At 42.0% G+C, this 268,292-nt stretch overlaps 3 protein-coding genes, 1 non-coding gene and 1 pseudogene across 14 annotated transcripts; 3 read left to right on the top strand and 2 right to left on the bottom strand.

The window, feature by feature from the left end:
• Positions 1–33,638: 33,638 nt before the first annotated feature.
• LOC119818104 lies at positions 33,639–33,745 on the bottom strand. Its single transcript, XR_005286016.1, has one exon. It is a non-coding gene; the product is annotated as a U6 spliceosomal RNA (small nuclear RNA).
• A 1,786-nt stretch (positions 33,746–35,531) lies between these two features.
• Nrdc (nardilysin convertase) lies at positions 35,532–106,388 on the top strand. Of its 2 annotated transcripts, XM_038332412.2 has the most exons (33): positions 35,532–36,037; positions 50,789–51,098; positions 53,916–54,049; positions 54,857–54,926; positions 55,071–55,152; positions 56,583–56,736; positions 61,369–61,442; positions 65,736–65,831; positions 67,062–67,184; positions 71,716–71,773; positions 72,727–72,800; positions 74,013–74,082; positions 77,251–77,328; positions 78,831–78,951; positions 79,031–79,089; positions 79,347–79,401; positions 87,141–87,245; positions 88,839–88,962; positions 91,516–91,602; positions 93,060–93,179; positions 94,442–94,493; positions 96,913–97,063; positions 98,934–99,061; positions 99,895–100,057; positions 101,365–101,396; positions 101,598–101,736; positions 103,556–103,603; positions 103,822–103,874; positions 104,152–104,235; positions 105,020–105,110; positions 105,227–105,343; positions 105,961–106,050; positions 106,173–106,388. In XM_038332412.2, the coding sequence occupies exons 1-33, from the start codon at positions 35,700–35,702 to the stop codon at positions 106,365–106,367; spliced, it is 3,675 nt and encodes a 1,224-aa protein (XP_038188340.1). In that variant the 5' UTR covers positions 35,532–35,699; the 3' UTR covers positions 106,368–106,388. The 2 variants fall into 2 exon arrangements, with proteins under 2 accessions (XP_038188340.1, XP_038188341.1); XM_038332413.2 differs by lacking the exons at positions 53,916–54,049; positions 54,857–54,926 and having other exon boundaries at positions 35,533–36,037.
• A 966-nt stretch (positions 106,389–107,354) lies between these two features.
• Osbpl9 (oxysterol binding protein like 9) lies at positions 107,355–243,588 on the bottom strand. 10 transcript variants are annotated; one of them, XM_038332415.2, is made up of 25 exons: positions 243,440–243,588; positions 215,196–215,246; positions 197,285–197,363; positions 176,544–176,620; positions 158,179–158,247; positions 152,231–152,326; positions 151,050–151,097; positions 149,699–149,728; positions 148,578–148,628; positions 141,934–141,972; positions 138,165–138,255; positions 137,067–137,177; positions 133,849–134,008; positions 117,259–117,371; positions 117,037–117,155; positions 116,092–116,177; positions 113,827–113,998; positions 112,338–112,422; positions 111,493–111,603; positions 111,261–111,324; positions 111,013–111,153; positions 109,993–110,071; positions 108,456–108,547; positions 107,784–107,919; positions 107,355–107,601 (listed from the first exon to the last, which is right to left on the bottom strand). In XM_038332415.2, exons 1-25 carry the CDS (start codon positions 243,548–243,550, stop codon positions 107,527–107,529), a joined length of 2,286 nt encoding a protein of 761 aa, XP_038188343.1. In that variant the 5' UTR covers positions 243,551–243,588; the 3' UTR covers positions 107,355–107,526. The 10 variants fall into 10 exon arrangements, with proteins under 10 accessions (XP_038188343.1, XP_038188344.1, XP_038188346.1 ...); XM_038332416.2 differs by having other exon boundaries at positions 137,073–137,177; XM_038332418.2 differs by lacking the exon at positions 141,934–141,972.
• On the top strand, positions 121,702–122,148 carry LOC119816113 (60S ribosomal protein L27a-like). Its single transcript, XM_038332425.1, has one exon. The coding sequence runs from the start codon at positions 121,702–121,704 to the stop codon at positions 122,146–122,148; it is 447 nt and encodes a 148-aa protein (XP_038188353.1).
• LOC119816308 lies at positions 229,022–230,078 on the top strand (annotated as a pseudogene).
• Positions 243,589–268,292: the final 24,704 nt, after the last annotated feature.

The raw sequence follows: 268,292 nt of genomic DNA, 5'->3' as shown, positions 1-268,292 counted from the left end.
TGAGGCAGTGAGAGTGGACTCTACACCTATTTAGTCCTTCCACAAGCAGACTAGTGCCTGCGCAGTGTTTGTGAGGACCAACGTACAAAGCAGCAAGGAAACAGGTATTTCTTGACTTAGTGTGGCATTAGGGTGGGGCTTTGTCTTTCCTTCCCATCCTGAAGAGTCCTGGAAGCATGGGACAGGCATCAAGAGCACAGGCTGCCATTGGAAACCCAGCCCTCATTACAATACCTCATTTCAATACCCAGAACACTACTGTCCTGGCAGTGGAAAGAAAAAAATAGAGTCGAATACTGCCCTCCCACTCAGAGGCCCAAGTTCCAGCTCCTCCCAACTTTGGCAGCTATGCACAGTTTTTACTTGATGCTGTTGGAAGACCTTTCAAGAAACAAACTAGGCTGGGCGGTGGTGGCGCACGCCTTTAATCCCAGCACTCGGGAGGCAGAGGCAGGCGGATCTCTGTGAGTTCGAGACCAGCCTGGTCTACAAGAGCTAGTTCGAGGACAGGCTCCAAAGCTACAGAGAAACCCTGTCTCGAAAAAACCAAAAAAAAAAAAAAAAAAAAAAGAAACAAACTGTTTAGATGGCCTGGTGTGGCGGTTGGAATGAGAAATGTCCCCCATGGGCTTGACCTCCAGTTCCAGGGGCCGTTTGAGGAGCGCTAGAGGCTCACAGGAGGAAATAGCACACTGGGGTGAGCTCTGAGACTTCTTGGCCTTGCTCTACTCCTGCTTTGTTCTCTGTGTTTTGTTTTGTTAATCCCACTGGACAAGAATAAGGCCACTGACACAATTTTTGAGCCAATGTTGAAGAAAGGTTTATCAAGTACTGGCCAGGATGATGGACGCTGGCTAGATCCATCCCTGGGCTTCCCAGAAAATGGCTGCGAATTACATTGGTGTGCCGCTTTTAAAGGCAAAACCCACAAGGCTACATGCCTCCCTGCTTCATCCAATCAGGGACAAGCATGCATCCTGATGCACTTCCTGCCTATGTACTTCCTGCCCACTCTTGATCTTGCATATCCTGAGCAGTTGGGCAACCAACCTCATTTAAAGAAGTGAAAGCACGTGGCTGCTTATCTTACATGAACAGCCCAGAGCATTCAAGGAAATTACCTGTCTTTGGGCAAGTGGGACTTACAGGTTAGAGGCATCTTTGTTTTATAGCACAGTTTCCAGCTGAAGATGTGATCTTTGAGCACCCTGCTCCTGCAGCTGTGCCTGTCCTTGCTGTCTGCTTCCTGCTACTCCACGAACTTAAGGATCCCTCTGGAGCCATAGTCCAAATAAACCCGTTCTTCCCATGTTGCTTTGTGTCATGGTGCCTTATCACAGCAACAGAAAAGAGTTGGTGCACCCAGTGAGCCGTGCTTGTGGTCGGCACTAGAAGAGGTGAGGTCCCTGAAGGTGTATTAGTTTCTGGTCATCCACCAGACACTGTGCATGTCCTGGCGTATTGAAGGTAACCAACTGCTGTTGGCCAAATGAAGGGAATCAAGTGTTCCTTCTGAGCAGATGTGGCGGTGCCTGGACAAGGCTGTGCTAGGGTGGGGTGGTGGCACTGACAACGTTTTGGACAGACACTGAGGGGGACACAGAGATCGCTCTCAAACTAGTTCTGGAGGAAGCTGTATAAAAAAGGATTTGTTCAAGTGGTCATGAGTTTAAAGCACTCCATGGCCAAAAGTTTAGTTTAAATCCTTCCCTAAAGCCTCTGCAGTCTGCTTACGTTAGAGTGTGTATCCCTGGTTTGTTTTTTAAGGCTAAGTTGGTAGGAGCTAGAATCCTCTCTTTGGCACTTATGGTGTGCTCTCTTTCTGAGACCACGGATTTTCCAAGAACTACTTGAAAAAATCATTATGTCCATGAAAAGCAAGACAACTGTGGTGGCCCACGTCTATCGTCCCAGCACTCGGGAGACCAACCAGCCTGGGCTACCTAGCAAGAGACTGCCTCCAAAAAAATTACAAATATTTGTTAGGTAGAAGAAAGGAAAGAAGGAAAGAATGACTGGATAAGGTAAGGGAGAAAAAGAAACGCAATAAACCATGACCGTGGCTCGGGAGCCCTTTGCCCCTTCTTAGTGGTGTATCTCTGTCTTCCGTAGTTGGTGGGTAGGATGCCTTTAAATCAGCCATTGTCTATGTTGGTGTGGATTAGCTGCATTGGTGATTAACTCTGAGTTACTAGGACTAGTAATGCATCAGTGACAAAAGCAGCTCCCCTTGGGACCATTTAGCCAAGATGAAGACTTCAACTATCTACTTCATATTTCCCATCTTCTGTCCTCCGTCTGTCTGTTGTCTGAGTCTGAATCTGTGCCTGCCTGAAGGCTGTCTTGTGAATCTGTCCCTGTGTTGGTTCCTGTGTGTCTGTGTGTATCTGTTTTGCAACTGCATGTGTCTGTGTGTTCTGTCCCTAACAGAGGGCTTTGCTCTGTGTTTATTAAACAGCACAGAACGGATGAGAGACACTTTGCAGAAGTCTTTAACAGAGTTTTTCATGGGACTAAATCACTGAACCAAACTGACCCAGACAACAAACCGTATTTAAAACATCATTGTTGATCAACTAATATCCGAGTGTAGTATTTAAATTTATAGTGGATATTCAGTTTAGAAGATTGCTTTCAGCCTCTGTATTTGCTGCTTTCAGCAAATGATTCATTTGCATTTTCTGGGGCAGAGACATGGAAGAGTACATACATGACTTAAGATTAGAGCTATTCATTAGCTTAGGTTGTGAAAGCTGACTATATAGGAAATCCACTGCAAGTTAGGTTGATAGTTAAATTGTTCTCTCCACTGAGACAGGATCTCATTCTGTAGCCCTTGCAGTCCTGAAATTCACTCTGTAGACCAGGCTGGTTTCAAACTCACAGAGATTTGCCTGCCTCTGTCTCCCAACTGCTGGGATTAAAGGTGTGTGCTTTTAAAGACAGGTTAGAAAAAGAGTTCCAATATACAATAATGTGCAGTCTTAAGTGACCTCAAGGTGTATTATTAACTCTGGCTGTGAGATTCAGCAAAAGTTACAATCTCTAAGAATGTAAGATATTTTCATGCTATTGCGTTGCCATATACAGTAAATCCTTGGATCCAGGAATAGTGGCATATGTCTGGAATCCTAGCCCTAAGGAGGCTGAGGCAGGAAGATCAATCAGTTAAGGCCAACATGGACTCCATGAAACCTTGAAGAAAGAGAGAGTTGGGGGTAGGAAGGAAGGAACATGGGTAAGAGTGGAAAGAGAGCAAGTAAATACTTGGTTGTCTCTGCATGAGCCATTAACAAGAGAGGCCCCATCTCAACAAAATGGAAGTCAAGGGCCAACTCTCAAAAGTTATCTCCTGACCTCCACATACAAGAAATCACATGCACGTGCACACACACACACACACACACACACACACACACACACACACACACAAATAACATCATCTTTCAGGTAACTGATGTTTGTGCTACCCTACAGAGAGTTAGTTATTCATTCCCCACCCCCTACCCGCATCAGAATCACCATGCCCTAGAGCTGAAGAGATGCTTCAGCACTTGGAAGTACCCTCAGCTCTTCCGGAGGCTCCGGGACTCACATTGTGGGTCACAACTATCAGTAACTCCAGTCCCAGGGACTGCCCTCTTCTGGCCTCCCTTGGTACTGCAAGCACACAGTACAGACATACATGCAGGTAAAATACCCCAAAGTAAAAATAAAGGGGAAATAATTGCCACATGCTCAGATCCTGCAACATAACAGACACTGATAAGCTAATCTCCCTGTTGAGATTACCTGAACTATAATGGTCTAATATGTCATTCCTCTAGGGAGGATAGCATCAAACTGAAGCCTTCAGGAGTCAAAGACTATCAGATGTTATGATAAGAAAATAACAAGAGTTTTCCATCCATAGTTCATTAATTCACTCTACAGCGCTATGTGCTTTTACTCATTCACTTAGTGATTATTTCCTAAGCATGCACTGCTTTGGCAAAGGTATAAAAATATACAAATACTCTATAAAAAGTCTAATACAGGGCTGGAGAGAGGCTCAGAGGTTAAGAGCATTACCTGCTCTTCCAAAGGTCAATTCCCACCAACCACATGGTGGCTCACAACCATCTGTAATGAAGTCTGGTGCCCTCTTCTGGCCTGCAGGCGTACACACAGACAGAATATTGTATACATAATAAATAAATAATTTTTTTTAAAAAAGTCTAATACACAATGAGATACTGTAGAAAGTATTTGTAGGTCAACTGTGAAGACATAAGGCTAGTCAATAGTTGATTACCACTATGGAAAACATTAACATTCCTACTTTATGCCATACACAGATATCAGTTATGGACATATTTAGACTTGTCTTAGCGTGTTTGTGCAGTTCTAACGATCTCATACGTACCATATATTCTTGCACTGAGAGATCTACAGTGAAATATCCATAGCAGCATTTGATCTAAATATTAAAAAGCCAGAAAGGGCCTAAAAGTCTATCAGCTATAGAATGGCCAAGCAGTTAGTGATTAAGTCATATAGGGGACCATTATACAGAACTGAGTATGAACTATGTAGCTACATGCTCGACTCCTATAGCAAGCCCCATAGGCAGGTCACAGGATGATATATAGATACATACTATATAGTTCCATTATATAACCTCCAACAGGCTGAAGAAATCAAGGTATGTTTGCTAGTTGTCTTCCGCTTATCTCTCCAGACTCACGCTCCATATTCCTTTGGTTCCAAGGAGGCAGAGATTTATATCAATGGCCTCTTTTGATTTCAGACTCTGGTTAGGTTTGTCTCGTGGGAGGCACCCAGGAAAGTTGGAGTACTACAGGGTGGCATAGTTGAATCTTATGCTCTGATATTTTCACTGTGCGCCTTGCTGTCGCCTGGCTTTTCCCTTCTCTGCATCTCAGCTCCTATCCGGTGTCCTGCCTACCACACCCCGCTGTGGGTCTGGTTCCCAGCCCCTCCCCTCTGCCCCCTGCTCCTTCTCTCCCCCTACACCTAGAGTTAAGAACACTGTTACCAGCTATGGGATAATTTGTTCTTACGTCCTTAGCATACCCTGCTGGTAACCTCCTGAATAGTTTAACTCTCCTGGAATTATCCTAATTTGAGTGTACATCTATCTCCTGCCAGGATCCTGACTAATACAGTATTGTTCAGGGGTTCAGAGGTCCTCTGGCAGGGCTTCTAAAGAGAATCAGGAAAATTCTTACTATAAAACTGAGGGTAGGATTTACCTGTGGGGAAAGAAACATAATACAGAGAAATGAGCCACAGGGGAGACTTCACTTGTACAATAGTATATGCTTCCTAATCAAAGCTATTTGTACAAGCATTATTTGTTTTATGATCACTCTTTATGAGTCCCCCCCCCCGCCAGACAGGGTCTCCTGTAGCTCAGGCTGACCTAGAACTCACTATGTAGCCGAGGCATGCCTCAAGCTCCTTATCTTCTGTCTTCATTTCCCTAGTGCTGAGTTACAGGCATTGCTACTCTGATCAACTGATTATTATTTTTTAACAGGGCCTTATATTTTACAATAAACTTTTAAAGTAAAGGGCTGGGAATGTAGTCGGTTGGCAGAGTGCTACCTAGGATGTGTGAATCCCTGGGTTTGGTCCCAGCACTGTGTGAGATGGAGGTGGAAGTGTAAAATCAAGGTCATCCTCAGCCATAGAGGGAGTTTGAGGCCAGTTTGGATACATGTGACCCTGTTTCAGAAAAGGAAAAATGGGGGCGGGCCATCTGCTAGTGGTCTTCCATGAACTCCTGCCTATAAAAGCTCAGTCTCATAAGAGAGTGGGTGGCTAGAGATATATGTCAGTGTTTAGCATGTGGGTATCCTGGGTTCAGTTTCTAGTACCAAACGGTTTCAGTATGTTCTTGCAAGGACATTGGTCATACGGGATTGGAGCCTTGTACCAGGCTCTTTCTTTTGTGCCATCAACAGTTCCCAAGTCATGACATGGAGACATATTGTTAATTCTGAATGCTCAGCCTAGTTTAGGCACATTTCTGGTTAGCTCTTTTGAACTTAAATTAACTGCTTCTCTTTATCCACCTTTTGCCAGGGGGCTTTTTAACCTTTCTTCCTTCTGTGTATCTTACTTTCGCTGCTTCTTGTGTCTGGTTTGCTAGCGGCTGCCTGGCTTCTGGCTCCTTGTGGATGTCTCCCACCTTCTCTCCTCTTCTTATCTCATTCTTCTGGAACCTAAATGTTCCCTCCTAGTTAGTCTCTCTCCCTGCTATCCCCGCCTATCCTTTTCCTGCCTAGCTACTGACTGTTCAGCTTTTTACTAGACCAATCAGGTGCCGTAGGCAGGCAAGGTGAAAAAATGCAACACACCTTTACATAGTTAAACAAATGCAGCATAAGCAAAAGTAACACAGGGTTACCCAGTTAAAGTAATATTCTGCAGCATAAACAAGTGTAGCACATCTTTACCCAGCTAAAATAATATTCCACAACACATCCTTACGGCCTTGTTTACCTTGATTATGTCCTTAAAGGTCCCATCTCTCGATACAGTCACTTGGGGGCTTCGGATATGTACATATAAATTTGGTAGGTGGCCCAGTTCAGTCCATAATAGGGCCACACATTCCTTTATTCTTTTCCTATTGCCTCAGACTTAGTGATTCTTCACAATGAAACAGGTAAACCCTAGGTCTTGGTTAGCAAGGACATGAAGACTGTGCACTAACTGGCTATGACTGTACAAACTGGGTACATTTCTTTTTTTTTTTTTTTTTTTTTTTTTTTTTTGGTTTTTCGAGACAGGGTTTCTCTGTAGCTTTGGAGCCTGTCCTGGAACTAGCTCTTGTAGACCAGGCTGGTCTCGAACTCACAGAGATCCGCCTGCCTCTGCCTCCCGAGTGCTGGGATTAAAGGCGTGCGCCACCACCGCCCGGCTTGGGTACATTTCTTGTGAAAAACCCTTTGACAGGTATCTCGGGATACCCCAAAATATGGCCCCGTTCAAGGAACCAGATGAAACTTAATTAAAACTGTTCAGAAAACATTGTTTTGACTGTTCTATGTTTTTCCTATTTGTTGACAGAAACTCAAGGTCAAACTGTTACTGTGTGTGTTGTTTAGCTTCTACCTACTTGACACAAGCTACAACCACCTGAGAAAATGGTACCTGAATTGAAGAATTACACCCTTAAGATTGGCCTGTAGGAGCCTAGACATGACCTCCTAGTTAGTCTCTTCCCTTGCCAGCCCTGCCTATCCTTTTCCTGCCTAGCTTTGGCTGTTCAGCTTTTTATTAGACCAATCAGGTGCCTTAGGCAGATAAGGTAAAACAATCTGTCAGCCAATCTATGGGGCATTTTCTTGATTCATTATTGGTTTGGAAGGGCCCAGCCCTCCGTGGGTGGTGCTACCCCGGGAAGGTGGTCCTGAGTAGTATAAAAAAACGTGCAAGCTGAGCAAGCCATGTGAAGCAAGCCAGTAAGCCGCCTTCCTCCATGGTCTCGACTTCAGCTCATGTTTTCAGGTTCTTGCTTTGATTCCCTTTAATAACAGACCGCACACTGTTAAAGCTAAACCCATTTCTCCCCTTTCCTCACAACAGAAACCAAAGGAGGACACTGTGAAAACAGATCCCTTTTATGGTTAAAAGGAAGGAGAGGGTTAAATGGGTGAGGGAGGGAACACTAGAGATGAGGAATTAAAGGGCTTGCATCTGGGTATGGTCAGCTAAGCTGAGCAGATAAGAGGAATGCTCCACCTGTCTTGGCAAGCTCCAGGTGCCTTCCAAGAAAGGCCCCCTCCTCCTGGCCCAGGGACATATGCAAGGCGTGTATTCTTGCTTCTATTAAAGCTAATCACAACTAAACAGAAGAACAGCTTCCAGGAAGGCTTCTGCCCATTCCAGGAAGGAGACCGCTCTGTCTGAATGCACAAGGAGTTAAGGAAGACGTGTGGTAATCAGGGTAAAACGTGATTACATCTTGGTAAAGTGTCTGCTAACACGCATGCCCCTTTGCTGTTAAATATCCTTGAAGATAGTCGGGTTCTCCTCACAGAAACTAAGACACCAGGACATTCACCCACATGTGTATGCTAACAATGGGTCTGAATCCCCAAAAGACCGAAGGTCATTATGCTATCATTTTTGTTATGGTTTTGACAGCTGTCCCCTTTGGTAGCAATCATGGGAGAAAATATCTATAAAGAAGATCTGGTACACCATGGTTTGGGACAGAATATTCTATATACCTCACGAATATTCTACCCACCTCATAAATTTCATAGCATCTTCTTAAAATCCACAACTTAGAACCCACTTCTTCCCACTTCGCTCCCCACTTCAGCCTCTTGTAGTGTCTGCTTTGCTTAGTGTTTCTAACTAATCTTAACGTTTCTGTCCTAAACAGACCCTTGCTGCTCTGCTAAATAAGTCTCTGTCAAATTTTATCTCTCTGCTGAACAAATCCCTTCAAGAAGAGAAGACTCAGAGACACCCTCGCCTCCCACAGTACCCCAAACAGAATCCTTCAAGGTGCTATACTAGTTTATAGTCCCCCAAATCACACAGGGCTCTTAGCGTCATGGACACCGGAAGCTCACAATATGGATGGAGCATCTCGGGAATCAGAATCAACGGGTTAGTGACCTCAGCCTCGAGTTACTAAGGTGACATCTTAGGGAAATCAGCTTGTTACGACTCTCTACTTCATAAACATTGCTCCTTTAGGGAAGCAGGGGCTGAAGGAATTGCTTTCCTCAGAGTGGGAGGAGAGATACCATTACAAGTCAGGATAGTTTCTAAGGACGTACTTGCGAGAGGAGTGAAGGGACACAGACTTGAGCTAAATGTTGATGGACGGGAAGGAGCAAATGGGGAAAGCCAAAAAGGAAGCATTTTGGGCTCACTGGAAGCCAGGCAGTGTTAACTCATTTAGCCCTCACAATGTGTTTATGAGAAAGATTGGATTTCCCTTGTATTACACGAGAAGGAATTTAGACTCATGGAGAATGTTAGTCTCACTAAGGCCAGGATTTGAACTCAGTTTGGCTGACTCCATAGCCTTCAATATGCAAGGTTGCCAATGTGTTATGACTGTGCTCATTCACTGGTTCAGTCATCGAAAGCTACTTGCTAAGCACCTAGTATACGCTGAACTTTTTAAATAAAAAAGGTGATCGATAAAACAGCAGAGTAATGTTCTAAGTAATACAAGTTTTGTCAGTGTAAATTGACACAAAACTCAGGGAGTAATTTCCTCAGAATATTTATTTATTTATTTTGTTGTTTTTCTGGAACATGATCTCCTATTGCTGGGGTTGGCTTTAAACTTCTGATCCTCCTGTTTCTACCTCCTAAGTGCTAGGACTGCAAGTCTGTGCTGTTTCTTAGACTTACGGAGTCACTTCGTCATTCAACAAACACTGAACTTAGTGTGTGCTACTTCAGGTAGTGACTGAGGATAAGGATGTGACTCATGGATCCTGGCAAGGGAAAGAGACAAATAAACCAGTAAATACAGTATCAGTGTTAAAGATATACCATAAAGATAACAAAAATAATGTGGGCACCCAGTGGGAGGAAGGTTGGTTTACTTGCAGGGTAGATACTTGGGTTTAGAGGATGACAACTTGGTGCCAACATTCATAAACTCTAACAAATACCCCCATGTCCCTCTGGGTTGATTTATTAATTAGTATTTACGGAGCATATTTATTTATTAAGCATCTACTCTATGCCAGATGCAGCAATATTTTCACTGATCTTACCTAATTCTTATGCAACTCCATGGAGTATTATTGGTCCTGCCGGATAGATGAGGAAACTAAGATCCAGAGAGGCAAGGTGACTTGCCAGACATCTGGCAAGGTTCAGTGTTGTAAAATATTAGTTTAAGCTGTATTACATTCGTTTATGCTGTGTGGTATTTGTTTAATGATGCAAAGATGTGTTGCAATCTTTTACATTGCATTTGTTTAACTCTGTGAAGCTGTGTTACTTTGCCTGCCTAAAACACCTTATTGGTCTGATAAAGAGTTGAACGGCCAATAGCGAGGCAGGAGAGAGAAACAGATGGGGTTGGCAGGCAGGGAGAATAAACAGGAGGAGAAATATAACAAAGAGAGTGAGGAGTGAGGAATGAGAAGAGGAGGGGAGGACATCAGGGGCCAGTCACCCAGACACACAGCCAGCCATGGGGTAAGAAGGAAAGAAAGATACATAGACTAAACAAAGGTAAAACAAGCCCAGAGGCAAAGTGTAGTTGAAGAGAAACGGGATAATTTAAGTTAGAAAAGTTGGCTAGAAACAAGTCAAGTCAAGCTAGGACAGGCATTCATAAGTAAGAATAAGTCTCAGTGTACATTTGGGAGGTGAGTGATGGGCCCCCAAACAGTAAAAAAACAACAACAGCCCACCCCATAAGGGCCCATCTCATTCCTAAAACTGGGTTCAAAACCAATGTATGTCATTGCCTCTTGGTACCAGTAGACACTAAGCACTATACTGAATTACAATTCCTTGAGTCTCTTTGTTGTCCCCCTCCATTCAGTTGATATTGTCAGAATTTACAGCAACAATCTAACTCCGCCAGAAAAGTGTAGTAGTGAATAAAATAACGTCTGGCAGGCAGGTGTGGTGGTGCACACCTGTAATTTGGGAGGCAGAGTGAGGAGGATGGCCAGCCTGGTCTGCATAATGAGTTCCAGGTCAGCATGTTCTAGGGGACTAATGAGTGAGATGCTCAAAAGAGAGGGACAGGAAGAAAGAAGGGGGAGTGGAGAGAGAAAGGGGGAGGAAAGAGAGAGAACTGTCTCTGGAAACTGTGTAGATTGAATTCCAGCTATGTCCCTTACCAGAAAAGTGGCTTTTGGAAAAAATCACCTTGTCGCTCTCAGATTCCATATCTGTAAAAGAGGGACATCTCCTAGGGCCGCTGTACATGATAAATGAGTTAGCATCTGTAAACTCTTCAGTAAAGCAGTCAGAGAAAATGCTAGCTATGCCAGTGTTCCTTTTCCCCGCCCCTCGTTCTCTTTCCTCCTACATCCCCAACAATGAGACAATTTTTGTGTGTGTTTTGTTTTGTTTTGTTTGAGTCAGGGTTTCTCTGTATAGCCCTGGCTATCCTAGAGCTGGTTTTGTAGAGCAGGTTGGCCCTGAAGTCACAGAAATCCACTTGCCTCTGCCTCCTGAGTGCTGAGATTAAAGGTGTCTGCCACCACTGCCTGGCCTGGGAGTTAAATTTTTACCAACTATACCTTCAAAGTGATCCTCTGAGGACAAACAACACCTAACCTATGTCCTTGGTGTCCTAGGATGCTAAGTCAGACTTAGGAGACCTCCTTGCATTGGGACCCCATGAGCTTCTCTGGGGATAATGGTCAGTATGCTTTTGGGTAGGTGATTAGATTCAGAAAGACAAGAAACCTGTCATATGAGCAGAGTGTAGACAAAAGCTGCGTCTGACTTCTGGACTGAGGAAGCGGGGAAAGGGAGTCGTTAATGGTGTCTCCTGTACCTGTAGTCATATTCCATGTACTAGATATTACATCTCTGAGAGGAAGTGAGACTCACCCCATTCAAGGATATCCATTGAATGTTTTTTGGTTTCCTCTTTTTTTAAAAAACTGGTTTACAGGACTATTCTCTGAGCCAAACAACTGCCATCTTTGGAAGATTAGCTGTACCCACTTGCGAAAGATCAACCCAGCTGGGCTTGCTGACTGCTTACACCTCCTCTGAAGGGGCAAGGAGGAGCACTTGAATATCCAGACACTCCATACCATTCTCGTCCTAATTGCTGGTAACCTCAGACTCTAGCCACGAGAGCATCCACACTAAGGAAGACTAGGACCTCCCTCTATGCAGCTGTGGGAATGCCATCATCTCTGCTGGGTAAAGACTTTCCAGTGTGGCCTTTGGGGGAGCACCCCCTACTCCAATAAGTTCCCCCTCACCGAGGGAATCTTTGGTGGAATCCTGTCTCCCTTTGTTTCATTTATAGTTGGGAACTTGGGAAGAGGGGTAGATTTTAGCAATAAAAACAAAAGCAATCCACCACGACCATCACCACCACCACCTAAAGGCTTTCAGGGTGGAAGAACATGAATAGTGATTAAAAAGGAAGCCTGGGGCTAGTCTTGCAAAATCCAGAGAAAAGGCATCTTTTAATTCCTTCTATCCAGAGTCCTACTGAAGAAAGACATCCACTTCTGTGTGTCTACTGCCTCCTTGTGGCTGATGAGGAACATTGCTGCCAAAAACAACAGGTGTGTTAGTTCTTCATATTAAACTTCAAGAACTGGTTATGGGTTCACAACAAACGCTCACTGTAATGTCACCGAATCCTCGGGACATCCCTATACAGATGTGTTTTGTAGATGAGAAAACCAAGGTTAAGAGACTTAGCCAATGGCCGGGTGGTGGTGGCACATACCTTTAATCCGAACGCTCTGGAAACAGAGTGAGTTCCAGAATAGCCAGGGCTACACACAGACACCCTGCCTTGAAAATGACAAGAAGAAAAAGAATCAGGCCTCAGGAATGTTGGCCAACACAAAACAAACTCCGTGTTTGTTTGTTTTGCAGACTCAAATGTTTGTTTCATTTTCACATTTTTTTTTGTCCCTATTGGCTTTTGTTTCTGTTTGTGGGTTTTGTTTTTTTTTTTTTTTGTAAGCAGTAAACAGTAAGCAGATTATCTTGTTGGATTCTAATGACTTTTCAGTAGATGGAAAGCTAGTCAGGACCCGAGTTAAGATCTGAACATGCTGAATGGATCTTTGGGATTCAAAATTATAAGCGCACATACACAAACAGGCAGAATAATGATCTCCCAAATATGTCCATATCTTGGCCCACAGAATCTGCAAATACATTATTATAAATAACAGGTATTAGTTAAGTTTGCTGAAGGAATTAAGATTATTAGGTAGCTAATCCTGAAATAGGAAGATTATATTGGGTTATCTGGTGGGGTCAACCCAGGGTCTTTTCAAGTAGAATAAAGGAAGACTTAACTACAGAGAGATGCCATGTGTTTTGCTTTGAAGATGAACAAGAGGGATATAAACCAGAGAATTTGAGCAGTATGTAGAAGTTAGGAATAGCTCTTCTAGATCATTAAGAAAGGAATGCAAACAGTTGAAGGATGTAGAGCCCAACAGTAGAGCATTTGCCTGCCACGACTCCTAGTATATAGAATGAAGACAAGCAAGGGAGGAATACAGCTATGTTGGTACCTTTACTTTCTTTTCTTTAGATTTTATTTGAAATGGCATCTTGCTCTATAACCCAGGCTGGTCTGGCGCGCTCTCTGTATACCAGGCTGGCTTCACACTTGTAGCAATCCTCCTGCCTCTGGCTCTTGATTGCTGCGATTATAGGGATGTGTCAGGCCACTATACCTTGCTCAACTTTTAATTTTAGCGCAGTGTGACTTGTGTCCAACTTCTGCCCTATAGAAGTGGACAATAACACACTTGTGTTATCCAGACCACTAAGCTTGCGTCAATGTGTTTTGTATGCAGCAGAAAACGAATCCAGTATCTATGACCATCGCTGTGTGCAGATTTGTTATCTGTTTCTGCTCATGGTGGAGCAGAAGTAGCAGCGGGATGGGAATCAGCAGAACAAGCTCCACATTCCATCTGCCATTCAGTAGTCATGTGTTTACCAGTAAGTAGCTCTCCGAGTTTATCATGGGCAGCTCTGACCTCACAGAGTTGTTAGAAAAACAAATGAGATCATAGGTGCGTAGGTGTTTTATAAAGCTGCAATGTATCCGATGCTGGTAATAAATTATTGTTTACAGTGCCTTGTATGTGATGTGCCAGGAAAGCATGATAATTAGTCTTTGAAAGTCCTTGGCATTGATGTGGCAATGTGATTGCAAAATATGTATTAGGCACATTGAGGAGAAAAATACATTATAAATGGTACTTACTGCTAAACTGATTACAATATAATCGGGAAGATAACATTCATAGAAGATTTCAACAGGAATATAAAATTTATATAAAATAATAACAGTACAGAAGTCTCACAGTTCTATATGAATTATATATGATTACTCACCAAGTAAGCAAAGCAAACAACATGTATCTCCAGTCCAGGCACGGAATGGGTGATAAGCCTGTGTAAGGCATACTCAATGAAGGCCTGGAGGAGGAACATCTTCAGTAGGCTCTTGGAGGCTGTGGCTAGAGGGAGACTCCCTGCTAATTTGCCCACAAGTGTCTGTCCACAAATCCAGGAATCATACTGTGCATTTAAGACACACTTTAAGTAGTCAGTTCTGCTATTTCAAGTGGTTCTCATCTTGTCACTACCCAGGAATTTTTTTCTGTTTTGCAACAATTTCAAACTTTGAGGAAAGTCGCAAGTACAAAGGCTGTTTTCCCTTGAGCCTTTAGAGAGTAAGCGTCCTCCTGACACTGTGTCTTTGCAAGTGATCGAAACCGGGATTTCCTTCATTCCTTTTCGTTGTTTTTTTTTTTAGTTTTTGATGATAGGGATCAAACTTAGGCCTTTGTATATGCTAAACATATACCATTACCCTACCATTAACAGCCAGGCCCAGTCCCAAATAGGGAAGTTAACATTAGGGAATTACGGCTGGGTTACTTTTTACTGGGGGGCTATGAACAAACACCTGTACACCATAGACAGGACACCAATAATAGACCAAAGTAAAGATTCCATCAAAATTCCAACTGGGCGAGCCCATCAGTTTGTTGGACTTCCTTATAGGCATGTGGATGACCCCCAAACAGCTCACCCCTGCGAAGTCACACTGCATCGCAGAAAATAGCCTCGTAGAACATGTGCATAGAGTCCTACCTTAAATTAAATGTCCAGTTTCTTCCTTATTAATATTTATTGTGCATGGATTGCGTTATAGGCAAAATGTATCATAATTGAGCTTTTCCTCCCTCGCAGTCTCTCCCCCCGTCTTCACCCCCTCTCGTTAGTCCTCCTTGTTTTTCCAGACAGCTTCACCTCTATTTTTGTGGCCTGTAGATGTCTATGACATTATGTACCTGTATAAAATCTGGAGCCGTAAATGAGAGAAAACGTGGTATCTGCGTTTCTCAGACTGACTTAATTCACTGACTATGATTGTCTCCATTTGCATCCGTTTTTCTACAGATGACATGGCTGCTTCTTCTTTACCACTGAAACAAGTTCCATTCTGTCATACACACATGTGTATCTCACAGTTCTTTTACGCATGCCTATGATGCCGGGTGCCTAGGTTGGTTCCCTAACCTCACTATTGTGCCTGGTGCTGAAATAAACACCGGTGAGCACGTATCACTGTGATAACTTAGAACCCTTTGCTTAAATATCCAAGATTGATACAGCTAGGTCACGTGGTAAGGTTTTAGGTTTTTGAGACCCCCCCCCACTGGTTGCCGTGGTAACGAGGTCAACTTGCATTACCACCAGCAGTGTATGAGGGTTCCCTTTGGTCCACACCATCACCGCCACTTGTTTCCCCCAGTCTCCTGCAGCCCAGACTGGTTTCAAACTCACTAAGTCACCAAGGACGACGGTGATCTCTTTGAGTCTCCAGCGCCCGCCTCCTGGGGGATTAGTGGTATATACCCATACACCTACGCTTAGGAGGTGCCGGAAACTGAACTGGGATTTCACGAATGCTAAGCAAGTACTCTTACCTACTGAGCTACATTCCAAGCCCTTACTCGTTTTCTTAATGACAGCCCTTCTGACTAGGACGAGATGGAATCTCAGCGTAGTCTTAGTTCTTGTTTCTCATGTGTCTGTAGCTATGTGGAATTATATATGAGTCATTCATTCTAACCCATTGATCCGTGTCTGCCTTGTGATGCTCTCATGGTGTTTCTATGGCTATGGCTCTGTAGTATAACTTAAAATAAGGTACGGTAGTAGCGCCGGCATTATTCCCTTTGGTTATCTGAAGGGTTTTGTGCTCCCATATGAAGCTGAAGATTCTTTCTCGATTTCTAAAAAAAAAAAAAAAAAAAAAAAAAATGACATTGGAATATTGATGGGGCTTGCACTGAATCTGTAGACTGCTTTTATTTAGTAATACAACCATTTTCACAATCATTTTTTTTTCCACTTCACTTTTTAATATTTTAAAGTTTTCATTGTAGAGGTCTTGGACTTCCTTGGTTAGTTTGATGACAGGATACATCCTCTTAAGGGAATTGTGAATGCAATTGTTTTTCTATTTTTACTCTTTAGCAGGCTTGTTATTGGTAGATAAGGTGGTTATTTTTAAATTTTATTTCTTTCTGAGACAGGGCTCTGTGTAGCCCTGGCTGTCCTGAAACTCACTCTGTAGAACAGACTGGCCTTGAACTCAGAGATCCACCTGCCTCTGCCCCCTCCCCCACCAGTGCAAGAATTAAAGGTATGCACCACCACCACCACCACTCACTTGGCTATTTTTTTAAAGTTGTTTATTTTATATATATGAGTGTTCTCCTTGAATATATATATATATATATATATATATATATATATATATATATATATATATATATGCACCATGTGTTTACTGTGTCCACGAAGGCCAGAGAGGGCATCTGATCCTGGAGCTGGGGTTTCAGATAGTTGGGAGAGGCCGTGTGGGGGCTGGGAACTGATCCTGGTTCTGCTGCAAGAACAGTCAGTGTTCGTCACTGTTGCACCCTCTCTCCAGCTCCCAGAAGACTATTGCTTTGTGTGATAATTTTGTGCCCTGTCACTTTGCTGCAAGTTTTTATTATATCTGAGAGCTTCCTAGTAGCATCTTTGGGTTCTCTTACGTATAGACTCCCATAATCTGTAGATAAGGATTCTTTGGTTTCTTTCCCATGTGTGTCCCCTTTATTTCCTTATTCTGTCTTATTGCTCTGCCTGACTTGAGTTAAAGTAGAGGAAGGAGACATCTTTGTCCTGTTCCTGATTTTAGTCCCCAAGCTTCGAGTCTTCTCCCAGTTTGTATAATGTTGGCCATAGCTTTGCTGTGTATAGTCTTTTTGAGATATTTTCCTTCTATTCCTCATTTATTTGGGACTTTTATTATGAAGGATGTCAGATTTTGTCAGAAGCCTTTTCTGGGCAGGTGGGATGGCTCAGTGCTTGCAGACAAGCCTAACGACCTGAGTTTGAGCCCCAGGATCCACATGGTGAAAAGAAAGAAAACTTCAACAAGTTGTCCATACACACACACACACCACACACACACACACACACACACACACACACACCCCACACACACACATACACACACACATACACACACACACCACCACACACACACACACCACACACACACACCACACACACACACACACACACACGATAAATCAATACAAACACGAAGGCGTTTAGAGGTCTTTTCTGTATCTACAAAGATATGTGATTCCTCTTTGAGTCCATTTGTGTGATACATTTTTATATTTTATTTTACTTTTGTGCATTTTTATGGTGATGGTGTGGGTGTATATGTGTGTGATTTATCTGCATATGTGTGTGCAAGGTCCCCTAAGTGGACATTGGTGTCCTGCTCTGTCACTCTGTGGCTTGGTCTCTCACGGAACCTGGGCCAGACTGGCAGCCAGCAAGCCACAATGACCTCTCCGTTTCCGCTCTCCACGACATAACTTGACCTTGGGTTTCAGGTACACAAGACTATGTTCAACGTTTCACGTGGGTGCTGAGTGTTTGAACTTAGAGCCTCATGCTCGTACAGCAAGCGCTGTTATCCTCGGAAGCCCCCATGTGGATTGTTTTGATGTGATATTATTTAGTTATGTTGAACCATCCTTTCATTTCTAGAAGGATGCCATCTTTTTTTTAAATATTTATTTATTTATTATGTATACAATATTCTCTCTGCATGTATGCCTGAAGGCCAGAAGAGGGCACTAAACCCCATTACAGATGGTTGTGAGCCACCATGTGGTTGACTGGGAATTGAACTCAAGACCTTTGGAAGAGCAGGCAATGCTCTTAACCTCTGAGCTATCTCTCCAGCCCAGATGCCATCTTTTTTTTAAAAAATGCATTTATTCTTCTCTCATACATGACATCCCAGCCACTACTTCCCCTCCCTCTCCCCCTCCTAGGTCCTTATGGAGATAATGCCATCTTAAAGATAGTAAATGACTTTTAAAAACCTTTTAAACTTATTTACGTATTTATATTTATTTATTTGTTTTATGTGTACAAGTGTTTTGCCTACATGTAAACATGTGTAACTGGTGCCCACGGAGGTTAGAGGCAAGTCCCTGATCCCCTGGAACTGGAGTTACAGAGAGTTGGGTACCACCGTGCGAGGCTGGAATTTGGACCCAAGTCCTCTCTGCAAGAGGAATACATAGTCCCATTGACCACTGACCCGGGTACGGCCCCTTCTGCTATTGGTCTTATCACGCATGTGTGAGTAAGTGGGTGTCACAGAGACTGTGGAGAGAGGAGGGAAACTTTGGGGATTTAGTTCTCTTCCTCTACCGTGGGTTCCAGGAATCCAGCTTGACTTGTAAGGCTTGAGTGCTTTTACCTGCGAAGTCATCTTGCTGGCCTTGAATGAGGCCGGTGGTTTGTCCCCTAGCTTGTGAACGGTGTCTCACATGGCCTTGAACTTTGCTGGTCTTGAACTTGCTCTGTACAACTGAGACTGGCCTTGAACATCTGATCTTCCTGTCTCCACCTCCCAAGTACTTGGATTACAAGCATGGCTTGGATCCTGTTTTTTTAAACAATCTGCTAATCTGGATCTTTTGGTTGGAAATTGACATTCAGTTACTACTGAAAGATGTGCAGGCCTATCTATCACAATTGTGGTGTTTGGAGTATTCCTACCTTCTCCTGTTTAACTTCTTTGCTAATATGGCTTTCCTGCTGTGGTAATCTAAAGCAACTCAGAGAGGAAAGGGTTTTGTAGGTGGATTTTTCTGTCCCACCAGCCAGCTCCCAAATCACCACACAGAGATTTATTGTAAATTATGAAAGCTCAGTCAATAGCTTAGGTCTTTTTCTAAGTAGTTCTTATAACTTAAATTAACCCATCTCTGCTCATTTACATGCTGCCGGGTGGCCCATCACCTGTTAGCTCATCTCCTACCTGCCCTGCTTTCTCTGCATCTGGCTGGTGATGCCCATTCTTTTTCCCAGCATTCTCTCTGCCCCCCAAATCCTGCCTAGTTATTGGCCATGCAGCTTTTTATTAAACCAACCAAATGACACATCTTCACAGTAAACAAAAAGATTCCACAACAGGATTTATTTCTTCTTTTAATTTACAGTCCATCATTGAGAGACGTCAAGGCAGAAACTCAAAGCAGGAGCTTGCAACAGACCCCGTAAAGTATTGCTGCTCACTGGCTCGCTCCCAAGCTCATATTTACCTGCTCAGGGATGGCACTACCCACAGGATGCCCTCCTACAACAATTAGCAATTAATGTCCGCATGGATATGACCACAGGCCAATCTGATGGAGGCAATTCCTCAGCTAAGTTTTCCTTCTTCCCAACCATGCAATGCTGACTACCAAGATTAACGGTTTCAGGTTCCTTTAGTGGTCACAGACTCCCTTAGTGGTCACAGACTCCCTTAGTGGTCAGAGTCTCTTAGTGGTCACAGATTCCCTTAGTGGTCAGAGTCTCTTAGTGGTCACAGATTCCCTTAGTGGTCAGGTTCTCTTAGTGGTCACAGACTCCCTTAGTGGTCACATACTCCCTTAGTGGTCCCTTAGCAGTCATGGACTCCTTCAAATATTGTCTACAGAACTGCTTTAATGATCGTGAATTCTTTCAGCCTCTTTTTGTTATGGAAAGCTTTTCTTTGTTCATTTGTGACTGTTTTGCTGCATATAGCAGTCCTGATTGGTATTTAGTTTCTTTCAGAGTTTAAAATAGAGCATTTCAAGTCTTCTTGGCTTTTAAAAGTTTCTGCCAGGTGGTGGTGGCGCACACCTTTAATCCCAGCACTTAGGAGGCAGAGGCAGGTGGATCTCTGTGAGTTTGAGGTTAGCCTGGTCTACAGAGTGAGCTCTGGGATAGGCTCCAAAGCTATAGAGAAACCCTGGAATAATAATAGTAAGAGTAATAATAATAAAAGTTTCTGTAGAGAAACCTGGTGCTATTTGATGGGCCTGCCTTTCATGTGTGATGAGGTGTTTATCTCCTTTTTTATATTTAGTGTTTTAACTGTAATATGGCTCATGAAGGATCTTATCTGTGCCTCCTAGGCCTAGACGAGCATCTCTGTCCATAGGTTTGGTGAATTTTAACCTATGATTTTTATTGAAAATGTCTATGCTCTTGGAATGAAACTTTTCTCCTTCATCTATGCCCATGACGTGTGTTTGGCCTTTTCATAGAGCCCCACAGACCTTACATGGTCTACTTGTTTCTTCCTAATCATCTCTGGAAGTTCCAGCTCCTCTGTCTCATCTTCATGCCTGATGTTTGTCTTCCCTTTGGTCAGTTCTGTTGATGAGGTTTCCACAGAGCTTTGCATTTGGCTTATTGAATTATTTATTTTTAACATTTATTAGTTTATTTACCACACACACACACACACATATATATATACACACACATATATACACACACAAACACATACACATACACATATATATACACACACATATATACACACACACAAACACATACACATACACATATATATACACACACATATATACACACACATATATATATACACACACACATATATATACACACACACAAACACACACACATACACACACACACACACACACACACACACACGTAAGTCAGAGAACCATTTTATGGAGTGGGTTTTTCTCCTGCTTTTCTGTGGATCCTGAAGATTGAACTCAGGTCATCAGGCTTGGTGGCAAGCACCATATCAACAGTGTGAGTTACTGAATTTTCCACTTCTAGCATTTTAATTTTTTTCTTTTTTTTAAGTGTTTCTCTTTATCAAACTCATTGGCTCACACTTACAATCCCAGTGTGGGAGTCAGAGACAGGTGGATCTCTAGGGTTCATGAGGCTGTGCTTTGTCCTCCGCCCAACCATGTGCAGGTCTGTACCTCTGTGCCCCACCCCCATACACACAGGGAGAAAAGTCTTCAGATAATCTAAAACACCCCAGCTCTCAAGAGAGTCAGACACTAGTCAGCCCAGACTGTGTTCTCTAACAAAAAAATCTATCAAAAGAAAAAAATGGAAAGGAAAAAAAAGAGGAGAGAGAGAGAGAGAGAGAGAGAGAGAGAGAGAGAGAGAGAGAGAGAGAGAGAGAGAGAAAACATGCACACAAACCCAGAACTGGTTTGTTAAATGGACTTTGGGTGTGAAATTACGGAGAGATAGATGTGTGGAGAGGGCTGGAGGGAGTATATGGCCTGAATTCAATCTAGTCTGCTTTCAGGTTTCAGCGTCAACTCCCTCAGCATTCCTTCCTAGGTTCCTAGATGCCTGCCACACCTCTGGGCAGCCCTTGAGAGGTCAGATCACAGATACCAGTCCTGCCAACAGTTGGTCCTTTATAGGTTGCCTCGGAGATATTGGTCACATCTCTCTCAGCAGCCCTTCAAGAGTCAAATTGCAAATGCTGGCCCTTTCCTCTTTTTCAAAAAGTTAAACAAAAATTTATTTAATTTTGTGTGTTTTGCCTGCGTGTATGTCTGTGTACCACTTGAGTGAGTGCCTGGTGCTTGGGGGAGACCAGAAGAGGCTACTGGATTCCTTAAAACTGGAGTTACAGACAGCTGTGAGTCGCCGTGTGGGTGCCGAGAATCAAACTGGGTCCTCTGCAAGTGCAGCTAGTGCTCTTAGTTGCTGAGCCAGTTCCCAGCCCTTGGCTGGTCTTACTGCTGGATTTGTATCTTAGAATATCTATCGTTGTTCCCTGCAGGCTCCGACTCAGACTTTGCTGAACACTTGTGTGGTTTTGATTCAACGTTTTGGAAATATTCTGCTGGCCAAGTGTCATCAGGACATATTGTGTGGCACTTACTTTGAATCCACCAAGGGTATGGTTCACAAAAGTTGGGGGAGTGGGGCACCAGGATGTTGTTTCAATAGGTTTTTGAAAAACAGACTTCTCCCATTGCTCAGTGGTCACACAGTTTGTTTCCCTTCCTCCTTGTTTCTTCTCTCTTTAAAATGCTGTCACTAATGTCTAAGTGCCAATTTCTTGAGGGTCCCTGTCTTAAGTGTAGCTCTAGTCACCCCCTTTCACTGAGAGGGGGGCTCTCCAGACCATTGATCCCCCCAGAGCGGAGTCTGCCACTTCCCCTCTTCTGTTTTGTAAGGTTTCCTATGTTGTTGTGTGGTTACGTGGAGTTTCTCAGTGTCCCCTCTCCTGGGGGCTGTTCTCTAGCCTCCCCAGGGCTGATCTTTGTGGACCCTGGCAGATTGTATCTGCATGCAGTCACCACCTTCTGGCTCTAACGGTTCATGTTCTATGTAATCTAACATCTCCCAAGAGCATCCGCAGGTGAGGGATGGAAGGAGGGGACAGAGGAAGTGCTGGAACCCCAGGTGAGGGTCCTGTGGTCCTTTCTCCTCTTTTACTATGGAGCAACAACAAGCTTCATCACCATCCCCACAAGCTACACCACACCATTGCCATCGCTGTGGTTTTTTGTTTATTTTCTCACCAGAACCAGAGTAATCTTTAGTCCAGATGGGGACAGGATGGTCACATTGCATAAAGAGGAAAAGGCCACACTGCTGACGTTGTCATCATCTAACCCTTAGCACTCATTCGAGTTCAGTCGGTTCTCCCAGTGATACCGTGAGTCTTTGTACACTGAATTGTCATCTCAGCAGTTCCTTGGTCTTCAGCGTTCATGACCATGACACTTTTCAAGATGACATAGAAGCTACTTGATCAACTATCCCTCAACTTGCATTTGTCTGATATTTTCTCTTGATCAAATTTAAGTTATAGATTTTTGGCAGAAACAGCTGAGAAGCTGTTATAGTTTTTGCTCATTGTAATCTGTCAGCTGCTAATAATTTCAATTTGACTCATTACTGTGTCCTTGGGGTAAGTGATGTTTCTCAAGTTTTTCCATTATAAAGTTGTTATATCTTCTTAATTAACAACTATTTTTGAAGAGATATTTTGAAATGGCATTAATATCCCATCCTTTCAGTGTTTGGGGATAAAAGCGGAGGAGGCATACGCCCACTGTCATCTTCAGCAGCCCAAGGAGTCCCCTGGATCAGATGTTCCCAACCTTCTTGATGCTGTGACCTCTTAATACAGTTCTCATATTGTGACCCACCAACCATAAAACTCGTTCTGTTGCTATTTCATAACTGTAATTTTGCTGCTGTTATAAATCTTAAGGTAAATATCTGTTTACAATTGTTTTAGGTGACCCCCGTGAAAGGTCATTTGACCCCAAAGGCATTGTGACCCACAGCTCTTTAGGGACCTTGACTCAAGATTCATGTCTGGACTCAGAAACTATCAGCTCAATTTGACTTCAAAATGTGTGAAACTTAGACTATAATTGAGGTAAATATCTTAATATTAAGCCCCATGAAAGGAAGACACCTCTCCTCCCGCCTCTTGGTCCTAGCCTTGTATATTATATTTCAAAAAGGAAAGGGAGTCTGGGGCTGCAAGATAAGAACACTCAAACTCAGGCTACCTCTTTCTTCCTAACACTATTTAATTTAAACGTTACATTTGCACCTGTTTGCTCATCTTTCCTTCCAGATCCAGTGACAGAAATCTTTTTTCTCAAGCTTATGGCTAATTTCGCTCTTCTGCTTCCTCTGGAGTTTTGAGACCCCAATAACTCCCTTCTTTATGTCTTGCAAATGCACCAGTTCAGGAGTTACTTATAGACCGGCCGCCCAGACTATAAATGAGACCCTGTCTCAAAAAGAAATTACTTACAGGATACTCAATATGTTCCAGGCATGAATCTCGATTTTAGGAAGACAGCGGGAATAATACGAACTACCCAGTCTCTATGGACTTTAATACAGAGACAAACTGACATTGAACAGATAATGAGCACTCTTTAGGGAGGTAAAATAAAGCTGCTCTAAAGAATGGTAAAGGATTTAAGGAGTCTGGGGAGGTGACTTAGGCGGTAAAGGTAAAGATCTGAGTTTGATCCCCAGAACTAGAGAGTCACAGACAGGCATATCCCTTAGGCTCAGTGGCCAGTTGGCTCAATTGCCAATCAATCTAGTCTAGTCTTATCATCAAAGCCCAGACCAGTGAGAGACTCCAAAAGGAGAAGGTGGCTATCACCTAGGATGCTCTCTCTCTCACTCTGCCTCTGTCTCTCTCCACGTCTCTCTCATGCACATGCACACATGCACAAGAATGGTGTTTGAGACGTCATATGATTGCTGAGGAGCCAGGGATACAAAATTTAAAGGGAGAAAAGTACAGGCAAAGGCCCACAAGTAACAGGCCTGAAGAAAGAAATACCTTGGTCCGTTGAAGGAAAACAAGAACGTTAGGGGTAGCGATGTGGCTCAGTTGGTACAGCATGAGGTCCCGGGTTTGATATTCAGCACCACATAAACTAGGTGTGGTGGCGAATGCTTACAATCCCAGCACCCAGGAGGTGGAGGCAGGAAGATCAGAAGTTCAAAGCTCTCCTTAGCTACACAGGAAATGGGAGTCCGGCCTGAGTAGAGTCTTTCAAAAAATAAAAAATAAAAGTAAAAATAAAACAGAGAGTCAGAGCGAGGAGCACAGGCCCCAGTAGTGGCTGAGATTATAGATGTAGAAGAACGGGAATCCTAAGTGATCCCTACGGACTAGAGGGGTGCAGGAAGCCGATTTGCCGGTCGCCATCACAAGATGGCCCCAAGCCCCTGCAGCGCCGAGTAAACAACTCCATATTAGGCAAGGCTCTAGACAGAACCTCCTGCAGGCATGACCCGTGTCCGCTCTCCCTATGTAAGCGGCTGCCGTTTAGTTGGGGGGGGGGGGGGCGGCTCGCTTCCTGCTCTCCCTTTAACCAACAGGCTCCAATAAAGCGTGATTTGAGAATTCTCGACTGGTGGTTGTTCTTCCCTGCTGGGCAGGGGGGTTCGCCGCAGAGGGGATGATAATGTTTATTGAACATATGAAGGGGAGCCACCAAGGGGGTCTTGAAAGGGGAGTTACGTTAACTGATATAATTCTTGTGTCTCTACAGTTTTATCCTAAGGAATTTCAAAATGTATGTCTCTGGAACAGAGATGAGTAACGACTAGCTGGACTTAAAACAAAATAATCCTTCATGTGACATAATACGTTTTTGAGTCCTTCTTAATTTCTTTTAAGGTTTGTTGGGTGTCTGTTATCTGTCCTGCCTGCCAGCTCCCGAATCACAACATGGAGACTTAATTATGAAAGTTCAGCCTTAGCTTAGGCTTGTTTCTAACTAGCTCTTACAACCTAAACTAGCCCATTTCTATTTATTTACTTTCTGCTTCATGGCTTTATTACCTTTACTCTGTATTGCCCTTGCTGCTTCTTCTGTGTCTGGCTGGCGACTCTGCCTTTCTCTTTCCCAGAGTCCTCTCTATAGCATGAATTCTAACTGGTCTTAATAATAAAAACCTGGAGTCAGATATTAGCGGTGAAAACTGAAAGACCAGAGAAGCTCAGACTGAATCCTGAGCTCCTGTCTCCTCCTGCCTTATATTCCTCTCTCTGCCCAGCTATATCACTTTTTGTCTTACCACCCTAGTACTGGGATTAAAGGTGTGAGCCACCACTGTTTGGCTCTGTTTCTCTTTTAGACTGATTCAATCTCACGTAGCTTAGGATGGCCTTGAATTTACAGAAATCTGGCTGGGCATCAGGGCCTGCAGAAGTGAGCCTGTTCCTCCTTGACTAGAGGTCAGAGAGTCTGAACTTATTTTTGCTCTTTCAAAGTTGTTACAAGAGGTGTGGCTACAAACAAGCGATTCTGACTTAGGGTGTGGTAAATTAGTATTTGGGGTATAGAGGTGGATCTGCCCTACCTGGACAAAAGGTCAGAAAATTCAAGTCTATTCCTTATATCATGTTAATGAAGTCTATTGCATCCCCTCCCCTTTTGGAGTGAAGTGTGTAAGAATGTGGAAAAGAAATGTGGGCGGGTTCAGGATTCAGTCCTCACTAAATTTCCCTTCCTGGTGCTGTTCTGTGTTTCTGCCTCTTATTTCTCTTGTATCTCTGTTGCTTTGCTTAATAATTCTAATTCTCATGCTCCTACCCTGGAACATATGAATTTCATTGAGTCCAGTCTTCCAAAGCTGCCACTGCCTCCAGAGTGCTGGAATTAAAGGTGTGTGCCACCACTGCCTGGCCTCTATGGGTAACTAGTGTTACTAGCTCCGCGCTCTGATCTTCAGACAAGCTTTATTTGTTAAAGCACAAAGAAAATAGCACCACACCTCCTTGCTCCCCAAATCCTGCCTAATTATTGGACGTTCAACTTTTTATTAAACCAGTCCGAATGACACATCTTTCCAGTGTACAAAGAGATGATTCCACAACAAAGGTTCCTGAAACTGTGTTCGCAGTTCTGGTAGCGTCCTTTTTAAGGCTGACAACACACAACTTCGGAGAGGAGGAGTTTATTTTCACTTACGGTTCCATGGTACAGTCTGTCGTTATGTGGAAGTCAAGGCAGGAACTTCTAGTAATTGGTCAAGAGAAGAGAAAAATGATATATACACACTTGCTTGTGCTTAGCTCAACGTCTCCATTCTTACATAGTTCAGGACATCCTGCCTAGGGGATGGTGTGGTTCACAGTGGGTGGGGTCTTGCCACATCATTAGCCTAGTTAAAATAATCCCCCAGGCCCACAGGCAAACTCAATGTAGATAATCTCTCAGAGGTAATTTTAGTTCATTAGAAGTTGACAATTAAAGCTAACCACCATAATGTATAGGAAAAAGCACCGTTTATGATCATATAAAGTCCCTGGTCTAGTGCCACATGTAATTAGTCTCCAAAGACAGGACTCCCTGAGAATACGCCTGCTTCTTGACCTAGATGGATACAAAGCTGCTACAGGTGAATAGCAATCAATGGGTGGAACACCTATTAACTGAAACTCCAAAGATATAATTTCTTACATTGAGGGCCTTTGACAGGATTGAGGATAATGTCTTCCTTATTTCCTCCCTTTGTTTTCTCTATATATTTTCTTCCACATTTGGGCATCTCCTCGCCCACCTCAGTTTTATGATAATCTCAGATTGCCTAAGGCATGTTCAATAGGGGAGTGGGGAAGAAGGGCTGGAGAAAGAGAGAGAGAGAGAATAAATCCATTCACTTCACAAAATGGCATCTTACTTTCCTGAGAGTGTTATTGGCATTTTGGAAGAGTTATGGAGAGGATAATGAATAGCTAGTGAGGGAATTTTGTACAGTAGGGGGAATAATTTAGGGCTTAAAACTTTAATAGGCTCGTACCACGCCTCATTTACTCAATGCAGAATCCAGACTCTGCATTTCTGATATCCCAACTCATAAAAATTACCTTTGAAATCTAGACGTAAGCAGGGAAAAGACATGAATATTTGGGAAGAGACGGAGATTAGACAGGAGTTAATATGATCAAAGTACATCATACAAATTACATGAAATTGTCATGAAGTCTCTTTACTTTGTGCATAATTAATATATGGTAGTAAAAAGGAGAAAATAATATAAAAAACCCTCTTAAAATTCTCCTACTAAAATATACTCAAAGATAAAATTATGAATGTAATGAACAAATTCAAAATAGTTAAAGTCTCTTAACCAATTTTACTTTTGATACTTGAAACTGTGCTATATGAGTAACATGATTTTTCCCTCAACTTTGGTCTTCATTATTCAAAAGAAGAAATTTTTTCTATATATTAAGTATAGAACTTTATGTAATTTTCTTTTAATTTTTTAGCATCTGAGGTAATTCTGAGAATAATTATCAAATCTTCAGCATTTAAAAAAGAAAAGGAATTAATCTCTGAATTTTAAGAGTAAGGTTTTGGATCTGTCCCTGTGGTAGCTAGTCATTACTTAACTAAATGCCATTTAGAAGTAGTCATTAATCATAGAAATGAGATTTTTTAATTTTGATGATTTCTGAAGTCTTGTCAGAACAAAGGGAAGGATTGTGAAGTCCGTTAGGAGGTAACCCTCAGGTTAGTAAATTAGGAAAGACCGTAGGATTGCTGAAGATGGAGTGGAAGTAGGAAAAAAACTGCTTAAATAATCTAAGAAACTCTGAGTAAGTGAGGTTAAAAGTGATATCTTGGAGCTAGGAAAACAGCCCAACCAGTAGAGTGCTTATCTGGCAAGCCCATGGTTCTAAATGTGATGCCTGACCACACATAAAAAAGTCACCCATGGTGGTGCACACTTGTAATCGCCCGATTGGAGAAGTAGAGACCAGCAGGTGGCTAGGATACCCCAGTCAGCCAGCCTAGTCCACTTAGCAAACTCCAGACCAGTGAGAGGCCCTGTTTCATAAACCAAGGAATACTGTTCCTGAGGAACAACAGTAATGTTATCCTCCGCCCCCACATGCATGCTCCCCTCCCCCACCATGCTCCTATGCACACACACAATTTATAATAATCTTGTGCCCTGTAACTTTATTGGTGATCTCAAAAGAACTCCTTAATTTCGGAAAACATCAATTTTTTTATAAGATGGTTATATAGGCAGCTTAAGTGTACCTTTTCCTTTACAGTAACTATGGGTATTGAAATGAGATGTGGCAACTTTTACTGTATGTGTATTTTGAGACAGAATTCTGTGTAGCCCTTATTGTCCTGGGGCTCATTCAGTAGACTAGGTTGTCCTTGAACTCACAGAGCTCCTCCTGCCTCTGCCTCCTGAGTGCTAGGATTGAAGGTATGCAACACTACTGCCCTGTTTCAAATTGTTTTTTCTTTTCTTCTCTCTCTCTCTCTCTCTCTCTCTCTCTCTCTCTCTCTCTCTCTCTCTCTCTTTCTTTCTTTTCTTTCTTTTTTTTTTTTTTTTGAGACAGGGCTTCTCTGTAACTTTGGAGCCTGTTCTGGAACTAGCTCCAGTTGTAGACCAGGCTGGCCTCGAACTCACAGAGATCCGCCTGCCTCTGTCTCCCAAGTGCTGGGATTAAAGGGTGCGCCACCACCTGCCTAGGCTGTAGGTCACATATGGACTTTAACTGTTGGGTACATATTCATCTTTATAGCTGAAGAAAGCAAGTTAAAGTATTTTTGTCACTTCTTGCCAATTCTTTTTTTAAAAAATATCTATTTATTTATTCATTATGTATACAATATTCTGTTTGTGTGTATGCCTGCAGGCCAGAAGAGGGCACCAGACCCTATTACAGGTGGTTGTGAGCCACCATGTGGTTGCTGGGAATTGAACTCAGGACCTCTGGAAGAGCAGGCAATGCTCTTAACCTCTGAGCCATCTCTCCAGGCCCCTTGCCAATTCTTTTTAATCAAAAACTTTAAATAAATTTATTTATTCTGTGTGTCTGAGCCCTCCTGTAAGCACATGTCATGTGGAAGCCAGAGGATAACTAGTCAGTGTTGGCTCTATCCTGCTGCGTGGCTCCCAGGATCAAACCCAGGTTATTAGGCTTGACAGCAATTACCCTTTAGCTATTGAACCATCTCACCAACCCCTGGTTCTTATATTTTATGCACCTAATTTGACACCTGATTTGAAACTTTAACATCTGCTCTAGTCTCAGAATTTTTTAGGTTTATCATCGAAGAGGAATTTCTCCTGTGATACCACATTCTTCTGGTTTTTCCATGGCCACTCTGGAAGCTTCATCTTCCCTTTTGCCTTCTGTTTTCTTTCTTGTGAGTTTTTTCTCTTCCACGGGCTCTTAGGGATTTAGGCCCTTACTCTTTTGCTTGTGTTTCTTTCTTTTCTTTTTGAAAAGATTTACTTATGTGCACATGTGTTTGCTTGCAACCGTCTATGTATACCACGTGCGTGCAAGAACTTCTGGAGGCAGGAAGAGGATGTTGGATTCTTTGGAACTGGAGTTATAGGCAGCTGGCATGGGGTGCAGGGAACTGACCCTGGGTGGTCTGCAAAGGCAGCAAGTGCTCTTAAGCACTGAGCCATCTCGCCAGCTCCCCTGCTTTTCCTCCCTCTCCCTCCCTCCTTCTTCTCCCTCCCTCCCTCCCTCCCTCCTTCTTCCCTCTCCCTCTCTCTCTCCCTCCCTCTTCCCTATCTCTTTCTTTCCCTCCCTCCCCCTTCTTCCCTTCCTTTCTTTCTCTTTCTCTCTTTCTCTCTTCTTTCTCTCGCTTTCTTTCCTTCCTTCTTTTTTTGAGACAGGATTTTAGTAAGTTTTGTTTAACAACTAGAAACTGACCCATCTCAGGTTTACTTTCCCCCATCTTCAGCTTCTTTTCTTTTCTGATCTGCCCTCACTTGTGTGGTACACAAATAACACAAATTGTTCCAAACAGAGCTAATGTTTTCTCCCCTCCAAAACTGTTTCTCTTCCAGAATTTCTTCTTTTCCAAGTTACTAGCAGAATTGAGAGGGTCAAAACCCAGGCAAATCGAACCAGCTCAGCTCAGACACTAGCTAGCCCATAACAGGCCACATACTAAAACAAATGACTGTGTAAAGCAGAGGCAAGAGATTTAACCAATATGGTCTCATTGAGAAGAGAAACTGCTGAGAAAAATCCAGAGACTTAGCAAATCCCCTCATCTGGGTCCTGACATGAGATGTGGGCTTAAATTGAGTGCACCTGAGCGGTCTTGGTCACGATGTGGTCCTCTCTACAACTGAGCTGTTCTTGTCTGGCCCTAACATCCCCTAAAGAGTGGCCTGACAGGCTTTCAGAATTGTATGAAAGCTCTTTCTAGGAGACAGGCTCTTCCTCTGGTTAGCATCAGATCATCCAGTCTGAGATGACTGGGGAAATCCCAATTCCCTGGGGACCACTGTGGACGGGAATACCTTTTCTCCTGCCAGGATGGGTTATAGCACCACGTGCTACTCAACACAGAAAATTAGCAAGGAGTTACCCCAGTGCCACTCTTCTTTCTAAGTTACTATTGGGGCTGGAGAGATGCCTCAGCTGTGATTTTTAAAAAAGCACTAAAACCAGCCAGCTTGGAATTGGAGAGAAAGCTAGCCCAACGGTTAAGAGCTAGGGACCTGGGTTTGGTTTCCTGGCTTACAATCATCATTAACTCCAGTTCCAAAGAATTTGATACTCTCTCCTAATCTCTGAGGGTGCCAGGCATGCACACAGTATATGTATTGTGTGTGTATTCTCTCTCTCTCTCTCTCTCTCTCTCTCTCTCTCTCTCACACACACACACACACACACACACAAATATGAAATAAATGTAAATCTATATAAACTGTTATGCCCAGATCACAGAATTCCCCCAAAACCAACTAGGAGACTGAGTCCTGTACGTAAAAGCAAAGAGCCTTATTCTTACACAAGTTTACAAACTCCAACTCTCCATGTGTCCTTCGTATTGAAGTGGGTTGGAGAGCACCGAGCTCAGTTAGGGTTGGGTTTTTGTAGTATCAAAGATGGGGGTGAGGGATTTCTAAGGTTCAAGATCCCTGATTGGCTGACATTTGTCTAGGAGTGTCCTGGTGAAAAGCAATGGGTATGTGCTGGCAGGTGATCCTATCTATAGTGGTTGGAACATTATGAATTTCCTTTGGATGGTCTGTTCATGGGTGGTGCCTGGGTCATCTCAGCTTGTGGTCTTTCTTGGAACCAGCTATTGCCTTAGGGTAAACTAGTGAGACTCAGGCCTCTATTGGGCTTGTGTGGCTGGGTCATACACTTTCTCCTTCACAAGTACCAATGACAGGACCCAATCATGGACCCTGATTGCCCCATTAAGAATCATTAGCTAACAGATTTTTCCCAGGAATGGCCAGCCTACCAGACCCTCTAGCTCTGATCTTTGAGTACAACCAAATTATTATAATTCTTAATGTCCTCCTTGGTTCTGTGGCTTTACATGAAGAACCAAGGTGTCTTCTTATTGTAGAACCATTTTAGTTAATAAATTCATTAATTGATAACTCTGGGCTTATTTTTCTGGTATATCAACGGGCACTATAGGTAGCCATTTTTGTTCCCTATGCCAGGGAGTTTACCCTCGTCTCAGCATTTCAACCTATCCTGGGCAGGGAGCATGGGCTGTGTTCCTTTCTGCAACTAATTAAAGCTGACACTGGGGGTTGTTATCAGGGCTCAAGAAGGCCAAAAGGCTAAGGTAAGGTGGGAACTCAGGCAAGGGGTGCTCATCAGAAGCATCTGGCTCACAGACTCTGTTGAAGAGACAGGGAACATTCACATCAGCTGGACTGGTCCACATCAGCTTTCAGCAAGTCCAGGGCTCTCAGTCATTCGGAGCAGGTTGTAGCCAGCAACTGATGCTCAGATGTATCTGTCAGTCAAATGGGAACCTATTGAGATAAGTTTAAACTAGGAACAGAAATTAAAATTTTTGTACTTACAGCTCCTTTGGGTATCAGTGTGGCAATTTCTCAGAAAATTAGGAAACAACCTTTCTCAAGACCCAACAATACCATTTTCGGGTATATATCCAAAGGATGCTCAACCATGACACAAGGACATGTGCTCAACTATGTTCATAGCAGCTTTGTTTGTCACAGCCAGAACCTGGAAACAACCTAAATGCCCCTCAACCGAAGAATGGACAAGGAAAATGTGGTACATTTACACAAAAGAGTACTACACAGCAGAAAAATATAACGATATCTTGAAATTTGCAGGCAAATGGATGGAGCTAGAAAACATTATTTTGAGTGAGGTAACCCAGACCCAGACCAGAAAGACAATTATCACATGGACTCACTCAGGCTTCCAGCCTGAGTCTTTTCCTTTCAGTCTCTCTACTGAAGAGGTAGCTGCTGCCTTGGCCCCTCTCCTCTTCCCTCCCCCCTCTTTCTCTCTCTGTGTGTGTCTGTCTGTCTCTGTTCTTCCCCCTTCTTCCCTTACCCCCTTTCCCTTCCATTACCCACTAAATATCCAACCTCACTATGCATGGCGTGCTTATCCATCTGTCTCTCACCAGCTGTGGCTCCTTATGGGCCTGGCTGCCCACTGAGGTCTCTCACCTGCCATGTAGCTCCCTACCTGGGATGTGCTGCCCCTTGTGGCCCACAGGCCCCCTGGGGACCTGCAGCGTTTTATTTTTACCATACCATCCTCCTCTTCGTTTGCTTAAACATTAATTAGTAAGTAGCTACAGCTTGGTGGAAAACATTCTAAGGTCTGGGAATCCAAAGATGTATGAAACAGGCAGGCCAATGTCTTATTCTCTGGAATGTTCTGTGTGATCTTTGTCAATGGCCCCTTTCCAGATCGTGAGTCTAACCACACCATGAGCTCTCCATTAATTGAGTTAATTTGCGCACCAATCCTTATATAGTTTTCAAATGTTAGCTTCAATTTCTCTTCTTTGGGAAAACTCTCTGAATAGGGCGTATCTGTTTGTGTACCTCCATCTAGAGTTATTTGTATGCTACTTTTTTGGGTCTTTATACTGAAATTTTTACACTGAAAAAGAAAGATATAAACGGTAAGTTACAGAGACACCATCTCTGCCATTAATGTCTGTTCTTAGGACTAGAGGGGGAGACAGAAAAGCATTGAAATATGTGATTATGGTACCAGAATACTTCAGAAAAACATGGAACTCTTCCTGAATTTGCCTATCCCTCATGAGCAGGAACCAGTCTGATCTTCTCTGCACTGGTCCAATGTTAGTACACGTGCTGCCACATTGAGCACTTTATGCGCTTCTTTCAATTTCTGGCACATAGCAGGGCTTCACTTGGTTAATTAAATGAATCAATGTTCCACCATAGGGAAAACCCAGCAAATCTCAATTAATGGTATAAATTCTTTTTCTCCTTAGGAAAACAAAATTGAAAAAAAAGTTGAAACTGAAGATTTTTGGCATTATTGCTTTGGAGATAAAAAAGCACACACACAAGGTCCCTGAACAAAGCATAGACTAGGTCACTTAGGTGTCTAGTCAACATTTACTATTGGTTTTCTAATGCACTGGGCAGCTATTTTAGGACTGGAGAGGCACAGATGAAGCTGCTTCCCATGAGAGGAATCCAGTGGAGTTTCTTAAAAACTGATATATTTTTTAAAAGTGTCCTAACACCGGGATATCTCAACATGTTCAAACACTTCTGCCCCACACCTCCCCAACACGTTCTCTTCCTATCCTGTGTTGTAGTCTTAGCATTTATTGCTTTTGAACGTATCTGTTTCTTTACATAAGACAGTAAACTTCAAGAAGGCAAGGATTTATTTATTTATTTATTTTGGAGGCAGGGTCTCAATAGGTAGCTCCGACTAGCTTTGAACTGTTATGTAAACCAGGCTGGCCTCGAACTCAAGAGATTCACCTGCCTCTTGCCTCCCTGAGTGCTGAGATACAAGGCATGAGCTACCACCACACCTGCAACGACTTGGGTTTTGATTATGACTATCCTCAGCACCTGAAATTCAGAGGCAGGAAAGTCAACCACTAATGCATCTACCGGTTTCAAGTTCCCCATCCCTCCCCCGTTTATTCATGCTGAAAACGTTTATTTTCTCCATATGGTATGATCTCTATCTAATGGTATCTGTATACTGTGTCTTTTCAACTGCTTTTTATTTATAGTGTGTCCAAGTCTCAGCAATGGCTCTGGCAAACAATAACAACAACAACAACACTTGGGAAAGTCACTGGAGGGTGGCAGTCTAACATGTTTTTGCCTTTCAGCAAAAGTTGTGGGTGGAGGGGAGGGGAGGGAAGGGGTAGGAGGAGGGGAGGAGATGGCAATTTTTAATAAAAAATAAACTGGAAAAAAAAGTTGACTAAACTTAAAAGGCAGGCTAAGGGCTCCATTCTATTGGAAAGCTTAAAACAAAACAAAACAAAAAAAAAAAAACAAAATAACACCATTTCGCATACAGGAGTGAGATAACCAAACTGATCTTTTAGGGACTCTTTCGGATTTGGGGCGAGAAAAGAACCAACAGTTTGGCGTCTACATGATGGAAAGGTGCAGTTGTTATTTCCGGTGCTGAGTGACCCACAAGAACAGCGTCCATCTCAGGATAGGGTTGGAAAAGACTTCCGGGGCTCCGCTTCTTTAAAAAAGACTTGCTGAGTCACTCTGAGAGCCGAAGGATAAGAAATACATCGCAAATGGATGAAGAGGAAGATCAGGCCCCACTATCGCGGCTCACTCCTGCGTCGTCTCGCTGGGGAATATTTTCTCAGAGCCGGGGAGCGCTACGCGGTTTTCCTAACACAGTCGCTAGCGCACGTCACAAACGCAGCCAAGCTTCTCCCGTCATCCTCCGCCTCTTTCCCTTCGCCCCGCCTACGTCAGGTTTCGAAATGCTCTCTGGGTGCGTCAGGAACCCGGCCGGTTCCTATTGGTCCCTCTCCTTCCCGGCTCCCATTGGCTGATTCAGCAAACGTGACATCTGTTCCGCCTTGTGACTGGCTAGAATCCACAGCGTCATTGGCTGTCAGGAGGGTGGGATGAAGGAAGTCGGTGTGAGCGAGGTTGGGTTGGAGGAGGGGTTCAGGCCTGTCCTCCCCAGCGGCTGCGGCAGCAACAACGCCGGCCGCCGCCGCCCCTGGGACGCGGAGGAGGAGGAGTGGCTGGAGGAGTAGGAGGAGGAGGTGGGCCTGGGGAGCGTGATGTCCAGCGCCACGACTAGCTGGTGAATGCTGAGGAGAGTCACGGTTGCTGCAGTCTGTGCCACCGGGAGGAAGTTGTGGTGTGAGGCCGGGCGAGAGCTGACGGCTCTGGGGAGGATCAGAGCACGGGGTCTGTGCGAAGAATCTGCGAGACCCGTTCCCACGTTGATCATGCCGGGAAGAAACAAGGCGAAATCCACCTGCAGCTGCCCAGACCTGCAACCCAATGGACAGGACTCGGGCGAGAGCGGCCGGGTTGCTCGTTTAGGAGCGGATGAATCTGAGGAGGAGGGACGGAGCGGGTCTCACAGTAATGCCGGCGACCCTGAGATCATTAAGTCTCCCAGCGACCCCAAGCAGTACCGGTGAGGGACGAGGCTCGGACTGGGGAGAACAGGGTGCGGGCTTCGGTTGGTGCTGCCATGACTTCTGGTCTCCGTGTCTCCCTGGAGGAGCAACAGGGCGTTATTACTCCCATCCTAAATGTGTGCTTGGGTGGAGGTGGCAAGGGCAATTTGGGGTGTTCCAAAGAAGTCTCTGTGTAACTCTGGCTGTCCTGGAACTAACTCTGTAGACCAGGCTGGTCTCGAACTCACAGATCCGCCTGCCTCTGCCTCCCGAGTGCTGGATTAAAGGTGTGCGCCACTATCGCCCGGCTAATTTTGACTTTCGTTAAAGTAAGACCTGAGGTTTTCATGGGGAAGACAGGATGGATGATGAGGGGGATTTGGTGTGATACTAGGAAAGTTTGACAGTTGGCGATCTTAATTTTGGAAAAGAGGCTATTTGAGATGTGACTGTTATTTCTATTCCGTTCCAATCCAAAGGTATATGAGAGTCCCGTAAGTAAAAGAGGTAACAGAGTGAAATTTACGAAGAGGATGGTGTGGCCTTAATAAAAGAACTTTTACAGCATAGCTGGTCTAAGATGGAGTGGCTTGTGACTGTGGGTAGTTCGTCATAACTAGAATGGCTAGACGACTTCTTCAAAAAAAATGTATTAAAGAGGACTTGGGCCTCAGTTGGTGAATGGTAGGCTTGTAAAATCCTGTCTAATCCCGTGTTTCAATTTGTAATGAATGGTAACTCAGTCTCCACCTGAATAAACATGAGTGTTAGTTTGTTTCCGAAAATGTGGCTATCTTGTATTTGAAAATAGTTCCTATTATCTAACAGCTTTGCTTTACTGGCTGAGGAAATTGAAGCCCAGAGAAGAGTCCTTTCTTAGAATTAGGCAGCTAAATAATATTGGAGCTTGAATGAGACTGGTCATCGGACATAAAAGCCAGTTGCTCTGTTTGCTGATATTTTATGAGGTTCTTATTCATGCTGAGTTAGAAGCCTAAGTAGTCTAGGTTGAAATTTATTATAAGCTTACAGTGTGTTAAAGAGCAGAAAAGAAGCCTAGAGATCATCTTTTCTACTTTCCCCAACTCCTGTTTTACAAACTGAAACTCAGGTCCAGAAAACAGTGACACAGCCCCCACTTCCTACTTCAAGACCCAGTTTAATCTCTCTCTCTCTCTCTCTCTCTCTCTCTCTCTCTCTCTCTCTCTCTCTCTCTCTCTCTCTCTCTCTCTCTCTCCTCTCTCTTTCTCTCCTCCTTCTCCTCCCTCCCTCCCCTCCCTCTCTTCCTCCCTCCCTCCCCAGGCTGTCAGGGTCAAGGTATCTTTATAATTAGGGTTAACTTTTCTTGTCAAAGATGTAATTGTAACATGTAAGTGAACACATAGAAAGTAATAATGTTGCTTGGTTTTTGCCTCTCAGATTAAATTGTCAATACAGGCTTTAGTGTTTTTTTTTTTGTTTCCTGTTCTTCCAAAGTTACCTAATAATAGCTCAATGTCAGATGCTGTTTTGTTGCTTTAAATGTGTTCATTGACCTTATTTTTTGCAAATTTACTTAAGAAATGATTATTAACTATATGTGACAGGTGCCAAGGTAGCATTTCTGCACATTGGTCATATATTGCAATAAATAACATTTTGCCCAGGGTGGCATACTAAGATGATTAAACTTACAGTGTAGGAGGATATAGACATTTAAAAAAGGAAAATGAGATTGGGGCATGGCAGTGTACCCCTATACTCCCAGCACTGGGGAGGTGGAGGGAGGAGAATCAGAAGTCAGGAGTCATCCTTGCTTATATAGCTTGGGATGGGATACATAAGACCCTGGCTCAAAAAACAAACTGGGGGGGGGGGGAAGCAAAATCAGGGACCTAAAGTTTATGGAATTTCTAATGGAAGTATATATGTTAGAGTAGATTAAAAAATAAAGTAGGATGGTGTGGGAGGGCCTTCTGTCTATATGTTGCTTTTATTGGTCAATGAATAAAGAAACTGACTTGGCCTGATAGGGCAGAGTAGAGGTCGGTGGGGAAAACTAAACTTAATGCTGGGATAAAGAAGGTGGAGTCAAGGAGAAGCAATGGAGCCACCACCAGAAACATGCCGAAAAGTTGCCGGTAAGCCACAGCCACATGGCGATACACAGATTAATGGAGATGGGCTAGTTTAGGATATAAGCGTTAGCCAGAAATATGCTTAAATTATTGGTCAAACAATATTACAAGTAATATGGTTTCTGTGTTATTTTGGGACTGAGCAGCTGGGAACTAACTAGTAGCCTCCTACAACAGTAGGAAGTGATACGCTAGAGGGGCCAGATAGCTTCTTCCAAAAATGTATGAGAAAGGACTTGGACCTCAATTGGTTGAATGGTGGTTTGTAAGATCCCTTCTAATACTCCGGTGTTCCAGTCATCTGTAGTGAATGGTGACTCAAACCCAACCTGTATAAACTCCTGAGCTAGTTTGTGGTACAAGGAAAAGGAATACTTCAAAAAAAAAAAAAAGAGACAATGCAGCTGGATGTGGGGTCATACAACTTTAATCCCAGCACTCAGGAGGCAGAGGCAGGAGGATCCCTGAGTTCAAGACCAGCATGCTCTACAAATCAAGTTCCAGGAAAGCCAGGGTTACACAGAGAAACGCTGTCTCAAACAAACAAGCAAAAATCTACAAAAAAGCCCAAACCAAACAAACAAACAAACAAAAAAAACCAAGGATAATTCTTAAAAGCTACTCTGAGTAAAGAACATACAAAAAAAGAACAGAGATAACTTTTTTTTTTTTTAAAGACAGGGTTTCTCTCTCCTGGAACTAGCTCTTGTAGACCAGGCTGGCCTTGAACTAACAGAGATCTGCCTGCCTCTGCCTCCCCAGTGCTAGGATTAAGTGTGGCACCACCACCTGGTTAACAGAGCTAACACTTAAAAGAGTTACAGTGAGTAAATTGTTGCATTTCTATTTCATGTTCTTTGTTAAATTCCAATCTTCCCATTTTCATCCCCCTTTATCTTTTTTTATGTACTGAAGTTTCAGATGGATTTTTTTTGGGGGGTGGGCTCTCACTAACTCTGGCTGGTCTAAAACTACGGAGGCTAGATTGATTCCGAGTGCTGGGATTATAGGCGTGCACTACCACATTGTCAGTTTGACTTCTGAAGAAAAAGTCATTTTTGTTACTTTAAAATAAAGATGGTAAAACTTAGATCTTTAAATTCTGTGATGTTTTGTATCCAGAAACAAGCATATCAAATATCTTCAGCCTCCAGAACTGAATTACCTTTTATAATACTTGCATATAGATGTTAACTTGTGCCACACCTTTCTATCCGAAATGAATTCTTTCCATTGTGCTTCTGTAGGACTTCATCCATGATCTAGTATAGTACATAGCCATCGTATTAAGTCTTGAATATATGAATGAGCGCCAGACATGTTTAGAGAAATATGGTGAAATGATGCCTTCAAAGATTTATCAGTTTGAGCCAGTTGGTGGTGGCGCATGCCTTTAATCCCACCACTCAGGGGGCAGAAGCAGGCGGATCTCTGTGAGTTCAAGGCCAGCCAGATGTACAGAACGAGTTCCAGGACAGGTTCCAAAGATACACAGAGAAAAAAAAAAGATTTATCAGTTTATTTATTACTAGTTAACAGAATTTTATTTCTTTGTATATATAATTTGTATTTAGCCTTTTTGAAATGTTGGAAATATCTCCTGGATACCTTCAGGATTATTACATTTATTTAATTGTGTGTGTGCGCGCGCGTGCATGTGTGCATGTGTTTGTGTAGGCCAGATGACAAGTTGCAGCGTTGGTTCTGTCCTCTTGGGATTGGTCTTAGCACAATGATTGGTCAGGCTTGCCATGTACCTGTTGCGCCAGCTTACTGGCCCGGTCATCTCAGTATGCTTACTATAGGAAGTAAAGCTTAGAGAGTGAGGTATGGGCTGTTTCAGAGTATTGCTTATGTTGTTTACTGTCACATGCTGCTGAACAGAGAGCACGGTCCAGCTATAGTGAGGACACTAATAAGTGCTGATTTCCTGGTTTAGTAGTGAGGTGATTTGCTTAGAGCAGAAACCTTAGACAAATACAAGTTATCAGAAGGCAGACTTATATTAAAAATTAAGAGAATTTGTATTGAATTACTACTTTTTTTACTAAAATCCAGTGGTCTGATCAGTGCTTCATTGACTATATGAGGCATTAATTTCCTTTTTATGTATACATACAAATTAATGGTGTTATCATAGGCCCTTAGAGTTATAAAATAAATCATTTTGTACTTACTTGTATATAAATTCTAAGAACTTAGAAATATTCAATTTCTTGGTCTGAAACTGAATTCACACTCCAATCCCATTAAAAATTTGTTTACTTTAGATTTTTTAATTTTCTGTGTATGAATGTTTTGTCTGCATGAATGCATGTATACCATGTGTGTGCCTGGAGGTCAGAAGAGGACATAATTTGGGGCGGTGTAACTGCAGTGGTAGAGTCAGGGAACAGACCCTGAAATGGAATGCAATGGGTGTTGTATGTAAAGTCACTGTGTTTCCAGTTTCCATTCTAAACTATGTCACCTTGAGCAGGTTAATCTCTCAGGACCTTTAAGAGATACACAGAGGGCTGGGCGGTGGTGGCGCAACACCTTAATCTGGAGGCAGAGGCAGGTGGATCTCTGTGAGTTCGAGGCCAGCCTGGTCTATAAGAGCTAGTTGCTAGTTCCAGGATAGGCTCCAAATCTACAGAGAAACCCTGTCTCGAAAAAACGACGAGAGAGCGAGGAGAGAGAGAGGACGAGAGAGGAGGAGAGAGGAGAGAGAGAGAGAGAGAGAGAGAGAGCGAGCGCAATCCTAAACAACTGAAATAGAAACTGACAGGACGAAGCAGAAGGAAAACTTAAATGAAGACCCACCGAAAGAGAACACTTTAGTCAGGAGTGATTGTCAGTAATCCTCATACTTGATACTGTGCAGTAACAGAAGACTGAGACCTAGAAAATATTCCTGGTTGAAAATACTTTGAAAGAAATAATGAGGCAGAAGCCATGTTATACTGTTCTAAAGAATGAATGGGAAGGATGAAATTTTAGGCCACCAAGGAGATATTTTTCAATATTTGTTTAAAGTCTGTCTGTCTATATCTACCTACCTATCTACAGAGTTTTATATATTCCATGTTAGCCTTAATCTCATTATGTAACCAAGAATGACTTTGAACTTCGGATCTTCCTACCTCGACTTCTCAAGGGCTAGGATTATAGGCATTTGCTCCCCTATCCAGTTTATGCAGTGCTGGGGCTCAAGCCCAGGGCCTTGTGAGTGTCAGGTAAACTCTACCAACTGAGCTATACTCCCAGAACCCCAAGAAGAGTAAAACAACTAATTTTTTTATATCTATGGGTGTTTTACCTGAATTTATGTTTGTGCATCACATGTATTCCTGGTACCCCCAGAGGGCCCCCTGGAACTGGAGTTAGAGACAGTTGTGAGCCACCATATGGGTGATGAGAATTGAATTCTGGTTCTCTGGAATAAGCAGCCAGTGCTCTTAATTGCTGAGCCATTTCTAGCCCAAGAAGATTGTTTAAGGTGGAAGGGATGAGAACTTTTAGGATAATGTGGTGCCTAGAGTAGAGGTAGAGCTTTTTCAGGGTGGAAGAGATTACATGTTTCACCTTTAAACAATTTAAAGGTGAAGAAGGTAATCTCAGATGTCTGGGAAGTGACAAGATCCATAATATCTATGGAATTCGTGGTTTTTGAAGGGATAGAAAAAATCTCCTGTGCAGTGGAAGAAGGAGTGGGGAAATTGAACGTGTAAATGAAATAGTGTGCACATGAGGTGATTCGCTTCCCGTAGGCATGGCCATGTATCTGTTTGGCCAGGTTGTGAGTGGAAGCAGTGGCGGGTATGAAGAAAACTTTGCTTGGTTGTGCTGGCTAGTCTTTGTCCCCTGACACAAGCTAGGGTCATCTAAGAAGAGAAAACTGCTGTAGGAAAAGTCTGTGGGGCATTTTCTAGGCTGATGATCGATGTAGGAGGATCTAGCCACTGTGGGCACTGTCACCTTTGGCAGGTGGCCCTGGGCAAGCCTTGGAGGGCAAAGCAGTAAGCGGTGATCCTCTATCATCTCTGTTTTAATCCTGCTTCCAGATTCCTGCTTAAGCCTCCCTTCATGATGCACTGTAAGCTGTGATATGAAATAAACCCTTTCCTCCCTAAGTTGCTTTTGGTCATGGTGTTCATTATTATAGCAATAGAAAGCAAACGAGGGTAGAAGCTGGTACCAGAGAATGGACTGTTGCTTTGATAAACCTGACCATGTTGTTTTGGGAGGATTGTGTTTGGAACTCCGATTGGAAAAGCCCTCGAATGCTCAGAGATTAATGGACTGTTGTAGGTGATCTTGGAAGATGAGAATGTTGAGAGAGATGCAGATAGGTGATAGGAAGCTGACCTGGGAAGTTTCAGAGGGAAGTTTGAGTGTCCTTCAAAGACTCTATTGAGGCTATTTGTGTGATACTTTGAATTAAGAATCTGTTGTTTTGGCAGCTGGGGCTTAAGAGTCAGCTCTGATTTACTAGAGACTGGTACCAGTGAAGTAAAACCATTTCTTTAGTGGGCATTGATGCTTGTTAGCTGTTGCTGAAGTATCAGCAATGATGGATATGAGACTGGAGTCACTGAAGTGAAATCTGCAAAGTGTTTCCTTAGGGTCAGCACACAGAAGCTGTAGTCCAGAGAATGGCTAAGACTGCATCTTAAGTGGATAGCCACACTGGGTAATGTGTAAGACACTCCCACTTGGTATTATTTTTGAGGGCCTGAAGGGTCATGGAGAGCTGCAGAGGTTTGGGGCTATGTGACAAGATGACAGTCCATGCTGAGAGGCCAGGCAATTCATTGGAGAAGGTTCAACCTCAGTTGTAGTGGAGACCCCAACATGTTGGAGATGTCAGAAAAATGGAATGACCGCCACAAACTGTAGCAGCTGTGGACTGGAGCCAGACTGAGTCTGCGGGATGAGCTTTGTGTGCTGTGAATGACAGTCAGAAAAGTGGGCTGTCTAAGCTCTTTGGAGCCCGGGAAGTCATTATTAAATACCATGTCATGGGGCTAACAGGATTTAATTTACAGTGCTGGATGTTGGTTTTGCTTTGATTTAATTGTAACTTCCCTGGTTCTTCCCTCTTGGAATAAGAAATATGTAACTTTTGATTTTACAGAAGCCCACAATTGAGATACTTTGGATTTTTTTCTTTTTCTTTTTTTTTTTACTTGTTTTTTTTTCATGGTTTATTTTTTTATTTAAAAATTCCATCTCCTCCCCTCCTCCTCCCCCTTCCCTCCCCTCCCCTCCACCCATACCCCCCTTCCCTCTCCAGGCCAAGGAGCCATCAGGGTTCCCTACTCTATGTTAAGTCCAAGGTCCTCCCAACTCCCCCCAGGTCCAGGAAGGTGATCAACGAAGCTGACAAGGCTCCCACAGAGGATACTTTGGATTTTTAAAGAGAGGTTGAATATTTTGGAGAGACTGAACTTCTACAATGTTGAAATTTTTAAAAAATTTTTCCTTTTCTTCATTCTTTGGATTCCACATCATTCTGATCCCATTTATCCCCCTGTTCCGCCAGGCCTCTCTCTGTTCTTGCAACCTCTCCCCTAAACAAAACCAAATAAAAGAAAAACCAAACAAAAACAAAAAGGAATTTTTTTTAAAGACTGTGGACTTTGAAAAGTTATATTGTGTATTGTGATAGTAACATGAGAGCTTAGAAATAAACAAGAAAGGAAATACAAATAGTGATGTATTTGTATGCCAAGTTGACAAGGGGTCAGTTTTACTGGTTTTTTGTTTTTGATGTTTTGTTTATTTTTTGTCAACTTTATACAAGCTAGAGACAACTGGAAAGAAGGCAGGAAACCCCTATTGAGAAAATATTTCCATTAGATTGGCCTATAGGAAAGTTTGTGGGGGCATTTTCTTGATTAACAGTTGATTTGGGAGGATCCAGCACACCGTGGGCAGCACTATCCCAGGGCAGGTAGTCCTGGGTTGTATACGAAAGCAGGCTGACCAAGCCAGTAAGCAGTGATCTTTCTTGGTCTGTGCTCCTTTTCCTGTCTCCAGGTTCCTGCCTGGACTTTCCTTCATGTGTGCTGGGATTAAAGGTGTGTGCCATATCACCTAGATTGTTTTGATTTTGAAATCTTTAAAATATTTTATGTGTTTGAGTGTTTTGTGTGTGTATCTGTCTGTGCACCATGTGCATGCCTGTTGCTCACAGTGCTCACAGATCCAGAAGATTGCCCTGACTGCAGTTCCAGGGAGTTGTGAGGCTTGCTGCAATCTAACCCAGGTCCTCTGGAAGAGCTACAAGTGCTCTTATCCACTGAGCATCTTTCCAGCCCTTCAGTTTTCTTTTAGCTGTTCCCCTACTAACTCAATTTATGTTTGCAGACTAAAACTTCATGAATATGGAGAACTGTCTGCTTTAGTTGCTGTGTGCCTAGCACATTGTAGATTCTTTAATACCATTTATAGAGTATGTGAATGCATGACTGCTAGGCATTTTTGTAGAACTCCTAGGAATATTTTTTTCCCAGAAATTTCTTAGATTAAATTTATATCTGGCCAGTTTCTAAAAAAATGTTTATTTCCTAGAAAATAAATATAAATAGGCAAGTTACAAAACAAGTACAGGTTATAGAACTAATAACCAATGGCAATACTGTATATCTAATTTATATAAAAGCTTCTGTTCAGTGTATAGCAAACATTTAAATATTAGCTATATAGTTATAGTTACTAAGTGATATTTGTATAAGATTATTTTTTATTTTTTATTTATTTTTTTTTGAGACAGGGTCTCATTGTGTTGTCTTTGCTGACCTGGAACTCAGTGTGCAACCCAGGCTGGTCTTGAACTTGTGATTCTCCTGCTGCTGCCTCCGAAGGCTGGGTTAAGAGCTGTGCCACCAGGTCCAGGTTACAGCATGGGTTTTGTAATAGCAAAACGTTGGCAACAGTTTTAAGGATTATGTTATGGTATAGTTCTACAATGAAGATATTCAATTTAGAGAAAGATAAGCGCTCCTTTCTTTTGTTTCTTTTTTTTTTTTTTTTAATTTTGAGAGAGGGTCTGGAGTTGCTCTGTGAACCAGGCTGGCTTTGGAGTAACAACAGTGAGCCTGAGTGCTGGGGTTACAGGGAGGTTGTGTGTGTAAAGTGATGGAGAAACTTATTGAGTTAGAACTAATGGTCAAAAAACATTGTATGATTTTGTCTTTAAGAGGAAAAGCCCACTAAAAACAGCACATCTATTCTTAACCTAAAATGATGTTTTTGTATAAATGTGTATAGAAAAGGGAAGATAGAACCTTTTGTATTCTTTGATTTTTAGTAGTTAAACGATACTAAATAACAATAAATATGAATATTATATGATCATTGTAGGAACTTAGATACCAAAAAGGTTTAACATTTCCCACAATCATTGAATCTATTATTAACCACTAAATAACTTTAGTGTATATTTTCTAAGCATTTATAGCATATACCTATTGGGCTGGGGAATGTAGCTAAGTCTAATCATGCTTGGACTTTACCTTGAGACAGTATCTCATTGAACCAGAAACTGGACCGTTTTGCTTAGACTGGCCAGTCAGTGAGGTTCCCAGAAACTACTGTCTCTCTTCCATAGATGGGATCACAGGCATGTGTCGATATGCCTGATTTTTTTATGTGAGTGCTAGAGATTTGAACTCATCCTTGTGCTTGTACAGGAAATACTCTTACCTGTTAAGTCATCTCTCCAACCTCAGAAGAACAATTTTATATGGTTAACTTTTTTCTGCTAGTGTTCAGTTTCCTGTTTCACTTTGTTTATGACGCTTTATAAAAATTTTCAATTAATATCCTCTTTTCTTTCTGAGGTTTCAGTTTGCCAGTAGAAGTCCAAAAACATTAATTAGAATTTGCAGAAATATTTGTCTTAAAATTGTATAGTATTTGGAGTATTGTGATGAAATCCTGTACCTTTGTGTTGTAAACTGCCTAAGATGTGGCTTATGGTTCAACAGTGTTCTCCTCTTGGTAGCTTAGTCTTGACTGACTCTTAGATATGTAGAGCTGATGCCAAGCCTTGGATAAGGGACCACTGTAAACTATAATCTTTACACTTTCTTTTTAAAAGACATTTAAATTATTGTGTGTGTTAGGGGGTGGGGGATGCAGTGTGCTTTGGTATGTGTGTGTGGTTCAGTTCTTCCATCATGTGGCCCTTGAGGATTGAATTGAGGTCATCAGGTTTTGGCAGTAAGCACCTTTATCCTTTGAGCCATTTCACAAGCCCCCTGATTGTTTTCTTTATAACTTCTCAATTTAGTGTGCTGTTGAGTAAAATTTCTTCAGTCATATGATGATAAAATTTTTTCCTCTGGAAAAAAATTTTAAATTTACTTTTATTTTTCTTTATGTTCACTGGTGTTTTCCCTGCATGTATGTCTGTATGAGGGTGTCAGATCGCCCTGAAACTGACAGTTACAGACAGTTGTGAGCTGCCATGTGGGTGCTGGAAATTGAACCTGGGTCCTCTGGGAGAATAGTCAGTGCTCTTTACTGTTGAGCCATCTCTCTGGCCCCTCTCTGAAATATTTTAAAAATATTCTTTTTAGCTCTCTATAATATATATTTGTACATGTAAATACATACTATCTTATCACAAAATGCTGGATTAAGATGCATGACCATCTATATTTTTCTCCACTCTTATTGTCTCATCAGGTACAGATAACTGCTCATTTGATACTTTTAGGTTTTTTGGTATATTTTTTAGATGCATTTAATGTGTATATTTTATATATACAAAATTTACTATTCATTGAGTAAATTACTATTAGATTTTATTTGATATTTTGTTTCATTTGGCAGAGATTAAGTGTCTAAATGTATCAGGCCAGGCTCTCTTTTTTAAATTGAAAATTCATACAATATTCTGATCATGGTTTCCCTCCCCCATTTCCCAGATCCTCCTACACCTCCTCACCTATCCAACTCAGTGCCTTCATTATTTCTCTTTAGAAAACAAACAGGCAAATAAAAAGCAAACAAGTCAGAATTAAAGCAATAACGACAAAAGCATAGGAAATACACACATAGACATACACATGCAACATAAAAACACAAAATCAGAAGCCATACTAAAAAGTAAAAGACTGGTAAGATAAAAAAGGAAAAGGTCCAAATCAATATGACACCAAAAAAATTTACAAAAATACCACTGAGTTCATTTTGTGTTCTTCATCTACTGCTGGCCTCTTAGGCATAGCTCTCTGAGCCCCGATGGGAGGGTTTTGATGCAGATACCCACTTAGGGCTGAATATTTAAAAGTTCCTCACTCTTTTCACATTGTCCAGTTGTGAATCTCTGCATTAATTCTGTTCTGCTGCAAGAGGAAGCTTCTCTGATGATGGCTGAGTGAGATGCTGATCTATGGGTGTAGAGGATGGCTGTAGGAGTCATTTTATTGCTGTGTTCCTTTAGCAGGAAATAATATAGTATCCTAGACCATGGTCTATCTAGTTTGAGATTCTTGGTCACTTGAGCAGTGTTCACATGGGATATAAAAAGCAGTGTCTGGCCTTAAATGCAGTCAGATAATGGTTGGTTTCTCTCACATTTATGCCACTATTGCGGCAGCATATCATGCAGTCTGGTCACTGATGTAGATTGCAGGGTTGTAGCTGGCTTGGCGGTTACTTTTATCCTCTGGTAGCATGGGGACAAGCACATTTACTACAGAGCCATTTCCGCAGCCTCAACAGTTTCTTTTTTGATTTGTTTTTGAGACACTGTTTCATTATATATCTCAGACTGGCCTTGAATTAGGATCCCCCGTCTCCCTCCTTAGGCTAGGGTTACCAGACATGTGCCAACACTCTCAGCTATTAACATTGTTTTGTCTGTTCAGCAAATATTTCTTAAATGTTTGGTACTTGCCAGATGATAGCAAATATGGGAGGAAAAAAATCTTTGTAATTTTCTATTGAGGCAGAAAAAGTGTTTAAAAAGTAGTGACAAATGTTGCAGACACATGTAAAGAGGATTAAAGAGATAGGGGTTAACTGGTGATGGCGTGGTCAGGGGTCACATTTCTTAAAGCTGGTGCCTTTCAGCCCAGACTGCCTTGCAGATGGCTGTCCTTGGCATGAGGTCTTCTCATCTGGTCTTTTCCTGTGAGCTCAAGAACTAGGATTTGCTTCTATTTTCTTATAAGTTGCCTTTCTTTCTAACACTATTTTGAATCTTTTGGCATATTCCATTGCTTTGATTGGTGAACCCTTTTTTTCGACTTCATCACATATAAATGGTGCCTAAACAATGTTTGATTATCTTGCCTGCCTTTTGGCTTCATTTGTATGGTATTCTTGTGGTATGCTGTCTTTGTGACTTGCTTCCTGAAGATTACCAATTTTGTAGCTTGTTGCTAAATATGTTTTCTTGTTTTGTGATAAGCTAGTTGTAGCGGGGGCATCTATTGTGTGACTTAGTCACAGTTTATCCTTCTCTTGTCAGTAGACATTTGAATTCTTTCCAGGTTGTTTATGGTCTTTGTCAGTGTTCCCTTGCTGCGAAGCGATACCACAAACACAGCAACTCTTATAAAAGAAAACGTTTAATTGGGGCTTGCTTACAGTAGTTTCAGATGTTTAGTCCATTATAATCATGGTGGGAAATGTGGCAGCACACAGGCAGACATGGTGCTGGAGAATAGCTGAAAGGCCTACGTCCAGATCCACAGGCAACAGGAAGAGAGAGAACCACTGGACTTAGCGTAGGCTTCTGAAACTTCCAAGCCTACCCTCAGTGACACACTTTCTCCAACCAGGCCACACCTCCTAATCTTTTCAAATAGTGCCAGTCCCTGGTGACTGAATATTCAAATCTGTGAGCCTGTGGGAGCCATTCTCATTCAAACCACCACAGTTAATAATTGATCTTATCCCAAGCTTTTCCATACTTCTTATTTATTGGTCTGAAATTTTGACTTTTTTTTTTGTTTTGTGGTGGAGAATTAATATACATCATGTGTTTAAATCTGTGGTTGTGGTTTTTCTTATTTTCATTATTAATCTGATCAAATTTTCATAACTTTTAAAATTTATGATCTGCTAATGGCCACTTCTGCTCCACAAATCTTGCAATTTTATTCCCAAAGAAAACAAACATAATCACTAGCTTTTTTTATTGTTAGAATAAGATTTTGATATGGTAGGGAATTAAATCCACATTTTTCCTTTTCTGTCTATATGGATGTACATGCTATAAAGAATAGAGGACCACCTTGGATACCAGTTCTTGCCCATGAGCTCCTCCTGGGCAGTCTGCTGTCTCGGCCTCCCATCTTCCATAGAAGTACTAGGATGGAGCTACCATGATTGGCTTGTATGTGCCATCTGGAGATGTGAACTCCATCCTCACGTGTGTGTATATAGCAAGTGCTTCACCCACTGAGCCGTCTCCTCGGTGGGTAATACTTTGTAGGCTTCAAGGCTTGGCTGAAATGTATTTTGTTTCAGAAGGTTTCCCTGACTGCTTCCTTCTTTTAAGAATATTCTGTGTTTGCTAGTTTGATGATCCTGTTACTGAACAGTGTGTACCTAGTGGTGAAGATGTGGTCTTAGGCATTTTTCTTTTAATGTAGCGTGATGTCTGACAAATAGAGTTGTTAAACAGATGCTTATTGAGTTAATGCATAAAAGAATTAATATAAATGGGAACAGGCTATACTAGACACCTGGGCATCAAATGATAACAGTTTTACTATATAAGAGTCATTTACTTACAGGGCTATGAGTCTGTGGGATTATGTTTTCTTAGAGATACAGCCACTTTTTTTTCAGTCTCTAAAAGTAGCTTTGGAAATCTGTACAATGTCAAATGCATTTTATAGAGGCAAACCAGTGAGCTCATATTTGTGTGGTTGTGCTTTGGTGCTGACCTGGCATGCCTGCTTTGATTATGGAGAGCTGTTTTCCTAGGCTATCTAGGTAGAAGGTTTGTTTTTGGTAGAATGCTTATTTTTTAACTGAAGGACTGGGAGAGATGGTTGGTCATGTGCTTAACTTCTAAATTTTTTAAAAATTGATTATTCATTGGTCGAGATAGGTGCTTTCTATGTTGTGTGATCCAGGCTGTCTTGAAACTCAGAAAATCAGGGTCCTTCTGCCTCAGTTTTCCCAGTACTGGAATAGCAGGCATGAACTTGGAAGGGAGTCAGACAGAGCTCATATCTGAGTTCAGGGTTGGCCTGGCCTACACAATGAGTTCCAGGACAGCCAGGGCTGTGTAGATAGACCCTGTCTCAAAAATCCATATCAAACCAAACCAAAACCAAAAGAACAAAAGAACCTGACAGCTACAAGATGATACTATATACATATATGTGTTTATGTATGTGTATAATATACAGTAAAGATTTGTATCTATAAAATGTATATATCAGTATCTCAGGACAAATAATCATTATTGCTTTTATGAAGGCTTTATTCATGCCCTAACTGGATGGAGTGGGACACAATTTAAAAATGTATTAATTAGTATGTATAGATCGTAGTTGATAGTGAGTAACTGGAACTTGGGTAAGTGGGGGTACTTAGGTAGTATTCAGTGTGTGTATTAAACATACATGTGTTCTTTTTACTGAACAATTGAAACAAAATGCTTTGTGTTTTGTTTTGTTCCCCCTGCCCCAGATACATCAAATTACAGAATGGCTTGCAGGCACTTTTGATTTCAGATCTAAGTAATATGGAGGGTAAAACAGGAAATGCAACAGATGAAGAAGAGGAGGAGGAGGAAGAAGAGGAGGAGGAGGATGATGATGATGATGATGATGATGAAGACTCTGGAGCCGAGATAGAGGATGATGAAGAAGAAGGTTTTGATGATGAAGATGAATTTGATGATGATGAACATGATGATGACGATCTTGATAATGAGGAAAACGAACTGGAAGAATTAGAAGAAAGGGTAGAAGCCAGAAAGAAAACCACTGAGAAACAGGTGTGAGTCACGTCTATATCATCTTTCTCATTCGGGAACTCCTTGGGGGCAATGAACGAACTTGTTGTTTATTTCTTAGTAGCAAAAAAGGAAGTATGCATTTATCTTTTGATTAATGTTTTTAAAGCAAGGTTCTAGTTTATATAAAAGTTCTATTTTTTTGAAAACAGTTTGCTCTGTAATAAATGCTTACTCTACAGACTAAAGGAAACAAAAAGTGTAAAATCCATTCATTAGAGGTTAAGAATGGCAATATTTGAGTTTATATATATTACAAACTATCAGGAAGTGAGAATCTGTACAATTCTTAGCTGAAGATAAAGGGATAAGATCCTTGGAAAGACTTGAGAAAGGAGAACAAGGCTAGCGGTGTAACGTTTTCACCTGACCCTAGAGTTTAAGTTACCCTGTGGCTAATTCCTGTATAAGTAATTGATCTTGATCTCACCTATGAGAAAGTGCCAACAGCTGGAATTAGTAAGTACATCAGGAAAGTTTAAGTGAGAGACTTGAACTTAGTTTAATGATCAGTGAATTGCTATGTGGGTCTTGATAGGGAGATTTTCCTTAACATGTCTTTTGAAGAACACTTCCATTTTGCAGGAGGGAATTCCTCTGTCAGAGGGTAGGTGACATCTTGGAGATATAGTAGAACTAACCAGCAAATGTTTGTTAAAGTTAGTGTCTTGGTTTTGTTTTGTTTGTTTGTTTTTTTGAGACAGGGTGTGATGTAGCCCAGGCTGGCTTTAAACCCTGGGTAGATGGAATGACTTTGAACTCATGATCCTTTAGAGCAGTGGTTCTCCACCTTCCTAATGCTGAAACCCTTTAATACAGTTTCTCATGCTCCCAACCGTAAAATTATTTCATTGCTATATCATAAATTTTGTTACTTCTATAAATTGTAATGTAAATATTTTTGGAGGTAGAGGTTTGCCAAAGGGGTCACTGCCCACAGGTTGAGAACCCCTGCTCTAGACTCTACTTCCCAAGTGCTGGGGTTACAAGCATGCACCACTATGCTTCACTTAAAGTTGACTATCAGTGCAACAGTATGGTATAGTCTTGATATACAGGATTTATAGTTAGGTTGTTAATTTAGATCTCAAAAGAATCTGTGGGACTGGCAAGATCGCTTAGTGGGTAGAGGTGACTGCTATGCAAGTCTGATGACCTGAACTGATCTTTGGAACTCACAGGGCAGAGAAGGGATCCAACTACTGAAAGTTCTCTGACCTCCATATGCACGCTGGTACTCAACATATACCATACCTACACACATCATTATCATCATCAGTCATCATCAAGATTCAGTTCCCAGTTTTTAAAAAAGTGGTTAACCCTCAAAGATTTGAAAATGTATGTTATAAGTAGTAATGATTGTTGTTGGTGTGTTGAGACCAATTCTTGTTAATTAACTCAGGTTAGTTTTGAATGCTTTACCTTCTTGCTTCAGCCTCCTGAGTGCTAGAATTTCAGAGAGCTGTGATTATAGACATGTTCTATCCTGCCTCTGCCTACCACTACCCCCTTTCTTGAGATGGGAATATCTTACTTGGTGGTTCAGGCTGGTCTCAAACTCTGGTACAGCCAGAAGCTGGGACTATAGACATGTCCCACTGCTCTTGGCTTCACTAATTCTCTTAAATTAATTCTTTGAGAGTCCTTCTTCCTCTTCTCCTCCTCCTTCTTCCTCCTCCTTTTTAAAAGACAGAGTCTTACTATGTAGCCCTGGGTGGCTCTGTAGACCAGGCTGGCCTCAAACTTACAGAGATTTCTCTACTCTGCCTCCAGAGTGCTGGGATTAAAGACATATACCACCACTCCCCGTCCCCCCCCCACCACCAAATTTTTGGGTAGATTGAGTTATGTTTTTCAGAAACTTTTTTTGTGTATGTCACATAGTGGGCCAAGTTGTGTTAGCCTGGAGAACTTCAGAGGTAAACTCAAAACACTGAATAAATTTCTACATATACTACTTGGTAGACGATTTTAAAGTTTTTACAGGCAAATTGGGAATTAATAGGCTTATATCTAATTCTTAATAGAGCAGTAGTAGAGTGGAGAATTTATGTCAAAATGGAACTGTAGCCTGAGTCTGTCTCTGGTATCTCTGGTGTCTTGCACTGACTGGCTCTCTCTCTCTCTCACACCCACTCTCAAGTTCACACAGTTTCTGAGCTCTATCTTAACTCCCCAAATAACAGTATTATTAATCTTAGATTCTTACCTCTGAGTTCTGTACTTACCGTCCTGTTTATGAACCTGCAAGTAGCTTCTCTTGTGCTTCGGACTTTCTTCGATAAGCAGTGAGGTTTGAAGAGATTTGGTCATTTGGCTCTGAAGCAGTGGGCATCCTAGTGAGAAAAAAGATTCCACGATTGTAACAGTGGGAGATGGTTTTTACTGAGCCATACATAATAAGCATTGGAAGGGGAAATGAACAGATTAGTTTAGGTGAGAGGTGGCTTGAAGATTGCATACGTTCTGAAGTGATATTAGGATTTAATTTTTATTTGAGAAATGTGAGCCTTATTTAAGATAAATCTCATTGATAAAATGGGAAGAAAGTCTTACCTTTTAGAGAACATTATCTAATTAGAAGTTACTTTCCTGAAGATTTTTTAAAAATTATCTCCATTTCTGTCCTTCAAAAAGAAGTTTTTCTCGATCTGAAATGTTAATAAATTAACAAGATTGAAATTTAAGTATGATATATTTGAATTATTATTTGTTCATAATTTTGAGTTTTATAACTCAATTCTCAGGTATAAATTTCTTGGGTAGAAAATTCTCAAGTATGAATTTCTTTTCTAGCAATCGCAGAACCTGTTTTTGCTGTGGTCAAAGCTGACTGATAAACTGTGGTTTAAGTCAACTTATTCAAAAATGTCTTCAACCCTGCTGGTCGAGACAAGAAATCTTTATGGGGTAGTTGGAGCTGAAAGCAGGTTAGGCATCTATTAAACGTCACAGAACAGGTTAGACTGTGGTTTGAAGAAGTGGATATTCTTCCATGTTTTAAATGAGTTTATGTGCCTAAGTCTACAAAAATGGAACTTGAAGTATCAAGTGAGGTTGTTTGGTTCTTCTGAGCATACAAGATTGGCTTGTATGCCAGCTCCATGCTATTTTTACCTTATCAAACAACGCTTCACCAAATGGATTTGCTTTGAAAATTGATGCAAAGTTGGGAAAGTTAATATTTACTTTCCTATTTTCAAATTGACTATTTCTTCTACTTAAAGTCTTTTAACTAATGGTGATAGTAAGTCACAATCATTTTAAATGGAGTCTTGTGTACATCTTGCCATCTATTTTGCTAAAAACTAATTTTCCCAAGGAATTTGGCAAATGCATATCAATAAGAAATATGTATGTGTGTTCAATACAAAGTGAAGAACTAAAAAGCCTCTTTAAATCCTGTAGCTTTTTAATAACGAAAATTTCTCTTTTAACCATTTGCATATTTTTTATTAGATATTTTCCTAAATTGTTATTTGCCCCCATCCCATTTTAGTAGTAAAACCTTCTGAGTAACACACTGAGAAGTTTCACATTCGTAACTGAGTTACTGAACGTAAAAGTTTTCAATTGTTTAGAGCTCTTTATTCTATCAAGATATATTAGTTCTGCAGATTTCCAAAATCTAGTAACTCAGGGAATAAACTCGCTTCAGAATTCTGACTCAGCAACATGAAATGATGTCTGGGTGGCCGGTCTCTCCCGTCTCTGTCTGTTTCTGCTTTCTCCCCCAGGTCTGCGCCTGTTGAGCATTTGGCAGGATGGCAAGTGGAGGAGCAGCAGGGTGAAACTGACACAGTGCTGGTGAGTTTCACTTTGCTGCTCCTCCCGATTCCCAGGGAGAGACTTCTCTTCCTTTCTGTCGGAGACTTGTTGGAATGAACCCTTGAGGTACTGGTACTGCCCTAGGATTGACTCAGCTATTTGTATGTGTTCTACTTACCCCAGTCTGCAGCGGCTCTGTGTGTCGGAGTTGGGAGCTTTGCTGATCCAGATGACCTGCCTGGGCTGGCACACTTTTTGGAGCACAGTAAGATCTTGTAAAATATCATTCCCGGGTGTGGTTTCCTTTTTCCCTTTAAATTTGTATGAACTGATTTCAGAGATTAGTAATTGGTTAATTGAAGTACATTTAAACTAAGAAAAAGCTAAGAAGAAAATACTGATTTAGGAATAATCATAGGGAAAGACTTTTTTCATCTAAGTATACCTATTAAAGATTTGAATGAAAACAGTCTCTTCCTCAATCTGTACCTTATTCCTTGAAGTAAGGTCTCAGAACTTGCCAGTATCTTGCTCTGGGGAGCCTCTCTCTCTGCCTTCTGAAATAAAATGAATTACAGGGGGCTGCCCCACACACACCCACCTTTCATTTTACATAGTCTTTTTTTTTTTTTTTTTTTTTTTTGAGACAGGGTTTCTCTGTAGCTTTGGAGCCTGTCCTGGAACTCACTCTGTAGACCAGGCTGGCCTCGAACTCCACCTGCCTCTGCTTCCCAAGTGCTGGGATTAAAGGTGTGCGCCACCACCGCCTGGCTAAAATATGAACCCCAAACAGTTTTTTTTTGTTGTTGTTTTTTGTTTTGTTTTGTTTTGTTTTTTCGAGACAGGGTTTCTCTGTAGCTTTGGGGCCTGTCCTGGAACTAGTTCTTGTAGATCAGGCTGGCCTTGAGCTCACAGAGACACCCCTGCCTCTGCCTCTCAAGTGCTGGGATTAAAGGCGTGCACCACCACCGCCCGCATTTTACATAGATTTTAAGGATTTGAATCCTAAGTCTTACATTTGTTGAGCACATTCTTTTACCACTGAGCCATCTTCCAGCCCAAAACCTATTTTATGTAGGCATCTATTTGGCAATGACAGTGAACAGAGCAAGAGACAGTTGCTGTTCTCTAGGAACTGGCTAGCTCTGGTTGGAATAGGTCTCTTTCAGTATTAATAGTACCCAATGACACCATAATTGTGGGGGCAAAAATTGTTTATTATTTATAAGCAATAAAAAGGCATGGCTAATAAACCACAAGAAGAAACCATAATGTTTAACTACGAGTATGCCTCAATAAAACAGTGTGCATGCTACATGGCTACAGATGTTTACACATGCACTTTTCTGCATTAGTTATTTTTTATACTTTTAGTTTCTAAGTTATTTGAAAGTCATCTTCTTAGCTGACATCCTTTGTGGTGGTAGTTAGTCTGCACATGAACTTGCTTAACTTTTAGCCTTCTGATAAGCAAATTAGTCATCAATTTTTTAAAAATGAAATGTTTGTGTTTTCTTGCAATAGAAATAACTTAAGAGCATTGTAGAATGTTTCACAGTGTCAGTGTAGGAGAATGTCAGAAACAGCCATTGTTAATGTGTTGCTTTATCTTTTGTGCATAGAAAAGTTCATCTGTGATAATAAAAATGTTGTCTATTTCTATGTGTTATGTGACTTTTTATTCTTTTCATTTAGTGGTATTTATGGGTAGTTTGAAATATCCGGATGAGAATGGATTTGACGCCTTCCTCAAGAAACATGGAGGTAGTGATAATGCCTCAACTGATTGTGAACGCACAGTCTTTCAGTTTGATGTCCAAAGAAAGTATTTCAAGGAAGCCCTGGATAGGTAACTATTATTTAATAACATTATACAAATGGAAATATTGAACATGTTTTATGGTATATTCAAGAAGTAATCTAGCTCTCTAGAACTGTCAGAATATATGAGGAAAATGGAGGAAACTATTTTCTTTCTGAGACCAGGTCTCACTGTATAAGCATAGCTGTCCTGAAACTCACTCTGTACACTTAGGCTGGCCTTTAACTTACATAGGTCTACCTGCCTTTTGTCTCCTGAGTGCTGGAATTAGAAGCATGTGCCATCATACCTGGCTTGTCATTTGGTATTGTTAAGAATGAGAATAATTTCCAAACTGACTTAGAGATTCATCCCAATCATTTCAAAATTTTTGCTGCCCCTTAGAGAAATCAGTGAGCTAATCTTAGAGTTCATATGGGAAAAGTAAGAAGCAATAGTAGTCCAAGTTATATTTAAGAATAAATTGGACACTTATTTCTTCAAGACTTGAAGCTGCAGAAATCCCAGTAATACAACTCTGCATAAGAATAGACTCTGCTCAGCGGCTTATAACTGGGGCTCCAGGAATAAACCATCGCAGCTGCTGCCTTAGCAGAGCGCCGGGACAACTACGTGTCCACAGCAAAACTCTGAACCAAGTTCTTTATTCAACTGTTTACTAATTTAATTTAAATTGAGCCACACACTTAAATGTGAGAACAAAAATCATGAAACTTTGAAGAAAATGTCAGCCTTTTAAATTTGGTGATAGATAGGACATGGTGTTGGCAAAGAGACAAATGTAATAATAATCACAGAAATAGGTACCATATGTGTGGACACGTAGACAAAGACACTATGAAAGGGTGAGGAAATGATACCAAGACAATTGAGTTTCCATGAATATAGGAATATAATTGACTCCTTAACTCAAAAACACAAAATATGTTCTGGATAGATTGTAGACTAAAGAGTGAACAAAATTGCTATTCTCTAAAGCCACAATTTAGGTATGCTTTGTCAAATAAGATTAAAAAACAAACCAAAGAACATAAAGGAAATGGCATATGATATTCATGAGAAGAAACTGAAGAGGTGAGGACCTGGCTCAATGATAACAAGGCTCAGGTTTGACCCCAGCACCATTCTCTATTGTTAATAAAACAAATAAAATGTATGGAGAATATTTTTGCAATGAATAACAAATGACCTATATTTTGAATAGTTATTGATTTTTAATTTATTAAATTTTTGTTCACAAGTATTCAGTATGGTTTAAATGGGTATGTAAAACATAAATATTAGTAGATGTATTGTTAGAATTAAAAATACAATAAATCAAAGATTTGAATACATATTAAAAAATAAATTCTTGATATAACTAAAATGGCATTCAGCTTTATTAGGAATCAGGGAAATGTAAATCAAAACTGTTGTGAGATGTAACTATCTCAAAAGTTACGGAAAAATTTAAACTCTGATACTATCAAAGGAAAGTAAGGCTGTAGAGGTATGGTGGGGCAAATATATATTGGTACTGCTACTTCAAGAAAATTGTGTATTGTTTGTTAATGCGTGTGTGTACTATTCCTTTGTAGTTCTTTCCTAGGTATTACTTAGAGAATAGAGAACTCCTGCGTATGACCCAATACAGCGTATAAAAAACTAATTTATGGTAGCAGTGTTTGTAGTACTCAGTTCTAAAGCCCAGGTATCTGTTGATAGCAGTGGAATAGATGCAGAAATTCACCCCAGTGTCAGGCTGGAGAGAGTTCAGAGCACCGGCTCCTCTTCCAGAGGTCCTGAGTTTGATTCCCAGCAACCACACAGTGATTCACAACCATCTGTAATGAGATCTTACGCCCTTTTCTGGCCTGCAGGAGTACATGCAGGTACAACACTGTATACATAATAAATACATAAATCTTTAAAAAAATTCATTCCAGTTAATGTTGTAACAATAGTGAAAATAAAGTACAGTCACATTTGCCCATATGAATGAATACACTATTATAGCATTGAATCAAATACTACATTATATACTGTGTATTTAAATTATTTTGCTTAAGACATGTATTCTCAATGCAAGTAATGGTATCTGTTCCCTTTGGTGACAAAAAAAAGAGTAGTTCTTGAGAAGCTAAAAAAGGTTAGTGCTGGGCGGTGGTGGCGCACGCCTTTAATCTCAGTTCTCAGGAGGCAGAGGCAGGCGGATCTCTGACTTTGAGGCCAGTGTGGTCTACAGAGGGGGTTCTAGGACAGCCAGGGCTACACAGAGAAACCCTGTCTTGAAAAAAAAAAAGATATTTGTTTGGTTTTGGTCCTGGTATGTTTAATCCCACGTGCTGAAAGTTATTTTAAAATTTCCTCTGTGTTTAATTTTCTTGTGTGTCAAGTGATCACCATTTGATCCAGCGTTGGGATCAAATCACGGGAGGCACGATACGTAGCATTAGTGCTGTGAGACTGATTTGATCATAGACTCATTGTGCCTGTTGGTTGTTCTTGGTTGTCTTGTTTTGCTAGAACTATTTTGCATATGACTTTTTTTAGAACTAAGTAAAAATATTTCCCGTTTTTTTTTTTTTTTTTTTTTTTTTTTTTTTTTTTTTTTGGTTTTTCGAGACAGGGTTTCTCTGCAGCTTTTTTAGAGCCTGTCCTGGACCTAGCTCTTGTAGACCAGGCTGGCCTCGAACTCACAGAGATCCTCCTGCCTCTGTCTCCCGAGTGCTGGGATTAAAGGCATGCACCACCACCGCCCGGCTCCGGTTTTTTTTTTTTTTTTAAGTTATACTAAGTATTAGGAAGAATGTGAATGCCTTAATGAATGTGTTGATGCCAGGACAAAGTTGCATAGCAAAAAAAATTCAGGAAGTTAATCTTTCAGTTGTTTATCTTTTCTGGAAAAAGAACAGTTTTGGGAAGGGTGCAGTGGCAACATCTCTGTAATCTCAACTACTCAGAAGGCTGAGGCAGAAGGGTCCCTTGAATTCAGCAGTTCGAGGCCAGATCAGGCAACATAGTGAGTTCCTAGTCTTCGAAACGAAACAACAAAAATAGAGGCAGGTGCGATGACTGCACCTGTAATCTAGCACTTGGTAAGCCGAGGCAGGATGGTAGTGTGAGACTGTCTCAGCAAGCAAATAGTTTTAAATGCTTAAACAAAACCATTACCAATTATATTATTATACATTTATATAAATGGCATTTACATGTGTAATTTAATGTATAATAGTTCATCTAAGTATTAAAACCAGGGCCATTGGGATGGCTCAGTGGGTAAAGTATCTGCTACTCAAGCCTGATTACCTGAGTTCAATCCTTAGAACCAATATAAAAAAACAACATGTGTTTGTAAGCATCCATAATCCTTGCACACCTAAGGAGAGATGGGAGGCAGCCTCCCGTGGCATGGAAGCTTCAGGGTCAGCCAGCTTGGAGTGTGCAGCCCCTCAGAAACACCAGAGAGACCTGCCTTGACCATGTAGACTCCTGGACGTTGTCCTCTGACTTCCACATGTGCATATATATATGCCGTCATATTCTCTGTCTTTGCTGTCTCTCACGTGCACACAAATGATAAGAAAATACTAGTAGAGCACTGTGCTGAAGTGAGATATCAATATGAAATTCTGATTTTAAGGTTTGTAGTGGCAGCTCATGGTTAAGAGCACTTGTTGCTTCCAGGACAGGTCTAAAACTACATAGAAACCCTGTCCCAAGAAACAACAACAACAACAACAACAACAAAGAGCATTTGTTGCTCTTGGAGAGCACCCAGCAGCCACACAATGACTTACAACCATTTGTAACTTTAGTTCCAGGGGACTCAACTCTCCTTACCTCTGTGGGCACCAGACACATGTGGCACACAAATATGCCATGTAGGCAATATGTATATAGTATATGTACATACATACAATAAAATCCAAGTAAAACAAAAATTCTAATTTCTGTCTTTTATTTTAGAAATGTTGTAACACTATTAAGTGAATAGAGTGAGTTTTGTTTAGTTAATGTATAGAAGTATGGATTTGGTATAAAGATTGTGTATTAAATAATTGTGTATTAAAGAGGGCTGGGGGTGTTGCATGTCTGTACCTTCAGCTACTTGGAAGTCTGAGGCAGGAGGTCTGAGGTAAAGGCCGCCTGGGCACCGCAGCAGTGCCTCCTCTCTTCAGGTGGAGACGTAGCTCAGTGGTAGAGTGCTTTCCTAGCCTGTGGGAGGCTGAGGCTGTGAGTTTGTTCCTTAGCACTACAAAGAAAGGGCAGAATGTGGACTAGGAAACTTCTGAAAAGGCTTTAATCTGTGTATTTATGTCCTAATACTTTTCTGATTGAGTGCTTTTTTGGTTTTTCGAGGCAGGGTTTCCCTGTAGTTTCTAGAGCCTGTCCTGGAACTAGCTCTTGTAGACCAGGCTGGCCTCGAACTCAGAGATCCGCCTGTCTCTGCCTCCCGAGTGCTGGGATTAAAGGTGTGCGCCATCACCACCCAGCCTGAGTGCTTTATTTCACAAAGAAACAAGGTGTTTTTAGATTTTAAAATATGGAAAAAATAGACTATTATCATTTTGATCTTGTTGGTTTTGAGGTAATTCTCCAATTGAATAAAAATGGTTAATTAAAATGGAATCGTTTGATGAAACTGAACAATCCTAGAAACACTGTTTTACTTTTCAGATGGGCCCAGTTTTTCATCCATCCACTAATGATCAGAGATGCGATTGACCGGGAAGTTGAAGCTGTTGACAGTGGTAAGGAAGCTGTTTATGTTTCATAACAATTTGTTTCTTTTGGTTTTTTCTTTTTTTTTTTTTTGTCTTCTACCTAACATGGTTCTTTTATTTTTCTTTTTCAGTTTTTTGAGTTTGCAGTTTTTTTTTTCTCATGGTTTATTTTTTTTTTATATTTAAAAATTTCCATCTCCTTCCCTCCTCCTCCCTCCTCCTCCCCCTTCCCTCCCCTCCTTCTCCCCCTTCCCTCCCCTCCCCTCCACCCATACCTCCCCTCCCTCCCTCTTTTGGTTTTTTCTAAGACAGGGTTTTTTTTTGTTGCTCTGGGGCCTGTCCTGGAACGAGCTCTTGTAGACCAGGCTGGCCTCAAACTCAACAGAGATCCACCTGCCTCTGCCTCCTAAATGCTGGGATTAAAGGCGTGGGCCATCACTGCCGCGCAACAATTTGTTTCTTTTATTCAAACTGGTTGTTAGCGGTTTTTCATTCTTTTTGAAACTAAGTCATTATCTTTACATTTCAAAGGGCAACATTGAAATAGATACATCATATTTATTCCTGAGGTTGGTAAATATCTCATTCAGGATTGAGTTGCCGTGAGCCAAAGGATACTGGGTTCCTAAAGCTAATGTTAGATCTTACAGCTTAAAAAGTTGTTACTCTCTGTGTATGAAGAGACACTTTCTCTGAGGCTCCATTTTAAGTGTACATATTTACAGTTTGTCCTTTGTTACCTGGCAATTGTAGGTATTCTTTACGATTTGAATTTTGTTATAAAAATAACTGTAGTATGTTTATGGTTGAAGACATTAAATCCCTATCAGGAAGTGCACTTCATTTTACTTTCTCTTAACTTTGGGAATTTATTTGCAATGCTGAAAATCAAATAGGAAACTTTAAGTGGGATTTATTTGTTGCAAAAGAAGATTGTAGGAGAAATTAGTCTTAAACATTAGTTATTTTAAGCTAGTTGTGGTGGTATATTCCTCTAATCCCTGTATTGGAGAAGCTAATGCAGGAGGATAGACCTGCATTCCTGGGCAGGCTGGGCTACAGTATGAAACCATGTTTCTAAAAAAGAAAAAGAAAAAAAAACCCTCAGCCATTTTAATGATAATTCTTATTTTCACTTAAGCAGGTATACTTGCTTACATAATGCACCCTAGTGGTTGGGGTAAAGGGTATGTCCAAAACCCATTTATCTGTCAAGTGACAGAGTGTGTTTTCTGAGTGTTCAGATACTTACACTGTATTTTTTTCTAATCAACTGGATATGTTTGCATGTGTAGGGCATTAAGTACCTGTTGCTGTTGAACAAATTACTAGAAGTCTGGTGGCTTCAATTCAAACAAGTTATTTTCTTGTTGAGGAGTTCTGAAGACTGTTTCCTCAGGACTGCATTTTTGGACTCAAAGAGAGAATCTATTCCTCATTCCTAGGCTATGGCTCCTGTCCCACCTTAGAGACAGCAATGTTGACTCTTCTTTGATCTCTGTTCTTGACAGTCTTTTTCTGAGGCTCTCATCCCTCACTCTTAAAACCCTCACTGTTATAACAGATCTATTCAAGTAGCCCAGAGTATCCTCTCCTTTTCAGGGTTCCTGCCTTTATTCTATCTGCAAAGCCCCTGTTACCATGAAGCTAATAATTTCACACATCAGGGAATGGACTTCCCTCCAGCACCGCTCCCTGTACTGCTATATGCATGTGTATATGCACACCTCGCCAAGATGTACACTACTTTTAAAACCACTTCTCTTAGGTTACAGCCACATCTTCATATTTTTACAGAGACGTTTGAGAAAAATATTTATCGTGTTCAAAGAACAAATATATTTTTAGTGTCTCACCTGTATAATTTATAACTAAAGTGTTTACCTGAATGCTGACTTCTGCTAATGTTTCTATTTTTTTCTAGTTTCTTACTGACTGTTACAGATGTGCCTCAAGTTTTCCTGGCTTTACTCTCAATTATTGTCAGTTAGTTCTACACATTGGCATAAAGAATGGATTGCTTAAGAATCTAATAGTGTCATATCCCCGGTCCCCGTAAAACTTCTGTAGTGCTTTACTCCATGAAAATGCATTTTGAACATTTTGAGTACTTCTTTGCATTATTGTCCTTGTTGAAACTAGGTTAGAGGGTTTGTCCACAGAGAGGCCCAGAGTCAGTAGTTTCCCCAGCTATCTATATTTATTCATGACTGATGGTCAAGGGCTATACTCATGTGATCTTTTGTCTTCCTTTTCTCAATTTTTTTAGATTTATTTATTATTATGAATACAATACTCTGCCTGCATGTGTACCTGCACCCCTGAAGAGGGCACCAGATCTCATTATAGATGGTTGTGAGCCACCATGTGGTTGCTGGGAATTGAACTCTGGAAGAAGAGTCAGTCCTCTTAACCGCTGAGCCATCTCTCCAGCCCTCCTTTTCTCAATTTTGTTCAGTCATACTGATGCTGATACTGACCCGTCTCTTTATCAGAGGTGTCATATTCTCCTTCCTCCCTTAGAATGTTTTGTACATCCCCATTTATCCTTCCCTTCCTTTACTTAGAAAACTCTCATTTGTCCTTCAAGCTCAGCTTGAGTTACTTCTTAAGAAGTCTGTCTTTACAGTATCCATCACTAACACAGACATATTTGTTATTTATTGCTTTTCTCCACTATGAGAATATAAACTTAGTACAAGGCTTTTATTCACATTTCTGCTTCCAACTATTTTTTTATGGCTGACGAACAGTAGGTGTTCTGTAAATATTTTTTGAAAGACTGTCTTATGTAATCTTACATAAGAGTGATGTGCTCTTGGTCCCGTTAGGTCTCTTTGTGGAATCGGGAAAGTTGGATCACTTTCTCAGAGTTGCCTGAGTTCAGTGATATAGCTGGGGTTGTTGGCTGTCCTAGTCTGTCTGGACTTCCTTAATAGAACACCGTGGGCTCAGGCTTACAGACAGCAATGCCTTACCATTGTAAAAGCTAAGGAGCCCAGTGTGAAGGCACCAGCAGGTTTGGTGTCTGGCAGGGGCCTGCTTCTTGATTTGTAGACTGCCACCTTTATCTTAATGTCTTCACATAACAGAAAGACAGTAGAGCTCTCTGGGGTCACTTTGTCATTTTGGTTGTGAGCCTTCAGTGGCTGAGCCATCTCTCCAGCACTTGGGTCACTTTTCTAAGCACACTGTTTTATTCATGAGGACTCATGACCTTAACACTCTTAACATTCCTCTCTTTGAAGGCTCTCACATTGGAGATCATTTTTTGTTTGTTTGTTTTTTCGAGACAGGATTTCTCTGTGTAACAACCCTCCCTACCTGTCCTGGAACTTGCTCCTTAGACCAGGCTGGCCTTGAACTCATAGAGATCTGCCTGTCTCTGCTTTCTGTGTGCTGGGATTAAAGGCATGCACCTCTACTGCTGGGCATTAGAGATCAGGTTTTAACATAGGAATTTTAGGGTAATAAAAACATTGAAAGGGCTGGAGAGATGGCTCAGAGGTTAAGAGCACTGACTGCTCTTCCAGAGGTCCTGAGTTCAATTCCCAGCAACCACATGGTGGCTTACAACCATCTGTACTGAGATCTGGCGCCCTCCTCTGGCTTGCAGGCATACATCGAGGCAGAATGTTGTATACATAATAAATAAATAAATCTTTAAAAAAAAAACATTGAAACTATAGCATTAGCAAAGACACTTGTGACTTTAAAGTAATTGTTAACCATCATATATTATTATCAACATAGTTGCTTTGATGATATTTAAACAAAATATATGACTAAGGCCTTTGACTGAAGACTGATAGATAGAGCATTTTAGTGCTTTCCTAGGGAAATCCTTAGACATAATAACAATGTATCTAGAGCTGAAACATTCAGATCTTTAACTGCATTGCTTCATTTGAAAGTAAGAGCAAAGCCAGGTGGTGGTGGCTCACGCCTTTAATCCCAGCACTCGGGAGGCAGAGGCAGGCGGATCTCTGTGTTCGAGGCCAGCCTGGTCTACAAGAGCTAGTTCCAGGACAGGCTCTAGAAACTACAGGGAAACCCTGTCTCGAAAAACCAAAAAAAAAAAAAAAAAAAAGAAAAGAAAATAAGAGCAAAACTCTAGAAAGGCTATCAGTTTACTCAGAATGATAGATCAAGTGATAGGACCAAGTTTTAGGTCATTGTGTTCCCAACTTCAGTTTTATAACATATTTTTAAAGTCAATTTTAGTACCCCTTGCTTCAGTTCTTATAAGCTTGAATTTTCAGACAATCAAGAAAATAATGAAGTTTCATCTTATTGCAAATGTTTCTTTAAAACTGACAGAATATCAGCTTGCAAGACCTTCTGATGCAAACAGAAAAGAAATGTTGTTTGGAAGCCTTGCTCGACCTGGACATCCTATGGGGAAATTTTTTTGGGGTAAGATACTATAATTTGTTTCTGGATAAAGAAAACTGAGAACACGACAAACTGGTACAGAGGGTTAGACAGTGGAGTGAGTGCTGCCTGGAAAGAACAAGGCCCTGGATTTGGTCCCCAGAACTGCAGAAAATTGGGTGTGGTGGATGCATTGTCGTTCCGCAGGGAAGTAGAGGCAGGAGGATCAGAAGATCACTGTCATCCTCAACCTATAGGCCAGCCATAAATAGCAAGTATAACAACAAGATGAAACAAAAACACAACAAAATCTACCCACCCAAAATCCCCCAAACAAAAGAAAAATTAATAAGCTGGGATAGCTAAGTGCTTTTACCTTCTTGAGGGCAGCTAGAAAACTTCATATAGCAAGGTGTGAGCATGCTTGTGCTTGCTACTTTAACACGGGGTGCTGCTAGAATAGAAATGGACATTCTGCGAGTGCTGTCTAGGTGCCAGATGCTGTCCAGATGCTGTGCTGTGTGTGCATGTAGGTTGCTTCATAAGAGATGGGTGCCGCTATAATCACCATTTAAAGGGAAACATGCTTGGGGAGTTGTGCAGTGTGCTTAGTTACACGGGTAGTAAATATTTGATGAAGATTTGAATGTCTGTTTCTCTGATTGTAAAGCCTGTACCCAGCCTGATGTTTCCGTTTATTTGCAGACATCAGGAATGGTTTCTCTAATAGTTTTTGAGCTATGGCCTAATTTCGTTTAACTGGTAAGCTGTTGAACTGGTATCTGTTTTTCAAAATGGCCTTTTATTGTTGGTAGAAACCACTTGTAACCTATTAATGCTGCCATAGCTTGGAGGAGACCAGGATGAGTTGATCTAATCAAAGGCTATTTTATTATATGTTCCTGTATCTGATGGGTAACTTTGGCCTCTGGCTTTTTATGCTTTATTTTTAAGAATTAGGTAGAATATTAGTAAAATAATTTAGAGAGGAAAAACATAAATCAATATTAGACTGTTCAGCAAAGAAATTTAGACAATTACTGCCCTCTGTTGACATTTTTCTAACCATTGATTATTCCTTATGTGTCTATTTCAGAACTGTTTCTTGGCTTATGTTATTTTTACATACCAGCTCAGAATTCTTGAGTTACTTGGATAATCTCCTAGGTCTTTTAAGCTTGTAGGGCCTTCATTGTTGGTGTAGAAGACCTTTAAAAAAAGTACATTTAGTTGCTTCTATAATTTTTAATATGTATTTATTTTTTTGTGTAGGAAATGCTGAGACACTCAAGCATGAACCAAAGAAGAATAACATTGATACACATTCTAGACTGAGAGAATTCTGGATGCGTTACTACTCTGCCCATTATATGACCTTAGTTGTTCAGTCCAAAGGTAGTATTATCTGTTACATCCTTAAAGCTACTCTGAATTAGCAGGGCTTGAGTTGCAGTTTATTTTTGAAGGTTTGCAGCATTTTGGAGAAACTTGCAGAAGAATCACACAACCTAGAAATGTCAAAAAAAATTAAGAAAAAGATATGTCATGAATGCACACAATTGATAATAGTTATTTTATTATTTATTATCATAAAATATACACAAATCAACAAAGATAAAATTAATCTAAACTCAGATAAATATACTGCATTATATACAGCAGAGAGAGATGTAAACTGATGTTAGATGCTGTATAAAGCATAGCTACGTGGAAGTAATGGTCGTAAGTTACTGCTGGAATAGTTTCTTATTTACCTTTATTGTGATGGTGACCAGTGTTGTGACATTTGCACACAGCACTGCTGATCATGTCCGAATGGACAGTTATCTTCTCTAGTAAACTGTATTATAGGTTTTTTTTTTTTTTGTTTTTGCTATTTTTTTAAAAAGGTCTCATGGTACTCACATAGTTTTTTACTAAATATAACATGTATGAAGACTAAAATATGTGTTAATAGGTTGTTTATGTTATTGACAAGGCTTCTGTTAAGAGCTTGATGTTAGCAGTCAGTTTTGGAGACAATCAAAATTTTATATCAGGGTTTTAGAAAGATGGTTCAGTAGGCAAATTGCTTGTCATTGTAAGCATGAGGACCTGAGTTCCCATGTCAAAATGCCAAGCACCAGTGTATTGCCTGTAATGTGCTGGAGAGGCAGAGAAAGGCAGAGAGCTTGCTGCCCGCCAGTCTAGCTGAACTTGTCTCAAAAATGTGATGGAGAACAATTGAGAATGACACCTGGCTTTGACCTCTGGCTTCCCTGCATATGCACAGTACATGTGTATGAACGCATGCACAAACACAGAGCATGCACACACATTCCCATAGAGTTAAGAAGTTAAGATTATATGTGGTAGGATGTGTGTGTGCATGCGTGTGTGTGTGTGTGTGTGTGTTTTAACTGCCATGGGGTCAACATTTCCACATTGTTCAAGGGTCAGCTGTATTACTTTCATAGGATGTTTGTCTTAATCAGTATGATATTTTAGTTGCTCCATTATTTGACATTAATTAAAAACTGGGGTTACATTGATTATTCAGTAAAGAGAGCTTGCTGTGCTTGGGTCTGAGCAGACTTTGGTTCTCTGCATCCATGATGGGTGCCTAGCAACCACCTATAGCTATAGCTTCAGATCTCACATCCTCTTTTGACTTCCACCAGTGTCCACGTACTAGTGCACACAACACACACACACACATGTGCGCACACACATACATGTACACACACACACACACACTCCACTATACAGAAATAAAAATAGAATATTTTTTAAAAATTGAAGGAAATTAACTTTTCAGTATGTTAGAAAGTAATGACAAAGTTCACAGGAATATAAGATCATCTCATACAAATTCTTTCTCATTGAAATGGGTTTATTAATAGGCTAATCTCAAGTGTCTGAGTATACCAATGTAATCATAGGGTTTTGAGCAGGGCCTCATAGAGCCTTGACCTGGAATTTCAGGCTTGGCTGTTGTGTTTCAGATGACTCAATTTGTGGTTTTATATTTAATACAGATTGATTATAGATTTATAGGGGAAGTTGTTTGTTCGTCCTTATTTAAGATCCTATAAGATGATTAAGAGCAGCTCTAAGCAATGATAGAAGTATCTTAAATGTACAAGCTTGAAGAATGCCCATGCTCCTTTCCTCCTGTGCTGTTATCATGTGAGTGTCTCATTTAAGAAACCATGGTAGCAACTGGGCTGTGGCGGTGCATGCCTTTAATCCCAGCACTCGGGAGGCAGAGGCAGGCAGATCTCTGTGAGTTCGAGGCCAGCCTGATCTACAAGAGCTAGTTCCAGGACTGGCTCCAAAGCAACACAGAGAAACCCTGTCTCAACCCCCTCCCCCAAAAAGGGGGGTGGAGATGGAGAGATGGCTTAGCAGTTAAGAGCATTGCCCGCTCTTCCAAAGGTTCTGAGTTCAATTCCCAGCAACCACATGGTGGCTCACAACCATCTGTAATGAGGTCTGGTCTGGTGCCTTCTTCTGGCCTGCAGGCATACACACAGACAGAATATTGTATACATAATAAAAAAATAAATATTAAAAAAAGAAGAAGAAGAAGAAATCATGGTAGCTTTCTTTTGTTTTCTTGGGGGTTTAACCATTTTTAGACTTCTCAAAATCACTTGCTAAACCATTCCTTTTGACATTACTTTATGTTTCACATTCTTTAGAAGAACTGACCCTCACCTAAATGATTCTCCTTCTTAGATTTTGCCAAAACCTCTTCAAAATTGAGATCAACGCTCATAACATATGAAACATTTTTCTCACTTTTCAAAATTAACCCACAAATGTGACCTAAATTTGTAGCATACATTGCTGTTTCTAGTATAGAAATTAATTTATAAATTGTTGCAAATTATTTCATGTATATGAAATTTTATTTACCCAGGCATTTTGTTTCTTTGTATTCTTTTCCTGTTTGACATGCTGATTGGTTTTGAGACAGGGTATCTCTATATAACCCTGGTTGTCCTGGAATTTTCTGTATAGACTGGCCTGGACTCAAATTCAGAGATCCACCTACCTTAACCTCCCAAGTCTTACTATAAAACTTTCAAATAAGCAATAGAATTTTGATTAAAATCACATATAATCTAGATTACATTGATTTTCATGCTTTCTCATTATACTATTTAAATGTCAAATAATTGGGTCTGGGGAGATGGATGGCTCAGTTAGGGAAGAGCTTGTGTCACAGGTTGGAGGGTCTGAGTTTGAATCCCCAGGTACCCATGTAAAAGGCAAGCACAGTGTCTTGCACTTATGATCCCAGCACTAGGGATGCAGAGATGGGGACCCCTGGGGCGAGCCTGTCTAGCTGAATTGGTGAGCTCCAGGTTCAGCGAGGCCATGTTGGAAGTGTTAAAGTGGAGGGACTAGGGCTCAGTGGGTTAAGGAACCAAGTGTGAGTTCATTTTACAGAGTATGTATGGCAGACCATCCCACACACGATAAATGTCATTAAAAGTAGTTTTTTGAAGGCAAGCAGGAGTTACCAAAAAAAAAAAAAAAAGTTGGAGAACAATTGAGGAAGACACCAAATGTCAACCTCTGGCCTCCACTTGTACACACACACACACACACACGCACACACACATACACCTCATACACACATACACACAGAGCCAGCAAAATGGTTCAGCAGATTCAGTACTTTTTGCCAAGTCTGATTTCCTGAGCTCAGTTTTTGGGACCAACATGGTAGAAGGAAAGAACCAATTCCTGCAAGTTGTCTCTGACTTCTCATAGACAGGGGTACACATGAATACACACACACAAATACATATACACACATGCATGCATGTATGCACAAAATAAATTTAACAAAAATTCAAATATTTGTGTAAATAAAGTAGTTTAGGTTAAATTTGATATTTGATTAGTCTAATTTGTATATATCTTTTTATACTTTAATTTCTTTCTTTTTTTTTGAAGTACTGGGAATTAATCTCTGGGTATCTCTCACATGGTCTGCCACCGAGCAAAACCTTGGGCTCATTTATTGAGAGTTATTGGAACTTATGGATCTGGTTGGAACTGACGCATACTGTCCTGTGATGGGGTCACGTAGATACATCTGAAGGGTTTTCTTTTTCATCTTGTGTTTTAATAGAAATTTCAAAAGACTAATTATGCAGTTTAGGAAAGGAACCAAAAGTTAGAAATTATCATTATATTTGTTCTGGTTCTTGTTGCTGTGATAAAAGGCTGACAGAAGCAACTTAGGGAACCTTTTCTTTGGCATGTCAGGGTGGAATTCACTATAATGGGACTGTGTGCCTGGTCCTCACATCCTGTGCAGACCCGGACACACAAAGGCAAAGGCTGGTACTCACTGACATCCTCCTCTTCACATTGTTACCTAGTGTAGACCACTCGTTCTTGGGATGGGTCCACCCACATTCAGATTGGTCTTCCTAAATTAGACCTCACCCACATGCCCAAGGTGTGTCTCCTTTGATTCTAAACCCACCCAAGCTGACAGTGAAGATTTACTGTGATGCTCATGCCTGAACTCTAAGAAAAATTTTGGGGGAAGCTCAGCAAATATAGTACAGTATCAATATGTGTGTGTGTGTGTGTGTGTGTGTGTGTGTGTGTGTATGTGTGTGTGTATACTGGCAGAGCCTGGAAGCCTTGTTAGGATGCCAAAGAGAGAAGGGTTAGTCTGGGGAGAGATGTATTTTGGAGTGGGTGCAGGAAGGCAGTTGGTGTATTCGTGTCTCTTGCCTCTTCATGCTTGCCTAAACTTGGAGTCTAAAAAACAGTGGGTGTTGTGCAGTTTTCTCTCATAACTGGTTTACACCAGTCAGTGTTCACCTAATTCAAATGTGTATAAAAACAGACACCAGCGTATCTACAGTTCTTTACAATGACTGACCACTTTGTGTGTTCGTTATCCTCCTTCAAGAAACCCTGGACACTTTGGAAAAGTGGGTGACGGAGATCTTCTCCCAGATACCGAACAAGTAAGGCAGTCACTTTCTGTAAGTTACAAGTCTCCACCGTTAAAGAGCACACCTTTTTGTGTGAATCCCAAATGTATTCTTTGTTTTGTTTTTTTGAAAAGATCATAAACTGAGGTCTAAGGAAGTTTACTAGCGTAGTCAAGATTGTATAACTTTTGAGTAGAAAAGCTAGGAAACTATTTCCATAGTTCAACACTTCCGTGCTTATGAATTTACAGTAAGCAGTAGTTCTGGAGGTCTTCTGTTCTACTTGTCTGTTACTGTCCGGGCATCTGGAGCTGTGCTAGGAGTTGAAAGCGTGTAATGCACACCGTCCTCTCCTAACGAATTTGTTTTGAGAGGTGTTTTATTTTTTTTCTTTTGTCAGTTTTTGGAATGTGGAATGTTTTTTCTATTGAAGAATTATCTTGTAGAAAATGGTGATTTTTTTAAAAAGATTTATTTATTTATTATTATGTATACAGCAGTCCTTCCATGTGTGCCTGCCCACCAGAAGAGGGCGCCAGATCTCATTATAGATGGCTGCGAGCCACCATATGGTTGCTGGGAACTGAACTCAGGACCTCTGGAAGAGCAGTCAGTGCTCTTAACCGCTGAGCCATCTCTCCAGCCCCAACAATGGTGATTTATAGCTAATCACTCTGCATATAGTTGTCACATTTAAACAAATTATTTCTAGTACAGCTTTACTAACTAAAGTACTTCTTACAGGAGGAAAGCTATAAGTAAGTGGCATCAAAAGAGGCAGAAATGCTAGGGGCAAGGTCCCTTGGGGCAGAGGTGGAGAAAGCAGAGTGCGGTCAGGACTTCTGTCCCTCCGCTCCTGCAAAGAGTGCTCTGTAGCCAGCACCACCAGAGTAGATGGCTTACGAACATGCCAGTCGCTGAAGTACCCGATGACACTGTCGTAAAGGCTTTTTCCTATTAAATCCTAGTGTTTGTTTTCTTTACAGTGGGCTGCCTAAACCAGACTTTGGCCATTTAACGGATCCTTTTGACACACCAGCTTTTAACAAACTATATAGAGGTTTGTGAACCTAAGGGTTAATATTGCTTGAAATAATTTTAGCATATTTCCTAAAATTCTAGTCTGCCAATTGTCTTTGAAAATACAAAACACAACAGACGTATGACTGTTGAAAAGGGACTCATTGGGCAATGGCGAGCCAGTTGGGCAGATAGGTGCACTGGCAGGCAGCAGCGCCTTGCTGCTGCCTGGTCTGTTTCATGTTTTCCCCAGATCCCCGTACTCCTTTGTTCTGTCTTCACCCCTCCTTCTTCATTTAACCTTAAGAAAGTAAAAGTAGAAGAGAGAAAATCATTTTAAAATTATTTTTTGAAATTTCATTATACCTAATGGTATTTGTTAAATGAAGACATCCTCAGGTGTCAGGGAATTGGAAGGGCATCTTTAAGTCTTACCAGAAAAAGAGCCTGTTTTGGCAAATTTCCTTTGATATTTTATAGGTAAATTAGCATAAATATTCAAGATTATAAAATATATACTTACTAAATATATATATATATATATATTCTTTTTAAAATTTGGCACCTGTAGAAAGTACACGATGAGTTGTTACATGATCATATTCTGATTTCTTTTCAATTTGCCAATGTTACAGAGCCATTTTTATGTTTCCTCTTTTTTCTTTGTTCTTTTAATCATGCAATTTCTTTTTCTTTTTCCAGTTTCTTTTGGTCTTCTCCCTTCTCTTCTACCCCAGTGTCAGTCTCTCTTCACTTCCTCTGGTCAGCGGGTGTTTTGGCACGCCCGTTCTGCTGCAGGCTTCATCCTGAGGATATTTTCTGCTGTTTCTAGCTTTGGATTTTCTATTTATAGATCCATATTCTCCAGAAATACTTTAGCCAGTACACACATTTTATCATGAGAAACAAACTCAGGAAGTCTTAAATGCAAGTGAGTTTTATCAAGATCCTGCAAGCAGTGCCACCAGGAGAGGATGAGCGAGTTTCACACGGACCTCCTGCCCTTAGTCCTGCACCTGTCTTGCCAGAAGGGAGTCAGTCTTTGTAGCATTTCAATTCTCATTGTTCTTTTTCATTCTTGCTTAAAACAATTATTCAAATTAGAAAATTGGCAACTTGAAGTAACAGTTACATTTTATTTAGCCATCCTGTGATTGCTGGAGGATGAAATACATTGAACAAAAAATTTGTTCTTATGACAGAAAATGTTATAGACAAATGCTTATACAGTTCTTCTGGCATTTTTGTTTAGTTGTTCCAATCAGAAAAATTCATGCTCTGACCATCACATGGGCACTTCCTCCTCAACAGCAACATTACAGGTAAGAGGTCAAAAGAGGTTCGCTTGGTTAAATATGGAGCTGGGGTCATAATATAGAGAAGACTAGGGTGCTTTAAGTTTGGGGTTTCTAAATTTAAAACTCTGTCTTATAAACTAGAATGTAACTACTAGATTATTCAAGTCTTTAGGTATTTCATGGTTTTTCTCAGTATAAAAACTAGAATTTTTTAATAATGAGTTACTTTACCTGAGTCTTTGAAATCAAATATTTGGCATTGATGTTTACATTTTTAATTACTTTTAATATTTGTAGAATGAAACATATCAATTTATGATTTATTGTTCATAAAATGTATCTCTTGCTTATCAAAAGTGAAGGTTAAGCCAGTTGGTGTTGGTGTGTACCTTTAATCCCAGCACTCAGAAAGCAGAGACAGGCAGTTCTCTGTGAATTCAAGGCCAGCCTGGTCCATAGAGCAAGTTCCAAGACAGCCAGGGCTACACAAAGAAACCCTGTCTTGAGAAACAAAAATCAAAAAAAAAACAAACAAACAAACAAACAAAAACCCCAAAAAGTGAAAAGCTGAATAGCGTTAAGTTCAAGGATTTACTTCTGTGAGGTAGGGACATCACATAAACGAGGTTAAAATGTCAGTTTGTGCATGGGCAGCACAGCTCAGGCAGTAAGTTTCTGTTTTGTTTCATTTTGGTTTTATTAGGTAAGGAACAGTCAATCTACAAATGCTGTATACTAAATAAATGCACATGAATTGATATAAATTTAGCTTATTTTAAAAAAATCAATTTGTTTTGTCTTTGAGGCATGATTCTCTTCGTAGCCCTGGCTGACCTGCAGCTTGAATTTACAGAGGTCCACCTGCCTCTGCCTCTCAAGTGCTGGGATTATTTTTAAATTGTGTGTCTGTGTGTCTGTGTCTGTGTGTGTCTGTGTATGGATATGCACACATGAGTGCACATGCCTGTGGAGGCTAGCAGAGGGTGTTGGGTCCTCTGGAGCTGGAGTCACTGGTGCGCAAGCTTTCTAACACGGTGCTGAGAACAGAATTCAGTCCTATGCAAGAGCAGTGCGTGCTCTCAACTGTGGAGCATCTCACCAGCACATTTTACTCTTTTCTTATGCTACCAACAAAGCAAAGCTGTACAGGCAAACCCAGCAGCAGGAGAGGAAGCAGTGTGTATTGCTTGAGCTCAGTAAATGTTTTTTGTTACATGCTAGAATATTTGAACAGTCAAGCCCACTGAAATTAACAAAAGCATTATGACTATAATGAGAAAGCAGGAAAGTGTGTATTATAAGAATAATATATGAAAAGCAATATTTATATTGAATATATAGTTATGAATGCCTTAAGAAATGTTGACATTGTTAAACTAATAGTAAAGGCCATTAGCTAAAACGTTCTGTCTTTGTCTCTGCCCTCGAAGATGGCCCAACATTAGTGGCTCATTTTATATCCTTCAGACATTAAAACATTGAATATATTGGGGCTGGAGAGATGGCTTAGTGGTTAAGAGCACTGCCTGCTCTTCCGGAGGACCTGAGTTTGATTCTCAGCAACCACATGGATTTTATCACTCCAGTTCCAGAGAATCTGACGTCCTCTTCTGGCCACCATGAGCACTGCATGCATGTGGTACACAGGCATACATGCAAGCAGAACACCTATACACATACAGTAAAATCTAAAAAGAATCAAATATAAAACATCTCTTGTGGGAGTGGGATCTCAACACATGCTGTCATCATTGACTTTTTATCCTCTTATGGAGTGTTTGAAGAAATCCTTAAAGTTACAGGAAGTGACAAGTTGTAGGGTTGGTTTGTTTGCTGCAATCCAGCTCTTCTATAAGGCCTGATCCTCTATTAACATGTCATTTTCAGTCATTTTTATACCCAGATAAGTGAACCCCAGTAACTTAACTGTAGCGGAGCTCTTTTTCACAGAGAAGCAGTTGCAGATTCGCTAGGATGCGCACGTGTGCCTGGGCTCCTTCAGCAGCAGCTCTACTTTGTGCCTCTAGTGCGCCACTCGATTCATGTTTTAATCCTCATTGTCGAGGTTTTGAGACTTGCTTAGCAGAGCTGAAATAATATTTTGGTTTTCAAGGACTTACTAAATTTTTGGTGGGCATGATATTCAGTACCAGTAGTCCCTGTATGTTCATTGTTACACAAATACTACTAAATTGAATTTTGTAGCCTAATCAGATTTCCTATTCTTTTTCTTTTTTGATAACTTTTTTTTTTTAAAGAAACACACCTTTAAATTGTAGTAGAAACAAATGGTGAAAGAATTTGAACAACATATTTTTAAGTTGGCTATTGTTATATGGTAGTAACTGACTTGGGTGAGGTCTGTGAGCAGTGATAGCTAGCCAGATGTAGAGGGAAGATAAATAGACTTGAAGGAAATTGAAACTAGACTCTAGATTGTCAGACCTTTAGGGCATTTTTTTTTTTTATCCTAGAGCCTGATACAGTAGTGAAGGATATTGTAAAAATGTGATTCTGGACACTGATTCATATATTGGGCTCTAAGAGGATAGTCTGTATTACGGTAGAGGGAGCTGGGAGCCGGGACAGGAGGCTCTGTGGGGCTCACTGGCCTGCTGGTCTAGTTTAATTGGTAAGTCCCAGGCCTATGAGCGACCTTGTTTCAGAGGAGGTGGATGGAGACCATAAAGCTGACACTTGAGAGTTTTTTCTGGCCTCCACATGCATGCATGTGCATATGTACCTGAGCACATACATGCAAGTGTACATGTTGGATCATGAGCACACACACATGCATACACATGCAAAAAAAATCTCAAAAACAAAAGTACCACCCCTTTCTCCTGCAAAAAGTGGCTTCATATGAAGTGCCTTACCATTTTCTGTCTTTATATTGTAGCTGTTAACTGATTGAGAATTTCATGTTACTGAATTTTTTTTTTTTTTTTGGTTTTTCGAGACAGGGTTTCTCTGTAGCTTTGGAGCCTGTCCTGGAACTAGCTCTTGTAGACCAGGCTGGTCTCGAACTCACAGAGATCCGCCTGCCTCTGCCTCCCGAGTGCTGGGATTAAAGGCGTGCGCCACCACCGCCCGGCATGTTACTGAATTTTTATAAGAATAATCTTAAATTCTCAAACCTGGTATATTTAAGCCTTCTTTTGACTTCTGACCATTAATTTTTTTTTTTTTAAGGGTGAAGCCACTTCATTATATTTCCTGGCTGGTTGGACATGAAGGCAAAGGCAGCATTCTTTCTTACCTTAGAAAAAAGCAAGTATTCCATTATTAATTATTTCTGTAACAATCTCTGAATAATAAATAGTAGATTTTACCGTGCATTCCTCTGCTTTAGCTGCCATGAGGTCTAGAATTAAAACACTAATTATAGTCATAGTAATTACCTAGCTCGTTTTAATAACTATATTTTTAAGGTTTCTTAAAAGCTGTCTTTTTAGCTTGTGTTAGAAATAATTACAAGTTAAAAAATTACGTATGGAATTAACAGTTAATTCCATAATTATATAGGAAGGTTAGATAAGTAAGTCAATTATTTAAATGCTGTGGCTCTCTAGAGTTTCAAACACAAAAGGTGGATGGTAGAAAAGTCATACTGAACACGTGGAGTTAAAAGTATATGCAGCCAGGCGGCAGTGGCTCATACCATTAATCCCAGCACTCGGGAGGCAGAGGCAGGTGGATCTCTGTGAGTTTGAGGCCAGCCTGGTCTACAGAGTGAGTTCCAGAAAAAGCAAAGACCATCCAGAGACACCCTATCTCGAAAAATCGACTTTCCTCCCACCCCCAAATGCAGCTACTTTAGTAGAGTGTGTCCTAATGCATTTCTGCAACGGTTTTATTTCTAGCCGAACAACAGAAATAGAACTTTAGAATCTGGAGCAGTACCTTTAATTTCTTCTTTGTCTTTTTTTCCTGTGTACTAATTTGCAAGAAATAATATTTAAGATATCATAGTGTTCCAGAACATTCGCAGAAATTTAGAGGGCAGTTATTACTAAGAACTTTAATGACATTGAGTATATATGTGAACCTTTTAGGATGTGAGCAATGTGCTTTTTGATACACATGGCCATTCTTCTCACTGAGCTCTGTTGGACTTGGAAACTCTCCATTTTGATGTACACCCTCTGATTTAAGTTTTTTTGTGTGTTATTTTAGCCAGGAAACAATCTACTCTCTCTGCTCCTTTATTGGATAACCATGTAGAATAGCTTAAAGGCTCAAGGAACTCATTTGACATTCTGAGTTGGGTTGTATTTTGTTTTAAGACTTTTAGAAGAAGATGATTACTGAAATATTTCCTAGTAACTGTATGAAATAGTTAATTTGTGTTTTTATTTTATTTTTTTCATTAAGAATCACATTGACATCATAAAACTACTTGTACCACATCTATTATTAGTCTTCCCATTAAACAGGGAAAGATGACTACAGTTTTTTCTTCTAAATGTATTGTCATTCTTTGAACTCCTAAAATTCTTTGAACTCCTAAAATTGGAACTTATAAACTTACTGTTGTGGGATGTGGTGTCACAATCCTGTAATCTCAGCTCTGGGGAAGCAGAGGCAGGAGGATTACTCCAAGTCCAAGGCCAGTCAGAGCTATGTTGTCAGACTTGGTCTCAAACAAACAAAACTCCTTTAACACTTAAAGTATATGTTTACACCAAAAACTCAGGTTCCAAAATTTTACAAAGAAAGCTTGTTGACATTGTTAATTTAAACACTTATTAGATTAATTTTCCCAACTGTAGGTGCTGGGCTCTTGCATTGTTTGGTGGAAATGGTGAGACAGGTTTTGAGCAAAATTCCACTTACTCTGTGTTCAGCATTTCTATTACATTGACAGATGAGGGATATGAGCATTTCTATGAGGTAAGTAATTAAATGGAGTTAAGTTTCTTTTCTCTAGATACGATTTTATGCAAAGACTAATGAAATGTTCTGCTTCCAGGTTGCTCATACTGTCTTTCAGTATTTAAAAATGCTGCAGAAGCTAGGCCCGGAGAAAAGGTAATAAAATTTCTTAGAATGAAACCGAGTTGATCCAAGTACAATTTTGTTTTCAGACATGCTTTAGTCCTACAAGATGGTGTTCTGGCATTTCTTGCTGTTTGCTTTATTGGATCTGTATCCTGGTCCCTCTCCATCTGAGTGCAGACTATAACCTTTACTATTATTTAGCTAGCTCTTTTAATTTTTATGCCTCTTGTTGGTGGTTGCAATGAGAAATTTTAATATATTTTCTAATTGTCATTTCTTTTTCACAGAGTTTTTGAAGAGATTCAGAAAATTGAGGATAATGAATTTCACTACCAAGAACAGGTATTGGAAGGCAGATTGTTTTTGCATGTTTTCTGTGAACATGTTGGAACTGTGTGACCATTGTCCCACTCTGTGGGATGTTTTCTGTGAACACGTTGGAACTGTGACCATTGTCCCGTTCTGTGGAATGTTTTCTGTGAACACGTTGGAACTGTGACCATTGTGAAACTCTGTGGAAGTTTCACTGGATTTTAATTGTGCCTCTCAAGATAACCTTTCATTTTAGCGTTTAAGTTACAGGGCAAGTCTAGGCCCATGACATAGATGATGTGTGACCCTCTTTCTATCTAATCATCTATTTTGTCTATCCCCTTGATAAATATTCAATGGAGAGCTTGCCATGGGATTCAGTAGTTTAGGAATTCAAATATTGTAAAGGTATCTTACAAGGTAATCAGTAGCAATTAACATGTAATATTAAGAACACTTGAGCTTTGGGAGTCTCAGGAAAAGGAGTTTTTCCTTGATTGAAGGTCTTCATGGACATGGTAAATTTGAATTGAAGTTGCCAAAGACATAAGGTTTGTTTATGTTCCAGGGAATTGAAAGCACACTGGTAAGAGCTTTGTGGGGCCCAGGCAGTGGCTCCGTGAGTACACTACTTGCTATTTTTGCATGAGGAGCTGAGTTTGGATCTCTGGTACCCATGTAAATAAGAGTGGAGGCCTGGCAAGGTGGCACACGCCTTTCATTCCAGCACATGTGAGGCAGAGGCAGGAGGATCTCTGAGTTTCAGACCAGCCTGGTCTCTGTAGGAAGTTCTGTCTCAAGAGGAAGACATCCAGCCTTGGCCTTTGGCATACACAAGGTTGAGTTCATCCATGTTCACACGCATGCATAAATACAAATGATCTTTAGGGCATTATGAAAAAGTTAATAATCCTGTATGTGTGTAGTATGAGGACATGCAAATGAAAGTACTGCAGAATATTGAGGTACAATGTTTAGAGAAGGGGTGTGTGTGCTCGTCTGTCTGCATGCCCTTTGGAAGTTTGTTGAAGCCCGTGAGTTGCTCCTCAGAATAACGCATCATGTCAGCTCTTAGGCTGTAGAAAAGCTGCTGCTGACACTGCACAGGAATGGCTGGCACACCCTTACCTAGAAATCACTGGTGATGTTTTTCATTTGTTTTCCTCTCTATGTGTATCTTTTGTTTGTTGCTTTTGGTTTTTCGAGACAGGATTTTCCTTTGTAGCCTTTTAGAACTTACTCTGTAGACCAGACTGGCCTTGAAGTCACAGCGGTCTGTCTGCTCTGCCTCCCAAGTGATGGAATTAAAGGCGTGTGCCACCACCAGCCAGCTCTGTGTATATTTTTTATTGACCCATTTACAGTTGTCATCTGTATTTCATTCTCAGTGTCTTTATCACACAGGCATTCTCTTATACACCATTTCAGTCAAGTATATTGCCACAATTGGTAAAGTTAACACTGAAACAATACGGCCAATGTACATCCCATAGAATAGTGTCTTTAAGTATGTAAAAGTACAGTTCACAAAAGAATATAGAAATAAAATGCTCAGAATAGTAAAGTAGTAATGTGTGTCTCTCCTGTGTAGGCAGATCCAGTGGGTGTCTGGTGACTGTCAGAGCTGTGCAGCAGTGGCAGCACATGCCATTTTAAATGCTATTACCATGTATACTGCTGATAGTGATCCTTTTATTAAGTTATTTTTACATGGTACTGGGGATAGAACTTGCATGTTAGAGAGATATTCTACCACTAAGCCTCTGATTGTTATACTAAAAAAATTAGAGATTAATGAAAATATGTAATTTCTTCCCAACCAAATTTAGGGTCTCTCTGATTTTGTTCACTGACATAAGGGCTCTATATTCAAGAGCTCTGATTTATAGCCAGTCAGACCTCCTGAAAAATTTAAGTTTTTTTTTTTGTTTGTTTGTTTTTATGGTTACCAAAGTCTGTTCTCTGAATGTATACTATAGATGGAAGTTTCTGTCCCTCCTGGTCCCACAGCCATTTAGTCCCAAATAAACATACAGAGTCTTATATTATAAACTGTTTGGCCTATTGCTCAGGCTCATTACTAACTAGCTCTTACAACTTAAAATAACCCATAATTCTTATTTAAGTTTAGCCATGTGGCTTGGTACCTTTTCTCAGTAAGGCATTCTCATCTTGCTCCCTCTGCATCTGATTGGTGACTGACTCTCTGCCTTTCCTCTTCCCAGAATTCTCCTAGGCTGTTTGTCCTGCTTATACTTCCTGTCTGACTACTGGTCAATCAGTGATTTATTAAACTGAAATGAGTGACAAATCTTTACAGTATGAAAGAGCCTTATCCCATAGGATTTCTCCCGTTTTTTCTTTTCAAAACAAGAACCCTGAATCTAATCTCCTTTGTTAATCTTTTTTTTCCTGACCATTATTTATAACAAATTCTAACCAACACTCTAAACAAAGGCAAACATCCATAATCAATTTTTTGGGAATATTGGCATAGTTTTCTAGGCTACTTCCTATTGACTGGAGATGCTGGTAATCTTTGGGGGACCCTGATTTAGGGCTATGGCCAAATCCTGACTGGAATAGTCTATGAGACTTGAAGCTGTTCTGGATGTAGAACTCAGAGGAAACTGCAACAGAGGCACTCTGAGATGTTAGATCACCTGGACCATCCTCTCTTATCAGAGATTTTTCAGGGGCTTTTCCTCAATTAAACTTGATTTTTCTTAACTCAGAATGAATCCACAGCCTCTCATTTCCTGTGGAAATAAAAGCAGAACCTTTCCCCCCAAATAACATATCTTTTGACTTAAAGTTTGAAGTCAAGATATTTTTAAACTATGTGGGTTGGTTTAATCCAGTAAAATTTATATTCAAATGTCTTTTGCAGCTGTTGTTCCTTCCTCAGCAATCAAACAATTCAAAGACAATTAAAGGATCTGTGCCTCTGCTTGCTTCTAGCAAACAGAGCCCACCCAAGAAAATACTGATACCAAGAATCTGTGCTTGACTCTCTTCTTTTGTGAATAGAGTCCCTTCCCAAGCTCTCTGAGGTTTTAGGTGGATGTAGTTGTTGAACGTTGGGTGCCATTTCTAGAAGGAAGTTTATGTCCTGACTGGTCCTGCAGCTGTTCAGTCCCAAATAAACATACAGATACTTCTCTTAATTATAAACTGTTTGGCCTATTGCTCAGGCTCATTACTAACTAGCTCCCACAACTTGAATTAACCCATAATTCTTATCTTTGTTTAGACATGTGGCTTGGTACCTTGTCTCAGTAAGGGTTTCTTGTCTTGCTTCCTCTGCATCTGGCTGGTGACTGACTCTCTGCCTTTCCTCTTTCTCAGAATTCTAGACTGGTCGCCCCACTTATGCTTCCTGCCTGGCTACTGGTCAATCAGTGTTTGTTAAACCAATAGAGTGACAAATCTTTACAGTGTAAAGAGCATTATCCCACAGTAGGAAACCATAAGTAGCAAAGATGTAGGTTCATAAGGAAGGTTGCAGAAACTCCAGTGACTGTTGACTCCTCCGTGTATGTTTTCTGTCCTTGAAGCCATCCAAAACTGAAATCAGAGTCTCACTCTGTGAAACAGAGTGGCTGCAGTGCCTCCCCTGAGCTCTAGAGAGCGCTGTAGGCTCTTCCTGCACATAGATTGATTGTTAGTTGATACCCACACATCCTGTCCAGCCTCCTTACTGGAAGTGTGTTTTTTCCATCAGCTGTGGTGGCAAACACAGGAGTCAGAATCACAAGCGGAGGTATCAGAGTGAGCATCTGTGTACTACAGCTGTAGGTGATACCCAGATTTCTATATTCTACATAGTTAAGAATATCAAGCTGGGCGGTGGTGGTGCATGCCTTTAATCCCAGCACTCGGGAGGCAGGCGGATCTCTGTGAGTTCGAGGCCAGCCTGGTCTACAGGAGCTAGTTCCAGGACAGGCTCCAAAGCTACAGAAAAACCCTGTCTTGAAAATCCAAAAAAACCAAAAACAAGCAAACAACAAACAAAAACAAAAAAACTCTTTCCCCTTGTCCCTCTAGTTAGTCATTAGCAGGATACCCCAAGATAAACAATGACATCTTCCTGTGTCATAGATCCTCGTCCCTTTCTCCTGCATCTTTGGTATACCTTGACTTTAAAATGTGAGCTCAAGACAGCTTAGGTGAAAACTCAAGCAAATGTGAAATGAGAACAAATCAGAAAAGCCAGTTTTGCTATATGATTAAGTAGCTGAATCACTTAAAGTATGCCAAGTTATTTCTCTTTTGGAGTTTGTACATTTCTATTTTATTTTATTTTAATTATTATTATTATTATTTTGGTTTTTCGAGACAGGGTTTCTCTGCAGCTTTTTTAGAGCCTGTCCTGGAACTAGCTCTTGTAGACCAGGATGGCCTCGAACTCACAGAGATCCACCTGCCTCTGCCTCCTGAGTGCTGGGATTACCGCCCGGCTACATTTCTATTTTAAATAAAACTGTTTCCTCTTCAAACTTTTCATCTGACTTTCGTCAATGAAGGCAGATAGGAATGCCTTTCTCAAAGTAATACTTTTAAAGAAAAAAATTTTAAGTTTTGTTCAGTATGCTTCATAAGTCAAATGTTTGAAATAGAGCTATATAAATTTTTAATTATTTGTTGTGTGTATGCTATACTACACATCAGGAGGTCAGAGGACAGTTTGTAGGAATTGGACAATTTCTGTCAAGTGGGGATTAAACTCAAGTCATTAGGCTTGGTGGCATGTTCTTTTACCTGCTCAGCTATGTTATTGTCTCCTAGAACTAGGTTGTTAAAGATTATTTTTGTTATTTATTATGTATATAATATTCTGTCTGCGTGTATGCCTGCAGGCCAGAAGAGGGCGCCAGACCTCATTACAGATGGTCGTGAGCCACCACGTGGTTGCTGGGAGTTGAACTCAGGACCTCTGGAAGAGCAGGCCATGCTCTTAACCGCTGAGCCATCTCCCCAACCCTAAGATTATTTTTGTAGACAGGAAAACAGGACCAATAATGTAGCCGTTTATTGAAGTGAGTTTATGAAATGGAAAGTTTATAGAAGACAAAACAATTAAAGGATGTAGATTAGCATGTGTTAGAGAAGCTGTGGATGAGTCTGAGTCCTCAGGCATAGCTAGGAGTGGTAGATGTCACAGCTGCTTTGAAAAAGTTGTCAGTTTCCTTAAAAACTAAACAGTTGACATTTGACCTAGCCAGCTAGCTATGACTCTTAGGGCTATACCCAAGAGAATTGAAACATACCCACAAACTTATGTACAAAGGTTCAAATCAGCTTCATTTATTATAGCCCCAAAGTAAAAATAACTTCATAAAGCATTGAATAAATATATAGTATAATAAATGAATAAATAGTATGTTCTTGTTATGAAATATTATTCAGCCATAAAGGAGTGATTTTATATTATCTTTAAAATGGCATGTTTAATGAAAGAAACCAGACACTAACGGTTAAATACAGTCGACACTATTTACCTGGAACAGCACACGTGAAGTTAGCGTGAGAGAGCACGGACAGTAGCAGCTGGGCTGAGGGCAGCGAATCTTGAGTACTGTGAGCTTGGGGAGTGTAATGACGGAACAGCTTTGCAAATCTAAAAACTATTGGATCATAGACTTTAGAAGGGTAGACTTTGTGGTTTATGGATTACAGCTTCCAATGTTAAATGTAAAATTATAACTAAAAATATGCATGTGCACATTTTCCGTTGTGATGTTAGAGACTGAACACCTTGTCTTGCCATACCAGGCAAGTGCTCTGCCACTGTGGTTTATCTGTTTGTTTTACCGATACCTAGTCTATTGCTTTTGCATCACAGGCCAGCTTTTAGGTAGAGGCCATTTTCAGTGCCAATGCTTTTTAATTGCTCAGATTTCCTCATGGTGGTCAGAGCAGTTGCACTACAAGGAAGACGCTGGTAAAAATAACTTACTAAGAATCTAACACAGGGCTGGAGAGATGGCTCAGAGGTTAAGATTAATGGCTGCTCTTCTAGAGGCCTTGAGTTCAATTCCCAACAACCACATGGTGTCTCACCACCTTGTATAATGAAATCTGCTATTCTCTTCTGGCGTACAGGTATACATGCAGGCAGAACACTGTATACATAATAAACAAATAAATATTAAAAGAAATAAAAAGGTAAAACAGAGCCAGGCCTGAGGACATGAACCTGTATTCCCAACTGCTCTGGAGGCTGTGGCAGGAGGATTCTAGTTCAAGGCCTGCCTGGGCTACTGAGTGAGTCAAAGGCTATCCTGGGCAACTTAGTGCAGCTCTGTCTCAAAGTAAAGTAAAAACAGAGTTTGAGTATGTATTAGTTACTTTTTTTAATGCTGTGATAAAACGCCAGGATGAAGACAACTTATAAAACTGAACATTTAATTGGCTTGTGGTTCCAGAGGGTTAGAGTCCATGATGCTATATGAATGGCAGCAGGACCACCTGAGAGCTCACATCTCAAACTTCAGGCAGGAGGTGGGAGGCTTTTGGGGCTTACAGCCCACCCTCAGTAACATGCCTCCCTTTCCAATAGGCCATACCTCCTAATCCTCAAATAGTTCCAGCTGGGGACCAAGTATTCAAACATGAGCTTATGGGGGCATTCTCATTCAAACAACCACAGTGTTTGGGTGTGCAGTAAATACTTGAAGTGATTGCTTTTTATTCCTGGAACGTTATTTCTACTTTACAAACCAGAGAACTGGTCATTTTTCACTTTTAAATTGAGCTAACATATTGACTAATATATAACTTCTTCTTAGGGACTTTATACAATATAATAAATGCCCATTTTTGAGTACAGTGTGATTTTACTACATATATACAATGTTTAATGCTCAGATCAGAGTAATTGGCATATTTGTTACTAAAACATATATATTTAGGGAGTGTTTAAGTTTTTTTTTTTCTTTTTTTTTTGGTTTTTCGAGACAGGGTTTCTCTGCAGCTTTTTTAGAGCCTGTCCTGGAACTAGCTCTTGTAGACCAGGCTGGCCTCGAACTCACAGAGATCCGCCTGCCTCTGCCTCCCGAGTGCTGGGATTAAAGGCGTGCGCCACCACCGCCCGGCAAGTTTTTTTTTTCTGGCTATTTCAAAATATTTGTTGTTACCCATAGCTATCCTTCTGCTCTGCAGAACAGTGTCACTGCCCCGTCCTGTGGGGCCTGTGCCTGGCGGCTGCCTCTCCAACTCCTGCCTCATTCTGTTGATACTCACTCTTCTGCTTTTCTGCTTGTCCCTGCTCTTATCGAGTGACACATTGCAGTTTGACTCAGCCTTACAGGGTTTCTCTGTGTAGCTTTGGAGCCTGTCCTGGGACTCACTCTGTAGCCCAGGCTGGCCTCTAACTCACAGAGATCCACCTGCCTCTGCCTCCCAAGTGCTGGGATTAAAGGTGTGCGCCGTCATCACGCGGCGAGTTTGATTCATCTTACGAGTAGTTTTTCACTAGTGTACTTCAGAGTTGAGTCTGGGCTTTATTGACATAGCAGTCATGTGCCCATGAAGAGGCTGGAGCAGAGGAGGTTAGGTTGGTCTTGGGCTCGGGGTGGCACTTTGCAGGCAGCTTACTGGCACAGCAGCATGGGCTTGCTCTCCTGGAGTCCTGAGCATCCGCTTCCAGTGACGTGGTGTCCTGTGAGAGCCACTCAGCTGCTGCTGTCTCACGTACGTGTGCTGTGAGGACTAAGAACAGCAATGCGGCTCTCATCTGAATCGCTAACCATTGTACCTCCTTACAGACAGACCCGGTGGAGTACGTGGAGAACATGTGTGAGAACATGCAGCTGTACCCACTGCAGGACTTCCTCACCGGAGACCAGCTTCTGTTCCAGTACCAGCCGGAAGTAAGAGCAGTCCTGTTTAGAACTGGCTTTAGAAAGGAGGAGAGTGCAAAACTATAGAGTGTAAGAAGTGTGAGAATGGAGAGAATGTGCTAAGGTTAGTCAGAATCTTTGTTCAAACAGAAGACTAATGAGTGATTTCTCACGACTGGTACACAAGACCGTCTTTTCTGGTTTTTTGGAGACAGTCTCATGTATCCGAGGCTGGCCTCACACTTGTTTGGTAATCAAGGTGACCTGAACTCCTGATCCTTCTGCTTCTCCCAGGTGCTATGAATGCAGGCGTACATCACCATGCTAAGTTCATGTGGGAGCAGCTGTCAGAACCAGGGCCTCTTGCGTGCTAGGCATGCACTCATATGATGAGCTACATCTCCAACCCCATTTATTCATCTTTTTATATAAAGGATGAAAATCAAAAATTATTATACAACATTTGTAAATTTTTGAGTGCTGAGACACTTAAAATAGTTAAGGCAGTTTCTAAGATTTATGTAGTTTGGTTCTGTGCATTTTTTTTTTTTTAAATTCTCTAACCTACTTGTAATTGAAAACGCAGGACAATTAATTTAGCTAGGTGTGGTGGCACATGCCTTTAATCCCAGCACTCGGGAGGCAGAGGCAAGACGGATTTCTGTGAGTTCGAGGCCAGCCTGGTCTACAGACTAAGTTCCAGGACAGTCACCAAAGCTATACAGAGAAACCCTGTCCCAAAGAAAAAAGCAAAGGAAAAGAAAAGAAAAAAAAAAAAGAAAAAAGATAGAAATTACTTACAGACTGGGTCTGATGGCACAGGCCTATAATTAATTATAATTGTTTGGGAGGCTGGGCTGGAGGATCTCAAGCTCAAGTCTGCCTGAGCTGCAGGTTAAGATCCTGTTTCAAAATAAAAGGTTGAAAAATGCTTTGGAATGTATCTCAGTGGAGGAGAGTTTGCCTAGCATGCTTGCACACGGTTCTAGGTTTAATCTCCAGGGCTACAAGGGATTAAAGACTTTCGTTTAATACTGTTTGCAAGTGAGCAACAGTTAGCCAAGCCTCTACTCCTGGGGACAAGTCAGCTTCTTTCTGTAGGGTAGCTTTTGTCCCCAGTGAGTATTTGATAGTCTGGAGATACTTTGTTTGGGACAGTTAGAGATGGGGATGGTACTCCTGGGCCCTACTGGGTAGAAGCCTAAGACTGTATGAACTATCTTAAAATGCAGAAGGTAGGACCCAGCAATAAAGAGTTATCTGGCCCAAGATAATAGCATATGTTAAACATTGCTTCCTGCCACCTGGAGATAGTACAGTAAATGACAGACCTGCCTCTTTGTTGCTAGTCCCATCAGAGCGTGAGGGTCCAGAGCAGCGGGTAAAGCACCATAAGAACACAACACTTGATGTTTGTCAATTTTTTCTCAATAGAAGTAAAAATAAAGCTTTGGAAATAGTAATAAGCTTAAAGAGGTTTATAAATTAGGAGGTTCATGAATTAGAAACAGTTCACTGACATCAAGACACTAGGTTAACAATTGCTTTTTTAACAGGAGTGTATTCACTTAAATTATTATTTTTTTCTCTTCCCTTCTCTCATGTCACTGTCCCCTTTGTTAGGTCATTGCTGAAGCCCTTAATCAGCTAGTTCCTCAGAAGGCAAACCTCGTTCTTCTGTCTGGTGCTAATGAGGGAAACTGTGACCTCAAAGAGAAGTGGTTTGGGACTCAGTATAGCATAGAAGGTAAGAGACTGTGATGGTCCTCCCTTAGTTACATATATCTAACTCAGTTGGGATTTTTAAAAAAAGATTATTTTTTTGTGCAATCATATATATATATATCGATACCCGAGAAAATGAGAAAGTGTCAGAACCCATGGAACTGAAGTTATTGGCAGTTGTGACCTGCTCTGTGGGTGCAGAGCAGCAGGTACTCTTAACTGCTGAGCCATCTTTCCAGCCCCATTAGCTGGGAATATTAACTTGATGGTTTTTATAGAGACAAAAAATGTATATGTGTGAACCTGGAAACAACCTAAATGCCTCTCGACCGAAGAATGGATAAGGAAAATGTGGTACATTTATACAGTGGAATACTACACAGCAGAAAAAAATAATGACAGCTTGAATTTTGCAGGAAAATGAATGGAGCTAGAAAACATTATTTTGAGTGAGGTAACCCAGACACAGAAAGACAATTATCACATGTACTCACTCATAGGTGGTTTTTTTTTTTTTTTTTTTGGTTTTTCGAGACAGGGTTTCTCTGCAGCTTTTTTAGAGCCTGTCCTGGAACTAGCTCTTGTAGACCAGGCTGGCCTCGAACTCACAGAGATCCGCCTGCCTCTGCCTCCCGAGTGCTGGGATTAAAGGCGTGCGCCACCACCGCCCAGCTCATAGGTGGTTTTTAAACATAAAGCAAAGAAAGCCAGCCTACAAACCACAATCCCAGAGAACTTAGACAACAATGCAGACACTAAGAGAGACTTACATAGATCTAATCTACATGGGAAGTAGAAAGTATAAAAAGACAAGATCTCCTGAGTAAATTGGGAGCATGGGGACTTTGGGGGAGGATTGAAGAGGGAAGGGGAGCAGAGAAAAATGTAGAGCTCAATAAATATTAATAAAAAATGTAGCCGGGCGGTGGTGGCGCACGCCTTTAATCCCAGCACTCGGGAGGCAGAGGCAGGTGGATCTCTGTGAGTTCGAGACCAGCCTGGTCTACAAGAGCTAGTTCCAGGACAGGCTCCAAAGCTACAGAGAAACCCTGTCTCGAAAAAACCAAAAAAAAAAAAAAAAAAAAATGTATATGTGTGCACATGCATATATAATTTTAATTTTTATTATTTTTTAGTCAGGGTCTCACTTTGTAGCCTTGACTAACCTTAGACTCAGTGTATAGACCAGGATTACTGTCTTTTTCTTCTCTTCTCTCCTCTCCTCTCCTCTCCTCTCCTCTCCTCTCCTCTCCTCTCCTCTCCTCTCCTCTCCTCTCCTCTCCTCTTCTCTTCTCTTTTCTTCTCTTTTTAAGACAGGGTCTCTCTACATAGCCCTGGCTATTATGTAAAACCAGGATGGCCTCAAACTCACAGAGATCTGTTGGCCCCTGCCTCGGAGTGCTGCAGTTATAGGTGTGCTACCCCAGGCTCAGGATGGGTGTCTTAAGGTTTCTCATGTCTGCACTATTCTTAGCATTATCTTTTAACTTCCCACAATAGCTCATTAAATCCAAAGATCTGAAGATCCTTTCACCGTCTTCTGACAGACGTGGTCAGTTCTGCCACAGCAGTACCCACTCCTGGCACCATGGTTAGGGTTTCTGTTGCTGTGATAAAACATCATGACCAAAAGCAATTCAGGAAGGAAAGGGCTTATTTCTTCTTAGAACTCTCGGGATACTCCATCACCACAAAATCAGGGCAGGAATTTGAGTGGGAACCTGGGACCAGAACTGAAACAGAGATCACAGAGGAGGGCTGCTTATTGGCTTGCTCAGCCTGCTTTCTTATAGCACTCAGGGCCACCTGCCAGACAGGGGCGATAGCACCCATAATGAGCTGGGCCTTCCCATATCAACCACCAATCAAGAAAATATCCTGCAGACCCTGAAGGCAAATACAGATGGAGGCATTTTCTCAGTTAAGATCCCCTCTTCTTAGACATGTCAAGTTGACAAAAACCAACCAGGATACCGGCCTTAAACTGACAGAGATCTGCCTTCCTCTGCTGCCTGAATGCAGGGATTAAAGGAGTATACCACTATGCCTGGCAAAAGTATAAGTTTTTAAAACTTTATTTGGGAATGAAACTTATTTACACTTAGTGAGAAGTTCTTTTTTGCTTTATTTATATTTAATATATATGAAAGCCCTTGCTTTCATCTTGTTTTGGAGCAGTGGTTCTCAGCCTGTGGATCGTGACCCTATTAGGGGTTGGACGATCTAACTGTGTGTGGTACATACATTTATAATCCAGTACCCAGGAACTCGAGCAGGAGCAGCTCCAGTTAGAGCAGAGCGCAGGCTGTGGAACGAGAATTCTCCAGAAATGAAGAGGAAGGGAGGAAAGATTGACTCTGAACCAGAGATTCTGGGTGAGACCTGAGTTCTGCATTCTGAATGCTGTCGTAGATGATGGCAGTGCTGCTGGGTCCTGCTTTGACTAGAGATTTTCTAGGTTCTGTAGCTATGCCTGAGGAGAAATCTGGTGGTAAAGGCCAGTTGATGGCTGCATTGCTAAGAGAATTCTGGGCGTTGCATTATTTGTTGAATCCGTTTGTTTTTCTCTCTATAGATATTGAACACTCTTGGGCTGAACTGTGGAAGAGTAATTTTGACTTAAATCCAGATCTTCATCTTCCAGCTGAAAACAAGTACATAGGTCAGTAAAATAGTCATCACCGCGTGTGTCAGTCCACGTGGTGACAGGACACAGCTGCGGAGTACATGTTCTTTATCAATGAACCCATATTTTAGGATATCAGCAGTATTCTGGGATGGGAATTTCTATTTTCTTTGTTTTTTTTTTCTTTTGTTTTTTCTCCACTGGAGTGGAGAAAAAACAAATTTAGAAATGCAAAGTGACGTAGCCAAGTCACAGAGGAACATGACTCCTAATAGTCACAGCTGCTCCTTTCCTATGAAGAGCCTCTTAGAAGGCTGTGAGATCAGGTCCAGCTTAGCAAGAGAAAGAGCTTGCCACTGGGTCTGACCTGAGTTCCATCCCTGGAGTCCATGTGGTGGAAGGAGAGAACTAGCTCCTGCAAGTTGTCCCTGTCCCCCACCTGCCCTCCCCAATGAGCAAATGTATTAAAGAGAAGATGAACCAGGAAGTCCACATAATGGGCTTGAGTTTGCTGTGATGATTGCTAAAAACTTATAGTCTATGTGAAAGGAAAATAAGCAAATGTTTAATTGTACATAGAAATGGTGTTATTTCAAAACATTTTGTTCTAAATAGACATGTATCTGCAGACCTATCTACTAGCTTGCATTGGCAAATAGATTTCTAAGTTTCAGTGAGAAAATTAAAAACTGGAGGTTTTACGAATGTTCGTGACTGTGGTTTACTCAGGACACCTTCCTTCCCAGCAGTCCACTCACCATCCGTGTCCATGTCCTGCACCACACTAGTCACAAGTCACAGGGTCAGTGAGCCAGGCTGACACACACATACTTTACAGTATTATTCAGTCATGTAAAGAAGGAAGTATTGATACATATTACAATGTGATGAATCTTTGACATGCTACATCAGGAGCTAGAGAGCCAGCTTAATGGTTAAGAGCTTTTGCTGCTCTTGCAGAGGAACTGGGTTCAGTTTCCAGCCCCCACATGGCATGAGTCACAGATGGTTGTGAGTGACCATGTGGTGCTGCGAACTGAACCCTAATCTTCTGGAAGAACAGCCAGTGCTCTTAACTATCTCTCTGGCCCCATCAGTACTTTTTAATAAATACATTATGTGCATCTTTTGGTCTCCATTTTCTTTATCTTATCTCTTACCTAATTAACATGTTAATTAAGCAGTTTGTCATTAATTTGAAATGACAAGATAAGCTTTATTTGAGCAGAACTGTTTGGTAATCTTTCAGAGTCCTTAAGATTGGCAAAAGATACAATTATTGAAGAATATGTTCATTCAAAATTGAGTTATACCCTGACCCAAAGGCCGCACTCTCCTAGTTAGCAATTGCTTGAGAAAAGGAACAAACTGAATGTACAGAGATAAGAATGTACTGTTGGGAATTAGACAGATTGTTTTCATCTAATGTAAGGTCAAGTGTACATTGTATTCTAGTATTTAAAAAACGGTCACTCTTTTGTTCTCGTTGTTAGCCACGGACTTTACATTGAAGGCTTTTGATTGCCCTGAAACGGAATACCCTGCGAAAATTGTGAATACTCCCCAAGGTTGCCTATGGTATAAGAAGGACAACAAATTCAAAATCCCCAAAGGTGAGCTCTACCCTCTAAAGGAGGGAAGTAGGGAAGTCTTTCTCCTGTGTATCAACCTCTCTGTTCCTGTTGCTGTCTCCTTCCCCACTACTTTTTCTTTGAAGCCCCTTTTTACACCTAGAAATTCATATTGTGCTCCTGCTTATGGGCGTGTGTATAGACACTCTGCTTTCCAGGAAATAGAAATTCAGCTCTGGAGCTGGTGAGACAGCTCTGCCGCTAACACCCCATACCAAGCCTGTGCTCTGGGTTTTGATCCCTAGGACCTGCATGGTAGGAGGAGAGAACCACCTTCTAGGAATTGTCCCCTGACCTACACACAACTTAAAAAAATCAATTCTAGACAGAAATTGTTTTTAAGTATTTATTCTTTCAGAACAATGAAATTAGAACGAGATATTTGACCATCTTAAATGATTGATTGTATTATTTGAAAATTATGTTTAAAACAGATGGAAAGATATGTGGAAAATTATGCCTAGATACAATAGAAAGCCTAATCTAAACTTGTCACGGGAACTCTTCCCCAACTGCTTATCTCTGCCCTTTACTCCTAGCATGTAAAGCATGTGTAGTTTGGGGCTAAACAGATTCTTTAAATTCTGTATCTTTTAGGTGGTGGCCCCAACTGTGTTGTTCTTGTGTGTGGCAGCTTGGAGTCATAGTGTGAGGCTGCCATTTGATGAGTGTCCTGAACCTAGACACGCCCCTTTCACCCTTCCTCCCCATGCCTCCCTTCTCCAAAACTCCACTCAGTACGCCCAGGCTGACCTCCAGATGCCAACCCCACTTCATCCCCAGGCTTGGGAATCTGAGGCTGCACCAATGTGGTTTCCCTTGAGTGGCTTGTTAGAAATAATGATTGTCATTTAGTCAGCTTCTTTAGAAAATGGCTCTCATTCTGACTTCTATGAACATTGAGTTACTTGACTAATGTTCCTAACATGTATACTTCTATAAATATTTTTGCCTATCTGAAGTTACTGGTAAATATGGTTATTCGTAGACCTTTCTGTATGTTTGATATTCCCATAGGTTAAAGTGTGCCTTCATGATACTTTATTTGGAATGGTAAAAAATTCTCTTTAAAAGCTTTAGGAATAAACATAAAGTATGAAGGGATAAAAGAATAAACATGTAACGAAGCTTTAAGGATTAGTAGTTTATTTAGATTTTAAAAGCCCTATTAGGAGAAAATAGTAGGTGTTAAAATATTTGAGGCCTCTAACCATCTATATTTGATTCATGGTCTTTTCTTCCAGCCTATATACGTTTCCATCTGATCTCACCTTTGATACAGAAGTCTGCAGCAAAGTAAGTGTTTGGGTTTTTGTTGTTATTTTTTTCCTCACAAAAGAAAAAGAAAAAAAAGTCTAAACTGTGCTGGCTAGTTTTATGTCAACTTTCAGAAGCCTGACCTTCCTTTTAGAAGACCTGTGGGGAAAGCCTGAGGTACATTTTCTTGATTAACTGTTGATGTCAATGGTGCCATCTTTGGGCTGATGATCTATAAGAAATCAGGCCGAGCAAGCCATGGAAAGGAAGCCATCACGCCATAAGCAGCACCCTCCATGGCCTCTGCATCAGCTCCTGCCTCCAGGTTCCTGCCCTGCTTGAGTTCCTGCCCTGACTTCCTTTGATGATGGACTGTGGTGTGGAAATTAGCAAAATAAACCCCTTCCTTCCCAGTTGCTTTTGGTCATGGTGTTCCTCACAGCAGTGATGACCCTGACTGAGGAGCTGGTCCGGGAGTGGAGCACTGCTGTGACAGATGGACCGTATTTGGGGAGGACGGTGGGAGGACTCTGGGCTGGAGAAGCCCTGGAGTGTTGGACGCTTGCTGAGCTGTGGTGGGAACTGGGGGGATGAGACTGGTGCAGACGAGGAAGCCTGACTTATGACGTTTCGAATGGAAGCGAAGACTGTGGGGCCTTTTGTGTGACATTGTGAATTAAGAACTGTGGTGTGTGGTCAGCTGAAGCTGAAGAGTCAGCTGTGACTAAGAAGAGATGAGCACCGTGGCGGCAGACTCTTCCGGAAGTGTTTCCTTGGGGCCAGCACACTGACTTCTTTTTTTTTTTTTTTTTTTTTTTTTTTTTTTTTTTTTTTTTTTTTTTTTTTTTTTTGGTTTTTCGAGACAGGGTTTCTCTGTAGCTTTTTGGAGCCTGTCCTGAAACTAGCTCTTGTAGACCAGGCTGGTCTCGAACTCACAGAGATCCGCCTGCCTCTGCCTCCCGAGTGCTGGGATTAAAGGCGTGCGCCACCATCGCCCGGCTCACACTGACTTCTTAAACCACTGGAAAACAGTTTTATTTTAGTTTTTGTTTTCTGTGCTCTAAACAAGGCAGAATAATAACTTGTAAGCAAATTACAGAATTACTGGGTTGGGAAAGGCCCTAAAATTAAGCCCTCATTGTAAACTAGAAATCGAGTCATCCAGGGCCTGGCTTCCTGTCTACAGAGAAGGCTGACTGCATTTCTGTTGCACTAGTACCGAAACACTTGAAGAGTTTAAGTTTTATTATAAACTGTATGTGTTTGTATATGTCTAGGGATGGGGTGTGGTGGGGGTGTGGTGCTGCTGCTGGTGGGGGTGGGTGCAGGTTCCAGAACAGGTCAGAAGAGGACACTGGATCCTTTCGAGCTAGAATCATAAGCAGTTGTGAATTATCTGTTGTGGGTGCTGGGAATGAACTCAGGTCCTCAGCAAGAGCTTCTAACTGCTAAACCACCTCTCCAATCCCAACCTCCAGACTTTTAATTATACCTTGTTCTTTACAAATTATTCATGAATAATTCATTTGTGAAATTGTTCATAAATATTCATTCTACCTGAGTTGGGAAAGGCCCTAAAGGTAGGCCCTCACTGTACTTTCCAGACTTTTAATTATACTTTGTTTTTTACAAATTATTTTTACATATAAATTATTATAATAATTTGACCTTTACAAATTATTATATTTACAACTTCCAGACTTTTAACTATACATATTATTCATAAATAATTCATTTATGAAATTATTCATATATTTTCATTTGTATAGATAGCTGCACTGTGGGAGATTAGGGGGTCCAAGAAGTGAGTTATAGGAAAGGCTCAGAAAATGTTAGTGCATTTCTTTTTTATTTTTAGTTTGAGACAGAGTTTTTCTGTGTAGCCCTGGCTGTCCTAGAACTCTTTCTGTAGACCCCACCAGCCTCGAACTCACAGAAATCTGCCTGCATCTGCCTCCCAACTGCTGGGATTAAAGGTGCATGTTGCCACCACCTGGCTGCATTTCTTTTTCTTTGCCTCTTAATTATAAAATCCAGCCCTAAAATAGTAAGCATTATGCTATCTACCCCCCTCCATGTATTACTGTTCTCCATTTCCTCATATGTTAAATTTGTAAGTCTGAAACCCTAAGCCTGATTGGTAGCCAGGGTTGCTGGCTTTGAGGCTGGTTGCTTCTGATGCTGGTTCATTCCCTCACTGCGTGTGTACATGTTGTCATTCTCTGTGTGTATGTGACATGAAAAGATGGGACAACTACTGAAGGTTGTCCTCTGCTAGGCCTGTGAAGCAGAGTCCTGAGTAAGCTAAACCTGAGTAAGTATTCAGACCCCATGGGCTGTATGTTCTAGAGCAGAGAATGAACGCCTTACTAAAGGTGAGGTTTCTGATAGAAAGAGGTCTGTGTATTCTTGTCTTTCCTGCCAATTGATGATGCTAGTTCCACTTTGTCCTTTCCAGTGTCGTTCTCTTTGACATCTTTGTCAACATTCTCACTCACAACCTCGCTGAGCCGGCTTACGAAGCCGACGTGGCGCAGCTGGAGTACAAGCTGGTGGCTGGAGAACATGGTCTGATTATTCGAGTGAAAGGATTCAACCACAAACTACCTGTAAGTAAATGAGTTCTGTTTGCTCCGAGGGAGCTTTGCAATCCCGTATTTATCTTTGCTGTCCCAAAGCTCTAGAAGCAGAGACCCAATGGGCAGTGCCGCGGGCTTGCCTAGCATACGACAACTGTTCTGTGGACATTCGCAGTGAGATTCCTGCCCTGGCTTCCCTCGGTGACGGACTGTGGTGTGGAAACCTTTCCCGTCAGCTGGCTTTGGTCAGTGTTTCATGGCAGCAACAGAGACACAGACTAGAACAGGCCTAGCCCTGAATCTGGGCTTAGTGATCGGCAATCTAAGGGTTCTTCTGCCTCTGGGTGCCTTGCTGGGGTGGGACACAGGTTCTCATGCTCTGTGGCACACACTTTACTGACTGGGCCACCTCCCCGGACCCACCAAGAGTTTTGTAAATATATATTTTATATATAAATATTTATATATATTGGGCTGGAGAGATAACTCAGAGGTTTTGAGCACTGATCCTGAGTTCAATTCCCAGCAAACACTTGGTGGCTCATAATAATCTGTAATGAGATCTGGTGCCCTCTTCTGGCCTGCAGCCATACATGCAGGTAGAACACTGTATCCATAATAAATAAATACATCTTTAAAAAGAATACACTAATAAGATATATTAATGTATATTACGGCAATACATGGGAACCACCTGTGCTTTGGGGTTAACTTATTTCAGTTTGCTCTCTGTGTCTCTGAAGCCCACAGTGGCATTTAGGTTTGCTCTGAGGTAAATTCTCGCAAAAGAGCAATAACAAACTTAAGGAAGGACGTTAATATTCTGGGAACTGTTCACATAAGGAAGGTAGCACAGGAAAGAACCTGGCAGAATCCAGCCCTGCACTGACAAAACTCTGAAATCTAATTCTTCCCTTTATAGTGTTGCTGCTGTCTGCCCAGCAGGAGACACTATGGAGTGACTTACTTTTGTCCACCTTCAAATGCAGCTTTAGATTCAAACAGATTGAATCCCAGAATGCAGTGGGTCATCTGGGAAACATGTTTAGAAAGCTGTTTAAAATAAAAACCTTAGAAAATTGTTGCTCTCCAGGTTTTTGAGGTTTGTCTCATCTTAATACTTAAAAGTGATATATATTTGTCTAAAAAAGATTGATTTTATTTACAGAATATAGGTGTAAACTTCTTAAAAATTTTGAAAATTAAATATAACAACATTGTACAATAAATGATGCACCTTGGCTAAGTTCCTGAATGACAGAGCTGGTTAGTGTTAATAGGTTGACTATACAACTATGACAGTTGGCCCAGTAGCCTTTTCCCTTCGAAGCAGTTATTACCCTTTAGAAATATTTAGAAAGTATTTGAGGTGCAAATTGGAAAAACAAAACAATGCCCAGGAAAAGGAAAAGTTTAAGTACTATCTAAAGAAAATAGTAAAACTTCACATTTCTGAATAAGAATTTTTTTTTTTTTTTTGAGACAGGGCCTCACTATATGTCCATGGCTATCCTAGAACTGGCTCTGGCTCTGTAGACCAGGCTGGCCTTGAACTCACAGAGATCTCCTGTCTCTTCCTCTCAAGTGCTGGGATTAAAGGTGTGCACCACCATGTCTGACTTGGATTAAGACTAATATTAAACAGTTATCACTGCATCCAAAGTTTATGTGCCAATAAAATAACCTTCCAGTTAAAGGCTCATTTTCAAGGTAGTTTGGAAGGAAAATGGTGGAAACTGAAGACAAACTGCCTCAGCTTTGAGGAATGCAGCAGCCTTGGCCTCTGGGGACTGAGTCCTGAGCACTCCTCTCAGGTCCCTGCCGTGCTGAGAAAAGCGTTTCCCTCTTGAAGCTGAGTGTGCTTTCCAAGCTTTGCTGCTGAAAATGCCTTTTCTTTTAGCTGCTCTTCCAGCTCATCATTGACTACCTGGCCGAGTTCAGTTCCACACCCGCTGTCTTCACCATGATAACTGAGCAGCTGAAGAAGACCTACTTCAACATCCTCATCAAGCCGGAGACTCTGGCCAAGTAGGTGGACATGGGACATGACTAGAAATGGGTGCTGACCTTCCAACCTCCACTGTCGGGAAGAGTGCAGAAGGGATCTCCACAGCCTGAGCAAAAGCATAACCCTCTGTGACACAGATGCCTTGGCTGGTTGTAACCTGCATGGGTATCTTTGTGTGAATCAGAAGAAGGTGCCTTGGGGTCCTCTGCATCATCTGACAAAAGAACTCCTTGTGGGAAGGGCAGAAAAGGCTCTGTGAGGGGACACAGCCCTTGGTCCACATGGCTTTAAGCCCCTTCAGGACTTCATGGCTTAGGTGCCTGTAAATGGTCACCAACAGCCTGACCTTAAACATAGGCCCGCTTTTGTTTTTATAAGTGAGAATGAAAAACTGAATCACAGATAGTGAGAACTCAGAAAATGCAATAGCTATTAGGGAGTCAGTTTGGAGATGGGGAGTGAGGCTAGCCAGCCGTGAACTGGGGTCACTGCAGTCATAGACACTTTACTATAATTTAGCTAGCACTACAAATTAGTGACATTTCTAACAAAACAGAAATAATGAAAAATTGTGTATAAAAAATTAGTACAATTAGTTGAATTTGTCTTACTTAGCAACTTATGTGAATATTTCACTCTAGCTGAGTCAGGAAGGTGCATTGCATTGGTGAATAAACCCATTTTAAACTTTGTATGCAGTTTAATCGCTACTTTGGCTATTTTGGTATTCATTTTTCTCTATCATGTTATGGTGGGAATCACCTGTCTTGAAACACTTCTACAGAATCTTGACCTAACCTTTTTCTTAAGATACATTTCTTGCAACATTTGTTTTTAAATGTCCTTTGTGCAGAGATGTGAGACTTTTGATCCTGGAATATTCCCGCTGGTCTATGATTGACAAGTATCGGGCTTTAATGGATGGCCTTTCCCTTGATTCTCTGCTGAACTTTGTCAAGGATTTTAAATCCCAGCTCTTTGTTGAGGGCCTGGTGCAAGGGAACGTCACCAGCACGGTGAGTGAGGTGCTCTACAGTGGGTGGGACCTGACCCCTGATGCCAGGCCAGGTCTTATGAAGAAGACTGTTTATGACTGAGTGAAAGGGGTTTGTTGTTATTTTGCTTTGGTTAAATTTGCTGAAGATCACATGAGAAAAATCTTAATGTAGAGATTAAAATAGAAAGAGGACAGTGATAAAGTGTGCTGCACATACATGCACAGCTGTGCACATACATGCACAGCCAGAATCTGCATGCAGGCCTGGTCAAGCTCAGCAGTGGAATTTTAAGTATCTAAGTAGTAAGATGAACAGAAAAGGTGGAATGGTAGTTTCCAGGGGCCGGTGGGGCTGGAAGGGAGGCAGAAAAGAGGTGCTTAATGGGTATATAATTCTGATTTTCCAAGATAGAGATGTTTTGAAAATATGTCTCACAAGCATGACTATAGTTAATTGAATTGTGTGTGTGTGTGTGTGTGTGTGTGTGTGTGTATTTTTTTTTCAAGACAGGGTCTTTCTGTGTAGCCATAGCTGTCCTGGTACTCACTCTGTTACCAGGCTAGCCTTGAACTCACAGAGATCTGCCTGGATTAAAAATAGTTCTGGGATTAAGAATTGTATACTTTGTTAAGTGATAAGCTTTGTTATATTAAAATGACGAAGTCTGAAAATAATGAAGTAATGAAGTAAATGAAAAGTGCTTAGGAGATAGCCGGGGAGATGTCCAAACTCCCTGCCTGAGTGGGGAAGGCAGAGTGGGAAAATGGTCCCTCTTAGATCTGTGGCTTCTATTCTTCCCCATCTTTCTGGTTTTCTCTCCCAAACCCCAAGCCAGCCTTTGTTTCTGTCCTGCCAACAGAAAGACTGCCCAAAGTCTCAATAGCAAGAAAAGCAGGACTAGCTAGTTGTCTGTCTAACACAGTGGGAGGGCCAGGCAGGAGTTTAGGCTGAAGACTTGATGTCATGAAGTAGCTGCAGGGGAAATTACTACAGAGTTGAGCTTACCGCCACTTAGCATCTTCTAGGCAGAACAGAGTCTCAGGAGGAACAGAAGGGATGCAGTCAGTCAAGTGCTGTTCTGTCATAGCAGGCTGTGTCAGCTGCTCAGACTTCTAAAATACAGCACTGGCTGCTAGCATGGCCTAGCTAGATAAGCCAGTGTGAAAAGGGCTGTTCAAATGTGAATGCACTAGGTGGAGGGGCAGCGGGAGTCATTTAGCATTTGATAAACATCTTGTCCAGCAATTAGGTGACAGGCTCTGCTTTCCTACTGCTGTCTGTCCTAAGTGCTGCAGAAATTGGAATTATTCTCTTTTATCTTTTAGGAGTCTATGGATTTCCTGAAATATGTTGTTGAGTAAGTATTGGATTTTCCCTCTGAGGTTTAGTGCTCTTCCCAGAAAGAAGTATTAGGCTGGAGCTCAGCTGATGGTTACTCAGCTCTTAGACCCTCGCGGCGCTTGCTTTTCTTGGCCTGATATAAACAGCAGTTGAGGGGGGGGGGGGTTGAGGGAGAGCACTAGGTGTGCTCGTGTGACCTGCATTGACTCTTTTGCAGCAAGCTGAACTTCGTGCCCCTGGAGCAGGAGATGCCTGTGCAGTTCCAGGTGGTGCAGCTGCCCAGCGGCCACCACTTATGCAAAGTCAGAGCTCTGAATAAAGGAGATGCTAACTCGGAAGTCACTGTGTATTACCAGGTGAGTTGGCCCACCGCACAGCAGGTCTCCAGTACTTGGGCTGAGTTCACCCTTTTGTTGCATTAAACTTGGGGGAGTTTGTGCAGTTAAAAAATGTCACTAATATGCGCCTCCCTCTTTTGAAAAAAAATCACACTGAGTATTGTTTTTATTAATCAACGGGTAATGCAGAACACATACTAAATGTGATGGAGCTGGGCGGTGGTGGCACATGCCCTTAATCCCCGGAGGCAAAGGCAGGAGGATCTCCGTGAGTTCGAGGCCAGCCTGGTCTACAGAGCTAGTTCCAGGACAGCTGTGACTGTTACACAGAGAAATCCTATCTTGAAAAACCAAGAAAAAAAAGTGATGAAAATTCCTACATAGTCCCTAACAGGATCCAAGCACTGAGATCGTTTTAAAGGACAGCTTGGAAAGAAATGAAATAAACCTAGCTAAGCAATCAGCATAGAACAAACTGTTCTTTGTGGGATGGTAAATCCAAGGCAGTTTGCTATTCTCTGGGACTCAGGTCTCCTTTGTGTGTGTGTTCTTTCTACAGTGGAGGGCTGGGGTGGGTGTAGGTAGGTCTCTAAAGAAGGCTTCCCAGCAGACCCCAGTCCGCTGAGCCTGCTGCAGCATGGCTGATCATGGGCCCGTTGTATGTACATGTATATGTTTCAACAGGTGCATGTGGAAGTAGGTCAGAGGCCAACCTTGGGGATCATTCCTTAGGTACCATTCCTCTAGCCCTTCCCTTAAGAACCCTGAGACAAGGACTGGCTTGGAGGACAGCAAGCAGGCGAGCCTAGTGGCCAGTGAGCCCAAGGATTACAAGTACATGCCACACGCCAAGAATTCTTTTCAGAAGAATTATTTTAATGAGTATGGGTGTTTTGCCTGCACATATGTCTGTGTACCACATGAGTGCCTGGTACCTGCAGAGGCCAGAAAAGGGTGTTGGATCCTTGAAACCGGAGTTAACTGTGAGCCACCACTCGGGTGCTGGCAATAAATTCCAGCCCCAAACCCATCATTTTTAAAATGTGGACTCTGAGGATTGAACTCAGGTCCTTGTGCTCATAGGACCTCACTTAGCCTCTGAGCCGTCATTGCTCCTCCTCCCCACACCTTTTCTTATTTTGACACTGTCCTGGTTGTCAGATGCAAATTCGCCTGCCTGATGCCCTGGCCATCTCATACTAGCTGCTTCCATTAGGAAACTTTCCTTTCTCACAGAACACACGTGAGTGGTCATGGGGTATCCCCCTTAAAGGGAAACAGAACTTCTTGGTGCTTGTTAATCAGACTCCATCCTCTTCCTCTGGTGAAACAGGAAAGATAAGGAATGAGTCTACAAGGAATCTGCAAGAGACCATACGAGCAGCATCCTTGTTTTCTGAGTTAGTTTGCTATTCTCCAGACTTCTCGGGTACTTCCACAGTACTTGGTTTGACTGCAGAAGCTACTTTTCAGTTTTCATGCATTTTGAGAAACAGATTCAGATGCTCCAATCACTCCACATTTCCTGCTGTCCTCCTTAGGGCTTTCAGCTACGTACTCGATTTTACAGTGTATCCTGAGCCTTGCAGGCAGGACCTGTCAGACTTAGTATTGTTGGCTTCACCCATGTCTACCTGGAGTCTGCACCAGTGCCAACAATACAGGTGTTCCGGCACTACTCCTGCTCTTAGGCTCTCAGGCTAGTGGGAAGGCACAGTAAACAGGATTGTTGGGACAAGAAGCTAAGGAGTGAAACTCAAGAAAGTAGTTGCCAAGATCATTAAAGCCTTGCTTGTAATCGTAAGTCATTGCTTCTCTGATCAAGTTTTCCCTTCAGTCAGGTACCAGGAGTCTAAGAGAATACACTCTTATGGAGCTGCTTGTGGTAAGTTCATGAAGTGGCGGCATTCAGGAGTTCCTGGTCTGCCTAAGGGATGTGGACCTGTGCTAGTCAGAAACTTGTAAATGGAAGGTCAGGTGGTCATTTATTCTCATCCAATATGAGCAGTCGGGCCTGGATCATTTAGAACTGTATGGGAGGATTTTGGAGATCATCACACCTTAGGGTAAGAAATAGCTGATGGAAAATATGTTGAATTACAGATGCACATGGAAGAGCCCTGCTTTGACTTCCTTCGAACCAAGCAGACCCTTGGGTAAGTCTGCTGGCAAGAGCACTGAGAGCCTGGAACTCCCTTGCAGAGCTTGCCAGTCTGCTTTGGCCCTCCCATACCTTACAATATACCTGAATGTCAGTATTTCTTCAGTTCCTGTGTTGGACTATGATTGGGTTTTCAGTTTGCTCAGGCATCTGGATGAGCCAGAAAAGTGAGCTTGTACCCAGTTCAGCATTGGGGTGGGTACCTTCACCCCCCATGTTCAGTGCCTCTCTGGACAGGAATGAACTCCTCTAACTTCTCTGTCTGGCTTTAGGTACCATGTCTACCCAACATGTAGGAACACATCTGGGATTCTAGGATTCTCTGTAACTGTCGGGACTCAAGCAACCAAATACAAGTAAGAGAGTAAATGGGTACACTCCTGGTTTTCCAGACATGGGGGTGGGGCGGGTTCTACAGGTGCATCCCTGAATCTTGTACAGCTGTGGCTATGCAGTTTGCTTTTAGTTGGAAGGGGTAGGGTGGATAATGGACAGCCCATCTAGGACTAATCAGAGCTGTACGGATCCATAGGGTGTGGCTCAAACCCTACAGGTCACTCTGCAGGACTTACTAATGTTTTCAGAGAGAAAATGGATGTTGGACTGATGTGGTCATCACTGAATGCACAAAGCCCTGGCCCTGGGTTTGATTCCCAGTATCACATAAAGCCAGGCATAGCATAGCAGCACCTTGTAGTCAAGGCCAGCTCAGGCTGCATGACTGTCTTAAGCTGCAAAACCAGCAGATGGCTCTGCGGTCAGGAGCACTTGCGCTCTTGCTAGAGATGTCACTGCTGACAGGTCACAGCTCTGATCAAGCTGACATCACTCGAACGGTGGCTCACAACTGTGTCTCTAACTCCAGTTTCAGGGAACCTAATGTGCTCTTCTGACCTCTGTGGGTACAGGCACACATGTGAGCAAAACATCCACAAACATAAATCCTAACCCCCACCCAGCCACACACACTCTGAACCTGAGGTGTAAGGCCGTGCAGTTCCGGCTGTCAGCGTGTGAGCACTAGGAGATGAGAGAACAGGGTGACCTCATTTTCTTTCCTCTCCTGGCTTAGGGTGGAAAACATTTAGCCTTTATGCGAGTGAACCTGAATTACTTTGGCTTCTATTCAAATTCTTTCAGCTCTGAGATTGTTGACAAGAAGATAGAAGAATTTCTTTCCAGTTTTGAGGAGAAGATTGAGAACCTCACTGAAGATGCATTCAACACTCAGGTGACTGTTGCTCGGTCTGTTCATGTCCCAATATATATATAACCAATGTCCTTTTAAAACCCAGCGTGCACGCACGCACGCCGGCCGTCTGAATGGTGTGGTGTTGTGGCTGGCAGGTCACAGCTCTGATCAAGCTGAAGGAGTGTGAGGACACCCACCTCGGGGAGGAGGTGGACAGGAACTGGAACGAGGTGCTGACACAGCAGTATCTCTTTGACCGCCTTGCCCACGAGGTAAGAGTTCTCACATTAGGGCAGCCCTGAGGACAGAGTCCCGGGTTCAAACCGCAGGTGTGGAGGAGGAACTTAGGTCATGGGGCCTGGTGGTCTTTCTCTAAGTCTTTAGTTGTTAGAGTTCCTGTAATTTCTCTGTAAGATGCTAACCTTTACCTCTGTTCATGGACCAGTTCAGCCAGAGAAGCTCCACTTGAGGTTTATTGTGAGACTTGATGAGGGCAATTTATGGGTTTCTACTAAAGAATATATAGTTTATATTTTCATGAACATGGAGTTCCTAAAGGTCTTTTGGCAACTTCTAGCTGGAATTAGTGAAACCATCCCAAAAGAGCTTTGGTCCTCTCACCCAGGTGACTGATAAGCACGATACCCCGTTCTGTGCACCTGCACAGTTGCCGAGCGTGAAGGGCCTGTGGGACACGCGCTGCAGCCCTGCTGATGTAGACAGCTGTTAGGAAGGACCAAGATGTCCCTGAGGATCTCTGTCCTTTTGTGGAAGGGTGGGGGCAGACTGAGCAAGTTCCGTAAGATAAACTTAAGGTGCCGAGGACTGGGGACAGAGGTCTGCCAAGGACAACCAAGGACACCTGTTTCTTTCCTGTCCTCTCTGCAAGATTGAAGCACTGAAGTCTTTCTCAAAGTCAGACCTGGTCAGCTGGTTCAAGGCTCACAGAGGACCTGGAAGTAAAATGCTCAGTGTCCACGTGAGTACGCTCAACCATTCGGAGTTGCTGGCACCTAGCTGGCAAATTTTTCAGCCTAGTCTTCAGCTGCTTCCAGACATCTAGCTGGCAAACTTCTCACCCAAGTCTTTGGCCTCTTCCAGGTTGTTGGATATGGGAAGTATGAACTGGAAGAAGATAGCGCCCCTTTTGGTGAGGACCCCAATTCTCGTGAAGGGATGCAGCTGACCTACCTGCTACCCTCTCCTCTCCTGGCAGATTCTACCATCCCTATTACTGATATCAGGGCCTTCACATCAACGCTCAGCCTCTTCCCCTACCACAAAATAGTCAAATAAATGCAGTCTCACTGGCCTGAAGCAGCGTGTATTTAAAGCCGTGTGTGAATTGTATGGAGTTACACTACTGCCTTAGGGCTTCATTGGATTTTGCGATGGCAACCTAGGATTTGATTTACTTTTCTCTCCTCTGCAAGACTAACCCAGGGTTACTGCACTGGATGGCAGTGAGCTAGTAGCCAAGTGTGACCCAGACACTTACGTCAGCAGCTTGCCTGGTCTGTCCTTGGAGGAGGAGAACCCAGTTCTTGTGTGCCTACATGTAACTAATTTGTTATAGCACCAAACTGCCCTGTTTTGTTTTTTAATGTATTTTTAAATAAACATAGTTCTGTATTTCCCTTCAGATCAAGCCATCTCCTGTGGCTTTTTTTGGGGTGGGGGAGGTGGAAATGGTGTGCTCCTCGAGCCCTGGAAGGCAGGAAGGTGTTTCAGGCTGAGCTCCCTGTGCTACAGAGGAGCAGGGCTGGAGTCCTGTGAGAAGCTCTGCCTCAGTCCCAGGTTGCCAAATTGGTTTCCAAGGTTAGTCATATAAACAATGAAAGAAACATATTTTTAAAAAGGTTGGAAAATTATTTTATGAAGCCTTAAGAAGCACTGCAGATAATTGGACTAATCCAAGTTTAGATACAATCTAATAGTTCAATTCTAAAATAAAGGTTATAGGTGAACCATGAAATTTCCTAATACTTGACCTTCATACATTGCTCTGATGTTCTAAAAGGGCTCTGCGGAAACAGTGTCTACAGGTGGCAGACTTGTGGAAAAACTCAGGTGTATCTGTGTGTCGTGTCTAGAACCCAAGATTATATGAACTAGGAGACAAAGATTTTATGCCTGAACAGCAGAATTAGAGGACAGGACACTAACACCGGGGTCTCTGTAAATGCTTTTCAAAGCATGGGATCTGGAAAAGGAAGAGACATCTTGTTCCAAAGCCTGAAGTCTCTCTCAGGACTGAAGTCAGAACTGCAACTGCACAGAGGAGAAAGGGAAGCCTTTTCCACTTTAATTGTTCATCTGTGTCGTCAAGTCCAGTATCCCTGAGATAGGAACCACTGCAATAAGAAAGGAAGTGACAGCTTCTCCTGAAGGAAGATCGACTGTTGCTTAATTACGCCTACTGCCCTGGTCACCAGATGTGAGCTGAGTCGCCAGCCTAATGCTTCACAGCACCAAGACGCTTCAGTAACGGTTCGTCATAAACCCAGCACTCTCCATCCTCATGGAAGAGCTACAAAAGGAAGAGAGGACTCGGTTAGAGAGTGCACACTGTATTGTATGCCATGCCCATTCCACCTGCTGAAATGAGTGTCAGGCAGGGACCAGGGGAACTCTTGGGTTTACCTCTTCAGTATTCACAGAAATGAACAAGTTACTGCTCGAAGCTGCAGAGGAAGCAGGATCAGGACTTACCCTCGTCTCCCACTGAATTTCCTTCTCCTTCCTTTCTCGGGCTTCTGCTCTTTGTCTTTCTTCAAGTCTGTGCTTTGCTTCGGTTGCTGCGTCAATGTCTCTGATTTTTAAATTGAAAGTGACATCCTTCCAAAGGCTAAAGAGATGGAAGGAGCCTGTGAGCTGGAGCCACCTGACAGCTGCTGAGCGCCACAGTACAGACTAGACCTCCTTAAGCTGCTAACGGTACCAGAGCAGTAAAGAGCTCTCTGCTACTTGTCAACAAAGGAGGTAGGGACAGGCAGCTTGACACATGGTTGGACAACAGAAGGAGCTAAGACTTGGGAGTCTGCCTCTGACTCTGCAACTCTAGGGAGTCAGTTTATTTCTTGGGCTTGAGTGTCTTTACTATAAACTGAAAGGGGAACGGTCAAGAGGTCAACTGCAGGGCCTTCAGGGCATAAGAAATGGCTCCTTTATGTTGCTGCTATTTCAGCTGTAGGGAAAGAGGCAAAGAGAAGTCAGCAAACTTAGCTGTAGTTACAAAGCTCTTAAATGTGGGAACTGACAAAGGGCCCAGGCACTGAGCTCAGTCTGCACTGTTTTTCAATGCTCTGTCTCCCAGACCCACCTGGACCCGGGCCTAGGCAAGCAGGAAGCACCATGGCAGCTGCTCTAGTTATGGCTCCTTACCAGCGGGACTCATACTCGTTCTGATCTTCCAACTTCCTCACTTTTTTCTTGATTATAGGCAACTTCTTGGTATCTACAAAGATGGTATTTTCCTAGATAACGAGAGGTAGAATGGTGTGTTATCACTCAGTGTTACTACAGAGTCAACTTCCAGGAGATTTTAACACATAGATCCTATATAGCTCAACACAGTGAGTTTCAGATGCAACCTAAATCCACTAATTCTTAAGCTTAGAAGCTCAAATCAGCAGGCACATTCTGTGTGTTCACTATATGCTAGAGCTATCTCTTGGCGCTACACCACCTCTATCAAGTAATCCTCATGTTAGGCAGCCTCTCTGAAGACAGGCTCAAATCCTCTCTAGACTCCAGTTTACAGAGCTCCCTGCTCATCTATATACCTGACTTAGGAAAAACAAGGAGAGTACATAATACCCAAGTTTCTTAATGGTGGACTATCTTATTTATCTGATGCAAAGCCAGTCAGTAAATTTCATCATAAACCTGAGTGTATAAAACACAAATTAGTTTAGCACTTTGTACTGGCTAATTTTATGTCAGCTTGACACAGGCTAGAGTCACCTGAGAGAAGGGAGCCCCAACTGAAAAACAGGCTCCCTAAGACTGGGCTGTAGGCAAGCCCTAGGTCATGTTCTTAGTCATTGATGTGGGAGGGTCTAGCCCGTAATGGATGGTATCATCCCTGTTCCGGTTGGTCCTGGGTTCTCTTAAGAAAGCAGGCTGAGCAAGCCATGATGATCAAGCCAGTAAGCAGCACCCTCCTCCATGGCCTCTGCATCAACTGCTGCCCTGCTTAAGTTTCTGTACACACTTCCTTAAATGATGAACTGTTCCATGAAACTGAGTGAAATAAACCACTTCCTCCCCAAGCTGCTTTTAGTCATGGTGTTTCATCATACCAATAATAACCCTAACTAAGCACATTTCGTCTTACAACCTTTTGACAAGAGACTGAACATTTACCAGGTGACTGCCAAGTGTGGTGATATTATTTTGTTTGTGCTTTAACAAATAAAGCTTGCCTGAAGATCAGAGTGCGGAGCTAAGCCACTAGTTAGCCATAGAGGCCAGGCAGTGGTGGTGCACAGATGGATCTCTGAGGGACTGAATCAGTCTAAAAGAGAAACAGAGCTCACATCTTTGATCCCAGCACTAGGGAGGTGGAGAGAGGAGCGATATGGATGGAGGAGAGACAGGAACTCAGAGCATTCTCAAGGCAAGGCATTCAGCAGAGGTAAAAAGTCTCTCTAGTCGCTGGCTCATTACTTCTCTGAACTTTCAGCATTTACCCCATATCTGACTCTGTGTTTTCTTATTAAGACAAATTAGAATTCAAGCTACAGCCAAGTGTTGCTTCTTGTTTTAAGACCAGAAAAAAGTAAAGACCATTTCCGTTACCTGCACGGTAGAAGAATAAGGAGAGAAGGGCCCAGAAGAGATGAAGGAAACTACACACACAAAGGGCAGGCTACATACAGTGCAGCTAAGACAAAGAAGAACAAAACAGAGTTCTTACCCCTGTTGCATATTTTGCATACATGATACCATTCCATTCCCCTTCAATTGAGCAGAAAGATTTCTTGTCATTTGGAGAACTAAACAAACAAAAAAACCAATTTATATTAGTTTCAAGTTTCTCAAGTAGTTTATATTAGCTTCAAGAAAGTGGTCAGAACAACAAGGGAAAGCAGCTGCAAACCCCTTTCACAGTGAGACGCTGTCTGTCCCGTTCTTCCTTACTCAGGACAGCGGCCTTCAGAGGGTGTGTGGATGTAGCAATGGACTGCACACACACAGCAGGAGAGAGCCCATCTGTCGTCTTCTATAAATTACATCAAAGCTTAGAGATGCTCCAAACAGACCTAACCATGTCTTCCTTCTGGAGGCAGCAGAGTGACTGTCAACTGTGCCACTAAGGCCTGCCCACTTCTCTATCAGTAGTAAACTTTTCTGTCCAGGGTTCCATCCTACTTTGGGGGTGGAGGTGGCAGCTGATTCGTACATTCAAATTAAATCCTCTTGGAAACTGATTAACCAGCTGGTCAGGCATTACTCCATCAGGATACTGTTTCCAGGGCACAACAGGACAGCCTCCTTTTGCAGGCAATGTCTGGTCTACAAACTGTTACACACAGCTGCCTCCCAGGTCCTAACTATTGAAAAAAAAATCATGCCGGATACCAATGCGTGATGTTTCCTGTTTCCCCCCAGCAAAGGGACAGAAAATGGGGCTCTGTGCTGGCTTGCAGGTGCTTTACTGGGGCCGCACAGCCTGTTTTCACGGTCCAGCCTGGCAAGAAGGTTGGACTCTAAGGCACAGGGAGCTTGACACCAGATCCCCTATATACAAGTCCTCAGGGAGGAGAGCCTGCCCGCCACCCCTGACTGCTCTGGGCCCAGGGTGTAGGTCTCTTCTGACATGAGGCTGTTTTCAGATGGAGACAGGCTTACAAAGTCAGTTGATGGTTAGTTCCTAACAGTTTCAGGAGAGTAAAGTACTTCAGAAAAGCGGAGCACTGAGGCAGGAAATACCTACAAAATCTCTGCAGTGATTCTGTGCTTCTTGCCCCCATAGAAAGGTTTAGTGTGGAAGACGATGTTTGCACTGTAACCCGTTTTGGAGCAGTTAATATTGCATTCTCCTCCTAATTCCACCCAGGGCACTGTCAGGATAGACCTACAAAATCAAAGGTTCTCAGGTAAGACTGGCGGTTCGGGGAGAAAGGAGGGGGTGTGGCTTAAGAACAGCAAAGCTGCAGCTGATGAAAAGCACAATCTACTTGCCTTCCATAGCCATTGGGGAAGGTGAGGATGTAGTGCTCATCATACTCCAGACAAGAGACGCAGCCTGTGGAAGAACAGCAGCCTCTGCTAGGGCAGCAGCCACAGCCCATTCACTTCTTCCCCTGCTCTCTTCTCCAAGTTCATTTACATGTAAATTATGACACCCAGCCTTACTTTCAGGGGTTATTTTTCCTTAAGAAAAATGCTAGAATCCACAATACCACACACTTACCCTGACCTATGTTGTGTACCCCAATTGACATCCCAAGGAATTTTGATTTAGTCCAGATATGAGCATTGAATTGTATCTTCTTGTTGAAACACTCAGCGTAAAAGGCTGAAACTGAAAAAGAAAATGTTTCCCGTGAGTGTTAAGTAGTCACTTCTCTAAACTGGCCCCACAGAAAAGCCTTTTTCTTCACAGAGAAGAACCTTGGGTCATGCTTTTCCCCAGAGCAAGTACACACAGAGCCAGTGGGCAGCGCTCCCCACCACCCCAAATATAGGGTCATGGCCAATCTGTAAGGTTTGCAACCTAAAGGGCTATCTGTTCTGGTCAGCAAGTCTTTGCTCATGCTCTCCCTCCCTTATCTGGGCCCCTTCAATATTTCTACTCTCTTTCTTTCTTGTTTCTTGAGACAGGGTTTCTTTAATTTTAGCCCTGGCTGTCCCAGGCTGGCCTCAAACTTACAGAGATCCACCTACCTCTATCTCTTGAATCCTGGGATTAAAGACAAGTACCATCATGCCCAGTTCAATATTTCCACTCTTAATACTACACTGAACAAAGATACTGAGGCTATATATTCTCCCCACCATGTCTGGAATACATTGTGCAGAAACGACAAACATCTCCAAGTTGCCATGGGTAAGGTGACTTTAGAAGCACTGCATGTTACTTCCCAAACCCCTTCATTTTGTACACAGTCAGTGATGCTGAGTCTTTGAGACTACAGTTTCCAGTTCAGGTAACAGGAAGGACAGCACTCAAGTGACAAGTCACTTGACCTGGCTGTCATGCACTGGATGACTGGCTTTAGGACAGTTTAAAGGTTGTAGGAAAAACCTGTAACTTACTGGGTGGATGATGGGAAACTTGCTCAGCCACAAACGTTACACTGTTCTTAGAAACCCAGGGTACCGGCCCTTCTGAAACAAGCTCCTGGAAAGAATCATAACATCAATTAAAAAATGTTTCAGATGATGCAGAATCTAGTAAGCAGCATCTCTGGTCCCTCCTGGACACACACATTTCCATTAACTGCACTGTCAGTTAGGGACTTGTAGTTTCCTCGACTAGACTAAAATTTTGAAGGCTTCATGTACCTAACGTGAGACGGGCTATGAAGCCAGGCCTGAAACAGCCATCCCTGTGAATGAACAGGAACTAGTGTGCACTGCCTCTCTCTTTAGTAAGGACTACACATTAATGTGGCTCCTGGAAATAGATAAACTAGTCTCATTTTCCACAAGATTATTATGGGCCAGGCACTATGGACTGAGACCTTTTACATGGCCTACATTCTTTGTTGTTGGTCTCTGTCTGCAAAACAACTTTAAATAGAGCCCTGGGCCAGTGAGATGGCTCATCACGTGTCATGAAAGCCCGGAGGCCGAGTTCTGCCTCTAATACTCATGTAAAATGGAGAGAATCTACAAAGTTGTCTTCTGCTCTCACACCCACCATGTCCCCTGACCAATACACAAACAAATGCATAAACATCAGAGCCCTGGGCTCAGCTCTAGGCTACCTGCTCTTCTCTAGCCTGCTGTGCTCTTGCACAACTTCATCCAGACCATCAAGGACACGAAAATCTCTTTCCCCAGAGTTCTCCAGCAAACACACACTCAAATTTCAATCTGAAAGTTCCATTTCCAAGTCCAACAGTCCTGATTCGCCTGGGTTTATCCTTTCTTCAACAGTAACCTGACAACCGGAGCTGCTGACGTCCAGGTGCAAGGACGCCTCTAGCATCTCTCTTCCTGATCTGCTCTCCACACATCAATTCCACCTTGCACGTGCAGCTGAAACCAGCTGTTTTTTTCTAGAATACTGCCTCTTTAAGCATTGTGGCTCCAAATTTAGTTTTCATAAAATCATTGTAATGATCTTTTCTCAAAGCAAGACCAAGAAGTCACAAACTTGGCATTATGGTGTACATGGCTGTCGTGATTTGACTCAGTGTCCATCCTCAGATCATGCCCTCTTTCACCTCCCCTCTTACAGAAATGCTCATCAACAATGCTCTTTGTATAGTGAGCATCTGAGATCATTGCTTTCACCATTATTTGATCCTGATAAAGGGAATCTTAAATCATTTCACACAGTGTGAAATAACTGAAAACCATAACTCAGGGCCACCAGGAGGTTCAGCCAGACAAGGTGTCTGCTGCCAGGTCTGAGTTCACTCCCCAGACCCACACAGAGAGAACGGCCTCCTGGAGCTGAACTCTGAGCACACAAGTGTCCATGGCACAGAAATACACTCTCTCTCTCTCTCTCTCTCTCTCTCTCTCTCTCTCTCTCTCTCTCTCTCTCATACACAGGCAGGGGGGGAGAACTCACTGTGCTCTCTTCAGCATCATTGGGCAGTGTCCAATGGCACTGAAAGATCTCGCCCAAGATAGGATTGTACGGCTTTTTGGCTACTGAGCCTCTCCTTCCGGCATGGAAGGCCGAGAGGTACCATTTCACAACCTGAACCATTCGATCCCTGGGATCCTTCTGGTCACTAATGCTGGAAAAGACAAAGACTCTAGCAAATGTTTATATCCATTTAGTCAGTCATGACCCAGTTAGAACTTCCCTCATCCCTAGAGTCCCCAGCTCCCTCTGCACACTCCGTGCCCTCCCGAGGCAAATACTGCTGCTAGTTTTGGGGGCCAAATCTTGCTTTGCTTATTCTAGGACTTTATGCAAGGGTGCTGCTTCACTGCTGGAGAGACTCCCTAGATTCCAAACCACCAATCACTAATTTAAACATGGCTTGTTTATGAAAGGGGGTCTTAGTCTGTGGCCATACTGGCCTTGAATTTGAGTTGATTCTCCTACCTAGTTCTTTTAAGAGCTGAGCTTACAGGTGGCTTATGCCACCACATCCAGCTGGCTTAATTCTTTTATGGTCAAAAGGCTATATGTGATTATAATTGTTTTTAATTGATTCAGATATCTTATGAGATTACTGATTTTCTTTTTTAACTTTTATTATTTTGTATTCTATGTGTATTGGTACTTTGCTCGCATGTATGTACATGTACCACATGCGTGCCTGGTGCCTGTGGGAGACAAAGAGGGTGTTAGATCCCCAGGAACTGGAGCTACAGATGACTGTCAGCTGCAGACGTCTGGGTTCTGAAAACCAAACCTGGGATCCTTGGAAGAGCAGCCAGAACTCTCAACCACTGAGCATCTCTTCTGTCCTTATGATTTCTTGGGACGACTCTCCAGTTGACTCTAGAGGAAATGGCTGGCTTATTTCTCCCTATGGTTTTTCTTGTTTTGTTTGGTATAGGGGGTGGTACTGGTGATCGTGTGAGGGCTTCACACTTGCTAGGAGGTTACCTTACTACTGGGCTATGCTCTAGGCCTGCTGCATATATCTTGAAGTTGTGTGTGTGTGTGTGTGTGTGTGTGTGTATCTTTATATTTTTTCCTTGATAAATTCATTCATCATTACAAACTGTCCCTGTCTGTCTCTGGATTTGTTTGTTTTGAGACAGGATCTCATTCTTTAGCCCAAGTGCTTACTATGTATGCTAACTGGTCTCTAACGTACAGCAAGGCTCCTGCCTCTACCTCCCGAATGCTGGGACTACAGAACATTTATCTTCTTTGCTCCTTTGATGCTAATACAGCCACAAGACTGCTGTGTTCAGTGTTTGCATGGTGTGGTGGTTTGAATGAGAATATGCCCCCTCCACCATAGGCTCAAATGTTTGAATGTTTAGTCCCCAGTCATTAACTATTTGAAAAGATTAGGAGGTGTGTCCTTGCTGGAGAAGGTATATCACTGGAGATGGGCTTAGAACTTTCAAAAGTCCAAACCAGGCCCAGTGTCTGTCTGTTTTTCTCTCTCACACACATCCCTGCTACTGTGGTTAGACATCTGATTCCCCTGAAAGCAATATAAATAGGCATCATCTGTCAATTATATATTAAATTTACTGAACACTACCTTGGATTTTTTTTAAATACTTGCAGTTTGAGAACTGGTAACACGATTCTCTTAAATCTCGCTTTCTGCTCCTCCTCCCTCTCCTCGCCCCTCTCTGGTTAGCTAGTGTGTCCATCGACTATAAAGCCTCAGTGATGTGCATATGGCTTCAGGAAGCCACGATTCCTCCACAACAAGGGACTAGAATATTTCCTGCTAAGAAAGTTTGCCTGCCGCTAGCAAAAAAGCAATGAACCTTTGTCAAATCTGCGCACACAGCAGACCGCAGGCTTTACATTACAGCTTATGATTCAGGCAATAATTGCACTTTCTAGCTTTTCCTGGCTTCAGGTTGTAACAAAGTACCTACCAAATGACAGGCACGTTAGAAAGCTTTGCTGAGAAAATTAAATGAATTTCAAGTAAGTTCATAGCCTCGACCTTTTAAACTCCATCTGCCCACCTGCTAGCTAGCTGGCTTTAAAGAAGCTTCCGAGGTGACTGACCTGATGGCTCCCCCACTCCACTACAAGACCTAAGCAGCAGGCCCTTAAAAGATTCAACTTCTACCCCAAATGCTTGAAAAAATACAGAGGGCCCGGCTGGGCCACCGGGCCAGAGGGCCACCAGGAAGTAACATCTGTAAAGACTACAAACGGCTGCACTCAGCCAAGTACCTCACGAACAGGTCCGGATGGGCGAAAAAGTCTGCATACATCTCTAAAAGAGACCTTCTCTCAAGAATAAACGTTGGAAGAACCACCTGTAAAACACACATTTTTGACTCCTGAGGATTGAATCCCATGAGAAACAGATTTGTGCATAGCAGGAAGACACTCATCCATCCCATGACACCCACCACAGGTCCTCAGCTGTGCTTTACCAAACCTTTCCCAAGATGCCCTGCTTCAGAACACCCAGGGCCCCGCCCACCAGATGTGGAACCCCAGAGGGGTCTCAACAATTCCATGTGCTGCTTCTGCACAGATCTCTGCCATCCCTCAGTGTGACATACTAACACGTATATCTTAGTTGGAATATAACAAACATCACACAAGATTTAAGCGCCCTGGGGTCCAGCTGAGGGAAATACGCTCTGGGAATGGGGAAGAGGCAGAGCTAAGAAACAATGCAGCAAGTTGCTTCTTAGAGGACAGTAAGGCTGTAATAAGACAGAAGTGACACAGAAGAAGACATGAAGATGTGGGGACAACCACTCCCTCACCCACAGACACAGTAGACAGAAGCACAAACCCAGAGTGTGACACGTACTAGCAAGGAAATTATATGGGTCCTGTCAGACTCCAACATTTTAAGTATTTTCATGCCAGAGGGCATGAATCTAAATATGGTTCAGAATCTAAATATTGTGAGGGTGGCAAGGATTTCTCATTTGGGGCAAATCAATGTCAGTTCTTAGTCCATACAGCCCACTGACTACTGTCTCTGACAACTAGCATTTTACTCACACACAGCCATGTTTTATTTAGTCGTCTTCATACACATGAAACAGGAGACAAGAAAACACACGTTGGATCGCTATGTTCATTTTGTGGTCATCCACCCATGTGTACCCTGTGTAACCGGGAAGACTTGGATGGAAGGACAGATCTGGTTCCTACCTTCGTAAGGTCCATTCCGAGCCTGACTTGTGATAAGAGGTGCATGATAACGCTCTTGTGCTCCTCCACTGACCCTGCCTCCCCATCGTCATCTCTGTCGTCATGGGAATCAAAAAGATCTGCAACAGAACAGGCTGTCTTATAGGCCAGTGTTAGATTGGCTGGTGGTGCCCTACCAGTACTGCGAACATTTCTAAGAGAAGAAAGGTTCCGGGGCCTCACCAGCATCGCTTGTGCCATTGGACATGGAGGAATTCAGTGATTCTGTGGTGTCTGGGCGCTTTAGGCTATTTCCAGAGCTGCTGTGTGTCAAGACCGAGGCAGATCCTGAAGAACTGAATTAAAAAACAAGGAGTGTGGGGAGACAGATCAGTCTTTATAGCTGATGAAAGCAGCGTGGAACAAAAATGCTGATCACAAATTACTTGGAACCTGTACACTGACGGATGGCACAACAGCCAGACACCTCCTCTAAGGAGCCACCTGCATTCCACACTGAGGTCTGAGCTTTGGGCACAGGCTGTGTCCATCAAGCCCAGCCCACGGCCATGGTCAAGGCAGTGGGATGCCTGCCTCTGTATCCAAACCTGAAACCTAGATTCCCATTCTCACTTCCTTGTGTACATGGAGATGTGCCAGTCACAGCAACTTCCTCAAAAAAACGCAACGGCCAAGCCGGGGGCGGGGGGGTAGGATGGATCACACCTATGATTCTGCATTCGGGATGCTGAGGCAGAAGAATTGCTTTGAGTTTGAAGCCAGCTTGAGTTACAGAGTGAGACTATTTGGGAAAAGATTTAAAAGGTAACATCACCACCCCTTATCTCAGGTTTTTATTTCCTGAGGTCCTTGAAGTAGTTCATAGAGAATTAACACTTTCCCCAACATTTCAAAAGTAAATCTGAATTAATTACATTTTAAAATATATTATTTTTACAAATAAATTTATGGCAACTGACTTTATGAGCACCTACCCAAGAATTCATATAGAAATTAAATAACCAGCCAGGCATGGTGGCACACACCTTTAATCCTTGGGAGGCAAAAGCAAGCCATTCTTTGTGAGTTCAAGGCTAGTTGAGTCCACACAGATAATTCCAGGCCAGCCAGGGCTACATAGTAAGAAATTGCCTCAAAAACCAAATAATTACAAGAGCAAGCAATTATGTAAAGTATAAAAACATAAACCAAATTTCTCATAATGCATACACTTAAACTTGCTGAAGAATACCCAGTCTTTCTCACAAACCTTTATGTACACTGTACATTATATACCCTAGTTAAATAGTTTACCCTGTTGTCTTTTTCTGACCTTTAAGAAAATAAACTATTTCACAGAAGACCTGCGCAAGTACAGAGTGCCCAGCACCCCCGCCCTGCACAGCACACCACTCCCTCCAAAGTTCGGCACTAGAGAAGTGTGCTCATTCCAACTGTGGGGTCCATAGGACACCCCAGGCCCCCAGCACATAGTTTAGGCTTCACCCCTACTGCTATACACCTGCTGGGTTTGTAAGACAAATGAAGAACGGCATGTACGGAACACTTTCATCTCAAAGGCCTCTGGGCTCTGCTGAGATTAATAAAGTAAAATTGAGACTAGGGTATGCATGTTTCCTAGTTTAACTGCAGTGGTCTAGGTTACCTTGTTTCTATCTCGTTAGCAAAAATCCTTAGGTAATTACTCACTGCCTTTCTGCTACTTTAGATTTAGTATACATCATAGGGGATTATAAAGTTTATCTTTTAAGAAGGAATGGAGTGAGTGAAAGACCCAGGTAAGAAATCAAATTCTGTTTACAAAGAACTGCATGGGAATTCTTGCCAAAATGTGTGGCTCTATGACAGATCATCAAAACAGAATCAATCTTTTAAGCCAACTCAACTTTATACTAAATTATATCAGATTTTTACCAAATCGATCTTCAAACCTCAACTCCTATTTTATTTTGATAAAATTCCAAAGGCCTGTGATTTATGCTGTGCCTTGTCTCTCTACCAATGGTTGCAGCAGACCAGCGGGGCACGTGAAGCAGTCTCAAGATGGAAACAAACAAACGCATGGGATACATTTCCAGCCATGCCACAGCTCACCCCATTTGGAACAAAGAATGGGATTGAACACAGTATTTAGCTTGTACGTCCAAGATAAGGGAACGTTTTAAGCTCTAACATTAACTAGTATAACTTACGAAGCATTCGTAACAACCCTCCCAGAGAAGCACGATCATTCTGAGAACAGAGATGCACTAGGGATCAATGAAGGCCTGAGGCCCTAGAGGGCAAAGCAGAGAGATTGTTTTGAATGCACACCTGGCACAAGTTCTTTCCAACACAACTCTCACTGATGGACAGTCATGGAGCACACTGGCTAGTGGTGCCATCTGTAACAGAAGTTCCTAACTGTGCAACACTTACACAGTTCCTAAGGAGCTGAGTAAGTAATGAAAGGGCACAGACTCCCTCCTATCAGAGACACATAGAGAAATGCATAAGGACAAGAACTTGACCTGAGTTATAGGCAAATGGAGGTAGCAGTCAGTAACAGGGGTCACGGCTCTGGCTCCAAGCCCCAGTGGCGGGCAACAGAGAACGTAAGCAGACTATTCGAACAGGTGGGGCTAGGAGGTGATATACAGCGCTAGCCAGCACACCCAGATCAGAGTATTCAAAGCCTCATCACAAACAGAAAGCAACTGAGTAAAATCAACAGCAGCAACAACAAAAAGAACTTAGTTTGGCCAAAAGCATCTATATTCTCCATGAGATGAGATCCAAACTGAGACAGTCCAAGTCTAATAAGAACTGAGGGACGAGAGGAGCCTGGAATGCCAGGCTCAACACGGTGCTTGCGTGTGGGTGTGCATGAGGGCAGGAGGCACAGAAAAGAGGAAGAGTGAGAGGGCCAGAGTTGTGCACAGGGTTTTACAGACACGCCTAGGACGGGACACTCAGGAGCACGTCAGGAGTAACCTTTAACCAGACCAGAGACCCGCGGTGATGCTGTCACCGCTCCACTGTGAGCTGCTAGGCTTACTTTAAAAGACTTGAGTGGATGGCAGCTCAATCTACTGGCCGACAAAAGATCTTCAATCCTGCTATATTCAGAGTGATAGTTAATGGCTGGGGGGGAGGGAGTGTCCCAGAGGGCTCAGACATTTGGCACCAAGCCCGGTGATCTGAGTTCAGTCCTATTATACACAGGGTAAAGAGAGAAAATTGACTCCTACAAGTTGTTTTCTGGCTTGCATAGGTGACTGTAGTACACACACACACAACACACATACACACACATACACACACACAACACACATACACACACACACACTGTTATAACAAAAAGAAAATAGCTATTGTTTAAAGAGACTTTAAATTCTGTTTAAATAGAAAATGACAGCCGAAATAAGAAAATCAGCCTTTTACTCTGCAATTTTGTCTAAGTGGTTATTTGCTAAGCCTGTACTGCTATGCATGGCAGTAATTAAGCATATCATTACTGTAGTTTAAAAGTTGCACACAACACTCCTCCCTCCCACTTTTACTGTATGTTTTTGTTGAGTGATCTGTTTCTCCATCCCTAGGCAAACATGAATAAAATTATGTTAAATCTTTAAAAATTCAAAAATTTCTTTAGGAAAACTGTTAGTGGTTTCTCAACCGCTCACGACACGATAGCATCACAATAAGTACTGTTCACTCGTGCTGTCCCCAGCCCGCAGGCCTTGCTTTGGCCACAGCCTGCACACCATGCTAGTCTAGAAGTGTCCAAGACTCTTGTTCCACCCACACTATCCCCACACACGCAGGTATAGCTTTGGGTAGCACTGCCTGCATATCAGTGCAAGCAAATTCAGGCATTTGTCCAGTTTACATAAATTCCTGTTTAACACTGAACTGGAATCACCCCTGTTCCTCCAACCCAAAATCAACACTGATATCTGAAGACTGACCAATCAACTACTCATACATCATATGAAATTACCCAAGCGTGGACAACAATCAAATAAAAGTTTCACTCAACAGAGAGACTAATCTCACATTAGACACACTACCAAGGAAAGACGTCCTCATGGCCGGCCAGGTTTCATCACCAACGACAACCTGAAAGGCCAAGGCAGTGCATAGCCTCTCCTACACCCAGCAGTCCTGCAGAAACACTCTCCAGGGAGAACTACCTAGATGAACCCGAGGATACAGAACTTAAAAGAATAATCATAAACTCCATCAAAGAATCCAGGGTTTAGTGCAGATACACACAGCTCAATAAGCTTGAAGAGCAACAATCACCCCAGTGATGACCACAAAAACACAGACACCAGCCAAATGAAACAATAAACCAAATAACCAGAATTTGAAAACTGAATTCAAGTAAAGGCAGAGAAGTACTGAAGAGAACCCAAGTAAGATAAAGATTGAACTGAAAACTCAATAGCCCAATGAGAAAACCCAGGGGGAAGCCTTACAATTAGAATGGAGCAAGGGGAAGACAGATATCAGAGCCTGTGATAAAACAGAGGAACCAGAGCATGCAAACAAAGAATATGAAAAATTAAAACACTAAGGCCATGTGGGAACTGTGGGATATATGAAAACATCAAGTCTGGGGCTGGAGAGATGGCTCAGAGGTCAAGAACACTTGTTACCTCTTTCCTTTCTGCCACCGCCATGCCGTCCAGACTGAGGAAGACCCGGAAACTCCGGGGCCACGTGAGCCACGGCCATGGCCGCATTGGTAAACACCGCAAGCATCCAGGAGGACGCGGGAACGCTGGAGGCATGCATCATCACAGGATCAACTTCGACAAATATCATCCAGGTTACTTCGGGAAAGTTGGTATGAGGCATTACCACTTAAAGAGGAACCAGAGCTTCTGCCCGACTGTCAACCTGGATAAACTGTGGACACTGGTCAGTGAGCAGACCCGGGTCAACGCTGCCAAGAACAAGACTGGAGTTGCTCCCATCACTGACGTCATGCGATCGGGCTACTACAAAGTTCTGGGGAAGGGAAAGCTTCCTAAGCAGCCTGTCATCGTGAAAGCCAAATTTTTCAGCAGAAGAGCTGAAGAGAAGATAAAGGGTGTTGGAGGTGCCTGTGTTTTGGTGGCTTGAAGCCATTCAAGGAGGCCAATTAAATGCTAACATTTTCAAAAAAAAAAAAAAAAAAAAAAAAAGAACACTTGTTACTCTTGTAGAGGACCTGGGTTCAGTTCCTAGCATACACATAGTAGTTCACAACCATCCATAACTCCAGTTCGAGGATCCAATGCCCTCTCCTGACTGTGGGCACTGCACACACACACACACACACAGTGCACATACATACTTATATGCATAAAATAAATACATCTATTAAAAATTAAATTTCAAAAAGATATTTGAAAAAAATCAATTTTTTGAAGTATAGACACAGATGAGGGGAGAAGAATCCCAGGCCAATGGTATATACCAGGTCTTCACAAGACCACAGACGAAAACTTCCCTAAATCAAGGAAACATATTTATACAGATACAAGTAACATGCAAAACAACAAATAGAACCAGAAAAACTTCCCTATTAAAAAAAACCACTCCCTATAGCATATCATGGTCAAAACACCAAATAAACAGAACAAAGAAAGAGTACTGAAAGCTGCAAGAGAAGGGAAACAACAACAAACTCCACAAGTCACAAAAAGGGAATGCCCATCAGAATGACAGCAAGCTCATCCATGGACATTTGAAAAGCCTCAAGAACCTGCAGCAATGTCCAGCAACCTGGACTACGTACCCCAACAAAACTATCTGCCATAGGTGAGGGGAAAGAAAACACTGCCACGACATAAGCAGAGGCTAAAAGGATCCATGACCACCACCCAGTTCTACACAGAACACTGGAGGGAATACTTCCGACTGAAGAGAGGAACAAGCAGAGCCAAGAGACCATCAAAGGAGAAAAAAGTGTAATCATGCAAATGCAATGTACTATTAACAACAGAAAGATCCAACAATGAAATAACTGCAAATCACTCTGCTCCATAGTAACTTCAAACACTAACAGTGCCAACTCTCCAAACAAAGGCATGAGACAGCTGAATGTTTAAGAAACAAAATTTATCTTTCTGTTGCCTGGAAGAAACTCAGCTGTGAAGACAGGCAAGCATCACTTTTAAGGTGGGATTTCAAGTAAATGGGACTGGGAAGCAGACAGGTGTTGCTATTCTGATAGTCAACAAAGTAGAATTCTAATTAAAACTAACCAGAGAGATAAAGAAACATTATTTTAATCAAGGGAACGATTAACCAAGAAGATATTTCAATCCTAAAGACACATGCATCAAATTCTGAAGCACAGAAAGTGAACTGCTACAATGAAAACTCTCAAAGATGAACTCCAGCTTAGTTGTAGACGATGTCAAGACCACATTCTCTCCAATACGTCAACCAGACAAAAAAATAAACACACTTCAGAATGGAACGTCACCATACAGCTCATGGACCTTAGAATATCTACAAAATATCCCACCCAAACACCAAGAGCATATATTCTACTCAGAAATCCATGAAAGCTTCTTTAAAATAAATAGATCACATATTGGGACACAAAAACAAATCTTAAATTCAGAAAACTGGAATTTTTATGTATCCTATCAGACATTGTAGTAAAACTTACAACCAACAGCAAACAAACCTTGAGTATTACACAAACTACTCATGGAGATTAAACGACACATGACTGACTAATGAAATGTGCCAAAGAAGACCTCAAGCAGGGGCCTGCCACAGGACTCCACCAAAATCCCCACCCAACGCTATGCAGCCAGGGTGGGAGAAACTCAGTCAAATGCATCAACCAGGAGCCTACCTGCCCATGGTGCCAGGTGGCTGGGCATTATAATGATCTCTTTGAGATAAGGAAGTATGTGGCCCAGCCCAGCCTAAAAGTCAACCTGAGCAGGACAAGGAGACCCATATGCAGGCCTGAGGCTGTCTGCTCTGGGCTCCAAGGAGAAAAACACAGTCCCATCTGGTGCCTTGTAGTACCAGTCAGATGGGCACTATTAGAATGAGCAGAGGTATGATCTGGTGTAGTGTGGGAGGGAGGGAGGAAGGGAGGGGAGGTAGGGAGAGGAGGGAGGAAGGGTGAACAGTTCAGGTCCTGTGAACAGAGGCATATCTGAAGAGATGGGAGGAGATGGGAGCAGGCTGAGATGATGAGGGAGCTGACCCCTTGACGAGGTGCAACACTCAGAAGAGCAGGCCCTGCACCTCATCAGGGCAGCACAATAGAGCCAACCCTGTTAGCAGAAGGTGGGTACGCCAGCCCCAAAGTTGTGGGCATGGGAGAACTATCCCCACCACTTATCATCTGTCTTGTGGTGGTACAGGCAGGGGAGAGATGCCCCACCCCATGCCCCCTCCCGAACGCCCAGCAATACCTGAGGCAGATGGGATAGCTGGCCCCGTGGTCATAAGAACAGGAGAACTGTCTCTGACCCCTACCAGCTACAACACTCAAGAGAGCAGGCCCTGCACCTTGTCTAGGCAACACAATGTAGCTAACCCTGTTGGCATAGGTGTAGATAAGCTAGCCCGAAGTAGTGAGCAAGGGAGAGCCGTTCCCATCATCCATCTGTCTTATGATGGCAAGGGAGGGGAGAGTTGCCCTCCTTCCCACCCCCACCCACCAATGCTTAAAGCAAATATGAGAACTGGCCCTAAGGTCACAAGAACAGGAGAGCTGTTCCTGCCCCACACCAGCTGCAAAACTTGGGAGAACAGGCCCTGCACCACACTTAGGGTAACACAACAGAGCCAACCTTGTTGACGGAGGTGTGGGTGAGCCAGCCCCTAAGTTGTAAAGCATGGGAGAGCTGTTCCCACTACTCGTCTGTCAGTCACATGGCTGTGTGGGAGGGTGAGAAATATCTCCCCAACCCAACAACTGAAAAGTGGGATTTCATAAAACTAAAAAGCTGTACAGCAAAGGAAGAGGAAACTCACAGAATGGGAAAGAATCTTTGCCATCTATACAGCTGATAGAGGATTATTATTCAAGCTATACAAAAAACTTAAAAGAAAAACCAGACTAAAAATCACCTAATTAAAAAATGGGCTATGGACCGGAACAATAAGTTTATTGATTATATTAGATAGATAGATAGATAGATAGATAGATAGATAGATAGATAGATAGATTGACAGGCAGGCAGGCAAAGGGAAACTTTTATTTATTGTAAGTGGGAATGTAAACTGGTGTAGCCATTGAGAAAAATCAAGAATTCTCAAAAAGCTAAAACTAGGCCAAATGAGCCATCCAAAGGATGGTATGCATCCATCCAAAGGATCAGACGTCCTACTCATTACTCAGCTGTGTTCATTATTCTATTTACAACAGGCAGGAAATGAAAGTAGCTTAAATGTCCTTCAGCTGATGAGTAGAATAGATAGTGAAAATATGATCATTTATACACAACGGACCACTATTTGGCAGTAAGGGAAAATGAAATGATGAAATCTGCAGGTAAATGGATGGAATATAAAATATTATACTGAGTTAAGTAAAACAGACCCAGAAAATCAACCACCACACACTCTCCCTCATCTTGGCTCCTAACTCCACAGCTTCAGGTATGAGTATATAACCTGGAGTAATTGCAGAAGCCAGGAAAAGGAAAAAAAAAACTATGAATGTGGGGGAAGGAAGATGCTCTAGAGGCAGGGAAAGGCAGGACGCATGGATGCTTTAACCAGGCAGGGGAGAAAGGAGGGCAATGCAGGAAGAGGGAGGAAGGATGTTTGAAAAGCCACAGGAATCATATATTACTGCTGGGGAACTCATCCCTTCTCCCAACCAAGTTTGTCCTGAGGGTTAGGGACATCTAACCCTGGATATAAGTGGTACAGGGTTGGGGGTGTAAATTAAGTAGGCCCAGGGATCTCTTTTGAAAAAAGAAAAAAAAAGGGATTGGATGGGATAATAGGTAGATTAGTGTGCGCTTACATACATTAATAATATGTGTGACAATTTATGACAATTTACACTGATATAGATTTTTGTATATTGATATAAATTCAAATTATATTTGTTATATTGAATATGCTATTTCTGTATATAATATTTGCACACCTATGCAAAGTTATTTTTGTCATATTGTATGCATGCATGTCTCTACCTCTGCTTAAGATATTTTGTATACTGATGCAATTTTAGTATATATTTATCATATTGCACAGTACACTTCTACCTCTGATCAAAATACACATTGTTTACATTTGAAGGTCATTGTCCTTATTTGCTGCACAGTTGTTTAAAAGATTGTTTAATATTTTAATATGAAGCCTTAGTCTTTAAACTATATAGGTATTAAGAATTATAGGTCAATAGTCATCCATGATTGTCATCTTATAGTTAGAATAATCAGGTTTTATATATGCATAAAGATTGTATTCTGCATAGATAGGTAACCTTCAACCACTTCAAAGAACTGTAGAACATAGCATGTAAATAACTTAGGATTCTGTTGACATTGAGACACGATTGCTCCTGGCAGCACCGATCTATTCCCGAGAGAATGTTGGGCACCGAACACACTCCACTTGGAGTTTGTTTTCTTCTTGGCAGAACAGGCCTTTAGGCAAAGAACTGCTTCTACCTCAATCACTGACAAAGTGCACAGTGTCCAGAATGGACAAGCAGAATACAAGCAAAAAGACTGCCAAAACTTGCCAAGACAGGGTAAGATGGTTTTGAAAATTTTCCTAGCTCTGAAAATGGTAGGTCAGTCACTCTAGGCCTTAGCCAAAGTTGGTTGCCCCAACACTGCAAATGAGACTTTGAGTGACTGCCCAGGCAGCCATTGTCTCTGTCATTTCTTGCATCTTTTGGAAGTTGCTCAATTGCACTTCCTGTTTACTTAAGTAATATTATCTCCCTTATCAAGTCTTTGATGGGGTTGAAGACTAAAGAGCTGTAGTTACTTTACTCTCATGACTTAGTCAAGCCATTTCTAATATAAGACTTAGACTCCTTAGGATAGGATAACTATTAAAACATTCAGCATATGTTTCTTGTTTGATGTTGTTCATGCTGGTTGTAATTCTAATTTTTATACTTGATATTTGTTCTTATTATATATAGTTTTATATTAGGCTTAGAACTCTCTTATTTAGACAAAAGTGGGAGGTGCTGTGGGAACTCCTTCAGCCAATAGCCTTTAAGATACTGGCCCACTTTGGACATGGTCTCATGTACTATATATGCAGACAAAAAGCATGCAAAGGCCCTTTGGTTGCTGAATTTGGTTCTAGTTCCCAGAGCATGCAGAGGACTAAGGATCACTACTCTTTCTGTGAGTTTAACCCTAATAAAATAAACCTTTATTATACTCCATCCTAGGCTAGTGTGGAAATCATTCATACTGCAACGTATTATATCTACCTAAAATTACGTAATAAGTATACACGTATAGTTTAAGTGAAGTTATGATAGTCACCTAGGATAATAATGCTCCCCCAAGAGCCTAGACTAACACAATCCCCAAGTAAGAGACATGGGGAGCCCTTCGAGTTGGTCAGGAGAGCCCAAGCAAACCCCAAACATCATAGGCTACTGCTAGTGCTGTTCCAGAATTTGAAGAAGTCCCTATTGCTGAAAACTCAGGACTTGGAGATACTGAGCTGGATCTGACCCAAAAGGCTCCTCAGAGGACTAGCCTTGGAGTACAAGAGGTGATACACAATCTATAGTCCTACCCAGCTGCGAAGCCTTGCGGTAACCAACAGCTGTTTGACTGGACTTAACACCCACCCAATAGAGGAAATGTCTAATATTGTAAACCCGGTGAGGCCATGGGACCTACAGGAGAACCTACTACAGCTACTTTCCCAACTTTATCTCTAACTACCCTCTCTAACTGCAGGCTAAATACATATCCTTTCAACGGGCAAATGCAGCTCCCACCTCACATCAAAAGCTTCATTTTCTAGCAGAGAACATCACACAAAGTCAAAATGGGTCAAAATGCAGACAGAGAGCAACTGACCTTGAGATACCCAGCCCCAGATGATACACCTACCACACAAACACCACACCCAAGACTCAGGGAACACTAAGGGGGTTGTAATGGTAATGGAAAGATTTAAGAGCCAGAGGACCAGGATGTGTGCTGCAAAATTTTATCTTCTCTATATAACAGGGAAGACACACCCATAATATCTCAACAATATGGCTACCTAACAAGATTCAACAGTGACAATGCCAGTTGATGTGGATGGAGGAACTCTTGCCCCTAATCAAAGAGATACAAGTAATTAACAACTACTGAGAGAGGGAGATTCAAGTCTTTTCCAGGGAGCACCCCCTAATTAGTTATCCAATACCAAGGTCACCATACCATACACACACAAGCAATACTAATGAACTCAGCAGGTTGTATTTATATACTTATTCATACACATACGCACACACACACAACTACATGTAGAGTATGTATGTAATAATATTAAAGAAAAAGGTCATGAATTTGAGGTGGGAGAAATGAATTAAAAATAGTAAACATGAAAAACTTTGAAAGCTAAGGGGGAGGGATGAGAAGAGACAGAGCAAGAGAGAGAAAGAAAGAGAACCTAACTCTTGTTCATCTGGCCTTCACCCCTTCCTCTCCCAACTCACACGCCAGGTGTTAATCTAGACCATATTTAATTTACTTCCTCAAATTTAGAAGTCCAATTCCCCTCACTAAAATGAACTTCACAAGTTACCAGTTGTTTTCCTCACAACTGTTGGTTCTGAGTCATTATTACAGATGAATTCCAGTTCTTAATTCACATACATAAAGTAAGAGTCCTACGCATATTTCTAATTGAAAGAACTCTCAATGACTAATTGAAATGTGCAGTTCACATATAATCAGTCTCTTAAATTTATCCTGCCACACAAAGCAAAACCCAACCTACAACCATTGTACCAACTTCAAAGAAAGCAGGAAAAGCAGGAAGAAATGTTTAGCAAAAAATAAAGCTAACTGTGCCTCTGACAAGCAGAAGTAATGTGAAAGCAAAGTCTGTGTTTTCTAGGAGAGCAGTTATGCTAAGCTCAGCACAGCTGACTTACACTGTTCTCATTTAAACATTCACAATGACTCCTCCACACTGAGCTTATTATTAGCCCCATTTCACCAATGAGGAAACTGAGGAGTACACAGGATAAGTAAGTTGACCAAGGGCACCCAACAGAACAGATTCAGATGTATCGGAGATTCTAGAATTCAGGCATTTGAACCATAGCAACCTACCTGTACAGAGGTCGATAAGTCTGTTATTTAACTAGCTAACACCTGTCAAACTTTTTCTGTACAATGTTATGTAGCTAGCTTTCAATTAATGGAGGAAAACAAGTCAAATGTTTTCTAATGAAAAACCTATCAGAGGGCCTGCCAACCTTCCTGCTCGGTATCTTCACTCCAGCACTGGCCATTCCCAGGGACTACCACAGGGCATGCACTTGAACTTCTTAAGTATACTACCAGGTTTTGTCTTCTCTTTCTATCGGCAGTAAACACCATCCCCCAACACTACACAATCTGAGGCACCTATCCACAAAATGCAGACCTGGCCAGAAACTGCCAACACTCATAGGACAATGTTCAAAATTCCTAAAAGCTTATCAAATAAAACCATGTGCCTTGCACTTCAGTTGCACTGAGCTACTACAAACAAATCAAGCCCTTATATTCATGCCTTTGGGGAGGGGCACAAAAGATATTATAACAGTTTTATTTGTAACAACTAAAATCTGTTAGCAGCTTGGAAGCCTATCAATAAATGAACAAAATAGTGCAGTATATACTTCTACAACAGAAAAATGCCCAGCAATAAAAAGGAATATGCTAGTGACATAGTAATACATGGGAACTTCAAAATAAAATGCTGTGTAAAAGAAGGCAAAAGTGCTCACTGTTTGGCCCATTAATACAACATCCTTTTTGCTCTTTTTGTTGTTGGTACTGCTTCCTGCCCCACCCCAGTGCTGGGTTTAATGCACGTTAGGCAGGCACCACTCAATTATTCCTCAGCCCTGCAACATTCTTTTTTTTAGGTTTTATTTTTTATTTTTTTTTAATTATTTTTATTGAGTTCTACATTTTTTTCTGCTTCCCTTCCTACTTCTCCCCTCCCCTTCAGCCATCTCTCAGGGTCCCCATGCTCCCAATTTACTCAGGAAATCTTGTCTTTTTCTACTTCCCATGTAGATTAGACCTATGAATATCTCTCATAGGGTTCTCATTGTTGTCTAGGTTCTTGGAGATTGTGATTTGTGGGCTGGTTTTCTTTGCTTTATGTTTATAAACCACTTATGAGTGAGTACTTATGAGTGAGTGATAATTGTCTTTCTGGATCTGGGCTATCACACTCAAAATGATGTTTTCTAGCTCCATCCATTTGCCTGCAAAATTCAAGATGTCGTTATTCTTTTCTGCTGTGTAGTGCTCCATTGTGTAAATGTACCACATTTTCCTTATTCATTCTTCGGTCGAGGGGCATTTAGGTTGTTTCCAGGGTCTGGCTATGAGAAATAGTGCTGCTATGAACATAGTTGAGCACATGTCTTTGTGGCACGACTGACATCCTTTGGATATATACCCAACACTCTGAAAGGAAGGAAGGAAGGAAGGAAGGAAGGAAGGAAGGAAGGAAGGGAGAGGGGGAGGAAAGGAGGGAGGGAGGGAGGAAGGAAGGAAGGAAGGAAGGAAGGAAGGAAGAAAAGAAAGAAAGAAAGAAAGAAAGAAAGAAAGAAAGAAAGAAAGAAAGAAAGAGTATCTAGTGACAGAAGAGAGATCAGTGGTTGCTTGTCCATAAGAAGTCAGTAGTGGGAGAGGGCAAAGGGACACCACAGAACTTTGAAATGGTTGTGCGTCTGAGATTGTGCAATGGTTTGAAGTACACAGATGTTCATGCAACTGTATTGATTATGCCTCCACAAAAAACCAAACCCAAACCAAACCAAACCAAAAACCAAACACATGAGCAGACAGGGGATGTCATGTACAAATCAGGGTTTCTAACTACTGCTTCTTAAAATGGAAATGAACACTTCCACTTTTATTCCCAGCTTCTCCATCCTGACCCTGTCATTGGGAAAAGTCTGGTCTCTGCTGGAGCTTTTAACTTTCCCTGTATTGTATTTGTGGTCATTATACAGTAACAATTCCTATGGGCTGTAGGTGTAACTCAGTAATGAAGCAAATGCTCCCCACCCACAAAACCCAGGGTTCAATTTCTAGCACCAGACAATAGCAACAAACTCCAAACAAAACAAGAACCAAACTGTGATAGTAAGAAAATGCTTGCTTATGCTTATATAACTATTTGTTTTAAAACCAACTACTTTCCCTCACTAGGTACTTATAAGTTTCTTATATAATTTTCTAGTGTTTAAGTATATAAGAAAAGAATGTATTTTTCCCTTTCTCTTTACACAAAAGGTGGTAAACTAAACACAGCTCTGCATGCACCTTATGCTTTTCAGTTAGGCACACTATGGAGGTTCTATGATTATTAATACATTACCTTCTGTTTTGTTTTTTGAGACCTGGTCTCAAAAAAAAAAAAAAAAACCCTGGTTAGCCTGGGACTCAAGTATGTAGATCCATCTGGCCTTGAATTCAGAGATTTGCCTGCCTCTGCCTTCTTGGTGCTGGGATCAAAGGTGTGCGCACTACACTCAGAAGAACAGGCTACTTTTACAAGGCTGCAGAGTCACTGAGTAGGCATGGTTATTGCTCTGCATGGTCATATTATCATTATTCTTCAGTAGCCTCCTAAAGTTAGACTGTTTCAAATATTACAAACCACACTGCAATCAGCAGCATTGTAAGCACACTTCACAGATGTACATTAGCGTTAGGATCAAATTGTTGGGCTAAAGGCAGCACTTGTAATCGTGGTAAAGATTACCCTCAACCTTCATGCAACCTGTTCCATGTCTTCTCCACTAGAATGAGCACAGTCACTCCTCACCAGCAGGACTAGTATACACCATCTGAATTTATATCTATCTATAATTAAGAAACAGAACCTCAGCGTACCCTCAATGGACAATTATTAAGAAGCTGGCCAGCTATTTTGCATATTAAATGTGTATTTATCTATGTATCTTTTATTCATATCCTTTGCCCATTCTTCTCTTTTGTTAAGTCTTAGTCTCTAGATGATCAGTACATGTAGGAGAAATGTACACTTCTGTCTATAGGAGATGCAAATATTTTTACCAGTTTCTCATCATCTTTTCAAACGTTACGTTGTTCTTCCTTCAGTTGCAGCTTACTGCCTATCTTCAGCTGCAGCTCATGTTTCTTCTATACCTCCAGGCTGCATTCTACCAGGGTAATGACATCACTCAGGTGGTGCTGTTTCAGATTCCCTATGATACTGTAAATACCCCCTCTGAAACAAAGCCAATCCCCAGCAGCGATTCCTGTCTGTTGAATGCTCCACAGCACTGCTAATGGAGTATCCAAAGACGAGGGCCACTTTGTCCACGTCATCAGGACCTGTCTTGCAGACCCTATCCATTAATGCTGCAAATTCTATCACAGACACCTCAGACCCTCGGGGCTTCTAAACCAACAGGAAAGAAGCAGTGCTGCTGGCTGCTTCCAGGACTGCTTGTCAGTTTGCTACAGGCCCCCCTGAGGAAAGCCAGCTCACCTCCGTAGCTCTCTAACAGGGTTCCATTTGTCTACTTCTTTCTAGTCCCAGGCCCGTTTCCACTCTCTCTCCCTAACCTCATCACCCCTTAGAATCACATTCTCTCTCTCCTCTGGAAACCCTCCCCTAGCCCAAGACCTCAAAATGCCCCATGGCTTTCTATGCATAACTGCATGCTATCCTGGAAACATCTGTGTATGTATATGTGCTTGTGTGTGTTTATCTATCCTGCATGCAGGAGAGCACTGGATTCCCTAGAACTGAAGTTACAGGTAGATAAAAGCTGCCATGTGGGTGCTGGGAATCAATCCTGGGTTCTCTGGAAGAGCAGCCAGTGCTCTTAACTTCTAAGCTATCTCTCCAGTCCTGTTTCTAAATTCTTATGTTGAAACTTGAATTGCCAATGTGAGAGTATTAAGAGGTACAGATTTTGAGTAGCAATCAGGTCATGAGGTAATAATTTATATATGGATTAGAAGCCCTAGAAGCTGCCTTGCTTTCCACCATAACAAGAACACTACTAGGTGTGGCCTATGAACCAAAAAGCAAGCCTCTATCACAAACAAGTATGCCAGCTCCCAGGTTTTGGACTGAAATGTGAGAAATAAAATCCTACTATTTCTAAGCTTCCATTTTATAATCATTCAAATAAATACCCCATGTACCATAGACTCTGTGTGTGTGTGTGTGTGTGTGTGTGTGTGTGTGTGTGTATTTCTTCTAACAAACTAAGTTATTTCTATCATTCCGCCACCCAGTAAAATCCCTGCTTTAGTTGTTAAATGTCCCACTCTAATACAAGCACATGTGATAGTGACTCCTCTTTCATAATACCTTACAGCTTACTCAGTTCTCACTGGATCCTCCTCCTGAAGACAGTGCCACTAAAGGAATATACAGAGTTGATATGACATTCTAGCACATTATCATAGTTGATGTCATTTATTCAGTTTGTATTACTAAGTCAGGAGTACAAGTCAAAACTTATTGCTCAATAAGCCTGTGAAAAGCAAGCAGTCCTCTCACAGACTGAACAAGGCAAGTGTCACTAAGAGCAGTCTAAAGACCACACCGTTTAGAAAGCAGGATCCACGTGAATGCATACATTACTCACATACTTACTCTATTAAGCGCTTTGGGGATGAGCCACTTTGATGGAATTCATCAGCATCATAGAACTCATCTTCACTGCTAGAGTAAGAGAACTCTGGGACTGTATTTGGAGACAAGTTGACATGGCTGGGAGGAGTTAGACTGCTGCTAGGTGGTGAATTCCCACTGCCTAGGAGTCAAAAGTTTTCAATTAGGGAAAAAGATGGCAATTGGGGAAATGGGCCCACAACAGACCTTTCTAAAGTCAAGACCGGTTTGGTTAAATTGATAAAATTCTCTATATTACTCTTTTAATCAACACTTAAACAGTGAAAATAAGAAGGCAACTTGTACTACAAGATGGGGTACAGTCTTTTTATTCTTTTTGTGGTACTGAAGACTGATCCCAAGGGTTCATACACACTAGGAAAATGTCTTCCTGATGAGCAATAACACCCCCAGTCTGGATATGGCCTTTTAAACAAATGGAAAAAATTCCATACCTCCACTCTATAATTCAAGATTAACTTGTATTCTGTGTTAGAAAGGGGTTTGATTGTACTCGTGCTGGTGTTTGGCATCTCACAAGAGACACCAGCACCAGTGGGAGCCAAGGATCTTTCTACTATAGACTCAGATGCTAACGTCTATGGAAATGCAAGACGAAGCCTCCACGACTGCTCAGGATGCCACACTCATATTCATTCTTCATGGCACTCATCTTAGGAAATATAAACATCCCCATGAAGCCCAGACCCTTCTGCCTAAGCCTAAGTTGGGTGCCTATGGCTCGGAGCAGAGGTAAAACAGAGCTACTAAGGGAAGGATGCAGAAAAGGAAGACGAGAAAAGCATCTTTCTAGTGATGGAGTCTAACTACAGAATCCAGAACTATGGAGAGCCCTTGCGGGGGAAGTCTAATCTCTGAAGTGACTGTTTGGTACACTGTTCAGTAATAAAGCAAGAACAAGCAAGCACCAGTGTACTGAGACTAATTCACTCAATGTCTGACAGCTGTCAGGCTATTTGTGGCTAATCTATTGTAGATGCCTGGTGGAAACTGAAGTTGAGTTACTGCTATTGCTGCCAATCAAAAGCCAAGGAAGCCAGGCACGACAGTGCAAGCCTTTGATCCCAGCGCTTTGGAGACAGAGGCAGATCACTGTAATTCAAGGCCAGCTAGTTAGTAACGGGCCAGCCAATGCTATACAGAGATAGGGCAAAAAACAACTAACAAGGAAAACAAAGACAGCAGTAACAGAAGCAAATGAAGACCTATCCCCAGACTTTTAGCCTGTTCTTGTAACTTGGTTCAGTTAATAAACAAACCAACTAGTTCACAAAGATTCCATTTAGATAAAACAGCTTGTTCTCTAAAGTAAAACTTATTGTAAAAATTCCAAAGGTAACTCTCCTTACCAAATAATTAAATTCTCTCTGTTCCTCAATAGCAAAACTAAGGGACCGAAGAAACTCTTGTGGGAACAGGAAAAGTAGACCACGAAACAAACAAACAAACAAAAATTAACAACAAATACTCCGGTGACCATATAACAAACAGAAAACAGAGGAAAATGGTTGGACTGGGAACTGCAAGCTCAAGTACTAAGATTTCAACATGACTTCTCACTAAAGGATGTATTTTTCTCTATGCCAGAAAAAGAAGAAAAGAGATGGAAAAAATAGGGAAATTAGGAGGACAACCACATAGAAATCATATGCTAACTTAATTTTTAATGTCCTTAAATATATCTCCAAAATGTTAGGATACTCTGAAGTATCTTCTTCAGAAATAATTCTCAGAAGATAACCCTCACCCTCTGAAAATAATTTATATTAAAATTAGTTGGCATACAGAAATGTTTCTCACATTTTCATTTTTGACCATTTCACAATCTGAACATATATCATACAAAAAAAATAAGAAAAGCTCATGGGCTTTTTTGTTTGTTTGTTTTCTTTTTGGTTCTGTGAAACAGAACCTCTTGCTGTGGTAGCCTGTAATTCATTATATGGGTCAGGCTGACCTCAAGCCTGCAGTGATCCCCCTGGTCCAGCTTCTCAATGCTGGCATGACACCTGTGTATCACTACACTCAGCTACAGATTCTGCTTTTAAGCTAAGATATGACATAGTCCATGAAATAAAGGGGTCAAAAAAAACTTAGCCTCAATGAAATTGTTTATTGGCATTTCCCAAGTAAAGGAAATACTGTTGACTCATTTTTTTTCTTTTGAAATTTAGAAGGTATTAATCCTGTTAAATATGAAAGGCCCAAGTACAGCACCACTCATTGCCCCAAAATTTAATACGGACTAAAGTCACATGATAATTTTTCACTGTTAACACAGAAAAGTTCTACCAAGAAAGTGTCTGTGGAGTGACAAGAGATGCCAAGATCCCACCTGCTCACCAGGACTCACAGTTTTTAAATCTCCTGGTTGAACAGAGTCAAAAGTAGTAAGTGTACTTCCTTGAGTCTGATTCTACAGGTAACACAATGCAAACTTAATTAATTTTAAAGGAAGAAATAAATCTAATATCTAACATAGGTGTAGCCCTGAATATCAAAGAAAGAGTAAAGACCATTATAAATAAATAAAATAACAGTTAACGATATAAAACTGACAAGAATGGGACTGATAAATGTTTCCTAAAAGGTGAATCACTGATGCATCACCTCACAAAGAAATTACTAGAATCACCTAATCATCAGTGGGCAAACTGGTAACAACAGCCCAGGTGGCTATGAAAAGAATGTTGCTGAACTATGTAAACACAGGAAACTCTCAATCATCTCTGTTATGAGAGCCAGGCACAGAAACACATGACTTCACTGAGTTAGAACAGAGGAAGAGCAAAACTGCACACAAGAGGTGCAGGTGCACACACATAAAAGAGGGGAGCATCAGCAAGGCCTTCGGCTCCAGTCTGCACTCATATACTACCAGATGCCTTTTCCATGGGAAACGTCCAAGTCTAAAGTGAGCAATCTGTTGTTGTTGTTTTTTAATATTCAATCAGGAGCCCTAAGTAAAGGGTACACAAAGAAAGCCCTACACTAAAAAATTAAAATTATACTTACTAGTGCTCTTGGATCAATCACAAATACCCAATTTGAGACGGAACTCTAATTAAAAACTATTGTTAGTGTTAGTAGCTATTACATTTCTTCATCCTTTTCCCCATTAGAAGCCAAACACAATCCCACATTAATGGAAAGTCACAAGAAATAAAGGTCACACAAACCTGTACCTGTACTATTTGGTGTTGGAGTCTGATGATGTCCCAAGGTAGCTAACACAGGTCCAACAGGTAAGGAAGATGGACGCTGCTCTGACTTACACAACTGAGCAGGTTCTAGATTTGAATATGTGAAATAAGTTAGAAATGCAATTGTTTGGAATATAAAACTCCCAGATCTGGATTTTTCTATACTAAGTCAAATTCAAGCTATTTCTCTATGATCTCTGAGCCCCTCAGAGTAACTGACTCTCAGCACCAGCACAAGCGGTCAGAGTGGCCAACACCCAGCACAACTGCTCTCTAAAACCAGTAAGGCTTCTGACAGCAGTGTGCACCTGACACTCAAACCCTGTAAGATCGGACACAGGGCCCACTCTCCCTTGTTAGTGCTCAGTGATGTAAGTTCATAAAAGACTTCATTTGGTATCTTTATGAAAGACTTCCCTTTCTTTATACAGCGTGGTCTGTGGTTTTACTAAGTCATTGCGAAAACACAGAACTGTATGGTGCAACAAATGGATTTTTGAGAAAAGAGTTCATTATTAGCTCAGGCTAGCCTCAACTCTTGGGGATCCTCCTGCCTGAGTGCTAAGACCACAGGTATGAGTCACCATGCCTAGCTTCTGTTAATTCTATTTCTTTAAATAGTATTAGTCTCCTCTCAAATAGTAGGGCCTCTTACATACAATTTATATATATATATATATTCCCTCTCATTGATGTCTACTGTGGTAAAATATTTATATTGTTCAGAATGATAAAGAATACCCCACATTTGCATATTGCTGGGTTACACTAACTAGATCAGGAGTTTCCCATCGTCTCAGCTACAAATGCTGAGTCACAGACGTCAGTCCAATCAGCAAAGCGACACCTTCAGTGCTGTGCCTGTCCTCCACCTCTAACAACCAAAACTCCTTCCATCCACCTCAGAAGCACCCCTACCCCAGTTATTGTCTTCTCTTCCCAGCTCATTTTCAGCTGTAGTATGTGATGGCTATTATTTTTTAAATATATAGAAAATCTGAGAGTCCTGAGATTATCAAACAAATTAATTTTTCATATCTACTACTCTGTGAAACGTGGTTCCAAATACTGTACCTGGAGGTAAGACAGTCTGGGAAGGCATTGTGCTGACCACAGGCTCCAAAGGACTAGGTTGGTATATTGCATCTACAGGATTAATAGTACTCTGAGATAAGAAACACAGCAGAGTTATTTTTAATTAAATGTTGTTCTCATGCTGCCCCCCAAACAATAAAATGCCACATTTCTAACAGCAAAATCCACAGGATGGGATATAGGTAAATTGGTCAAAACACAAAGGGAAGTGTGTCTTTTCATACAGAGGTGAAAGAGTTCATCCCAGTGAAGCACAGAAAGGAAGAAGAATGAGTGAATCACTGTCACGGAAGAAGCTAAGTGGGAAACCTGCAGGGCAAGAAAGTAAACACCAGCTTAGCTCCACTGAGTGCTCCGCACCCTTACCTCACCACAGTACTGCCCGTTATAACATGACACCAGCCACAAGACAGCCACGCAGCGGAGGCGTCTCACTACACTCCCACAATGGGGGCCTTGGACTGAGCACGGGAAGAAGCCTTCCTTGAGGACTTTTTTGGGGGTTGGGTGCTCAAGCATGTAGTGACCATGTAGGGTAAGGACAAAAATCTAGACTTCTCTGATTCCAAATCAAGAAGTTAATTCTGACAGCATGATGTACTTTAACCCAAATCCCACAGCGTGCTCACTTTGTTCTTTGTTTTGTTTTGTAGCCCAGGCTGTCCTAGAATTCACTATGTAGACCAGGCTGGCTTCTAACTCACAGAGATCCACCTGCCTCTATCTTCTGAGTGCTGGGATTAAAGGTGTGTGCCACTACTGCCCAGACTCACTTTGTTTTTTTTTTTTTTTTTAAAGAGGGGGGTAGTCTGAGTAAATTTAATTTGATAATTAATTAAAAGGACCAATTTTGAGACAAGGAATTATTCTGTGGTCCAGGATGGCCTAGAACTCAGCATGTAGGCCAGGTTAGCCTCAAACTTATATCTTCCTGCCTCAGCTTCCATCATGCTGTAAGTACAGAGGTTTGCTACCATGTCTGGTTTGTTTAAATAATATTTTTGCTACGGAAGGATCCCCAAATGTATCCATAAAACTTTAAAAACCACTTAGCAACGAAAACTGAGATAATGGTAGAGGTTTTTTTTTTTTTTTTTTAAAGTATTGTCATTTAATGTCTAAATTGTCAGAATATCAAAACCCTTCTCTATTTTAAAAAGTATTCAATCTCATTTTCTTAAATGGAATAATTTGAACATAAGAATTCTGATTCTAGTTAGCACAGATATTAACTGAAAAAGCAAAGGACACCTACAGATGACACCATGAAAATAATCTCAAATAATCAAATACCTAGCAAAGGGAAGTAGACAATGTACTGAAACTGAGACCTGAAATTTTAATTCCTTGAAGTATGTAAGCCTCTCATTCTCTCTGGGGCTCAGTTTCCCCCAGTGAGTAAAATGGAACAAGAGCCTGGATTATATAGCCTCTAGTGTAGCAGGACTCAACATGTGGGTCACAATCCCGCTAACAAACCTCTATCTCTAAAAATAATTACAATTCAGAACAGTAGCAAAATTATAGTTGTGAAGTAGTAACAAAAATAATTTTATGGTTGGGGTCACCACAGCACAGGAACTGTATGTATTAAAGGGTTGAAGCATCAGGAAGGCTGAGAACCACTGCTCTAATGGCTTTCTGACCATTACTCTGACAAGCCTTGAGGCTGCTCTGGAAAAAAACTGCTTGTCTCTAGTGCTCTTCTCTGAGGACTCCAAGCTGCAGCTGAGTGGTAGAAGCTCACCAAACACGATAAGGCCCTGGGCTTGATCCCCAGGACAATAAAACAAAACCAAACAAAGGCAAAGTCCCCTTCACTAATACTTTGATCCACAGGAATGAAAACACACTATTTTTCCACTGAAGAGTCTAATAAATAACTAACATGAAGAAGCCAAGCCTTCGGTTTTGTCCTGGATGACGAGCCCGAGGCCAGGAGAGGACAGGGAGTGGCAGGACTACTGCACAGCCCGAGCACTGGCTCTCAGTCTGGATCATGGCTTACCATCCTCGAAATGAAACTTTTATACAAAAGACTCAAGATTGTTTTCTACAAGTTTAATCTTTCTACATATGAATCTTCCCAATGTTCTTAAATTGCAAAGGATTAAACATGTGTGGTATGCTTTCTAAAACCCTGTCTATTTTTATACACAATGAATTGATCTTGGAAGGGAAAAGAGATTAAGAACAACCAAGCCTTGCATCTGTAAAGGGTCTTCTTGGGGACCATGCACACAGCCCCACCCACAAGGCCGACCACACTGTACTGTGCTGATACCATGCAGCTGTAGAGCGCCGATCACCAGGGCTCCCACCTTGAATACAACTAAAAATCCCAATATATTTACTTATATTTTAAAAATGATTCCTTTATCTACTGTCTAAAGAAGATTTTTAGAACCTATAGATAATGAACTTTCCCATTTCCAAACAGACGTAAAGGTCACAAGCTCTGCTCTCCCAGGCACCATGAGGAGATTGTCAACAGTCCACCGTGTCATCTCCAGGCCTTAGACAAACTGGCACTGAATATTAGGGTAAAGAGGCTGCCTATTGTTTCAAGTACAGTCTCTGTTTCTCTTGAGATAAGGTCTCATGTAGCTCATGAGGATGGCCTCAAACTCCCTATGTAGCTGAGGGTGGCCTTTAATTCCTAACCTTTTTGCCTTCACTTCCTGAGTGCTAGGATTATAGGTGTCACCATTACATCTGGTTGATGTTCTGGGGGGAGGGAATATAGTCAAACTCAGGGCTTCGCATGCTAAGCAAGAACTCTCAGCTAAGGTACAGCGACAGCTCTACATTAGCAATAGTCAACAGAAGTCACTAACACTATAAAACTACTGATCTTATCTTTGTGTGTATGTACGAGGGTTCCTGTGTGTACACACGTGTGTGCCTGTGCGCAGAAGCCAGAAGTCAACAATAGTTGCCTTCTTCTAGCACTCTCTACCGTATTTTTTTGAGACAGGACCTATAGGAATTCCCCTTTACCCCCAGTGCTATGACTATGGATGCATGCCACCATGCCTGGTCTTTATGTGGGTACAGTGGATCCAAACTCTGGTCCTCATGATTTCATGGCAGGCACTTAACCCACTAAGCCATCTACCGAGACCTCAAGCTACAAATCATTAAAATCCTTTATTACCAGCTAAGAAATATAGCCATAATTTTCTTCTTATTTATAAATAAAATGTTAAGAGTAATAGAACAGTAAAAAGCTAAGGAAGAATAAGAAAAATAACTATGTCAAAGAATCCGTGTTATTTGTTCTACCAAGAATACATTATGCAACACAGTACTACTGACAAATACATATAAAATCTAAAAAGCAAACAAGAGGAATATATAGATATAAATATATTTTTAATAGATGAAGGTATGTTTCAATACTGCACACCCTCCGTCTGCTTCAATCTGAGAAAAAAGTCGGGTAAGAAAAGCAGTTTGGTGAGTGATGCCTGTGAAAGCTGGTTGACCTTCAAGCTGACACATGCAGAGTGATTCATCACAGAACCAAGACTCAGAACAATTTTAAGACTGCCATTTCCCTCCAAATGATTGTTGAAAGATGGTCAACTTTAGGAGCTCAAGAAAAATCGCAAGAGTTAAACAAAAAGCAGTGAGCAGGTGAAGAGAGGCGTCTGTGCTGAAAGTGACCGGAAATTCAGGCTTCTCCTGACATGACTGGTTATCACGCGCTGCGAGAGCAAAGGGACAGAGACCACATCAGACTTACTATAATTCCATCTGCGTGCTGCTCCGCATTACTCTGGTCCTTAGGGAAAAACGTTAAAGACATTAACTTCACTCTTACATTTAAGTAATGCCTCGTGTACTTTCCTAATAAGAAAGCTTCTTTTACTAGGTAAGTAAGGGAGTTAGAACATTACTTCTCTGCTTTCACTGAGACTTTTCATCTCACGTGGTACTCATTCTTAACTAGACACACTTCTATCACTGGCAACACAACCAAGAAGAAAATAACATGACAATTATCTCTATAGAGGCACTGACTGGCGCTCAGCAAAGTATCCTCCCAAAGTTTACTGACATTCATAGCAACAATTAAAAGCAGATATGTTGATATAAGGACAGAGACCCTCAAATTTTCTAAATTTCAACTTTACAATAAGTTATGCCAACTCCTCACAACCCCTAAACTTCTACTGTACTTTACAGGCATGACTCTTGTCTGAACCATGACCTGAATACCTAGTATGGTCATTATTTCACATATCTGGTATGACTTCAGAATTACACCAATACTTTCCTAGAGAGATATTATAATTTTCATTTCAGTAAACTTAACAGCTGTATTCACAGAGTGATAATGTAATAGCTAACACTACCTGGTAAGTATTGTATGTACATTCACTTACTCCATCAATAACCCTGTAACCGGTACTTTTTTCTTTTCTGTTTTCTTTTGTTTGGGCCTGCTTGTTTGGCTGGACTCAAAGGATGGCCTGAGCTCTTGATCTCCTTGTCTCCAGTTACAGGCTTACACCACCATACCTGGTTTACATGGGGCTGGGGATAGAACCCAGGATTCTGTGCATGCTAGGCAGACACTTTACTAACTGAACTGCATCCCATGCCCACTGGCAGCATTACTGTCACCACTGGACTGTGACAGAGGTAAGCTCCCAATGCAGGCAGCCTCCCTGCAGAGTTCACGCTCTTGGCTAACTACCATTTTGTCTTACCTCTGCAAGGTTGTGTGTGCCTCAGGGGGTGAAGAAAGTGGTGGAAAGTTGGTGACACAAAAATCCTTCCTCATAACTGCATGAGAAAGGACTTAAGACTTTGAATGGTGGACCCTGAACTCTTCTGCACTCTTCCTTCCCACTTGCCTTCTAACAGGCTCTGTGCCCAACATGGGTGTGAAGATGAAGAATTAGTCTTCTGGGATGCTCTCAGGCATAGACAGGCATGGGAAAGCATCTCCTGGTGAGTACCATCTAGAAAGTAATCAAAGATCTCTGGGAGAAAATACATACTCAGAAAAATCTGAGGAAGCAAAAATCCTTTAGCCTGAATAGGCCATCTCCTGTGACCAGATTGGTGCCTGGCCCAACTGTCACCAGAGAGGCTTCATCCAGCAACTGGTAGGGAAAGATGCAGATACACAGCCAGCACTGGTCGGAGTTTGGAGAATTCTGAGAAGAGGAGAAAGGATTGTAGGAGCCAGAGGGGTCAAAGACACTGTAGTAATGAGCTGCGGGCTGCGTTCCCGCCTGGTTCCCGGCCGCCTGGCTAGCTTATGCCCGGAAATAATTACACGGAAACTGTATTCTTTTAAACACTGCCTGGCCCATTAGTCCTAGCCTCTTATTATCTAATTCTCACATCTTGCTTAACCCATTTCTAATAATCTATGTAGCACCACAAGTGGTGTCTTACCGGGAAAGATTCAGCATGTCTGACCTGGTGGCTGGCTCCATCTCATCTCTCTCAGAGGAGAGGCATGGCATCTGACTGAGCCATCTGCCTCACTTCCTTCTTCCTGTTCTGTCTACTCCACCCACCTAAATCCTGCCCTATCAAAAAGCCAAGGCAGTTTCTTTATTAACCAATGAGAGTCCTCCATCAAGACACTACAAGAAAACTCACAGAATCAATTCACATGGGCTCATAGGGACTCATGGAGATTGAGCCAATGAGGCAGCCTGCAGGGAACTGACGTAGGTACTCTTTATATATTAGAGTTGTGCAGCTTAGGAGGACTCCAAACAGTAGGAGCGGGGGCTATCTCTGTTACAGACTTTTAGGGCCCTATTCCTCATACTGGATCGCCTTGACCAGCCTCAATACATGAGGAGATGCTAAGTCTACTTGCAACTTGATCTGTCATGTTTTGTTGATACTCTTTCTTATCAAGGAAACAAGGAGGAGTGGATTAGGGGAGTGAACAAAGGTGGGATGGGAGAGTAGAGAGAGAGCAGGGACTGGGATGAGAGGAGGGAGGGGAAACTGAGGCTGGAATATAAAATTCACTAATTTTTTAAGAAATTAAGAAAATGTATGATTGTTGTACTTTTAGAATACTGCAACCTCAGAAAATTACATATCTTGGGTTTCTTCATGTTCACTCATGTAAAATTGTACTTATTTCAGAGTTTTTATGAGGATAAAATGATAAAATATAGGAAAGTACTTAAGGGAGAAAAGTTAGATATAAAACTGAGTCTTTAAAAAATATTTATTATTTATTATTATTAATATTCTGTTTGTGTATATGCCTGCAGGCCAGAAGAGGGCACCAGACCTCATTACAGATGGTTGTGAGCCACCATGTGGTTGCTGTGAATTGAACTTAGGACCTTTGGAAGATCAGGCAATGCTCTTAACCACTGAGCCATCTCTCCAGCCCCCTAAAACTGAGTTTTTTTAAATTAAAGGAAACTAGTGCAGTGTCCTAGATAGAGTTGTCAACTTGACACTAACCTATGCACATCTGGGAAGAGAAGACTCAATGGAATAAGTGTCTCCATCAGACTACCTGTGGACAAGACTGTAGGCATTTTCTTGATTAGTGACTGATGGGGAGAGAGGTAGCGTGCTGTTGGTGGTGCCACCCAGGCAGATGATCCTGGGGGTAGAAGAGAGCAGCCTAAGCAAACAATGGACAGCAAGCCAGCAAGCAGCATTCCTCTATGGTTTTTGCTTCAGTTCTGCCTCCAGGTTCCCTTCCTAACTTCTTCAGCACTGGAGTGTGACCTGAGAGTTGTAAGAAGAAATAAAGCCTTTCCTCCCCACGGTGCCTTTGGTCATAGTGTTTGTCACAGTAGCCAAACTGTAACTAGGACATGCAGTACCAAAGGAAGTCATCAGAGACTCAGAATAAGATAAGGTAACAGCTATAGCCTTTGTTTTTCCCAGTAGACACTTGGGAGACATTCCAAAACAGTGGTGCAAAGAGAAGCCAGGTACACAAGCAGTGTAAAAGAGTAATCCCACAGTAGCAAGCATAACCACAACCATCCTCTAGTATTATGCAGATAAAACATATAAATACAATGCTAATGTATTAAACTGTCCTTTCTGGAAGCTTTCTGGGAGATTCAGTAGAAGGCAATCTTTGTTTGGTCTTTGTTTTAAACATAATGGTCAAATTATATCCCAAAATTTATCTATTAATATAGACTTTCAGAAATCTAGACATCAACGTGTCCATCAGGAAGAATCTGAAGACTTGGCACCACTTTTTAAAGTTCATATGCAGAGAAGGACTACAGCAGACCTGCGGCAGTTCCTCCATCTCAAGTCCCGAATACAAAGAGTAGCTCACTAAGCCTCTTGTGGGAACAGCATGGTCTATTGATGAGCCTCTAGTAGAAACCTGGGCACAGTGTCTCTAAGGAGCTTCCCTAGTAAACAGCATTTCTCACACTTGGTAATGGTTTGTGACTGCAGGAACTGGGCACATCATATAGGATTTCACTAGGGAAGACTTGAGTATGTGTCTGGTTTTCTGAGTGCTGTTTCTGTGCTATTTTCTTTGCTGATCTTGGTTATATAACTCTGTGACTGAATGCTGTGTCCTATCTGTCCTAGCCAGCCTAGCTGAGGTCTAGGAACTCTTGGCCCAGCACACACATTCTCTACAAAACTGCATTTAATATCTACACAACTCAAATTAGTACTTTCCCCTTTATGTAAAAAACTGACTTAACTACACACTTGAGATTCTAAAGTCCGTAATTCTGATACAGAAAAATTAAAAATATGGGTCATTTAGAATTATGGAGAAAGAAAACTCAAGTTTCCTGCTCAGATTATAAACTTATGACATTTTCTTTTCTTCTCTAGTTTCTAAACAGTAAACTGATTTTTCCCTAAGACTTTAAGAATATGAAATATAGGAGATCAAATGTGCCTCAATGGTCTGTTGTTAGGCAAGTATCATATTCTCTCCAATGCTGAACCTATGTGGGCTTTTGTGACTATCCCCACTAAGAGCAAAAGTTATGCATGATTTCCACACTGCAACCTGCCTGGCTTTCTTGGAAATGACTTCACTGTGAGGAGGCCTGGGCAGCCACAAAGACAGTACAGAGAGGAGCTGAACTCTTCTCCCAACACCACCCACCACCATGTAAATAAGCCATCTTCAAAGTGGGTCCCTCCGGACTGGAGAGATGGCTTAGCTTAAGAACACCTCCTGCTCTTCCAGAGGACTCAGGTTCAGGTCCAAGCACTCAAAAGAACTCCAGTTTCAGGGGATCTGGTGTTCTCTTCTGACCTCAGGGGGCTCGTGCATTCATATGGTGTGCATGCGCGCACGCACACACACATGCACACACACACACACACACACACACAGAGAGAGAGAGAGAGAGAGAGAGAGAGAGAGAGAGAGAGAAGAGAGAGGAGGGAGGGGGGAGAGAAGATAGAGAGAGAGAGAGAGAGAGTAGATAGGAGGATGTTGGAGAGAATATAGAGAGAGATTAATCATATTAGTCTTTAAAGAAAAGCGGGGCTTCTTGAGTCCAGAGCCGCCGCCACAGCCCCCAGCTCCTCTGCTGCGGGGAGGGCACCAGGTTACTACTTCCAGTGGGGTCCAGAAGAGGGAAGAGGCACTGCCTCCACTCCTGATGGGGCTGTGGGCAGAAACTGGAGCAAAGTGAGGGAAGAGACCATCCCGGAGGACATCTGTGAGAGGAGCCACTCAACAGAAGCAAAGGTCCCTGAAACTGAGAAGAAAGCTGCCTCCCCTGAAGAGGAAATCAAAGGGAAACAGGCCCCCTGTTATCAAACAGTGTGGCCAACCAGTAGATGAAAGAGAGCGAGGGCTCAAACGCTATGGTGCCTAGCAGACATCTCAAGACACCTGCGCTGGCCACTGAGACGATGGGCACGGAAAGGAAGCTTACGGATGCAGAGTCATATAGGGGGCAGCATGCTTGAAAGCCTTACAGCGTGCTCAAACTTCCCTGCTGGGATTGATTAAAGTGACTCCAGAGTACCACTACTGAATAGTACATCTGTCAACCTAGACTAACACATTCAGCTGTGGGAACCAGTAGAAAGAAACGGAATAATCTGAACTGTAATACAGTTCAAAGACAGAGAACATCAAAAATACTCCTGATGAGGACCAGCAAGACAGTTCAGCAGGCAAAGGTTCTTAACACCAAGGCTGAAGACCAAATTCCCCACGACAGAAGACTGCATCAACACAGGCTGGCTGATCTGACTGCTACACACAATGAATATATCACGTAATAAACTTTCCTTAATGAGTAACTAAGAAGTAGCCGCTGAGCCAAGAAAAGGCTACACTCCAAGTGCAGCTATCTGTCTGAATATTTTGAGTGTCCTTTAGAGACTCCCCAGGCTGGCCAGCAAGTCTAAGCTGCATTTCTTCTGCCACCATACTAGATATGCTTTTGGATGAGAGTGTAATTCTTCCCACTCTGTCCCCTCCCCTATATCTGCAGGTGCTCTCCATGCAGTCACAGAAATTTAGATCCAGAAAAATTAAACAAAACCTTAGCCTGAATTTTATGTCTCTGGCCCTGCCCTATGCTACTGTGTCACTAACAATGTGAGGGAAAACAAGATTCTAACCCTGGGCAAATGCAAACATATGAACAAGTAAAACACACCACTGATTATTTTCCAACCTCCCTGCCAAGCTGTCACCTACCTGCTGCTACCCACTAGCTACAGACACACAAACGTCAAGTATAATGGTGAATGGAAGGCTTATTCTCAAACCTACTTCTCTCTCTAAAAATCCCAGGACCAAAAAGCTTTCATAAAAGTGGGTATACATTAGTATTTAGCCCAAAATAATTCACTACCCATTTTGTTCCATGGATAACAACAATTAATGACTGGTTTACCAATGTAGTTCAGTATCCTCTCCTCCTCAAAAACAAACAAAATACACCAATTTCAAAAATGTATCTATTATACGCTATAATGTACAAGAAAACAGCTGTGGTAAAGCTTAACTCTTGATTTCTAAGAAAAAAATTATGTAAAAGACTTAACAAAATACAGTCTTCTATTCCAAGCTGCAGCTGTGGTTAAAGCAAAGAATATGTATGCTCTTTAAACATGGTCCCTTATTTCCTACCCAAAGAATGCGCTCTTTAAACATGCTCCCTTACTTCCTAGCCAAAGAATGCGCTCTTTAAACATGCTCCCTTACTTCCTAGCCACCATGAGAAATTTTACCAGAAAACAGACACATGTGTGTCTGTGAAAACATCCAAACATAGTAATTGTTCAACAAAATATAGAGTTTCACAATTCTGTTTACTGTTGAAAAACATTTCAGAACTAAGTTTGTATATACTAAAGAAAAATTCCAATACAATTTCTTAAATCATAAACTTTGAAAGGAAATAAAAAGTAAAGTTTACTTACTTTAGCAATCTGTAGCAACACAATGCAGTGCTTAATTGATTCTACCATGCTCTATAAAGACAAAACACTGATTTTAGGGTCTTGTTGCAAATAAAATAGTTATATGATATTAGAACTTAAAACAGTCTTAAAAATCAGTTCGAATATACAAAGGAGTAAAGTCTACACATTAAATACATCTTTCTATGTATATGGTGAGTTCTAATTTGATGACAGTGTGACAGGCTATTATTAGCAATTCTATGATTTACTAAGGAAGACCACACTATCATTTATCCCAAATAATATGTACTATTTTTCTCTCAAAGAGAAAATATGCGAGTCTGAGTCTAATTAGCCTTCAATTGTTTAGATCAACAGTAGCAACCCCAATGTCAATGCCTAAAGCAAGACATAGGGTAGGATCTGGTCAGAATACTCAGATCTGAAATATTATTTTGTCTATTTTAAAAATACATTTATCAAGACACAAATATCATTAGTAACATCATATTAAATAAGATCAAAGGCCAGTGCATTAAGGAAACTCAATTCTTACTGCATTTTCAAGAGGAGAGTATGTACAGATTGAGTATCCCTCATCCTCCAAGTTCTAATTCACAATTTCAGGTGTCAGGAAGTCAAACTGCAAGCATCAACTGCAAGAAACTTAAATGGATCTTGAGTTCAGAATTGAGTCCCCTCCTCTATTTATCTTATATTATGCATGTGCAAACGATCTATTAGAGATACTTCCAGTGCCAAGTATCTCATATATGGGATACCATTTTTTTTGGTTGTTGTTGTTGTTGTTGAGATACGGTCTCAAAAATGAGATCACTATGTAGCTGAGGCTGGCCTTTACTCCTAATCCATGCTTGGATCACAGGTATGTGCTACCATGTTGAACAACAGCCTCCTATGCATGGAGGATACTTTTATCCCAAGATACCACTGAAGTTAAGAGCAGAAACAAATAAAATGGTTCGTCAGATTCATTTCAACCACAGGGGTAACAGATTCTTGGCCAATGACTCGAATCTTAAACAACCCTCATAAAATCCACAGAAACTAAGACACTGCTTGTTCTTATTAATAACAGCAGGTTCTAAATTAAAGTCGGAGTTTAATACATAACTTACATTTGTTGTGTCTTTGAGAGTTTCAACTTTCTGTGAAAAATAAATTTTATAAAACAGAAATAATGAAAATCACAAAGAGGTGCATACTGTTATTTCAGGGATTAGGCATGTGAAGGGGTTTCTCACTTACACTATTCCAAGTTAGTGTAATTAAGTTAGGAAAGAAATACTTTTTGTTATATTTTTTAGTCTAAATCCAATATTTAAATTTAAAATTCCAAATATTTTATGGATAAATACTCATAAAATTTATGCACTTCTAGACTTGTAAGAAAATATAAAACATTCTTATACCTTTCCGGAAAACAGATTTTATATTTATTATAGACTTCATGATTTTTCAAAAAAATGTTCCCTAAAATGTCTTTTAAATAAACTAGAAATAAATTCCAAAACTAAGAATTAATGGAAGGTGAGTTAGAACATGAATTTATATTATTATTAAGTGGCCAAACTGTAAGGCCACTGTCAGCAAGGAAGCAAAACAGCAATAAAAAATGCTGCACCAGGAAGAGCATAAGAAGTCCCGACAAACACCCAGGAAAACCAACTGAAGGCCTGGAGGCCGCAATGCAAGCACTGGCTCTCCCTGTCACATGCTCTTTCCCAGCAGGTCCCTGCCTGAATTGACCACAAGGAAACAGTAACTTTCTTTTAGTTTTGTTGTTTGTTTTTTTAAGACAGGATCTCACTATGTAGCTCTGGATATCTTGGAACAAACTATGTAGAACAGGCTGACCTTGAACACTGATCTGCCTGCCTCTGCCTTCCAAGTACTGGGATTAATGGCGTGTGCCTGGTCCCAAGTCCTAGAAATTTAATACCTTTCTACCTTATGTGTAAAGAACTTACTCCCAAACATCTAATACTTGCAAAACAGAATTATATTAAAAACCTGAATATTATCCTTTTTATTTAATTATTAAGCTGCAACTGAAAATTTACCAGAAAATACCACTTGAGGGAACATTACAATAATACATAGTAGATCAGTGCTATTGTTTTTGGCGGGTTGTTAGGCTTGGCTTTTTGCTATTGTTGTTTTGTGTTTTGAGATGGGGGTTTCACTATGTAGTCCTCACAAAGCGTAACGTGCTGGGGTCAAAGACATGTGCCCCCATGCCTCATCCATTCTGTCTTGTTTATGTAGACTCTTGCTAGGTAGTACAAGCTGGCCATGAACTCCTGATCTTGCTGCCTCAGCCTCCCCAGAGCTGGGATCTAAGTATGCCTTAGTTCCCCCCGTTTCAACAATGTTATCATAATAAAATACTGATGCATTTCCATTATTTTTTTCAAAACACCTTTGAATTTTAAAAAAATTAAGTAAAATTATGGTTACAGAAGTTACCTTTCTCTGTTCATCATCTTTACAATTCTGAAGCTTGTCATCAAAAAGCTACAGGATACGAAAAAGACACTTTTAGTATCATGATATTTATTACACTGTGTACACCTACCAAACAGAAAAGTAAACCTTAGTTCCTAAATATTTCTGCTGTGGCTAACATACACATAAATTATTTCAAGTCTCTGTATCAAATCTCATTCTTCTACGAGAATGACTATGAACTGCTAAGACCAAATGCCATGGTAGAATTACAGTAAGAAAGTGATTTTTGCCTATGTTTGCAATTCATGTATGTGTGTACCTATGGAGGCAGAGGAGCATGTCAGTGTCTTCCTCTCCCACTCTCCACTTTGCTCTGTTCTGGGCAGGCTAGCTGGTCAGCAGGCTCCCAGGATCTGCCTGTCTCCATCCTGCACATTTTATGTGGAGGCCAGAGAACACTGAGTGTCTTCATCATTTTCTAACTTATTTCTGGAGACAGAGTGTCTGCCTCAACAAATGTGGAGCTCTCACATTGACTTGATGGTGCCCAGAAAGCTTGTGGTATCACCCATGCTGGTGTACAGACATGTGCTGCTGTGCCCAGTGTTTATATGAGTACTGGAAAACCAAACTCAGACCTCATGCCTGCACATCAAGCACTGAGCCATCTCCCAGCACCTCCACAAGACTTTGTATTGTTTGTTTTGAAAACAGGGTCATACTCTGTAAGCTAGGCTGGCCGGGAATTGTGTAGAATACTATATAGTTACTCTCAAATAGGTGATCCTCCTACTTCAGCCTGAGGGTTAGGATTACAGACATGAGACCCACAAAACTTGCAGTAACTAGAAATATTTATTTAAACTCAAAGTTTTTTTTCTGCTTTGTCTTCTAAGTTAATGAGTTTCTTTTTCTTCCTATGACCTATCATTTTAATTCAAAGTGAAAAGTCACCCCCAAAAAAATGAAAGGGAGGAGGAACCCAAGATCTCAGCGACATCCTATTTACTTTTTCCTCAATAATCAAAGAGTACAGTACAAACATTTTATCAATATAACTAGAGGAAAAGATTCTACTTTTAAGGAGTTGTCAGTTTTAAAAATTGCTGAAAACCATGAGGGATGTAAATTACCCTCTAGTAACTTCAAAGCCCAGCTTAGCAACGTTTACTACTTTATGTCAGAACAGCATGCCATACCTTTAATTGTTCTATCAAGATCTGCAGGTAAGCGTCAGCCTCTGTAAGTTTCTTATCAAAGTCTTGGACACTAGGAACAAATCCCGAATCCAAACCCTAGAGAAAAACAAAGTGAATGATCTGGCAGTGCCCAAGCCACACATATTATTACAGGAAATGCTTCGTCCTTCACGAATGCATAATTTCAACTTTCAAAACAGACAGTTCATTTACACAAACGAATTTATTTAAGCTAACAAAATTTCCAGAGACAAGTACTGACAAGTACTGCATCAACCTTCCACTCAGCAATACATGCACTGCAGCTGCTCTGAGAGAGGGTTGGTGCCCCACCCTCAAAATCACCCCCCCCACACACACACCTGGCTCCCTTTCCGCCAGAGTCACAGTCATTTAGTATAAAATATAATATAATAAGAAATAGAAAACCTCCTAGGCTATTTCCTGTTTCCTCCCATTGTTTTCCTGTCCCAAGAATCATGTGTCTTTGTTTTTTTTAGAGGTAGGGGCTCAATGTGTGTGCTCAGAGGACAGCTTGTGGGAGTCAGTTTTCTCCTGACACCACGCAGGTTTTCTGAGACAAGATTTCTGTGTAACAGTCCTGGCTGTCCTGGAACTCTGTACACCAGGCAGGCCTCAAACTGCCTTCTGAGTGCTGGGATTACAGATACTTAACCCATCCCATCAGCTCAGAAATTGTCCACCCTCTTTTTTCCTTATTAAAATTTTTTTTTAGAGAAAGCTGAGCACAGCGGCACACATCAACAGTCTTACACTGGGAAGTCTAAGACAGGAGGACTGTAAATTTACAACTAGCCTGGGTTACACAGCCGCACAGCCTTTTCTAAGTACAACTGCTGATTCTCCTCACCTCATCAAGTTCCCTATTCACTTTCAGCCTTGGTGTGAACACTACACTCAGGACAAGGTGTAAATTATTTATTTAGACGCCTCTCTTCTTCCTCAGTTTAAAAGTACAGCAATCCTACTTTTTGTACATCTGCATCTCAATACACTTCTTGTTCTGACTGTTCAAAAGAAAATTTGAGCTCTTAATTATCTCTGACTACAAGAACAAATGGTAAAAGGTTAAGCACTGGGAGAGAAACACATTCCCAGCCCCTGGTATCTACCTGCACACCCAGTCCTGTCCTGAGGAACTACCACCATCGGCTTCTAAGCCAACCAGAAAACTGTACTAAATGGGTGGCAGATGGTGTAGCTCAGCAAACTCAGCTGTTCCCAGTCTTCTGCCTTTGGCCAACGCACACTGCTTGTTTTTATGATCTCCATGTGAGTGAGCCGACACTGGAGCTCTCTGTATTATAGCTACACCCCACCTGGGCACAGGAACCCCCAGCTCGCCCCACTCCTTCCTTTCCCTCCACCTCCATCTACTAAAACACCATCACATAACTACTTACTATTTACTGATGCTCTTCTCAAACTACAGTTGACATTCTGACACAAAATGTTAAAAAATTTTAAAAATTACAGCCTGTCATGACCATTGGAAAAGCCAGTTATCTTGTAATTATTTTCTTTTTTAAATTTAAAGCTAATAAATCTTGCCGTATTTGCCTTTTTTTTTTTTTTTTTTTGGTTTTTCGAGACAGGGTTTCTCTGTGGCTTTGGAGCCTGTCCTGGAACTAGCTCTTGTAGACCAGGCTGGTCTCGAACTCACAGAGATCCGCCTGCCTCTGCCTCCCGAGTGCTGGGATTAAAGGCGTGCGCCACCACCGCCCGGCCCATATTTGCTTTTTTACATGCATGTAAAGAAACTAATTGAAGAAAAATATATATATGAAAACAATGTTTAAGAAAAATTATAATCAATGTATAATAACAAAATTATACTCAAACACATTCTTTTGGGTTTTGTTTGTTTTGACACAGGGTCTCACTATGTAGCCCTGGATGGCCTGGAACTCACAGAGACCTGCCTGTGCATGTCTCCAAAGTGCTGGGATTAACCATGTTGGGCCACCACACCCAGCTACACACTTCTTCATTTTTAAAAAATATCCCAGAGAACTTCATATTAGAAATGTTTGCTAAGCAAAGTGAAGTTTAGACATCACATTTCACAGAAGGGACAGTGCCTTCTGACACTTAAGATACCACAGGAAAATCAGATGCCTGGCTTAGTTTTTGTTTAATTTCAAGAGTAATACAGCATAACTAGCAGTGGTTTGACTATCAAAAGCCAGCTACCATCAGTTAAATACACTGTTCTTACTCAGCAGTTCAGAGAGACAGTGACACATCCAGAGTGAACAGACAGCACGGGGAGAGGGAAAGGTGATCCTCAAGGACTCTGCTCTTCTAAGCTCTTTTAGAACTATCACTGTCAGCAAATTAACAGCGCTTTTTAAACAAATCAGTGAAACTCTTCTACAGAAGAGAACCACATTATTTAAACTTCAAGTCTGAACCCCACCTTAATTAATTCTTCAGAAATAACCCTTTGTTGTTTCTTGGATCTATGAGCCTCACTAGGCTCTCTTCTCAATCCCCCAGGCGCTCTTGCACAAGTTCCCTTCACCAACAGAATAAACCCCGGGCTTCATAACCTCTCGGTATGGAAGGCTTATAGGGAGGTTTGTAATGGTGGTCATCAGCCTAAAACCGCGGAACTGGTCTAACTTCCCTGCATAGCAATACGAAAATTGTAGGTGTGCTTTAAAAGGAATTCTACAGAGTTAGCTTATCTACAACCAATGAAATAATATGTACGGATTTATCAGGAGCATAGACAGGCAGGTGGCAATGACACCTTTCTTAAAATGACTAAGTGCATTAAAATTACCCATTTTCCCCATCAGCCACCACCTCTATCTTCCCATTCAGACATTAGAAGTGATGTGGCTGGGGGCTGGAGAGATGGCTCAACAGTTAAGAGCATTGCCTGTTCTTCTAAAGGTCCTGAGTTCAATTCCCAGCAACCACATAGTGGCTCACAACCATCTGTAATGAGGTCCGGTGCCCTCTTCTGGCCTGCAGGCATACACATAGACAGAATATATACCGAATATTGTATACATAATTATAAATAAATATTTTTTTTAAAAAAGCAAACACACAAAAAAAGAAGTGATGTTGCTGAGTCGTCTTGTCTCTATCTCATGGAATGACAAGAGACTTAAAATTTCTGATTACATTTTGTAGTATAGAAATAAAATTATAAAACTGGTGAATTTTTATTTTTTTAAAAAAGGTTGAAGAGCTGGCTCAGAAGTTCAGAGCACTTGCTGTTCTTGCAGAGGGCCATAGTTCAGGTCCCAGAGTCCACACAGTGGCTCGCAACTTCATGTAACTCCAGTTCCTGGTTCACTGGGTAAAAGGCCCCTGATACACAACCTGATGATGGGTTCCATTTCCCAGAATCCACATGAAGGAGGAACAGAACTGACTCCTACAGGCTGCCCTCTGGCATCCATACATGTGTAGTAATGTGTGTGTGTGTGTGTGTGTGTGTGTGTGTGTGGCTGGGGGCTTGAGAGATGGCTCAACAGTTAAGAGCATTGCCTGTTCTTCTAAAGGTCCTGAGTTCAATTCCCAGAAACCACATAGTGGCTCACAACCATCTGTAATGAGGTCGGGTGCCCTCTTCTGGCCTGCAGGCATACACATAGACAGAATATATACAGAATATTGTATACATAATTATAAATAATGCCCTCTTCTGGCCTCCACAAGCACTGTATGCACATGAACCCACACAGGCACACACACATATACACGCACATGAAAAACAAAACAAAAAAACCTTTAAAAATTGTATTATATACCTGTTCTTCTTTCCAGCCAATACTCCTAACAGTGAGACATTACACTTATTCATATTGGTCCTTTTAACTTTAAAAGATACTTTTATTTATGTGTGCGCGCACATACACACACACACGCACACGTGCACACACACACACACACACACACACACACATACACACTACTACACATGTATGGATGCCAGAGGGCAGCCTGTAGGAGTCAGTTCTGTTCCTCCTTCATGTGGATTCTGGGAAATGGAACCCATCATCAGGTTGTGTATCAGGGGCCTTTTACCCAGTGAGCCATCCTGCTGACGCTGCAGACTTCTTTTTAAATAAGACTAAAAACACAGACCTTCCCCAGGCTGAGGGTGGTCTGTCTTCCTTTGGAAAGAACTACAAGCAGGGCAGACCTTTAAAAGTGGTGCTACTGCACACTGCTAGAGAGCAGTCTGGGAGTGAAACAGACACATGTCTCAGTTCTCGCACCTGCTCTATCTAACACTGAGCACATGACTCTGACTTCCCTGAAGAGAGACACAAAAGACAGGAGCTGTGCCGTTCCTTCATCAGCACCCTCGGGGCTGTCGCAGTGCTAGATGAATGCACGTGGCAGCTGCACCAAATGTCCACAGCTGCTCCCCATGCTCCTTTTGAATTTCTGTTCTCTGTTCCCTCTTTCCTTTCTTCTCTTGTCTATGTCCTTCTGCAGTAACTGAAGTGATCATATTGCAGTGCCGGCAATCAGGACCTCGCTGTTCTCTGTCTTACGATATTAAAGTACCACAGTTCTAGTACTTGTCAGTCTGGACAGAATTGCACTTTACATTTTAATTAAAAGTCCATAGTCCCAGCATTTAGAAGGAAGATCAAGAGTTCTGAGCAGCCAGACTTCTCTAAAAACACTAAAATTTTAAAAAGATTAAAAGCAGTGATAGAAAAATAAACACAAAATGGTCTATAATATAACAAGAAGAATGAATCTTCTAATTTCTAATATACAGGACTAGCTTGATATTCTCAGGGGACACCTAAAAGCGAACAGGCCAGCAAATTAAATTATATGAATTCCTATTAACAATTTTAGGTGGGACATTAAATACACAACAAAATGTTTCATCCAAATTAAAAAGAGCATTACAAGGGTCACCTTAAACCCCGAGAAACATGCAAATCATAGCTTGCTTTGGGACTCTCCTAGTAAGACTTTTGAGGCAGGCAGTAAAAGGTTTTAAAGCAACTCCTGATGACAGTGACACACCAATAAACAAAGGTCAGAATTACCGAAGGTGGCTTAACGTATTCTTGACCAGAATCAGAAATTAAGAAACTATGGGTAGCTAGGTGGTGGTGGTGGCTCACACCTTTAATCCTAGCACTAGGAGGCTGAGTCAGTCAGATCTCTGAGTTTGAGGCTAGCCTGGTGTACAGAGCGAGTTCCTGGACAGCCAGGTTACCCAGAGAAAATGTGTATTGGGACATCCCCCACCCAAAAAAGAAAAGAAACTTATGGGTAATTTGAGGAACTAAGAGTAACACTGAACAAGAGACTGAGTAATAACACAAAGAATGTGAAAAATAAGACAGTTTCGATCAATCTTATTTCTTAATGAAAACTTGAAGGACTGAGTTTGCTATGCAGCATTTTTCTTAAACAGAACAAAATAATATACAATTAAAAAAATGAACTCCCTAAAAAGGAAAAGGAAGCTATGTGTGATTGTACACGCCTAGAATCCCAGCATCTGGTAGGTGGAAGCGGGAAGTTCATAAGTTCAAAGCTAGCCTGAGTTATAGTAACTCCTGCCTTAAAACAAATTAATTTATTTAAAAGAAAAAATATATTTTAAATAAATTATTTGTCTTCAGAGAAAGTTCGAAATGATAGAGAGCAAGTCATTGGCAGTAGAACTATAACAAAAATATAGCTTAAAATATTAACAAAGGAAAATTCAAAGAAAACACACCTGCTGAAAAGTAAGAAAGAATATGGACAAACAGGCATTTTATTAGCAAAACAAATACTCTAAAAATAATTAATTTTTACGCAAATTCCACTTTAATTTAAATAAGACCACTTGCAATGTCTATGCTAACAACTGGGGATGACATGTTTGAGATGACCTCTCACCCACTCAAAGAAGCAGAGGGCATACTTACGATTCAATCACTTACAATTATTTTTGAAAATTCAAGAACTGGAGAGATACCAGAAGACTGGAAAAAAGCAAGTGTGGTACTGATCTTCCATAAAGGTAAGAAAAGAGAGAGTAGAAAGTTACCATGCTGTGAGTCTGACATCAGCAATCAAAGGACTAAGAGAAAACCTGTAACTATACAGAGGAAAATAAGGACATAGCAAGTGACACGTTAAAAACCAAACAGTCTGCCAAAATTACTGGCTTTTGTGTTTCTCAGAAAATTAAGTGAGCATATTAAGCTCTTAGGGAAATGGCACCATCTTGTCTTCCGATCAGTTCATTTAGTAACAAAAAGTATACTAAAGAAACAACTTAGTAATTTTCACGTGCCCATGATTCCATGAGGGATACTAATGATATCCTGAAACATTTACAGCCCCACAGTGCAGCCACATCAGCCAAGAACAGAGTCCTGAAGGCAAGCATTTCTGTGTATTCTTAACTCTAAAGATGTAACAGTCAACTGCCAATTCATTTGGAGACAAGATCATCAATTTTAAACATCCATAAAACTGAGCACAGTGATAAACTTTTTCCTCCACTACACCTTCTTGGAAGACATCTTTCCATGGCTACATATGACTTCAAATCAGTTTCTCTTACCCACACTGCTGCTATAGATTTCTTACCAAAACCTTCAGGGCACCCCAAGAATGCCATATAACGTCTTTTCTGAACAATTCTAAGTGAGCAATACCAACACTATAGATTCACCATGAATAAGACATATTGAATTTTTTCAGAGTACTATACTATAAAGTCTGTTAAATACTTATTTCTTATTTTATCTCAATTTACTATGACATTGTAAATAGTTATAGGCAAAGCTCAGTCCCAGAATCCCAGCACATGAGGGGTCGAGGCAGGAAGACAGCTGAAAGTACAAGGCTAGCCTGGACTACAAAGTAAAACCTTGTCTTAAAATAAAAGAGAGAAGATAGACTAACCCTAAACCTATTTCACAAGTGCTTACTGAACGTTCTGATCTTCCATTAGTATTTTTTTCTTTTTTATTGAAACTAAGTTTTTTTTTTTCATACAATATATTCTGATTGCAGCTTCAGCTCCTCCAACTCCTCCCCAGATAGGATTTTTAATTAGGATTCTAACCCACTCTACCTACAAATACTACTACATTTTTCTATTAAGTTACAGTACTATTTGAAAAGAGGAGACATGTCGTCTGAAAATCACCCAAGGTGGTGATGTAGTATCAGTGAGCACAGACAAGTGTTAACGGAGCAAGTTCTGAGTCCTGACTCTACGCGTCCTAAGACTCCCGCAGGTGTGCTCAGGCTGGCTCACTGTCCCTCTTTCATTTCCCTATCCATTTCCTTTCTAGATCTGGAGCCTTGGACAGCCAGAACTCACTGTCTTTAATCCCAAGACAGACACAGTACTTCACAGGTTGTCATGCTGATGGATTTTAAAAAGAGAAAAAAGACTGATGAATAAATACTATAAGCCATGTGCAGTTTTTCTTGGGAATAAACAACCAAGAAAAAGGCACAAGAATTAAACTTAACACTCCTTTTTAAAAGAAAACTAACAATAAGTTGATGAACTCTGAAGAAGGTAATGGATGGTATAAAAATGGTAAAAGCAGTAACAAAACGTGGCAAAATACAGCCAGCAAACAGATCAGAAGAAAACCCTGTATGGATGTTCAGAAAACAGTTGGTTGTTGTGCCGCCAGCACAGAATATAAGCTGCACCTAATAACTACCTTGGTAGTCAAGAGTCAAAAGAAAGCTTCCCTCCACCAAAGATTATAATGGTTAAACACAACTCTAACCAAACAAACTACTAAAACTGTTTCTATTTTAAAAATTTATACAGGAAATAGTTTAATAGTTAAGTTTTTGTTTTGTTTAAAAAAAGAAAAGTGAACGACAAATTCTAAATTGCTCACCCAGAGATAGGGCAGAAATGGGCTGTTTCACTCAACAGGAGAATCAAGAATTAAGATCAGTACAGATATCAGCACTAAAATTCATGACTGGGCACAACTGCTTAGTTCTTAAGATGAAGCTCTCTGCACTCTTCCACTGACAGGACAAAATTTAAGCACGGACTCCATAAAGTGATAATAAAACAATTTAGCTGGGCAGTGGAGACTCACGCCTTTAATCCCAGTACGAGGGAGGCAGAGGCAGGCAGATGTCTGAGTGTGAGGCCAGCCTGGTCTACAAAGTAAATTCCAGGACAGCTAGAGCTACACAGAGAACCCTGTCTCAAAAAACCAACGAAGAGGGAAAAATCATGAAAACCTGAGCCTGCAGGCCTTTATAAACTAGTTAGCACTAACTGATGGCCTCACCATGAGTGACAGGGAACTACACGCAGAAGCCCACTGCAGTTACACTGTAAACTGTTAAGTTTATCCGCCCTCACACTTCCTGCTCCTCCTGAAGTCAAACACAGGGACAGCCATGGAATTCTGTCACTTCTTGGGTGGGACTTAGGAAATGGGGGCCAAGAGAGATTTGTGCTCACAGTTTTTGCTTGACATGTTTAACTTTTCTAAGTATTTTTTTATAAAAACATCAAGGCTTCATGGAAAAATATTCAGAAATCTCAAGTTATACATATTTTTCAAAAAATTATATGCAAAGTCACCAGGTTTACTCTTTAAAGATTATCTATGAAATCCTAAAATATATCAAAAAAGAGTTGGCATTGCTGAAACTACTCATACCCCATTCCAAGCAAAATGAATCATAGCCAAATTTGTAACATCATTTAAGGGTAAAGCACCAGGCAGCAAAAAGCCCTGCAAACAGAGATTGTTGACATCCTGGAGAAAAAAATGAGCCCCTTAACAAAAAATAAAGCAAGACACTGAGGGCATTCCATGCCCATCCTGCCACCGTGCTCATGATTTGGCTTCTAAGAAAGCAAACTCAAGGTGTTTGCAAACAGAGGCAACTCGGTTAGCTGGGCTACTTGATGGCTTTTTATTTTGTTTTTATTATTCTCGGGTGGGAGTATGCCATAGAATGAATGCACACAGAAGACAACTCTTGGGGAGTGGATGCTGTCCCTCCACCTTTATGTGGGATCCAGGGATTTCAGTCAGGTCAGCAGGCCTGCAGGGCAGGGGCTTTCTTTTACCCTCAAGGCCATTTTTCAAGTTGTCAGCCAGGTTAAGCTATCTCAGCATTTAGGCAAACTGAAGCAGAGGAGCAAACATTCTTCCCTGTCCTAGCCTGAGATTACCAACATTTTATTCACCCTAGTCTAAAGATCTACCAAACGTAACCGGTTCAGGTAAATTTCCTGGAAGTACGCTCTATGTACAAGCAGGAGAAAGTAAAATTAACCATCTAAATTTATAAGCTGATCATTTAAGCACGCACTGAGACTTCTCCTAACAACTTCTGATTATGCAATGTTTTCTAAACAAACCCACTATGCTCTACTGATATGACCTGACCTCTGCACAGCAAACAAGCTGACAAATTAACACTCAACAAGATCTGCATGATAAACTACTCACACCAAAGGTTTTTTAGCTCGCATCAAATGAAACAAAACAACCTTTAAAAGAATGGGTTCCATGGTGTCCTGACAAAATCCCTTAACCTGTGTTTGCTAAGCTGTCTTTGTGTAAGTGATTTCTACTGCCAGGGGGTGTCCAGTGGAAGGAATCACAGGCTCAGTTTTGCTCAAGTTGCTCAAAGTACATGCAAAATTATCCAATTTAAAAAGTTGAAAGTCTACCAAGATAACCTGAATTCGTTGTTCTTTACTGTATTCCCCAAGCTAGTGCTTGGTTTGTGGCAAATGCTGAAGAAGGGGGGAGAAAAAAAGACGGTGACTACTGAACCCCTTCAGCATGCTCACCTAACAGTACACGAAGAAAAGGAAGCTCCTCTAAGTGTCACTCAAACAGCACCTCACTCTTAGTAAAAACAGCACAGATGCTGACATCAGACACTGACAAGGAATTTTATTACAAAAAGAGGTGACAGGTCAAATGGCTATTGCAGCATGGCACGGAGGGTCATCAGGCAGTGACAAATTTCATTTTCTCATGCCAAGTCTTGTCAAGAGCACATTTTTACACACACTACTCTGGGCTTTACAACCCTATGCTACAATGATTATTTATTCATTGGGCAGCTCCTGTGACTACATTCTGTGCTGGACACCCTGAAGATGCCAAGGTGAAACAGACAACTGATCCTGACCTAAGAGTTTCCATCTATTTGAGATCAACATCTGTCTAGAACAGTGGTTTCTCAGCCTATGGGTCACAACCTTTACAAATGACCTTTACACAGGGGTTATCTAAGACCATCAGAAAACACAGCTGTTTACATTATGAGTCCTAAGAGTAGCAAAATTACAGTAACAATGAAAATAATTTTATGGTTGGGGTCACCACAACATGAGGAACTGTATTAAAGGGTCGCAGCTTTAGGAACGTTGAGAACCACTGGTCTAGCGAATCTGATGTGAACAGAGAATGATGCAATGAGAAAGACACCAGAAGACTCAGAGGAAAAGAGGGTAAGAGAGGTTTTAAGGAGGAGCATTGGGGAATCCGGGCTCTGGACAGAGGCAGGAGTCTTTATTAGGATAGTGGGCTGTGGCTTATCAAATGTCATGTTCGAACTCCTCTTTCATGGCAACTATTCAGGGCTAACTACGCACGTCAACAAAAGATTCTGTGGGACTTCAGTAATTAGGGACAGCAAGGAAGCTTTATCCACCTGAGCCTGAAGAAAGAGCAAGGGCTGGGCCCAACAGCAAAGGAAAACTGGCTTCAAACAGAGAGGGGCAGGAGCAGTGACACTTATTCTTGTTCCCTTCTTCAATCTCCTGTCACTGCCTCACATGAGCTAAAGCCAAACAAAAGCCCAAGAATAAAGAGCCTGTAACGCTGGCTCCCGAGGCACACAAAGAGAAGAACAGAGAATGATTCTGGGAGAAGGGAGAGCACAGGAAACACAGACTGACTTCAAAGGAAACAAAATTAGCGGCTGAATCAAGAAAATTCCTAGAGCTTGAGCGGCCAGGTGAGCAATGGGTAGAGATGTGCCAGGAGCACCAGGAAACATGCTGGACTTAGGCTCAATCCCTACTTATTACAGACTTGGTAAATCACTTGTTTCTGGAAGACACCTTCCATTACTTATAAAAGGTGGTGATGAGCGTGGGGCAGAACGGCCATCAATTAGATTTTAGGCTTCCTTCCTTCCTGTTCTAGGATTTCCTGAAGCAAATGCCTCCAGGTTAATGACTGTTCATGCAGACAGTAAAAGCTCCATCACACTGAGAGGGTCTATGGTTCATTCATTTACATAAAAACAGGAAGTTGCAGTTTCCAACTATACAAGGGAGTCTGACAAAGAATACTAAACTCAAGTGAACTATTGTTCCTTCCCTGTAACCTTGAATCTTACAAATATGACAGCAACCAGAGTTTAAAACAAGCTCTAGAATACCAAGAATGCAAAGAAAGAGTAAGCAACTCAGCCGAAGATTCACATACTAAAAAAACAAAATGAGTTGTAGTCCATATAATACAGCCAAGTTCTTTAAATTGCTCCCAGAAATGTCAATGCTGTCAACCTCTTGTCTCTGTCTCTGTCTCTCTGTCTCTGTCTCTCTCTCTCTCTCTCACACACACACACACAGAGAGAGAGAGAGAGAGACAGAGAGAGACAGAGAGAGAGAGAGAGAGAGAGAGAGAGAGAGAGAGAACAAAAATGACCATTCATTCATGTCAAAAACATGTCCTGACTCTGTTATGGTCAGGTTCTTATTAGGATTCCAAAGGGCTTCTTTAAGGATAATGAACAAAACAGTAATTAGAACCCAGCATTACCCCACCAATATTAAACTAAAATTTCACCCTTTCCTAAGTTCTCTTGACTGCTCTAGCCAATAACATGCTTTGTCCCATGATACTGTGCACCCAAACCAATCTGTGTTAGTATTGCTATTGGTATTATTTCAACTACATCAGAAGTTATAGGGAAGTCACATAGATACAGGATCTGCCTGCCACCCCAGCACATTTTCTTGAATTCCCTGTGATACTTGTAAGTAATCAGTTCAGTCTAGTGATCTAAGATATATTTTAATTCACGGGAAAAGAAAATCTAGTTCCAATACAACTGAGTAAAAGGTTTGTTTGTTTAGGTTACTATAATGGTTCATATTTGGATCATTTATGTCAGGCCCAAAGGAAACTCCATTTGCCCAAATTCTGCTGGTTAGACAAAAGCTAACATTCCTCAGGAATTTATGAAGCTAGTTCCCTTCTACCAAAGGAGGAGTCATTTCCCCTAACACCAGTAGAAGGGACAAATGCTGTGTGTGGTGCCTATTAGCATACCCGAACACATGCTCGCCTCTAGGCTCCCTCAGTATCACAAGTAACTGTTATACATGCTAGGGTCCATGCTAACATCCTAGCTTTTTCCACACGCACACACCCTAAACTTCCTCCAGCTCAGGGGCTTCCTTCCCTCAGCTTCTTTCTCCTCACATCCCTGCTACGTCAGCTATGCACTCTCTTGGTTCTTTCTGTCTTTGTCTCTTGCTCTCCTCTGCACCCTGCTCTGTTCCTGCTCCTCTCATGGCGAGGTCTAATCCACTAGCCATGTCCTGTCCACTACTTTCTCTCTCTGCTCTGAAATGTTCCAGAAGCCTCTGGCTATTCTTCCCCCACATATACAATAACCCCTCCCTTAACCACACCATGAGTGGTCGTGTCGTCAGTTTATACAACTTACCCATTTGCTAAACACCTATGATGTTCTACTGGGGCTCAGAAAGCCAAACCCCAATATGGCACTTGTGAATGCTGCACCCAAGAAATGAAGGACACCAGAAGGGCTTAGAAGCAGCCTCTGAATTCCTCGTGCTCCCCTTTCCTCCCAAGCAGATGGAGAAGCTACAGCTCCTTTATCCACAGCCTTAAGAACCAGACCCACACTGGGCAATGGGGGATTTCTCTTGTTAACTTGTTTTGTTTATAGAGTACCAGGAAACATAAGAGACCACCCTACATGGCCAGACACTCTATTGGTGACAAAGTTTAACACAAACCTTGATTTCCAGCAAATTATGGCCTAACAAGAGTCAGAGAGGTGAACAAAAATTTACAGTTTAGCAAAAGCCATAAAGAGCTATGGACAAATTCTGTGATGGCACACAAAGTAATTCACTGCTTTGCTTTAGGCAGCAAGGGGAGGGGACTAGGTACTCAGCACTAGGGTCCAAGACAAAGCTTAACCACCTGAAATGTGAGTGGTAATTGAAGCAAGAGAGAAGGCGGTGTGAAGAGAAAGAACTCAGAGGCCTGACATGCTCTGAGGAGAAACCGCTCGGCAGGGAACGCCTTGAGCACAGCGCCTACAACTGGCTTCAGACGCTATGAGAAGAATTGGCCCTGACTGTGAAGGGCCTTAGAGGCATGCCAGGAACTGGGCTAGGAAAGGCACCCGAGACAGAAGCATGGCAGTGACTCAGTCAGTGTGTTTTTGAGTAAAGAGGATGGGTGTGGCTTGCTCTCACACACTAGTTCAGATTTTCCCAAAAGTCTAGCAGAGAGATGATGGTCTCAGAGCAGTATCATACAAGTATCAAATCCAGAGATATTAATATTAAAATCCAAGGGACATTAATATTACAAAGGCTGACAGAGCTTTAGACATGGAGAGGAAGGTGGATAGAAACAGCTATGAATGGAAATGGCCCTATGGTAGACCTCATTAAAATATTTAAAGAGGGAGACTAGCTTCAGAAATAGCAGTGACTGCTAAATCTTTATTTAAAAAAATTCAAAATATATATACATTATAGTACCCATAAAACCTTTGCCTTGTGGTGTAAGAATGACTAGAATCATCCATCACTTCTCCACAGCGCAGCATCTAGTGATGGGAGTTAAGACATCCCAGAGGCCATCCTGGAATATTTTAGAATAAATGCATGACTGTGGATTGTTTTGTCACCATTACTACCTTTCTAAATCAAGAGTGCAAAAGACGGGTGTGGTGGTACATGTAAGTAACCCTTGCAGGAAGGTCAAGAGTTCAAGTACCAAGACCCTCTTTCAAAAAAGTGCAAACCACACAACTGGCTTTCCAATAAACAGAACACAGTGAGATCACAGCCAAATGAATCTACACTGAACTAAATTCCTTACTGATCTTCAACTTGATTGTGCCCAAAATAGTTTTCAGTCTCTTATTTACTGAGACATGCTTCAAATACAATGTCATCCCTGTCCAAACCAAACCAGGGTACTCAGGAAACACCCAACTTAAAAATAGTGTTTCTTGTTTAAATTCTCAAACTAAAATTCCATTTTTAGTGATGTATACCTACTCTGGAGTAGGGAAAACCATCTGGCTTTTATTTAAGTAATCTCTTGTAGAGATGCACCAAAAATAAAATTTTTAAAAATCCCAAGTAAAAGTAAAGGACAAGAAATGTTAGTACTGGTCACTAAAGAGCTCTAGTGCTTGTTCCAGCACGGGGGTGTTCTGAAGAATGACTGATAAGTAACTTCATCAGAGTTCCCCTTTTAAGTCGCTGGGAAGGCTTTTTAAACTGCAACTACCACTTTAAGACCCTTCCCAGCATCCCCGGTGAGAAGCTTGGAAATAGTTATTTGGCATTCAATTTCTTTAAAAACAGTTAACAAGTAAAACAATCTAATCGAGCAAAACCAAGTCTTCAAATTAGAAAATGTTCCTTTTCAACCTAACTCTCAATTTCTCCTGATTGGAGCCTTCCAGCTGTATTAATCAGAGGCAACTTTCCTCAACTGCGCTAAGGCTGACAACCTAAAACCTTCCTTACAGTTGTTCCCTGAACCCCATAAAACTGTACTGAAGTTTCCAAAACATTTCCAGTAGCTACTTAAAAACAATAACCACCTCCTTCCTCACCCACCCACAAACAGCAGCATCCATAACTGACACACAAATACAGGACCAGGCACCAGCACAACGTAACAACATCCCAAATTCTACTTGGCCTGCAAGTGAAGATTCTACTGACAGGCGCAGGGTCAGAGCTGAGCTCTAGACGTGAAAGCTCAGCTCTGACTGCTCATTGTGAGTCAACCTTCGAAAGGAGAACCGAGTTCCACAGAGATATTTCCTAAGCAGGGCAGTGGGTCCCTCCGACGGGTGCCTGGGGGCGTGGGCTGGGGAAAGGTGGCCCCTCGCCCCTGGGACCCGAGGGGTCTACTCACTCCGCAAGCGGCCAGCAGGAGAGCCATTCGCCGCAGCCGGCCGCCGTCCCAAGGGAGGGGAGGGCCTCCTTCCCCGCCCCGGATGCCCCTCCGCGGCCGGCGCCCCAGCTCAGAGCCGCCGGAGGACGCCTCCCCCGCCCTCCCCCTGCGCCGCGGCCCAGGCGCCGCCCCGATTGGTTGGCCCAGGCAAAGAGGCCCCTGGCGATTGGCCACGGGTCACCTGCATGGGAGGTGAGCGGCTGGCGATTGGCGGTTGGCCTCGTTAGGCGTCAAGGCCCAAGGAGCCCAGGCAGCTCAGGACTTCCACCCGCCTACCCCCCCACACGCCCCCCCCCCGCGAGATGGGGGGGGGGAGCCAGGGAAACTCGCTTCACCAGCTAGCTCGCCATCACCTTATTTTGGCAGCTCCTGAGCTCAGAAGTTCTATGTTGATTACTGATGGATTTTACCAGAAAGTTGTTCCTGTCGCTCGAGGAAGATGAGAGAGGAGGAAACACTACAGCCTACCAGTAAACAAGAGCTTGGGTGTCTTTTATTTGTCGGTGGAGCGTCCGTGGGCTTGCTGTTTTGACAGCACCGTAAGGAGTGTAGGTGGTTTGTGAAGAACTTGAAGAATCCAAATAGTGTAACTGTGAAGTTCAGGCTTGGAGCACCTGGGCAGAAGCCCAAAACGCAGCAAATCACAAACACCAGTGATTGACTTATCGATCTGGAAAGCAATCTCCTTTTCTATTTTTCCTTGGTATCTCAACCCTTCTAAGGTTCTACGAAACATCCAATTATTTTGTGTCACACAGGTGAAGAAATACTTGCTACACTCAAACTGTACTGCTGTACTCATTGGTATTTTTAACTGATGTAAATGGTTTCGAAGTTCATTCTGCTTCCCCTTTTATAAGCACAGAATTAGTTCTCTCATGATCTCTATCTCAGTAAATGAAACCACCATCATCCACTCTAAATGCAGCAGTCTAACTTAGGGGCCTGCCTCCCCTAGTCCCATACTGAGGTCTATCAACCTAGTTCTGTAACTCTTACCTCCAAATGCACTTTCAATCCCACCTCTCCTCATATCCCAAATAGTGGCTCCTCTTGGAATAATTCTCTTACTACAGTCTTCCTGAACCTACCAGCTCACTCTCAGCATAAGAGCTAGAGTGTTATCTCCGTAGCATTCTATTACTAATCAAGGAACTCACGATAGCTTTGCATGGCAAAAAGGGTTTAACACTGACCAGCATAACAGTTTTATAGTCCTACCTGCATTTTTCAACTTGTACCCCCTATTTTTATGCCTTCCACACAAAGGCCCTTTTCAAGCTTCTTTAATTTGCCAAGGACCTTCCAACTTCAGGACCCTGTGACCACTGCTGTTTCTTTCACACTATCTCCTTGACAACACCTTTGACTCTTAATTTACTTCTCACCATCATTTCTAGACAATGTAAATTTTTCCTATTTTAGGTCATCATTAGCCCATGTAACATTTTGTGGAATTTACCACAGCTATAATTTTACTTTATTGAGTTATTTAATAGCTTTTTGAGTCTTAATTCATATGTGATAAAATGTAGTGGTTTGCATGAGAATGGCCCCCAAAGGCTAGTATATCTGAACACTTGTTCTCTAGTTGGAACTATCTGGGAAGGATTTTGGAGGTGTGACCTTTTGGGGAATATTGCTCTGTGACTGTGTGCTTGCCCAGAAGGCCCTGGATTTACTCCTCAGTAAAAAGACTGATAAAACAGTGACCAGGAAGCAGCCAGGGTAGGAAGGGAAGGTTTGTTTAGTTTACAGGTTACCGGCCATTATGGGGGAAGCAGGGAACTCAACCGAGGACTTGAGACAGAAACCAACAGAGAAATTCCACTTACTGCTTGCTCCAGTGCTTGCTCAGCTTGCTTTATTACAACCTTCCCAGGGGCAATACCACTATAGTGGGCTGCCACTCCCCACCCATTAGCAATCCGAAAATGCCCCACAGAGTATAGGCAAGCTATGCAGGCAGTCTCTCAAAGCTCCCTTTCCCAGATGACTCTAGCCTGTCGGGTTGACAAGAAAATCTAACCAGCACACATGTAAAGACCAAGAAGAAACAAGTTTATTTTTCTAAATATTAGAAGCCTATCCCCAAAGGCCAGATAGTTCCAAATGCTACATATAACAACACTTAGGTGTTGAACTCAAGAAGATCATCTTTGGCTAAAGGGTGAATTGGAGGCCAACCTCAGCTACATGAGATCTTGCCTCAAAAAACTCAAAACAACAACAAAAAAAACCAAAACCTATGTGTTAGGTAAAGATGTGTCACTAGAAATTGAGTAACAAATGTACCATTTGGGCGGGAAACACTGATAATAGGGGAAGCTGTGTATATGTAGAACAGGGCTGTGATAAATAGGAAATCATGAACTTCCGGTTTTTGGAGGGTGTTTTTTTTTTTTTTTGCTTTGACCCTAAAACTACTCTAAAATACATGTTGTATTTTAAGCCAAACCAATTTCTTTAGGCATTGACCTAGCAACAGAAGCCAAATGACCAGAGCAGGTAAAAGACAACTCGATTTTCAAAAGCAGTCTATTAGACCTCTCAGTATTTTAGCCTAAGTCTTCAGAAATTTTAAACTGAAGTCAGCCAGTCAATTCCTATGTAGGAATGTAGGCCAGGTGGAGTACCTATGTCACGTGGCACCTACCTTACCATCCAAGCTGCCACGTTTTACCAGGGGAAACTAATCAACACATTCTCAAAAGGAAATATTCTGTTCAGAATTAGAATTAGCAGTCTTTCCACAGGCCCACGATGCCTGCAATAGTGCAAAGTCTTGCTCACTACTGTGTCCTCAGCTTCTCATCACAAGGGACTAGCATAACAATTAGGAGCTTAAAAATGTCTGTTGGGGTAATGAAATGCCAGGCACTGTGCTGTAACAGCCTCAATACACTGGGGGGGGGGGGGGGTGAAAAAACCAGTCTAGGGTATACAATAGGGAAGCAGAGGACAAGAGATCAGTTTTTCCTCTATGAGTCTTTAGTACCATTCAAATTTTAATATTATATTTGATGTATACGATTGCCCTAATTTTCATAGGTAAGATTCTGCATTGGCCACTTTATTCTGAAAGAACTTCTAGATTTCATTTTTAAAAACTTACATTACTAAATGAAGTACAGGCATTTGCCACTGAGCTGAGCTTAAATGAGTCTTGGATTCCATTGCTTTGTGTTAGGTGCATTTTATGTGGAAGCTCCTTTGAATGATTTTGTAAGACTTTAAACCTGAGGCATTTACATTTTGTTCTGTATTTGCCTACATAAAGTGATTCACAATAAAAAATGTGGGAAAGGGTGGGAAAGGCTAAGAGAAAGGAAAGGAAAAAGAGAGAGAAGAGCCTACAGTTAACATAGAATAACTGTAGGAAACTCTGCTTCACAGTATTTAAATGGACAGAAATTTTCTGTTATATTTCCCATCTCCACTCTAATTACAATGTGCTCATACCCATAAATAAGGAGAGATGACCCAGAAAAACAAGGACTAGAATTAAGATGAAGAAAGGGTAAAGAAAGCTTTAGATGAAATGACAGTCGGAATAGAAGACCATGTGCAGACACTGCAGGTTAGGGATTCCGAATTACCATCACACAACTGCTTTGCTGAGGTTTTATAGCCACTTTAAAGATGAAGAAACTGAGGTTAAAGCTAGGTAGGCATAATGGCGTACACCTTTAACCCCAGCACGTGGGAGGCAGTGAGTGGCAGGTGGATCTCTGTAAATTCAATGCCAGCCTGATTTATATAGGGAATTCCAGAATAGTCAGACCTACAGAGAGAAACCTCATCTCAAATCCTGTCCCCTAAAAAAAGAATGAAAGGGAGGGGGAAGGAGGGAGGAAGAAAGAAAAAGAAAGGAAGGAATGAAGGAAGGAGAGAGAGAGAGAGAGAGAGAGAGAGAGAGAGAGAGAGAGAGAGAGAAACTGAGGTTGAAAAGCAATTAAGTATCAATTAAGTATCACCACAGATTTCACAGCTAGGCAAGCCCTAAGTCCTGGTCCTGGTTCACCTAGATCTAAAGCATTTCTTCTTACCCAGTTCTCAAACTACCCATGAAAACTTGGCTAGAGCTGGGCTTCTGTATGTGTACCATGAGCATACATAGTATATCAGTAAATTTCTGGGTTCATCTCTCATGAGCTTTACAAACTTAAAAGAGGGATGTATAAGTAAGAAGAGAGGATGTACCTGAAGCCTACACCGCTCCTGGCAAAAACAAGTGTTCAAACATTCACTGCTAAGATGACACAGCAGAGTATTCTGGGGCTACAAGGGGGGAAAGCACAGCAGAGGCCGAGGGAAAAATTCCCCTTACTATAATAAATATAATATACCTGTAATTTTGCTACTGCTATGAATTGTAATGAAATATCTGATATGCAACCCCTGTAAAAGGGTTCTTTAATCCACAAAGGGGTTGTGACCCATAGGCTGAGAACTACTGCTCTAGAGGTTGTTTCTTTCTCCTCATTTATGAATGCCTCAGGATCATTAATGATGGTTGTTCATTTAAAGGATGAAAAGGAAAATAAATTAAGGAATATAGGTTGGGATAGTACAAGAAATAGAGCTGCCAAGATAAAGTGAAAGCCTAGGCTGAGTGACTGCACTGAAGTGGAGGGAAGGAGGGAGGGAAGGAGGGAGGGAAGGAGGGAGGGAAGGAGGGAGGGAGAGAGGGAGGGAGGGAGGGAGGGAGGGAGAGAAGGAGAGGAGTCTGAGAGAAGCAGCCTGGCTCGGGCAGGTCACATGGAATGGCATCTCAAGACTGAGTTTCCTATCCCTCAGAGGTCAAGGTTGGCATCATCAAAGAAAACAGAGGCTTAAAGACGAGGGCTGGAGAAAGGGATGGAGGTGCCTTTGTAGCCCTGCCTCGGGAATTCCAGGGCAGTAGATCCCTAGGCAGAGGGGACTGAAAGCTTTATGGAGATAGGAGGGGGACTCATCTACAGAGAGTTTAGCTCAAGTTATGAAAATGGCAGAGGCAGCCACAGAGTCAAGGAAGGAGGCCTCGGTCTCAAAGGAATCAAGGTTATTGATCCTTGAGAAGAAAAAGAATATGTGAAGCAGGGAAAAGTCTCAAGAACTGTTGAAGAAAAACCTTTTTATGTGAAGAGATGGATTTTTTGGGGGGGTGGTCTTTTTGTTTTGTTTTGGAGGGGGCAGGATCTATTGATGTTTTTGAGACAGGATCTCACTATGTAATCCTCATGCGACAAGAACTCACTCTGTAGACCAGGCTGACCTCAAACTCACAGAGGTCCACCTGCCTCTGCCTCCCAAGTTCTGGGATTAAGGTGTGTGCACCACAACATCTGGCTTTTTATTAGATTCTAGACCTAAAGAAAAGATCTCACTGTGGGAAATTCAACTGGCAATCAACAATAGGTCATTAAAAGCTTCTGGAGCTGGGAATACAAGTCAGTTGACGGAGTGCTGCCCGGCAAGCACAGAGTCCTAGGTTTGATCCTCGGTGTCACCTAAACCAGGCATGATGAAGCAAGCCTGTAATCTCAGCACTTGGAAGAGAGAGGAAGAAGGATCAAGTTCTAGGTTATCCTCAGCTATACAATGAGTTCACGGCCAGCCTGGACTACAAATGATGCTCTTTTATTTTCTTTTTAAGAAAGAAAGGGGAAGTTTTTAATCATGATGGATATTCCATTAGAGGTGAAAAACAATTAAAAAGCTACCACATCGCTTTGGTAGCTTCTTATTTTGAATTTATTTTATGTTCCTGGGTGCTTTGCCTGCAGAGGTCAGAAGAGGGCATCTGATCCTCTGGAACTGGAGCCACAGGCTCACAGAGAGTTGTCAGCCACCATGTGGGTGCTGGGAATTGAACCCCGGGTCCTCTGGAAAAACAGAATGTGCTCTTAATCACTGGGTCATCTTGTCAGCCCTCATAGCTTCTGTTATAATGGGCACTAAACGCAATGAAAACATATAGTCTCAGGAATGAAAACCGGAGTAATACAAAGTAAAAACTGTCCAGTCACAAGAAATTCTAATAGTCTTGGCTAAAGCAATGTTAAAGATGCGGGCCACAAGCTCTACACTGGGAAATGAGGTAAGCAAAACTGGGAGGAGACTAAACTAAAATGGCCAGAGAAAATGGATATTCAAAGACCAATGTGAAGGAAGAGTAGTTTGGAGGAAGTAAAGCAGTAGAGGAGAATGGGGTGAAGAAAACACTCTGACATTTGAGGTGGTGTGAGTGTAATAACCAGGCCAGAGCGATGCTGAGCGATGCTGAATCTCACTCCCAGGTGATATGGGATGCCCCTCTGTATGATTATAATTGGTTAATAAAGAAGCTGCTTTGGCCTAAGGAAGGGAAGAATAGAGCTAGGTGAGAAAACTAAATGCAGGGAGAAAGAAGACAGAGTCTGGCAGACGCAATGTAGCTGCTGAAGGAGAAAGATACAGACCTTACCTGGTAAGCCACAGCCTCGTGGTGATACACAGAATAGTAGAAATGGGTTAAAGATATAAGAGCCATTGACCACGCAGTGTTGTAATTAATTAGTTTCTGTGTGATTATTCGGGTCTGGGCAACTGGGAACGAAAGAGCAGTCTCTGTTTATACCCAGGCCCTCCAAAAAGTGCCAATTTCTTAGTGCCTGACAGGTGTGTTATATGCCTGCACATACTCAACAAGAAACAGTGGAAAAGAATGTTAACTGCTTATGTATCACAGGAGAAGGGATGGCAGCTGACTTCTGTGCAGCTCTTCCAACAGGGAGGCACAACTGGAGTCTATACTGGACTGTTGTAACTACCACAATGGTGATAAGGAGGAGGTATTGTCATTCAGATAGGTCAAGGTTAATGAGTAAATGCTAATCACTGCACTGGACTACAAATCGGACACCCAGCTCCAGAGTGAGGCTCTTCACCACACTCCATTCCCTCTGAGAAGACAGTACTACCCACTCAAATGAACACACAGCTTCACAGTTCTAAACACCCTAGCCTCTCTATTTACTAAGAACATTCATATTACATGTTTTCTTAAAATGCCAAAGTGGTCAAAGCCTAGAATATTTCAAAAATATCTTTTTCTTTCTGTTGTTCCCAAAACATGTAAGTGCTCTTTTTTACCAAACTCTAATTCTGATTCTACAATTGGATCCACATTGGTACCTGATTGGAAGCAGTTACCTAGTAATGGGAGTTTTGTGTGCTTTGAAGATAGAGAAGGCACAGAACTCAGGAGAGAAAGGCAGAGGATTTTGAGTTCCAGGCCCAACATGGGCTACACAGCAAGATCCTGCCATCACCACCCCACCAAAAATTCTTAGGAACTGTGCAGTGACTGTGGCATCCAAAGGGAGGTCCTTCAGCTTGAAGGATGAAGGACTGTCCTTGTATGTGCTACCAAAGAGGTCAGCTCTGAGCTAAGCTACAAAAAAAGCAAATGGCATTAGACGTGGGTAGGGGGAGACAGAAGGGAAGGGAAGGGAGAGATAGAGAGAGAGAGAGAGAGAGAGAGAGAGAGAGAGAGAGAGAGAGAGAGAGAGAGAGAACTAGAACATCACTCAGAAGAATGTAGAGACCAGAAAGCTATAAAGAATGTTAAGGGAAACAAGTGAGTAAGAGTACTCGATGAGTTTCATGGCCCCACAGCAGAGGCCTCTAAGGGCAGGCTGAAGACACATCAGACACCTGCATGCCACTTTAGCCAGTTAGGGGGAAACCACATCTGACACATTCAGTGCAATTAAATGAAAAATAAAATGAAAAATAATTACCTTCTAATTGGACCACACATCTGTCCAAAATATGCTATATTTTATTTATGGAACTACCTAAATTTGAAAAAAAAAAAAAAAAAGAACTTGATAGCAGTCATGAAGCTGCTTTAGAAAGCACACATCAGGGTAATCTACAAGCCTTTTTCAGCTTCATCTCCACTGCTCCCATCCCTTAATAACCACATCAAACACTGTTTTCTAAGCCTCACCATGTGAGAAGACCTGAGGTAAACCTTACCAAATCAAGCAATTTCTGGATCAGACAAAATAGAAGGGGGGGTCACCAGGCACCAGTTGTCTACAATTCAAGACTAAAAAAACCATAAACTCCTCTGTCTGCTACACATGGACGCTCCTTAGAGGCAAGGTGTAAGCAAGCATTTTCTCTATGCTAGAAGAGGTGTGAGCTGCATCTGTCACTTACCCTGTTTTGCTTCCTGTTCTGAAGCTACGAGGGCAGGGATGGGATGGCAACATCTACTACCTACTATTAACAAGGTGTTTTTCTAACGCATCTCAGTTCCAGGCTGGAACATGACCCAGAAATTCTGACTGGTTAGGATTAGGCTCATGATCATAACCATTTTTTTTAAAGACAGGATCTCAGACTGCAGCCCAGGCTGGCCTTGCTCTCAGGGATCCTCCTGGCTCAGCCTCCTGGATGCTGTCACCACTCTGCTACTCTGCACTCCGCCACTGACCTGCTCATCTTACTGACTATGGACCTAGACTTCCTACAATACGAGGCTGGAAACTGCTGCAACCAGTCTCACTACCACTGAGTCCCAATAATTATGAGCCAACAAAATCCAGCGATGGAAGGGGACTCTGAGTATAGACTTCAGATCTCAGCCAGCTTTGTTTCTCTTGACCCATTTATACTGAGTTTTCTTTCATCTTTATCCTAATTAGTATTAACCAGATGCATGTGGTAATAACCAAATTCTATTAACAAGAAAATGAGGTCAACTTCTCAGCATTTATCAATTATTATGCCTACAATTTGGTTTTATCGATAGTCCAATATTGATACAAAATACCTAAGTATGTATCTGGCACATTTTAAAATATCATTTCACATTCAAATTGCCTTATACTAACTTATCCTGATTTTTAAAAAATCTGTATTTTGCCCTACAGAAAGTACAAAAAAATAAATGCTTGTAACTTTTCTACGCAACATTAAAAAGCAAGAATAATCAACTCAGAAATGAAGAGTTCTCATTGTATTACATCAGTTATTTTTTTCAAAAACAACCAAAAGAAAGCCATAGACAAACTATCCAAACACCATGCAAAATCTCTTACTTGAAGCTGGAGAGTATGCCGAAGAATGGTTTCTTCTAAGGCATGGATCCACTTCTCTCGTTCGTCGGCATCTCGAGCTAGAACAAAAGATTAGAATTTGCTGTGTCATTTCCTTAACAGGTTCATCTTAAGGAAGCATCTGATTTCTTAAGTAGATCCAATATCTAAGAAGAATTATAAACTATAACAATTTTAATAAAAGGAATGGTTATGTTTAATAATGTGTAGGTTACTTTTGTCACAGACCAACACTCCAACGGAGAGCAACCAGAAAAGCTGGACTGATTAGTTTTTACTAGCTTCATTTAACAGATGAATGGGTTTTAAAATGTGGCACATATACACAGTGGAATACCAGTCAGTCATTAACAAAAATAAAAACACAGATGGACAGCGGAGGAAGCCAGGCACAGGCACACAAGTCCATATGACCTCACTTGTATGATATCAAACAAGTCGATAGTAGATTGCAGGTTATGAGAGGGTGAACAGAGTGGAGAGAAAGGAAGATGGAGACAGGGTAGATTGGTGGGCACTAACTTACATTAGCTGGAAGCCAGCAGCTCTGTTTAGCTGCTGTACTGTTAGGTGACTATCAACACCAATATCTAAAAGAAGATTTTGAAAACTTTTACCAAAAAAGAAATGATTAATGTTTGCAGAAATAGGTACAATTAGCCTGATTTAAAATAACACAACGTATACATGAACTGAGGCATATTAGTCCTATTCAGAATCTTATGTTTTTATGTATCAGTTAAAAAATAAATTTAACTTAAATAAATTTAAAAAAAGAAGAAAGAAAGAAAAACAGGCTGAAGGCACCATGAACCAAGGTAGTAAAGAATTACCGGTTAGCACCTGGAGGAGAAGCATGGCATTCAGTGATGCTCTCTGCCTAGCAGCATGATAAACTCCGAAGGAGGAGTTGTAGACTGGACACTGCACTTGAGGTCTGACAATGTGTGTGCCAAGGGGATTTGGAAACTCTATTTTCTGGTACACTGAGACTGAACATTAAAGTTATTTTTTAAGAGAAGTTGAAAATAGGACCCACTAACACTGTGATTCTCAACCTGTAGGTTGTGACTCCTTTGGCAGTAGAATGACCCTTTCACAGGGATAACCTAAAACCATAAGGAAACAGAGATTTTACATTACAATCCATAACAGTAGTAAAATTACAGTTATGAAGTACAATGAAAACAATTTTTTGGGTGGGGTCACCACAGCATGAGCAACTGTACTAAAAGGGTCCAAGCTTTAGGAAGGTAAAGAACCACTATGCTAGCAAAGTGGAGTAAATTAGGCCATGTCTTGATTGGACCCCAAAATGGCTTCACTTTGGAACTAAGGAAAAAGCAGAATTAAGACAACTATTTGGTCATCTGTGTGTTCCACAAAGATCCTGATATCTAAAATAGACTAAAGAACCCCATATTGTTAGTGATTCTGGCATCTGGCTAGCAAAGCTGGCGAAAATCTCCTCTAAGGATGGCAACCTCATCTTGGTCACAGACTCATCTGCTTGTCTGCCTTCCTTCCTGCCTTCCTTCTTTATTATGCTTTTTTTTTTTTAAACCAAGACAGGGTTTCTCAGTGTAGACCTGGCTATCCTAGAACTCCTTCTGTAGACCAGGTTGGCCTTGAACTCAAAGATCTGCCTACCTCTGCCTGATATGTGCTGGGATTAAAGGCATGCGCCACCACTGACTTGTATTTCTACAAAGAATTTTTCAAATATAGTCTAGCACACAAGCAAATACAATCAAATACACATAAATAAAGGTGTTTCTGCAGATGACACCACACATAACTGAAACTAAGGCCAATAGGGATTCCAGATTATTTTATAAGTAAGAGGTGGTATTTTAAAAGTTTTTTTGGTGGTTTTTTTTTTTTTCTTATTATCACTGTGTGAGCACTTCCTGTAGGTCAGAGGACAACTTTGAAGGTTCAGTTCTCTTCACCTTTTCCTGTGTTCTAAGGATTAAATCCAGGTCATGCTGAGCCATCTATTTGGCTCCTCATTTTATTTTTCAAATAACCAAATACGAATTCTCAAATTGAAATACAGTATTTTTAATATATATAATAATAAAAATTAGGAGCTCAATGGATGGGTTTAACAGCAGATTGAGAACAGTTGACAAGACAATTAGAGCCCTGGAAGAGATCATAAGAAACAGCAGCAGCAGCAGCAGCCGCTCACGGGTATGGGGTACTCATAGTGGGCTGAGAGAGGCGTCCGAAGAGCGTTCCCAGTGCTCACATTGGGCAACTTACAACCACCAAAGCTCCAGCTCCAGGAGTATCTGAAAATATTCTTCTGGCCTCTGTGGGCACTTGAATACACATGGCACACAGACACACAAACACATGTAAGTAAGTAGACAAATTTAAAGTACAGATAAAATGGTTAAAAAGAAATAAATAAAAAGGTAAGAAAATTTAATATGACCAGGATTGGAATACCAGGGGGAAATAAAGAATGGATGAGAACCCCTACTAAGAAAAGAGGGAAAACCAAGAACGAATACGGGGCCATGAGAAAGGAAGAGAGCCATCATCTCCCGGATCTTGTGTACATTCCTAGTGGGCTGAGTGTCATGATTTCTGACGACACCAGCAAAGGACATGATATTCCCTTTGCCAAGAAAAATTTCATGAACAAGATTATGAAACATGTTTACAGCCAAAAACACGTCACGACCTCTTAGTAACCACACACAGTACAAGTTTCCCTGAGGAAATATTACCACGATTATGAATCATGCTAACACTCAAGATGTCTTACTGCCTATGACCTATGTGTTTCAAAAATTCCTGACCTTTCTTGTCCTGCACTTTTATATAATCAGCACACCTTATCTGTAGACCCCCACAGTGCACCTCATAAATCACTTTACATGCCTTCATTTACCATTAGATAAAAATACACCAAAACAGTTTAATCTTTTAAACATACCTACAGTTCAAAACCTACAAAAGTCATATGCCCAGCTGCTTCTAAGAAATTTCAGCTAACCTCTCTCAGGAAGTCTACACTTCCTTGTAGTATCCCCACCCCAATTCTCTCTCTCTCTCTCTCTCTCTCTCTCTCTCTCTCTCTCTCTCTCTCTCTCTCTCTCTCTCTCTCTCTCTCTCTCTCTCTCTCCCTCCCTCCCTCCCCCTCTCCCTCTCTCTCTCACACACAGAAGCATGCTGCCTGTTTATAATAAACCCCAATCTTGCTTCACACTGACTTCCTGAAATCACTTCCTGAGATTTGAATCAAGATCTTGATTTCACTTGAATGGGGGTTCCTAAAGCACCCTGAGAAGTCACAGCTGCCGAAGCTGCACATTGCTCACTGCTGGTGGCACTACCTGGCTGGGAATTTTCCAAAATTGATGAAAGACATTACGCCACAGATTTCAGAAGCCCTCGGAATCCCAGAGAGGTTATTCAATATAGAATCAAATACTTAAGCAAATATTGAAGGCACTCTCAATACTCCAGAGTAAAGTGGCTAGATGAGCCATACAGAACTATGTAGGTCTGTTTTCCATCTTCCTCTCAGAGAGGCAGCTTCGCTTCTGCCTCTCTCCCCACTTCTCCACCCACCCTCTCCTGTTTCTTCCTCCCTTCCTCCCTCCCTCCCTCCCTCTCTCTCCTTCTCCCTTCCCCCTTCATAACCCCCTGAATAAATATTCAACCTCAAAAAAAAGAACTATGTAGGTATATATATATGTGCATTGTGTAATGTGTGTGCACACATGCAGACCAAGTGATGGTAACTCAGATACTCTTGGGATAAAGGACATTTCTGGGTCAACTGGTGGAACTTGAGAGTCAGTGGATCAGTGGCATTAATTTATCAATGCCAATTCCCACACATTAACATTTCTAATGCTAAGAGCTGTATTGCACATATGGTGTAGGAGGTCCTTTTGTATTTGTGTTGCTTTTATTGGTTAATAAAGAAACTGCTCTGGGCCTGGTGATAGGGCAGAACTTAGGTAGGCGGGATAGAACTGAATTCTGGGAGAAAAAAAAAGCAGAGTCAGAGAGAGATCCGCCATGGAGATGCCAGGTCAGACATGCTAAGTCTTTCCCAGTAGGCCACAACCTCGTGGTGAACACAGATTTAATAGAAATGGGTTAAATCAAGATGTGAGAGTTAGCTAATAGGAGGCTAGAGCTAATGGCCAAGCAGTGTTTTAATTAATACAATTTCTGTGTGATTATTTTGGGGGTTAAGATAGCCGGGTGGCCGGGACAACAAGCAGCCCACTCTTCCTGTTACACACATATGTGGGAATTTTCCATTTACAGGAAATAAAGAACTCAGAAGGTTCTTAATACTATAAGGTTGAGGTAATTTTTAAATTTGTTTTTAGGCATTTACATATTTGTAGTGTGTGTCTGGGTGGAGGTTAGAAGACAACTTGCAGAAGTAGCTTCTCTCCTTCTAGCACGTGGGTCCCAGAGCAAACTTAGGTCATGTTCATCAGGCTTAGTGGCAAAGGCCTTTACCCACTGAAACATCCTAGCAAACCAAGATTGAGATTTTTAAATATAACTTTTACATTTTAAAATAAACTCTATGATAATAAAACAAATATAACCTATAATAATATAATAATAAATGCAAACATAACATTCATAAAGAACTCCCATTCTATAATGCTCAATTTTAATTCAATTTCTAGAGTAAATAGAATGCTAAAATAGAAAAATTTTTAATTTTGCTAAGCTGATTCCAAAACTTTTCTACAAATGCAGAGTACAGAACAACAGAGAACTTGCTGAAGACAGAAGTCTTTTCAGAGAGTCTGTTCCAAATATGAAGTCATATGAAGCGTTAGTAAAGAAAACATAGGCAGTTACCAACACTCACTGCTAAGCCTGCCCACTTTCTATGTATGACTGAAGTCTGGGCATGCGCACCCTCTCTGAGGAGCTCTTCCTCCCCATGCAGCTGCTCACAGACTCCACTGCTGAGCCGGCCTGCTTTGCCACCTAACTCTCCCAATCTCATAGCTCATTCCGGGTTGCTGCTTGCTTGCCTATCCTCCGGGGCTTTTTTTTCAAACTCCAATAAAACTGTTATTGAGTTTCAAAAATAAAAAGAAAGGAGAAAATATGAGGCTAAAGGTGTAGATCAGTTGATAGTGTTTCCCACAAAGGCCCCGAGTCCAATAATCCCAGCATAAAGACGGCGGGGTGCCGGCGGCCATGTCAGAGGAGGAATACAGTCCAGTGGACAGCAAAGCTTCCTGGGTATATCCTGGAGAGCTGAAGCCCAGGTACGACTGTTTGCAGAATGCCCTTCGCTTCCTCCTGCTTCCCGCTGCCGTGTTCCTGCTGTATTTGGCATGGAATGATTACTACGTGAAAAGATCCCACTCCTCACTGGGCAACCTGCTTGCTGATCATAATGACGATTTTTCTAAGAGCAATGGTGCTTAGTTAGATCTATGATTTAACAGACATTTCTGAGTCAGCCTAAAAGATGCAGGTGGCTAAGACAGGTAGTGAAGATGACTAGGGAAACGGTTTGGGTTATTCTGTCAACTGACTCCTACAAGTTGTCTTCTGACCACGTGTGCAGACACTAACGTATCCACACACAAACACACATAAAATAAAAAAATTAATGAAAAATTTTAAAAAATAGAATTCATAAACTATTAAATCAACTGTTTGACAAAAGTTACTGTAAGCCATTTTAATGTCCCACAAAACTACTGCTTACCATTATCTCTTACGCTCTATGGGATAAAAACCAAGAGGGCTGGCTCCTGGGTCCAAACTCTGGTCTGATTCCGGGTCTTGCCCTTATTAACCTGGAGCTTCACATTTCTTATGCCCTCTGTGCCTTAAGTGTCTCATATATACTGAGGATGATAGTACCGTGTCCAAGGCTAAGAGGCAGGAGTTCAAAGCCAGCCTTGGTTACACAGCGAGTCCTGAACCAGCCTGGGCTACATAGTGAGTTCAAACCAGTTTGGGCTGCACAGGGAGACCCTGTCTCAAACAAACAATGAAACTCAAACTGAAAAACTATCTTATTCATACCGGGGTATCTGGCAGGTATTTCCCTCAAAATGAATAAAAACAGCTTGTATTCCAGGGAGATTTTACAGTTTGTTGCCAATTATAAAATGGGTGCTAGGAACCAAATTCTGATTCTCTGCAAGAGCAATTTTATACTCTTGACCTCTGAGCCAACTGTCTAGGGTGGTTATTTTGTTATGTCTATTAATGAAATGGGTTTACTGATATCATGAGATTTTTGTATTGTTTACGAATTGTTTATTTCAGATAGTTTTCCCCCCCTAGAACTCAACTATGTTGCCCAGATTGGCCTTGAACTTAAAGCCTTAGCCTTGAGTGCTAGGTTTATAGCAGTGTATAATTATGGCTGGCTCTTATTGATACTGTGAGTAAATATGTTTAAAATCAGTTTTAATTTTTAAACTCAAAAATGTTGGTATACACATGTGACTACAATTTTTCTGGAGACATATAATTCTAAGTACCCAGAAAGCAGAATTTGCCCAATTGAATGTGTTGCTGTATTGCAAGCACCTAGCAAACTACCTTGCTCACTACATGATGGATGGATGGACAGACGAATGGATGGAAGGATAGATGCTAAACACAACCATTCCACTTATATAATTTGGTGGCTCAAAATGCAACTGACATATGGAATAGTCAAAATGTTTTGTTCTGTTTGTGCAGTGGTCAGTCCAGGTCCTCAGAATAGCATGCTGTGCCAAAGCTCACCCACTGAGCCATACTCCCAGGAGAAGCTATTTTTAGAAGACAGTAAGGTGATATGGAAAGAGAATGATCTCGTGACCAAATCTAAACCAATATTTTAATAGTTAGAAATTTTCAGAATTATGGTTTTAATTAGCTGCTTACTATAGAAGTTAGAGGGGAGAGCAGACAAGAAGATATATGTATCTTATACCTTGTATACCTTTCTTTTTTTAAATATTTATTTATTATGTATACAATATTCCATCTGTGTGTATGCCTGCAGGCCAGATGAGGGCACCAGACCTCATTGCAGATGGTTGTGAGCCACCATGTGGTTGCTGGGAATTGAACTCAGGACCTTTGGAAGATCAGGCAATGCTCTTAACCTCTGAGCCATCTCTCCAGCCCCCCCCCCTTGTATACCTTTCAATCAAAGCAGATAGAATGGTCCAGGCTTATGACCGCACCCCACCCCCACTTCCCTAGGTCAGCTATGTTTTCCCTGGGGTCTGGACTGCAATCTGGTCCACATTTTCTTAATTCTCTAACACTATCATTTTCTTAGCAACTAATAGAACAAATGGTCATTTGTCTTCTAGAATGATGCCTTTCTCAATGAAGTCTCTTGACCAGCCTTATCTCTGTTTTCTGTTTTTGTTTGTTTTTCCCTGATACCGTAATAAAATGCTTTGATAAAAATAACTTATGGGAGGAAGGTTTTAGTTTTGCTCAGGAGACAAGATACAGCAGGGAAGCCAGGGCAACAGGAGCTCGAAGCACATCTATTCATGAGCAGAAAGCAATGAAGCATGCTGCAGCTCGGTTCTTTTCCTCTATCTTATTCAATCCAGGACCCCAAGTCCAGGGAATGGTTCTGCCCACTTTTAAGATAGGTCTTTCCACACCAGTGAATGGAATCAAGCTAACCCTCCCACAAGCATATCCAGAGAGAGGTCCATCTCCCAGGACTCTCTTCTACAGTCTGCCAAACTGACAATTAACACTAACCATCACAAGTCTTTATAGAAGACTGCCCCCTAATCCAGCATCCCCCATCCCACTACCTTGTTCCTACTGTTTCTTTAGTGTCCTTATGCCTTTAACATACATGCTGGTTCATGGCTATTATTTATTGCCCATCTTTCCTGTCCCTGGAATATTAAGATCCACAAAAGCAGGGGTCTTTCTGGAGGATGGGGGTGGTGCACACCTTTAATCCCAGCACTTGGGAGGCAGGGGCAGACAAATCTCTTAAATTTGAGGCCAGCTGATCTACAGAGCTACACAGAGATACCCTGTCTCAAAAATAAACAAAGCAGGAGTCAGTCTTTACTTCTTGACAGATCCCAGCCAGTTAGAATCTCGCCATGGAAACAACTGTTCAACAAGATATTTGCTGGGGAAAATTGATGGGGATAGTGCTCCATTTCCTGTTTGTCGTCGGAAGTTAAGTTAGGGTTTCTTTCTTCTCTCTCTCTCTTTCATTTTTTTGAGGCAAAGTCTTACAATGTGGCTCTGGCTGTCCTGGAACTCACTCTGTAGATCAGGCTGGTCTTGAAATCCGAGATCCACATGCCTGTGCTTCCCGAGTGTTGGGATTAAAGGCATATGCAAGTTAGGGTTTCTAAGAAATCACTTTTGCTTGATATGTTATTAAATTTTCCACAATTGGCTCCTTTGAAGATTTATTAATAGTTATAGCTGAAGTCTCCAAACTGTCAAAATGCATGCAAATATTTGCAAATGTGTCTCTCCTCCACAACTTCTGTTTTGATTAGCTGAAGCAATATTGTGAATCTCCAAGACAGAGTTAGCATTGTGTCAGGCAACTATGTGTTCATTCAGTCAAGGACAATGAAAACCATATGAGTTCTTTTCAATTCATTCACCAATCACATGCTTGTCAGCCAAATTATTCCTACTCAACGAAAATCCTTGACAAATTACTATGCAAATATATATATATATATATATATATATTTATATATATATATATATATATATTTATATATATATATACTACTTTTAGCTTCTACAGCTTTCTACACTGCATTAACTTCAGGGTTTTGTGAAGGAGTCAAAGTGTCAGTCAGACACTATTCCGTAACTTTAAAAAAGCAAGACTTTGTAAAGTCCTTTTTCCGACATGGGGATGTAGGAACATTTAGGAAGTCTGTGGCTTTAGAGAGTTCTCACAGGCATTAAACAGAAAGGTGCTTTGGCTGTACAGAAACTAGGGAAGGCGAGTGGGGGGGGGGGGCTAACGAAGCAGCAGAAAGTGTGAAGGAAATGATAAAGGCCTGAGCCACATAACAGGCTTAGGAGCCAGAAGGAGCATCCTGTAGACAAAGTGACACAGGGGCATTAGGGTAAGCAGATGCAAAGCAGGAGCAGGCTTCAGCTTGGCTCGCTGGGGAAATGGAGGTGCCAGTCCATGGCACAGCGAATGGAGTTGGCAAGCCCCAAGAGCTGTGACACATGCACACAATCTTGGCACTCAAGAGTGTGTGTCAGAAGAGGCTAGCCCAGCAAGACCTTACACAAACACAACAAAAGAATATACAAGATGAGAAATGAGAGGGCTCCAAAGGTTTGAAAAGCCTCACTGTCAGAAATGAGTTATTTTCTGTTTAAAGTGTGTGCATAGATATGTGTGTGTGTGTGGTAAGCATACATATGTGTAAGTATGTGTGTAGATGAGATGTATGTGGGGCATGTGTATTTGTGTGTGGGGGGGTGCATTTGTATGTGTGAAGTCAGGCATCTTCTTCAATCTCTCTCTACCTGATATTTTCAGACAAGGTCTCTCATCGACCTGGAGCTCAACACCCACCTTTTTGTGTGGGCTCTTGAAATCCACACTCGGGCCCTCACGCTTGTGTGGGCTCTTGGCACTTTACTTCCTGAGCCATCTCTCCAACCCCAGAAGCGCTAAGCTAATGGTACATGCCTGTAACCCTAGCCTCTGGAGGCTGATGCAGGAGGATCCTGTGCATTCAAGGCCAGCTTGGAATACATAACAAGTACCAAGCGAGCCAAAGCCATATAGCAGGTCTTATCTTTAAGAAAATTATAAAAGTTTTACTGAATTTATGAACAAAAGTACTCAAACACATGTTATTAGAAAAACATCCCTCTTAGAGAAAAAACAAAAAATGAGACTATATCTTTAATTCATTCTGGAGTCAAGAAGGGAGAGTGGGACGGAGAAGGTAAATTTAAGAGTCCAAAGCAGCAAAGTGTCAGCTCACTAGGAGAAATACAGAACGTCAGAAAGGAAAATGTTACAGGGTCACTTTACTTGGATTAATAAATGAAACGAAACTAAAGAGGAAAATCAAGGCCTACTTAAAAAGAAAAGCAGGAAAGAGCGGGTGCGGAAGCTCGTGCCTGTAAGTCCAGCACTTGGGAAGCTGAGTCAGAGCTCCAGGTCAGCCAGGCTACAGAGGGAGGCATACCAATAAATAAATATAAATAAGCCAAGTTCAGGAAATAGACTAAAACAAAGCAAGCAAAATATGTGAAAAGAGAATTATCTAGTAATTCTTTTGTTTGATTTTTGAAGTAAACAAGATCAAATAGATGAGACCTAACAAAGTAAAAGAATCCTATTGGGAAAAATCATAATAATTGATGTATGCTTCTTTAAATAAAATGCTTAGAGAAAATAGACATTATCCTTTACACGCTGTGGGTAGAGCAGCCTTTTGCATATAAAAGGAGAAATGTGCACGTGTTTCTTTGGAGCAGAGTATTGGGAAGGCATTCTGCATTACCATGTATAAAATTCCTTCAGAGGGTTTCACTCTGGCTCCAGTTTCTCCAGGGAATTCTGCTCAGGGCAAAGAGCAGCAAGCCATTTCCTCTCTCTGCTATATTTAGTGCTAAGCTATTAACACAATATCTTTGCCTTTCCTTCAGAAAGACTACACTTCTAGATCAAGACTGTAGTTAGAACCCTGTACATATCACAAGCTTCAGCCCTGCCCTGTAAAAGAAAAACCCAGACACAGCAAAATGTCATTAATTCAGCACTCATTACAACACAGGATTTATATTCTTGCCAAATCACTATGCTTAAACCAGTGCCGAACACCTCATGCTCCACACTGAGTTCTCATAGAAAAACCAGGTTTCTGAATAACACAAGTAACTAAGAGAAGACATATTGGCTTCTTTCCCTCAAAAACTTTGAACTGCTCCCTCTGCTGGTGTAAGAAGAGAACTGTGGAGTATGAACAGACTGAAATAAGGGAACAAGGTCAACGCCCGACCCCCTCATCAGTAACTCCATTCAGGGAACACCCCATGCTTTCTGTGGCCAGGCTCCAAAGTCTCCCTAACAGCTGGTGACTTGTGATGTGATTCACTGCCATCTCTTCCGACCAATGTCCCAGTTAACCTTGCCTCAGTGGGCCCAGCACAGTGATGAGTCCCTGCTTGGATACACACTGAGTGCAGACACAAACCCGCCTGCTACCATGAAGCACTGGTTTGGAAAGAGCCGACAGCAGCAAAGGAGATGCAGAGGCTACAGTATGATAAAAAGCAAGTCAGCGTGACAGGAGTCACAGAGAGTACGGCGTGAGTGAGCAACACTGTACAATGAGAGCTGTGAAATAAATCTAGGCCCTGCTATTGTGACTATGAATAAAAATTCATACGAGCCTCGAGGTCTTCCCCATCTTCCTCAACTGTGTGGTCCCGCCAAGGGTTATCATGCCCAGCATAACGTTCAGCTGACCCTCAGTGGCTGCTTCCCCACCAGTCCTGTTTTACTCGCCAGAGGCTCACTTCTACTGTGCATTCTAACCTCCTTCTCTAGGGAAAAAACCTCCAGTCATCTTCTACAAAGACAAAAAGCAAAACAAAAACCACTCATCACATCCCTGCCCTCAACCTTACATCACCCATGGCACACACTCAGATCAACGGCCTTTTATATAACACCCGACTCCTCTAACACGGAGGCCTCACTGCAGCCAGCAGCCTAGCAAGACAGAGCTTTTTATAATTCATTCAAATCTCAGCCCTTCCTAAATGTCAGTGAGTTGTCTTAAGGTCCTCTTAACTTGATTTTAAGATTAGATTGAGGAAGTAGCTCAGCTGGCAGAGTGCTTGCCTACCATGCACAGAGCTATGGGGTTTGATCCCCAGCGCTGCATAAACCAGGTATGGCGGTGTACACTCCAGTCCACACTAGGAAATGAAAGAAGTTCTGAGTTCAGGACCATCCTTAGATAGCACATTTCAGGCCAGCCTGGGATACATGAGAGCCTGACACACACATACTAAAAACAAGGATACAATATAACTTCAGTTCATATGATAAACTTATGTTACATGTGGAGTATATTAGGAAGTGTCACAGTCATGAAAATGCACGTTCACACCCTGAATGTTAATAAAAGGGCTGAAAGGAAACGCTGGCAGAACCAAGCAATCTGAAAGATAAAGCAGGATCAGTGCAATCCAGGCATTATCAGAATTGCCAAAGTTTTAACTCATTTAACCCATAATATGAAAAGTACGAGAAACTGTACAACCAAGAGGTTGCTGCTGGAACGAAAATTTGAAATTGAGCTTCTAAATCTATGAATTTCACTGTTTGCTGCTCTTTACACTGAGAAGATAGCCTAGTTCCTTGTGTTAAATACATACTCAGGTACTTGTTGATTTCACAAAGACAAATCAATTTTTAAAAATAAGAAGATGAGATGGGCAGTGGTGGCGCAGACCCTTAATCCCAGCACTGGGTAAGCAGAGGCAGGCAGTCTCTGATTTGAGACTAGTCTGGTCTACAGAGCAAGTTTCAGGACAGCCAGGGCTACGTAGAGAAACCCTGTCCTGACAACAAATGAAACAACAACAAGAGTAGATGAAGTAAACTGAACATTAGTATTTCCCACAAGTGCCTAAGCATTGTAAAAAGTAGGAAAGTTCCTTTCATTATGTATCTATGCTCACTCTTCACACCAAGCGATGTGCCCCAAACTAAAAAGATTGCTTACTAAGACCCACAAGGTCCCTTCCAAGGTTATATACCCAATAACAATTGCTTGGGAACTCTCCAGATGCAGCTCCCCAGAGTCACCACCCATGCCGGGGTTGGGCTTTCCCTGATGTAGTTGTCCTTTAGTTGCCAAGCTCCTAAAGTAACCCAAACAAACTCTGGCTCATGCATTGCTCTGCCGTGCCCTCCACCGCACAATGCATTTGAAAACAGGAGCTGAAATAAGAACTCCTCCCTTTGAGTTGTTTCCATCAGGTATCTGGTCACCGCTACACAGAAGTTAGTAGCAGTCACAGGATGACTTGTTCTTACACATACACTGGACCAGAGGGTCAAGGAGGTGACCCTGATCCTTCTCACCTCAGGCAGTAAGTAGGACTGGAGTGATAATTAGCAATGTCTTTACATTACTCTCCCAGCTTGTCACACTGAAATATTAAATTAGAAATTAAGAGAAATGAGTGGTGGGATAAATTGTAAATTGCTAACAAAAGTAATACTGCATTGGAGACCTCTAACTACTTACTATACCAGAGTCCATAATTAGACTCGGGAAGATTATAGTTGCAAATATTTAGGGAGGATCACGAACAGAAAGCAAATTAAGAAAAGCATGGGAGCACTAGTGAGATCTAATCTTCCTACAGCTATACAACAAACTCCCAACACATGAATCCAGCCTACATAAACATCCCGAGCACCACTGAAATTATAACAGCTAATTACAGATTTAATTATAGTTAATTTATTTCTCTTATATGAAGTGTCACTTTTTGTTTCAGAAAGGTTATCACATAGAAATCAGAAACATTAACTACAGAGAAAATATTTCAAGTCAAAAGAAGATAGTGCCATGCTTACCAGGGATAATGCTGAGGTAACTGCTCCCTAAGCAGGAGTCACGTCACGACGCTTTAGTCTAACGACTACTTTCTAGTCCAAACAACAGACTGTGTAGGTGTGTGACAAGCTGGCTAATATTCGTGTACTGGAGGCATTGATGCACTTATATATTTGAACAATATGACTTTTTAAACCACTAGGTTGCATAATAATTCTGCATTTTAATAACTAATCCAGCTTTAAGAGGGCTGAGCTGAAAATGTTGGTTATCAGATCAACCGCAGACAACTGCTTCCACTGAGATTATGGAGTTCTACTCTAGGCTTCTTTTCGATGCTTTAAAGTGCTGTATTTTATCTTAGAAAACTTGTATTACTCTAAAATATGTAACTTATACTATTTACAGTTTGTACTGTTTAGAAGACGTCGCCAGTAACCCCCCCCCCCACCGCTCTGCTTTTTTGAGATATGTCCTCACTATGTAACCTAGACTGACTTCAAACTTATGACCCTCCTGTCACTGTGCGCAGTTGTACAGTTTTTCATCTTTTTTAAAATGAAAAAACAATGTTTACACACCAGGCTTGTCGAAGGCGAAACATCCTTTGATACAAATTAGACTGATCATATTAAGGGCAATCTATGATCAAGGCTCTAAGTCACTTGGTTCTGCATCTTACTCATCTATACATTAAGGATGGTCCTAGAGCAATTGCCATTCCAGACTCTGGAGTTCAGGCTTTCAAAGGTATTATAGGCGCTGTGGAGGACCCATTCCAGAGCTTCTGGCTCGTAAGGGCACATTCCCAGCACACTCCCACGCAGTGCTGAAGCTCTATCTACAAACACACTTTAGAACCACTGACCTAGATGGATCTGAAAACAAATCCTGGCTCTACCACTTGGGTGTCCTAAAACTCAGTTTCTCCAACTCTAGAAACAAAGCTATCTGTGATTATGGGTTTAGCAACTAGATACAGCGGTGTCCACTGTCTGCTGAACAGTGTCTGGTTCATATCAGTTACTTAGTAGCAACCTGATAGTTGCTGCCACTGTAGCACTGCTACTGCTTCTAAGTAACGGAACACGGGGACATTAAGGGCATGGTATTTTACCCTTGCATTCAACTGCATTGTTATTTGAAGGTACTCCTATTTTACATTAACTCTTTCTTGATAAAATGATAGATCATGATAGCTAAGTGACTTATGTCTTTAACAATGCCTCTCAAGAGCACGTGCTAGAGAGCTTGCCTGGTGTGCATGAAGGCCTTGGTTTGATCCTCAGCAGCTCATAAACCAGACAAGGTAATGCACTCTGTAATCCCAGATCTCAGGATGTACAGGCAGGAGAATCAGAAGTTCAAGGTCATCCTCACTGGCCATAGATCAAGTTCTAGGCTAGTCAAGAATTTATGAGAACCTGTCTCAAAAGATAAGGTACTAAGTACTGTGCTCAGTTTTCAATTTTGCTTTATATCAGCTGGGTGGCCCCAGCTTCCTTATCTATAAAGTAAAGGTGGCACTAGTACTTACTTTGTAAAGTGAGCTGCATGATTTAATAAAGGTAGAACCCAAAAATATCTCATATAAAATAAATACTCAATAAATGTTTGTTATTATCCCTATATCCATAATGCTATAAATCATTACAGACATTAAATCATCAAAGATACAACTTCATAAGCCAGGCAGAGTAGCTCACCCTTGCAATCCCAGTGCCTGGGAAGCTAAGGCAGACAGATAAGTCATTCAGGGTCATTCTCAGCCTCATTTTGAAGCCAGCCTAGGTTGCATGAGACCTTGTCTCAAGATGAAGACAAAAAAAAAGTTACAACTTTTGATCTATAAAAACAATAATTTCAGATGATTAGGTTCTGGGCTGGGAAGATGCCTCAATGAGGTAAGCACCTGCCACACAAGCACGAAGACCTGAGTTCAGATTGACAACCCTCACCTGAGGGTTCCCAGAACCCAGCACTTTAGAAGCTGAGATAGGCAGTTCCCCAGAGCTTGCTGACCTGGCCACCAGATTAGCCCATTGGCAAGCAGCACGTGAGAGACCCTGGCTCAGAAAATAAGGCAGAGAGTGATAGAGGAAGACAGCTGATGTAGACCTGGCTTCCACACATAGGCACAGACATTTGCACATGCCCAAACATACATGCACACACACACACACACACACGTACACATGTGCATGCACATGCCTCCATTCTAACTTCTTTTATTGCTCTTCCCAATCGACTGGGATTCTATCCTCTTTGCTTGCTGTGATCTCCTAGACAGACAATAGATACTACTGCCAATGTTCTTAACTATAGATTTAAACTCCAAAGGCTTTAACTCACAAAGGTGCAGTTTGACAAACATTTCTTAAAACATTTAAAAATCTGGAAATATTACATACTCATTTCCCATTAAGAAAAACTGACATCTTTTGAAAAGAAGTAGAGAATCTGTCAACGTTAGGCAAGCCTTACCAAACATCTTAACTGTCTGGACCAGGTACAGCAGCTTCCCCTCTCTACATTGCTAGTCTGGATTATTATTGTTACATTTTATTTCATGTTGTATGTGTATGGTGTGTATGTGTATGGTGTGTATGTGTGTGTATGTGTCTATGTGTGCCACTGCACACATGCGGATGTCAGAAGGCAATTTGGGGCAGTTTGTTCTCTTCTCCCATCATGTAGATTCCAGGAATTGAACTCTGGTCATCAGATATGCAGACCCCAAATTGTTAGTCTTTGTCTAACTTTAATCCAAATTGGTCGCTTAAACTTTCAACCTCTAGTTCTACTTAACAGCAATATGCTAATAGCTATCTTCATTTGCATGTGAGCTCAGACTCAGTTCCCATCATCTGTGTCTCCAAACTAAATTCCTCAAGACTGTTTCAGATGTGACAAAGTTCAATTGAAAACCAAGCCAAGAACATTAATTACTACTAAATTCTCCTCCCTCATTTCTAGCCAGTCACTAGCTCCTGTTGATTTACCCACTACAAATGTCAAATCTGTTCCTCTCCACTTTCCCCATTACCACTGCTGTGATCTGTTCAGGACCCCATCACCAGCAACAGCTATTCCCCTAGGGATAAAGTGTCTATCCTCCTAGGCAAAAGCAATGCCTGCAGCTGTGCTGTGGGTCCATAAACGCTTGCCTTGTCCAGAACACTGAGCCAACACCTCCCCACTCCCGCACCCTGGCCCTTTTCTCTCCGGCATCATCAGCTCTTCCTCTCCATGGAAATCACTGTTGTCAACACAGAAACACTATTACTGTTCCTTTTGTCCTTAATTAAAATCTCCCCAGACTCCCATGGGTCAAAATCCCTTCTGTTCCTGCTATCAGCTCAGCCAAGTTTGAAAGCACTCTGTCCTGGTTTAGGGTGGCTTTCCTCGAGGTTTTCAAGAACCCCTCCTGATGAACTCCATTATGACATCACTCTCTACTGCCTACCTCCCCTGTCCGTCAGCAGCGTCTGGCACAGCTGCTGACCTCTCTCCCTCCGAGAAAGCGCCTTCTCCAGGCTTCACTTGCTTTTGTTCCTTTGTCACCGGTCTCCAGCTGATTCTCCCTCATCTTAAGGTCTCTAAAGCACATCTTCAAAGTGCCTACACTTTGGTGCTCAGACTTTTTTCTTTCTACTCCTATTCCCAAATTCCCACGGCCATAAACACTGTCTGTGCCAATGAGTCAGTCCCCAGATTTATTTTTCTAACCAGAAATTTTCCCCTGAATTCCATATCCAAACTACACATTTAGCATCTTCACTGAACTCTCCTTTCTTCCAACCTAGTTCTTCTTGGAAGCATCCTCTTCAGTTGCCAACTCTGTTCTTTTTACCTCAATCAAAACTCAGTGTCAACCTGAACCTGTCTTTCCATCACCTACAACTCAACCTTCAAAATAAATAAAACATCATTGTCCAGTCAGTGGTGGTGCACACCTTTAATCCCAACACTAAGAGGCAGAGGTAGGCCGATCTCTGTGAGTTTGAGGCAAGCCTGATCTGCAGAACAAGTTCTAGGACCACCATGGCTGTTATACAGAGAAACGTGTTTTGAAAAATAAAATAAAATAACAAAACATGAACTAGAACTTAGCAACATAAAAGTAACTAAGTTATACAACAACTTGAAAACACTGTTCTGAGCTAAAATAAAGTAAGGCAGAAGAAAATACACATGACAGGATCACATTTCTGTGAAGCTCCCCAATGGGTATGCTCACCTCTACTGACAGAAAGCAGATCAGTGGTTGCCTGGCCCAGGACTGAGGAGGGGGGCTCTGAAAGGGAAGAAATCTTTTGGAGTGATGAAAATGTTCCATATTGTGGAGGCAGCTATCTGCAAATAAGCTGACCAAAGCCTACTGAATTATATGAGACTTAGTTTTTATTTATTTATTAATTATTATTATTATTATTATTATATTGGTTTTTCAAGACAGGGTTACTCTGTAGCTTTTTGGAGCCTCCTGGAATTCGCCAGACCAGGTTGGACTCAAACTCACAGATATCCCCCTGCCTCTACCTCCCCGAGTACTGGAATTATAGGCGTACGCCATCACTGCCCTACCTGAGACATAGATTTTAAAATGTTTTTATGTGAAAGTCTTTTTAAAAGTTGTCATTTGTTGTTGTTGTTGTTGTTGTATGTTTCAGCATACATATGCATCTGAATGCACATATGATGGAGGGAGTTCAGCATGTGTGAGGAGACCAGAGAACAGTTTTATGGAATTGGTTCTCTCCTCCCACCTTTAACTGGGCCCCAGGGATCAAAGTCATCAAGCTTTTGCAGCAAGAGCTGCACTGAGCCATCATCTCATCAGCCCCTCATGCATAAATTTATTACATGTTAATTATACTCCACTAAAGCTGATTAAGCACACATACAATTTGACCACTCTTTGCTACCTCCCTACCCCCACTGGTACAGTACGGAAACCATCGCTTTCTCTCTTCTTGTCTATAACAACCTCCTAAATGGCTTCCTGGGTCTGTGCTCCTCTGCACCTTATTCTCAACACAGTGGCTGCAGCAACCCTGTAAATTATGAATCTCATCATGTCACTCTCTGATCAAAATGTCCTAACAGTCTTTCATGCCAATAAGATTCTTTTTTATTTCTTTTTTGGCAACAGGGTCTTACTCTGTAGCCTAGGCAGGCCTGAAACTCACTCTGTAGACCCAGAGTTCTAGCTTGACACAGGAAAAAGACAGCACTCAACATGTCATGATAATGTATCAACCTGAATTTGCTTTCAATTCTCATCAGCAATTTAAGATCAAGAAGAATACCATAAAATTTAAGCTCTATCAGATACTGAGAGGTTTTCTATTAAATCTGTAGATCTTCTTCTAAGCAAGTGTCACTAAGTATAAAGTAATTTTCCTAATCACCTAAACCAATGCACATCCTTCTTTTCACAAGCTCATGCTGCTTAACACCCCATAAATGCTACAGTAGAAAACCAACAATCTGGCAGGCTGGAAACTCAGGGTTCATTTTTAAAATTCTTATTTATCTTTATCATTTAAACAATGTCTTGTTTTATCAGCAAGCCACATAAATACAAAAATGCTAAGGAGATCAGTTTAACATAAATAATTTAAGGTAGGGCAGAGGCACCTTTGCTCAGAGATCCAAGGCTCTTTCTACCAGGCAAACAGAGGTGCTCTGGCCCGGGGTGGGAGGGCGCCTCCTCAGAAGCTGCAGAAGCCTGTGCTGCAGCCCCTGCAGTCAGCAGCTCCTACTAGAACTGCAGTGAAGTACTCAACTCCATTAAAGAGTCGCAGTTACCTGCTTTGGCTTATAAACAGCATTGCATATGTAACCTAAGAACCAGGGCTGCTTGATGATGAAAAGGTTTTATGAAGTTACACAGAGTGGAAATTTCCAGGGGAGCACCATTATTTAAGCAGTTCTAAACAAATAATATGCTAAAGCACAGTTAATATTAATAAGCACGACGACATATTAGAAATGTCACTGTGGCACACACTGGCCTGTCTTTACTATGCATAGGCAGCATTTTCCACTTCTGTGAGTCAATGTCTTAAACAAGACAATGAAGGAAACAACTACAGCATACTGTCCTAGTGTGGGACAGCAGTGGCCTAAACACCTTTGCCCAGCACTTACGGTCACCAGCAGACCTCATAACCAAACATTTCTAAGCTGTAACTGTACTTAGTATTCATTTGCCTTGATGTACCTGGCGACCATAACAGTGATAATCACTTACAGGTTCAGACAAAGCACTAACATCTCCACACAGTCTCATTTCTAAGTTTCCTGGATTGCTTTAAACCTAAAACAGAGATTGTTCTGGAAAGGCAAAACAAGGAAAAAAAAAAAAACAAAAACTACCAGCACCAAATTAACAGGCACTCCTAACAGACAACAGGGTCATAGGACCAGATCACTAAGATCAGCTTAGATTTGCTGGTCGAGCGCTTCCAAAGCAAGATGAAATGTGAATGATCACACAGTACCTTACCCTTTCTACCGGTGAGCCATAGCATGCAATGCCGAAACATAGCAGTGGCAGATGGCATTGGAGTTATTAACTACAGAAAGGATAATAGCAGAGGAATGATGGCTGGCAGACAAGACACAGAAATGCAGATGGAAATATGCAAACGTGGAGTTCTTGAAGCAGAGTAAAACCTTTCAGGCAAAGGCTGCCTCTAGCTTCAATTGAATTTACATTTTGAGCTTCACAAGGACAAACACTGCAGCCTTCACATTCAGTCTTTAGACTCTTCATGCAGAAGCAGAAGCACACTCCTCGAGAAAGAAGATCGGCAACCTTCTGTAAGCACAAGCCAGCAGCAGCAGCAGCAGCCCATTACTCTTGCTTCTCACTGATTTTTATCCTTTAAATTTTTAATCTCCAATTGCGGCCAGATCCACAGTCGCTTCAAATTAATGTGCATCCACTGCAGATACAAATCCCTGCCTAACCTGCAGTACCACTTCATCCAGAAGGTTCCTGTGCACTCGTTCATGCAGGATCAGTTGCAAAAGCATTCAAGGCATTCAGCAAACAACCCACGAGAGAAGAGAAGAAGCAGGCGGGACCATGAAGAGAAAGAATCTCCCCTTTCAGCTCACCCTGGAAGTGGAAGGTTTTCTGATCAACAGTTATTGTGAAGGTGCTGTCGTCCTCATCGTCTATACCAATCACAGCTCCCTGTGAAACAAAGAGCAAAATCCCAATAAGGCAAACAATGACATCAGCAATATATACTACTGCTACAGCCCTGGAATACCCGAAGCAACAAGGACACTGGAAGCAGGCTAGACGAGCAGAGAAATCCGAGAACCTTGTTTTGTTTAAGGAGGAAGAAGTAACGGAGAAGAGCTGGCTGGATACCTTAGTAGTACCCTGCATGGAGACTTTCCATGCCTTGCAGAAGGGACATGGATGCAGTGGGAGGGGACAAGCACAGACGCTGAATCTGGAGTCTGTTTAACAGCAAGCCACTGCGCCCTTCCGAGCTTTAAATTGCTCTCTAAAATGGGAGTCAGAAACCTACACCGCCCCAGGTTGTTGTGCCATGCAAAGACGGCAGGTGCTCTTCACCAGGCTGCTGCTGTATTGCGCTTGTTAGTGCAGAAACACCAGCTGACATTTGCTCCAAAACACTGCCCAGTGGCCAGATGCTCCCACAGCCACTTGTGCTTTAGTGGGCGCTGCAGCTTTCACACTGAGTTACTGTGCGCTCCTGTGTCTGCCTCCTCCCACTAAACCGCTATGAGCTTCTGGGAACCCAGGACAATTTTACTTATTCTGACAAATGGCACTCAAGTGTAGGCTTTCTAACGGAAAACACAACTTTCAGAAGGCGGTGAGAGGGCAGGGAGCTACACTGGTTGGCTGTTTCAGGAACTTTTAACATTTTTTATATACAACTATATTCATCCTAATCAAACAACCAGAATTAAAGGGGGAGAGAGCTATACAAAATCAAACTCTACTGGGCAATGGTCTCAAGGCATCAATATTTTGTATATCCCAGTGGGGCCAGAGAACACATCACACCACATTACTCTCACATAGTCCATTCTTAGATACCTTGAAATAAAGGCTCAAAAGAATGGAGGGGGAAAAAAACAGTAACAACCTCATCACATAAAAAAGTAGGATGACTATTATCTCAAAAATATTAGTAGAGCCAAATACTTATTCATTTCTTCCCAGATACTATATAGCTAAACCTCACCTTCATCTAAGTTCTACACACCTTACTTATTTCAGAGTAGGTAAGAAATTTTGTCCCCGCCCTCTAATATGGAAATGTCTGCAGATTTAGTCCAGATCAACAGAAGCTCACAGCAGGACCAAGACTGGATGCCATCGGCATGGCACCTCTTAGTCCAGCACGATGAACAGGTCACCACCGTCAGGCACTAGAACACTTCATTCTAGTCAACTTCACTTTGTGGTTAAGCAGGCTAACCTCGTGAATTTCTAATAAATCAGACATGGCCTGGGTCCAAATACAAACACAGCAGCACTGAATACCCCAGGAGAGGAGTGTGTGGTAGATGGAGCACCTGGAACAACGGTCCTTGCTTTCAAGACCCTTCTGCTCCAGGAGAGCAGATAAAACCCAGTAGTGAGCTCTACCTGGACAAACCTTGGAAACAGTATCAAAGACACTTGTCACTAAGGAAATAGGCACAATGGACAAACACACAGAGATGGAAAGTACTTCAGTAGTTCCCTGAGGGTACGGAGAATAGGGACTGAATGCTAGTAAGCAGGAGCGGAGGAAGGGTTGTTTTGGAGACGAGGTGTTGCTATCCTGCCCAGAAGGCCTCAACTCCTGCGCTCAAGAAATTCTTGTCTCAGTTTTCCACTGGAATTACAGGTACACACCACTATACCTGGATGGCATTATATTTCTTCATGGAGTGATGAAAACATTCTAAAATTGACCATACCATTGTGGTAGTTGAACAATCCTAAGAATATACCCAAAACATTAACCATATAATTTAAATCAATACTATACAGGATGTGAATTTTCCTTCTTTAATACCAGGTCTCATATAGCCCAAGCTGGCATCTAACACTATGTAGCCAAGGATGACACTGAACTCCCGATCTTCCTGCCCATCCTCTTGAGTACTGGGTTAATGGAATGTATCACCATTCCCAGCTGATTTGGTGTTTGGGATCCAGTCCACAGCTCGACAAGCACTCTACCAATTAAGCTACATCCCCAGGCTCAGTATGTAAATTACAACTCAACCAAGCTGTAATACCCACTTCCAAATGCCTGTTTGTTCTTTCTTTTGGGTTTCTCAACCTAAGTTCGCCCATCATCTAATCACTCGAGACAGGCCTCAGGAGGGCTCACAAAGGCCCTCATCCTGTTACTGTCTATGCTCACTTGGAACATTCTTCCACGCACCAAAAAAAAAAAAAAAAAAAAAAAAAAAACAGCACGCAGTCTCTCTTTCTCAATCATTTTTCCAGTTCAGTTCCCATCATTTTCTAAACAAAACCCCCCCAAATCCCTCTAGCGCCCTCCTGCTCTGCCTAGCTCTTAACCTTTCCTCCATCCCTACATCCATGCCTCCATGCCTCCTTCCTCTCGCTGCATCCCAGGGCCAGTACTCTTTAGACAGAACTCAGCAGTGCACAGGGCTGCTGTCAACTGCTCCCCCTTGGTGACCTTTGTCCCTAAGCTGAACTTCAGAGAGCTCGCCCCAAAAGAACCTTTGCTAATCCAAAATGAGAAAGGGCACTCCTTTGGGTCCACGGCACTTCCTGGAAGGCTTCAGAACCGGTAACTAGAACTGGAGTCTCCTGCTGCAATCAGGATGAGACATTACCTAAGTGTCCTTCAGTACAGAAGGATGCTGCACCTGACACTCTGGCCTCTTCATATGATCTGTTCAAAAACAATCTTAACTTCCCTTGAGAATACCCTAGATCTACGCTGTTCAATGCTGTAGCCAACAGTCCTGTGTGACCATTTAAATTTAAGCTTATTTAAAATTTAGCAAAATTTAGAAGCAACTGGAGTCAAGTTCCGCTCTTCGGGAAAGCAAAGCTTTTTTTTTCTCATTTTTTTTATTAAAAATTTCCATCTCCTCCCCTCCTCCTCCTCCTTCCCTCCCCTCCCTTCCACCCATACCCCCACTCCGCTCTGCTTTTTGTGGTTATCTGGAGCAAAACTCCTCTTGGTAACTCACATATGGAATGGTGTTCTATTATCAAGAAAACTTGTGCTAAGCCCCCCAAAATGCGAACATTTTGTGACATTTTTAAGGCTCATTACATCAACATGATAATCCATGGCCTCTTGTGACTTTTCTCTGAGGTTTTCGAATGATCAGCTGTTCATGCTCCATCAGTACTTGATGAATACTGCTTTAGGTTGCAGACAGAAACTATAGCTTCAGCATCTTCTCCAAGTGTGTGCTGGTTTGGAAGGAATGGTCCCCACTGACTTGTGTGTTTGAATGCATTGCCCATAGGGAGTGGCACTATTAGGAGGTGTGGTGTGGCCTTGTTGGAATAGGTGTGGTCTTGTTAGAGGAAGCTTGCAACTGTGGACACTGTGGGCTTTGAAGTCTTATATGCTCAAGCTATGCCTACTGTGGCACGCAGTCTCCTGTTGCCTGAGGACCAAGACGTAGAACTATCAGCTCCTTCTCCAGCACTGTTTGCCTGTACACTGTCATGTTCAACCATGATGATAATGGACTAAACCTCTGAAAATTGAAAGCCAGCCACAATTAAATGTTTTCCTTTAAAAGACTTGCTGTTGTCATTGTGTCTCTTCACAGCAATAGAAACCCTAACTAAGACAGAAGTTGGTACCAGGGACTGGGTATCACTGTGATAGGCCATGCAATGTTTTTGTTTGGAGGAATATGGACTTTGGGATTGTATATTTAAAAAGCAGTTGAATGTTTTAAGTGAGGCTTAATGAGCCATCCTAGTAGGAACATGGAAGACAGTGGTGCTTGGGTTATTTGAACTGTGGGGGCCTAGTTCAAGAGGTTTCAAAAAAGAATTTTAGTATGTTGCCTAGAGACTGTTCTTGTGATATTTTGGCAAAGAATGTGGCTGCTTTTTACCGTTGTCTGAAAAGTTTACCTGAGGCTAAACTGGAGAGTCTTGGGATTAATTTCATTGTCAGAAGAAGTCTCAAAACATATTAGTATTGACTCTGTTATGTAGTTATTAGTATTCACTCTTATACAGATAATGAAAAGAAGGAAGCTGTGCAAGGAAAAATACAAAATGTACAGTTTGAGGAGAAAGGAGGCATTAGGAGGTGGAATACTTAAATCCTATGTTCAAGGAGATAAACAGATTAAGAAATGGAATAAAAGAAGTAGTGACTTCAGAGCAAGACTCCAGCCAGCTGAGCTTCCAACTTGTAAAAAGGAATTAACCTAACCTAAACTAACCCACCTTAGGTCCAGGCGTGAGGTAACATGCCTTTAATCCCAGTATTCAGGAGATAGAAACAGTGGATCTCTAAGTTCAAGGCCAGCCTAGTCTACAGACCAAGTTCCAGGACAGTCAAGCTCAGGCAGTGAAGGAAACCATAGAAAACACAAAGTTGGTGAAGATGTATTGAAGAAGGGGGCCATGGTCAAACCCCAACAAGCAGCAGAACTTAGCAGCTAGACATGTGGTTCTGGCTTTAGAGTCAAGGAGAAAAGAAGGGTTATGGAAGTCCCTCTGTGACTTCAGCAGGAAAGCTGCTAAAGCCAGGTGTGTACTGAAGTCAACAAAGATCAAAGGAGATGGAGACTTGAAGAGTGCTTTGACATCAGACATGGGGATGCAGAGTTCTAAGTTTGCCCAGCTGGTTTTTCGTCTTGCTTTGGTCCAGTATTTCCTCACCATGTTCCCTTTCCTATGTTTTAGAATAGTAATATATATCCTGTGCCATTATATGTTGGAAGTATGTGATCTGCTTTTTCATTTTGATTTTTCAGGGGATCATCTGAATCTCAGAAGAGACTTTGAACTTTGGACTTCTGAACAGGGTTGAAACTGTTATGGTATTATAGTGTTATGGTGACTTTCGAAGTTGAACTGGATGTGTTTCTGCATTATGTGACAGTTACAAGCCTGGGGGGACTGGGTGTGGGAAGTGGTTTGAATAGGAATGTCCCCTGTAGACTCATTGAATGCTTGGCCCATAGAGAGTGGCACCATTATGAGGTGTGGCCTTGTTGGAGGAAGTATGTCACTATGGAGGTAGGCTCTGAGGTCTCCTATGTTCAAGCTATGCCTAGTGTGGCACATGGTTGCTTCTGTTGCCTGTATATATGACTGGAATCCAGAAAAGGGCACCAGATCCCATTACAGATGGTTGTGAGCCACCATGTGGTTGCTGGGAACCGAACTCAGGACGCCTGGAAAAGCAGGCAGTGCTCTTAACCACTGAGCTATCTGTCCAGCCCTCTTTCTCTTTTTTCTATACTCACAGAAATACTTTAAGCATGAATAATGGTTAAAATACCAAATTTTGCTTTCATGATTTGCAAAACAAGATTCTGGCCATTTTGCAGATTTTTTTTGCATAAAAGATAAAAGTGGGTGGGTTGGTGAACTGATTCCAAAGGTAATAAAAGAATGACTACTTCAGAGTGTAAATGGCTCACACACCCGCTAATGGAGCATGGCTGATGCCAGTGACTCCCTCATGCAGTAAACACACTGTCCTCGCTGCTGAAATGCCAGTGGAACTTTACATTCATATGGAGCTTTACACATGCTTGCTGAGATTCAGGGGGAACAACTGGTGCCTCATCTTCAGAGAACAGAAGACAGGCTCAGAGAAGTAAAGTGTTTATTCAAAGACAACAGCTAAAATGTAGAAGTCAGTCCAGCAAGTCCTGATACAAAGCAACATTTACTATTACTTCAGCAAACTTACTGAACACCGATTCTGGGCCAGGAGCACTAACAGCTAGGAACAGGAAACAAATACGGTGCTTCAACAAATGAGCCTGTGGGGGACACTTCATGGCCAAGCAACAATATGGTTTTTTGCTCTCAGAATAAAAGCTGCTTTTAAAGTAAGTAAATATATAAGGTGTGTCTGCGCCCTGAAGGAATATGAAAGAAGAAAGAAAGACGTCAATATATAAAGAGGTGCAGAAACGCTTGTGTCCAGCCTGCTGAAAGGAGGGCCTGCTGCAGTGTCATTCACCCATTCAGTGACTCAACAGCAACTCTGGGGGTGGGGGGGCTGGTTTTTGAAGACAGGGTTTCTCTGCCCTTGTTGTCCTGGAACTCACCCTGTAGACCAGACTGACCTCTAACTCACTGAGAACCACCTGCCTCTGCCTCCCAGTGCTGCAATTAAATACGTCCTTCATTAGAGACGTCCGCCACCACTGCCCTGTACAACTTTTTCTTTTTTACACTGACCATTTGTTTACTGAAGCTGAACACACACACACACACACACACCTCTTCCACACTGAGAATCCATACATGCTTTCCATGCTGAGAACAATACCTCTTTTACATTCCTGTTTCCTTTTATATGAATTAATGTACGTTTCATTTTTAAGTATACTTTTTTGTTTTCTTACTGATTTCATGCATTCTTTGGGGTTTTTTGGTTTTGTTTTTTTTATGGTTGTTCCTAATTTATAGTTCTTTATACTTTTTTGGATATTAATCCTTTGTCAAACATATGCCTTATGTTTTCCCTCTTATCCATAGGTTGCCTTTTTCTCTTTGGTTGTGGCAATAATTTAAAGTTATTCATGTCTCTCTATAGTTTTTCAACAATAGCTTATAAAAGAATGTATTTGTCTTATAAAACGTATTTCTAGGAGAGTTCTATTATTGCAAACACAGTTCTTTAATTCTTCTCCTAATTGGTTATGGCAATTATTGAGAAATATTACTAGTTTTTGCATATTGATCTCATATCCAATTTGCTGTTGCTTTTCAGACTGAATCTTACTGTGTATCTCTGGCTGATCTGGAACTCCCTTAGTAGACCAGGCTAGACTCTACCACATCCAGCCCCATATGCTTCTTAAGATTTTTTTTTATTTCCAAGTGTGTGTGTATCTCTGTGCATATACGCTGCACATGTAAAGGTGCCCACAGATGCTAGATATGGCTACCTGAATTGAGTGCTAGGAACTGAAAGAACAGGATGCACTCTTAACCACTGATCCATCTCTCCAGCCCCTCCACATCCAAAAGTTTTGCTCAAGGCTACTTACACAAATAAATTTTCTGTAATTTCTTCACATTCATTTATTTATTGGTAGAGGGCTGTACTTATGTGTCATGGCACACATGTGGAGGTTGGAGGACAAGTTGTGGGAGTTGGTCCTCTCCTTCCACCATGTGGGCTCCTGCAATAGAACTCAGGTCATCTGGTGTGGCAGCAAGCATCTTTACCCACTGAACCATCCCACCAGTGCGTCTGTAGGTTCTGGAGGACTTCATGCACATACGCCTATCTACAAACATGAGTAACTTATTCTCCCACTCTGATCTTTTCTTGGTTGTCCTTTACTCTCATGGTGCCACATGTGCCATGCCCAATAGTATGGTTTTCTCTCTTGCTTGTTCTTTGCTTGGCATTCTGGGACCTGCAGGGCGTAACAGTGAAGCAGCACCAAACAAGGACCCTATCTTGCTGCTGACTTTATGAAGACTATGAGGCTAGGAGATAGCCTGGTAGTTCAAGTGCTCACTGAGAAAGCTTCTATCAAGACCCCTGAAGCTTTGGTTTGGGTCCCCTGAACCCACATGAATGCTGTTCTGCCAATAAACCCAGCATTTGAAGGCAGAGACAGGGGACCTCAAGCAAACTGGCTAACATGGCAAGCTCAGAGTTCACTTGAACAACCCTGCCTTAATAAATAAGGTGGAGAACAATCGAGGAAGACTAAATGTCAACCTCAGGCTTCTACACATAGATATACACGCACCCACATACATGCACATATATGTGAACATGCATGCATATCACATACATATACAAAAATGAAAGAACTTATATACTGCTTCATTATTAAGTACATAACAGCCTTCTGGTAAACATTCTTTACGAGGTTTAGGAAGGCTCATTTTGGCCAGGTCTGATAGCACACAACTTTATCCCAGTACTCAAGAAGTAGAGGCAGGCAAAGCTCTGAGTTCTAGGCTAGCCTGGACAACCAGGATTATATAGTGATACCATTTGTATGTTTATTTTGATCTGGGTGTGGTGGCAAATGCCCATCATCCCAGCACTTGGGAGGCAGAGGCACATGGGTAAGGAATTTCAGAACATTTTCCATGTCAAATTCATAGGAAACAGACAGAGCTGGCAAAAGGCTACTGCATTAACAAGTGGGCCCTAAATTAACTGAGTAAGTTTTCATCATGAAATGACAAGATAATGATAACATTTCTTATGGGACATAGGCTTTCAGGCTAGAAGAGGACATTTTTAAATTTATACATTAATCTAAATTACCTCCACACATCTGCTCTAGGATGCCACTTATTGTTAGATGCAGCCCAATACCAGAGATCAGGGAAAGTATCACAGGGCTAAAATAAAGCATTAGTATCCATTAATAACCTTCTATCAGTAGTGGTATGCTACTGATCTCTCAGGATGAGCTAAGAGAAAAGAGAACAGATGAAGGCTTCCACAGGGAATCAATTCATGTATACCCTACACATGACAGATACATGTCACACAAGTTGAGTATCCTGAATTTAAAAAGAAAATCTGAAATCCAAAGCACTACAAAATCCAAAAATCAGGCAAAACAATCAGAAAATTCTATACCTGATTTCACGTACCAAGGCACAAAAATATTGTATAAAATTACCTGCAGGTTATGTGTATAAGGCATATAATTGAATTACACATTTAGACTTGGGTCCCAGTCCCCAAATAGATCATTATGAGCATGCAAATATCCCACAGTTCAAAAGAGGATTATTTTATGGCTGCAAACATTCCACATTCAGCTGGATCACTTCAAGTCATATACAGATCAACAGTTTTCAAAGTACTTTTACTTAACATTAAAACTTGGTTGACTTATAATTCATCTCACTCTGGTGGTCCCTATACCTCTTCAGAACACAAGAATTCAAGGTTCATCTGCATCAACTGTGCTTATTATAGCCAGGCCTAGCAACACAGGCCAATGTTCTCAGTGACTCAGGAGGCTGGGGCAGAGAAGCACGAGTTCAAGGCCAGCGTGGGCATCAGTATACTCTGGTCTCTAAAAGTTTCAAAGGGAGCTGGGAGCACCACTCAGTGGTGGATTGCTTATCTGGGATCTCTAAGGTAGTAAGTTCAGTCAATACTACTTTTCAAATATATTAACAAATTTGAGGCTGACAATTCTGTGAGTGAATAGTATGCTTATTCTGTTAGTTTTTTTTTTTTTAAAAAAAAACTATTTGGTTTTGGTTTGTGTGCATTGATGTTTTGTCTGCATGTATGGCTGTGTAAGGGTGTCAGGACCCCTATAACTAGAGTTAGAGACAGTTTTCAGCTGCCATGTGAGTGCTGGGAAGAGCAGCCAGTGCTCTTAACCACTGAACCATCTCTCCAGCCAGGTTTTCTTTTTCAAGAACTCAAAAATAAATGAAAAGAGTTGGTTCAGTTTATAAAGCTAGTTAAAAAGCAGAATTCACTTTTAACCTCCATTCCACAGATGCCATGCTCTAGTCTCTACATCACATGTCTCGTTAATGCTATTACTCACCCATTTTGCATCTATTTCCTAAAAATGTTTATGTTTTTGCTTTCAGATAAAACATGGGGGTGAAGTAATTAGACCTAAGTACCAACCATTACCACGTCCTTGGGTCAAGGGCGCCATCTAGTGGTACATACTTGGTAACAAAATCAAAATTTTGCTGACAGGCATGGTGGTTCAGACCTGTAACCACAACACTTGGGAGACTGTGGCAGAACTGCTGTGAGCTTGGGGACAGCCCAGGCTACATAGTGAGTTCCAGGCCTGGCAGGCCTATCTATAAAGCAAGTCTCTGTCTCAGAGAGAGAGAGAGAGACAGAGACAAAGATTAATTCTCACTTCCCTATTTTCTTCACTGATTTCTGCTGCTTTGCAACAATGTGGCATGTCTGCATTACTTCTAGCCTGGAGAAACTGAGGAAGTGGAGTTGTTCAGCTGTAGAACGGTTGTTTAGAACGCAACAGGGGCCTGTGTTCAATCTCCCAGCACTGTCCAAGTCAGGCATAGTGGGCCCCACAGGAATTCAAGGCCAGCCTGGGCTAGAGAAGAGAGGATTAAAGGGAGTTTGGGAATGGGAACAAACCAAAGTTCAGTCCCAGATTCATTATCAATGTGTGGCCTTGATAAATTACTAAAGTCAACTTCATCTCAGAAGAGACTGGAGATGTGGCTCGGGAGTGGAGTTCTTTCAGGGCATAACCAGGCACAGAGCTCAACCCCTCGCTCCAGAAAACAAGATTGCTGAGCCTGGCCTTGCAGGGAATCTGAACTAGATGTACTAGTGTCTCAGATAGTAAGATGTGGGCTCCCTGAGGTCCTGCATACATCACGGAGTCTTTCTACAATGATCTTGTCTGTATAACACGATCAATCAGACAATCCGCTCAAAACTAAGGAGTCTAGAATCCTATTCTAAAATAAGGTGTGTAGAAGGGGGCTCCTGGAAACCTATATTGTAAACAAAGACCCAGATGTTTCTCACACAGGAAGCCAAAGGACAATATCTTTTCCCCCCTTCTTTTTGGGGCAGAATCTCATTAGCCCAGTCTAGCCTTGTGCTGGCTAGATTTATGTCAACTTGACACAAACTATAGCCCTCTGAGAGGAGGAAATCTCAATTAAGAAAATGCTTCCACAAGATTAGGCTACAGGACGGCCTGCAGAGCATTTTCTTAATTAGTGATCAATGGGAAAGGGCCCAGCCCATTGTGGATGGTACCATCCCTGGGCTGGTGATCTTGGGTCCTATAAGAAAGCAGGGTGAAGTCAGGTGGTGGTGGTGGGGCACGCCTTTAATCCCAGCACTTGGGAGGCAGAGGCAGGCAGATCTCTGTGAGTTTGAGGCCAGCCTGGTCTACAAGAGCTAGTTCCAGGACAGGCACCAAAGCTACAGAGAAACCTTGTCTCAAAAAAATAAAAACAAAAAGAAAAACAACAACAAAAAAAAAGAAAAGAAAAGAAAGCAGAGTGAGCAAGCCATATGGAGCAAGCCAGTAAGCAGCACCCCTCTGGTGTGGAATATTTTCATTGTACTCTGACACTCCCAAGACTGCCAATAAAGTTAAACCTTGAATCAAAGGGTGGAGTCAACATTCAGCTAACCAGAATTAACCATAGAGTTTTTGGCTGACACAAATTAGGATAGAGAGACACAAGAAGGAATAGGTAGGGGTTTAGAAGGATTTGCAGGCCTTTTCGATCTCATAGGGTGGAGAAGCAGGGTCAGCTGATCATTCCTCTGTAGCTCTTTGGATCTATCATGTTTTTACCCCAATATCTGACTCCTGAAGTAACTGCTACATCTGATACTTCACCCCTCCACGGCCTCTGTGTCAGCTCCTGCCTCCACGTTCCTGCCCTGTTTGGGTTTCTGTCCTAGCTTCCTTCAGCGGTGGACTACAGTGTGGAAGTGAAGGCCAAATAAACCTTTTCCTCCCCAAATTGATTTGGTCATGGTGTTCCATTGCAGCAATAGAAAGTAAGACAGGCCTTAAACTCACCGTGTAATAGAAGATGACCTTGAACTTCTGTTCCTCCTGCCTCTGCCCTCTCAGGGCTGGGAATAGAGGCGTGCACTACCCATGCCTGGTTTTATGCAGCGCTGAGGATCGAACCCACTGCCAACTGAACTGCATCCCAGCACTGTCATAAATACATTTTATTACCCTCCCCCACTGATGTGCCAAGTACCTAATGCTCACAGATTCCCACTAGAAAGGAATTATAAATCCTGGAGAGATGGCTCAGCGGTTAAGAGCATTGCCTGCTCTTCCAAAGGCCCTGAGTTCAGTTCCTGGCAACCACATGGTGGCTCACAACCATCTGTAATGAGGTCTGGTGCCCTCTTCTGGCCTGCAGGCATACATGCAGACAGAATATTGTATACATAATAAATAAATATTTTTTAAAAGAAAGGAATTATAATTCCCAATTAAAAAAAAGTCAAACTCAAGCTTATAGCTTCCCTCTTTCAGTCAACCAAACAAAGGGTAAAACAAGATTTAAAAGCAAGTTTCTGTAGGTTCTCTGTCCTGCTATACAGCAGGCATGATTCTAAGAATGGCATTTGTTCTTGGAATAATCTCCTCTCCTGGGACTATGGATGCAAACCGGATATGATGAGATCACTGCAGTGCTTATGTTAAATGAAACAGCAATGAGCCTTTTAAAAACAGTGCTTTCTGCAAAGGCAGCAGAATGGGAAGTCAGAGGGATTCACACTGTTGTTGTTGATGTGAACTGTTGACTCCTGTAGAGACGAGACATGGCAGGTGAGCACAGCCCCCAAAAGCAGAGTTAAGGGCCACAAGAGACAGCAACCAAGAGTCCTTAGAAGTTTAACTGCAAAAAATTAAACCTGACCAACAGCCTAAAAAGGGTTCTCTCTTAGAGCCTCCAGATAAGGACTCATCCCAGTCAACTTCTTGACTTCAGTCCTGTAAGTCTTAGCAAAAAATCCAAGTGAGTTGTCTGCCTGTAGAATTGTGGAGCCAGGAGGTGGTGGTGGCACAGGTCTTTAATCCCAGCACTTTGGAGGCAGAGACAGGCAGATCTCTGTGAGTTGGAGGCCAGTCTGGTCTACAAAGCAAGTTCTAGGACAGTCATGACTAAACAGAAAAATGCTGCCTCAAAAAACAAAAACAAAAATGAAAAAATAATGTGAAAAATTTTTGTGTATGGTGGCAAAAAATATCAGGTCTGCAGCATTAAGGACATTTCTCCTGCTGTGCAACTGTCATCACCATCCAGCTCCAGAACCCCCTCCTCCCCCCCCCCCCCGCTCTCTTGCTCCCTCTCTCCTTCTGCTAGGCACGTCTGGTGATATCCTAAGTCTCTGGGGTATCCAGCCTCTGAGTCCTGGCTCTTGGGTGTGAGTTCCCTCTCATGGTAGGCCACACAAGTTGTTCTGAGTTTTTGTTTTTTCATTTTTCGAGACAGGGTTTCTCTGTGTAGCCCTGGCTATCCTGGAATTCACTCTATAGACCAGGCTGGCCTTGAATTCACAGAGATCCACCTGTCTCTGCCTTCCAAGTGCTAGGATTAAAGACATGCTCAACCACCACCCAGTCAGAAACTACAAACAACTCCATACTCACCAAATAGCTTCTTGTTTTCCATGCCTTGGCTGGAAACCACCAATTTATTCCAGTTTGTATAAACTTGATGACTCTTCGTATCTAATAGGACTCACAATAATGTTTGTATTTTGTGGCTAGCTTAGCATACCACCCTCACGGTCCATCATGTTAGCATATATGAAATTTCCCTTTCTTTTCTTAAGGCTAAATAGTATATTGTCTTAGTTTCTGGTCTAGTTGCTGTGATAGAATACCCTGAGACAAAAGCAAGGCAAGGAATAAAGGGTCTATTTCAGCTCCCTTTCTCCTGCTATATAGTCCAGAATCCCAACCCAGGGAATGGTGCCACCCACAGTGGGAAAGTCTTTCCATCTCAGTTAACCTAGTCAGAACAATCCCCAACAGGTATGTCCAGAGGTCCATCTTCCTGATGATTCTAAATCTTATTGGGGAATATTATTTTCACGTGTGTTTTTGTTTATGGGGCATTTGTTTAACTCTGTGAAGCTGTGGTTCTTTGCCTGTCTAAAACACCTGATGATCTAATAAAGCGCTGAACAATCAATAGCAATACAGGAGCAAGGATAGGCGGAGCTGGCAGGCAGGGAGTAAAAATAGAAGGAGAAACAAGGGCGAGGAGTAAGATACAACGAGGAGAGGAGGACATCAGAGTCCAGACACCCAGCCACGGAATAAGAAGGAAAGTAAGATATACAGAAGTGAGAAAGATAAAAGCCCAGAGGGAAAAGGTAGACGGGTTAATTTAAGAAAAGCTGGGCAAGCAACAAGCCAAGCTAAGGCTGGACAATTATAAGAATAAACCTGTGTGTGTGATTTATTTGGGAGCTGGGTTGTGGGCCCCCCAAAAGTGCCCAAAAAGTCAAGAGTAAACAAGATCTTATCAAGTTGATGACTGAGGTAACCGGTCACAGTACTCTACTGTGTTTGAGTATATTCACACATGACATATGCTGTGGGATAATGCTTTTGTACACTGTAAAGATTTGTCACTCGAATTGGTAAAATAAAACACTGATTGGCCAGTAGCTGGCCAGGAAGTATAGGCAGGCAACCAAACTTAAGGATGATGGGAAGGAGAAGGGCAGAGTCAGGAGTTGCCAGCCAGGTGCAGAGGGAGCAGGAGATGAATGTGCCATGCTAATAAAGGTACCACCACGTGGCAGAGGGTAAATAAGGAATATGGGTTAACTTAAAATGTAAGAGCTTCCATACTCAAGTTATGAAAAATGTAAGAGCTAATTAGTACTAAGCCTGAGCTATTGGCCAAGCATAATTTATATTTAGTCTCCAAGTTGGTTATTTGGGACAGGGCAGAGGGGACAAGAAACATCAGTTTACACACACACACACACACACACACACACACACACATATATATATAAAATTCAGGGGCTATTGTGACTAATACTGTTATGATCAAACAGTGCACAAATATTTACTTAGGTGCTAGTTTCCATTGTTTTTTTTAAATATATAAATGATTGTGGCCTGAGACAAAGTCATTACCTTAAAAACTGGGCAAGTGAAAGAAAATAACAAAGCAGTTATCCTGCCTATTTGAACTGTACTGTTAGGTAAACAGGTAAGAGAGAGAAAGCTCTCATAAAATTAAGCCTCACAAAATTAGTATAAATAGCCGGGCGGTGGTGGCTCTAAAGCTGCAGAGAAACCCTATCTCGAAAAACAAAAACAAAAAAAAAAATTAGTATAAATATAAACCATCTCCATTTTGCCAACTCCGAGTGAGTTAATGAGTAATGAGTATAAGTACTCACCAAGCATTATCATCAATAAGAAACAAGAACTGGACACGTGTCTCCTGCTAGAAGAACACACTACCTACAGTCTTGTCAAGGGGATCAAATGTGAGTCTGATTCAGTCTCTGAATGCAGCTACCAGAGCAGAAACAAAGGAGAGAGGAAGGTGCCAAGTTGTACAGGGTGGTAAAGTAAAATGGACACAATGCAAACCCCACAGGCCTAAGGGCAGGACGGCTCAGCGGCGGACTGTGAGCAAAAGGCGCCGAGTTTTAAAATGAGCAGACTGAAACTACAAACCGCTGGGTTCAGGCGGGCACACTGTGATCCCAGCAGCAGCCGAGAGGCAGAGACAGATCACCTGAGCTCAGGAACTGGAGACCAGCCTGGGGAACACGGGAAAACATCTAAAACTTTCAACTTAAAAACTAGAAAGTTTCGTGATGTCACACTATAAAATTATAAAGCAATGCAGAGGGTTATTAGTTAAAGGGGGACTAGAGCCATAACCTGACTGAGGCATGTACCGAGCTTTCAGGCAGCTGGCGAAGTTCTCTCTTAACCTGAGTGCTAGGCACAAGGGTTAAGAATTCAACTATATTTAAAAACCAAAACCAAGAACTAAGCCAGCACATTAACTGTACCAACAAGACTGAGGCCTGACCCCAAATACAATCAGCTGACCTGCTGTTTCAACACAGCCCTGCCAAGGCCTCACCACCGGCAAATCTCAAGCCAAGAAAGCAGTTAAAACCAGAGTGAGTGGAAACTGGGATCAATACCAAGTACTCAGGAAAGCAATCTGACCACAACAAGAGGAACCACAGGAAAATTTAAAAGTACAGAAGTAGAAGAAAGGTGGGACTGGTCATGCTGCAATCCCAGTACTGCAGTAGCTGCAGCAAAAGGAGCATCACGCAATGTTCAGGACCAGCCTGCAATGTGAAATTCTGTTTCAAAACAACAAGAAGGAAGACCAAGGGGGAGAGGAGAGCAAGAAACAGCCTAAGTTGCTTTTTAAAAATCTTTATATTGCCATATATTCAAGTTAGTCTACTTTCCATTTTGCAAACAGCCATACTTACTCCCATCTCAACTCAAGACTTTTCCCATTATGCCTAAGCTTAGAACTGTTTTCCAATTCTTGGTACAATGTTAATAAAGGCAACAATGTTTACCAAATATATTCACATCTCCAAAAGTAAGGGTGTACCCTACGTTCAGTTCAAAGCACCACAAACAAAAAATGATAAGGGTGGGGAGGAAGGGAGATGACAGAATGGAGAAAGCCACCAGAAGCTGAGGGGCCTTGTCGGAGAAAGCAATCAGTACAGAAGAGTGAATCTGGGAGCTGTGGCCCCAGCCATGCACTGGTCTGGAGCTCTCCCTAACTCAACAGCCGTGGAAACAGAAGGGGCAACTAAAAGCAGCACGTGAAACCAGGACCCTGCTGAACAGTATGGCAGCCACAGCCACAGCCACTGAGCACACCCCCTTGAGGTGTGTGGTCAGCGCAAAAGACTAGCCAGACTTCAAAGACCCAGAATGAGAAATGTCATGCCAAATGTCTTTCTTACTGTGAAGACAGGGTCTCACTATGTAATTTTAGTTAACATGGAGCACACTTTGGAGACCATGCTGGCCTCAAACTCAGAGATCTGCCTGACTAAGCCTCCCAAGGGCTATGAAAAATCTTATTAATAAACTTGTGTTAGCCAGGCGGTGGTGGCCTTTAATCCCAGCACTTGGTAGGCAGAAGCAGACAGATTTCTGCAAGTTTGAGACCAACCTGATCTACAGAGTGAGTTCCAAAGCTACAGAGACACTGTCTTGAAAAACCAAAAAAAAAAAAAAAAAAGTTTGTATTAGCCAGGTGGTGGTGGTGCATGCCTTTAATCCCAGCACTCGAGAGGCAGAGACAGGCAATCTCTGTGAGTTAGAGGCCAGTCTGGTCTCCAAAGTGAGTTCCAGGATAGCCAGGACTGTTACACGGAGAAATCCTGTCACCAACAAAAAAGTTTGTATTGACTACATGCTAATATAATATTTTGGATATATTAGCTCATTAATTTCATCTGCTTGATTTTACATTTTAAATGTGGGGTTCCATCAATTTTTTTAATTTATCTTTTCTGTTTTTCACATAATTTCTCCCAATCCTACCCATCTCCCTCCCTCCCCCAAACAAAACAAAACAAAATTTAAGAGGGAAAAAAAAGGAAAAAGGGGGAGATCTCATCAATGAAGCTTCAGTGTAACACAGTGAGTCACACAGTAAACACCTTTTTCTACATATTTTTATATATGGGTGTTTATCACAAGGAATCATTGGTCTGGTTCGAGGCCCCTGGTCTCTGCTGCACCATCCATGCCGGGCCCTCACCGGGACTCTTCTGGACATCCCGTTGCTGTCCTGTGTCGTGGAGCCCTACAGCTCTGGGTTCACAGGACTCTCTCTCTCACACACACACACACACACACATCACTCCAGCAGGTCACAGACAGGGCGGATGTTAGTGGACTACCATCAATTTTAAGTTATATATGTGGTTCAAAGTATCTTTCTACTGCCCAGCACTGTACTACACAGTACTGAAAAGAAAAGAGAGCAGCTAATGAGGATTGTTCTGAGTCTTTTCCACCACTGCTGTTGACACCAACAGTATAATTCCAGCCTTGTCCCTTGTCTGGAAAATGAGGTTTTAACGGAAAGCCAGGAAGTGTTTTAAGCCATGGATTAAACCACAGGTCAAAACAACTGAATCTGGTTCTGGTCCTGATACTTCTAGAAGTTACTTGAAGAAACCCGATTTTCTCCCCTGTGACTTGGTTGTATGGCCCAATGGCTAAGAAAGGAAATTAAGTTAAATCCAGGCTCCAGCATCAAAATATATCCTTTCTGTTGAAATTAGTCTTCATAAAATGAAGGAATACTCACCCTGAGTCTAACGCATCCTCTTCGAGAGCCTCTCATCATTTTATCCTTGGACTAAAAGAAAAACAAAACACTCAGTAAATAAAAGGTTACAGACAACTGTTTTCAGAGTCAGCTGGGAGTGAAAAACCAATGAAAATTTACAGAACTGACCATTCCTTCTGCCCATTACCTGCCCCCAAAGAAATTTTTTATGGGAGAATGGCCAGCTAAATGAACATGGTTTTGTAGTTTATACGAACCAACCTGAGCACCTCCTCACTATGATGTTTATCCCTCCTCATGCCCCTTCACTGTAGTCCTGTGTTTCTCATCTAGGGGTTTAAGAATCTCTCCCCATGATGCTGGCAAAAGACAAAGGATCGCACTTTAGAAAAGGTGCTCAGCTTATCCACGTGGTCCCGAGAAGTCCTTGTTCAACTAGGGCTCCTTTCCTGTTTGGTTGCCGCTCATCAAAGTGCGTTAGCTGTCGGCTCTGGACTCTCATCCCTAAGCACCAGCCTCCTGCACATTTTCTGTACATGGACACCCTGTGGGCATGCCTCAGAGGTGAGAAGTCTGTCTTGCCTTATCTTATGCTTTAGTACAGTGCTGGTATACATTAGGTGCTCAAAAAACATCTCCTGTGAGACACTGTTGTCCCTCCTGTCCCCTTACTACACTGGGAGGAACACGAACATAAGGGGTCACAGCAAGCACTGAGCTGACATCCAGGAAATGTTCCTGAATGTAAACTGGTCACACAAAATAAAGTAAAATGTAGGAGAGGGAGTTTAATAAATACGTAATATTTGTGGAATAACTGGTATTTTCCATACCCCACCTATATGAGAAAAAAATCAAAACAAGCTGATTCCACATGACTGCATAATTGCCCCCCTTGGAGTCACAGATATTTAACCTCCAAATCTTCAAGCCATGGGAACTCATGTTCAGAGTGGATGCACTGAAGACAGCTTGTTTTTATTCTATTTACAAATAAATACAAGAACAAAGACATACATTTTAGGGGGAGAATATCCTCACTACCAAGCACGATCAGAGTTCTTTACTAATAATACGCAGCTAATGAAAACACTGCTAAGAAAAGCATCCCTTCGGCATTTAATAACCCTCTTCTGCACCTATATTTATCTTCTCTCCAAAATAATAAAGGCAGAATACAAAAACATTAATTAGGTTACAAACAACCAATGAGAATAGAATGAAAAGTAAGCTTAAAAAAATAAAAAGTAAAAGCTGCATACTCATCCTGGAGCCGCTCACATTGTAAAGCAGTTTTAAAAATCACAAGACACACAGCCAGACAGGCCAGTGATGTTGCTAATATTTGGTTTAGGAATTATAAACCCCTAGCCGGGTGGTGGTGGCACACGCCTTTAATCCCAGCATTCGGGAGGCAGAGGCAGGCAGATCTCTCTGAGTTCGAGGCCAGCCTGGTCTACAAGAGCTAGTTCCAGGACAGGTTCTAGAAACTACAGGGAAACCCTGTCTCAGAAAAAAAAAAAAAAAAAAAAAAAAGGAATTATAAAACCCTGAAAGAGATAACTGGAAGCAACTGCTCCAGAGAATCAGAATATGGAGCATTCTAAAAAACAACTGACAGACCCTTAGAAAACATGGTCGGGCGGGGACAGAAAGTCTAACGCATAAACAATCATAACACAGAGCAAAGCAAGCGCAAAGTGTCACAGACTCCAGAGAGGAACTCTGAAGGGACCAGAGAATTTCAGGCCTGGGCAGCAGGAGTGAATGCATGCCAGCTCCTGGTAAAGGCACTAGAAGCAATTTGATCCAATCCACCCCTTCTGTGGCTCCTTTCTCAGTAAGCTGTCTCCTCCGCTGTAACCCCCCCACCCCACCCCCCCACGTTTGTCAGTTCAGTTCTTTCTTCCAGAAAACAGTATCTGCAACCACTCCCAAGAGGTGCCTACTGAGTCCTACTATCAAGACCAGCAGAACTGCGTTGAAGTCTGAACCAGGCTGATCTATACAGCAAGCTCCAAGCCAGCTTAAACTACATATTGAGACTGTTTCAAAATATATATATAAATATGTAAAGCAAAACAATCTTCAGTGGCCCTAACCTGCTGAGATCTGATCCAAGAGCCCAAGCATTCCTGTGGCCGAGGCTGACTTTCCAGCTCCAGGAACCAGCCAGTCACCTTCATGCCTAGGGATTTTCACAGGCTGTTCTCTTGCCTGCAGTGTCTGCACACGTTACAGGTTCCTTAACAAGCTAATTCCTGCTCACCCTCAGAGAATTCTAGCTGAAGCCCAGGACTGCATTATAACCATTCCGGCCATGAGTCATTTTTAAAAACACAATCTTTCCCTTTATAATACTGTGGGGAAATAAAACTTCCCTGGATCTCTCTGTGCTCCAATCAAAGGCTGTAGGGCATGTCATTATAATTAAATTTTTCATTTTTCTCTGATCTCAAACAATAATAAACATTGTATCTGGAGTAGGAAGGTCATTTTAAGAAGCACAGTATTAAATCTGCTGTATTCAAAGTACTCTGAGTAAGTTTTATCACTCTAGATGAACTTCAGGATTCTACTTAAAAAGCCATCTATCAGGTAGAGAGATGGTTCTCTGGTTAAGAACACTTGCTGCTCTTGCAGAGAACCGAGGTTCGGTTCCCAGGACCCACACGGCACCACCTGTTACCTCACAAGCATCTGTAACTCCAGTTCCAGGCCTCTTCTGACCTCATGGGCACTGTACACACACCAGGCAATTACATACACGCAAGCATATACATAAAGTAAAATTTCTTAATCTTCAAGGGCAAGTGAGATGGCTCAGTGGGTAAAACTGCTTGCTATACAGGCCCTACGACTTGACCTGGAAACCTTGGCGGGAGGGGTGAACTGACTCCCAAATATAGTCTTCTGGCCTCCATACTATGCCTGTGCTATGGCACATCAGCTGTGCAACACACACACACACACACCACTGACAATAAATAAAAATTTTTGTTAATTAAAAAATATTCAAAATATTCTCCATTTAGGCTCCAAGACCACAGATACCATTTATGTGAAATTTAGTCTTTAAATGTACAAAATCATTTCAATCCAATTTCTAGAATTACATACATCATACATACATACATACAAACATACACACACACACACACACACACACACACACACACACAAACTCCCAGATGCTGTGGGAGCTCCTTCTACTCCTTCAGCCAATAGCCTTTAAGATTCCAGCCCACTTGGGCGTGGTCTTATACTATAAATGTAGCTGTAAAGCATGCACTTGCTCTCTTGCTTCCAGCTCTCATTTCCAGCTGCTAGACTCTGTTCCTGTTTTCCGTTAGTACAGAGGACTGTGATCTATAACAGTGTTCTGTAAGTCTCCCTAAATAAATAAACCTTTATTACATGTAAATCTGAACTAGTGTGGGATTATTTTGTATCTTCCGCTATCATCTGGTGCCCAAATGTGGAGAACAGTCCATACTTTTTGGGATTGGTCTGCCAGCCACGTGGCGCAATGGAACTAATTCTCCTGCCCTCCACTCTAGCTGGCTCCCACACACAACAGGCTGCTGCTCGACACTCCCTGGCTCGCAAACCACACGCTACCTCTCTGTGCATTACATGCCAGCCCACATGCTGCTGCCTGCTATCCCCATGGTGCACATAGTCTACAAATCACACTGATAGAAAACTTTGGCTTTTCTCTTTGTCCTGGGCCCCAACTCTCGGAATCATTTGATCACCTTAATAACTGCTCTTAATTTGTTAAGCAAAGCATATTTTTCAGTACTTAAGTAAGCAACATGTGCTGTTCACTGCTGCTAGCGTCTCTTGGCAACTGCAACTGCAACACTTGCTAGCCAATAATAGTTATTACATCTACTCTAATTCATTGTAATTGCCTTACAACAGCTAAGATCTGAAAATCTACAAAAAATTACTGATAACATCCAGGAGTTCAATAATTATTTTGCTTATACTATGGAAGGTATTCTGCAAGGCTTATATGATTTTTCTTCTGCATCTCTTTATTTGATTCTAGGAATAAGCTTTGTTTTCACTATTATCTCATTTTTTAAAAAATGGGTAAGGAACTGCCCATGCCTCGACCACTGACAAAGTGTACGATGTCCAGACTGGACAAGCAGGATACAAGAAAAAAGACTGCCGAACCTTTCAAAGACAGGGTAAGATGCTTCTGAAAATGTTCCTGCCTCTGAAAATGGTCTGTCAGTTACTGTAGGCCTTAGCCAAAGTTGGTTGCTTCAACATTGCAAGTGAGACTTTGGGTGATTGCCCAGGCAGCCAGTTGTCTCTGTCATCCACTGCACAATTTGGAAGCTGCTTGATTGCACTTCCTGCCTACTCAAGTGATATTATCTCCCTTCCCAGGCCTTCGATGGAGTTGAAAATTAGATAGTCGTAGTTATTGTTTTCTTATGATCTAGTCAAGCCATTTCCAATGCAAGATTTAGACTCCTTAGGATAGAATGTTTATTAAAATGTTAGGATATGTTCTTTGCTTAATATTGTTTATGCTGGTTGTAATTCTAATCTTATACTTGACATCTGTTCTTAGTATACATAGTTTTGAATTGGGTTTAGAACTCTCTTATTAAACAAAAGTGGGAGGTGTTGTGGGAGCTCCTTTAAGATTCCAGCCCACTTGGGCGTGGTCTCTTATACTATAAATGCAGCTGTAAAGCCTGTTCTCACTCTCTTGCTTCCTCTCTCACTTCCAGCTGCTAGACTCTGTTCCTGTTCTCCGTTCGTGCAGAGTACTGTGATCTATGAGTCTCCCCTAAATAAACAACCCTTTATTATACATAAATCTGAACTAGTGTGGGATTATTTTGTATCTTTCGCCATCATCCAAAGATAAAGAATGTATCTATAGACAACACTATAATAAAACAAGGTGGCTGTGGAGTTGAAATCCAGCTCTGCCAGAGAACCAACAATGCAGCCTTGACCAGATCTCTTCTGTTCTGACTCTAGTTTACCTGTGTGTAAAATGAAGACATGACTTACACTCACAAAGTTGTCCCAAATACTTAATGAGGAAATCATGCAGGACACCTGTGTAAAGCTGGCGCAAGGTTTATGCCCCTTCCATGTTCCTACCTTAAGTACAGCAAATACAAACTGTGGTGATACTCTTTAAACAGGTCCTATTCTCAAGTGTGACACATTTTATCAGAGTTCAGCATGTAACTAGCCAGGCAGAAGCAGTATTCTTAAAAAAAAAAAAAAAAAAAAAGCACATGTGCCTCCTCCCTTCGGGTATTATGACCCTTCAGACCATAGGCCCCAAGGAATTGGAATTTTCCAGGAATGCTGGTACCTGCAGAGAGATTTATTTATCGGAGAGATTTCACAGAAAGCCAGCTTCTTGGAAGATAGACCAGGAATCAGAAGCCAATGATGGGTCAATGATGGGCAGGACTACACCCTGACTCAACTGCTTAGCTATGCATACATCTGCCCTCTATTTAAATCTAAGCCTGAAGTCTGGACCCTGAAGATGGACTTGGAACGAGGGACACTGGACCTCTTCGTTTTCCCACATCCCAGCATGACCACACTGAACAAACCCCTTCTCTGCTTTTCACTATTACTTGCTGCTTTAACTGGCCCACTGAGGGCAGGTGGACTGAGTATAGTTTGTTGGGCTCCAGGAACCAGACTTTGACCCTAAAAACTCAAGTAACAAGAACAAGCACTTCCAAACATGACACCTTAAGCAGCAACCTAAAGGTCTCCTTGAGTCTCCTTGTCTTCCTAAGGAGCAGATCCACTGGACAGGAACAGGGTTGCCTGTAGCTTCCTTACCAAAACTGTATTAACCAAGGGTGATTAGCAACCAGGTGGATCACAGAGGAAGAAGTTGAAAATCAAACCACACAGAGCCAGGGGAATTTTGTCTCATGTCGCTGCCTGTTCTTCGGGTCCTCCCACCCCCCAAAATCACTTACTCCACCCCTTAGAAGGGTCACTAGCTCCTCAGTTTACTCTCCCCTGTACAAAGATGTTAAGCCACAGGCATCTGATTCCTCAAAGTCTCCTATTTTGTATGGTTCCAAGCACCCTGATAAACTTGGACACACTTTCTCTTGTTTATGTGCTTTTGATTTGGTTCATCAAACTTGCCAGCTCAAGAAAGGAAACTTCCCTTTACTTATATGTGACCTATTTCAAACATGCCTTATCAACTTTGCCCAATCTACATAAATCCTGCACTTGTGTGCACACACACACTTGCTTTAAGTAACACATAGACCACTCCAGGTGAAAGAAGAAAAAGCACCAAAAGTTTGTAATCCCCCTCGCTCCTGCTCACAGGCTTCCTCTGATCTCCCCACACTGGACAAAGGAACTGCTCTCTCCGCAGCTGTCTCTGCTGCACTGGTTATCATGTTGTGTCATGCACCTTTGACCCGTTTTCCTTGTCACACAGGGCAAAGTCTAATTATCATCTCACCATGATTACCTTCAACCTGTCTCCTAGAGTTTAGTGACTGCCTGGGACCTGGGAGGTGTCAGATAAATGCATACATAGATCCAGACTCCTCTCTTCAGCATCCTACTCATTAACAAACACAATTTACTTGAAATATGCTTATTTAGCCCCAATTCAAGCTATTCAACACTTCAGATAGAACAGAAGAAACTTTTTTCTTTTTCTAATAACTTTCTGAGCTATCTGTCAAGACAGAGTAGTCCAGGCTGGTCTCAAACTAGCTATGTAGCTGAGGATAACCTTGAATTCTTAATCTTTCTTCCTTCACTTCCTAAGTATTGGGATTACATGCATGTATTCGAGGAGGCTTTTCCTTTTTATTACACATATTTATGAGGGAAAGGGCTGCATCTCGGCATGCAGGTGGTCAGAGGACAACTTCCAGGAGTGAATTTTCTCCTTCACCATATGGGTCCCAGGGATTAAACTTAGGTCGGCAGGCTTGATAAGCACCTCCACTTGCTGAACCATTTCCCCCACCCCCACACTCAGGTTTTTTGACCAAATTTTTTTCAATTGCATTTTGAAAAGTAACATAAAACAATTACAGGTTAATAATAACATTATATAAACATGAAATCAAAACAGTGCCAAAGTAATTACATTTTTTATACTTTTAAATTTATTTCTTATGTGTATGGATGTCTTGCCTGCAAGAATTTATGCTGTAAGAATTCCTATCACCAGTAGCCTTTAAGTTACCCGCCCACTTGGGCGTGGCCTCTTATATTATATATGCCAATGTAAAGGGCAGCCTTCCCCCTCCCCCGCTGCAGGATTCGTTTGCTGTTCCCCGTTCTATCAGAGGATTGTGATCTGTGAGTCTACCCCTAAATAAGTAACCTTTTATTATACTCAATTCTGAGCTAGTGTGGAATTTCTTTTTAGTGTCCTTCTTCAAATGTATATGCAATACATGCATGCAGTGCCTGAGGAGGCCAAAAGACAGTGTCATAACAAGCTGAAGTTGCATAAGGTGTGCACCACCATGCAGGCTCTGGGTCCTCTTCAAACGCAGAAAGTGATCTTAATTGCTAAGTTATCTCTTCAACCCTGGCGTTTCTATATTTTTATGTTAATTGTAACTACTTAGCTCTCCAACAGTTGTATAAGCTTTGAGAAAGTCAGTTCAGTATATTTTTAGCATACATTAGCTACTCCAAAATATGAAGAGCTGGGGATGCAGCTCAGTGACAGATTCTTGCTTAGCAGGCACGAGGTCCTGGATCCTGGATCCAGCGCTGCAAAGAAAGAAGAGGGGGAAGGCCTTAAGTGACTCACAGAATCTGGCTTGAAGCCAGCATACCATGCTATCTATGAAAACCTGTTTAATTAAAGTATAAACATGGGCTATACTGCTTCACAAGTAACTGTGTTGGGGAAAGTTTTGCACAAACATATTTAAAACTCCCTGGAGAAGACCAGCTTGCCGTTTAAACCAACCTTGCTATCCTTTCACAAAGCAAAGTCTGTCCCACAAGCCACTTAAACTTCTATTTGAATGTAAAAAAAAATTTTTTTGTGGGGGGGGGGGGGTTCGAGACAGGGTTTCTCTGTGTTGTTTTGGAGCCTATCCTGGAACTAGCTCTTGTAGACCAGGCTGACCTCGAACTCACAGAGATCCGCCTGCCTCTGCCTCCCGAGTGCTGGGATGAAAGGTGTGTGTCACCACTGCCAGGCTGAATGTAAATTTTTACTTTGCTTAAAATACATTTGTCTTAAACAAGAGTCTCACCTGACTTGCTGCAAATCTCTCACAGCTACATCTGTTTCCATCCGAAGTCTCTGACCTGTGTCCGAGCACAGCATCCTATTGTCTCACATGATAATGGATATGAGTGCCTCACCACTGTTTCTAAAGAGACAGGGTGTCTGATGCACTCTTGTATTTCCCCCTAACTGGTACCAACCACCCTTCTGTAAAAAAAAAAAAAAAAAAAAAAAACATTGAGTAAACGATAGTGGGCATCGTGCAGACAAAGAATGTGAACAGATGTCAAAATGTTTCAGCACTGAGCACACCCAGGAGGGTATGTGCCTAGCCAGTGCTGGAACTTGGACCATCAGCAATCCTGGGGCAGGGCAGTGATGACAGAAGCCATGGGTACAGAAACGCTTGCTCTTGGAAGCGGGACAGATAAAAGGACAGGAAGGAACCCTGCACAATGACAATAATTCTTTATGCTTTGATTAGGATATAGTAACAAGGTCATAAGCAAATGTAAAAACTTATTCACATATGCTTAAAATAGACTGATTTAACTTGGCACAATTAGCATTACAGAAAGCGGGTTAAACCTAGAACCAGAAGGCCAAGATAGAAGTTTGATGATCCCAGGTGGGATGACTGGGTTGTGGTAACGTGTGTCTCTAACAGAGATGCTGCATCTTCTTGTCAACATCAATGCCATTAAACATCTGTAACATGAAACTCCCCTTGACCAGATGCTGCATATAAACTTGGCATCCCACATCGCCTGCTTTCAGAAACTGAAAGCAATAATGCAGCACTCAAATGGCCAAAGGCTTCACTCCTTGCTATGAAATAATGAACTGGAACACAGGCTTTCATAATGGGACCCAATGTGCACTCCTGTGTAATACTAAATCAAACATGGACACTGGTTTGTTATCAATACCACGTGTCCTGAGCCAGGCACTATGCTTGTACTTCACTTCCATCATGTTTACCTTGTCACAATGAGTTTATGAGACAGCTCTTTTTACTTTTATTTTAGCTTTTTGAGGCAGGGTTTCACTTGACTTTGACCAGTCTCAAACTGGCCTGGAATTCACAGCAATTCTCTTGCCTCGAGTCTCCTAAATGTCACAGTTACAGGTAAGAGCAACCCACACTCAGCTTAGAAGAACTTCTATATCAGCTGTTGTGTGTGTGTGTGTGTGTGTGTGTATAGTGTGTGTGTGTAGTGTGTGTGTAGTGTGTGTGTGTGTGTGTGTGTGTGTGTGTGTGAAGGGGGTTACATACTAAGGTGCACATGTGGGAAGAAATCAAAAGACAACAACTTTTTTTTTTAAACAAAAGACAACTTTTAAGAGTCGGTTCTCTCCTTTCACCATGAGTTCCAGGAGTTGAACTCAGGGTGTCAAGCTCACATAGCAAGGCCTTTTTACCTGCTAAGCCACGCCACCAGCCCTAACCACAACTATTTTATAACTGAGAAATCAAAGGGGAATGTTTAAGAAAGTTGACCATGGACATTCATAGGCAGCAAATGAGAGAAACAGAAAGCAAACCCCAGGCACATCTATAACAGTCATGGTAAGCCTGCTCTCTCTACGTCTTCCCTAAAGTGTCTCTGAGTCACAGAGGATGAATGTAAAATGAATAACTGTCCTGTCTTTAGCTGAGGAAATGTCACCCTGCAGACAGCTGTCAGTAGTGAATGCTGGGGCAGGGGGAGGGGGCACCCTGCCTTCCCGCATACTCCTAGGTCACAAACACATCTTCGTCCTTTAACCCGAGAGCTTTCTGGATCTTTTCAAATTCATAAATGCAGAAAGGTAATATGCATACATTACATAAATTACAGTACAGAACTAGTCCTCAAGTACACTCTGGGGTAACCAGGCATGCAAATCTCACAAGCACGTTACTATTTCTGCAGTACAGCACATAAATATTTATAAGTGTAATGAAGATTAGAAATAGCTACACATTAATTCAAGACAGGCTTTGCTTTCAAACAAAAAATGTCATAAATTTAAAGAAAAAGCTTTTGGAATTCAGAACTTTAGGGATTTCGAAATGAGGGGTAACAGCTGGCGGCTCTGGCATTTACCTACTGCACTGTACGGGCGCACGCTTTGGAGCACCTTGGCTTTGGAGCTTTTTGTGTTGTTTGGTTTTGGTTCTTAGCTGATGACCAAATCTAGGACGACCACCACCTTACAACTGAGCCCCAGCCCTTCACTGTTTTTCGTTTTGCTCTGGGGTTCTCTGAAACCCAACTGTCCTATAACACAGGCTGGCCTGGAACTATGTGCCCAGCCTAGCCTTGAATTCTAGGCCATCCTTCTGCCGCCTAGCCTTGAATTCTAGGCCATCCTTCTGCCTCAGCCTCCAGGGCGCTAGGACAAGAGCAGGTGACAAGAGACTCAGCTCTTTCACTCTTCTTTTTAAAAAGGACAATTTTATCTTCAAGAGAGAATTTCGGGCTAACAGCTCAGGGAAGAGAGCCACAGGTTCAATTAAGGACAACCATGATGACTTAGGGTTTGCATTCTTTATCAAGTTAAATATTAAATACTAAAGAGCACCACACGCTTACCAAATTATTTATAGCACATCAGCACTGTGCGCTAGACCTCAAGGCAGACTTGTTTTGTTTCCCAAATACCGCCAAAAACACTAAATATTGATTCATGTTTTTTTAAAGAGAGTTGACTGAGGGAAATAATGGGGAAGTGTTAAAATACAAGTGGTTTGTGCTTCAATATTAGTATTTCCACCACCAAACTGTGAAATTATAATCCATTATTTATCATTCAATTTCATATCTTTATAAAAATAGCCTGAGGAACATTTTCCATACTTGGAAAAAGACCAATGTGGGTACAAAATAAAATGAGGAAAAGAAGAAAAAAATCCCTACCATTTTGAAGAGTGAGTCGTGGTTTGGGAGGGAGAAGCACTTGCTGCAAAATAAAGACTTGAGTTTCATTCCCAGAGCCCACATGGCAGAAGGAAAGGACTGACTACCCCAAGCTGTTCTCTGACCCTGACGTATGCACTGTGGTAAATATTTGCACACATGTACATACACACATACATGTAAACCAAAACACCCCCAAAAAACTTTAAAATACATGTGTGTGAAAATGTGTATAACACACAAATACAATGCTAGTTTCTAAGAATAACAGCTGGAACGATGGAGCTTGGATACTGTCTAGCCCAGGACTCACTCTACAGAGCCCAGTTTAGAAGGGGTTATGTTCCAAAACTCCTTGTTCATATCTGGAGTTTAGAATTTAGGAAAAAAGTGTTTGCAAAGAGACTTAAATTTGATTTCTAAGTTATCTAGGGAATGCATTTGAAATCTAGTATGTAAATATGAAAACAGAGGGTAAATCTTAAGAATTCGAATACTCTCTCAGAAATGATTTCCTTAAAGAATTTCTATCACAAATGTTGGTGCTTAAGGGAAATATGGTCATAAGAGAATAAGAAGGTAGCTAGAATCCAGAGCTAAGAAATCAAAAAGGCTAAGAAATTTCCTAAGACTTGAGACAGGTGAGAGGAAACCACTTTTGAAAGGCAACTTAAAGACAAAGCACAGGCAAGCCCTGGTTCCTTACCAAACCTAATGACTTCAAAACTTAGAGATTTACAAAAGGGAAAGGCAGGTATGCTGGTAGACTCCCATAATCCCAGTACTCATGTGGTAGAGGCAGGAGGATTGAAAGCAGGCTTGAAGTCAGCCCTGACTATATAGTGAGACCCTGACACTAAAATACAAAACAAAATAAAAATAAAAGCAGAAGTTGAAAGTTACAATGCAGGCACACACAACACGGGGGCTAGTCACGCAAGATGTTGCCTATCAGAAATTTATCCTTGGTCCCCAAATCCAGGTGATTAAAATTCAAAGGCAAATGATCTCTGTTATAATGTGGGTGCTGAGGGTTTCCTACAGAGACGCATGTTAAAGGTCTGGCTACCATAGCCAAGATTAGACCCTGAAGACTCTCGCCTAGTCAGTGAATGAACACCTCGGTGGATCCTCACTACAGTGGACATGCTAGAAAACGGGCCTAGTTAAAGGCAACAGCTCACTGGGAACACAGCTCATTCTCAGCGAGTCTTTCTCTGCTTCCTGATCACTATGAAGTAAGCAGCCAGCCCTGCTTTGAGTTCCCAACAATGATGATAGTGCCTCATCTTGGGCTCAGAAGTAGGAGAGCAGACCATCCACAGGCTAAAATTTCCAAAACCAGAAGCTAAATGTAAACACTTTGGACAAAGTTACAGTAATTAACCAGAAGCAAAAAGATCACAAGTTCAAGGTCAGACTCTGCTACAAGTGGGATCAAGAACAGTCTGGTCTATATAAGACCCATCTTTAAAAAATCCACAAAATGAACAAATAAAAACAAAACTCTGTGAACTAAATAAACCTCTTTTCTCTCTTACTTCCCTAGCCTCAGGTTTTCTGTTATAGCAATACAAAATGGACTATGAGAGAATGAGAGATACCAAGGCAATTCAATGGGAGAACAACCTTTTCCATGGTACAGGAATAACTTATTTAAATATACAAAAGAATAAGTTGGATTCTTTCCACATTCCTACACACACACACACACACACACACACACACACACACACACAAAACAGGTTAGAATTACCTAAGACCTAAACCTTGGGGCCAAAATTATCAATTTCTTAAAATAAAATACAGATAATTTTAAAAACCCACAACCACATGGATAATATCAAGTGCATTCTGGGTGGTATAACCTTAGGCTATTCTATAATGTTAGAGTAAGCCATGACATCTAAAATTTGATGCCAAAAGCATGGGTACCATAAGAATAAACTGGACATTTTGTGCATCAAAGGAAACCACCAACCACAGAAACACCAGGCTGGGTGCAGGTTAGTGGCAGACTGCCTGTTTAGCATGCATTAGCTCTGGATGTGATCCCTAATACTGCACCAAAAAAGAACAAAGGAATTAGAGTCTCAAGCAAAACAAGTCTGCAAATTAAGTATCTGATACAAAATTGGTATCTTGAAGACAGGAAACTCAGCTGGGTCTGGTGGCACACCCCAGTACTCAGAGCAGGAAAATCAGACATTCCAGGTCACCCTCAGCTACAGAGCCAGCATGAGACCAGCAAGGGCCACATGCCACAAAGCAGGGAGGAAAAAAAAAATGACACAAATCCCAGCATGGAAAAGGGGACTTGAACACAAAGTCCCACCCCTGATGAGAAGCTACTTGCCGGAAAAGGGAAAATGGGTTTCCCAATGAAGTAACACCGCGTCTGCCAACTGCACACAAGGACAGGCTGCATGAGCAGGTGTAAAAGGTACTCCTTATTTTTTAGGTGCTTTTTGTTCTGCTTTAGTATTTTTTCATCACAGTACTGTTTGTTTATTTATTGGTTGGTTTTGATTATCATGTTTTGTTGGGGTTTTTGTTTGTTTGGTCTGAAGGAGGAAGATAAAGAAAACAAGAATATAAATTCGGGTGGGCAGGGAGGAAGGAGGAACCTAGAAGGATTTGGGGGAGGGAAAAGAATATGATCAAGAAATATATTGTGGCCCACGCCAGGCTCCCACATGAGACGGGGCAGGCTCCATTCTTTGTGCTGTGAGGGGCTCCGGGGCTTTGCTGGGAGGCCAGGCAGCGCAGTAAACACTGCTTCTTCAGTGCTCCAGGAGCCTAAGGGCTTTCGTCACCGGGATGCCAAAGCATGGGAAGAACCCAAGTCAGAACCGGAGACCAAGAAGAGTAAAGGGGCAGCAAGGAAAAACGAGAAAGAGGCTGCGGGAGAGGGTCCTGTCTTGTATGAGGACCCTCCAGATCAGAAAACCTCACCCAGTGGCAAATCTGCCACTCTCAAGATATGTTCCTGGAATGTGGATGGGCTTCGAGCCTGGATTAAGAAGAAAGGTTTAGATTGGGTAAAGGAAGAAGCACCAGATATCTTGTGCCTCCAAGAAACCAAATGCTCAGAGAACAAACTCCCAGCTGAACTTCTAGGCTTGCCTGGACTCACCCATCAGTACTGGTCGGCTCTGTCTGACAAGGATATAGCGGTGTGGGTTTACTTTCCCGCCAGTGCTCACTCAAAGTTCCTTATGGCACTGGTGAGGAAGAGCATGATCAAGAAGGCTGGGTGATTGTGGCTGAATTTGAGTCCTTTGTCCTGGGAACAGCCTAAGTCCCCAATGCAGGCCGGGGTCTGCTAAGACTGGAGTACTGAAAGCGTTGGGATGAAGCCCTTCACAAGTTTCTGAAGGACTTGGCTTCCCGAAAGCCACTTGTGCTATGTGGGGACCTTAATGTGGCTCATGAAGAGATTGATCTTCGAAACCCCAAAGGAAACAAAAAGAATGCTGGTTTCACTCCCCAGGAGCACCAACGCTTTGGGGAGTTGCTGCAGGTTGTCCTGCTGGCTGACAGCTTCCGGCATCTCTTCCCCAGCACCGCCTATGAGTACACCTTTGGACTTACATGACGAATGCTCGGGCTGAGAAGGTCGGTTGGCGCCTCGATTACTTTTTGTTGTCGCACTCTTTTTTACCTGCATTGTGTGACGGCAAGATCCGCTCCAAGGCTCTCGGCAGTGACCACTGTCCGTCACCCTCTACCTCGCCCTGTGACACCTGCTGAAATACCTATGCCTGGGAAATAGCCTCCTCTCCCCGGCACACTTTTTTTTTTTTTTTAAATATTTATTTATTTATTTATTATGTATGCAGTATTCTGTCTGTGTGTATGCCGCAGGCCAGAAGAGGGCACCAGACCCCATTATAGATGGTTATGAGCCACCATGTGGTTGCTGGGAATTGAACTCAGGACCTTTGGAAGAGCAGTCAGTGCTCTTAACCTCTGAGCCATCTCTCCAGCCCCCCCGGCACACTTTAATAGGTGTCCTTTAGACCCCAGGTTTTTGTTTTTGTATCTGTTCCCCACCCGCATTTTAAATGTTAAACCAAACATTGGGTTCCATTGAACAATCAAAGTAAAAATAAAAAGGCCCTACTTGGGAAAAAAAAAAGAAAGAAATATATTGTGTGCAGAAGCTTTTAAACAATAAGAAAAAGAGGGGTGAAGATCTACCACAACATCTGCCGACGAGTAAGTGAGCACCCAGAGACTACGAGGTACTGCCAGACACCAAACCTCAATGAACCTTGAAAATGATGAAGGGGCTTCCAGAAGAAATGCTGGCACGAGACAGATGACTGCTAATAGATAGTTTCAAGAGCGAAGAAAAGTTTCTAAACTGTGGGACTGCCACAGTTGGTGACTTTGCTAAAATGAGTCATTTTAGGAAATCATTTTGGTGACTCATCAGCTTAGATGAATGAACTGTATGGCATGTGAATTAAATCTAAATGAAGCTACTGAGGTGTCGAGGGCGCAATGCATGGGGGCCTGTGCCCCATCCCCAGCATGGAGGGGAATAACTGTGGGAAGATGAAAAACAGGCAACCGAAAATCTACCCAAGACTGTAACAGGCCGGGAAGATGGCTCCGGGTGAAGAGCACCTGAGCTACTCTAGAGGGCCTGCTCCTCTGTACCGCCAGGTCCAGGACGCCTCTGCCCCACCAACGCCTGCACTCCCCCACACACACTCACATGCACACACACACACTTAACACGGCTAAAAATAACAATAAAATGAATTTTTTAAAAAATTTTTTTAAGCTGTTACAACTAAGATGCTTGTTTACAGCTTAACAGAGCTTTAACAGACACTGGCAGTCCGGACAGCCAGGATTTTAAGACAAGGAGAAAGAGAGGATATAAAGCAGAGGTGGGTAAAAAGCTCTCCAAATGAAGCCCTTGAAAACTCAGTGCCAATGAGACCCAGTGCACTGAGGATGCTTCCGTATGAGGGAAGCAAAGCACCTGAAACAGGTGAGTGCAGGATTCTGAGCTCCAGCAAGCCTGGGTTATTGTCCCATGATAGTAGGCCACTCCTATAAGGAATGAGAAAGAAGGGGGAGTGAAACCCTGCACAACCTCAGAGGAGCAGAACACATTTTTACCCAGATGTTTATATACCCTGCTGTGCCATAATTACAGCTAAGTCAGCCATGTCCTACCAGGAGGTGAAGGCAGGAGGATGGTAAATTTGAAATCAGCTATACAGCAAGACCCTATCCCGAAAGACAAAATACTGCTAAAATAAAATATGAGAAATAAGCACAGAGACTTTACATGAATAAAATCCAGGAATCATCCCATACCCTTTTAAAAATTTTTGGGACAGGACCTCATGTAGCCTAGGCTGGCCTCAAGTTCACTGTGCAGCCTAGGACAGACATGAAATCCAGATTCTCTCACCTCCACATTCTGAGTGCCGGGATAAAGGCATCACCACACCCCACTTAGAAAAATCAGCCTCCAAAATGAACTTAACCTTGTCAGGTGAGTAAAAATAATAAATTATGAGTAACTCAAAATACTTTCTTTGAACATGATTCCATTCATATGAAGCCATGTACCATAAAAACTTAATTTCTAAAAGCAGTCACTTTTAAAGTTTCTCTTTTTTAGAAGAAATGCATCCACTCAGGAAGTTGAAGCAGAACACAAGTTCTCAGCTACCCTGCATTATCTAGCAAGTCTGTCTCAATATAAAGGGAAGAAAAAAGGGAGGGAAGGAGGGAGAGCGGGAGAAAGGGAGGAGAGAGGGAGAGAGAGAAGGAAGAAGGGCGGGAGGAAGGAAAGGAAGTAGGATGGTCCTAGTCTAAGAAGACAGCCCTTTATAATAAAGTCCTTAAAAAGGAAAACAAATTAATAGGCTGGCCATCTGTTTTTCTCTATCAGTATTAAAATAATGCCATTCTTAATCTAAATCATTTATTGTGTGTTCTAGTTTTGACTGCAATTGCCTATTACATATCTGAAAATCTAATTGGAGGTAACTCCACATATACATATGGTATATTTAAGATTAATAATTCTTTCTTTTGGTTTCCTTTTTCCTTTCAGAGTATGCAGATATTTAGCCTACATGTATGTCTATGCCCCATGAGTATAAGAACTGGGTGGTGGTGCCTTTAATCCCAGCATTCCAGAGGCAGAGGCAGGCAGATCTCTGAGTTCGAGGCCGGCCTGAGCTATAGAGTGAGTACCAGGACAACAGCAGCAAGAACTGACAATCTGTCTGGATTAACACAAGAAGCAGATCATACGGTTCTTCAGCCTCCAGATGATTAATTAAAAGCTAGCGCTTGGAAGGCAGAGGCAGGCAGATCTCTGAGTTCGAGGCCATTCTGGTCTACAAGACCTAGTTCCAGGACAGGCTCCAAAGCTACAGAAAAACCCTGTCTCAAAAAAAAATTTAAAAAAAAAAAAAAAACCTGCTGTTACTATAAATTCAAGTGGGTTTTATATAAGCCATAGACATGGGTGTATTTACTATTAATATATTGTGCAAAACTTACAAATTCTGCTCTGAAAACTGGAGTCCCTAAATGCCTCTTGTATCTCACCTCTCAGCCTGGTTCGAAGGAACAAGACATTCCATTCCCTGGAATGTGCTACACTATGGGCCTTAAAGATTATGATGTTCAGTACAAACTGCCACCAAGGAGGTTACAAGCTTGCTGTGCAGATAAAGAATGTACAAGAGATATGGCTAGTTGACTTTAACAGTTATCAATGACTAAATGCTCCAAAGAATTAGATTGAAAGGCCCTGGAGACTTAGAAAAGAAGAAAAAACATGGCTTGTATAGCCATGTCCAACCTGAGACCTATCTGGAGCAAGACCCTCGGTATAGCTGTTAAAGTAACCCTAACTTCCTTAAACATGAGGTTTATTGCAACTGGGGGTGTGCAGCTGATGACTCAGCTCTCAGAGCTGAACTTTGTAGGTGACAACACTGTATGTAATGTCACACCTGGACACACCTGGCAGAGTACGAAAGCAAAAGGAAAACTATGGCATCCCCACCCACTTCTTCCCATGGGTTCCACTTATTTCCCTAGGGGTTTCTTTACTTTCTTGGAGTATTTAAATTCAGATACACTTTGTTTTCGATCCTTTTACAAATCTGAAGCAGCTACTTTACATATAGATTAAGCATCCCTAATCTGAAATTCACATGTGCATACGTATGTATGTGTGCACCTGTCTATAGAGGCCAGAGTCCACTGTCTTCCCAAATCACTCGTCTCCTTATTTTTTGAGGCAGAATCTCTCACTAAACCTGGATTTGGCCTCTAATCCCAAAACATTTCATGATAGGTGCAAATTCCAAAATAATTTTTGAAATTCTAAAATGCAAACAACTTATGGTCTCAAGAATTGCAGATCAGAGACACTCAACCTGTACTGTCACTTACCATATAAGCTTAATGAAAAGTTCATTTGATTGTATGCAACAATGTTTACTGTTGAGTGTGCTGGTTGGTCCATACCTGTAATCCCAGGAGGATCATGAATTCCAAGGCAGCCTAAACTGATAACAAAATTCTTCATTTAAAAAAAAAAGTTTACTTGGGAAAGTATAAACTGACTTTTGAATATATGATGAGATTGGTGTTAACATCATTCTAGAACAAAACTACCTCTTTTACAAGAGAGACAGACACATTTTAGTGCTTCAGAAATGGAAAATTCAGCTGGGCAGTGCTGGTGCACAACTGTAATCTCAGCACTTGGAAGGCAGAGACAGGTGGATCTCTGTGAGTTCGAGGCCAGCATGGTCTACAGAACAAGTTCCAGGACAGGCTCCAAAGCAATACAGAGAAACCCTGTCTCAAAAAACAAAAACAAAACAAAACAAATCAAAATCACCTAAAATCCAGGGGGTGAAGAGATGATTACGCAGTTAAGCGCACTGACTGCTCCTGCAGAGGACATGCGTTCTATTCACAGCACCCACGTGGGAACTCATAACTGTCACTAGCTCCAATTCCAGGCTACCTGATGCCCTTTCTTGGCCTCTGTACGCCTCAGGCATGATGCACAGACCATACTTGCAGGCAAAACATGCATGCATATAAAAACAATAAAATACATCTCTAAAAAGAAACCTAAAATCCAAGTAAATTGGACAAGATTTTTTAAAAACCCATCCTCTAAACTGGGCGGTGGTGGCGCAGGCCTTTAATCCCAGCACTCAGGAGGCAGAGTCAGGTAAATCTCTGTGAGTTCGAGGCCAGCCTGGTCTACAAGAGCTAGTTTCAGGACAGGCTCCAAAGCTACAGAGAAACCCTGTCTCAAAAAACAAAATAATAATAATAATAATAAAGTAATAAAATTATTTAAAAACCCAACCTCTAGACTTCGCTATCAATTGTCAAATAACACTGACTTGTTTGATTAGCAGGGTTTTAATGCAAAATCCTCACAGACTCATTTTTGCTAAGTCTCTGGTTCTAATCTTCCCAGCCACCCACATGCTAAAGCCCCAGCTCTTTCCTCACAACTGTGTTCTCCTTTTTCTGCTTCTCAGGTCAGGGCTGTTGTCCTGTCTTCATTCCTCGAGTCCACTTTGTTCTCCTTGTCACCCTGAACCTTGCTACCTCACCACACGCCATTACTCAGGCACCACCAGTTCAGTCATCGACCCTGCCATGTTTCTGCAGGGAATATCTTGCATACTCTACTCTCAACCGTCTAGTCTAACTGTCTCCTCTTCTAGCCACTCCAATCTGCCTTCTACACCTACCTCTCCACAGAAAATGCCCTCACTTCGGACATCAGTGATATCCAAGCCCATTCATCCTGTGGGGTATGGAGTAGAGGTCATCCGTGCACACATCTCCACTGTAACTTCTACCTTCTTCTACGGCTGGCTGTTGTTTCTCTCGATGTTTTTTCCTACATAAACATGGCTGTCATGCATTTCAATCTCAGCACAATTTCTTTGAAAAGGCAAAGCCTAATTTTCCTCCCCATATGTAAATTCCCTCCTGTAGGACCATGAGCTGAAACAATGAGTAGCACACAGCCGAAGCGGTGAGAGAGATCATGAAAGGATGATGGCTTCCTACCTGGTCTCACCGGGATCTCTCTCCCGGGGGAAGCTGGCTTCCCTGCCATGTTAGCGCTCAACTATCCCAATGGAGAGGCTGCCTGATGAGGAACTGGAGCTGCCTTCCAACAGCCAGCAAGGAACCAAGGCTTTCTGCCAACGGCAATTCAGAAGCAGGCCCAGCCAAGTGCTCCAGAGGACTGCAGCCCTGACTAATGTCTTGACTGCAGTTTCATGAGACCCTGAGCTTTAAACCCCCAAAGTTCTGTCCCATAGAAACTATGAAATGGTAATGTTTGTTGTTGCTGTGCTTTAGAGTAACTGGTCACGAGGCATGAGAACTAACCCAAGGGAATTTTCCTGAAGTGCCTCCAAAGACAGCAGTTTTCAGTCACTCTGATTCTTCGTATGTAAAAAATTAGCATCTATCTTATACTGCCCAGATTTCTCTCTCAAACCCCACATCCTTAACACGTCACTTCAACCTGTCAGAACCCAAAACTACTACCTTCCCCCACTCATCTTGGCTTGCAGGCCAGAAATTCCAGGGATCTGTCTCTGTCTCCCAGCTCTGGGAGACAGCAACGCGACTGCCCAGTATGCATACATGTGTGCTGGGGACCCACACTCAGGTCCCCATGTTCACACAGCAGGCACTTTACAGACTGAGCCATTTTCCAGCCAAGGTACTCAAGAGTTTTATGTGCGGATCTTGTTTGGAATCCTGACCCAAAGCAACTCCAGAGGGACTAATGGTCAAGATGGCCAGGAAATCAAATAGACTTCAACTTTGACGTAATTAAACTATTATTATTCAACTGCAGTAAAGGTATTTTGGTAACATTTTTTAAAAGAGAAAGCTTTGGGCCATTGAGATGTCCAGAGTAGAGGTACCTGTTATCAGGCCTGGTGACTTGAGTTCTAAACCAAGAACCCACAAGCTGGACAGAGAGAACTAACTATGGCACTTTGTCCTCTGACTGTGAGCATGCACAAGTGTAAGCAAACACACACAATACAATTTTAATTTCAAAAAGCTTTTAAGAAGTCTTAATGTGGGCTGGAGAGATGGCTCAGAGGTTAAGAGCATTGCCTGCTTTTCCAAAGGTCCTGAGTTCAATTCCCAGCAACCAAATGGTGGCTCACAACCATCTGTAATGGGGTCTGGTGCACTCTTCTGGCCTACAGGCATACACACAGACAGAATATTGTATACATAATAAATAAATTTTTTAAAGAGAAATCTTAATGTTTAGCAATATACACATAAATATTCACAAATAAACTTTAATATTTGGAATATGCTTTAAAATAATCCAGTTCAGCTGGGCATGACAACCCTCACCTGTAATTCTATGAGTTTAAAACAGCTCTGGCACCAGGCAGTAATGGCACACACCTTTAATCCCAGCATTCAGCAGAGGCAAGTGGATCTCTGTGAGTTCAAGGCCAACTTGGTCTACAAATTGAGTTATAGGACAGCCAGGGCTACACAGAGAAACCCTGTCTCAAAAAACAAAAACAAAACAAAACAAAATCTTTGGCTCACAGATATATATATATCCATCCATCCTCTGGATGTGGTGGCATACATCTGTGATCCCTCTGCTTTTGAGACAGAGGCAGGAAGATCAGAAGCTCAAGGTCATCTTTGGCTACACAGGAGAAAGGGAAGGAAAAGGAAAGGAAAATGAAGAAAAGGAAAAGGAGAGGGAAGGGAAGGGAAGGAAATGAAAGGAGAGGAAAGGAAGAAAGGAAAAGGGGAAGGAAAGGGAAGGGAAAAGGGAAGAGGAAGGGAAGGGAGGGGAAAGAAGAAGAAGGAAGGAGAAGAAGAAGGGGAAAGAGAAAAGGAAAGAAAGGGAAGGGGAAAGGGAAAGAGAAAAGAGAGAAAGAGAAAGGAAGAATATTAATAAACAGGATTAGCCATATGCTGATAACTGTATGGCTTGATGTCAATAATTCATTATTCTATCCTCTTTTATATGAGTTTAAAACTGTCTACAGTAAAAGTCTTTTCGATATTAAAAGTACTTAGAATATGGCTCTTCAGAGCCCTAGGGATAAAGTTCAAATTGCTTAGCATTTCAAATTGAAATGCCAAGAAAGCCTTCTGTGGTCCAGCACAGCCCTGTTTCTGCTTGCTCAGCACTCAAGGCCACTCACCTCAGACTTCCATCCCAAGCTGCACCACCCACAGGCCCCTTACCTGTCTCTTCCAAGAGTATTCATTCTCTGTGTCTCCAGTCCTGCTCCCTCTCTGCTCATATGCCCAACCCCTAGACTCACCGATCAGGTCCCGACAATCTTGTTTTCTCTAGACAGCATATCCTAACCTGCTAAAACTGCCAGGGGTACACCTACAGGGCCCATACTCCAAACATCTGTGAGTTCCCAAAGCTTTTACCTGCCATGTCCTCCAGCACACTCTAGGTATTATGACAATATGGGTGGCTTTCATCTCACTTGCTAACTCTACAGCAAATTATACCAACTTTACCGACTTTCTCATCTTCCAACTCCTCACAAAACTGTATCTCCTGCAATCTACCTTCCTTTCTGTCTCTTTTTTATGACCATGATTCACACTGATGGTTCATAGTTCACATAGTGTTCTCAAATTTACATCTTTAGCTTTCTCCGATTATCTCATCTAATAATAAAAAGAGAATTCACTTGAGAGGTGAATGCAAGAGGATCCAAGTTTTGAGACCAGTCTGGACAACAAAAGTATACTCTCAAAGTGTGGGGGATGCTATATGGCTCAGTCAGTAAAGTGCTGCCACACAAACATGAGGACCTAACTTGGAGTCCCTAAGACCAACATAAAAGCCAAGCATCCCACCCACATATCTGGGGGGTCTGGGATACAAGAATTAGGTGGATCCCGGGAGCTCATTGACCAGTCAGCCTAGCCAAATGGACAAGCTCCAGGTTTAATTTTGTCTCAAAAAGTAAGGCAGAAGGGGTTAGAGAGATGGCTCAGCAGTTAAGAGCACTGGCTGCTCTTCCAAGGTACCTGGATTTAATTCCTAGCACCCAAATAGAGGCTCAAGCTGTAACTCCAGTCCCAGCGAACCTGACTTCCTCTTCTAACCTTTAGGGCACCAGGCACACACATGATACACAGATATATGTGCAGGCAAAACACCCCTGTACATAAGATAAAAAATGTTTAAATACATAAATATGGAGAAACACAAATGAAGAAGACAATGTCAACCCTCTGGCTTCCACATGCATATACACTGGTAGGACACATGCATGTCCCACACATACACAATTTAAAAAACCTAAAGTAATAACAATAATACAATGAAACAATTTTGTGCAATCACCCAATAAATCCTTATTTGTCTCCAGGCCTGACCTATGACTCCAAATACCTCTAGATTCAATCTCTGATCAATTCTCAAATATATCTTTACGTTAGTGCTGCTGTCCTTCTGGTCTTTTCTGGGCAATATTTCTACAGATTTCTATTTCTATTGTTGACTTTGTCACACTGATTTTGTGTATGTGTGTTCATGTGTGTAGTGTGTATTATGTGTACATGGGTTCACATGCGTGGGGTCAAATATGTGTGTACATGTGTGTGTAGGTCCAAAGTTAACACTGGGTGTCTTCCTTGATCATTCCTATTTACTGAGTTAGGATCTCTTGCTGGACCCACAGCTCACCAATTCTGCCTACTGTAGCTACTAGCGAGCTCTGTCTCCAGGGTGCTAGAATTACTGCAGCCATCATGCCTGCTCAGTTTTTACATAGGATATGGGGATCTGAATTCTGGTTTGTGATTGTATAGTAAGTACTTTATTCTCTAAACCATCTCTCCACTTGTCATATTGCTTTGAAATTATGTTTAGATATCTGCTCTGCCAGATCAGAAGTTCCTACATGAAGGAATCACGCCTGCACTCCAAGCATATACACTAACTATACTATTAAAAAGTTGGCCCTACAAAGATGCTTGCTAAATGAACTAGCACTAAGAATATATTATATCTAATGATTAAGAGACTGAGTTAGCCGGACTGTAGTGGCACACGCCTTTAATCCCAGCATTTGGAAGGCAGAGGAAGGCCATCTTGATCTACAAAGTGAGTTTCAGGCCACCCAGGTCTCGAAAAAGTTTCAGGCAATGGTCTCAAAAAACCAGAGAGAGCGAGAGAGAGCGAGAGAGAGCGAGAGAGAGAGAGAGAGAGAGAGAGAGAGAGAGAGACTGAGTTAAACTGGGTGTGGTGGCACTCACCTTTAATCCCAGCACTCAGCAGATCTCTGTGAGTTCCAGGCCAGCCAGGGCTAGTGAGATCCTGTCTCAAAAACCACACACACACACAGAGGAATTGAGTCAGTACTGAAGAGTCCCCATAACAATACATTAAGCTTTCCTTCGAGCTGAGGACGTATTAGAGGTAGTATGTTTGCCTAGCATATGCAAGGCTGTGGGTTCAATTGCCAGCCTGGCAAAGAGATTATGAAATAAATGAAAAGAATAAAGTAAACAAATCATTCCAGGCTGGAGAGATGGCTCAGCTGGTAACGGCACTTGTCACCAAGACTGACAGTCAGAGTTCCATCCCTGGGACCCACGTGATGAAAGAAGAAAACTAGCTGCCTCGAGTTGTCCTGACTTCCACACAGGTGATATGGCATAAACCTGCCTGCACATTAACACATACACATGCACAAATGAAAAGTGTAAATTTTAATTTTAAAAAAAGGGTCATTCCATCCCCAGAATTTGGTGAATTTTGGTGAAGCTCTAGGCTGAAAAAAAGGCTTAGCTGAACCTATTCAAATTTAATCCCAGTGACTCTGACTCAATCCTGAAATTATTTAATACTGATTCTCACTAAAAGCTGACTCTAAAGCAAGGGCAATCTAGTTTAGTTTAGAATTTTCTGAGATAGCCTAGAAGAGATCAACAACCACAGTGCCAGCCCAGCACTCAAGTAATTTTGGAAACAAAGCATAAAGGGACTATTTGCTGCCCTGATTAAAACGCGGCACTACTGGCAAGTGTGTCCGGGTAGGTGCAGCTATGGCGGTGGTGTTCTTTTCACTTGTACCTGTTGCCTTGCCCTTCCACACTACCCTGGATTCCAACAATGACCTTGGAACAGCCACTAGTCACAATTCTGTGCCCTGTGGGAACCTGAACTGAGCACGGATTCTGCAACCAGCTCGGCGCTTGCACAGGTGCCTAGAAGGGTCACACACTAGTATCACCTGTGCAGTGATGGAACCCTTTGACTTAGAGGGAATCAAGAAGCAAGGGTATGTCTTGAAACTCTGTGACAAGAAGTGACCCAGAAAAGCTCTCAGTAAATTCACATTTATGAAGGACTTGGGATTAGACAGTTTGGACCAAGTAAAGGTTATTATGTGGTCATGAAAGATGAATTTGGATCTGAAATTCCTGATATAGATGCAGAGAAGTTACTATGTTCACAAGAAATTGCAGATTATATCGCAGATAAGAAAGATATATATGAATAAAAAAGTGTCAGAGCCTTCTTCCTCATGGAGAGTTCTCAGAGACTGGCAAGCGTCTGGAAGTGGGAACACACAGTAGCATCATCACTGACTTGACAGGAGCTCTGCTGGATTTGAATTTAAATTGTCTGAGTGTTTCACCCTTTGAAAAATAAATCTATTAGAAAAAAATGTGGTACAACCAGTTCAGATAGTCTTACTAAAAGGTGTGGCTGTAAGCAATCAGTCACATGCAAATCATTAAGTTAGACCCATCAGAACTCTAATGTACTAAACAGTGAGAACGCATTGCCCGAATTCAATCACACCCCTACTCTCCTTTTGGTTGTCATTTCTATTTTCACAACATAGTACAATTCTCTGAAGGCAAATAACAGAAGAATTAAGGAGATAAGTTTCTAAACAGCCATTAGTGAGAAATATGATCCCTCCTTCCTCTAGCAAGGACGTTTCATAGAATCTAATCTCAGAAGAGAGGACAGCATTAAGGAAGAAAAAAAAAGAAGTCTATGAAAAACTTCTTTTAGTCAAAAGGACAAGGAGTCCAAGCACTCCAAATCTACAAGGACAAGGAGACAGAAAAAAAAGAAAAGAAGAAAAAGGAACATTTTGTCTGGGCTAGGAGCTCCCGAGAACCTCTCCAAACTGCCCTAGATTCAGACCCACATAAATTTGGGATGTGAAGAGTAACTTAATTCTATAGTGCCACTAACTGAAATTACTTCACCATGAATATGATGGCTAGGTTCCATGGATTTGCTGATAATCACATTCACATTTAGTGAGACTTGATATTACTCTTTGAGTCATAGGGTTTCGTAATTCTTCAGTTTGTCGGTTTTCCATCCTACATAATCTTAATGTGGTGTGTGTTATGTTCTTGAGTGTTTTTGGTTTGGGTTTTTTTGTTGTTGTTGTTGGTGGTGGTGGTGGTGGTGGTTTGTTTTGCTCTTGTTTGTTTTTGAAACAAGGTCTCATTAGGTACCCTAGCCTGGCTTAGCCTTAAAATTTCCAATGTAAAATGTGGACATTTGGAGGTTACATATATGGGTCACTATATTCAACTCTGAACAATGCTTATGTCTCAGTAAAGTTTGATCTTATAAAACTTAGGTAGAAAAGGGATGGGAATGTGGGTCGGTGGTAAAGTGTTAACATTTTCAAGGCCCTAGGTTCCAACAACAACAATAATGATAAAGATGTAGATAAAAGTTCACGTCGGAAGAATGATAAAGGCAATGCTCTGGCTGTTGCAGACCCACGTTAATGGCTTACAGCATTTACTTTTCTTCTTCGTGTAGCAAAAGAGCAACTTAATGGGAATCCTGACTCCACCACTTACAGCTATCTATTTGAGTTTGGCTAATTGCTTAAAAGCCCGCAGCCTTGGATTCCAAAACTGTAAAACAGGGACACTAAATGGGAATAATGAATACCTATCTTGCAAATGAATTAAAAGTAAATGAATTAAGGTGCCCACTAGACTACACTGAAAGCTCCCGAGAAGAGAGGCTGTGCCTACACTGACGCTGATTCTTGGAAACAAGCAGAACAGGAACGCAACGACATTTTTGAATGAATGAATAAACTATGTATCCCTATTTCTCTCGGCAATAGTAACTCTTCTCCCATAACTGTATTTCTTCCTTTGACGTCTATCATTTTCTAACGCCTTCAAGGCATTCTATATTTTGGTCTTCTGAGTGTTTTTCTTTTCCTCGAGGGCTATTATTAACTGTACAGCTCAAAGAAAGTAGCCCCGTTAGTAATTTCTCGAACACCGCCCACTTCCATCTATTAATGCGACGGGGGTGGATGAGGCGGTCAGATACATAGGTTTCACAGCACTTCACCTACCTACCCTGGGCCACTGACTCGGGTCAACAACAATGAAGTCGCACAGTCGGTCCACCCCAGAACACAACTTTCAAGGCAACCGCCCCGTCCCTGTCTACATCTCCGCAACCAGACGACTCGCGCAGAGGGAATCCTCTGCTCTCAAAAGTTACGGAGTCCGTTACACTCGCGCCCCGCTGGAAAGCAGGATGAATCCCCAGAGTAGGACCGCCGAGCTGGACAGACGGGCGGGAATTCAGAGCCCGTGGTGTGGACGAGGGTCACCTTTGGACCTGGCCAGGCTCGTCTGACCACTGTTCCGAGAAGGCAGCGCACGTCCAAGCCCAGAGGAGCTAAGGGGTGCGGCCGGCACAAGGGCGGGGGGCAACAGGGTTGACAGTGAGGATCGCACTGCTGACGGGCCACACCGGGACTACGCCCACCCGCACCTCGTCACCGAGCCGACCCCACCTAGCCCCAGTACACTCCCCGAGGCACCGGCTCGCCCCCCTGGCCCATAAATCAGTCAGCCGGCACTGCTCACTGGCTGGGTCCGCAGCTCCCTCCTGGTCATTGGCTACCCGCACGCAAAGCCCTCCTCCACAAGGGAACCTCGCGTACGGCGGTCCCCAAAGCTGAGCACCCCCGCCCCGGCTCCCCGTAGCCCGCCGTCCCGGCAGCGCGTCCTCAGCCACTCACCGTGTAATAGGAGAGGAGCCCCGCATTGTAGTCCAACACGAACCAACGGTACTGCCAGCCCTTCATCACGTTAGTCCATTTGCTCAGCGGCCCTTCCACGATGGACGCCATCTTGGGAGCCGCCAATGACAACAAACGGCCTGACGTCAGTCGCCTATATGGCATTCGGCATGCAGAGGCGGGGCCTCCGAGACCCTGGGCGGGGCCGAGGCGTGAGTGGGCGGGGGCATGGACGGGGCTTCTGTGCAGCCGGTGGACCCACGCCCCTGGCGATCATAGTCAAGCGTGCTTTCTTTCTTTCTTTCTCTCTTTGCCTTTTGTGTGTAGGAAGAGATGTTATGGAGGCAAGATGAGAAAGCAAACGTGGATTTTAAGATTATTTATCCAGGCTGTGCGTGACAGTGTGAGTAGTTCAAAGCCAACTCAGCTAAGTGAGACTGTCTCAAAAAAAAAAGAAAAGGAAAGAAAAGAAGAAAGAAGAGAAAACCTGTAATCTCAGAAATTTGATAGTAGAAGAATCGAGGCACAGCGGTTAAGAGTATGTACTGATCTTGCAGAGGATCCAAATTCAGATCCTAGCATCCACATAAGAGGTAGGGGAGCTCACAACTGCCTATAACTCCAGGCCTTCAGAACTGAGGGCACCTGTGCTTGCCTGCAGATATCCCTACCCCAAGGAGACACACACGCTCAAAGTATATATAATTAAAAATAAATCTTTTTTTTTTACGTTCAAGATCATCCTTGACTACATAATAAGTTCAAGAGTAGTATGGGCTACATAAAACATTTTAAAAGTTATTCACGTAGAATTTTATTTTTCTTTGAGACAGAGTCTCTTTGTAGTTCTAACTGTTCTGGAACTTGCTAAGCAGACCAAACTGGCCTTGAACTCACAGAGCTCCGCCTTCCTCTGCCTCTCAAGTACTGTGATTAAAGCGTGTGCCACCTAAAAAAATAATTTTTTCTTTATTTCTTTCCTTCTTTCTTTCTTTCTTTTTTGTTTTTTTGTTTTTCGAGACAGTTTCTCTTTGTGGCCCTGGCCTCTATGACACCAAGCTCACATGTGGCACACAGACATACCTGTAGGAAAAAATGCCCATATACTTTTTTTAATTGTAAAGAAAAAGAATACAGTGATTGCCAAGCACTCCACCCTTGCTATATTAATCAGGGTTCTCTAGAGTAACAGAACTTATAGAATCAATATTCATATATATATATATATACATATATAAGATAGATAGATAGATAGATAGATAGATAGATAGATAGATAGATAGATAGATAGATAGATAGATAATGGGGATTTATTAGAATGACTTCTTCTATAGGATGTGGTTCAGCTAATCCAACAATTGCTGCCTATGTGCAGAAAGTCCAAGATCCAGTAATTGTTCAGTCCATGAGGCCAGATGTCTCAGCTGGTTTTTACTATATGCCAGAATCCTGAAAAATAGGTCTAATACCAGTGAAAGACAAGGCTTGCTAACAAGGCTGTGCAAAGCAGGCCAAAAAAGAGAGAACTTTCCTCTTCCATGCCCTAGTATTGGCTTCTAGCAGAAGGTGTGGCCCAGATTAAAGATGGGTCTTCCCACATGAGAGATCCGGATTAGAAGTGGACCTTCCTACTTCAAATGATGCAATTAAGAAAAAAAATCCCTCACAGGTGTGCCCAGCCATTGGGTTGTAGTTAATTCCAGATGTAGCCAAGTTGACAACCAAGAATAGCCTACCACCTGCCTTCACTTAAGGAGACTCGTAGGTCACTTCTCACACTTCAAAGGAGTTCACCCCCAATATTCAATTCTGTTTCCTTCCCCAAGTATTCACTTAATAACCATGGTCTGGGAATGTAGCTCAGTGGTAGAGTGCTTGCCTAGGGCATGTGAATCCCTGAGTTCAATTCCCAGAATTTAAATGTGTGCTGTTTTGCCGTAAGCGCTCTTCAAAGTCTTCAAGAACATTTGCAGAAGATAGAAGAGAAGGCAGAAATAGACAACAAAATCCATGATGGAGCATAATAAACCTTGCTAAGTGCTATGGGTAAAAAATAAATAAATAAATAAAGGGAAGAGGAGTTTGGAGCTGCTATTTTAGATACCCGAATGAGAAGGCAACTTTTTCAAGGTTTTATACATGTGTATATTGTGTATTAAGTATATTACTCCTCATGCCCTCCTAACTCTCCCCTTTCCTGTCCCTTCCCTCCCATTAGTCTCGTTTGTCCCTCTAGACAGTTTTACTTCTGTTTTCAGGTCATATAAGTATGAACACACAATTTTACATATCTACATAAAATATAGATACCACAAATGAGAGATAATATCTACTATTTGCCTTTCTAAAGCTGGCTTAATTTGTTAGTACGACTGTCACCAGTTGTATCCATTTTCCTGCAAATGACATGACGGCACTGTGTGTGCATTTTTTCTCTGTGTACGTGTATGTGTGCACGTGTGTGCACGCAGTATTCATGCGGGGTTAAAGGACAACCAGCTGTGTTGGGCCTCACTTTCCACCTCGTTTTAGACAGTGTTTCTTATTATTTACCACTGTGTATACCAGGCTAGCTGGCCTAAGAGCTTCTGGGGATTCTCCTGACTGCAGACACCTGTACAGACACACACTACCCCATCCAGCTTTATGTGGTTTTGTGGATTGGAAATCAGGTCCTTCTCCTTGTGTAGCAAGCACATACCCTCTCAGTCATCTCCTCAGCCCTTATTCTTTATCTTTTGACCAAAGCAAAGACCTGAAGGAAGTGAAGGAGTAAGCTAGGGGAAGGTGACTGGCTACACAGAGCAGATGTTAGGAGTGAGCCAGGCATGTTGAAGAAACAGTAAGGAACACAAAGAGTGGAGCAATAAGGCAAAGGAAAAAGTAGTAGGAGACGGAGACAGAAAGGGCAGACCACGCACAGCCTACAACTACAGTATAAGTATTTATGGGTCATGTGCTATATCCAGACAGCATTCAAGGTCCTGGGATCTTCTGTGATGAAAGCAAATACTCAGTAAGTAAACACGAAAACTATCCAACACCAAGACTCTAGAGATGGCTCAGTTGACAGAGTAAGCACGAGGACCTGAGTTCAGTCCCAACACAGCCACATAAAAAGCCAGGGGCGCACACCTGTAATCACAGGACTGGGAAGATGGAGACAGGAAGTTCCCTGGGACTTGCTGGTCAGCTAGTCTTGCCAAATTGGTGAGAGATAGATTTAGTCATAGGCTGTGTCTTTAAAATAAAATATGTGGAGGACTAGTAAAAGGGCTCAGTGTGGAAAGGCACCTGCCACCAAGCCTGATAACCTGAGTTTGATCCCGGGGGCCCACGGGATGAAAGGGAGGACTAACTCCTGAAAGCTGTTGTCTGACTTCCATGTGCAAGTTGTGGTACACGCCTGTGCCCATATATACAAATACACATGTCTGCACACTAGTAAATAAAATGTAGTTTTGTTAAAGAAAGGAAACCATCCAGGACCACTTTGTTGAGAATGGAATAAGCTGTAATAGAATATCAAGGAGAGGTAATGTCAGCTATGAAAATACTATCTAAAAGTGGAGATTAGATTGTGTAGGGGTTTTCTTTGTTTTTTTTGTTTGTTTGTTTTTGGGGGTGGTTGTTTGTTTGTTTTCTCTTAAGGTTGAAGATATCCAAGAGTCTAAGGCAGAAGGATTACTACCAGTTCCAAACTCGTCTGTATTTCAGTGTGAGACCTTGTCTCAAATCGAAACATAGAAGAAGATACTGGAAAATATGACTTTGCTTATTTTCAGAGGTAGAAAATGGAGACACTTGAAAATAGGAGGAAATAGTAGTGGTAAGTCCTTGACAGGACTGAGACTCTGAGCCCAAGAGAAGGGGTAACAGCATCTAGAAGCAGACGTACTTATCCATGCCAACAAAGGAGATGGGGGAGTATGAGTTAGGTGCCAGAGGTTTGGTAATTATGTGAGGGTGCTCCTATCTGCCTCTGGGTGAAGGGAGGGTCGGAGCTCAGTAATTAATCATGTGGGCTTTGAAACCACAGCACAGTGGCACAGTCCTGCACCATGTTAACAGCATTTGGTCCACAGAAGACAGGGCATACAGGATGGTGGTCCCCTGAGATTACCACAGAGCTAAGCTAGGAAGTTCCCATTAGGTAATGGTGTTAAGACTGTCATAATGGCATAGTCCAGACACTTTGCTGGGTTTGTGGTGATGCTGGTATAAGTAAATTTTTACTCCCAGGGCTGCTTGTAGCTTATACAATAACGTTCACTATGTAAGCTTGACAGCGGTAGACAATATGTCATGGGTTATGTAGTCTCTATATTCCCAATCACTATTTTAGAGTGTACCCCTCCTTATTAAAAATGAAAAGCTGGGTGTGGTGGTTCATGCCCATAATCCCATGCTGTGAGTTTGAAGTCAACTTAGGCTGAAAAGTGACTTCCAACCCAGTTTGGGCTAGATAATAAAACCTTGACTCAAAAAATAAAAGGTGAGAGGTAACTAAAGCAGCCTCAGGCAGGTCCTCCAAGAAGGATTCCAGGAGTAATACAGCTGTCGGCTCGTGTGCAGTATCTCTGAAGACTTTACAGTGGGCCAGGCATTGGAGTGGAAGACAAAGATACTGATTGTCTTACTCTAGCGTAAATGATCTGTTATGGTTTAGGGGTGAAAGGCCCTCCGCAAGATAATGTTTGAACACTTGGTATTCAGCTAGTTGTGCCATTTTGGAAGCTTGTGGGACATTCAAGTAAGGCCTAACACAGGCAGGAAGTGGAACACTGACTTACAGACCTGATAGGTTATGACCAGCCTCCGTTCCAGCGGAACATTCTACTTCCTGGTCCATGGAGATGTGGAGGAGTCCTATCCCCATGCCCCCTCTGCTTTCGCACTACGATGAACGGTAGCCCTTCAAACCGTGAACCAAAACCAATTTCCCCCTCCCTTAAGTTGCTTCTGGTCTAGTGTTTGGTCACAGTGACTAGAAAAGTAACTGATATATAGGCTGTACTGTAGAATTTAAGTGTGTCGGATGCCGTCTAGGTTTGTATAAGTCTGTTTGGACAAAGATGAAATAAACTCATGGCCTAGTTCTCAGCAAGAATCCCTATTGTGAAATGGAAACTACTTTGAGATTCCACCTCACCCCAGTCAAAATGGTTACCATCAAGAAGACAAATGACAAGAGATGCTGGGGGGGGGGGGGAGAACCCTTATTCCATGTAGGTGAGAGTGTAAACTGATGCCGCCACCGTGGGAATCGGTACGGCAATTTCTAACAAAAACAGAACTACCAAACCAGGCATGGTAGCACATGCCTTGAATTCCCACCACTCCTGAAGCAGAGGAAGGCAGATTTCTCTGAGTTGGAGACTAACCTGCTCTACCCAACTAGTTCCAAGCCAGCTAGAGTTATAGAGGGAAGCTCTCTCTCTCAAAAGAAATGATAGAATTACTATGTGACCATATCACTCATGGGGATAGACCCAAAGGACTCTACATGTTACCACAGAGACACTCCCATTTCCATGTTAGTGCTGCACTGTTCACAGTGTGAAGAAAATGGAATCAGCCTACATGCCCGTCGATAGACATGAACAGATACTGAGCAAGTACATATGCACAATGGAATTTTATTCTGCAGTAAAAAAAAAAAATGAAGGTTGGGGAGATGGCTCAGCAGGTAAAGGCACTTGTTGCCACGCCTGACCATCTAAGCTCAGCCCCCAGGACCCAGAGTATAGACAGAGAGAACTGACTCCCACAGGTTGTTCTGACTTTCACACCCATGCCATGGCACAGGCATATACACACACACACGTGTGTACACGTGCACACACACACACACACACACACTCAATAATAAGTGTGAGGAAAAATGAAAATTTTCGTGGTAACTTCATTCCATGCTACCATTCTGAGTTACAGAGTGAGATCTTACCTTAAAAAAAAAAAATCCCTCTTACCCTGGTCAAAAAACAAGAATTAAGAGCTATGTGTTTGCAAAATATTACACCCCAACTGCAAGCTATGTTTGCACCATATGAGTTTTTTGAAAACTACTTTGTGGGACTGGAGAACTGTCTCAGTGACTTAAGAGCACATACTGTTCTCACAGAAGACCCAAACCCAGTTCTCGGAACTCAGTCTGCCCTCACAACTAACCGCCTTTAACTCCAGGTCCCCGGCATCTGGTGCCCTTTTTTGGCCTCCTTAGGCATTGCACTCACAAGCATAAACCCACATGAGTTTGTGCTCAGGCACACACATATACACATAATTAGAAACAGTTCTTAAATGCCTTCGACATAATATAGACAGTATCATCAACCTCTAAATCTGTCTTCGCTTCCATCAGGGTCACCAGGCATCAGAAGGCTTTGCTTAGCCTCAGCTGTGAAAAGACAGATCAACAGGAACAGGCAGGAGGAAGGGTTTGGCTCCTAAGACAAAATCCAGTTCAAAGCACTTTGTCTACATTCTACACTCCTCCGCTAAAATTAAACATGGGGGAGACACGCGGGTCTCATCCTGACATTCTTCTGTGACAGACCCTGCCTGAAATGAAAAGGCAGCTGAAGTATAGAGGGAAAAAAAATTAGACTCAGAGGCAAAGAGAAGAGACAATGCTAATCAATACACACTATAAACTCTCTGAGGACAGGAATCGAGGCTAAATACATCCTAGCACTTGGAGGATCAGTAATTGTTTTGTTTGGTGCTGGGATTGTACTCAGGTATGCTAAGTCACTCTACCACTGCCGTACACTACTAGCTCAAAATGTAATTTTATTTGTGTTTTGCTTTACGTTTTTAAATAAAATAGTTACTTTATTTAATTAAGTATTTAAATTATTAAAGTCTATAAAGTAAAATATTTACTTTATTTATTAATTATCTAAATAAAATAATTCTATTTTATATTTTGTTATGATGGAGGACTTGCTGTATAGTGTAGGCTGGCCTTGAACTCATATCTTCCTGTCTCAGTCATCCAATTAGTGGAGAATGCAGGCCTGTACAAAAAAAAAAAACACCTGAATCCAGGATAAGACTGTTTAAAAGTGTGAGTGTGTGTGTGTGTGTGTGTGTGTGTGTATGCACATGCAGAGTGTGCATGCATGTGTATGTGCTGCTAAGAATTGAAGGTAGACCCTGTGCATGCTAAACAAGTGCTCTGCCACTAAGTTACAGAGCCCTAGCCCAAAATTAGATGTTTTTAGTTTTAAGATTTTGTGTGTGTGTGTGTGTGTGTGTGTGTGTGTGTGTGTGTATGTGTGTGCTAGTGCCCAAAAAAAACAGAGAGGTTATGGATCCCTTGTAGCTGAGGTATACATAGGCAGTTGTAAATGGCTCAATGTGGGTTCTGGGAAGTAAATTCTGGTCCTCTAGAAGAACAGCAAGCACTCTTTATCTGTTGTGCCATCTCTCCAGCTACTTCTATTTTTTTTAAAGATTTATTTATTCAGAGTATGTGTGTGTTGGTGTGTGTAGGGTAAGAGGTCCTCGAGCACACAGATAAGCACTAGAGAAGCCAGGAAGTTAAACACACAGGCCTGTCTCCTCAAAGGAAAGAGATGTTTACCTGTCTTCCTCCAAGAATGCTGGAAATGGTTGTAGTTTGCAACCTGGTGATCTTTTGCTATCTGTAGGTCCAGACTTCACCCGAATTCCCCAGAATACTGTTTGTTTATTCCAGACTTCCCCCCACCTAGATCTTGAGCATTGCTTTTCAACCCACAAAACCCATCCTTGTGAGAAATGTCACGTGTGCTTTACAACAGCCGAGGTACTTCTGTGTTATCTTAAGGCCAGGTCACTCCCTACTCCACAGGCCTGTGTTTACCTCAGTCAGTCTCCCTTGACCCTTATCTTGAGCTTTGATTCTGAGTCAACAGAACCCATCTTTATGGAAGAAGCCGTATGTACTTTGTAAAGAGTTTCAATGTAAACATGATTTAAGCTTGTTGTATACTTGGGACTGACTTAATTGTCATAAAGAAATTTTTTCCCCAAATTGTGCTCTGCTTAAATAGGGCTAAAATAAACCACCTGGATTCATACTCCAGAACCTTGGCCCAGCACCCACTAATTAGGCCCAGCTGAACCGAGTTTCACTCTTACCTCACCTAGATCATTTTCCTGCCAACTGTAACACTTGCAGGGACCCCCACATGTGTGTCTGTGTCTGTAAGTACACATGTATGAGGGTGCCCATGTGTACTCAGAGGTCAGAGGAGAGTTTGGATGAGCCCTAGTCATCCTCCTGTCTCCAACCCCTCAGAGCTGGGGTTATAGGCATGCTCTGGACACCAGGCTTGTCACATAGGTGCTGAAATTCCAGTCCTCTTGATTGCGTAGCAAATACTGTTAACCGCTAAGCCATCTCTCTAGTTCCTCATGATGAGTTTTTTTTTTTAATTTCTTTTTAAACCACCCTAGCAGCAAAACTGAAGCTGAAACGAGGAGAGGCAGACTTGAGATAAGCCCAGCATAAAGGTTGTAACACGTGCTGTAGTCCTAGCACCGACGAAGAATGCCACAAAACGAGTTCTAAGCCAACCAGGGTTCCATAGTAAGACCCTGTGTCAACAAAAAGCCAAGTGAGTAACGAAAGATTCTATGACTGGACAACCACAATAGGGACAGAGGGTGGTAAAGATTTGCTACTATATATGTATTCTGCATAATTAATTAATTTTGAGACTGTGTCTTCCATAGTCCAGGTTGTATTCAAACTGACATAAAGCAGAAGATGACCCTAAACTCCTGCTCCAGAGACTGCCACCTTTCAAGAACTGAGATTAGAGGGGTGTTTTTGTTTTTGTTTTTGTTTTTCGAGACAGGGTTTCTCTGCAGCTTTAGAGCCTGTCCTGGAGCTAGCTCTTGTAGACCAGGCTGGAGATTAGAGGTTTTTGATAGCAAACTTTTAATTCAGTTAAGCAATGGAATTTAATACTGTTCTTTCTCGTTTGTGTAATCAGTTAAGCAGCCGCTTCTTGTTTTGCTGGTGGTGGATCGGTGTTTGTGTATCGCTGGCTTAAGGCATTCTTTGTTTGAGACAGGGCTTCCCTGAATAGCTCAGGCTGGCCTCAAACTGGAGACCATCTTCCTGTTTCAGCCCCGCTCCTCAACCACCCCTGAATGCTGAAATTAAAGGTGTACACCACTATGCTTAGCTAAAGTAAACCTGTGTCTTACTGTGCTAGGCAAGCGCTATTTTGAGTCTTACGGTGTATTGTTTGTTGGTTTTTTAATCCCCAGCCCCTACATGTTTTTTTTCTTAAAGAAAGAACAAAAACAGCTTATGTTTCTCAATAGGAAGTTTCCTTCCTGTGCACAGCTGTTTAGAAATAAATGTGTGTTCATGTTCGTGTGTGTGTGTGTGTGTGTGTGTTTCTAGGAGAAATGATTTGTGCCTTTTCCGCAGCCTTCAGTCCTTCAGTGTAGGTGCAAATTGCTCCACAGCACAGTCTGTCAGTGCTGGCTTGAGCCTTTCTCTTCCTAAACTTGCCACCAACTGTTTTTTGTTCTTGCTGTTATTGGTGTCATGTTCCTTAATTGGTATTTGTTGGTCATCAAATAAAACATGTCCAGAATGCTGCCTTCTTAAAAGAAAACATAGAAACCTACAAAAATGTAACCGTCCTTCTGTCCTTTACTGGGCGTAAAGGAAACAGATCATGATCAAATGTGGGGACGGCAAAATAAGACAGCAAGTGTAGCCGTAGGTTCTTTCCACCCGCTCCTGTACCTACAGAGGAGAAAACAAGTGAAGTATCTGGCTGAGGAAGATGTGGCTACAATGTGAGGCGAAAGGTTACTAAGAAAGGAATGAGCTCATCTTTTGACCCTTTCCAGTGTTCCCTCAGAGAACCACATCCCAGCTAGCTTGGGCTCCATTCATTTCAAAAAGTACCCTCCTTTCTCATGTGCTATTGACACTCTGTACCCGACTGTACCCTTTTAAAACGTTGGGTTTTGTTGTTTAGCTGTTGTTGGTTTTTCAGATAGAATCTCATGTAGCTCAATCTGGGCTCAAACTCAGCTCACTACGTGTAAGAGGTGACCTTGAACTCCTCATCCTCCTGCCTCTACCTGAGTACTGGGATGGTAAGCCTGCCCTTCCATCCCAGGCCTGAGGTCCCTGGCCTACTCTTATATCTCAGAATATTAGTTGAAGATGTGTTACAGGAGCCTGGAGAGATGGCTTAGAGGTTAAGAGAACTGGCTGACCTTCCAGAAGATGTGTTATATTCATTTCTGCTATGGAATATTTCTTTAATGATGCAAAGATGTGTCGCATTCTTTAATGTTGCATTTAACTCTGCAAAGCTGTATTACTTTGCCTGTCTAAGATGCCTGAATGGCCTAACAAAGAGCTGAATGGCCAATAGCTAGGCAGGAGAGAGAAATAGGTGGGGCTGCCAGGCAAAGAGAATAAATAGGAAAGAGAAGGAAGAAGAGGAAGGAGCAAGAAATGGACAAGGAGAGGAGAATACAAAGGACCACCTACCCAATCAGCTATGAAATAAGAAGTAAAGAAAAAAATTACAATAGAGAAAGGTAAAAGCCCAGAGGCAAAAGGTAGATGGGGTAATTTAAGAAAAGCGGGCTAGAAATAAGCCAAGCTAAGGCTGGGCATTCATAAGAAAGAATAAATCTCCGTGTATTTATTTGAGAGCTGGGTGGCGGGCCCCCAAAGAGTAAGAGTTAAAAAAATAAGTAAATAAATAAACAGCTACACACTTTGAAGCAGGCGAGGACAGGGGGATTTAGTAAGCTGGGACTCAGTTTGATTTGGTTTATGCATAGCTCCTTGCTTCTAATACTCCACCAGCAGTTCTGCTCCCTTACTGCGCATGCTATGCGTATACCCCTCTCTGAACAATAGACGTATATTCCCACCACTAATGACAAGTGGACTGAGACAGTTTCTATCCCAATGCATCCATGTAGAAGAATGGAAGACCAATCCAGTCCAAACTACTTTGGGACACAAGTACCCTCAAATGTTAGTGAGAATCTAGTTACCATATTATACTTAGCATAATTGGGTATGCATCTGATTAAAATCAAATGCACTATGGGAAGGGACATACACAGAAAAATTACTATAGGACCCAATCTTTCAGTCAAAACAGAAAAACACTCTACTATACCATTTAGTATCCAAACTCCTCCTCTTCTTGAATCCCATAAAAGTAAGCCCCAAGCTGGGCGGTGGTAGCACACATGAGAGGCAGAGACAGGTGGATCTCTGTGAGTTTGAGGTCAGCCTGGTCTACATAGTGAGTTCCAGGACAGCAACAACTGGGTCCCTTGAGTATCCTCACTCATGTGGCCACTGTCAATCTGTCAATCTTGACAGTGTATCCCTCTTTGATTTGTACTACCATTTCTCTTGAAATAAAGTTTTCCAGACAGGAGAACCAATGGAACAGAATCAAAGACCCAGATATCAGTCCACACGCCTATGAACACCTAATTTTTGACAAAGAAGCAAAATATATATATAAAATGAAAAATAAAAAGCATATTCAACCAATGGTACTGGCATAACTGGATGTCAACATGAAGAAGAAAGAAAATAGATCCATATCTATCACCATGCACAAAACTCAAGTCCAAATGGATCAAAGACCTCAACATAAAACCAACACACACACTGAACCTCATAGACAAGAAAGTGGGAAGTACACTTGAACGCATTGGCATAGGAGACCACTTACTAAATATAACCCCAGTAGCAAAGACACTGAGAGAAACAATAAATGGGACATCCTGAAACTGAGAAGCTTCTGTAAAGTAAAAGACATGGTCAACAAGATAAAACAGCAGTCTACAGAATGAGAAAAGATCTTCACCAACCCCACATCGGACAGAGGACTGATCTCCATAATATATAAAGAACTCAAGAAATTGGTTATCAAAAGAACAAATAGTCCAATAAAAAATGGGGTACAGACCTAAACAGAGAACTCTCAACACAGGAATCTAAAATGGCTGAAAGACACTTAAGGAAATGCTCAACATCCTTAGCCATCAGAGAAATGCAAATCAAAACAACTTTGAGATTCTATCTTATACCTGTCAGAATGGCCAAGATCAAAAACACTGATGACAGCTTATGATGGAGAGGTTATTGGGTAAAGGGAACACTCATTCATTGCTGGTGGGAGTGCAAGCTGGTACAGCCCCTTTAGATATCAGTGTGGAGATTTCTCAGAAAATTAGGAAACAACCTACCTCAAGACCCAGCAATACCACTTTTGGGTATATACCCAAAGGATGCTCAGTCATTCCACAAAGAAATATGTTCAACTATGTTCATATCAGCATTATTTGTCATAGCCAGAACTTGGAAACAACCTAAATGCCCTCAGTTGAAGAATGGATAAGGAAAATGTAGTACATTTACACAATGGAATACCACACAGCAGAAAAAAATGACATCTTGAAATTTGCAGGCAAATGGATGGACTTAGAGAACATCATATTGAGTGAGGTAACTCAAACCCAGAAAGACAAATATCATATGAAGTCACTCATAAGTGGCTTTTAGACATGAAGCAAAGAAAAACCAGCCTACAGTTCCCAATCCCAGAGAACCTAGACAAAAAGAGGACTCTAAGAGAGATATACATGGATCTAATCTACATGGGAAGTAGAAAAAGACAAGATCTCCTGAGTAAGTTGGGAGCATGGGGATCATGGGAGAGGGTAGAAAGGGAGGGGAGAAAAAGGGAGGAAAGCAGAGAAAAATATATAGCTCAAAAAAACAATTTTAAAAAGAAATAAAGTTATCTTGCTTCTTTTGCAAATCCATGTGAGTCCTTAGTTCCAGTTCTTTGAATAAAAGGCCAGGAATCTAAAACACTTGGCCTAGACCCTAACCACTGTTAACAACTTCAAACATCAGTTCTTTGAGGTTTCTGTGGAATACCCACACTATGCCAATGTTCTACCACAAATTATACACAGATAATGGTCATCCCAAAACATCTAAGGGCTCATTAAGATGAGCTCATCTGCAATGTACTGTGACAAGGGTATGCTACATGGCCAGATATCAGTGTTTATTATTATTATTATTATTATTATTATATCACCATCATCATCATCATCTTCATCATCATCATTAATTACTCTTATAATCTGGTGCTGGGAATTGAACCCAGAGACTCTCACATGCTAAGCGTGTATTCTGTTACCAAGCTACTCCTCCCGTCCCCAGAAATGTTTTAGATAAACAATTTATTTGTAGTGGTTAAGATGGGTTTCACTCTGGTATCAAGAAGACCAGAACAAGTAAGCTATGATGAGTCCTAAATGACAGCAGCAGGAGGAGAGAGGAGAGGAGAGAGAGGAGGAGGAAGGAAACAAGTGCTAATGGCTTAGGAAAAGGCGAGGACCAGCTGGACTCCAGGTTTCTGGGCTGAGAACAGGACAGCAAATGGAGTTTTCCTGGTACGCGTAAAGCTCACTGTGTTGGATTGAAGTGTGCGGCACACCCTGGATGGCAGTTGTTGGGCCAACCGTGGATGTTCCAATTTGGAGCTTAGGGAGCAAACCAGAACTACAGCCCCAGACTTCGGAGTTTGCACTTATAGGGGGTAGGCGAAGGGAAGCACGGAGGTCACACAGGGATCTGGATGAAGTGTCTGGGACAGAATGCAGTGACATTGAAAGACGGCAGAAAGAAGGGGAGGGGGGAAATACTAAGATCAAACAATTACAAAGTATCATAGTAAAAGAATGGGAGTTTGGGCAAAGCCAAGACCTAGAGAGGAAAAATACCTTCAAGGTCAAATGCAAGAAAAAAGAAACAGGTTCCTCTTCTGTGAACTGGGGTTTTTTTTTTTTGTTGTTTGTTTGTTTGTTTGTTTGTTTTTGTTGTTGTTGTTGTTAATTAGGAAATCCTGACAGGATAGGGGTGTGTGTGTGTGTGTGTGTGTGTGTGTGTGTGTGTGTTTTGTGGGGAGGGGCAGGGACCTGCATAGTGAGCTGTAAAATAGTGAATAGCAAGAAGGACTAGGGGGCAGGAGCAGAGATGGCTCAGTCGGCAAAGGCACTTACCAACAAGCTGAAGATCTGAGTTGGATCCCTGTGACCCACATTGTGGAGGACAGAACTGATTCCTAAAAGTTGTCCTCTGACCTAGACACACACACACACACACAGAGAGAGAGAGAGAGAGAGAGAGAGAGAGAGAGAGAGAGAGAGAGAGAGAGAGAGCAAACAAACGACACAGATTTTGAGGTTATGAAGCCCCTCTGGGTGTAGAGACCATTAGCACTGACTTATCAATATGTGGACTTTTTCTGGAGACAGCATCTCACATAGTCCAGGCTGGCTTCAAACTCACTGTGTAGCTGAGGATGACCCTGAACTTCTGATCTTCCTGCCTCCCCGTCTGCAAAGTTTGGATCAAAGGTATGAGCTACCATTTACACTCTAAGCGCTGTGAGGGACTGAGCCCAAGTGTCTCAGGGTTTCTATTGCTGGGACGAAACAACTTGACCAAAAGCAAATAGGGGAGGAAAGGATTTATTTGGTTTACACTTCCACATTGCTGTTCATCACTGAATGAAGTCAGGACAGAAACCCAGACAGGGCAGGATCCCAGAAGCAGGAGCTGATGCAGAGGCTGTGGTGTGAGGTGCTACTTACTGGTTTACTCCTCTTGGCTTTCTCAGCATGTTAGTACTCAAGCGACTGTACGTTCACTACGTTCCATTTTAAAAGGTGGGCAAGGCCCATCTTCCACCTCTCCCTCTCCCTCCCTCCATCTCTCTCCCTCTCTTTCCCTTTCTCCCTCTCTCTTCCTGTCTCCTCCTGCTCCTCCTCTCTCCCTCCCTCTCCCTCTTCCTCTCTCTCCTCTCCCCTCCTCTCCTCTTTTCTCTTCTGCCACTCCTGTCCCAGAACCACTCTCCCCTCTCCCCTCCCCCCCTTTTCTATTTCCTTTCTTTTAATGAAAAAAAAAAAAAAAAAACCCTCCATGTGAGCTCTGCCACATGGTCTCTCTCCAGAGCTGCTTTTTAAATTACAGCACAGCACACTTTCTTATAGAACCCAGGACCACCAGCCCAGGGATGGCACGGCCCACAGTGGGGTTGATCACTGATTGAGAAAATGCTTTCCAGCTGGATCTCGTGGGCCCATTTCCTCAACTGAGGCTCCTTCCTCTTGGATGACTCTAGTTTGTGTCAAGCTGACACACAAAACCAGTAAGTACGACAAGGCCTCATGAAGACGAGGCAACTACTCTACTGGCGGACCTACATTATGCCCAAATCTGCAAAGTCCCTGCAAAAGCCAACAAGGAGACCGAGTCCCGTATGTAAAAGCAAAGAGCCTTTATTTTAATCAAGTTTGCCAACTCAGTCTCTCTGCATGTCCAACGTATTGGAATAAACAGAGAGCCCTGAGCTCAGTTAGAATTGAGTTTTTAAAGTAGTAAAGTTGAGGGTGAGGGGTTTCTGAGGTTTTAGGTCCCCTGATTGGCTGGCATTTGTCTAAGGGTGTCCTGGTGAGTGTGTGCTGGCAGGTAGTCCTATCTATAGTGGTTGGAATGATAGCATTTCCTTTGAATGATCTGTTCTTGGGTGGAGGTTGGGTAATCTCAGCTTGTGGTTCTTCTTGCAACCAGGCATTGCTTCAGGGTAAACTACTGAGATTCAGGCCTCTTATTAAATTTACTGATGGCCTCGTTCTACTCTGGCAGGTGATAATGGTTAGAAGTAAAGAACTTCCTTTGGGTGACCTGCTCATACTTAGCTTATCATGGCTGGCCCCCACAACCTACATCTTTCTTTCTTTCTTTCTTTCTTTCTTTCTTTCTTTCTTTCTTTCTTTCCTTCTTTCTTTCTTTCTTTTTTAAATCCCAACAATTTTCAGCAACCTGAGTGCAGCAATGGAAATTTCCCAAACTAGGTGAAAAAGTCTCAGCTGAGATGATAGACCGTGAAGTCTAGGCTAAGGGTGGCAGAAAAAGCGGATGGATAGAAGGTTCTGAGAGATGGCCTTGTGGAGATAGGGCGGGTGGGAGGCAGAGGCTGCCATCAGAGGAAGGAAGTTTGTGGTTTCAGACTTGAGAAGACTGCAGGTGATCTCAGGAGCTGAGCACTGGTGTGTGGCATATAGACCATGGAAGGCCTGAAGTGAGGGCACAAGGTACCACATTCTGGGCATTCCACTTTTGTGGAAGTTGAAATAAGCTTCCCTTTAAAAGGACAAGGTCACAATGCCCAGAAAGGAAGTGGCCAAACGACAATGACAAGCGTCCTGGGTGACTCTTTTATTTTTATTTATTTATTTTTTTTTTTTTTGGTTTTTCGAGACAGGGTTTCTCTGCAGCTTTTTTAGAGCCTGTCCTGGAACTAGCTCTTGTAGACCAGGCTGGCCTCGAACTCACAGAGATCCGCCTGCCTCTGCCTCCCGAGTGCTGGGATTAAAGGCGTGCGCCACCACCGCCCGGCTCCTGGGTGACTCTTAAATTTCCTCAGAGACGTAAGCGGAAGACTAAAGAAGCTCGATTTAATGTGTGGGAATTAGGTGTAATTTTGCTTTTTTTAAAAATAATTTTTCAGTGTTAGGGATTGAACAGGGAGGACCCTGAACACGCCAGGCAACTGCTGTGTCCTGGACTATATCCCGAGCCCTAGACATGGCCTGTGGATGCCAGTTGCCTAGGCTCTTCACACACATGACTGGAAGGATCTGCTCCAACCACCACAGCACAATGGCGTCAGGAACTTCTAGGAGTCTATCACCAAGGACGTTACCTGAGATTTACGTACAAGGATCCTGCTGTATGAGCAAAGGTCACAACAGCCCCACGTGGGCTTTTGAAATGATGCTTGAGGACTGAAGGCACATCCCAGGGTGGAATGCAGGCCTAGTAATGCCCACCCTGTGTCCATCCCTAAGTACTACAACACTAACGGGGCCAGGGAGATGACTTGGAGGGTAAGAGCCAGAGGTCGTGAGTTCAATTCCCAGCAACCACATGGTGGCTCACAACCATCTGTAATGAGGTCTGGTGCCCTCCTCTGGCATGCAGGCACACATGCAGGCAGAACACTGCACATATAATAAATAAATAAATCTTAAAAAAAACCCACCCTAACTAACAACAACAACAACAAAATCCCTAGGCTATAATGATCTATTTAAAAGTGATACAGGGAAAGTTGTTCTTTCAGAAGACACGGGGTCAATTCCCAACACCCTCATGGAAGCTCACAACCATCCATAACAGCAGTCCCAGGAGTCTGACCCCCTCTTCTGCCCTCCATAGCATCAGGCATATTGTGGTGCACAGACATAAATGCAGGCATATATGATAAAAAATAAAAAGTTATAAAATCAAACAATATATACTGTTATAAAAATTTTATGTTTTATTCTAACTTTATTTCTAAAATTATGTATTTATCCTACAGAAGACTATAAGGATTGGTAGTTTGAATGTAATTGGCTCCTATAAACTCATAGGAAGAGGCACTTTTAGGAGGTGTGGCCTTGTTGGAGTATGTTTGGACTTGGAGGAAATGTGTTACTCTGGAGGTGGGTTTTGAGGTCTCATATATGCCCAGAACCTCAGACTACTTCCTGTTGCCTGTAAGACATAGGACTCTCGGCTCCTTTCCCAACACCATGTCTGCCTACATGCCACCATGTCCCACCATGATGATAATGGACTGAACCTCTGAACTGTAAGTGACCACCCCAATTAGATGTTTTCCTTTGTAAGAGTTGCTGTGGTCATGGTGTCTCTTCACATCAATAGAAACCCTAGCCAAGACAAGGATAAACACAAAATATCTGTAGTCAGTTCATGAGATAATTGCTTTTTTAAAAATTTACACTTTTTTGTGATTTCTGAATTTTCTGAAAGAGTCATTATATTTATAATAATAAAAAACAGTTAAGTCCTGGAATTGCAGGCAGGTAGGTACCCCATGCCTGGGTAGACAGTAGATTTTTTTTATGATTTACTCTTTTTTTAAGCATATGTGTAAGTGCTGATGTGTATGTATATGTGTCACATACTTGCTTGATGCTTGCAAGGCCAGAAGAGCGGGTCATCGAGTTCCCTGGAACTGAAAGTTACAGATTGTCCTGAGCTGCCGCGTGGCTCCTGGGAACCAAACCCAAGTCTTTTATAAGAACAGCATGTGCTCATAACCATTGCCATCTCTCCAGCCAGCCAGTAGATACTTGGCCTAGAAACTGAGGACACAGAATAACCCGTGCAGCTTTGCCTGGGGGCCTAGCATGATACGCACAGAGAACCTAGCACTGTGCTTCTGCAGTAATTAGTGCTCAATCCAAGTGCATTTCTTTTCTTCTTTCTAGGGAAGGTAGGAAAGGATTCCAAAGGAAGTAATGTTTGCACTGCGTCTTCAGGCAAGAAATCTTGGCTGATTTAGAGAGGAGAAACCAACATTTGTAGCAGCACTACTAAGAATAGGCAGTCTCGCTGGGCTTCCCAGAATGAACAAAAGGCAAAACATTCCAGGCAAACAGAGCAACTCAGGAGAGCTGCAAAGGCTCAGACTCCCTGTGGTGCACCTGGGAAGCAGCCTAGTTATTCTTCCAGCCATGGCTAAGCCAGACAAACCAGAGCATCCACAGAGGGGGCCCAAGGCTGACGGCAGAGACCTGGGGTAGAGTTTAAATGTCCAGCTAGCCTTGTAGAACTGCAGGCACCTCACCTCAAGACAGAGGGGAAATTCTCACGCATCTGCCTGAGTGCAGGAGTATCAATTACAAGAATCTAACCTCCTATCTAATTCCCAGGACTACACAATGATTTCCAAAACACGGGCTATGGTGCATAATTTATGCACTCACTTTGTAGCTTTGTAATTAAATTTGCACAGGATCTGGAGATGCCCCGTGCCATGCTGGTACAACTCCCAGTCCATATCACTGCACCATACTGGAGGTTAAATTTGATGGGCTTGAATGCTTCCCTTTCCCGCCTGTCATATAAACTTATGACAGATTATGGCTACAAATTGAGTGGAACGGACAGCCAAACAAACGATATTATAAAGAGCAGGTGAACTGACTGGCCACACGGTCTTTCCAGAATTCCTTTACCATTCAGGATCTGGACCATACATTTCAGTTTTAAAATATCTATTGTGTATTGTCGTGGGGTAGAGACCAAAGACCACTCCAGCATGACCAAAGTCCGAATTGAGAGTCTCTATTAAGCCAACTGCCTGGAGAGGAACACTTCTCACAGAGCAGGCTTGAATGCATTTTACAGGGCGTTTTTAAAAGCAAAGAACACAGAAAAACTACATCCCGGTTGGCAGTTGCAGAGAGAAATAAAGCAAGCAAGCAGTTTAATAAACGCCAAAAAAAAAAAAAGAAGAAGAAAAGAAAAAAAAGAAAAGGGAAGAGAGAAAGCGAGGGGGGAGGGAGGGAGAGAGGGAGGGAAGGAGGAAGGGAGTGAGAAAGAAAGAGAGAGAGAGAGAGAGAGAGAGAGAGAGAGAGAGAGAGAGAGAGAGAGAAGGAAAGGGGGCAAAAGCCGTTGGCTGGGGCATTTTGACCCGAGTTTCTAGCACAGGGTTGAGTACTTTCCCACGGGACTTTTCACGGCAGGGGTAGAAAAGGGAAAGGGTGTGTGTTTCAGTTTAAAACAAAATTACTCCAACTGAGTCAAAATGGAGGAAACTGCCCTGTCACAGTAGGGTCTGATGGTATAAACAGGATGCTTGTCAAGCATATTCTGTGTCCTGGCACTCATCTTATTGAGTGGTGTTCTATGCCAACTGTTCTAGGTTCAGCCGTCCTCTGGCAGCTTCTGAGTGCCTCCAGAACTCCTACAGCAGCTGCTCAAAACTGGGCCGCTAAAGGCGGCCCAGTCCTTTGATCCCAGCCCTCAGGAGGCAAAGACGGGCCCATCTCCGTGAATTCAAGGCCAGCCTGCTCTAGGACAGCCAGGGCTACACAGAGAAACCCTGTCTTGAAAAAAAATTACGAGAGAGAGAGAGAGAGAGAGAGAGAGAGAGAGAGAGAGAGAGAGAGAGCCTGAAATCATAGAGAGGGAAATGTGAACAGGAGAGATCAATAATTACCCCAAAGATGACTTATCCCTTAGGCATGCTGCCAATGGCACTTAGTATTTACAGGGAGTGAAGAGAATGTTCTAATTTTAATTTCTTCTAAAGCAGATGAAAAATGAATATGCTGATAATTAGTATCTAACAGTGAGTCAAACCTGTATTATATTTATATTTATGCCAATGCAATCATATATGTGTATGTTCATAGGGAATGCACATGTATGTGTAGTATGCATGCACATGTGTGCTGAGGCTAGAGGTCAACCTCTGGCAGTGTTTCTCAGATACTTATTTGATTTCAGAAAGAGTCTCTCATTGGGACCTGTGGCTTACTGATGAGAGATCAGGGATCTGCCTTTTTCTGCCTTCCCAATGCTGGGATTAAGGTAGGTGCTGGAGATTCAACATAGGTTCTCATGTGAAACATGATTAATAAAAACTCAGAGAGAGAAATTGGGGTTCAATCTGAAGAACAGAAAAGCAAAATAGCCAGTCACTGGCTCTTACCTCTACCTCAGTCCAAAATGATGATCCTGCCTCCAAGAATCTCAGAATGGGATTGTAAAAATTACAGATTAATAGATAGTCTAATAATCAAACTTTTAGTCATGATAGGTTTTCTAGATATACATAAATATATTTCAGTTAAATAGATAATCTTCAACACTTTAAAGACCTACAGAATATGGCATTTAAAATGTTTTCACAACTTAAAACTTTGCTCAACAACGAGACATGCTTGCTTCTGGCAGCACCAATTACTTCAAGAGGATGATAGGCATCAAAGGGGCTCCTTATGGAGTTTGCCTTCAAAGTGACAAGGCCAGCCATTTGGGCAAGACACTGCTCTTGCCTGGACTGCTTGATGGTGTGCTATATAAACTGAAAAATGACTGCTGAACTTGCCTAAAAAAGGTGAGACGGTCCTCTAAGATTACTGTTTCATGAAAGTGACTGCCAGACATTCTGCAGGACACAAAAGGAAGTGGCTGACAAAGTGCTAATAGAGGCAAAACAGCCTTTATTTCCTACTCCATGGAAAAGTCTTCCATATACTATGAGCCTGGAGGCCAGAGATGGATGCCCCATGTTACAGAAGATCTTTGGGTGACTGTTCAGGCAGTGAGATGTCTCTGTCATTTCTAGAGTTTTGGAAGTTGCTTACAATGCACTTCCTCTTTACTTAGGTAATATTATATCCTTCTGGAGTCTTTAAAGAGTTAAAGACAGATAGTTATAGTTTTCCTTAGTTATGATAAAAGGTAAATTAGATATGAGACTTTAGATTCACAAAGAAATATTATAACTGTAATTCTTGCCTATTTTGTTATATGTAATGTAATTATGTTAAAGTTAAAACCTTACTTTTCATTTAGACACAAAAGGGGAGATGATGTGTGATTCCCCTCTGTATGCTGTGAATGCTTTATTACCATTGGTTAATAAAGAAGCTGCTTCAGCCTATGGCAGGGCAGAATAGAACAAAGTGGGAAAACCAAACAAAGATATATAGAGAGAGTAGGCAGAGTAAGAGAGACGCCATGTAGCTGCTGAAGGAGACAGACACCTTAAACCTTTCCAGTAAGTCACAGCCTCGTGGTGATACACAGATGAATAAAAATGGGTTAATTCAAGATGTAAGAGCTAGCTAGAAATACACCTGAGTCATTGACCAAACAGTGTTGTAATTAATGTTGTTTTTGTGTGACTATTCAGGTCTGGGCAGCGGGGAAACAAATGAGCTGTCTCCATTTATAGCTTGACCCATAGGGAGTAGCACTATTGGGAGGTGTGGACTTGTGGCATTAGGTGTGGTCTTGTTGGAGGAAGTGTGTCACTGTGGGGTGGGCTTTGAGGTCTCATATGTGCTCTGCTCAAGTTTCACCCAGTACACAGTATCTCCTTCTACTGCCTGCAGATCAAGATGTAAGAGCTCTCAGCTCCTTCCCCAGCACCATGTCCGCCTGCATGGTGCCATGTCCCACCATGATGATAATGGACTAAACCCCTGAAACTGTAAACCAGTCCCAATTAACTGTTTCCCTTTATAAGAGTGCCATGGTCGAGGTGTCTCTTCATAACAATAGAAACCTATCTAAGACACCCTATCTAAGAAACAAAACCAGAAGAAAGACAAGACAAGGTCAAGCAGGCCTCAAGAGACTGACATTTCTTTAGATTAGATGTTTCTAATCTGCGGATGGAAATGGAGTCTTTCTTTCCTTCCTAGTGCCTGATGCATAACAGGTAGAGCAGAAAACACAGAAATGAACTGTGCTGAGTCAGTCCAGAGTGCTTTACATAATGTTGCTATGGTTGAACAAGCATGCCTCTCCAAAATTCTTATGTCAGACACTAAGAGGTAGGCCTTCAAGGGTCCAGCAGGGCTATGTCCTCATGAATGGGACTAAGACACTTAGAAAAAGTGCTTCAGGGAGCAGCCCATGCTTTCCATATTTTCTTTCATGTGAGGTCACAACAGTCAATCTTTCTACCTCCTTCTACCTTATTCAGATACACCGAGAAGACACCATCTGGATACAGAGAGCAGCCTGACTTAATCAAATACAGAATCAGGTGGTGCCTTGATCTCTTCCTATCCTTTGGGCACCTTGAGAAATATATCTTTCTCCCTATCCCTCCCTCTTTCTCTCTCCCTCTCTACTTCTTCCCTCCTCCTCCTCTTTCTCTTCCTCCTTCTCCTCTTCTTCCTTCTGTCTCATTATGTTGATGACTTTAGTTCCTGGGCTCAAGTAAGTCTCCTGTGTCAGCCTCTTTTGCATCTGGGATTACAAGCATGTGCCATGATTCTCAGCTGAGAAATAAATTTCTAATTCTTAAAATCTACTCTTTTGTTAGAGCATCACAGACTAGGGCATGTTTATGAAAGTGGTTTTTTTTTATTGGAGAGTGACAAAACCTCTCTATGTGCTGTAAATATAAGATGGATTTTTCCCATATGAAAAGTAAAAATGAAGCCAATTGTAATAGACCAGACTCACGTGATGGAGACAGACGATCAGGAGGTCAAGACCAGCCTCTTGTACATGGTGAGTATGAGATGAGGCTGGGCTCAAAAGGAGAAAGGTGAGGAAGGAAGGAAGGAAGGAAGGAAGGAAGGAAGGAAGGAAGGAAGGAAGGAAGGAAGGAAGGATACTTGAAGATGAAGTCTACATGTTTTATCAATCTGTAGGATTCATCCATCAAAGAACTAAAACAGATGACTTTGCTAATGAAGATACTTATCATTTTTTCTATATCAGATACCCAGCATAGTTCTGATCTCAGCATATCTTAAAAGGAAATATAATTGTGCATATTATGCAATTTAAAATTCACCCCATCAGTTTACACTCCTTGTGCCAGGAACTGAAAATATAAAAGCAAAGACAGCACAGCAGTTACTGTCCTTGAGGAGTTCAGTGTCAGCTCCACCATCTTGCTGAGAAGGAGCAGCCCACTGGATAGTACCAGTCATACGGTGGTTCTAGCTTACCAGAATGATAATATCTTTTTCTCTCTTCCTTCCTTCCTTCCTTCCTTCCTTCCTTCCTTCCTTCCTTCCTTCCTTCCTTCCTTCCTTTCTTTCTTTCTTTCTCTCTTTTTCTTCTTTTTGAAACAGAGTTTCTCTGTAGCTTTGAAGCCTGTCCTGGAACTAGCTCTTGTAGATCAGGCTGGCCTTGAACTCACAGAGATCCGCCTGCCTCTGCTTCCTGAGTGCTGGGATTAAAGGTGTGCGCCACCACCACCCCGGCACTGATAATTTTTTCCAAAGACTAAGACGTTATAAACATTGCAGTGGTCATTATGAAAGAAAAATGTTATTAGTGCTCAGAGAGCATCTGTTAGGCTCATCAAGTCAGAACTTTTTTCAACCCCTGAACCCCATTGGTGTCTAGAACAACAGTTCCCTGCGGGAGTCCAGTTTGTGTGTCTTCACGCATGTGTGCCACACACACACACACACACAGAGAGAGAGAGAGAGAGATACACATACATCTGAGTCTGGTAATGTGTAGAGACATCCTTAGTTGCTACAACTGTTGGGGAGAGTGGTCACCGTCATCTGTTAAGAAAAGCAGCTAAGCATCCCCCAATGCGGAGGTCAGACCTCACAACAGAGAAAACTTGCAGAAATGCCAATAACACAGACTGAAAAGCTCCGGCCTTGAGTAACCAAATCCAGAATCATCCCACTAGCATTCCAGGTCTGGACCAGCATGATCCTGTTTATCTCCCTCGGCCTTAGTCTCTGAGTCCTCCAGCTTCCTGAGAACTGTATGTTCCAGTGCTATCAAACTATGACAAGGTTTAAATGGGTGATTAGATACTCAGGCTCTGAAGTCCTCAGGTCTGGACTTCCACAGAGCTGGGCCCATGACAGAGCTCTTGGCCAATCTCTTCTCTCTCAGAACGATCCCATCTAGCTCTTTGGTCTTCAGTACTACTTATCTCCCTCAAATGTATATTTATTTGCAGTCAGGACTCTTTCTGAGTCCCAGTTTGGAAATTTTAATTTTTTTTTGAGACAGGTTCTCAAATTCTAGAATTCATTCTATTCTAGAATTCATATGTAGTCAAAGATGACCTTGAACTTCTTATTCTCCAGCCTCCACTACCCACGTTCTGGGTTACATGCCTAAACCACCATATCCAGCTTATATGGCAGTGAGCATCATACAAGGGCAATGAATGCTAGAAGTCATTCTACCCACTGAGCCACATCTCCAGTCTCTATTATTTGGTTTTTGTTTGTTTGT

Source organism: Arvicola amphibius, chromosome 6, assembly GCF_903992535.2.
Source record: "Arvicola amphibius chromosome 6, mArvAmp1.2, whole genome shotgun sequence".
NCBI lineage: Eukaryota > Metazoa > Chordata > Mammalia > Rodentia > Cricetidae > Arvicola > Arvicola amphibius.
The sequence above is the reverse complement of the archived record's forward strand: the minus strand, read 5'-3'. Positions and strand labels throughout refer to the sequence as shown.

Bases quoted from the DNA above. Each gene is read 5' to 3' on its own strand.
- Osbpl9 (XM_038332415.2), bottom strand. From the start codon at position 243,550: ATGGCGTCCATCGTGGAAGGGCCGCTGAGCAAATGGACTAACGTGATG. The intron at 148,629-149,698 runs GTAAGTTATGTA...TTGTCTTTATAG, and splicing joins CTCTCAAAGACACAACAAAT to AGCATGGTAGAATCAATTAA. The intron at 110,072-111,012 runs GTAGGTATTTCC...TTGTTTGTTTAG, and splicing joins AGAATCACTGCAGAGATTTT to TTCTCCAAATGACAAGAAAT.
- LOC119816113 (XM_038332425.1), top strand. From the start codon at position 121,702: ATGCCGTCCAGACTGAGGAAGACCCGGAAACTCCGGGGCCACGTGAGC.
- Nrdc (XM_038332412.2), top strand. From the start codon at position 35,700: ATGCTGAGGAGAGTCACGGTTGCTGCAGTCTGTGCCACCGGGAGGAAG. The intron at 51,099-53,915 runs GTGTGAGTCACG...TTTCTTTTCTAG, and splicing joins AGAAAACCACTGAGAAACAG to CAATCGCAGAACCTGTTTTT. The intron at 78,952-79,030 runs GTAAGTAATTAA...TTCTGCTTCCAG, and splicing joins GATATGAGCATTTCTATGAG to GTTGCTCATACTGTCTTTCA.